The sequence below is a fragment of the Sinohyriopsis cumingii genome, chromosome 7, assembly GCF_028554795.1.
Source record: "Sinohyriopsis cumingii isolate HCF-2022 chromosome 7, ASM2855479v2, whole genome shotgun sequence".
NCBI classification, from domain to species: Eukaryota; Metazoa; Mollusca; class Bivalvia; order Unionida; family Unionidae; genus Sinohyriopsis; species Sinohyriopsis cumingii.
Genome location: NC_142967.1, coordinates 90,191,608 through 90,446,858, shown reverse-complemented (window position 1 = coordinate 90,446,858; position 255,251 = coordinate 90,191,608). Strand labels below are relative to the sequence as shown.

At 36.2% G+C, this 255,251-nt stretch overlaps 2 protein-coding genes across 6 annotated transcripts; one reads left to right on the top strand and one right to left on the bottom strand.

Moving 5' to 3' along the window:
• Positions 1 to 45,028: 45,028 nt before the first annotated feature.
• LOC149795689 (dynactin subunit 1-like) lies at positions 45,029 to 173,623 on the bottom strand. Of its 4 annotated transcripts, none has more exons than XM_089965559.1 (38): positions 173,557 to 173,623; positions 169,780 to 169,895; positions 158,886 to 159,001; positions 150,427 to 150,607; positions 148,824 to 148,850; positions 138,714 to 138,976; positions 138,036 to 138,236; positions 135,324 to 135,395; positions 134,520 to 134,627; positions 132,486 to 132,582; positions 128,990 to 129,068; positions 127,059 to 127,218; positions 125,414 to 125,518; positions 124,155 to 124,256; positions 122,223 to 122,312; positions 121,487 to 121,603; positions 121,165 to 121,264; positions 120,083 to 120,168; positions 117,697 to 117,824; positions 115,808 to 115,922; positions 115,202 to 115,255; positions 113,457 to 113,588; positions 106,172 to 106,255; positions 104,682 to 104,747; positions 104,075 to 104,177; positions 91,153 to 91,182; positions 76,456 to 76,555; positions 74,270 to 74,363; positions 70,028 to 70,156; positions 65,958 to 66,100; positions 63,995 to 64,134; positions 62,581 to 62,657; positions 61,151 to 61,222; positions 59,546 to 59,701; positions 58,897 to 58,954; positions 56,844 to 56,935; positions 53,467 to 53,562; positions 45,029 to 50,578 (listed from the first exon to the last, which is right to left on the bottom strand). In XM_089965559.1, the coding sequence occupies exons 2-38, from the start codon at positions 169,883 to 169,885 to the stop codon at positions 50,441 to 50,443; spliced, it is 4,017 nt and encodes a 1,338-aa protein (XP_089821685.1). In that variant the 5' UTR covers positions 169,886 to 169,895; positions 173,557 to 173,623; the 3' UTR covers positions 45,029 to 50,440. The 4 variants fall into 4 exon arrangements, with proteins under 4 accessions (XP_089821685.1, XP_089821686.1, XP_089821688.1 ...); XM_089965560.1 differs by having other exon boundaries at positions 173,590 to 173,614; XM_089965562.1 differs by lacking the exon at positions 91,153 to 91,182.
• Positions 173,624 to 173,805: 182 nt separating this feature from the next.
• On the top strand, positions 173,806 to 239,457 carry LOC149795688 (vacuolar protein sorting-associated protein 51 homolog). Of its 2 annotated transcripts, XM_089965557.1 has the most exons (22): positions 173,806 to 173,847; positions 176,111 to 176,391; positions 179,161 to 179,316; positions 182,977 to 183,050; positions 186,302 to 186,434; positions 186,758 to 186,846; positions 192,604 to 192,724; positions 194,849 to 194,869; positions 201,135 to 201,238; positions 206,506 to 206,605; positions 210,182 to 210,282; positions 213,403 to 213,482; positions 215,144 to 215,286; positions 220,171 to 220,293; positions 222,368 to 222,472; positions 222,678 to 222,818; positions 225,574 to 225,684; positions 227,777 to 227,901; positions 234,400 to 234,520; positions 236,408 to 236,520; positions 237,379 to 237,457; positions 238,518 to 239,457. In XM_089965557.1, exons 1-22 carry the CDS (start codon positions 173,823 to 173,825, stop codon positions 238,545 to 238,547), a joined length of 2,376 nt encoding a protein of 791 aa, XP_089821683.1. In that variant the 5' UTR covers positions 173,806 to 173,822; the 3' UTR covers positions 238,548 to 239,457. The 2 variants fall into 2 exon arrangements, with proteins under 2 accessions (XP_089821683.1, XP_089821684.1); XM_089965558.1 differs by lacking the exon at positions 194,849 to 194,869.
• The last annotated feature ends 15,794 nt before the right edge of the window (positions 239,458 to 255,251 follow it).

The window sequence follows — 255,251 nt, the reverse complement described above, 5'->3', positions numbered from 1 at the left end:
ATGAGACTCCAAGCTTCGTCCAGATACTCATCCAATTTTTCTTCTTGACTCAACATCAGGCATTTATCGTGTTGAATTTGACTGGGATGATCGTTTTGACATCCATAGCAATTTTTCTTGATCAATTCCGTTATTTTGTCGACCAAGTGTTTGGCAAAACAGGAGACTAAATGGGCTTCTTGTTCTGGCCATCTCGATTTCATCATGATCACTTCTCCTTCTTTTTCCACGGTCTCCTCACATTCCATGTCCAAAGTTTCTCCACTAGGTAAAGAGGGATAACAGTCTTCCATGGTTTCTAGTAATCTAGAATGACTTCTCTCAAACTGTTGATTTCTATCGTATTATCGAATTCTGCATACAGGATGACGTTTACTGTGTTCTCTGCTTCCAGTGCACTCGCAAACTGAATTTCCACACGAATCTGGCCCGATTTTATAGGGTGGAAATGTCCCTCGTCGCTGCCTTGGTCTGGAGTGAAATCGAAAGCCCACAAAGCATAGCCTCCTTCATAATCCTCGTACGTAATACCGTGACTGATGTTGGTCCCTAACTGACCCGTGGCTTCGTACAGGGACAAGTACGATCTCAAGTAATTCTTCTGGGCAAAGTTAGGCTCGAAAGGTCGGGTACACAAGGTCTTGCCATCACGACTGACTTCGATCTTGGACACATTGTAATGCTTAAACTCAAAAGGATTTTCGTTGTGGACTCCGTTGAAGGCTATATGCTTGACGATACCAACAATCAAACGCTTGGGTAACTGTCCTTGGAACAGATGATCTTCGATCATGGATCGCTGTTCAGCAGGAATGGTGAAGGTTTTCACTTCTACGCGTCGTATGGGATACTTGGCGGTTGTTCTGCTTAACGTTTGACTGATATCGTTTCCCACTTTAGGTAACACTTCTACGCGACGAACGTAGAGCCTGGCTTCTTGAATGATGGTTTTGTAAGTGGCATCAGCAGCCATTAAATGGAAAGCAGCACTACTGCGATTCAGTCTCAGGCGAATATCAACTCCGTTCAGTAAATACTTTTCTTGTAACCACATGTCCAAATGCAAACGATCCATCAGTTCTAAACTACGTCCTTGCAGAATTTTAGTTCTACGTGTGTTAAACCCCACATTGTGAGGATTGTCATCTACTGTCAGGGCTGTGTCGCTAAACGTGTTTGCACCGGCCGTGTCAGGTTTCCATACCACGCAAGCATCCAGATGAGTATTCTTGGCTTCTTTTCCGTACGTCAAGAGATTTTCCAAGTAGGCACGATATGGGTAAGTATCCATGCTGCTGTTGACCAGTTTGTTATTCAAGTACAAGTCCACTTCGCTGAACAAGGAATGCATGAAATTGTTGACGGGCGCTACCCTATCATTGGCTCCAGGATTGGTGTTGTCAGTTTTTGTCACTTTGACTTTCAAATACAGGTAACTGCTATTCAGATCGATGTAATCTTCGGGTTGTCCTTTGATTTCGAACTCGATGGGAGCAGAATCCGTCAAAGAGGAGACGGGATGAAATTCCACCCACTGGGATTCTTGCATCGTCATCATGGTGGGGGGCATGGCAAACATATCCAGTTCCGTCTTGGAACAAGCACATGACTGTCGGTGCATCATTTTTTTCTGTGTCTCAATAATCGAAAACGTCTAAGTCTCGAACGGTTCTTCTTTTCTTGGCTTTTCTCGCTTGAAGTCTGGTGAAAGGGTGTTTTCTTCGTCGTCTCTTTCTGCCTTGTCCTTGCTGAATGCCTGACTCGGTAGCGTGCAGGGCATTTATAGGTGTGTCTCGTCGGCCTAAAATGTCTTTACCCGTTTGCAGCAGGACATTTTTGCCTGCCCTCATGAAGGCTTCTTTAGGGTTTTGTTTGTCGATGATGACATTTTGGAGAAATTCTTTGCCTTGCGTCAGTGCCGCATCTTTCAAGGCATGCAATCCGCGTGTCACCATCGGTTTCAACACCGGGGCCACGGAACGAAAGGCCGATTTTAACATGTCTCCTAAACCGTGTCCTCGCTGTCGTGCAACCCCTTGGTACACTGGATACATGACTTACTTACGAGTCGTGAGAGAACCGTTTTCGAAAATGGAGTTTCACCGTGACTTTTCCTTTGGTGAATGGAATATTTTGTCCCAAATCTCCTTTTATAGTAATGTTGACCGTGTCCAAATACGACTTGCTGACAGGCAAATAGTGAGGATGGACAAATTCGCGGTGGACGTGGTAAGTGTTTCCACCTTCCTCGTCAGCGTTCGTGGCAGAATCCACTTTGAAAGGAATGACACGCAGTAACGGTACGGAGGTGTGTCCCACCACGTTGTACTCCACCACATCAGAGTACACAAAGATCAAATTCAGTCCTTGGTTCAGTTCTACCGGGGTACGAAAATACTTTGCAAAAGTTTCGTTGTCGTAAATGACTGGTAATTCGTTTTTCTTGAGCATGGCCATTCTCATGTCCATGTCTCCGCCCAACATGTCAAACAATTCAGGACAAAATAAAATGGTCACGATTTTACTCTGCTCAAATTTCATCAAGAAGCGACGAGCTACTTTGTGGTACTCCATGGTGACACTTTTGTTCTTCACCTGCTCAAAAGCTTTCCCAAACACGCCATTAAACATGGAGGCTACGGCGCTGACCAAATGATGACCACTAAAATAATAGCCTGCGGGAATGAACAAGTGGCAGGTCGACTTTTGAGTTTTCTCATTATAGGTTTTCTTGTCAGGTATGGTTCTCTTATTCAATTCCTGTTGCAATGGCACGTCATGAACTTCCACCGTAAAAAAATTTTGATTGGGAAGGACATTGAGAACTTGGGTCGGGTGAATCATTTCTACTAAAGCCACTTCCCAATGGGCTTCGTGATCTAAGGGGATGGCCTGAGGTAATTTGGCCGTGTAACAGCACAACGTGTTGTGGGGAAACACCTCCATGGAACTGTCACTGGGTAAGGTTAAGTAAAATTGGTTTTGGTGACTCATAATTCCAGAGTTCTGTGGCTGTCCGAGGGGATATTACTGGACGTCAGAGGCGTGTCTCCGCCCAAAATGGGGTTCTGGTTGTGGTTGGACTGGTGACTGACACTGGCACTGGACACAAGGTTCCCGTGGTTCCCGTTCGAGGAGAATTTCAGGGAGGGATTTGGAAGCAGGTAACCGATGCAACTGCTCAATAAAATGGTCCACAATTGTTTGTCTCCTTGTTGCAAACTCAAATTGGCAATGGCTGCCCCGATGACACAATACACCACGAAGATTTGGCAGAAAAAGACGATTTGCGTTTTAGGCACACGTTCTCCACACCACACCCACAAGGGTTGTTTTTGTAAATCTTGCACAGAAGAACTAGGTGAAGAAGGAGTGGTCGACGTAGCTGCGTCTGCTGTGTGAAAGGGCATGATGGTCACTTCTTCTTTTTATAGTCGATGACTTGCGAAGCGTCGATCCAAGAATCGAAACTGGGTGGATATCCTTTCCAACGTACTTTGACTTCTTTGACACGTCGTTTGCCCACTTTACGGGTTCTGCGTTCGAGAATGCTTTCGATGTCGTACACGTCGTCTTCTTTTTTGGTGACACGTTGTAACTCGGGCAAATAAAACGTTCCTTTGAGTACTTCTCCGTTCATGTCTTCCAATTTATAGACGGCAGGATGACGACCATGCACTCGTCCAGTGACGCGAAACAATTCGGTCGTCCAGTTAGGTAAGTAACCTTTGTCGAAAGTGCGTTTGGTTTTGCCAATGCGTACCCAATCTCCTATGGTCAACTCTCCACTTTTCTTGGGGACAGCCCTCGTCGGGGACATACCAAACAGACGCTCAAACACCAACACTTCGTTGTCGGGAGTTACATCTTGCGGGGCACGTCCGATGCTTCGATGGTAAGATTGGTTGTACGCTTGCACCAGGTGTGGTAAGATGTCGATGTACTTCAGAGTGTGGTGATGCGTAAAATATTTCCACATGCGTTCTTTCAAAGTGCGTTGAAAACGTTCCACGATGCTGGCTTTGGTTTCGGGATTCTCGGTGGTAAAAAAATGAATGTCACGTTTCTTTAATTCTTTTTGGAAAGCTTGGTTTAGAAATTCGGTGCCTTTGTCCGTTTGCCATCGAAGAGGGTGACGACCGCTTTGTTTCAACACCCGTTGCAGGGCTCGCACTAACTCGCTGCTCGATTTGGAAGTCAAGGGCACGACCCAGGCAAATTTGGAAAAGACGTCGATGACACAAAACAAATATTTGTAGCCACGATTGTAGCTGGCCAAATGAGAGACATCGGCTAAATCGGCTTGCCATTGATGATCGATGCCTTCCACTCGGGTGAGACTTCTGGCAAACTTGCGTCGAATGGGTTTGTGCAAAGTGTAGGTAGCTTGTTCTTGTAACCATCGTTGCACTTGAGGTAAACGGAGACTTTTCAGTCGCGTTTTGGCAGCACGATACAATTTTTGAACTCCTGCGTAACCTGCAGGATGGGAGGGATCGTAGTAAATGCTAGCTAAGACTTTTTCCATTTTTTGTGTTGATTGGTGTCTTAATAAGGCACCCACTCTTGGAGGATGCTACTCTTTTTCTCTTGGGGTATTTTCTTGGATTGCAATGCTTTGCGTGTGCGACTGGCAATAGGTGTCGAAGAGGAGGAGGATGTCTGAGCGGGGGATATCGGTTCTTGTTTCACTTCTGTCTTCACTTCTGTCTTCACTTTCTTTTTCTCTTGTGATGAAGAAGGGGTGGCCATCATCTTTTTAATCCATCCAATTCTGGAGGTAGGTGGTGTTGTTAACTTGCGTACTTTTTCTGGTGGAGTTTGAAACCCTTCTTCTTCTTCTTCTTTTCCTTTTTCTGTCTTGGTCACTGGTACTGGTACTGGTACTGGTGATGGTGCTGGACTTTTCATCAAGGTCTTAAAATCTTTCAGAGTGGGTAGAGCTGTTTCGTCTAAAGCTTTCTGGTGAAAGAGTTGCAGTCGTTGCAAGAGTTGACCGTACTTTTGCGATTTTTCTGTTTCGGACAAATCTTGGCGATCCATCAAGGACTGCAATTCGTGTTGTAACTGGGACATCTCGCTCAAATTGGGATTGGGAGGTAAATGCGGGGTGCGTTGTTCTTGCCACCGATGGTATTCCATCCATCGTTTGTAAGGCACTAAAGCTAGTTTTCGTCCTTCCATGGGGTTGTCAGGGGTCGATTCTGAGATCTTGGGACTTTCGAAGGCCTTTTTATCTTGCTCCCACCAGTCCTCCCAACATGGTTCCCAAGACTCCTTTCAGTATGGGGCCTAACAAGAGAGGCAAAATGCCTCCACGTTGGACCAACATCTTCTTTTTTTGACGAATGGGAATTTTCTTTTGAACCATTTGGCGAAGAACGTGACGATGTTTGCCTAAGCATTGTTTCTGGTGTTTGGACAAAGGGATCGTGCCTTTCAAAACGTTCAAACAACATTCGCACACGGTATCGATGACCTCTTTGGAGGCCGTTTGAATGAGTTTTTTTCGTAGGGGTGGAGAAGCTTTGGACAGGACAGATAACAGGTCCCCATGTTTGGCTAAACGTGGTGGCAGTCCTTTCCTTTTCTTTCCTTGGGTTTTTTTGGAGGGTGACATCTTTGAGTCTTTAGGAGCACCAAAAAAACACTGATACCCTACTCGGTCACAGGCCTTTTTTATACTGGAACGCGTCGCCACTGATTGTCTTTACGGCGTATCAGTTTGAGGACAGGCATGACACGTCGTGCAGGGGTACGCAACGGACTAAATCGAGCCAGTTCTTGCTTGGACAAATCCAGTAAACTTTGTAACATGCCCGATCTTTCATGGACTTTGATTTTGGGAGAAGGTAATTTGTGAGCAGCAGCCACTGCCGCTAAATTGGAAGGTCCTGCCACTGGGGAAGTTCTTTTGGGGGTCATCAACGGAGAAGTTCTTGGTGTGATCAACGTCTCCAAGTACTCTTCAGTTCCTGGTGACATCAACGGAGAAGTGGATGAACGTGAGGCTGCCGGAGACGCAGTCACCGCCGTGGCAGATCGTGGTTTGCGAGTGTAAGGTTGCGTCCTGGCCGAAGTGCCTCTCTTGCGACTAGTTTTCTTCTGTGGACTTTTCTTTTTCTGAGGACTTTTTCTCTGTGTCTTTTTCTGGGGGCTTCTTTTCTTTTTTCGGGGTGGTGTCTGGTAAGAGGAGGGTCCTGCCACTGGAGAAGTTCTCCTTGGGGACCTGGTCTTTTTCTTTTTCTTCTTGGGGCTTCGTTGGACTTTTGTCTTGGGGATAACTTTGGGGGCATTAGGATCCCATCTTAAGAGTGAGCGAATGATGACCCCTCCTAGAGTACCGCTCCCTCCAGGTTTCAAAATGATTTGTTTTTTGGTTTGAGTGTCGATGCGGGGATCGGCCAGTTGGACCAAAGCGACTTTGTTTCGATCGAAAAAGCGTTTGGTTTGATGAGGAATCTGAATGATTCCTTGGAGTAATTGACGTGCCGTCACCGTAAACCATCGTAAGACTTCTTTGAGACTAGCTTCTAAGACACGAGTTCGTGTTTGTGGATCTTTTTCTCGACTGATGCCATACAAGGCACGAATCAATTTGACGGGAAGATGCGACTGAAGGGACGTCATGTTCACACTGTGTGAGACAGACGAAAAAGGGTCTGAGGTTTTTATAGATTTTTTGATGGGGAGTAAAATGAAGTCGAGGACGGAGACGTGTACAGGACAGGCCCTCCGTCTTGGCACCAGTGGTGAAACAAGTGGGTACGAAATCGCAAATCCTCAGGAGTCGTAGGTTTGAAATCGACGAGTAAATAGGCGTGTGGCGTTTGAGTGGCATCGTCGTACGCCTGAGTCAGCCAAGGCGTTCCTAACTGTTTGGCTAAGACTTGCACTTGCGATTTATCTCGAGGGCTTTTAAACAAGACCACGTAATGTGCATTGAGACTGATGGTGCGATGGGCTTTACTTTGTTGAAACAAATTTTGGGTGATGTAAATGACACTGGCATTACGGTGATGCCCTTTGCGCGTGAACCACAATTTAATTTCTTCTTCGTCTTCTCCTAACATGTCGTCGAAAATGACCAAATGGGTTTGACGGGAGTCAGAGACGATGCCGTCGTCTTCTTTAGGAATGCCTTCCACAAACACGATGGAATCGCCTTGGCTTTCTCGCAAGAGGCTGTACGCCGATTGCCACTCTTTGTAACACCACACGATCCGTTGAGGGGGTCGATCGATCAAATGATGTTTATGTTCGATCAAACGTTTGACGAATTCGGTTTTGCCTGAACCGCTAGGTCCAGCAATGAGCATGTTAAAGGGATGGCGAAGATACAAAGCCTCCCAACTGGCACGATCTAAGTGTTCGTCGATGACTTTGACAGTAGAGGAAGAGGGAGCAGAGACAGCAGAGGTAGTCATGGTGTGAGAAATGTCACTTGTGACACGAAAAAACAAACAAGACAAGAGTTTATATACTTTTTCAGAACACGTTTATTGAATGTTTTTTTCAAACACGAATACGAAAGACAAAAATACATAAAAGCCAAAGGCTTAAGTACAAGGATAAAAGGCACATGATAACTATGAACGTGGAATAAACACAAGTGTCTGTACAACAACATGTTTTGGGTAATGTTCTAACCAGTTCTATAGTAGGGGGTAAGGTCACACAAGTGTCCTCCCGAAAGGGTCTTTCAGGTCTGTCCACGACAGTCCCGTCCTGGGTGACGGGTTCTTCTGGCACCGTCACTAACACGGGTTGAAAAGTAACTTTTTTCCTTGAACAACTCTCGTGCATACTGGGCCACTTCTTGGGTCCAAGCCTCAAAACCCCATTCTTTCCAGGCACGGACATCTGTCCAATGGGGATGTAAGTCACAAGCAACACACACATCGTCATACACGTCTTGGGTAGCTAAAAGTTGACGAATCTTTTTTTCCTGTTGAGGTCGAGAAGTATCCTGATGAAACCGCAAGGCTTTGAGCAAAAGAAGTTTTTCGTGACCATTTAAGGCCATGGAGGTGGTAAGTACTGATCGTAAAGAGTCCACAAAGAATCGGCTGGTAAACGAAATCCCAGAAAACAAGTCACTAAGACACACACCACTTGTCGTCCCAAATTGAATGGATACAGTTCTTGTAATAATTGATGGTAATGATCCACGGTTTGAATATGGTCATTGAGTTCCTTCCACGGAATCTGTTGGATGAGATGTGACATAAACCGTGGCATGGCAGCCTGTTTTTATATTCTCTTTTTTTCGGATGCAATACACGTACTTTCTAGCCAGAGATCTTCGTTCTCCAGTAGCGAATCTAAATCTTGCATACTGTAACCGAAACGTCAGAGTTCGTTTAGGTGTTTCATCTTCCTCTAAGTAGATTCCACGTAACAAATGTTTGTAATCCTTTAACTTGTCTTCCTCAATGCGTTGCACTAGGTGAATCTCGAAGTAACCATAATCATGAACATGTCGATCATTAGCGACCTCAAAGTTCTGAACAATGTCTGACCATTGAAAGAATTTCTGACGAATCAGTTCTCTTATACCATTCAGGTACCAGTGGTTAAAGATCTGGTGACGTATCGGATGCAATTGTTCTTTACGTTTGACTTGTATTTTGACCAGCTCTCGGTAAATCCTTTCTCTCAACTCCACAGGCAAAGCACGAATGTTCTCTTGTAAAGTATTCATGAATAGGTCAGTCCGTACAATTCACAAAAGTAATCCACATAGTGAGTAATTTCTGACCACTGCCATTCAGGGTAACGTCCAAGAATGTCACTGAACTCTTTTGATGTAAACGGTCTAAAGCGATACAATAGGAGGAATGCACCCTTGACCCAAAGAAATCTAACACACTGGTTGACTTTTTTCACTTTCCTCTTATGAATTTCTCGACACAAAAGTTCTACAGTGACCCATTGAGATTTCACTCTGGCAAACCCCTGCCAAACTTCCTTGTAAATCTTCTCTTGCAGTTCTTTAGGTAATGATTCAATATCGTTTTTGAAATGAAGTTTAAATACTGGTCTCGGTGATGTCCAACATTTGACTCCTAGCCAATCTGGTTTCTTCTTCGTCAACGACATGGTAAGTTACTTCAATGTCTCGGTCCCACTAAGGGTAAGTAATGACAATTCGGTGACCATCGAGCATGTTCTACGTAGGCCGAATCTTGCGGTTCCCAATGGTGAAGTGACACACCGCAACTGAAGCACTTGACTTTATCTCCTTCACCCAAGTAGAAAAATCCGGCTCTGGCTAATTCTTCGGGGGTCGGTCCTCCCAGATACTTAGGCCATTTTCCTTTGAACGATTGAAGACGATTTTCAAAGTCGCAGTATTCCGACAAACGCACAGGGAACGAATATTCGTCTTTCACAGGTTCGTTTCGATGAGGGTTAAGTGACATAGGTAGGAGTTTGCTCAGGGCTGGACGACATCCGTAAGGGGGTAGACGTGAAGGTGAACATTCCCCTTTAAAACGAAACCCAGTAAAATGTCCAAGAGGACGAGCGGCATCACTTTCGCATCCCTCAGGTTTGACACGCACAGCATCCCTTTCCATGATAGGGGTAGTGACACTAAAGTTCCCATGATGCTTTACGGCATCGCTCAGGTCACAACGTACAGCATCGTACCCATCGCAAGGCTCACAATCGCACTCGTCTGCAAACTCCGTTACGCAATTACAATGGTAACCACATGGACAATCGCAGTTTCCTTCCGGACATTTTCCGTCGCAATGCCTGGGTCTTATCCATCCAGTATTAGTCACACTAGAGGAAGATACAACTTTTTTACAATCCCCAAACTGGAACGATGTCTCTTTCAAAGTATTCATCTTGTTCGCTCGGTCTTGGTAGTCACAATGAACTATCGATCTTGCCTAGTGTTCCTTTTTATATACAGACCAATACCGACGTGACCGTACGGTAAGGTGAAGTGATTGGGAAGTCGCACTCGCTTCTGGTATATAATTTGATAGACTTTTTCCAAGGGTCGACTGACGATGTGGTGAGTGGGTAAACGTACAATCTTGTTCGGTTGATAGGTGGTCACTTTAAAGTTTCCATCCTCTCCCGATTGCAAGGCTTCTTTCAATACCCCAAAGTTGACCACTCGACTGGTACGATAATTCAGAGTCAGTCCTTTCACTTTGCACGTCGTGTGCACTTCTCCTTGTTTGTCCCGGTATTCGTAGCCGTAATTTTTGGGACCGCCACTGACGAAACTTAGTATCTTGTCGTCGGGATGCTCGTCTGTCCAGGCTCCTAAACGGTCTCCTTCGATGTTAGGGTGATGTTGAATCGGGTGATGGATGTAAATGCAACTGTCCGTGTCAAAGTACAGGACGCGTTCCCCTAACAGTTCTAAAGCTTCGTACAATTTTAAGCGAGCATGGGCTGTCACGTAAGCCGCAAAGATGACATTTCCAAAAGGGTCGTCTTGTACAAAGTCCAGATCTTCTTCGTAATTGACCAAGATCAAATGCTCTCGAACGACGTCCACGTGTTTCATGTATTTGGTTTTGTCGTGAATCATCTGTAAGTAGCGGGAAGGTTCTGTCAAATATTCCGTCTTGGGTAAAGACGGTCGTTGTGCCATTTTACCCCACAAGCAATTTAACATCACTTTGGCAAACGATCGCCTGCCTTCGTTTTTCTCAATGTGGTCTAAAGTGATGCCTTCTTGTTCGTAGTATTTCTCTTTGAATTGTATTTGGTCTTCGGGAGTGTGACACCAGGAAGGATAGCCGCTGGCTTCTTGTTTCAGTTTCAAAAAGGCATCCACGTAGTCTGCGAAAATGCCTTTCTGCGTGGGGTCACCCTTGTGGTATTGTTGTGTCTTGGGAAAGTGGCAAATTTCGTACACTTCTAACAGTTGGTATCCCATGTCCAGAGCTTTGAACAATTCTACGCTGACCCAGGTTCCCGTCAAGGACCGTTCTTCCTGGCTGTGATGGCAAGGTTGGTCTTGGTTGCACGTTTCGGCACAAGTACGGCACAAGGGAAACATCAGTTTGCCTTGACAATGGTGAGGTAAGACGGGATGGTATAGGTTCGTGGGAGGCAAAACTTTACACTTGATCAAGCCTTCGTATTGTCGAATGTTTTTCAGGTCGATGTGTTCCGTCAGCAATTGCGGGTGCCCTACAGGAAAGCGACAATATTTGCACACGTAGGGATACAGCGAACACACGTCCAAGTATTTGATTTCTTCTCCTTTCTCTTCGTCGGCTTGGAACAGCAAACAGGTGGCATTGGTCCTTCCTTCGTACAAACTATCCCTCGGGTTCAGGGGGTCCTTGAACTGGTAACTTTCCACGAGGCGTTTAAACTCGGGATCGGTTTTCATACGGTGATCGTACTCGTGTTCCCACATTTCCACCACTTGGTATCCTTGCTGTTCTAACTTTAGGCGTCGCTGACAAGTGTCCTGGTACAAGTCTTCCATGGTTCGTTGCAAAAACTGATTTTTAGTGCCACGGTCAGGGTAACAGACGGGACATCCGTGAAATAAGCAACCGTTAAACTCGTACACGATCTTGGGGTTTTCTAAGTCCCAGCCATCGACCGAATACGTTCCGATGGTCTTTTCGCCCCCTCCGTTGCGGGCATGTTGAATCCACTTGTCTTCCTTGTCGCACAAGTAATGTAACCAACGTAGGGCTTTGACCGAGTATTGACGTTTGACAAAGTTGGTCGTTTGAGGACTGATGACAGCCACGGTGTTTTCAGGCATGAATCGTTGGCGGTACACTAAGGAACACGCTTTGGCAATGGTGCAAGCTTCTTTCAAAGGATCGACCCCTCCGTGTTCCATGAACAGTTCTCGAAATTTTCCACAGCAACGCCGTAAAATGTCCACGTCGGAACGACAATACTTTAACATTTCTTCCTGAAAATCGAAAGGGTCCGAGGCGTGAGCTTGGTACCAAGCGTAGAAAGCTTCTCGTTGCTCGGTACGCATGTTGTCGGGGTCGTAATAGTGAGCCTCAGGTAAATGGGGTAGAACGGCGTGTTGATTGGCTTCCGTATTGAAAAAGTGTGGAAAGTACCCTTTAGCCATTTCTGTCATTCCAAACGTTTTAGGCATTCGACTCAAAGGCATGGCCAAGTAGCTGATCGAATCTTTAAACTGTACTTGTCCCACTTGCATGAAAATGATTTTGGCTCCGTTCAAAGTCACTTTAGGACGTTCGGTGCCTTGTTCCGTATAGTGCCTCAAAAGAAACTGTCCATCGTATCCGGAGAAATTGTGAGCCATCACTGTGGCATGGCGATGACAATCTCGGTAACGTTCGATGTCCTCTTGGCTCCACGTCTTGTCGACGGGGTCTAAGACCCATTGGGCAAAATCGGCTAACGTGTTCGGTCCTCGAAAAATTTTTTCACGCCCTCCGGGAATCTTGCTGCAGTGAGGGCAATGACTGAAGATAGGTTCTTGAATGCACTTCTCGCACGCTCGATGAGCCACGCAGAAATTAGGAATGTGAATGCCAGTCTCTTGCATGCATTCGAAATCGAAAAAGATGAAATTGCCTTTCTTCTTGTGACCGTCCTCTTTCTCTGGTGGGGGTTGGTATTTTTGCACGTAACATTGGTGTTCCAAGTCCACGATGTGGTGATAAATGTGACATTTTTTCTTTCCTGAACATACGTGTGCCTTGGTATTATTGGTACGTATGACTTGTTCACACGTAGGGCACAATCTCAGCAGTTGACAAGCACATTTCTTCTGTGAACCTTGCGTTTTCAGATGTTGTTGGTAACAGGTAGGGCTGACAAACGTGCGCAGACAAGTCGACCAAGGCATGGGTTCTTCGCTCAGACAGGGTGAAGAGGCCAAACATTCTGAGCATTTCAATCCACAATGCTTGTGTTGCTCTCGATTATTATAACCATGGTCACATTTCTCACAGTAATAACCGTATCCCAGGAATCCGGTGATACTGGTAATGGTATCGAAATGGTCATCGTGATGATAAACATGAATGTATTTTCCGTCCTTAAAATCTTGCCCTCGAAACAACAGAGGTCCGCGCACTTCTTGAGGGTGCACTTTCAAAGTGTATCGTGGAGCTAGGGCATCTTGCAATTTTTGCATCTCAGGAATGCCACAGAGTGTGTCTTTGGACATGCCAGCTTGTCGTAACAGGAGTTCTGCTTCACTTCGTTGTTTGGCTCGGTCCGATTGTCGAATGTTCTCCCAGTCTCTTTTCCATTCTGCCGTGTCGTTCTTGTTGGCATAGGTTCGTCCCACCACGATGGCACGGGCTAAACACATCTGGTCATGAGGGTTGTGAATTTGGACGAGGCTACGCTTAATGCTGCGAAGCTCATTCACCAATAACATCTTTTTACGTCCAGTCCCTTGAGGAGGAGAGACGTGGGTCATGTCCAGTGTGGCTTTTCCATCGGTGATGTCAAACTGGTCATTAGATTGTTGCAGGTGTTGAATCTTGTCCATGACTTTGGAAGCGGTCAATTCTGCAGGGGTGCTAAACTCGATCCAAACAGGTGATTTCAAACCGTCGTGTTGTATGGAAAGTCTCAAGCGATCGTCTTCTTTGGGTTGACATTGTTGCTTGAGTGCAGTGAGCAGAGAATCCCACACTCCGGTGATGAACCCTTCTGCTTTCTCTAACGGTACTTCGGACTTGAAATCTTTAAACTTCACCGTGTATTTGTAAGCCGTGGTTCTAAATTTTCTAGAGGAACACTTTTCCGTCTCTCGAATGGAATAGTATTTTTCAGGGTTGACTAAGGGTGGTGAACTTGGTTTAGAGGTTTCTGATTCTGGTTCACTCATGTCCTCTTCAAAATCACTGGCATGAATTTGTGCCAAGATTTCAGCCCTGGTACGAGGCGATAGATCACGTTTCTGCCTCTTACTTTCTTCTTCTTTCTTCTCGAATGAATTAGATCATTTCATCTTGAAAGCAAAAAGTCAAATGACTCAAGTTCAAACACCATGAGCTACTTTATAGTCATAGCAAACCAACGTATATAAAAGGGTGTGTGTCTTATCCTTTCACTATTCATTTCACTCTCAAGCCGAGCACAACGATGGAAGAGACTAACCAGATGGAACGTTTCGTCAGAGCTTTGCGAAGGGTCATTAGAAAATTCTCTTCAGACCAGCCTACGGACTACTCTCCTTCCTTTAGAGATAAAAGTCAAGATACTTGCTATATCTGTCAGAAGAAAGGGCATTGGTCTTCAGAGTGTCCAGACCGTCAAAAAAGAACAAAAACAGGGACTAATAAAGACAAAAGTCAAGATACCTGTTATTATTGTAAAGAAAAAGGACATTGGTCTCCAGATTGCCCAAAAAAAAAAAAACAAGAGGAGTCAGAAGAAAAGAAGGATTCTTCAGAAGAAGAGAGGGATTCTTCAGAGGAAGAAGAGGAAGAAAGAAGACAATTCTATTTAGAAGAGGCAAAGAAACAGGAGAAGAAAAGAAGAAGGGAAGAAAATGAGGAAAAGACGGTGAAGAAATTTAAAAAACAGAGAGACTAAACAAGGAGAAAGAAGAAGTCAATGAACTTTTTATTAAAGTGTTGTGTTGTGAATTGTGAATTGGATTGTAAAAAATGGATAAAAGAATAAACTAATGATATAAGGTAAGTGTCTTTGAGTTTTGATTTTAAAATAAGAAGCTACACTCACGCACTCATACACAGACACGTACTATAAGGGTAAAATGGGTGGGTTTTTTTTTTGAGTTATTGGAAAATTGAAATTGTATTTCTTTTCGAGAAATGTGGGTGGCCCTGAAAAAGGCCTTTTTTCTTCATGGTGAAGGGGTGAGTTTAAGCAATCAACTTTAACTGCCTTATGCCTTTGCCACGGCCAAGGCCTACTTCTGGACTGCGTAATGTTGATGATGATAATGATTGGGTTGAAATCACTAAGGGTGGTACGGTAGGCTTAGTCACAGGGTTGACGTGTTTAGCTCGGGAAGGTCGTATTCTCTTCGTTCGTGAGAAAGAAGTCTGATACATTTGTTTCAGACTTCTTAACTCCGCTAAAATGTCTAACAGTACCGTGACCGTTTGATTCTCACCCTCTTGTTTCTTTGCTGCTACTTCTTCTTGCTGTTGCTGCTGTTGTTTTTTTCTTACCTCTTCTTCTTGTTGCTGTTGCTGTAGGAGAAAAGCCTGTTCCGCTTCCTTTTTGTCGTTGTATAAATTTCTCCAATTCTTCTTTCTGTCTCTGTCTAAAATTCTCCACTTGCGGTAATGAAGAAGGTAACGAAGGTTCCGGAACAAATTCTTGCGAGGAGAGAAAATCCACAAAATCCCAATTCACCTCTTCTGAAAGTAAGTCCGGGTTCCCTTGGGCGGTCTCCGCTGCTGGTGCACCCCATTGGATCGCTTTCTGAGTTTCCGTCATGTTGAATCACTGTCGCATAGATTGACTGCACACAAGCGCTAGCAGATCTATATTGACTACGTGACGTCAGAGACTGCTCTCTTCGGATTGGATGCGGCTGGCTGAATTTTGTAACGCGTGTTCGGATTGGTGAATGAACTCAATCCGTTTCAATCCTACCTGTACCTATAAATAAGCGCAGTTCAGTGCATTGATTCACCTGTTTCTAGTAGCCTCAAGATGTGGACCGACGTTCAATCTTCAACCCTTGTGTCAACAATGATGTTCAGAACGGACATGCTCACGTATGTCCGGTCCAAGTGGACTGTTGTTGATAGGACAGATACAAGTCTATGGATGAGGAGAGTTTATATAGAAAGACAAGGATGTCTCAAGAGGGTACTTGTGTATGGACCGGCAGTTAGAAGGAGTTTAAGAAGAAGAAGAAGATGTGACAGATGCCATCTATGTTAATATTAATATTAACATAAACCCAAAGGCCCTTTTCAGGGCCAGCCATATATCTCGAAAAGAGATAGCATTTCCATTGCCTACCCCTTTTTTATTTTGTTTTTTATTTTTTTTTTTAAAAAAAAATAGAGACCCTCCCTGTTTCAATTTTACATAGACCCTATACAGTCCCAAGGGTTTTTGGCCATGTTAAATTTACATAGACCCTATATTGTCCCAGGGTTTTTGGCCATGTTAATTCCCATAGACCCTATATTGTCCCACGATTTTTCTCCATGTTAAATTTACATAGACCCTATATTGTCCCAAGGGTATTTTTAATGATAAGTCCCATAGACCCTATAATATCCCCCTTCACTACTTACAAGTTTGCAAGAAGTTATCCCACACGTACAAAATCGTCTGTGATATATATATATATATATATATATATATATATATATATATATATATATATATATATATATATATATATATATATATATATATATATATATATATATATATATATATATATATATATATATGGTGTATCGGAATCGAAACTACGCTTGACAATAGAACAATAAATGCTTTCAGATTCATAAACATAAAAACGTTTTAATTTGCTAACACCAAATGTCGTCATTACTGATTACAACAAAGGATTATAAAGTAAACTTTTCTGCCATCTATAAATAAATGTCTAATTAATACTTTTTTCTAAAATGAGTTAATAAAATAAATAGTAATAAGAAAGAAGCGGAATTATATATGCAATAGACCAGTTACTAGAATGTAAGATCATAATTCTGTACTCTCTGATGATGACGATACTGACCACCACCACCGTCATCATGATAGTCATCATCTTGTTCGATACCACCATCACCACTACTACGACCACCATCATCAACGTTATCGCTATCATCATTCTGCAGAATGTTTAAAACAATTGATGCAAACAAATTAAAAAAGAAGAAATGTCTTCAAGATCTGCTTTTAGTTTTTAAATAGTAATTGGTGTAGAAACTCTTAGTTTTCTTTCTTTCCTCATTTTGCTTGCTTGGAAGTATGGTGGTTCACACACACACACACACACACACACGCACACACCGCGTGTGTGTGTGTTCCTCAGAGCGGTTGTTCTATAGTCAATTTTGACATAGTACAATTTTTACAAACAAATATCAGTGAAAGACAGTAAAAACAAATAACACCAAGATGCCTTTAAGGGGACAATCGAATGTGCCTTATATTTGGACTTTGAAGTAATATCTTTGTCATTCAACTTTTAAACGTTTTACCTACTTTTATCAACTGTCCATGAAGAAAAACAATTTGAACAGTATTTAAATGTGGTCACCAGTGCTTTCCTTCAAAAGTTGTGTGTGTGTGTGTGTTTCACCAACTGGAAAAGAATTGTGATTTTTAGAATTAAAAACCCAGCAATAACTCTGTAACAAATGAAAGAGGACAAACATGAGCTGAACATATCTTTTGCAAATGGAGCATATACTGAGATAACTGGTAAAACTTGAGTTGGCACCCAGAAATGGACGAGAAACAAATAAAAACGATGCACTAACTCTTTGTAAATGCTACAATGTTTCGTTTTAACATTGAAGCAAAATAAAATAGGAAAGGTTTCGTTAGGTCAAACAATGAACAGTGACTTAGACAAAATAAATAAATGTGTAATTAATGTAACAGATTCTCAAAATAAATTGGATGCTGTTAAAATAAAAGGCCTGCAAATAAACGAGTTAATGAAAACAAATACAAAACACATTGAATGAAAATAATGTAAAATATTTCATAAGGTAGAAAGAAAATATCGATAATAACTAATAGTTACTGAGCAGATTGATGACGAAAGAGCTACCAAACTCTAAGAGCCAGAACAAGAGAATGAGGATAGCAGTAAAAGGTATTTTGATGTAAGGGAGTTTTAGATGAATAAATGAAGTACATTACCTACTGCTATACAAGCTCTACAATCCGTAAGGAGGAGAAAAGGCGTTCTTCCAGGTGGGGGCATCGACATAGGTGATGAATTAACTAACATCATATAATATTTACATAACCAAGATTAAAAAAGATCAACAGCGAGATATGTGCTCAGGAGAGTAACATGCAGTACACAAAATACGTAAAATCTATAACATATTGCAGCTGAACTGGAACAATAACATAGAACATTGAATAAAGCAATTGATCAAAGCGATCAAGAGATTAAGAAGCTAGTCAACGGTTATGGCACAAGAAGTACTGACATGCACAAAAAAAAAAAAAAAAAAATAACAAAGACAAACATGCCGTCACATTTGCAGAGAAAGAATGGTCTGAGAGAGATAACCAAATAGATAAAGACATCAAAAACAAAACTAATCTGAATGAACACCTGGTTAGAATTTTGAAAAGAAATTATGATTTATCGAGTATACATTTCACAACAAATTGCACCCTGAGGCTGGACAAGTTTAAACAGATAAACGCTGATATGGCACTAGTTACAAATCCAAGAAAGAGACAAGTGTTTGAAACAAATAAGAAAATGTTTTATTAAACAAATGAGAAAATATTTCATTAAACAACGAGAATATATTTCGTTAAACAATGAGAAAATATTTCGTTAAACAATGAGAAAATATTTAAGTGAATTTAGATGGCGATTAATGCAACATATATAAATGTGCTATCTTAAGTGTTCCGTATTTTGAAATACTAAGATGGGTGCTCGTGCAAAAATAATATTCCATAATTAAAAACGTTAAGAAAACACAAATTTGTTCGTCTTTCATAGCTAGGACAAACATCAAACACAAACATGGAATACAAATGTGTTTGAAGAGAACTGTGTTATTACGACAAAATGGATGTGTGATATGATGTGATGTGATTTGGATTTTTAACGTAGCTTTAACAGTTTTTCAGTCATATCGCTACGATGTCTGCAATGTGCAGTTTATAGTGATGTCTAGCACTGGGGCATCATGCCGCAGTTATGTAGCATCATGTCCCACCCAGTCACATTATCCTGACACCAGGCCAATCAGTCCTAACATTAACCTCTTAATACTGAGCGCCAAGCGAGGCAAGTAGTGAATAGGGCCACCCTAGCGACAATGGGAATTAGCATTACAGACCCCCCCCCCCGGCCACTCTAGCGACAAGGGAAATTTAACATGGAGAAAAACCCTGGGCCACTCTAGCGACAAGGGAAATTAACATGGGAATAAATCGTGGGTGAATAGGGCCACCCTAGCGACAATGGGAATTAGCATTACAGACCCCCCCCCCGGGCCACTCTAGCGACAAGGGAAATTTAACATCGAGAAAAACCCTGGGCCACTCTAGCGACAAGGGAAATTAACATGGGAATAAATCGTGGGTCTGTCTAGCGACAAGGGAAATTAACATGGGGAAAATTGTTGGGTCACTCTAGCGACAAGGGGAATTTAACATGGAACTATAGTGTGGGTCTGTCTAGCGACAAGGGAAATTAACATGAGGAATAGAGTTTGGGCTTGTCTAGGGACAAGGGGAATTGAACATGGGATTTTTTTTTTTAAAATTCTTTTTAAAAAAAGGGGTAGGCAATGGAAAGTTATTCTCTTTTCGAGAAATATGGGTGGCCCTGAAAAGGGCCTTTGGTTTTTCTTCTTCTTCTGCTTCTAATTTCTTCTTTTTCTCCACCAACTTCTTATTTTCTCTCCTACACTCTTTCTCTTCTTTTCTTTAATTTTTTTTCTCCTCCTCTTCTTTCTTCTTCTCTTCCTCCTCTTCTTTCTTCCTCTTCTCATTTTCTTCTTCTTTTTCAATTTTTTCATTCCATTCTCTTATCCTTATCCTTTCCTCTTCATCCTCCTTCTCCTCCTTTATCTCTTTCATGACACCACTTATTATGTCCTTTACTTTTCTTAAGTTATTAATTTCCATCTTTACTCGATGGGGACTATAAGAATAATGGTCTTCATTGAGTCTTACTAACATCTGCTCCATCATTCCTAAATTGTCCAAAACGTCTTGCAATTTTTGCATTTTGTCAAGGTGGTTCGAAGCCATCTTCTTTTTTATTCTTTGTAGAATGGTTTGAACGACGAATACTGTGGGTTCTTATACGAAAAGCGCGGACGTGAAGGAAAACATCCCCCTAAAACATAAAATTGATCTTACCTAGATCATGACCAAACAACGCGCGGACGTGAAGGAAAACATCCCCCACTTTCTCATTTCATATAATAAAACCCAAACTATACTCTCCACATACGCTAAGAAACAATAAAGAAACCCATAATCTACTATTCACACAAACTTACGTGAGCAGTTACAAACACAAACACAAACACACAAACACATACACTCACATTATGAAAAAGAGTCAGTGTTTATATTCACACTACTCTACCTACACACATTGGCAAATTGATGGTTATTTCTTTTCTTGAGTATTGGGTAGCCCTGAAAAGGGCTGTTTTTTTTTTGAACTTCATGGACACCTGGTTAATGGTGGCACCTTCCAGGCCTGGCGCCACATACACATCTTGTTCCCCAGTTGCTTTTTACTTTTTTTGGGGAGAGAGCAGAGGGAGGATAAATAGCTTCAGAATCCCAATTTTCTGTCTCTGGGATTCTGGACTGCCGAACGAGTTTCAATTTATAGCGAAAGCGCGGACGTGAAGGAAAACATCCCCCTAAAAACATAAAATTGATCTTACCTAGATCATGACCAAAAAACAACGCGCGGACCTAAAAGAAACACTCACTCACTTTTTTATACTTCCCATCACTATTCTAAAAATTTTTTTCATTAATCACTTCAATATACTATCCACATACGCAAAGTAATCTAACCTTAAATCTACTCTCACCACACCTCAAACACCAAAAAAAAAGACATGATCTTAATCTACTATCCACACCAACTTACGTGAGCACTTACTAACACACAATCCTATACACAAACACATACCCTCACACTATAAAAAAGAGTTAGTGTTTATATTCACACTACTCTACCTACACACATTGGCAAATTGATGGTTATTTCTTTTCTAGAGTATTGGGGGTAGCCCTGAAAAGGGCTGTTTTTTTTTTGTTTGCTATGGCAATCTTTTTTAGTTTCTAAGAATGCGATGTCCTCTGAGGATAGACTTTCTGGCGATAGGTCTGCTTCTTCGGAAAGAGAAGAAGAACTCTTTGGTGTCGATACGACAATCGACAAAGCCTCTGTCAGGTTCAGGTTGCTGCTGCTGTTGTTGTTGTTGTTGTTGCCGTTGCTGCTGTCTCTGAAGTCTGTACTTCTCTGTCCATTCTTCTTTCTCCCTGTTAACTTCTTCTCTGAAGAGCTCTTCTATCAGGTCTTCAGTGACTTTTAACATTCTCACATTCTCTATCTCTTCTGGCTTCGGTATCAGACTGTGTCTGACCCTATGCAAATTCACGTAGGCTTCGTTTAGCTTAGCTAATTTGGAGCACATCTTCGTAGGAGGATGAGTCGACAATGGATGGTTAGACTGGAAACTGCCCCGGTTCTTAAAGTCAAAGCGCGGACGTGAAGGAAAACATCCCTCCACGGTTTTCGAGCCGCAACGTTCAATGAGTGTCATGAGAGGGATAGTAAGAAGTGAAAGAGCATGAATCAAACATTCTTATAGCCAAACAAAAGACAAAGGCATTTTTTTCAAAACACAACATTTTTTATTCAAAAATCACTTAACACTAACCAACAACAACTCTAACATTTTTAACAATATAACATCAAACAATTTTTTCAATTCACATTCTACTTTAAACAGGGCTGACAACGTTGTGAATGAAATTGTGATTTACACTGTTGAAAGTCATTAGGCCATTGATGGACACTACGTTTCCTAGCTTGATACAAAAGATAAGCATAATGGTCATAAAACCATCGATCTACTTTCACATCATTTCTAGAAGAAGAACGAGGATCGAAATGAGTCACTAAATGTTCTAAGGAATAGCCCAGGCTGCGATGATGCAGAAAATACACACAATATTGTCCACACACCAAGGAATCTGTGCCTTGTAATTTCACATTATTGAATCGGGTGGTTTGAGCATTTCTTCTCAAAAAGTCAATGATATCGTCTTCCAAAGGGGGCAATCCATACGAATCGAAATATTCCACACATCCTTCTTGAGGAAAGTAAACGGCTACCCAGTGGGTTCCTGGGAGATGACTGTCGTCCGTGTTGATGACATAAGCTAGATGGTCTTGAGGTTTGTTCATCTTTAGCACAGACGACAGGATTCCAAGAAGCCGTGTACGAACTGTGGTTCAAAAGGTAATAAAGTTCCCAGGTATCCATTTGTGTGGCTTTTTTCTTCACAGGTAATAATAAGTCGTCAATTCGATCCTGAGTTTTTGTTTGAAAATGTCTGACAAATAACCGTTTCTTCGTTTCGTCTCCTCACTCTGATTCAGGAGAGCTTCGATACGATGGATCTCTTGAGTGATTAATGGTGGACAAGAATGTTCACGCAAGTCTTTATACCTCTGGTGCCACACGTCTTCGTCCGAGATGAGACTCCAAGCCTCGTCCAGATACTCGACCAATTTTTCTTCTTGACTCAGTATCAGGCATTTATCGTGTTGAATTTGACTGGGATGATCGTTTTGACATCCAAAGCAATTTTTCTTGATCAATTCCGTCATTTTTTCGACCAAGTGTTTGGCAAAACAGCAGACTAAATGGGCTTCTTGTTCTGGCCATCTTGACTTCATCATGATCACTTCTTCTTCTTCCACAGTCTTCTCACATTCCATCTCCAAAGTTTCTCCACTAGGTAAAGAGGGATAACAATCTTCCATGGTTTCTAATAGTCTAGAATGACTTCTCTCAAACTGTTGATTTCTATGGTATTATCGAATTCTGCATACAGGATGACGTTCACTGTTACATCAGGGTCTCGGGTTGCAAACTGAATTTCCACACGAATCTGGCCGGATTTTATAGGGTAAAAATGTCCCTCGTCGCTGCCTTGGTTTGGAGTGAAATCGAAAGCCCACAAAGCATAGCCTCCTGCATAATCCTCGTACGTAATGCCATGACTGGTGTTGGTTCCTAACTGTCCGGTAGCTTCGTACAAGGACAAGTACGATCTCAAGTAATTCTTCTTCTCAAAGTTAGGTTCAAAAGGTCGGGTACACAAGGTTTTGCCATCGCGACTGACTTCGATCTTGGACACACCAAAGTGTTGAAAGTAGAAAGGATTTTTATTGGCAGCTCCGTTGAAGGCTGTATTCTCGACCATACCAACAATCAAACGTTTGGGTAACTGTCCTTGGAACAGATGATCTTCGATCATGGATCGCTGTCCCTTGGGAATGGTGAAGGTTTTCACTTCCACGCGTCGTATGGGATACATGGCGGTCGTTCTGCTCAACGTCTGACTGATGTCGTTTCCCACTTTAGGTAACACTTCTACGCGTCGTACGTAGAGTCTGGCTTCCTTGACGACAGTTTTGCAAGCAGTAGTACCTATCAAATGGAAAGCGGCACTGTTACGATTCAGTCTCATGCGAACATTCACCCCATTCAGCAAATATTTATCTTGCAACCACATGTCCAAATGCAAACGATCCATCAGTTCTAAACTTTTGTTGGCTCCCATGATTCTGTTTCTTCGTTCTACAAATCCATCATTGTTGTCTTTGGTTGCATTAGTTTCGAATGTTTCAAACTTTTCAGCTTCGTCAGCTTCCCATAGCACACAGGCATTGAGATGAGTGTTCTTGGCATTTATTCCGTACGTCAAGAGATTTTCCAGGTAGGCACGATAAGGGTAAGTATCCATGCTGCTACTGACTAGTTTGTTATTCAAGTACAAGTCCACTCCACTGAACAAGGAATGCATGTTAATTGTTGACGGGAGCTATTACCTCATCGCCATCTAGGGGCGAATTGTCCTCATTGACAACTTTGACTTTCAAGTACAAGTAACTGCTATTCAGATCGATGTAATCTTCGGGCTGTCCTTTAATTTCAAACTCGATGGGAGCTGAGGCTGTCAGTGAGGAGACGGGGTGAAATTCCACCCACTGAGATTCTTGCATGGTCATCATGGTGGGGGGGGGGATGGCAAACAGGTCCAGTTCCGACTTGGAACAGGCGCAAGATTCTCGGTGCATCATTTTTTTGTTGCTGTTTCTCAATAATCGAAAACGTCTAAGTCTCGAACGGTTCTTCTTTTCTTGGCCTTTCTAGCTTGAAGTCTGGTGAAAGGGTGTTTTCTTCGTCGTCTCTTTCTGCCTTGTCCTTGCTGAATGCCTGACTCGGTAGCGTGCAAGGCATTTATAGGTGTGTCTCGTCGGCCTAAAATGTCTTTGCCTGTTTGCAGCAAGACATTTTTGCCTGCCTTCATGAAAGCTTCTTTAGGGTTTTGCTTGTCGATGATGACATTTTGGAGAAATTCTTTGCCTTGCGTCAGTGCCGCATCTTTCAAGGCGTGCAATCCGCGTGTCACCATTGGTTTCAACACCGGAGCCACCGAGCGAAAGGCCGATTTCAGCATATCTCCTAAACCGTGTCCTCGCTGTCGAGCAACCCCTCGGTACACTATATACATGACTTACGAATCGTGAGAGAATCGTTTTCGAAAATGGAGTTTCACCGTGACTTTTCCTTTGGTGAATGGAATATTTTGTCCCATATCTCCTTTTATAGCAATGTTGACCGTGTCCAAATACGACTTGCTGACAGGCAAATAGTGAGGATGTACAAATTCGCGGTGGACGTGGTAAGTGTTTCCACCTTCCTCGTCAGCGTTCGTGGCAGAATCCACTTTGGAAGGAATGACACGCAGTAACGGCACGGAGGTGTGTCCCACCACGTTATACTCCACCACATCGGAATACACGAACATCAAATTCAGTCCTTGATTCAGTTCTACTGGGGTACGAAATAACTTGCTAAAAGACTCTTTGTCATAAACGATGGGTAATTCGTTTTTCTTCATCATGGTCATTCTCATGTTCATGTCTCCGCCCAACAATTCTGGACAAAATAAGAAAGACATGATTTTACCCCCATCAGGAAATTTTATCAGGAAGCGACGAGCTGTTTTGTGGTATTCCAGGGTGACACTTTTTTTGGCAATCTCCAAAGCTTTCAGAAACACGCCATTAAGCCTGGTGGCTATGGTGTTGACCAAACGTTGACCGCTAAAATAATAGCCTGGGGGAATGAACAAGTGATAGGTGGTGTACTTTTGATTTTGTGAACGGGTTTTCTTGTCATATTTGACATTGCCATCCAACCACTGTTGCATTTGTTCGTCATGAACTTCCACATCAAATTTATTATGATTGGGAAGGACATTGAGGACTTGGGTCGGGTGAATGATTTCCACTAAAGCCACTTCCCAATGGGCTTCGTGATCTAAGGGGATGGCCTGAGGTAATTTGGCTGTGTAACAGCACAACGTGTTGTGGAGAAACACCTCCATGGAACTGTCACTGGGTAAGGTTAAGTAAAATTGGTTTTGGTGACTCATAATTCCAGAGTTCTGTGGCTGTCCGAGGGGCTACTGGACGTCAGAGAAGTGTCTCCGCCCAAAATGGGGTTCTGGTTGTGGTTGGAGTGGTGACTGGCACTGGCACTGGACACAAGGTTCCCGTGGTTCCCGTTCGAGGTGAATTTCAGGGAGGGATTAGGAAGCAGGTAACCGATGCAACTGCTCAATTAAATGGTCCACAATTGTTTGTCTCCTTGTTGCAAACTCAGATTGGCAATGGCTGCCCCGATGACACAATACACCACGAAGATTTGGCAGAAAAAGACGATTTGCGTTTTAGGCACACGTTCTCCACACCACACCCACAAGGGTTGTTTTTGTAAATCTTGCAGAGAAGAACTAGGTGAAGGAGTGGTCGACGTAGCTGCGTCTGTGTGAAAGGGCATGATGGTCACTTCTTTTTATAGTCGATGACTTGCGAAGCGTCGATCCAAGAATCAAAACTCGGTGGATATCCTTTCCAACGTACTTTGACTTCTTTGACACGTCGTTTGCCCACTTTACGGGTTCTGCGTTCGAGAATGCTTTCGATGTTGTACACGTCGTCTTCTTTTTTGGTGACACGTTGTAACTCGGGCAAATAAAACGTTCCTTTGAGCACTTCTCCGTTCATGTCTTCCAATTTATAGACGGTAGGATGACGGTCATGCACTCGTCCAGTGACACGAAACAATTCGGTCGTCCAGTTAGGTAAGTAACTTTTGTCGAAAGTGCGTTTGGTTTTGCCAATGCGCACCCAATCTCCTACGGTCGACATTCCACTTTTCTTGGGGACAGCCCTCGTCGGGGACGTACCAAACAGGCGCTCAAACACCAACACTTCGTTGTCGGGAGTCACGTCTTGCGGAGCACGTCCGATGCTTCGATGGTAAGATTGGTTGTACGCTTGCACCAGGTGCGGTAAGATGTCGATGTACTTCAGAGTGTGGTGATGCGTAAAATATTTCCACACGCGTTCTTTCAAAGTGCGTTGAAAACGTTCCACGATGCTGGCTTTGGTTTCGGGATTCTCGGTGGTAAAAAAATAAATGTCAAGTTTCTTTAATTCTTTTTGGAAAGCTTGGTTCAGAAATTCTGTACCTTTGTCCGTTTGCCATCGAAGAGGGTGACGACCGCTTTGTTTCAACACTCGTTGCAGGGCTCGCACTAACTCGCTGCTCGATTTGGAAGTCAAGGGCACGACCCAAGCAAATTTGGAAAAGACGTCGATGACACAAAACAAATATTTGTAGCCACGATTGTAGCTGGCCAAATGAGAGACATCGGCTAAATCGGCTTGCCATTGATGATCGATGCCTTCCACTCGGGTGAGACTTCTGGCAAACTTGCGTCGAATGGGTTTGTGTAAAGTGTAGGTAGCTTGTTCTTGTAACCATCGTTGCACTTGAGGTAAACGGAGACTTTTCAGTCGAGTTTTGGGAGCACGATACAATTTTTGAACTCCTGCGTAACCTGCAGGATGCGAGGGATCGTAGTAAATGCTGGCTAAGACTTTTTCCATTTTTTTTGTGTTGGTTGGTGTGTTAATAAGGCACCCACTCTTGGAGGATGCTACTCTTTTTCTCTTGGGGTATTTTCTTGGATTGCAATGCTTTGCTTGTGCGTCCGGCAATATGTGTTGAAGAGGAGGATGTCTGAGCGGGGGTTATCGGTTCTTGTTTCACTTCTGTCTTCACTTCTGTCTTCACTTTCTTTTTCTCTTGTGATGAAGAAGGGGTGGCCATCATCTTTTTAATCCATCCAATTCTGGAGGTAGGTGGTGTTGTTAACTTGCGTACTTTTTCTGGTGGAGTTTGAAACCCTTCTTCTTCTTCTGTCTTGGTCACTGGTAGTGGTGGTACTGGTACTGGTACTGGTGATGGTGCTGCACTTTTCATCAAGGTCTTAAAATCTTTCAGAGTGGGTAGAGCTGTTTCGTCTAAAGCTTTCTGGTGAAAGAGTTGCAGTCGTTGCAAGAGTTGACCGTACTTTTGCGATTTTTCTGTTTCGGACAAATCTTGGCGATCCATCAAGGACTGCAATTCGTGTTGTAACTGGGACATCTCGCTCAAATTGGGATTGGGAGGTAAATGCGGGGTGCGTTGTTCTTGCCACCGATGGTATTCCATCCATCGTTTGTAAGGCACTAAAGACAGTTTTCGTCCTTCCATGGGGTTGTCAGGGGTCGATTCTGAGATCTTGGGACTTCCGAGGCCTTTTTATCTTGCTCCCACCAGTCCTCCCAACATGGTTCCCAAGACTCCTTTCAGTATGGGACCTAACAAGAGGGGTAAAATACCTCCACGGTGGACCAGCATCTTCTTTTTTTGACGAATGGGAATTTTCTTTTGAACCATTTGGCGAAGAACGTGACGATGTTTGCCTAAGCATTGCTTCTGGTGTTTGGACAAAGGGATCGTGCCTTTCAAGACGTTCAAACAACATTCGTACACGGTATCGATGACCTCTTTGGAGGCCGATTGAATGAGTTTTTTTCGTAGAGGTGGAGAAGCTTTGGACAGGACAGATAACATGTCCCCATGATTGACTAAACGTGGTGGTAGTCCTTTCCTTTTCTTTCCTTGGGGTTTTCTGGAGGGTGACATCTTTGAGTCTTCAGGAGCACCAATAACACTGATACCCCGACTTGGTCACAGGCCTTTTTATACTGGAACGCGTCGCCACTGATTGTCTTTACGTCGTATTAGTTTGAGGACAGGCATGACACGTCGTGCAGGGGTATGTAACGGACTAAAGCGAGCCAGTTCTTGCTTGGACAAATCCAGTAAACTTTGTAACATGCCCGATCTTTCTTGAACTTTGATTTTGGGAGAAGGTACTTTGTGAGCAGCAGCCACTGCCACTAAATTGGAGGGTCCTGCCACAGGGGAAGTTCTTTTTGGGGTCATCAACGGAGAAGTTCTTGGTGTGATCAACGTCTCCAAGTACTCTTCAGTTCTTGGTGTCATCAACGGAGAAGTGGATGAACGTGAGGATGCCGGAGACGCAGTCACTGGTTTGCGAGTGTAAAGTTGCGTCCTGGCCGAAGTGCCTCTCTTGCGACTAGTTTTCTTCTGTGGACTTTCCTTTTTCTGGGGACTTTTTCTCTGTTTCTTTTTCTGGGGGCTTCTTTTCTTTTTCCGGGGTGGTGTCTGGTAAGAGGAGGGTCCCGCCACTGGAGAAGTTCTCCTTGGGGACCTGGTCTTTTTCTTTTTCTTCTTGGGGCTTTGTTGGACTTTTTTCTTGGGTATAACTTTGGGGGCATTAGGATCCCATCTTAAGAGAGAGCGAATGATGCCCCCTCCTAGAGTACCGCTCCCTCCAGGTTTCAAAATGATTTGTTTTTTGGTTTGAGTGTCGATGCGGGGATCGGCCAGTTGGACCAAAGCGACTTTGTTTCGATCGAGAAGCGTTTGGTTTGATGAGGAATCTGAATGATTCCTTGGAGTATTTGACGTGCCGTCACCGTGAACCATCGTAAGACTTCTTTGAGACTAGCTTCTAAGACACGAGCTCGTATTTGTGGATTTTTTTCTCGACTGATGCCATACAAGGCACGAATCAATTTGACGGGAAGATGCGACTGAAGGGACGTCATCTTGACGTTGTGTGAGACAGACGAAAAAGGGTCTGAGGTTTTTATAGATTTTTTTATGTGGAGTGAAATTAAGTCGAGGACGGAGACGTGTACAGGACAGGCCATCCGTCTTGGCACCAGTGGTGAAACAAGTGGGTACGAAATCGCAAATCCTCGGGGGTTGTAGGTTTCAAATCGACGAGTTTGAGTGGCATCGTCGTACGCCTGAGTCAGCCAAGGCGTTCCTAACTGTTTGGCTAAGACTTGCACTTGCGATTTATCTCGAGGGCTTTTAAACAAGACCACGTAATGCGCATTGAGACTGATGGTGCGATGGGCTTTACTTTGTTGAAACAAATTTTGGGTGATGTAAACGACACTGGCATTACGGTGATGCCCTTTGCGCGTAAACCACAGTTTAATTTCTTCTTCGTCTTCTCCTAACATGTCGTCGAAAATGACCAAATGGGTTTGACGGGAGTCAGAGACGATGCCGTCGTCTTCTTTAGGAATGCCTTCCACAAACACGATGGAATCGCCTTGACTTTCTCGCAAGAGGTTGTACGCCGATTGCCACTCTTTGTAACACCACACGATCCGTTGAGGTGGACGATCGAACAAATGATGTTTATGTTCGATCAAACGTTTGACAAATTCGGTTTTGCCTGAACCGCTAGGTCCAGCAATGAGCATGTTAAAAGGATGGCGAAGATACAAAGCCTCCCAACTGGCACGATCTAAGTGTTCGTCGATGACTTTGACAGTGGAGGAAGAGGGAGCAGAGACAGCAGAGGTAGCCATAGTGTGAGAAATGTCACTTGTGACACGAAAACAAACAAGACAAGAGTTTATATACTTTTTTCAGAACACGTTTATTAAATGTTTCAGACATGAATACGAAAGACAAAAATACATAAAAGCCAAAGGCTTAAGTACAAGGATAAAAGGCACATGATAACCATTAACGTGGAATAAACACAAGTGTCTGTACAACATGTTTTGGGTAATGTTCTAACCAGCTCTATAGTAGGGGGTAAGGTCACACAAGTGTCCTCCCGAAAGGGTCTTTCAGGCCCATCCACGACAGTCCTGTCCTGGGTGACGGGTTCTTCTGGCACCGTCACTAACACGGGTTGAAAAGTAACTTTTTTCCTTGAACAACTCTCGTGCATACTGGGCCACTTCTTTGGTCCAAGCCTCAAAATCCCATTCTTTCCAGGCACGGACATCTGTCCAATGGGGATGTAAGTCACAAGCTACACACACATCGTCATACACGTCTTGGGTAGCTAAAAGTTGACGAATCTTTTTTTCCTGTTGAGGTCGAGAAGTATCCAGATGCAAACGCAAGGCTTTGAGCAAAAGGAGTTTTTCGTGACCATTTAAGGCCATTGAGGTGGTAAGTACTGATCGTAAAGAGTCCACAAAGAATCGGCTGGTAAACGAAATCCCAGAAAACAAGTCACTAAGACACACACCACTTGTCGACCCAAATTGAATGCATACAGTTCTTGTAATAATCGATGGTAATGATCCACGGTTTGAATATGGTCATTGAGTTCCTTCCACGGAATCTGTTGGATTACATACGACATAAGTCGCGGCATGGCAGCCTGTTTTTATAGTCTCTTTTTTTCGGATGCAATACACGTACTTTCTAGCCAGAGATCTTCGTTCTCCAGTGGGGAATCTAAATGTTTCATAGTGTAACCGAAACGTCAGACTTTGTTTAGAAGTATCCTCTTCCGCTAAGTAGATTCCACGTAAAATATGTCGGTAATCCTTTACCTTGTCTTTCTCAATGTGTTGCACTAGGTGAATCTCGAAGTAACCAAAATGATCAACACGTGGATGATCGGGGGCCTGGAAGTATTGAACAAGGTCTGACCACTGAAACAATTTCTGACGAATCAGTTCTCTTATACCATTCAGGTACCAGTGGTTAAAGATCTGGTGACGTAACGGATGCAATTGTTCTTTACGTTTGACTTGTATTTTCACTAGCTCTCGGTAAATCCTTTCTCTCAACTCCTCAGGCAAGCCCAAAATGTTCTCTTGTAAAGTATCCATAAGTATATACACTGTTTTTGGAATCCTTGGGTGGTGGCCAATAGCCTCGTTTACTTTTGTGCCTGATGTAATATCCACTCATAATCAGTCTTCTTATACTTTGGAACAGAGAATAATTTAAAAGCGGTTCAATAACTTTGCGTTTGCGTTTCACTTGTATTTTGATCAGTTCTCGGTAATTGCGTTCTCTCAACTCCACAGGCAAGGCACGAATGTTCTCTAGCAAAGTATCCATGAATAGGTCATACTAAGTCCTCTTTTGTCTGACACAAGACATGTACTGTTTGCACAGACATGGTTTCAATTCATTGTCGAATCTAAATCGTTTAGTTACTAATTTACACGTTACAATTCGTTCAGAAGTTTCCTCTTTCACCAAGTTGACATTGTGTACAAGATGTTGGTAATTCGTTAACTCTTCCTCTGGAATTCGATGCAGTACGTTTACATCGTAGTAGATAGAATCGTCCATACCAAACCATTCCTTTTTAAAACCAGGGGTTCGTTGATCAATGTCTGTCCAATGGAACACTTTCAACTCAATCAGTCCTTGTATAGCATTCAGGTACCAGTGGTTCAAACACCGGTGACGTAACGGATGCAATTGTTCTTTACGTTTCACTTGTATTTTGACCAGCTCTCGGTAAATGCGTTCTCTCAACTCCACAGGCAAAGCACGAATGTTCTCGTGTAAAGTATCCATGAACAGATTATGGTAAGTTACTTCAATGTCTCGGTCCCACTAAGGGTAAGTGATGACAATTCGGTGACCATCGAGCATGTTCTACGTAGGCCGAATCTTGCGGTTCCCAGTGGTGAAGTGACACACCGCAACTGAAGCACTTGACTTTATCTCCTTCGCCCAAGTAGAAAAATCCGGCTCTGGCTAATTCTTCGGGGGTCGGTCCTCCCAGATACTTAGGCCATTTTCCTTTGAACGATTGAAGACGATTTTCAAAGTCGCAGTATTCCGACAAACGCACAGGAAACGAATATTCGTCTTTCACAGGTTCGTTTCGATGAGGGTTGAGTGACATGGGTAGGAGTTTGCTCAGGGCTGGATGACATCCGTAGGGGGGTAGACGTGAAGGTGAACTTCCCCCTTTAAAACGAAACCCAGTAAAATGTCCAAGAGGACGAGTGGCATCGCCTTCGCATCCCTCAGGTTTGACACGCACAGCATCACTTTCCATGATAGGGGTAGTGAGAACAAAGTTCCCATGATGCTTTACGGCATCGCTAAGGTCACAGCGTACAGCATCGTTCCCATCGCAAGGCTCACAATCGCACTCGTCTGCAAACTCCGTTACGCAATTACAATGGTAACCACATGGACAATCGCAGTTTCCCTCCGGACATTTTCCGTCGCAATGCATGGGTCTTATCCATCCAATATTAGTCACACTAGAGGAAGATACAACTTTTTACATTCCCCAAACTGGAACGATGTCTCTTTCAAAGTATTCATCTTGTTCGCTTGGTCTTGGTAGTCACAATGAACTATCGATCTTGCCTAGGGTTCCTTTTTTATATACAGACCAATACCGACGTGTCCATACGGTAAGGTGAAATGATTGGGAAGTCGAACTCGCTTCTGGTACACGATTTGATAGACTTTTTCCAAGGGCCGACTGACGATGTGGTGAGTAGGTAAACGTACAATCTTGTTCGGTTGATAGGTGGTCACTTTAAAGTTTGCATCCTCTCCCGATTGCAAGGCTTCTTTCAATACCCCAAAGTTGACCACTCGACTGGTACGATAATTCAGAGTCAGTCCTTTCACTTTGCACGTCGTGTGCACTTCTTCTTGTGGGTCCCGGTATTCGTAGCAGTAATTTTTGGGACCGCCACTGACGAAACTTAGAATCTTGTCGCCGGGATGCTCGTCTGCCCAGGCTCCTAAACGGTCTCCTTCGATGTTAGGGTGCTGTTGACTCGGGTGATGGATGTAAATGCAACTGTCCGTGTCAAAGTACAGGACGCGTTCCCCTAACAGTTCTAAAGCTTCGTACAATTTTAAGCGAGCATGAGCTGTCACGTAAGCCGCAATGATGACATTTCCAAAAGGGTCGTCTTGTACAAAGTCCAGATCTTCTTCGTAATTGACCAAGATCAAATCCTCACGAACGACGTCCACGTGTTTCATGTATTTGGTTTTGTCGTGAATCATCTGTAAGTAGCGGGAAGGTTCTGTCAAATATTCCGTCTTGGGTAAAGACGGTCGTTGTGCCATTTTACCCCACAAGCAATTTAACATCACTTTGGCAAACGATCGCCTGCCTTCGTTTTTCTCGATGTGGTCTAAAGAGATGCCTTCTTCTTCATAGTATTTCTCTTTGAATGTCTTTTCGTCTTCGGAAGTGTGACACCAGGACGGATAGCCGCTGGCTTCTTGTTTCAGTTTCAAAAAGGCATCCACGTAGTCAGCGAAAATGCCTTTCTGCGTGGGATCACCCTTGTAGTATTGTTGTGTCTTGGGAAAGTGGCAAATTTCGTACACTTCTAACAGTTGGTATCCCATGTCCAGAGCTTTGAACAATTCTACGCTGACCCAGGTTCCCGTCAAGGCACGTTCTTCCTGGCTGTGCTGACAAGGTTGGTCTTGGTTGCACGTTTCGGCACAAGTACGGCACAATGGAAACATCAGTTTGCCTTGACAATGGTGAGGTAAGACGGGATGGTATAGGTTCGTGGGAGGCAAAACTTTACACTTGATCAAGCCTTCGTATTGTCGAATGTTTTTCAGGTCGATGTGTTCCGTTAACAATTGCGGGTGCCCTACAGGAAAGCGACAATATTTGCACACGTAGGGATACAGCGAACACACGTCCAAGTATTTGATTTCTTCTCCTTTCTCTTCGTCGGCTTGGTACAGCAAACAGGTGGCATTGGTCCTTCCTCCGTACAAACTATCCCTCGGGTTCAGCGGGTCCATGAACTGGTAACTTTCCACGAGGCGTTTAAACTCGGGATCGGTTTTCATACGGTGATCGTACTCGTGTTCCCACATTTCCACCACTTGGTATCCTTGCTGTTCTAACTTTAGGCGTCGCTGACAAGTGTCCTGGTACAAGTCTTCCATGGTTCGTTGCAAAAACTGATTTTTAGTGCCACGGTCAGGGTAACAGACGGGACATCTGTGAAATAAGCAACCGTTAAACTCGTACATGATCTTGGGGTTTTCTAAGTCCCAGCCATCGACCGAATACGTTCCGATGGTCTTTTCGCCCCCTCCGTTGCGAGCATGCTGAATCCACTTGTCTTCCTTGTCGCACAAGTAATGTAACCAGCGTAGGGCTTTGAACGAGTATTGACGTTTGACATAGTGGGTCGTTTGAGGTCTGATGACAGCTACGGAGTTTTCAGGCATGAATCGTTGTCGATACACTAAGGAACACGCTTTGGCAATGGTGCAAGCTTCTTTCAAAGGATCGACCCCTCCGTGTTCCATGAACAGTTCTCGAAATTTTCCACAGCAACGTCGTAAAATGTCCACGTCGGAACGACAATACTTTAGCATTTCTTCCTGAAAGTCGAAAGGGTCCGAGGCGTGAGCCTGGTACCAAGCGTAGAAAGCTTCTCGTTGTTCGGTACGCATGTTGTCGGGGTCGTAATAGTGAGCCTCCGGTAAATGGGGTAGAACGGCGTGTTGATTGGCTTCCGTATTGAAAAAGTGTGGAAAGTACCCTTTAGCCATTTCTGTCATTCCAAACGTTTTAGGCATTCGACTCAAAGGCATGGCTAAATAGCTCATCGAATCTTTAAACTGTACTTGTCCCACTTGCATGAAAATGATTTTGGCTCCGTTCAAAGTCACTTTAGGACGCTCGGTGCCTTGTTCCGTATAGTATCTCAAAAGAAACTGTCCATCGTATCCGGAGAAATTGTGAGCCATCACCGTGGCATGACGATGACAATCTCCGTAACGTTCGATGTCCTCTTGGCTCCACGTCTTGTCGATGGGGTCTAAGACCCATTGGGCAAAATCGGCTAACGTGTTCGGTCCCCGAAAGATTTTTTCACGCCCTCCAGGAATCTTGATGCAATGAGGGCAATGACTGAAAATAGGTTCTTGAATGCACTTCTCGCACGCTCGATGAGCCACGCAGAAATTAGGAATGTGAATGCCGGTCTCTTGCATGCATTCGAAATCGAAAAAGATGAAATTGCCTTTCTTCTTGTGACCGTCCTCTTTCTCTGGTGGGGGTTGGTATTTTTGCACGTAGCATTGGTGTTCCAAGTCCACGATGTGGTGAGAAATGTGACATTTTTTCTTTCCTCGACATACGTGTGCCTTGGCAGTATTGGTACATATACCTTGTCCACATGTAGGGCACAATCTCAGGAGTTGACAAGCACATTTCTTCTGTGAACCTTGCGTCTTCAAATGTTGGTAACAGGTAGGGCTGACAAACGTGCGCAGACAAGTTGAACAAGGCACTGGTCCTTCGCTCAGACAGGGTGGAGAGGACAAACATCCTGAGCATTGCGATCCGCAATGTTTGTGTTGCTCTCGATTATTATAACCACGGTCACATTTCTCACAGTAATATCTGTATCCCAGGAATCCGGTGATGGTGGTAATAGTATCGAAATGGTCATCGTGATAATAGACATGCATGTATTTTCCGTCCTTAAAATCTTGGCCTCGAAACAACAGAGGTCCGCGCATTTCTTGAGGGTGCACTTTCAAGGTGTAGCGAGGAGCTAGGGCATCTTGCAATTTGTGCATCTCAGGAATGCCACAGGGTATATCTTTGGACACTCCGGCTTGTTGTAACAGGAGTTCTGCTTCGTTTCGTTGTTTGGCTCGATCGGATCGTTGAATAGTTTTCCAGGTTCTTTTCCATTCTACCGTGTCGTTCTTGTTGGCATAGGTTCGTCCCACCACGATGGCACGGGCTAAACACATCTGGTCATGAGGGTTGTTAATTCGGACGAGACTTGTTTTGGTGCTGCGAAGGTCGTCCACCAATAACATCTTTTTGCGTCCAGTCCCTTGAGGAGGAGAGACGTGGGTCATGTCCAGTGTGGCTTTTCCATCGGTGATGTCAAACTGATCATTAGATTGTTGTACGTGTTGAATCTTGTCGATGACTTTGGAAGCGGTCAATTCTGCAGGGGTGCTAAACTCGATCCAAACAGGTGATTTCAAACCGTCGTGTTGTGTGGAAAGTCTCAAGCGATCGTCTTCTTTGGGTTGACATTATAGCTTAAGTGTGGTGAGCAAAGAATCCCACACCCCAGTGATAAACACTTCTGCTTTCTCTAACGGCACTTCAGCCTTGAAATCGTTAAACTTCACCGTGTATTTGTAAGCCGTGGTTCTAAATTTTCTAGAGGAGCGCTTTTCTGTCTCTCGAATGGAATAGTATTTTTCAGGGTTGACTAAGGGTGGTGAACTTGGTTTAGAGGGTTCGAATTCTGGTTCACTCATGTCCTCTTCAAAATCACTGGCATGAATTTGTGCCAAGATTTCAGCCCTGGTACGAGGCGATAGATCACGTTTCTGCCTCTTACTTTCTTCTTCTTTCTTCTCGAATGAATAGGATCGTTTCATCTTGAGTGAAAAACGTCAAATGACTCAAGTTTAAACACCATGGACTAATTTATAGTCCTGGCAGACCAGCGTATATAAAAGGGTGTGTGTCTTGTCCTTTCACTATTCATTTTACTCTCAAGCCGAGCACAACGATGGAAGAGACTAGCCAAATCGAACGTTTCGTCAGAGCTTTGCGAAGGGTCATTAGAAAATTCTCTTCAGACCAGCCTACGGACTACTCTCCTTCCTTTCGAGATAAAAGTCAAGATACTTGCTATATCTGTCAGAAGAAAGGGCATTGGTCTTCAGAGTGTCCAGGCCGTCAAAAAAAAAAAAAAAAGGCTAAAAAAGACAGAAGTCAAGATACCTGTTATTATTGTCAAGAAAAAGGACATTGGTCTCCAGATTGCCCAGAAAAGAAACAAGAGGAGTCAGAAGAAAAGAGGAATTCTTCAGAAGAAGAGAGGGATTCTTCAGAGGAAGAGAGGGATTCTTCAGAGGAAGAAGAGGAAGAAAGAAGACAATTCTATTTACAAGAGGCAAAGAAACAGGAGACGAAAAGAAGAAGGGAAGAAAATGAGGAGAAAGAAGAGGAAAAGAGGGTAAAGAAATTCAAAAAACAGAGAGACTAAACAAGGAGAAAGAAGAAGTCAATGAACTTTTAATTAAAGTGTTCTGTTGTGAATTGTGAATTGGATTGTAACAATGGATAAAAGAATAAATTAATTATATAAGGTAAGTGTCTTTGAGTTATGATTTTAAAATAAGAACAGACACGCACGCACTCATACACAGACACGTACTATAGGGGGTAAAATGGGTTTTTTTTTTTTTGTTTTTTTTTTTTGAGTTATTGGCAAATTGAAAGGCTATCTCTTTTCGGGAAATGTGGGTGGCCCTGAAAAGGGCCTTTATTTGGTGTAGGGGTGAGTTTAAGCAATCAACTTTAACTGCCTTAAGCCTTTGCCACGGCCAATTCCTACTTCTGGACTGCGTAATGTTGATGATGATTGGGTTGAAATCACTAAGGGTGGTACGGTAGGCTTAGTCACAGGGTTGACGTGTTTAGCTCGGGAAGGTCGTATTCTCTTCGGTCGTAATAAAGAAGTCTGATACATTTGTTTCAGACTTCTTAACTCCGCTAAAATGTCCAACAGTACCGTGACCGTTTGATTTTCACCCTCTTGTTTCTTTGCTGCTACTTCTTCTTGCTCTTGTTTCTGTTGTGTTTTCTTACCTCTTCTTCTTGCTACTGCTGTTGTAGGAGAAAAGCTTGTTCCGCTTCCTTTTTGTCGTTGTATAAATTTCTCCAATTCTTCTTTCTGTCTCTGTCTAAAATTCTCCACTTGCGGTAATGAAGAAGGTAACGAAGGTTCTGGAACAAATTCTTGCGAGGTAGGAAAATCCACAAAATCCCAGTTCACCTCTTCTGAAAGTAAGTCCGGGTTCCCTTGGGCAGTCTCCCCTGCTGGTGCACCCCAATGGATCGTTTTCTGAGTTTCCGTCATGTTGAATCACTGTCGCATAGATTGACTGTACACAAGCGCTAGCGAATCTATATAGACCACGTGACGTCACAGACTGCTCTCTTCGGATTGGATGCGGGCTGACTGAATTTTGTAACGCGTGTTCGGATTGGTGAATGAACTCAATCCGTTTCAATCCTTCCTCTACCTATAAATAAGCGCAGTTCACTGCATTGATTCACCTGTTCTCGTCGCTTCAAGATGTGGACCACAGTCGAATCATCCACCCTTGTGTCTTCCATGATGTTTAGGACGGACATGCTCATGTATGTCCGGTCCAAGTGGACCGTTGTCGACAAGTCAGACACCAGTCTGTGGATACGAAGAGTGTACGTAGAAAGACAAGGTTGCCTCAAGAGGACACTGATTTATGGCCCTCGAGTAAGACGCAGCTTGAGGACAAGAAGATGCCGCAGATGCCCTTTATGTTAATGGATACATTAACATAAACCCAAAGGCCCTTTTCAGGGCCACCCATATTTCTCGAAAAGAGAATGACTTTCCATTGCCTACCCCTTTTTTTAAAAAGAATTTAAAAAAAAAATCCCATGTTCAATTCCCCTTGTCCCTAGACAAGCCCAAACTCTATTCCTCATGTTAATTTCCCTTGTCGCTAGACAGACCCACACTATAGTTCCATGTTAAATTCCCCTTGTCGCTAGAGTGACCCAACAATTTTCCCCATGTTAATTTCCCTTGTCGCTAGACAGACCCACGATTTATTCCCATGTTAATTTCCCTTGTCGCTAGAGTGGCCCAGGGTTTTTCTCGATGTTAAATTTCCCTTGTCGCTAGAGTGGCGGGGGGGGGGGTCTGTAATGCTAATTCCCATTGTCGCTAGGGTGGCCCTATTCACTACTGAGGCAGCTGTTAGTACCATTTTTGTGTTTTTTGGTTTGACTCGGTCGGGAATCGAAACCACGACCTCCCGCATCCGAGGCGGACGCTCTAACCACTAGGCCACCGGAAATATTGTACATACTTTTGAACATTGCAAAAGGACAAACTTTTATTGGGACTGAAGTTTGCTTTTTAATGCAAATTACTTATGTTTCGATAAGATAATGTGTTTGTGCTGTCAGCCTAAAAATAAGCTTCCGTCAAACATGCTCATTTTATAATAAATATCTCGTGATTGTATGACCTGTCTTAACATGAATACATAATGAATCTGTATCAGTCTTGACTAGTCTCATTTTGATGAATTACTTGTTATTCAATTTGCTATAAAATAATTCGTACATGAACCACTTGCTATAAAATCATTGTACATGAGTTTCAGTCATTATAAACAGCTCGTAGTCAGTCAGAAGTTCTAAACAAACACCTGGCATTTTTTAACGTCACATCGTGGGATAACCCATGTGCGATGTAATAAAGCGCACTATTCAACTGATAGTGAACCGTAAAAATATTCCCAAATTCGTCCGAAATGACACGCAACATTGAAATTTCTTTTTCACGTAATAGTCGTGTAGATCATCTAATACATTCGACGCATAACTTGACACCATTTTGTGTACATGCTAGTTATTCACATGCGATATGTCTGAAACGTTGAGTGAAGAGTAAAACTTTTATTTTACGGGCGGTTTAACTGTTTTATGCAAACTGCTTCATAAACTGACCAATGAACTGAAAGCTGTAAATAAATGTAGTCGTTCTTTTCACATGTATTTGTGACTTCGTGAACCTATCAGCTAAGTAAACCATGCCAAAAATATATATTTTACCTCTTTATCTGGATAAAGATTTGCAAGCCTCTTGATAAATAACTATCAACCCTTTGTCCCTACAAATACATTTCATCCTATAAAAAGTGTTGACCTTATTAACCCTATAACGCCAACCCAATGTTCAATTCCCATTGATCTCCAGATGACATTCCCATGTTAAATTCCCATTGACGCCAAAGTGCAAACCACCTATTTTATCATGGAAGTCTACGTGAGGCTATAAATCTTGAGACTATAGTGCAAACGACCAAATTTAACATCGAAGTCTACGTGAGGCTATAAATCTTGAGGCTATAGTGAAGGGACCCTTTTTTTAACATAGAAGTCTACGTGAGACTATATCGCCCCCATATATTACTAACAGAGTACACAGAAATGCTAAACTTATGGTGTTCACAGACATTGCTGACGTCAACAAGTTCATGACATGCATTTCAGAAACAAATATGTGAAGATAAAGTTAGGGACAGTATAAAAAGAATCACTACGTTAATGTCATGAGGCTATAACTCTTGAGGCTATAGTACAAACGACCAAATTTAACAATGAAGTCTACGTGAGGCTATAAATCTTGAGGCTATAGTGCCGGGACCCTTTTTTTAATATAGAAGTCTACGTGAGGCTATATCGCCCCCATATACTACTTCTGTTTATATTTGTTTCTTTGCGATCCTACCCAACAGGTTGTAAAACACCTGAATGCCATCAGTACCTATGTAAACGACTGTCCGTAACATTAGGAATTTACTTTAGGTACACACACTCACTGGATTTCTTTTTAGATGTTTACATTCTCAGGAATATATTTGATTATACCATAACAATATTACAGTTGTGTGGTACTATGACATACTTTTAAAATTAGTACGAATACCATTCGGAACATTTGATTGCTGATAATTTTTAAATGTGACAACTGTTTGTTTTTTCTTCAGGCATTATATGTATAAGTTGTTTACACTGTAACATAGTCTTTGTGGTCTGATGAATTTGACTTGTCTATACAAGATGTATATTTGTTCGTGATGTCTGTTATTATGTGCAAATACCAGATTTGATAAATCTTTTATTTCACCGTAATGGTATCTTCCTCATTTGTAGTTGTCTCAAGAGAAGATGTGTCGCAGTGATCTACTTGAAGCAAATATGATAAACATTTTCTACAAATTGCTATAACCGTTCCTGTCTCTGTTGCTCTAACCAGCAACTAGTTCTTGCATTCTTCAATGTACCCTTTAAACCGAAGCTTTATTGGCTTAGTAACTCGATTAAGCAACGTGCAACCTCAGTAACAAAACATGCTCGGGCCTTTGATCCAATGACCAGAAAAAAATCCCTGGAGATGTTATAGTATAGCTGCCGCTGCAAGTAATATATACGTGTACCTTGTTTTCCAAGAAAAGTCAGGTGCACGAAGCTAGTTTTGTAATATTTTGATTACATTGTTGAATATATATATATATATATATATATATATATATATATATATATATATATATATATATATATATATATATATATAAGCTAAACTGCCACTAAAACAAGCAATTTAAATTTTCTCTATAGTTTTCAAAACCACCATTTGACTGTCAAATATATGTACGTTAAATTTTGAATTAACTTCCTAAACATGTAGTTTTAAAATCAATGTTACTTATCCGTGGCATCTGTGACTAACTTTATGGTTGGAATACATGAACATTTTCGATGGTGCTCGGCCTAAACTGGCAAGCCAATAACGTAGGCATCTCACGAGCACCTGAAGTGTGATGTCAGAGAAATTAACACTATCGCATAAATAGTCTGGCACCATGACCTTCACTTTTGTTTATCCTTCGAGTTCAAAGAGGACTATGACATCACTAAATGAGTTGGTTTCTGTGAGCACGTGAATGGATGATCAGGCCAGTGTGTGCTCTGAACTGTTTGTGGGGTTGGTTGATCAACAAAGAACGTGCTGAAGTTCTGAGAATTATGTAGCTCGTACTACTTCAATGCCTCTGTAATTCTCCTCAGCTCAATGTCTGTAACTCCAGTGTGAACGATAGTGCCCGATATCTTCGCAAGACTCAGGGTCAATGTCGAAGTGTTCAGTGATGACTTCAGGAGTCTTTGAAGCGCTTCTTCTGACCTCCCTGAGATCTCGTTCCCTCCTTCCGCTCACCGTCTTAGATAGCCTTTGATAGATGCTTGTCTGACGTCCACGTGACATGGCCTGCCCTAATTCGCTGTGAGTTCATCTTCAGAACGTAGATGCTTGGAATATCTGCCTGTGTGAGAACGTCAATGTCTGTGACTCTGTCCTGTCATCTTATTCTCATTAATTTCCACAGGCCATCAATTTGAAAACAGTTCAGCTTCTTAGCAAGGGGTCTGTGCACTACCTAGGTTTCGTATGCATACAGCAGTGTCGACAAAACTGTCTTTTCTAGCCCTTCAGTTTTGTTTGCAGACAGATTCATCTGGTCTCCCACATACCTGTGCATAGTCTCCCGACGGCCAAAGTTGTTTAGGTATTTCCGGCGTTGGTTTCGTCATCGATGTGGACTGCCCATGACAGTGTACTTCCAAGGATAGGTGAACTGCCTTGGAGGGCTTGGCAATTCATTGTGGTGGTAGGCTCTACACTGGGGTTTCCTGATGGAGGTTGGTGCATCACCTTTTTCATCTTGATCCTGATTGTGAAACCAAAATTGTCACAAGCTGAAAAGAAATTTTCCAAAGTCTGCTGCATGTCAAACTCCAATGTGGCATCCAGGGAACAGTCACAGATAAAAAGATCACGAACAGTCACTTCCTATAACTTCGTCTTCTCTAGTAGTCTCCTCAAATTGAGAGTTGCTTTCCACCAGTCCAGTATCTGATTTTGATCACAGCTTCACAGTCACTGGAAGCGTCTTAAAAATGGTTGAGAACATTGTACTGAAAAGGGTTGGGGCCAACATTCAGCCTTGCTTGACTCCAATGGTGACTTGAAAATGTTCAGATGACTCACTGTCATTCATGGTGAGCTTGATATCATGGAATTGATAATTTATACATACGGGCTTCAACAGTCTTCACGCTCATATCCGGTATGAGAAAACATTTGGTTTGCTATGGTCTTTTCCTTCATCTTGCCTTACAAGAGTCTAATTTCATAGAATTTCTCAAAATAAATCTGGGAAAATCTTAGGAATACATTTCAACATGTTATTGGTTTTAAATATTTTGTTTTAAAACAAAAATAACTGGCTAGATGGATTTGTTTTCGCTATCAAAGACAAAGGTCTATAAGCATACAGGTTTCAATCACCTACTCAAACGAGTCAGACAGTGGTATTTGATTGGTTGAATGCCAGTGATGACGCCAGTGAGAAATGATCAAATGCTGAAAATTATGATGCATTTCTCTGTGAAACTAATTTTGTCATGATCTTCCAGTGGCTCTCATGACTGACTATATCAAAGCCTTTTGTTTGGTCTATGAAAGTTGTGAACAGGTTGAGTTCTGTTCTGGACTTTCTTATGGGGTTGATGAGCTGCAAACATCATGCCTGTCATCCCACATCTTTTTCTGAAGTCACATTGTCTTTCAGGTAAACCCTTGATCGATGTGATGCACAAGTTGACAGAATTCTGGTCAGGTTTTTACCAGCTATTGGCAGCAAGGAGATGCCTTGATGGTTGTCTCGGGATTATCGGCTGCCTTTCCACTTGTACAAGTGAGAGTAATTAATGCTTGTACTCCAGGTGTGTAGTTTCTTGAGTCCACATCAACTGAAAGTGTTTTGTCAGTTTCTGATCCATGTCTAAGCACCCAGTTTTATAGAATTCTGCTGGTATAACATCTGTTGCAGGTACTTTGCCATCTGAAAGCAGATCAATTACTTTCTCAGTTTCAGTTAGCTTTGGAGGATCAGCAAGTGACATGTTGATTTTAACTTATTACTTGCAGTCAATCAGTTGCCTCCTCACTGATAGACGAGTGATAAATGAGGATGGTGTTGAAGTGTTCTGCACATCCTTGTGTATCTTTTCTTTGTGAGCAGTATGGTACTATCAGCATTCAATATTGGAGATGTTCCTGATAAATGTGGCCCATAGATTGTTTTGAAAGCATCATATAAATTATTGATGTCTCTCTGTATAGGACTGAATCTCATCTGCCTTGTTACTCAGTGGTGAATTTTGCCAACTCTCTGAGCTTGCATTGGACAGTCCTTTTGATGCTGTTGAAGTCTGCCTTCTTATATAATGAAGTGCTTTCTTGTAAACAGGTCTTCTGAGCTGATGTTTCTCCTTCAGTAGTCTCCACATGTCACCACTGTCCTCATCAAGCCAGTCTTAGTGCACATGGTAGATCCAAGGGTTTTGGATGCAACTGAGTACACAGAGTCTCTGGAGGACCATTTTTCATCAACATTCTCCAAGTTTGCATGAATTGTTACTAGTTGGCTGCACAATTCTTTAACAAACACTTGTTTTTACATTCCCCCGTTTTAAATTGAAGATACTTGTCTTGTTGGGTGCTTTTTGCCATGTGATCATCTGCTACAATGAATCTGGACATTGAGCTTGGAGGCTAGCATTCTACATTCTGCACTTCCTGTGGCCTTCATCTTTTCTCCTGATAATGACATAACCAATGAGATGCCACGCTTGGAATGTGGGTGTATCCAAGATATATTGTTGTGGTTTGGCAAAATGAACTCAGTGGCCACATATTCAAACCATACAGTAACATGGATATTGGCTTTGGTCAACTGGATAGAGTTCTCACATCAGATGCAGACTGGGTTACAAATGGCCATGCAATCCATTGGACAACAGGATGGAGGTGATAAGTATGCTACCAACAAAGTACTGGCAAGAGATAACATTATCATTAGAACGTGGAACATCAAGATGTAAAGACCAGATGGGGAACTCAAGGAGCTAACCCATGAAATGTGAAGATACCAATGACACATCCTTGGACTCTACAAGATGTGCTGAAAGAATTTCAGAGAGAGAGATCAACAGGTGAAGGACACAGGATTTACTTCGTTGTACACGAGGACAAGCAATAGCATGGAGTTGGATTTATGCTACTTAAAATGACATTGTGAGTGCAGTCATGGGTTATCGACAGGTGTCTAACAGGGCGATTACTGCTTGAAAGTATTTTGCTTTAACATTACCATCATGCCACTGGTTAATGCAGGCAAGATAAGAAGTCAAGACATAATTATGGCAGATAAAGCAGTTTATTAGCACTAGTATAATTAACACTTAAAGAATAAATTGGTACTGATACCCATGTAACTGCTGATCAGATCAAGTTATGTTTGAAGTATGTATTAAACATGTTATCTATGCAAACTATTACATGGTCTCTATTCAGTCATTTTTGGCTGTTGCAAATCTGGAAATACAACTATAAATTGTCAGTTCATCAATAACATTTTAGTCCATGCATCTCTGTTTAAAACTTCTCATATACAGCATCTAAGTTTAGAAACAAGTCCATTACTTAGCATGTAAGTGTGGCAAGCAGGTATTTCTACACATATTTTCAAATTCAAAAATTATCACACCAAAATTTTTTTCTGCAATTTTCTGCTGAAAGTTTTTAATGCAATGAAATACTAACTGATTAGGTTTACCAAAAATGTAACAATTTGCTGATAAAGTTTTGGATAATTTTCAAAACACTTTGAAAAACATGTCACAAATATTGTGATATTACAGTAACTTAGCATTAAAGAAACATACAAAATTCATTAAAATGACTACTTCTGGGGTGTCAGAACTTTACTGCTCTCGCAGCTACGGGACTATTAGCACCTATATATGTTAGCACATGTCTAATTGAAATAAAAAAGAAAATATTTGATAAAATACAAAATAACAAGAGTCTGAGCCCCTACTAGCTAGATAAAATGTCCAGGAATCTATGAGTTTGTTTATTCTGTCCTTTATCATCTGTACCTGCTGGGTAGTGAAAACATTTATATTTTCTTGAAAAAACTCTAATATATCAAATAAGGTAACAAATTTAATTTTGTACATGTTCAATCTAACATATTCACAAGATGAGTGCAGTGTAAAATTCTTTCTCATGGCCTCTGACTCAACCGGATATCATGAAGAGAAGATCACTGAACTCCTTCCAAGTACTCTAAAGGTACACCCTCATCCCAAGTTTGCTTAATTCCATAATTAACTTGATATCATGAAAAGAAGATCACTGAACTCCTTCCAGGTTCTCTAAAGGTATACCCTCATCCCAAGTTTGCTTAATTCCATAATTAACCTGATATCATGAAGATCACTGAACTCCTTCCAGGTACTCTAAAGGTATACCCTCATCCCAAGTTTGCCTAATTCCATAATTAACTTGATATCATGAAGAGTAGATCACTGAACTCATCTAAGATACTTTCAACATATATCCTCTTCCTAAATTTGGTTAAATCCATAATTAATATTTTCTTTTACAAAACCCAAGTCATTCAACTGCCATTATTCATAGTATTTTTCAGACATATTCACAAAATATCTTATATAAATCCATTCATACTTGTTATCATCATACTTACAAGCCATCAAAGATATATAAAAAAACCCAGAGTCCAGACCTCTGACAAGCAATGTCAGAGTACAGACGAATTATTACTTACAGGAATGCAACTAAATACAAAGCCTGGTCAAAATTCATTTGTATGCACATCAATGTGTTTATAAACTCAATGAAATACAGTGACATTTGACTTGACCTCTTGGTTAAGTACGTCTGTTTTTCAAACTCTGTAACAGGAGGTGCTGACATTATGGTGGTCAGATCTATTCAGAACTTATTAAATAGTGCAAGCTGTGTTTTAGTGAAAACCACGTTAGTGCCACCATTTCTTGAAGTGGAGTAGTGATAACATTTTTTGAGATGGGACCTACAGACTTCTACATTGTTGTAGTGAAAACCCCATATTATACAGCAATCCATTCTGAAGAAGCAGCCATAAAAAGATTTTCAAGATGGCCATTTTAGTGGTGAGATCAGAATTTTAAATATAGGACCAATTTAGATATTGCAATTATTTTAAATACCCCCAGGCCCATGTCAGTATGACAGTTCATTCAGAAGATGCAATGGGATTTTCATGATGGTTGCTGTGGGAGGCCATATATGCACCATTTTCATTAATCACCAACTATATATTACAAGAACTGTTTGAGTGAAAGTTCGAAGTTCATATTGCTATCTGTCCAGGACTGGTTGGGTATGGTGTTTTACAGGACAATCATGCTAATGCAGGGAAACACCATGTTAGCTGACCTGGGCTGATGAAATGTAAAGGTTCCTATGAACACCCTGCTCGTCAAAGCACACTATGCTTACCAAAGAACCAGGAGAAGAAACAAGAACATTTTCAAGTTGCCTGCCGTGGCAAAACATTTGTAACGTCAGATCAGCAACATTTTCATTTTTAACAAATCACATAAATATTTCAGTAGAAACCTCTTGCCAAATTCAACCATCATTAAAAGAGGATTTGTGTTGACATATTTTTCAAGATGGCCATTGTGGCCGTGTGTGTGTGTGTGTGATTTAGATTTTTAATGTAGCTTTAACAATTTTCCAGCCATATCGCTACATCTGCAGTGTGGCAGTTTAAAGTGATGCCTAGCACTGGGGCATCATGCCGCAGACATGTAGCATGATGTCCCACCCAGTCACATTATCCCGACACCAAGCCAACCAGTCCTAACACTAACCTCTTAATGCTGAGTGCCAAGCGAGGCAGCTGCTAGTACTGCTTTTGCAAGTCTTTGGTATGACTCGGCTGGGGATCAAACCCATGACCTCCCACATCTGAGGCGGATGCTCTAACCACTAGGCCACCATAGAGGTGCATTGTGGCTATTTTGTAAGGTCAGATTGGCACCATTTTTAAATACGACCAGGAAAATATATTAAGTGTTTTAGGGAATACCCAATCTGACCAGTCTTTCAAGAGTAGTAATAACAAGATTTCAAGATGGATGCCATGGTGGAAATGGTTGTCAGATTAGAACCAAGTAGAGATCACAAAAGGTCTGTATTAAAATCCATGCTGATCTAACCATCCATTCAGGAGAAGTAGCAACAACAAGGTTTTCAAGATGGCTGCCATTTGTGGCCGTGCTGGATATAAGATTGGCCCAATTTGCATTTAGGACTATCTATATATTATAAGAAGTATTGAATTAAAAAAAACATGTTGATAAGACCATTTGTTCATAAAGAGTTGTGATCACATGATTTCAGCTGACCATCATTGAGACCTACTGTATGTCTGATGGGAACTATTTTTATTTAGAACCTAATCAATGTCATAGAAAGTAATTTTGTGAAAACAACATCTCTGTTGATACAACAATCCAGGTGGTACTCTACAGTTTTGTATTTGGCATAGGGGTAGATTTTTAAAGAAAAAGAATTTTCCAAGTTTTCCTCACTGGTTATACTGGCTATTTAAAAAAAGACCTTGTTTATCTTTGTGCTGTTCAAAGAACTTGTAATTCCTTTTATTTGGTCTATGATTGATGTGTGTAATATGGGTTGTAGAGTACACTTTATACAGCTTGGCTTTAGTTCAGATGTGCACCTTAAAAAAAACTCCGAGCTCTGATTGATTATTTTCATTTCTTGGACTTAGAGGTCAATTTTAAAAGTAAAGCAGATAATTTGTTTTTACATTTGATATAATTGGTAATTCACACATTGCACTTTTAGAAGCTGATATTGTCTAGTCTGGCAAAATTCATGTTCTCTATTATAATAGGTGCTAAATATAGTGTACTTTAGACTAATTCAGGCAAATTTTTTTTTTAGCACAAGAAAGCAGTCCTTTTAGTTAGTTGTGTGCTTAGATCATGTACAATTTCCACATGAACAATATCCAAAGAAATTTCAGCCATAATACACGAAAGTAAAATATTGAGGTATACAACTATTTCCTCCATTGTGCATGTTGCAAATGTAAACAACTTCATGTTACATAAGCCACTCTATCAAGTCCATATCTGTAGAGTGCCTTCCCCCTTACAGCAGGAAATATAATAAGATTTTCAAAATGTTTGCCCTGGAAGCCATACCAAATTACTACAGTCAGCATTTTCATTTAGGATGAGCTAAACTATGGAAAGGATGTGTGCTGCTTTTGAGTTGCTGTTAAAGTCTGCGAGATAAAACACAACAGAAATTATTTTTTTGCATGAGATTTTTACCTGGTCAGATAATTTTAGGGTTGGGTCATTTTAATATGCTTATTTAAGGCATGCAAAACAACTGAATCTATATTTAGACTATTTTTTTTAAAGCACATTTAATGCAGTTCGTTCTTTCTGGGCAGAAAAAAATACACACATAGTGCAAGGCATACTCTGATGCAAATGACTATTTTCACTGCACAAATAAAATGCCCGAAATCCCTCATTATTGAAATATAATACAAAATAAAACCCTTGCCATATATTAAATGAAGAAAAATATTGCACAATGTTAATGGATCATTTTTTAAAAACAGCAAGAAATAATGCTACTATAACAAAACTGTAAGCCTATTCATTGGTATAGTTTAATGTTACAATGCTCAATATATAGAAGTCTCCCATTATAACACTGTTCATGGCAGCCCTAAAAGTGGGCTACCTTATAGGTGAGGTTGCCTATTACTTAAGTATATCACACATAATATTAAATAATGCAATGGGATCCATTACTATCCATGCCTTATAAGAGGGACCACCTTACTGTATGGTGCCTTAAGGCAAAGAAATACTATACATGTGACATTAGTATTCATTTGATACTGATGCAATTGAAACTTTCATAGGACCTTGACTGATGTACTTAAATGGTGTGCATTAATACTTAAGTACTGGCCTATTCTTTGTTTGAACAAATTCACTGGCTCCATATACTGAAGGACCATTACCTCAAGGTTAATGTTCTCTTTCAATTGTAAAGATATTTTGCCAAAATGAAAGTACTTTTATTGGGGTGCTATTTATTTAAACAGAATTTGCACAAATAATCTATAGAATAGCTGTGAATGCACTTTCTAGAAAATTACAAATATGAGTATTAGCAGATTCATGAGATTTTATAGCTGTAAAAGTCCGACATTGGAAACAGTAAAACCTATTAACCATGAAGAGAAGAAGGTTTACAGAAATTAATGTTACTGTGAAGAATTACTGCTATCCTTTCCAGAGATCACATCACTGTAGCAAATTACTCAGGTTGATGTCTAAACGTTCATCAAATAAACTGTCCAATAATTTTATATAATAGTTTTATTCCAAGCTGATATGTCAGAGTTTTAAAATATCATGCTTAATTTTGTTCAAAGGCAAATGATGTGAGAAGTTGTGTTAAGGCAGATTTCTTATCATATTTCTTACCCTTGTTAAATTGAGAAAGAATTAACATACAATATGCTATTGGAGACAATCTAGTTCTACTATGAGTTTACCTGAAAATGAAACTTGTTGTGATTGACTGTGGTTTTATCCAACAGAAGCAGAGCTACATAATCTAACGCCTGAAAATTGAAACAATTTGTCAATATTCCACAATTTCTTGCGATGTCTGAAATGGCCCATTAAATTTAAATTAGGACACAAGTCTGGCATGAAGATGCCGAAGTTGGTGTGGTTGAATGTTGAGTGGAATTATCTCCCCTTTTGTCCCAGTGGCTGGAACAGTTACACGTCCAATTTTTACACTGTCTCTGTTCTTCTCATGTAGGACCTGCAAGTACATCAATAGATGTATATAGAGCAAGATGCCTAAGTAAACATGTGATCATCCCTACATTTCTGACATCTGCTAAACAAGCAACTACAAGAGCAGTTAGACAAGAAATTTGGACAATAGGATGCTTTCTATACAGATTTGTCAAATGCTCTTTGCTGTAATTGTAAAGAAAGCAATTATTTTATAAGTTCTCCTGTTTTTGTATCTTCATCCATATTTGATGACACTTCAGCATTATTTGATCAATATTGAAAAGCTTCTGTGCCGGGATGCACTGTGTCCAAGTTAGTAAAGTTTTCTATTCAGGTTGTTTTTGGTTGTGTAACTTTTTTAAACTTTTAGCAATGAGAGCCATACGTGATTAAAAAAATGGCATTTGTACAAATATAAAAGACATTCAAGCTAGGACACTTTCTGTAAAATTTGGTAAAATTCTGAAGAGTGGTGATTGAGAAGTAGTTTAAAAGCCAATTAATGTCTCTGAAATCATTCTAATTAAATTACCTCATACAAATTTGCAAAAATGCATTTAAGTAGTTTCTGATACTATTTTAAAGTTGTTTCTTTCAGTAATGGTGGCTGTATATGATTATTGATTGGCAACATTTGAACAAACATGAAAGGTCTTTAAGCCAGGATGCTCTCTGCAAAATCAAATTGGTCTTACAGTATTTGAAATAAGGGTTGAAAATAGCAGTTATTACTGGATGCTAAATGACATATGACAGACAAAGGGACATACCATCAAATCACTTAGTCTTATGGCCAGTTGAGCTAACAATAACCAAATTGCATTTTATCACTCACCTGTCCTACACTGTTTCCTCAGCTTAAAATGGAAGCAATTAGCTTGTCAGATTAGGAGATTTAACAAGACTCATCTAAAGATGGAATACTAATAATGGTCAACAGCTTTCATAAAGACTCCTACTGAAAGAACCCAATTGTCCAACACTCATAATTTGTATGCTATGTATGCTTGTACCATATATAATTTATATACAGCTTATTCTACACTTTGTTTCCATTATAGCAGAAGAAAAAAAAATTGAATGTATAAAATTTAAAGCATCACAAGGCACCTCTACACAAACTCACTGATGTGTACCAATTTTGAATGGTTCATGAGTTATGTTCTGGAAGTGAAATTGTTAACAAACAAGAAGAGTGAGTCATTTACATCCCCAACTCTGCCATATGTCTGCTACGAGACATAATGATCTGTAGAAGATTTGCATAGACAGGAAGTTTGTATTTACAAAGCATACTTGGAAGTGATAGGCATCGTTAAGTTTTGCTCTAAAAATGAAAGTGTAACTGGTGCATAGATAATGAACAGAAACATGGACAAAAATATATAAATTATTGAAAATGAAGAAATGCAAAATGCATATCTAAATGGATTGTTTAATATGTGTGCCAAATTTCATGGATATATCTTAAAAAAGCTTTGGAGTTTGGCCCAGAAACCATTTTTTGGAGTTAAATATTTTTCTTTGATAATATGTTACAGAATCATAATACAGGTACATTAGGAATACTATCACTACCTTGCAAATTCAGCTCTCCCAAAAAGTGTTACAGGTTATTGGCCCATTTAGATGGAATTTATACAAGAGTGATCCACCCTGAGATAGTAGTTTTGGAGTTAAATCCCATCCAAACATCAGTTACTACTGGAGCAGGCATGCATACTCTGTCAGGTTTGAAAATGTAAATATGGGGAGCTTGGGAGGATGTGCCAATATAATCAGTTAAGTATTGTCGAAGAAAAATATTTTACTCCAAAACTTGATTTCTTCTTTAAATATGTTATCCAATCATAATACATTACAAGAATGGGTAAGAACTGGAGATAACTATATCCATTTTCCCAGATGGCCTAATCTCTGGACCTCTAATGTAAGTGAAGCATCTTCAAATCTAATGGGAGACATTGGCTTTACGTTTTGCACAAAGAGATGCCTTGATACAGCTAGTATGAAGAATCTCTACTGCCCATTTTGTAAGGAGACTGTCGATTGTTGCTGCAAAAAACTGGCTCTGAAATGGTATTTTAGTATGTTTGTAGCAAGCGAGTCCTATGAAAATGGGGTGGGGTGCTGAATATGACCTTGGAGAACCTTTGCAGATCCATGTATCATCAAGGCAAAGTCTTCCAAATATTTGGTGAAGAGTTTGAGTCCCCCCCACCTCCCCAAAGGGATATGAGAAAATGTGGCAGGAGCATGTCACCATTTTCTGTGGGAATGAGGCTGATGGGGAGATAAACTAAAACAGGAATGATGCCTATCTCCCCGCTTTGTCAGTGGCTCTTAGAAAATGTTCTTGTCTAAGAAAAGTGGTGCCATGTAATGAGAGAATAGACCAGAGAAGCAGTCAAGCAGTGGCTTACTGTAAACAATTCAAACATCATTTAACAAGTTCTAATCAGTGCATTATCCCAAAGTCACACTGATAAGTCAGAGTGAAATTATCCAAGATTTTAAAATGAATATCAGATGTGCATCATATGGAAGAAGCAGCATTTTCCTGATTTTTTTGGTCAAAATTCGGGATTCATGTTACACATCAGTGTGGGTTATTCTAACCCAAATACATCACTAGTAATAGGTGTACTAAATTTCATAGTGACATCTTGAATAGTTTTGGAGTTATTATGGAAACCAAAATGTGAATGATAGATGAATGGAGGGGAAAAGGCACATTGAGTTCACTAGTCTAATACATGTACCATTTTTCAAAGAGATATCTCAAATAGTGCTCAAGTTTTGGTCCAGAAATGAAAGTGTTGCCAAACAGATGGACTGATGGATGGAATGAAACCTATTTGCATATCTCCAGTAAACTTTGTTGAGCAGGGGATAACTATTAAAACTCACTCTGGCAAATTCTGGAGTCGGGAATGTGGAGAAATCTGTTCTCACTTGACCACCAGTCCGATTAGCTGCTAATAGCATGGTAACCTGTACTTGCAGCTGTAAGAAGAATTAAGAATGAATTTAAACATAAAGATCTTCTTAATGAAACAGTCAGTCAAACTGGCTGTGAAAAGAGGGTCCATGAAGGGTTTGACACTCTACTGTTTGAAAGAATTTTTTGGAATGCATGATAAAATGATTTCTTTTTAAAAAAATACTGAGTGCTAAAACCATCTCATGTTCTAGATGGTTTCATGACACAGTTGTTGTTGCTGTTGTAGGGTTTAACGCCATTTTTCAGTACACGACAGGCTATACATGGCGGCCAGTATTAATGGTGGAGGAAGAACCCAGGAAATCCCCGGAAAGAACCACCGACCCTCGAGAAGCTACTGGTAAGCTTTCTCACATACCCACATTGGCCTAATCTGAGACTCGAACCCACGCAGACAGAGGTGAGATGGCAGCAATCCGTAACGGAGAGCGCTTTAGACCACTTGACCACTTGGGGCCCTTTTCATGACATAGCTCAATTGGATATCAAAGGAAAATATAAACTGTTTATACGGCTGTCAAATGGAAAATATACAGTCCTTATTTTTTTTCAAGATATACCAAGGATTAAAAGAGATCACTAATAGTTGCCAATATTTTGAACATCACTGCTGCCTGAAATCATTCTGTTATAAAATTTTGTAATTTTACTATAAAACATCAAAGTTCTTCCTAGATTGTTACACTAATTAAATCCTTGTACATATACATTCATTTACTGAATCATTGCACTCCAAACTTTCACATCCACTTTTATATCAATTCTGAAGGTATGATGAATGAATGAGGTATATTGAAATGAACTAAGGACTATTACATTTAAACTAACATGGTTTCCAGGAAAGCCAGTCTTTAAAAAAATATATATCAACATGCAATGGTTATATGAAAGTGATAAAAACTTCATAATTTTATTCCTGGGTCCAGTAGTGTTTTACTGAAGCTGACCTAAGAAAATTAAGTGAAAATTCCACGTTTTCAATCAAATCAGTCACAGTAACCTAGTTTTCATTTCATGAACAAACATGTATTGTGCTTCATGGAAACAAAAAATAAATGTTTAATAAGCAGATATGAGGCCTCCCATCTTTAACTATACCCAAATATTACTTATACTGAAATAAACTTTGGGGCCAATTTTCTAAAGTTTTTGGTCACATTTTTTCTTCCTGACTGACACCTATGTAAAACTTTCCATGCTCCTGCAGTTCATTTTTAATGGAAATAACACAGTGAGCACGCTAATGTCAATGTTTTGATTAGATGAATGCTTATTGTCTGATACAGGTACTAAATATTACAGTGATATAGGTGCTAAATATTACAGTGATCTTGCTAAAGCCAATTTGATGACTACTGTAGGTTCTATATATAGCATGGAAAAAGTCATAGCACAAATGTTAATTGCTGGATAAACTATACATTGTATAAAACAAAAAAAAAAAGGTAGGCTTAAGTCATACCTACTTGGTCTTGAAATCAAATATTTTAACAAGAAGTCAAAACACAAAGGAGCTTTTTTTGTGTTCTTTCTACCAAAGCCCCACAAATAATGTCATTCTGTGACACAGGTAATTGACATAAAGAAAGGAAATAAGGTCATTCTGTGACACAGGTACTTGGCATAAGGAAAAAAAATCTGACAAGGGGATTAAAATGGAATTTAGTTAGCAGTGTGATACAGAAGGTCCCTGATTTTTATGGTCAGGATTTTTTTCCTGTCATAAAATCTGATAGTTTGGTCAATTTAAGTAGATTACAGACAGCCTTAGCTTTTTGTTGGAAAAAGAATAAATTTATGTTCGACATTTGTCTAAATGCAGGGCAAGGATACTGCAATCTTGGACCAAAAATACATTTAAAAATAGTACAAAATTTGTAAAACACTGCAGACTCAAAAATGTCTCAGTCCCAAAATTAAACAAATAAAAGAAAACATACATTTTTTGTTATAATTACATTAAAATCTAATCAAGACATTTACGTAAGCCTGTAAATATGCATGACAAATTCCATTTGACAACCTCAAGAGGTTTTTGCTCAACTATGCTAGCAACGTTTCTGTCAAAAATTCTACACAAAACTGAATAAACTTCTGTAATTACCTTAATATCAAATCAGCTCATCTACATACTAATACAAATAAGCATACCAAAATCTTTTGTGGAATTCTTTTTCTCCCAGAATGTTCAAAATTACATCAAGTCTTGAAATATATGGCTTAATGCTTTCAAAACATGAAATTAGTGGAATGGAATGAAACAAAGCATGAACTCTTAGGCTTCACTGCATTATTAAACTTGGACATCATATGAAGATTTCTGAAGTGTTATTGTAGATGTAGATGTTTAGACAAGGAAGTCAGGGTAGTAGAATGGGAATGGGCACTTTTGGGACATGGGAAATAGGAGTCTGTGTAAGTAAGTTTTAAAAACCATTGTGATGGGACTGTGTCTCAGAATTATTTTCAGGGAGAATGGAGGGAGACACATTTTTTTTAAAGAGCCTATTGGAGTTGATGTAAGTAGTAGAGGTATACAATACAACTAATATGTTGCATAAGACAAAAGAAAACCAGGTATGGAATTTTGTATAAACATCCCAAGAACAATACTACTGATGAGACATTCCAATTAGTATTTCTCACAATAGTTTTAGAATACATTTATAATATCTTTAATGTCTTGAAATGATCTTATTTGACCTGTTTTTTTAATATTTTATTGTTTCTTCAGTTATATATAGTCTTGCCCTACCCATTAATATGACCTGTTGTTCACGATACAATCTTAACAGCTCTGCATAGAGCACATGCACCAGGATTTACCCTCTATATTTCTTACCTGAATGTTGTCACAATAACCAATCAAGAATCAGCTAGTCAAACCATTGACCCTTCAAGGTCATTGTATTACTGCAACCAAAAATTTGCAGTAAAGGTACTAAAAATGAACAAAGGGGTAAATGCAAAATAATTAAGGGATCAAATATTCTCAGAAATAAACCTCAGAGTTTGTATAAGTAACATATGGGTACATGTGAAGTTTGAAACTCTCATGGCTTCTTATAAAAAAATGAATTTCTTGATGTTTTTACTGAGCACAAGTACTATAGAAACCCTTACATTTTAGCTATATGTAAAGTCTAAAAGCCATTAGATAAATAAATAAATAAATAAATCAATCAATCAATCAATTAAGAAATCAATGAATAAACCAATCAAAGGACAGACTGAATGATAATACAAATGAAGAGAACAAGTTATTTAATAAGTTCCAACTTACATCTTGAGTCTTTCTTTCCAACAGAGTAAGGTTTGCTGTTGTGTTTATCAGCTGACGTGCTGGGTTACTCTTTTCATATACTGGACTTGTTCCTGAAATTACATGCACACATATTGGGTACAGTCTAGTCTGAAATTACATGCACACATATTGGGTATAGTCTAGTCTCATTCACTGGATTATTGTTTATCAGAGTTTAAACAAGTTTTTTTTTATTTAGCCCAACCTCCAATAATGGTCGCTTCACTCGAAAAGTTTATGAATTTACCAAGGCTAAGTTTTCACTTACATTAAGCAATCTTTTTTTGACACAGTTTTCCATCTTGCAGGTTATTAGTAAAAAGAGGCTGCACCTACATGCAATGACAGACAAAAGACAGACACATAAAGATAGAACCATCCATTTATATGTACCCTTTCTTCTTACCAAATGCTGGCACAAACTGATTGTAAGCTGCAAAACTGTTATTTAGAGGCAAATAATGCCATTCATACCAATTTTTGATATATACTTTAGCTCATTTTTATGAATCTCAATGAGAAACATTTTAAAAATAGTAATAAAATTAAGATGTGCTTAAATATATAATTAAATTTTGATGTTACAAAGAGTTAAAAGAAATCATTAAGGCTGTTAAAAAAAACCATCTGAGACCCAGGGAAGGTGCTTTGAATATGGAGTAGTCACCCACTGATACAATTTAGAATTTCTTATTATTCTCACATAAATTCCGAGATAAATCAGAGTACCATGTCATATATTTTACAAAAAACTGCCTTCCCTGGGTACTATGTATGCTTAAATGAAGAGCACTTAGTAAATGGTCTTGTACATACTTTTGTACAGCCTATCATAACCTGTGTATCAGAATTAAAAGCATTGAAATATTGAAATGTGTGGTAAATTTCTCACATATCAAAGCTGTTTAAACAAAAGCCCTGTGATATATCAACCCATAGGAAAGATAAACAAAAAACAAAACCCCGTAAAAGTATATGTAAAATATGACTAAGCAGATCATAATATACAGGGGAGGAAAACTGGTTGCTTTCAGCATGTCCCAATCCTGTATCCTCCAAGTGATTACCTTGGTAACATTAAGCCTCAAAGATAATCCCACATAATGAATAACAGGATTATCAATATTTATTATGTTTATGACACACACATAATTATTTGGAGTCCATGCAAATGACTCATTTGCACACATATACATGTGTGTCATCTTATTTTGTGTGCCAAAAAAAGAGTAATAATATCTCACATTTTAAATAATTATTTATTTCAGACATAATAAAATCATCTTTCTTGCAAACTTAAATTTGCTATCTTGTCTGCAACAGACAATATCCCATAACAACCAAGATGTTGGGCCTTTGGCACACTACTGTTTAGAATTATAAATTTTCGGTGTTAAGCTTTTCATGTTAAGTCTGATAAATGATGACAAGAATATAATGCCACTTAAAATAAATTTCATACAAAAGTCTGTGCTAAACAGACAATTAACCACAAGATGATGGATCAACAACAATTGAGAACTATGTGGTGGCAATATTTGCAAAATTATTTCAGAAGATAAAACAAAAGATATTCTAATAGCTCAGTCAGCACAATTGTTGGCTGACCTTTCATCTGAATCCATACAAGTGCCTTGCCCTTTTCAGAATTAGAGCCAAATAGGACATGTTTTCTTTATGCTTGGTGGTAAGAAACTATACTGGTAGGGTGCCAGACTAGGAACTAAAAGGGTGCAGGTTTGAATCCCACCAAAGTCAGCTACTATGGTGCATCCATGGGCAAAGTACTTTATTCCAATTGCTGCAGCATCAACCAACCTGTGATGCTGTGCCATAAACTAAACTAAATCAAGCATGCACACCATTTATCTATTGGTCTGATGACAATGGTACCAATGAATATTTTTGAATGGTCATATTGCCAGATCACGCTGATCAAGCTTAATTTTGGGATGAGAGACGTCAGCAAGAACACACCTACAAAAAAGAGCAATATCAAGACCTAATATATCTTCTTACAAACTCAACCTACCTGATTGTCTCTTGCTTATGTCCACCAGCTTTGGGCAAGCACTTAACTTGTTCACTTCCTGATAAGAGAAGAGAATAATATTACTTCTCCAACCTGTTAGTGAAACAATACAAGTATATCTCTGAAAGTATTATACCTAGCCCAATATCAGTCCTATTAGCACTAGGCATTCCCAAATCAGGTCAATTCAGGTCTCTTAAATAAAACAAATGCTGCTATCACTCATATACTGTATCTGTTTAGCAAGTACTACATTTTTCATACTGCAGACACTTATATACCATATCCATTTAGTGAATACTGAATTTATTCATACTGTGGACACATGCATCCCTTTAGACAGTGCTACATGTTAACACAAGTTGAGGTTCTATGTACATATGTTTTAGGATGTTTTATGTTGTACAGACATAAGTGGTCACCCATCTTTATGTTTGTGGTTTTATGCTGATTCTCAGTTTTCTCATTCTTAAAGGTCATGTTATTAAACTGACCAGTAGGGCTAACATTTTCATCATTCAAGAAGTCATAGTCTTATGAGCCTCCCTCCACAATCCACTGACACTGACAGGTGATAAACTGAGGAGCTGATGACGGTCAATGTTATTTACAGTTGGACTTATAAGCATGCATATCTAGTATATTATACCTGTAGCAACTGTGCAGTTTGTCTGGCCAGGGCACTCAGCTCCACCTTACCAGGCACAGACTCTGGCAACTCTCCTACTGTCACATGCCCAGTTGTGCTGGTCAGCCCTGTTGGTTTTTTAGGCACCCTCAATGGAGGTAACTTATCAACAATTTCCTAGAAGAAAAAAAATTGAGCAATGTCACACTGTCCACCAATAAAAATGAGTGCTGTTGCTGTTGAAACATTAGAGAATTTAAATTTGTAAAAATGGTGATATTTTTCTTTTTGCAAGTGAAAACATAATTGCATTTTATTGTACTGAGCTATGTTCTAAGATCAAAGTTACTTTATAGATGATGATAGGTAATGTTAGATTTTAACAATGCCCAGAGAAGTATTTACAAAATGTGTCAAGAAATAAGAAAAATTTACAATATCTTAAGATTACAATGTACTAAAATAACAACAATATTATACCAAGTTAAATTGTGTTCATTTTAAAATAAAATTTGCATTTACTTTGTTACTTCTTTCTGCTGCAGTTTTATATTTGAAGAGTTTTAGTAAGTACTAGGACTGGTCAGTCTGGTGTCATGATAATGTGACTGGGTTGGACATGATGCTACACATCTGTGGTATCATGCCCTAGTGCTAGACATCACTATAAGCTGCCACACTGCAGACATCACAGCAATAGGACTACAATTGTTAAAGCTACATTAAATTTTTTGTTTAAAAAACCCCAGAATTTACTTAACTTTCATTGCACAAAAAGGAATTCTTTATAACATGATATCTTTCTAATGTCCATTCTGCAAGCACCTTGTCTCAATTAAGGCAAAGTTTTACCATCTTGTCTCATGTACAATATGTAGTCAATAGTAATAACAATGATCCTTTGAATCAAATGGTGCAAAGCATGATCTGTTAGGGCAATATGCAAGGCAAATCTGTGTAAACTCTGATCTGTTATGACAATATGCAATGGCAAAATGGGGCCATGAGTGGTTTAAAGCACTCTCTGTTATGGCCACTGTGGGTTTGTGAGAAAGTCTGCCAGTGACTTCCCGTGGGTCAGTGGTTCTTTCTGGTGTCCATGTCCCTCCCCAATTATCTCTCCACCAGTTGTACTGGCCACCATGCAAAGCCTATCATGTGCTGAAAAAATGGCATTAAACCCCATAACAACAACAATCATGTAAACTCTGTGTAAACCCTGATCTTTTAGGACAATACACAATAGCAGATCTGTGTAATCCCTGATCTTTTATGACAATACACAATAGCAGATTTGTGTAAACCCTGATCTGTTAGGACAATATGCAATGGCAAATCTGTGTAAACCCTGATCTGTTACAGCAATATGCAATGGCAAATCTGTGTAAACCCTGATTTGTTCCAGCAATATGCATGGCAAATCTGTGTGAACTTTGATCTGTTACTGCAATATGCAACAGCAAATCTGTGTAAACCCTGACTTGTTACTGCAATATGCAATGGCAAATCTGTGTAAACCCTGACTTGTTAGGGCAATATGCAATGGCAGATCAGAGTCAATACTGTTTATAGATGGTGCATATTATACATAACTCAATATAGTAGAAAAATTCTAAATAAAGATACCTTTGTTTTTTCTGCTTTTAATCTGATGTTGTCATCTTTCACAAAATGGAGAGCTTCCTTCAGTAACTCAATCTGTAGACAAGAGAAGGAAATATAATTTTCAAATACATAATTACACCAGAACAAGTGTCCATGTTTCCAAGACAATGTGTATATAATTTTCTCTCACAATACCATATTTGATCTAATACCCACTCTGTGAACTTTAAAAAGCATAATTTGCATTATGTTTATGAGTTTGAAACTGATCATAATAAGTGTAAACTAAAGACATCATAAATACTGTACCCATTGTGAATATGCAGAGACTCTAAAAGTTATCTTCCTGGGTCTATGTGAGGAACTCACCACTCTAGAATTACATCTCTCTCTCTCTCTCCCAACATGGATGCATGAATACAGTATATCTATGCTCTACTTTCAAGACTGATTTAATTCACACAATTAACTGGTAATGATACATCTGGCATGCATGGTTTGAAGTAATTGCAATGTTCTAGGCCAAATTTAGCTGCCATTTCCCTCCATAACACATGCTAGGATCATCAAGACACTTACAAGTGGCTATTTTTATGCTAGTTTGGACTGTGTAGTTAATCAAGACACATGCATTACAAGTGGCTATTTTTATGCTAGTTTTGACTGTGTAGTTAATCAAGACACATGCACTTACAAGTGGCTATTTTTACGCTAGTTTTGACTGTGTAGTTAATCAAGACACATGCACTTACAAGTGGCTATTTTTATGCTAGTTTTGTCTGTGTAGTTAATCAAGACACATGTACTTACAAGTGGCTATTTTTATGCTAGTTTGGACTGTGTAGTTAATCAAGACACATGCATTACAAGTGGCTATTTTTATGCTAGTTTTGACTGTGTAGTTAATCAAGACACATGCATTACAAGTGGCTATTTTTATGCTATTTTTGACTGTGTAGTTAATCAAGACACATGCACTTACAAGTGGCTATTTTTATGCTAGTTTGGACTGTGTAGTTAATCAAAGCATGTGCATGTATTATAATAAATACATTATTTTGTTTTCAAGTAACTAAAGCAACGACAACTGTATACAATTTTTCTATGACCAGTTAACATGTGTATCACCATCAATGTTAGCACTATTTTAAAACATTATATGGATTAACATGTCAGTAAGAAGTTAGGCAGTCCACTGCCAAATAATACTAACAGAAATATTTACTTTTGTACTTAAACATACATTTTGTTAGCATTATTTTCCAAGTCATCTAAAATCAAAATTTGTGAATTTTTATCTTATTTCACATGATGTGCTAAAGATGTGTACCAGAATCATAAGGCTTGGAGAAAAACAGTGCCTACTTATGATTCCAGTGTTATGCTTTTCTTTTTCTTGTCTTTGTAATTCCCAAGTTAAATGTTTATATGCGCATGTACAGATTCCATACCTGCTGTAACAAAATGGGAGAGTCTTGTACCGAGAAACTGCTACTGGGAGACAATCCACCAGTCACTGGACTTGTAGCTGACAAAGAAATATTCTTATAGAACTATCATGGTCCTAAATTGAATAATTATAAAAACTATTTCTTACATCTTGGATTTTTAAAATAACGAGATGGCCTAATTCCATCTTAAGTCAATAAAATGCTATTGATTGAAATAAGAAATTGCAGTGTCATAAAAAAATGTTGAAAATCACTTGAAATACATGTAAATTAAAATTATAAAACATCTAATGAAAAATATGATGCTTATAACAAGTTAGAGACCTTTCTATTTTATAATATCAAAGCCTCCAATAGCAATATAAATATAACTTTGTTTTCTCCTAAAATTTTGCCCATATTTTTTTGTGTAAAATATGCATGCATTGCAAACAGCTCAAACCCACACCTCTGTCAAAGAATGTACATGTACACTGAAATCTGTTGTTTGCTTGAAATCATAAAGAGAATAAGTAGGTTGGTCTGTAATCTGGCAGCTTGTCATGTGACAACAACCCTGGCTCTTATGAATTTTGGACCATGTATTGTCAGCATGGCATGTAACTGCAGACTAGGCTCTATGCAGTTTCAACCATGACCTGGCAGCATGTCATGTGATAGTAGGCCAGGGTCTATGCTGTATGGACATGATCTGTCAGCATATCATATGATAACAGACCAGGCTCTAAGTTGTATGGACCATGATCTGACAGCATATTGCATGATAACAGACCAGGCTCTAGCTTGCATGGACATGATCTGACAGCACATTGCATAATAACAGACCAGGCTCTAGCTTGCATGGACATGATCTGACAGCACATTGCATGATAACAGACCAGGCTCTAGCTTGCATGGACATGATCTGACAGCACATTGCATGATAACAGACCAGGCTCTAGCTTGCATGGACATGATCTGACAGCACATTGTATGATAACAGACCAGACTCTAGGCTGTATGGACATGATCTGACAGCACATTGTATGATAACAGACCAGGCTCTAGCTTGCATGGACATGATCTGACAGCACACTGCATGATAACAGACCAGGCTCTAGCTTGCATGGACATGATCTGACAGCACATTGCATGATAACAGACCAGGCTCTAGCTTGCATGGACATGATCTGACAGCACATTGCATGATAACAGACCAGGCTCTAGCTTGCATGGACATGATCTGACAGCACATTGTATGATAACAGACCAGGCTCTAGGTTGTATGGACATGATCTGACAGCATGTCATGTGATAATAGGCCAGGGTCTACACTGTATATACCATGATCTGACAGCATGTAATACTCTATGCTATTTGCAGTAGGGCGGAGGCTGTACACTTGATAAAATGGTCAGACAAATTTATGGCTTACCACTCTGTCCAGCCTGGCGAGATATTCCTTCCAGAAGAGTCTTCTTGGAAAGAACTTTGAGTCGCTCTCGCAGCTCAGACTTTTCACGCTCCAAGGTATCAATGTCAGCTTGTAACGCATCTGCTGTTTGCTCAAATTCTCTAACAACCAGAAAATAATACAGACTTTAGTGGTTAGTAATACTGGACCTTAATTTCAACTAAATATAGCAACAGATGCATAAACAACTTTCAAAGCTCTCATGTAGAATCTTAAATGCTGCTAACACTTCCACCACCATCAGAAAAGTGATACCAATGTCTCACCATTTACCAGTATGACAAAAATCATTTCCAAAATAAATGATACTTGTAATATTTCTTGGTAATTTTAATTCAACACAGCTTCAGTAAGTCCACACACCTACTTCTCAAGAAATTTACAAGGAGGGTATTCATGGCTTGTATCAAAGAAATGTTGTAATGCTATAATGACAAGAGATTGAAACTGCTCCAGTGTCCTTAGTGGTTAGAGTGTCTGCACTGGATGTGGGAGATCATGGGTTCAAACCATGGCCAAGTCACACCAAAGACTTATAAAAATGGTATTAGCGGCTGACTCAGTTGGTGCTCAGCATTAAGAGGTTAGTGTTAGGACTGGTTGGCCTGGTGTCAGAATAATGTGACTGGGTGGGACATCATGCTACATATCTATGGCATGATGCCCCAGTTCTAGACATCACTTTAAACTGTCATAGTGCAGACATCGTAGCAATTTGATTGAAAAATTGTTAAAGCTACATTAAAAATCAAAAACACACACACAATAGAGGTTGAAAATATATTCCTATGCAATATCCAAAGTAATTCTTATAACATGTTATCACAAAGGCTAACTGTGGTGATAAAGGTAAGTGGTTTCCAAGCTTAAATAAAACCAAAATCAACCTGAAAAAGAGACAGTCAGAAAGAAAAGCACATCATGTGTAAGCCAACAATAATCAATACACGCAAATTAACAAGCCCTTTTTGAAACATATCTTCAAGTCTAGACTTGAGATATTTGATTTTTCAAACTGAAGTCATATTTAAATTTAATTAAATCAGAAAGTATAATTCTAAATTTACATGCAAATTAAAAGTTCTGCTGGTGGAATCCAGGCAAGGCCAGGAGCTTATACAAATATTTTCATGATCAAACTAATGCTCAAACAATGACCAATCAGATGTCAGAATTGTGTGTGGCTAGTGCCTCAAAAAATCTACTCTATTATCAGAATTGTGTGTGGCTAGTGTGCAAATAAAGGCTATTCTATTATCTGAATTGTGTGTGGCTAGTGTCAAAATAAAGGCTACTCTATTATTTGAATTGTGTGTGGCTAGTGTCCAAATGAAGGCTACTCTATTATCAGAATTGTGTGTGGCTAGTGTGCAAATAAAGGCTATTCTATTATCTGAATTGTGTGCAGCTAGTGACCAAATAAAGGCTACTCTATTTCCAAATAAAGGCTACTCTATTATCTGAATTGTGTGTGGTTAGTGCCCAAATAAAGGCTACCCTATTATCAGAATTGTATGTGGCTAGTGTCCAAATAAAAGGCTATTCTATTATCTGAATTGTGTGTGGCTAGTGCCCAAATAAAGGATACTCTATTATCAGAAATGTGTGTGGCTAGTGTCCAAATAAAGGCTATTCTATTATCTGAATTGTGTGCAGCTAGTGAAAAATAAAGGCTACTCTAATTCCAAATAAAGGCTCCTCTATTATCAGAATTGTGTGTTGCTAGTGTCCATATAAAGGTTAATGTGATTTCTGAATACTGATAGTAGTATGAGTTTGAGAATTTGAATGATTTTATAATGGCCATGTATCACACCTATGACCACAACTGTTTTATTGTAATGGGCTATTAAATGTTCCTTTCTGACCAGCTGGTTTATTATACCAATTTCTAGGAAGACAATCAAATGCAATCTTGGCATACTTTTCCTTCTTCATCAGTAGGTTTTGAGCCTCCTCTAACTTGCGTTGCATCTTTTCTACTTTTTCATCAGAGTCCTTTGTGGCATTTTCCAACTTCTTTTCTATCAGACCAATACGAATTTGTTGTTCACTCAATTCTTCTTGCTACAATGCAAAAACAAAAACAATCACCATAGCCAGATGCTCAAGCTGTTGACTGTTTATTAATAACTAATACAATAAAATGTTAATTATCTGAAAGACATTTGTACGGACTTATCCATTATATAGTCTATAGTTTTCTCCCGGACCATTTGTGGTTTGTACCATTCCTATTGACTGATATTCCAATAATTCACTTTTAAACATTTTCATGCAAATTTGAAGAATACTTAGTTTCATTTTGTAAGATGTAGATAGGTATAAAATCTACTGAGGGTTCTGGAGTAAACCAGTGTTCTCTCCAGGGCTTTTGCTACAGCACTCCTCCAACACAGTAATTTCATTTTGTACCTTCATTGATTAATTTTATGTTGCATTTTTTTTCAGACTGTTAAAAGCATTCTCTACACTGAACAGAATCAGGAACATGTTAAAGAACAGGTTGATGCTGAATTAACTTAAGACAATTAGGACAGAAGGATTTTGCTTTAAAAGAATTTCATTTTCAACATAGCAATTAGTGAAGAAACTAAGGATACCATTTATTTAAAATAAAAAACAAACGAGTTTGACACTGAATCATGTAATAACTTGGGGAAATACAGAATACCAAGTAAATATATGTACTTCTTTTATATTTCATTGATATTAATTATTTTTCACTTGTAGGATGATAATATGCATTCTTTTACAACATTTTATGATGCGAAGGTACGCTAGTTCTGACGCTCTCAAAACTTTCTGGGAAGATAACTGAAAACCATTAATTAACTGTTGTCCAGGTATGCTGATTCTGATGCTCTCAAAAATTTCTGGGAAGAAAACTGAAAACCATAAATTGTTGACAAATTATCTGGAGATGAAAAAAACAAACTCCATGTCTTCCAATAGGTTAAAATAATTGCCATTAATAATTAAGAAGTCTTGCAATTATGTTATTGCCAATGCAATTAGAGTATTGCCATGGAATTACCCTTAAAAAGTCTGTACTGTATGTACTGCAAACAACAATGACATGATCAGCTGTTTCTTATTGTGCTGGCAGATAAGGGTTTATGTTGTTTGTTCAACTGAATACTCATTACACAATGAATATACCCAATTCTTTTAGCAATTTATGTGATGGCAGATCTGGGTCTTTTCAGTTTACTAGTACACTCGGCTAATAAGTGAGTATATACTGTATTTAGAACACTGTCAGCATTCAAAAAGCCTATTCAATATTTTAAAGCCTCAATGCCACCATTACTTGCAAAATGTCATACATCGGAATAATACTGAATCTTGAAAAATAATGGTCCTGAACATCACTGGGTTCCATTAAAATCAGATAACATAGATTTTTCATCACATTATGAGCCATGTAATTTCTCCTTCGAACTGAGAAATCCTGCCATATTTCACTTGTGTACAAATTAATCTGATGTTGACTAGCAACATCCATGGGTCCACAGATTTCAGTCAAAAGCTGTAACACAAGATCTGATGATGTCACAGTTGTAAAAATAATGAAGTAAACACTACACCATGTTCGACTGTCTTATGCCCAAGTTTGCCCTTCAAAGCATTCCAGTGACCCAGGTGAGTCTTACTTTTATCTAATGCATGCTTTTTCTTTTCAGATCTATTTAAATAAGCAGGCTTGCCTTTCTTCATTTCCTCTCAAATCAATTTGTGTGCCATGTGCAAATGTTGCTGTTATTAGATTAGTCACTAGTGGAATTTGTAAAATGTACTACATCACTACTTTTGGAGCACTCTCAAAAAAGAACAGAATTACGAGCAACTTTGTTGACTGAATTAACGGGAATGCAACTCTTAATTCTAAGTTGAATATTTAAACATTGTTTAAACCTTATATCTTAATTATTTCAAAGAACGGTTTATGTCAGACAGCCTTTTGAACAAATCATTTTCTTCCTTCCAAACCTTAGTTAGATTGGAAGAATGGTGAAATTTATGATAAACAGCAGCATTGGGGCTTAAACATTTCCACCATTTGCTGAAATTTTATGCTATGTACACAAATAAGAAGGGTCGTTTATAAATAGATCTAGAACCATCCAAACTTAAATGTACACATAGATTCATTCTTAAATCAACATACATGCTGTGTACATGCTTTGGCAGATATTAATACAGTTACAAACTTTTTTTTATTGCTACCCCCCCCCCAACAAATAAACAACAATAAAGTACTGTATTGTATGTCATTTTCCATATACATTAATTCATCAAAATTATAATTAATTGGAAACTTTTAGCTTGACAAAGAGAGCTTTATATTAACATTTTGCTCAATGTAATCACCTAAGAAAATAAGAATAATCTTAACTATAATTATATGTACTTCTTAAAAATAAAAATAAAGTACACAAAATTACGACAATAAAATAATTAAACAGCACAGATTTCATTAAAGTCTTAATCTTGGTAAAGAGGGCTGACTATGGAATATCACTGGGGATGGAGGGGAAGGTCATGAAAAATTAGGCAAGGGATCTGTGGGATGGAACCCCTGGTGGGAATCCAGGGGTCAGAGTGTTCAAAAGCTCCTATATCGTAAGTATTTCCAGGGCTTAATTTTAACCATCTAACTGTAAAGAAAACTTCTCTAGGAAACATTCCGGTTTTTCAGGTCTTTTTTCTTGGTGGTAGTGGTGAGGAAATAGGACCAATGATCCCATTTAATTTACAAATTTAAATAATTTATTTCACTACATTTTAATTTCGAGGTGATAAGAGTCAATTAAAATGTGTAATTTACTGTCATTAAATAACCTTATTTTTGTGGTTTTGAGCACAAAGTAATCAAGTCACAATGTTATCCCAAGCTGTTTTAGAAGGGAGCTGCACCCTGACCTCCCAAGGTAGAGCCTTGCCCTTTCTGGGGAGTACTGTGTCCTTCTGTGGAGTGACATGTCTGTAATCTCCTGAGGATGAATATACAACATACTGTATATTTTCATAGCCACTGGTTCCCCTACCATGTTATGAGGTGGTCAAGAGATACCAAAATTCTGCATTGCTATAATCACTCTTTTTCCAGTGTGTCATCTTTAACAGATGATTTTTGTGTTGCCCACTCTCCCTAAGTAATCACTTTGACATTTTGTGTTGCCCACTCTCCCTACATAATGACTTTTACATTCTGTGTTGCCCACTCTCCATAAGGATTCACTTTTACATTTGTGTTGCCCATTCTCCCTATGTAATCACTTTGACATTTTGACAATATTTAGACTACCACAGATATTTCACTAAAGTGCTCACCATTACGGATCACTGTCATCTCACCTCTGTCTGAGTGGGTTCAAGTCTCAGATTCAGCTAATGTCATTATGTGAGAAAACTTGCCAGTAGCTTCTCATGGGTCAGTGGTTCTTTCCGGGGTTTTCCCAGGTTCTTCCTCTACCATGTGTACTGACCACCATGTATAGCCTATCTTGTGCTGAAAAATGGCATTAAACCCTACAACAACATTTCACGTTCTAGAAATTTCCTGCACAGCAGATCAATCAATCCATCTGTTGACCTCTCTAGGAGACAATTCAACCAGAACCAGTGGATAGTTTCTGCATGAACCATGCCAAATCTCAGTCATCCAAGCTGAGATCATGGACAAAATAAAAAAAATAGTGATTTGATGAACATTTGATTTGAATTTAGAAAGAGGTATTTAGAAATTTTGTATTGGGTATAAAAGTTCACAGGAACTGCAGCTCATTTATGGGATCTGGATCTTAAAAGTTGCACAAGTCTTTTGTTGTTTTTGTTTTTTAAGATCACTGTGGTCTTGTGACACCTTATATAAGGTACAGATCACTATAAAGGACAGGTCACTTGTAAGTCTTCCATGACCATTGTTATAGTGCTGTAACAGTGAATTCAAGTTTTTTGAATTGTGATCACAACTTGAAAGCAACAGACCTTCAGTTTGATTTGGCGCTTCAACTCCTTAACATCTTCCTCTTTAGACTCCAGCTTGAACTTCATGTTCTCAATGTCTGCAATCTGACTCTTGACGGCCTTGGCTCGCATGACAACAGGTGGAACAGGCTGAGAAAAAATATATTTGAAATCAACAAAACTAAAGACACTTAAAAAATTTGCATATTGCATATGTTGGAGTGGTTTCCCTTATCAGCTGTGATATGAAACAAGAATTTGACTGAATGTTGATAAACTGCAGAAAACCAATGTATGCACTGCAAATTATTTGAAAATGATTTCTTTGATACATCAATTTTTTAATATTTGCATAATATTTTAGTCTCTATGAACTTCTTATATTGATTTTCAATCTTTATCTGACAAAGCTTGAAGAGTGAATTTTTATTTTTATTTAAGTACACTCACGTTCTGAAAAGTTGAGAAAAAAGATTCTTTATTCAGCCTGGAGTTATGAAATTTTTGTTTTAATTTACAAAAAGGGGCAAAGTCTGTACAGTAAAGGTCTGTATTCTGAAAAAATTACATGTGCTTTCTGTGAAAGGTTAGTGTAATTTTTAAGCACCTTGGATTTATAACCTTAATTTTTTTATTTCAATCTAAAAAATGAACAAAGGGTACTGTCAGATTCCCTATTTTACTGAAGATGGTGTACTTAGTGAGATTCATCCTACCATGAAATCTGATCAAACACACTACTGGAGAGTGGCATCCCTCACACAGAACAAGCTGCAGAGAGGAGGTAGTATTGCTACTATTTTGTATCAGACATATACCTCACCCATCACTAGCTACTGAAGGATGACCATTGACTAGAGTACATACCATGAATGAACAGACGGTATGATGATGTACAGAAAACCTTAGAACATGTGTTAACTAAAGGAAAATATTGCCATCAAGACAGAAAACCTTAGAACATGTGTTAACTAAAAAAAAAAACGCCATCAAGACAGAAAACCTTAGAACATGTGTTAACTAAAGGAAAATAATGCCATGAAGACAGAAAACCTTAGAACATGTGTTAACTAAAGAAAAATACCACCATCAAGACAGAAAACCTTAGAACATGTGTTATCTAAACAAAAATAATGCCATGAAGACAGAAAACCTTAGAACATGTGTTAACTTAAGGAAAATAATGCCATCAAGACAGAAAACCTTAGAACATGTGTTAACTTAAGGAAAATAATGCCATCAAGACAGAAAACCTTAGAACATGTGTTAGGTAAAGGAAAATAATGCCATCAAGACAGAAAACCTTAGAACATGTGTTAACTAAAGAAAAATAACGCCATGAAGACAGAAAACTTTAGAATGTGTTAGGTAAAGGAAAATAATGCCATGAAGACAGAAAACCTTAGAACATGTGTTAACTAAAGGAAAATAATGCCATGAAGACAGAAAACCTTAGAACATGTGTTAACTAAAGGAAAATAATGCCATGAAGACAGAAAACCTTAGAACATGTGTTAACTAAAGGAAAATAATGCCATCAAAACAGAAAACCTTAGAACGTGTGTTAACTAAAGGAAAATATTGCCATGAAGACAGAAAACCTTAGTAAATGTGTTAACTAAATGAAAATAATGCCATGAAGACAGAAAACCTTAGAACATGTGCTAACTAAAGGAAAATAATGCCATCAAGACAGAAAACCTTAGAACGTGTGTTAGGTAAAGGAAAATAATGCCATCAAGACAGAAAACCTTAGAACATGTGTTAACTTAAGAAAAATAATGCCATCAAGACAGAAAACCTTAGAACATGTGTTAACATAAGGAAAATAATGCCATGAAGACAGAAAACCTTAGTAAATGTGTTAACTAAAGGAAAATAATGCCATGAAGACAGAAAACCTTAGAACATGTATTAACTAAATGAAAATAATGCCATGAAGACAGAAAACCTTAGAACATGTGTTAACGTAAGGAAAATAATGCCATGAAGACAGAAAACCTTAGTAAATGTGTTAACTAAAGGAAAATAATGCCATGAAGACAGAAAACCTTAGAACATGTGTTAACTTAAGGAAAATAATGCCATCGAGACAGAAAACCTTAGAACATGTGTTAATGTAAGGAAAATAATGCCATGAAGACAGAAAACCTTAGAACATGTGTTAGGTAAAGGAAAATAATGCCATCAAGACAGAAAACCTCAGAACATGTGTTAACTTAAGGAAAATAATGCCATGAAGACAGAAAACCTTAGAACATGTGTTAACTTAAGGAAAATAATGCCATCAAGACAGAAAACCTTAGTAAATGTGTTAACTAAATGAAAATAATGCCATGAAGACAGAAAACCTTAGAACGTGTGTTAACTAAAGGAAAATAATGCCATGAAGACAGAAAACCTTAGAACATGTGTTAACTAGAGGAAAATAATGCCATCAAGACAGAAAACCTTAGAACATGTGTTAACATAAGGAAAATAATGCCAAGAAGACAGAAAACCTTAGTAAATGTGTTAACTAAAGGAAAATAATGCCATCAAGACAGAAAACCTTAGATCATGTGTTAACATAAGGAAAATAATGCCATGAAGACAGAAAACCTTAGTAAATGTGGTAACTAAAGGAAAATAATGCCATGAAGACAGAAAACCTTAGAACATGTGTTAGGTAAAGGAAAATAATGCCATCAAGAGAGAAAACCTTAGTAAATGTGTTAACTAAAGGAAAATAATGCCATTGAGACAGAAAACCTTAGAACATGTGTTAACGTCAGGAAAATAATGCCATGAAGACAGAAAACCTTAGTAAATGTGTTAACTAAAGGAAAATAATGCCATCAAGTCAGAAAACCTTAGAACATGTGTTAACTAAAGGAAAATAATGCCATGAAGACAGAAAACCTTAGAACATGTGTTAACTTAAGGAAAATAATGCCATGAAGACAGAAAACCTTAGAACATGTGTTAATGTAAGGAAAATAATGCCATGAAGACAGAAAACCTTAGAACATGTGTTAGGTAAAGGAAAATAATGCCATGAAGACAGAAAACCTCAGAACATGTGTTAACTTAAGGAAAATAATGCCATGAAGACAGAAAACCTTAGAACGTGTTAACTAAAGGAAAATAATGCCATCAAGACAGAAAACCTTAGAACATGTGTTAACTAAAGGAAAATAATGCCATGAAGACAGAAAACCTTAGAACATGTGTTAGGTAAAGGAAAATAATGCCATCAAGACAAAGGGAAACTATTACTCATTATCTCCCACTGACCACCACTAGGTGGTGGTGGCAGATTTAAGCTCAGCAATACATCAATTTAGGCCAATTTGCGCAAACAGACAGATGAATGATGGACAACAGACTATCTCAAAAGCTCTTCTGGTCTGTGACCAGCAGAGCTGAAAATCATAAGAAGAAAGGATCAATTTCTGGATTAATGGAAAAAAGTAATGTTTATCACAAAGATTAAAATAAAATATGTTTTATCCCAAGAGGGTGTTTTCTGTGGCAAAAGAAACTTGCTGAACAATAAGAAAGTCACATTCTTTTCAACTGTTTTCTGGTGGTACCAACTATCAAATTCAAAGGGTGTAACTGTATTAGATCCTTCATTGAAACACACAACTTACTGAATAGGTCTACAATATAGCTGTCAGAACCTATATCAATTAAATTGAGAAGAAAATTAATTATTTACTAGAAGAGGCTTGTAACTTGCTTATTTCTGCTACTTTCACAGTCACTGGTACAAATGCAAACTTCAAAAATGATTATGAGATTTCCGAAACTAGGGCACAATATCCTTAACCTCTCTCGAGTGTGAATTTACTACTGCATGAAAAGTTTCATCCGACTTCAGCACAAAAAATTAGTCTGTGTAAAAAATTCCTGGTTTATAGAATGTCAGTAATATTAGAAGTTAATGAAAAACTGTTGTCCTTGAAAAAAGAATTTATTTTGTATTAGATGATAAATCTCACATCTACCATCTATACTCGCAATTCGGATTCAGCTGCAAACCAAATATACCCAGAACTGCCAGGCAATATGCGCTGGTAGATCATGGTGTATGCTGCTTGCAGTTGGAGCTGACTTGTAGACGAGTATATACGGTATTTGATTTTTCTGGTCAAATTCAAAGAAATTAATGAAGATGATTATTTTTCCTACTATATACTGTAAGCGCATACTTATCATGGGAGATATAGTGTAATTAAGTACTAATGTAAGATTCTTGTCTACTCCATGAGTGGCTACCTTCTTCTCTGAGGTTCCATCAAAGTCGTATTCCCCATTTTCCATGGCACTGGCAAGTTTGTTCATGGTGCCCACGACAACACCAAATGAAGTCCTAAAATGAAAATTGGACACTGCAGATCATACAGGAAAACCATTACAGCTTCAAGCTATCATGAAAGTAAACCGCAAGGGAGCAAACAACTGTTTGGAATAGAGCAGTTTGGGTCTATTTGGTGAGTGATAAATTGTTTTGGGCCATTTGGTAAGTGATAAATGGAGGTAATGTTTATACATGTGGTGAAATAGATTGGTAGGTAAAACAATGGTTTGCTCTTGAAAGCTAGTGACTGTGGAAGCTGAACATTAGATTTCTGGCCTATTTCATGCCATGTACACTTAAGACCTCTGACTTAATTCATCAATTTTAGTGACAATGTATCTAGTCAAATTAGAGACTTGATTATACTTAATCCTAATTAAGGACTATGATGAGTAACAAAAGAAAGCTAAACTGTACCAGTCACACGACGATCAATGACAAAGATTTCTATGTATGGTATCAGTAAGCAAGTCATTCTTTGTATCTGCATCCTCATACACCAAGGGTTAACTCTATCTTGATTTACCTGTGGTGCATTCAAAGGTAAACTGTTTGTGTCTTGAATAATTCAAAAAGCTATTTTAGCCATTTTATTGATCTGATACAAACTGTTCAGAAAATTAAATCCCCATTTCCTCTTTGTCTCTTTATGGCATCTGCATTTTCTAAACTCACTAAAAACCCAGTACTTATGAGAGAAGCAGAGTTTGTCAGATCTGGATATTTAATGGGCACCCCATTGTAAGCGCGCAGGTCAAAGGTGTGCAGACAAAAGCGAGGACCGAAGTATGCCAGTCAAATGCGCGCCATCAAAAGTGGGCAGCATAAACTATAAGCCTGCAATCTTATTATGAATTTGATTGATAAATGTCTCATTTCGAATGAAATAAATTAATAGTTTGAATCACTGATTCCAGTGAGCAGACATCAAAGTGTGTACACTCTTAATACTGAGTAGAAATAAAGTACTGGTTTCAATCACTGAAACAATCACACTGAGCAAACATCAAAATGCGTATTTACACAGTAAAAGCCTAGAAAACTATAAATACCAAATTCATTTTGTAAAAATTTAAAAACCATATCTAACCATGGATAAGACTGAGTCGTAGAAGGAGATAGAGCATATAATAACTAATGGATATCAATATAGAAAAGACAGTAAATGCCGATGGCAGTGCATCATGGAGATGCTGTAAATGTGATTGTAAAGGGCGAATTAAGGTGATTGCAGTGGACCAAGCACTGTGCTTTCTGACCATAACCACGCTCCAGATCCGGACAGCAACAAAGCGAAAAGACCGTAGCAGAGATTCATAGAAGAGCAATGACCCGGTCTGCTGCGTGCTTTTGTCAGCACGCTTTTGTCTTGCGCACTTTTGTTGGTGCATGCTTTTGTCGGTGCGCTTTTGACATGTGCACTAACGACGGGACACCTATCTAATGTATCCAGTGTTTATGAGAGAAAGAGTTTGTCAGATTTGGATATCTAATTGATCCAGTCTTGATGAGAGAAAGAGTTTGCCAGACTTGGATATCTAATGGACCTAGTGCTGGTAAGAGAAAATGAGTTTGTCAGATTTGGACATATAAGTATGCATAACAGGACGATTATATTAGGAGTATTCCATTTTAACGAAAGTTAAAAAATGGTGCTCTCTGGAGGAAACTGATTAAATTTGAAATCAGAAATAGCAACTTTTTACCATTTCTGGTTACCCTGATTTTCCATGTCACTTACCTCAATCTTTCATAAGGCCCAGTGTCCTCCCTGTCAATTACCTCAAGCATTCAAAAGACTCAGTGTACTCCTGTCACGTACCTAAAGCATTCAAAAGGCCCAATGTCCTCCCTGTCACTTACCTTATACATTCATAAGGCCCAATGTCCTCCCTGTCATTTACCTCATGCATTCATAAGGCCCAATGTCCTCCCTGTCACTTACCTCATGCATTCATAAGGCCCTCAAGCATTCATAAGGCCCAGTGTCCTCCCTGTCACTTACCTCAAGCATTCATAAGGCCACCAAGCATTCATATGGCCCAGTGTCCTCCCTATACTTACCTCAAGCATTCATATGGCCCAGTGTCCTCCCTATACTTACCTCAAGCATTCATAAGGCCCAGTATCCTCCTTGCCATACACCTTGTCTGAGGCCTGATAAGATATCTCCTCCAGCTTTTTGGCCATCAGACCCTCAGCATCTGAAACCCAACAGTGGCATGCGTATTGAATGATGGTTTGCCTTCTGGTCAAAGCAGCTCAAGCCATTTTGAGACAAAGTTATAAGTACATTTCCTATCTTTGTAATGTCATCCAGTATTGGATGTTGGATAAACATTACCTGTAGAAACTTTAAAAGGACTTGATTACAGGATCATACCTATCTAATTTAGTTGAAATAATTAAAGCAGTTGTTAAGAAGAAAAAATTAATTTAAGAATTTATTTTCTAACATAAACTGTGGCTATAATGGCTGGTGGATCAGCATTTACAGGAACAGCATTTGCAAAAACTTTAAAGGCCTTTAAGACCGATGTTCCATGTTGAAGTCAAAACCAGCATCATTAAGTACACTAATATTAAGTAATTTCTGAATTAATATCTAGCATCATTAAGTACACTAATATTAAGTAATTTCTGAATTAATATCTTTACCAAACACCTGACAGCAGTACAAAGTGCAGCATAATGACATCACAGTAAACTGAAATCAAAATGGTTCTGAAGTGCATGAGCAAGTGTGGTGTGTAAATGAATAATGAAATGTATACACTGAAGATACAAGAAGACAAAGTACAATAGGTACATACAGTACCAGTTTTCTGTTGCCACTACAAAATACACATGATCTACAGCACCTTTCACTTTTGTTAATTTCATTATTTGCTGGAAGTCACCAATAGGGATATACATATCATTTGTAGTTCTATATCTGCAACAGACTCTTACACATTAAACTGAACTCTGTGAATGAAGCTTTTTATTTATAACCACAAATATCAATATTGTCAATATTTTTCCATATTTAAAATATCAATACTTTTGTAATGAAGATATTTAATATATAATTTTAAGTCTGGATACTGATCACATATGCTTATTCTTAAAAATTAGGAAAGGTCATACAACCCTATTATTTATATGAACAGTACTTATCATGCTAATTCAGGCAGTTCCATTAAAAAGTATACTTGGGACCCTGGGAAGTCACTATCAATATGGAGTAGTCACCCATAGAGTAAAAATTAGAATTTTGTATCATTATCATATGAACTCTCTCATTAATCAGAGTTCTCTGGGATATACTTTGCAGAAAAGAAGTGCCTTCCCTGGTTAACAGGTATGTTCAATGGAACAGCCCTTATCAAATTAGAAACAAAACCTGCTTCAGATGAACTGCTTGTCTACTTGCAGTTGATTCAATATTTTCACCTATATGTAATTACAATAATGTAATCTAGGTCCTAATATTAGAATTAAATACAATGCAGTTTCTGCTGTGCTCGTTTGAAATCATGTGACCAAATACACTGTGTATCTATAATGACTGAAATTGGTTCATGAACTTTAGGGACTGTATTTGCAAAGAAAAAAGCAACAGAAACAGGCCATTTCTGCCAATCACATTTATCTACATGTACATTTTTTGAGATACAAATTTTTCTATTCAAGGCAATGTTCTTAAGACTGCTTTCCTTTTGTATTTACTCATTTTTTAACCTGACAGTATAAATGATATCAATGAAAAGGTTTTGTTAAAAATTCTAAATCTGTGTGAGCAGTAAATCAATTCCTTATCACATAATTTATACAAAATTCCTGTTAGCAACTGATTAAAAATAAAAGAAATTTAGAATTAGATATCTAAAAATTATTTGCTTTATAACTTAGTATGAGTAGGCTTACAATCTATGTCTCCAGTCTCCTTGTACCATGTGACCATTACAATCTAAGTCTCCAGTCTCCTTGTATCATGTGACCATTACAATCTAAGTCTCCAGTCTCCTTGTACCATGTGACCATTACAATCTAAGTCTCCAGTCTCCTTGTATCATGTGACCATTACAATCTAAGTCTCCAGTCTCCTTGTACCATGTGACCATTACAATCTAAGTCTCCAGTCTCCTTGTATCATGTGACCATTACAATCTAAGTCTCCAGTCTCCTTGTATCATGTGACCATTACAATCTAAGTCTCCAGTCTCCTTGTATCATGTGACAATTACAATCTAAGTGTTCAATCAGATTTCACAAACCTGGTCAACAGGCTGATCAAAGGCAATGTTTTGTCAGACATGGATTACTTATGTCAGACTCTATTAAATGAAAGGTCATAGGCATGACAAATTTAAATAAAATTTGAGGATAATAGTTACTTATTCTCCATATTAAGTCTGCTACTTATAAAACCATCTACCCAATAATTGGTGACTGAAAATGCAGTGAACTCACTCACACTTGCTATATTAGTATACACACTTGCCCTCTTTAACATACTCATAATGTTGGAGTAGAATTCAATAGACCTGTCAGTTCTAACATTTACAATAAAAGGAAATGCTGGTTAAATGGCACAACTGCAGTGTCCCTTACAAGAAAATGGCCTACATCCTGTACAAAAAAAGGGAAACTTGGAAATTAAAAGATGATTTCTTCTCAGCTGGTGAGTCAACCGTGCCCAATATTTGGGATGTAATAAATAAAGCACATTTTATCAATGAAGCACATATCATACCTTAGCCCAAATCTTCCCCTTAATTTCATGTGAGCAATAATATACATTTTCATGGATTTATGGTTGAAAGGATGAAGTGGGAAAGCTTCTCATCATTTTGAGGTGAACGTATAAATAAAGAACTTTCAAAACTTGGTCTAAATGCCATTATGCAAGTTCTCCATTTGACTGAGATGGTATGCACACTATCACATTTGGCTAATGACAGTACAGGTTATGCTGCATTGGACCCAGTCCTCAGATATTTATAACATTTGTGCCTACCACCATTAGGTGAATGTGATACAGCATGTACCAGCTCAGAGGAATCAGATACAGTCTTTACTGCAAAAATGAAATGCAAAATTGCAAATAGGTATTAAGCCCATTTTCAAAATAATATGTCATCTTTTCGTGATAACAATTTTCATGTGCAAGGTGCACATGTAATACTTAAAAAAGAATTTGTGAATCTTTGAAGTCTAATCCAAGACAAATGCTTCTTGATATAAAGATAACAATCAAGTACTCCCTCCATAACAATACAAATCAATCACTTCCATCAATAAGGCATCATCACCCACAAATATGTGCACTCAATACTGTGAAACATATACCAGTGAGTAAAGACTTAGGACATTTCTTTTACTGTATTTTATGTATAACACAAACCTGAATGTGTTTGTGTGTGTGTGTTGTGTGTGTTTATGTGTGTGTCTGTGTGTGCAGAGCATAGACCAAGATTTGCTGTCATATAATATACCAGCAGATATTGGTTTATTATGGCCTGGAAATCATAAAACTCTTGAATCTGAGTTTGAGCTTGAGATCTTGTTTTGACCAATCACAAAATGATGTTACTTCTGGAAGTCTTTTTCTGAATGGCCGATAATTGGAACAAAATCTCAAACAAAAGCTCTGGTTCCACTCTGGGTTTCTGGAGCACCAGTGAAATTGGGAAGGCACAGGGCAAAGTTGTTTCCTCTACAATTCTCACAATTTAGAGAAAGTTAACATACAGCTACAGAATAGGGTACATTTACATGTCTTTTACCCACACCTATCCCTCTATAACTCGTGAGCAATGGGATCCATAAATGTTGAATGCAGCATAAGTGAAGGCAATAAAAAAAGTGAGGAATTCTAATTTTGGCTAACAGTAACGGTTGGGGGTGGGGAGTAATAGCAAATTTTATTTATACAAAAATTACAGCCTCCTTTATCCTACACAAATTATTGTGTAATGGATTTTAATAATACTTGATATTATATCTTCAGTTGTCCATTAAAGTTAATAAATGGATGACAGACTTCATACACCTGGTTGGCATGCAGTAGTCACAAATTCTTTGATCAGTAAAGTTTAAGTGGCATCCTCTCAGTATCAAAGCATGTGTACCAATCACTTGCAAATATAGATGAAGTAAAGCTTTATTGCAAAAATTACAATCCAGAAACAAATTACAGAACCAAGCCCATCAATATGTTTGCACTGGCTTAAATGTCACCATAATACTTCTTTGTTAATAGCATAAAATAATGACTGAGTACAACTCCATGTAATTGATACTAAAAATCAGTTGGCACATAGCAGCTGTACATGTCATGCTGGTCAAACAAAAATAAAACCAGTTATGAACGAAAAAAACAACAAATATGCAACTTTTATTAGAATCTGCAAGTTAATTTCACTACAAATCTTTAAGAATAATCCAATGATTAGACAAAGGCAAAAATATAATAGTGTGTGATATTAACAATAAAAAAGACCGACCTATAGCCATATCATATTGTGTTGTCAGTACCTTTCTTGTATTGCAATCAGCTGGAAACATTTAATCTGCTAATTAACTTGTGTCATCGTGTATAACAACCATAATGTTGTCAAGTTGTCAAAATAAGCCTGCATAGATGGCGAGAATACACTTTGAGATAAAACATGAATTTCACTTGGCAAGGGCAAGACTTTTAATTTGTATTTATTTCTAAAAGTGTTGTCACCAACATTTCCAATGGCTGATCTTTCAAAATACATTTATATTGTGTTATTTACTGAGAAATTATTTTTGTTAATATGATTTCTTATGAAAATATGTAGATTTCATGAATGTGAAACTCAGGAGTGGAACTTGAGAGTTTTAAAATGCACAGGCCTCGTATTCTCAAAATGTTTTGAGCGAGAAACTCAAGCTAAAAGTCAAGATACTTTTTGACAGTCTACAACTTTAATTTGAACAGAAAGTTAGAATCACAGAACTTTAAGATGTTTCATAACTTAGAGCATCTATGAGACTTTCAAATTTTGATGATGTAGGTGTACCCTAAATATTTTGAACAATATACTTGTATTTTCTAAGTTTCTTGCTCAAGATGCTTTGAGGATACAGGTTCAGGCCTGGAGAACATAAAAGTGAGTGTGATTTTGAGAATGATTTTTCATTCTTAGCCACTCAAAGTGAACATTGCAAAGGTAAAGTTCCTTGTAAATGACTGAGAAAAAAATCTCAATTTCAAACTCAGGCTCAGAAGGTTTATGATTTCTAGTCCAGTCTCAGTATTAATGAAACCCCTCAATGTGGTGCTTACTAAATTAAAAATTATCTTTGTCATAGATCTAACATTTGTTCAATTTTACAAAAAAAACTTTACATAATTAAGCGACAGTTGAATCTTTGTTACTGCACCTTTGAAGTCTCTTTTACCATATATACTTGCTTAAAGTTGGGTCAAACAGCAAACTGCATAGATGCATATCTGGATCTATATGGTCTGTTAGGAGCAATTAGTACAACAAACAACACAGACCCTGATCTATCTGTGCATTATATGATGGCAGATCAGGGTCTATGCTGACTGTAGTTGGATCCAACTTATAAATGAGAACATAACCATATTTCAATTAATTCATGTAATGTAGATACTGAAAAGTGTATTTAAATGTGCTTTGAGGGGTTTGATGAATACAGGGTAATGTCACTGTACAAACAGCATAGTCTCTAATCTGGCAGTGCATGATGTGCTTGCAGATCTGGCTCTGTGCTGTTTGCAGCAATGTTACACACGGTTAAATACAGTTTATCTCTTTCCCTGAAATCTTCATTAAAAGCATAACCACTTCAACACTCAGTTTAGATGGAAAGAGTCTGTTTCATCTTTCAGCAAAGCAAAATCACACAAGAATCTCCAGGCAGAGGAGCTTTAGTGCTAGGAAGCCAGATTTACCATCTTTTCTCTTACGGCCAAAGACATCATAGTATTCTACAAAAACAGACAAGTCCTTGAGGTGGTTTCAATAACAGTTACTTACTGATTATCCATAAAATGCAAGTTGGACATGCCAAACAAAAACATGTCCCAAAAGTAATAATGCTAAAAAAAGCCCAAATGTAGTCAAAGTACTGCCATGTTGTTGGACAATACAATACTTTGATCATATTTGAGTTAAAGAATGCACAGTAATGAACAAAAGTCCCTTGAAGGGACTGATGCTCCACTGAGTGTAGAGAATTTCCAGGAACTGATGATACCACTACTTCTACCTTGTAATTGCTTACTGATGAAACTATCACAGCTATTCTTCAGCGATAACAAGCATTACAAATCAGCTGCTGTGGCGCAAATATTGGATGTCAGACTGGCAGCATTTTCAGTTAAAACAAATTATACATCATTAGAAGTCTTTTGGTGAAAAATTCAATGGGAGTAGTAACAAGATTTGTAACACAGTCATCATGGCAGCCATACTGGATTAAAAAATGGCACTATTTTCTTTTAGAACCAACCAGGTATGATAAGAAGTGTACTTGTGAAAATCCTATGATAATATAGCCATCCATTTGGGAGGAGTAGAGATAACAATATTTTCAAGATAGCCACCATGGATGCCATTTTGCTTGTTAGTCTTTTTCAATAAGGACCAACTAGACACTGTAAGAACTTCCATGATGTAAACCCTATGTCAAAATGACTTTCCATTTTAGGATTTTCAAGATGTCCACATACTGGATGTCATTTTAGTACTACTGTAATTTTGGATGAGCAAAACAGTATAGGAAGTTTTTTGATGAAACTTCCATGCTGATATGAACATTCACTTAGGAGAAGTGCTGATGACAGCATTTTGCACGTTGATCACTATGTCAGAAGTGCTGATGATAGCATTTTCATGTAGGATTAACTAGACATCATCAACAGACTTCTGGTGAAAACATAAAGTCAATATGAATTTCCATTCAGAATCAGTACTGATACAAAGCTTTTCATAGTAGCCACACTGGATCTCACAATAGCAGTGTTTTCAATTAGCACGAATATTTTGGTGAAAACCCCATTTATGTAAGACTATCCATTCAGGAGAAGTAATGATAAAAAAGATTTTCAAGATTTCTGCTGCGGTGGCCATACCAGATGTCCGATTGGAACCATTTTCATTTTAAGACTAACTGGGTATCATAAAAAGTCTTTTGGTAAAAACTAGAGGTGAAACGATACATCTATGCCATTTATCGATATGATTCATGATACACAGCTTGCGATACGATACATATCGATACAAATATGAAGTTGATGGTCTATCCATCATTGTAAGGTAGGTGGTGCCCTTTCATGTATGTTGACATTCTTTGTTGTATTTCCAGTAAACAGACTACAGACAGACATATAGTTATATATTTATATGCAATTATCATTCATGAGAAGGTATCAATAATACTCTGAAACAGACTGCTTTTTGATTGCAGTGAGTTTTATCCAAAGTTTAAGGCTTTTTAATAGTGGCTTGACTTAACTCCCACTGTTTTGTAGAACATGGATGATTTGAAAATATATTATAACCAATTTCATGTCTCAGTTACACTAAGAAGATATTACGAAGTTATCTTTAAAACAGAAGAAATAATGCAATTTCCCTGAGCAATGAAAATCCCCCACAGAAAAATACAGGTATGGGAATAAGGTTGAATACCTCAAAAATCTATCACATTTTATTTCCTGCAGATGCAAAAGACTGCTGCAGCCACAGGCACTTTTATTTGTTAGTGAAGAAGGAAAAACTATTGACTACACCCAGTCCTATTCTACAATTTTCTTTTAACTTACACAAAGTGATAGACTTGAGCAGTTTGAAATCTGCCCCATCACTCATTCTATGCTACCGTAATTTCATTGATTCCATCAGCACCTTCATTCAGTAGTTAAATATCTCTGCATAAAAAAGAGAGATTCCAATTTTGTTTCCCATGTACAAATTAAGGAGAGATGATGACAGTATTTTATCTTAAGGGAGACCTCCCAATTTATCAAAGAAAAAAGGAGAGGAAGAAATTGTCATAGGTCAATATTTATCTAAACTTCAATATCTGTCTCTCGTTCTTATTGTTCCACTTTCTTATAGCTCTATTGAAATCAACATCTTTGACAGATGTCACCTTTAGCTGTATAAGCAGTAATTATTTCTGAGCATACTTTGCTCCTTTTCTTTGTATCAATATTGTTCTGTGCTTCTTTCTGAAAAGCATATACATACTAGCTTTGTCAGCTTGGATATGTCGGGAGACTGATCTTTGTGACTGTTATGTACAATTTTCCAGAGATCACAGATATTATCTTCTGGATACATCTGCTCCAAAACAGGATTTTTCACCAACATAAACTTCCTTTGTTTAGTCAGTAGTTTACTGACTACTATGCCGAATTTCTTATCCGTTCCATAATGGTATATAAAGATATTTAGTCCATCAATGTTTGTGCAGACAGAGTTATTAAAATAAATATCTGTCCTACTTAATTGCATTTGTTAACCCATATTTTATTCAATTTATCTTAACCGGGATATGGATAAATGTATACAGTTTTGTTGCATATGATCCGCAGGGCAAATTGGATTAATTGAAAAAATGAAAAGTGCATTATACTTTTAAATTGTCTGTAATTTAATTAGGATTAGTATTCTGCCCTTTGTACATTTAATTTCGAAATACCACTGAAAGGGTCATTCAGTCTATTTTATGTCTGTTCAGAATGTACATCATATTCATGTTTAGCACCATTTCGGGTTCAAAATCACTAACTGGTGTCTCCATTAACACTTTCCCAGCTCCAATAAACTGATATACTTCATAACTTTAAAAATTATTGTCGTCATTAGTATCATCAGCAAGTATCTGCTGAACTAAATCTTAATGAACGACGCCAGGAATCAGACATTTTGGGTTTTCTAGGAATTCTGTATTTTAGACATGCATTTATAAACCTTTCTTCATGAAAGGTTCAAACTACGCCATAATTTGTATTCCTGGGCACGTTGTTCTAATCAAATTTAGTTTCACAACCATTCATGTCATGCTTGAAGAATCCAGATGTGGAACAGCTGCTATCCAAAAACAGATGTCTTGACAAGAATGGTTAAATAAAAAAATGTATACTTTGCAGAGTACATTTTTATGTGGGACTTTTAATGAATTTGCAGGAGTTTTCATGTTTCGCTGTTCTCGAAATGTGTGAATTTGTACAAATTTTGCATGATTTGCACAATGGCATACACTGACAGCATCTCCGCTTAAGAACTTGACATATCTAATGACTTTCCCTCGAAGTCTCTCTTTTGCTCTGCCAATACTTACTGTTTGTCATCCAGAGAATAAGCTATATTGATTTCTGATTGGTGGTTATTGTGTAACCTGGAGTGGAACAAGCAATAACCACAAATGAGAATTCAATGTAACATATTTCAACATGCAACACACTGAAGTGTAGCTTTCAAATCATCCAAAGGAATCAAGATACAATTCAAAGTAGAAACTTTGTGTGAAAGTGGTTTTTAAATGATGAGTAAAGTACTTTGTTATACACATTTGGGATGTATTGTATATGCTGAACATACTTCTGGGTTAAGATAATTAGCTTGATGGGGGGGGGGCAGATTAAATGCCATGTCACTTTGCGTTAACGTGTAGATGGGAAGTGGGTATTCTCAAATTTCTTTTTTGTTTTTACTTATTAACATGAATGCCTGTGACTGCAAATGCTGTTTCAGATGGATTATAATTTTACAAAATAACAAGGCAACTAATAATAATTATTCATGACTGCTGAAGACTAAAATAATATGCATACAGAAAGTATCATTTTGTATCGAATCTCCGTCTCTTGTACAGATATGTGTAATGCTTCAGCAAAGGTATCGAGGCATCAATAAATCGATGAATCGTTTCATCCCTAGTAAAAACCTTATGTAGATATAATCATCAATATAGGAGGAGTAGCAATAAGATTTTCAAGGTGGCCACCGTGATGACCATAATGGACATCAGACTGACAACATTTCCATTTAGGACCAAACAGACATCATAAGAAGTCTTTCAGTAAAACCCCCATGTTGATATGACCATCCCATTCAGAAGGAATAGAAATAATACGATTTTCAAGACAGATTGGTCTCGTTTTCCTTTATGGCCATCTTGACACCACAAGAAGTCTTTTATCGAAAACCCCATACTGACATAACCATCCATTCTGATGGAGTTGCAATAACAAGATTTTGAAGATAGCCACTGTGTAGGCCATAACAGATGTACAGATGGCACCATTTTCATTCAGGACCAACTAGACCAATGGATGAAAGTGTGTGTGAAGTTTTTTAGCAATCCTCAAAGTAGTTTAGAAGGAGTTATCAAAAAGCAACCAGACAATTGGATGAATGTGTGTGTAAAGTTTTATAGCAATCCTCAAAGTAGTTTAGGAAGAGTATCAAAAACCAACTTGACCAATGGATCAAAGTGTGTGTAAAGTGTTATAGCAATCCTCAAAGATGCTTAGAAGGAGTATCAAAAACCAACTTGACCAATGGATGAAAGTGTGTGTAAAGTTTTATAGCAATCCTCAAAGTTGTTTAGGATCACAAACAAACTGCTGCTAATGGACAGATGGATGAAAGAACATCCCTATGGGCTCTTTTGGTCTATGACAAAATGAGCTGACAAGAGACCAAAGTGGGCCTGATATTACTCCCCAAGCATACAGTGTGGTCTAAAGAGCTAATGTAGTAACAAGGCAGTTGGAAGACACCCATGCCATCACCACTTGCAGCTATTTGGTAGAATTTGGTGGTATTTTTGACTATTATTTCTGTTTCAATGTGGCTTACATGGTTCATTTATATCTTTTATATGAATGCAAATGTATTCATTATAGGATTCTACTTACCACATTTGGTCTGATATAGCAAGGTAAATTATGGAAAATAATTATGTGATCATTGTTTATATATATATATATATATATATATATATATATATATATATATATATATATATATATATATATATATATATATATATATATATATTAGTAACAACAGCCATGCATGATTCAAATTAAGTATCAGCTGTAGGTTTTCTGTGCAGCTGCTATAAAAGCCCCACCATTGCTAGGTGAGCCAACTAAGAATTTTTTTTAACACAGCCAAGTTAGATCCAAATTGACTGGGTTGTTCCAGAGAATTCAAAAATAGTTTTCGATTTTAGTTGCTATGAAAGCCACCCAAAACATACTTTTGGAAAAGAAAGTCCTCATGAAAATTTCTGCCAAGTTTGAATGAAATTTTACAGAATGCTGAAAATAGAAATGTTTATGACCAACAGTCATTAGACAAATCACACTGGACACCAGGGCATGCCATTAGCATGTTAGCCATACAAATGATTTTCTAAAAGGAAGCTTTAACAACTATTTCCATCAGTTAAAGCACACATACCCCCCAAAACAAACCATTAGTTTTGGCAAATTACTTTAAGCTTAGCTTTAGTCAACATTGTCTCCATGTTTAATCTTTAATGAATATTGTTTCCATGTGTTATTTTTAGTCAACATAGTTTCAAAGTTTTATCTTGAGTCAACACTGTTTCCATGTTTTATCTTGAGTCAACACTGTTTCCATGTTTTATCTTTAGTCAACACTGTTTCCATGTTTTATCTTTAGTCAACACTGTTTCCATGTTTTATCTTTAGTCAACACTGTTTCCATGTTTTATCTTTAGTCAACACTGTTTCCATGTTTTATCTTTAGTCAACATTGTTTCCATGATTTTCTTTTCACCACACATACATCTGATTTTGCTGTTCTTTTGGTTTCAATACAAAGGAAACAGAAGCCAAGGTCACAATGGGGCATGACATAGTTCTGGATCACTCCTATAGTGTCTTGCATTGTTTTCTTTTTAGAAGTTTCTGCACTTAATTTGTTATATGCAAACGAAATTTCAGGAATGTAACTTATTGACCTGCACATCTGAGATAAAAATCTAGTTTATTCTGTTCTGTCTTCAGTGTTGCTCATCACTGTATTGGCAAATGGACAGGCATTTGTTCAGAATACAATACATTTTAATATATCAATTCAATTAAAATGTAAATAAATAATGGCTGTAACATGCAAAACCATTTTTTCAAATGAAATTTCATCAAATATTATTAAGACTTCAAGAATAATGAATCAAAAATGCTAATGCATAACAAATGTTTACAAATTTCATCCATGCTCAAACATTCACAGAACTGTTCAGATTCTGTAAAATAGTATAACTAAAGATAATAGGAAATTTCTGTATGCTGTATGTTTAAACCAACTATCATTACATGTATAGTCTAACAAGCATGACCTATCTGACCTTTCATTTGATTAGGTATCTAGGCATTAGTCTTCTGTAGGACAAGGTATCTTTATACTTGCTTATAAATCAAGTCAATCCACAAACTATACAGACCCAGATCTGCTACTGTATAATGTACAGGCAGATCTATTATGAGTCAAGTCCAATCGCAAACTATATAGACAGAGATCTGTTACTGACAGATCTAGGTCAATGCAGTCTGTTAGGAGTAATCAGTTGAATGAAAAACATTGACCCCAATCTGCTGGTACACTATATATTTTCAGATTGGAGGCTATGTTGTCTGCAGTTGGACTTGGTTTAAAAGTGAGTATGTAAGGAATACACAAGTATCATGCATTCTGGATGCGCATGAAATAATTCCATATATGCAAGATGCAAACACATCAGTACCTACTGTTCCAGCAGACTTGACCCTCATAAATATGCCAAGGTCAGCAGACAGGTGATTCTTGCTGACCTATACCTTGCAATCTGTGCAATATACATGTTCTATACTAACAGTTAGTCATAATACTCATTGATAAACTAATTTCTTCTAGTTAGATCTGGTATATGACAACTTAATTAACTGTGCCAGAACAAATGAAAACGTGTTTTGGCCTAAATTATACTTCTGAGAGCAGAAGTTTTTAAAAGTGCATTTAGTATTACAGCCTTCTCTCATATTAGGGATCTACATGTCTGAAGCATTAGGTCAAAAATATAAATAAATGCTAATAATATAAAAAAAGCTTTGGATATATTACAGCTGTATGTGACTGAAAAGATGAAACATGAGCTGTTTGTAAAATATTTACAAGTTTACAGGCCAGGATAACTTTGTAAACTAGATCTATATTTTCAGTTATTATTTGACCAGCTAAAAGACCAAACAAGAGATCTCACAAAGCTGATTCATCTGACAACATCATGCAATTACACTTCAGTCAGTATTATAGGAATGTTGTTTTCTGTAATGATGTCTACAGTTTCAAGTTGAAATGAAATTTGTATTCTACATGATGCATTATATAACATATATCAAAATGAGAACTATACCATGTACAACCTTTTTAATGCTACAAAGGCAACAAACACATAGCTGATGCAATACTAATGTAGTTTCAGACAAATTTGTTGATACAATTTTGGGTATCAGTACAGTACATAACATATATTTCGTGTTGCTGAAATTTATCCTTTGATGACATATTTTATGTTGATCTATTTTTTAAAATTATTTTCCATCAATGACAAATAGCCAATTACAAAAATTGACTGAAAAATTTAATCTTGTCGTAATATGTGCATTTATTTTTAAGCATAGTTATATGCATTTGTACCTACAGATTAATCCAGACTGAGAAAATGTTGTCATTCCAATGTTGCAGGAATAAAATACAAAATTCAAAATGGATTTTACTGATGCCTTAACATCATCAAATTTTATTTTCAATGGACATATCTTAATGATGACCTTTTCCTTGTACTTACAGGTATTCATTTACTAAAATCTTACCAAATGGGAAATATCACTACAATTACCTCAAAGTCACTTGCAGTGAGACAAATTTATTCAAGATGCACCAGAAAGAGAAATGATATTACCTATGAAAAATAATGTTACATTTTAACCATTCTGGCCTGCAGATCATAAAACTCTGAGTTTGCAAATAAGCTTCCAGTCAGCCAATCGGAAATAACCTTTGAACATATCATTGTTTGTGATTGGTCAAAACAAAAACTCAAACTCAAAGTGTTTTATGACATCCTGATGAGGCACCAAGATTACAAAGAATTCTAACACTGAGACTCAACTAAAACTACTGATGTCTGATTGGTCAATAATTTGAAAATTATCCTGTCAGATGTAAGAATTCTAACACTGAGACTCAACTAAAATTACTGATGTCTGATTGGTCAATAATTTGAAAATTATCCTGTTAGATATAAGAATTCTAACACTGAGACTCAACTAAAAATACTGATGTCTGATTGGTCAATAATTTGAAAATTATCCTGTCAGATGCAAGAATTCTAACACTGAGACTCAACTAAAAATACTGATGTCTGATTGGTCAATAATTTGAAAATTATCCTGTCAGATGCAAGAATTCTAACACTGAGACTCAACTAAAAATACTGATGTCTGATTGGTCAATAATTTGAAAATTATCCTGTCAGATGTAAGAATTCTAACACTCAAAATGCTGACATCTAATTAGTTTGTTGATCTGAAGATATCCATTCAGATGTAAGAAATCCAAGTTGAGACTGTAAGTGGTGAGAGAAGATCTGTAATCATGTTCAAGTTTTTTTTAATTTGAAATTTGTAACCTTTAAAAAATTGTATATGGCATTAAGAAATACAACTAGGATTGCACATAGTATTCAAAAATGCAGTAAAATACTAAAATGCATGCATCAGGTTTACCCTTGTACTTCTTGAAGTCCATGCTCCCATCTATTCAAAACACAACCAAGTAGCAACAAAAATTACAATGATGAATTAAAAAAAAAAAAACCCACAAGGCTTCGTAATGAAAAAATATTGCACCGACATAAATATTTCAGTGCTTAGAACCTGCAATTCAAAGTAATAAGTTATTTTAATGCAGTGTGTTAATATCAGGGTTGTAATTTCTTTCAACTTGAGACAAATAATACAGCAAAAGCAAACAGTGAGTAAAAATGAAAATGAAAATTCTAAAACTTAAAATTTAAACATTCATGATTTACCTTATCCAATATGAAATAAGAGAACCTTACAGCTGAAACAAATTTACTGGGTTTTGCTATCAAATAAAAAAAAATTCCTCTTCATTAATTACTTTTGTATGTGAAAAGAATTCTTGATTATCAATACAATTTTGGCATTGGATTTGCTAGTATCTGATTTCTGTCAAGGTATCACTCCCCTTTTAGTAATGCAGTTTCCATGTTTACATCAATGAAGAATTCTGTGGAATGCTATTTCTCACCTGTCTGGTCAGGGCATAAACCAAAAACCTTGCAAAGTTGCTAGAGCAAGAAAAATATGTCACTGTGACCTACTTTTACTCATGGTGAATAATACACTCCAAGATGAATACATCAAGTTTCATATTATTACTGAACAATGGTATCAGAGACAATGAATTACAATGCTTAACATTAACACTGGAGCATGAATAGTAGTTAATTGTGACCTACATTTATCCATGACAAATAATACTCTTCTAGATGAATATATTCATAAATTTTCACACAACAGTGTCAGAGAAACTGAGGAAACGGCAAAATCTTAATGTTGATGCCTACACCAACAATAACAGTGTTGTCAGAAAAGCAAGTTCTCTATGTTGGCACTAGTAGGACATGATTGACTGGAAATTATTGGCAACTCAAGGACATGGACCATTGGTCAAAGTATGCAGCCTTGAACAAAACATACTGTGCATAAATTATTTTCATCAGACTTAGCAAGACCATGACCTCTGAGCTTTAAATGAGAGAATCCATAAGTTTCATTATTATTCTAACTGCAAGTCACTCAGAAAGTTTGGTCAAGGAACTTACTCTTGACCAAAAGTTCTAGCAAGACCAATTTTTGACCTGAAATCATTAGGCCTCTTTCAAGCCCTCCAAAAGCTTTGGTCATGGTATGTGCCCTATGACAAGTTATTATGCATAAACCATTTTCTTTTCTTCACCTTGACCCATGACTTTTTGACCCCTAAAACAAAATATTTTTCATTACCCCAAGTGCAATCCATACACGAAGGTTTTATCTATAAAGTTTGATCCAGGTATGTGAAGTAGAAATAATGTCACAGTGCAGAAACCACTTTTCTTCTTTCAGTCAGTGACCTTCACCTTTGACCAATTGACTCCAATAACTTATCCTTAAAGTCTGGTGAAGGAAACTGCTGTCAGCTGAAGTTATTCTGCAGAAAGGAAAAACACTGACAAAAGATGGACATGGTTCACTGTGATTCTGTAGCCCAAAAAAAGTCAGTGGTAACATTTTGAGCTGAAAAGTGTGAGCATTTTCTCGATAACCTTATCATTTTTTGTCATGTTAATTAAAACCAGAGGTAATATATTCAAGTCAATCTGATTTGTTGAATTCTTGTTCTTAAAGTTTTAGTGGTAAAATTTAGCAAAGCACACATGTGGAGTGACACCCCAAATGGTTCTAAATTTATTTTCATATGATGAGAAAAGGAGTTAAACATTTATTTATTCATTCTAACAAAGGCTGGGAGATGAGGACACAAGATATTAGATTAATTCCATATTGGATAATTCAGCATTATGGCTGGACAAAAATAATACTGGATGAGAATGCCAGGGCATAAGGAAAATTATCTAAAATTATTTTGTTTAAAATGTCTTTCTGATAAATTTTTAAAGAAGATGAGAGTAAAATTAAAGACAACAGCATTTTACTACAGGTGTAGCAGCAGATTAGCCATACATACATCCTGGAATGTGGTTATCTTTAGTACTGTATGTACATTGCTTAAGAAAAATAATTCTTAGAATTAGCTGATGTGCTGTGACATCAGTGCATATACCCTTTTGGAAGGAATTATGAAACAATGTTACCATCTGTACTCGCTTATAAGTTGAGTCTAATTGCAAACTTCACAGACCCAGATCTGCTGTTGCATAATGTGCTGGCAGATCTAGGTCTTTGCAGTTTGTAAGGAGTAATCAGTAGAACACACAAAATATATCCCGATCTGCAGGTGCAATATGCTATGGCAGATCAGGATCTTTGTTTGCAATCTGACTTGACTTATAAGCAAGTAGAGATGGTATATACAATTTATATCACTCCAATATTAAAGTATTAACAGACAATCATGAAATGTCAGGTTAGCTATTATCATTATTCTTTGGAAAGTTTGATTTTCCTCAAAACAATCTTTCGGGACATTCTTAATTGTGCTGTAAAATCATGATTGTATTAGGCAGTATTTTATTTTATTTTATTTTATTCTAGTCCTTGAATTAACAGATTTCCACACAAAAGTTCTATATTACAAGTCCCAGCATGAACTTAACTGGTTTTGTTCAATTTTCTTCCCAAGTAAGTGCTCTATTAGCTTATACGAGAAATGAGTTACTACTCATTTTCTGTGTGAATGTACACAAAACACATCAGAACATAAATGATACACAGCTGAAATCAACATAACAAATCTGTTACTTCAATCAATTATACACTTTGGATTGTCAACATGTATGAGCATAAAACAAAAAGAAAATTTGTTTCTTCTGAGAAATAACATACTTCATATTGAAGGGGAAAGCTATAGTATTTGCACCCAGTCAATTAAATGTAAGTTGTTCATTCGATGCAAGCAAATATTTTGTCACATATCAAGAAAAATATCAAACTTCATGCAATCAGAATAAAATTAAGCAAAACAATTAAGCAAAAAGCAATCTACCAGTGAGCAAATCTTAATTTACCAAAATTTGCAAGTTTAATATGCTCAACTTTGTATTATTTACAAAAATATTATTGAAATAAAATGATTGGTGCAATGAGATTGTAATAGTGTTAAACTGTTTACAGACACAACATGATTTAAATTGATGCACCTGAATGTACAATCAATTTATTGTGGTTTGTCTGAATGTGAAATACATGGTTATTTCATTATTCATGATAATTAAATAGCCAAACACAGATGGCAGAAGATTTATATGAATAATCACTTTATAAATCCTTATGGAAAAATTCCCAAGCTAATGAATATCATATATCCTTGCTTATAGGTCAGGTGTAACTTCACACTGCATAGACATAGATCTGTCCTTGCATAAAATGCCAACAGATTTGGGTCTATGGTGAGTGCTTTAGACCACTTGGGGCCCGAATATGTATTGTAATATCCACAATAATGTACAACTCTTTTGCCTATTTAAGATATATTAAAAAAATAGTGAGAAGTTTCAATTTACATGCAGTTTCAGTTTCATATCCACTTAAACAAGAGTTCCTCGAAGGGACTGATGCCCTACTGGCTGAAAAGAATTTCCAAGAATTCAAGATCAAAGCATTTCTTCCTTATAACTGCTGAGTGTTGAAACCATTTCTGATATTCTTCATTGATAACAAGAACTTAATATTTGCTGTTATACTGGTTATATGAGATATCACCTTAGCACCATTGTCATTTAAACCAAATAAGGCATCATAATAAGTCTTCATCTGGAAAGCCCAGGCAGACATGACTGTCATTTTCTTTTGAGTAATGATAGCAAGATTTGTAAGGTGGGTGCTATGGTGGCCACATTCAATATCAGATTTGCACCATTTCTGTTTAGTTTCAACTAGACAAAATGAGAAATATTTTGGTGAAAACACAATGTTGATTTGACCACCCATCTTGAAGTAGGGATAACATGATTTCAAGATGGTCATTGTGGCAGTCATATTAGAAATTAGATTGACACCATTTTCATTACCACAATCAAGATATCAGAGTAAGTCATGACAGTTCATTCAGGAAACAATAACAGGATTTTGAAGATGGCCACCATGGCAGACATAGTGAATGTCTGAATGGCACTATTTTCAATTAGGACGAACTAGATAATATAGGAAATTGTTTAGTACAAACCGATGTTGATACAATCCTCTCTTCAGAATTTTTAAGATGGCCAGTGTAGCAGAATACTGGATATCAAATTGGCATCATTTACATGCTGGACCAACTAGAAACCATAACAAGTCTTCTGGTGAAAACCTATGACATTACTACTTTTTCTTCAGTAATATCAATAACAAGATTTTCAAGATGGTCATTGTGGTGGCCATAATGATCACCACATTGGCACCATTTTCAACACTAGGACCAACAAAACATCATAAGAAATGTTTAAGTGAAAACCCCCATGTTGATGTGACCATCCATTCAGACGAAATAGCAATAACAAGATTTTCAAGCTGGCCACTTTGGCAGTCACATTCGACATCACATCAACACCAATTTCATTTAGGACCAACTAATCATCATAAAAAGGCTTTTAGTTGTATAAAAAAACAGGAGGAATAACAAGATCTTGAAGATGGCAGCTATGGTGGCCATATTGGCCATCACTTTCATTTAGGACCACATAGACATTATATGAAGTCTTCTGGTGGTCAATACAACTTTATATTCTGGAGTAGTAGGAATAACAAGATCTGTAAGGATAGCCTCTGAGGTGGCCATATTAGATATCAGATCTTCACCATTTTCATGTGAAATCAGCAAGACATCATCAAAAGTCTTTTAGTGGATGATATGACCAGCCATTCAATGAATGAGTAATGATACCAAGATTTTCAAGATGGCTGCTAAGGAAACCATATTGGATATCAGAACACCACCATTTTCATTTAGGACGAGTTAGACATCATAAAAAGGGATCTCTTAGTGAATACCTCATCTTGAAAGTCAATCTATTCAAGAGGAGTAGTGAAACTAAGACCATCACATTCCATGCTGATATGACCATCAATTCAGGGAGTAGCAACCATCTCATAAACTCTTCTAGTCTACAACCACTAGAGCAAAAAATGAAAGAAGTTTGTTTTCTTTCTAAACACAATAAATATTTCATTCCAGTTTTTCTGCTTGTGTCACTTTTTGTGCAAACAGAATAAACTTACGACCTCTATACTTTCCTGAATGACTATGAAAGATAGAAATCAAAACTTGTTATTCTGTGAATGAAGAAAGTAATATATTGTCTTTAAATTGCAAGGTAAATCCTGATGTGCTGGAATTTAATGAAAGAAACCTAGGTCACTCATTAGAAATTTAGATATGACCCAGATGAGTGCATTTGTTGCTTATTAATATCAACCCTTCACAAACACAATCGATGCATACCTTCCAACCAAATATTAACTGAAACATGAAGTATGACTGATAATTACAAAACAAGACTGAATTAAATCATGAAATCATGACAAAGAGACAAAACAATGGTGATTAAGCAAGCATACTTGAAAATTAAAATGTGACTTTGCAACAAATGATGATGAATCTACTAAAGGATTACTATGACACCATATCTATAAACATACCTTCAGATTTCTCTGTGTAAAAAACATTGTATTATATAATGTTTACTCTAGTGTGCTATATTCTACACAGATTCCTTTAAGAAGACAAGAGACACTGAAAATTCAATTTTACAAATGGATTGAAAGTACAGTTATTTAAAGAGACTGCATATTTGTTAAGAACTTTGAACTGAAAGTTGGATGGAAAACATCTTAGTTTTAAATTGTTCTGATAAAGTTATGAATTTTCTGCTAATTATACAGTTTTAAAGTGCTCAGTACTAAAGATATGGTATTGAGAAGGTTAAAAAATGTACTTATTTTGGATCATAAAAGTAACATTTACTTGTCTTATGGCAAATATTATTGTTTATTTGCTTGTGGACTTTAACATATTTTCTTAGCACATGATAGGTTATATATATGGCAGCCTGTATATCTGGTGGAGAAAAATCCCAGAAAAATCCCTGGTAAAACCACCAGCCTATGGGAAGCTATTGCCAGGTTTTCTCATATATCCACATTGGTCAATCTAAGACCTGAACTCATGCACCTTGGAACACTGTCACCTGGGGACCCCTATGGCAAATATAAATGTTGGTACATGTGTATCAGCTATAGGGCAATACAAATCAAAGTAAATCTTTTAGTAACCTATGTTTCCACGAAAATCACATTAATGGTTGTAAATAAACTCTGCTACCTCTTGAATCCATCTGTCCTGGAACAACAAAATATTGTCTTTCCTGTCTCTGCAGCATGCAGAGAAAGGGAAGAAACTCATTCAAATTGTATCCCCTTTCCATCATTAGGTGGTTATCAATTTAACAGATGATATCCAGTTCAAGCTGGAACAAAATATATTAAAAAACATGATGCTTGGATTTTTGGCAAGGTGTAGGAGGGCTTTATAGTAATGTGATCCAGTAATTATTCTTGGAAAAACATTTACTCTCTCCACTAAATATATTCCCAATGACATTAATGTGACAATAACAGGTAATAGGATGAGGAAGAAATCCAAGTACATCCAACCCGTACAAATTTGAGACAAATGTGACTGGAGTCTTCCTATAAACCATTCATCTAACATGAAGGCAGCACAACCAATGGTAAATAAGCAAGTAATGGGAAACAAATGTTATTTTACAAAGAACATCTAGTAAAAGCTATAAATCCACAATGGTGAAGAGGCTGTTCTGTCCTTTATCTGGATGTGGTGTTTGTCTGGGCTGTAGCCACTCAGCTGCACTCAATTCAATTCCTTTTATTGGGATGCTAGATTTCAGAGATAGCAACTCAATAAGTTTGACTGGGCACATCAGTCACTGGATTCAATTATGTCTAAGATCTGTTTTAATGCAAAGCTATTTTAATGGGAAGCTATTTTAATGGGAAGCTTATTTTAATGGGAAGCTGTTTTAATGGGAAGCTATGGGAAGCTGTTTTAATGAGAAGCTATTTTACTGGGAAGCTGTTTTAATGGGAAGCTATTTTACTGGGAAGCTATTTTAATGGGAAACTGTTTTAATGGGAAGCTGTTTTAATGGGAAGCTGTTTTAATGGGAAGCTATTTTAATGGGAAGCTGTTTTAATGGGAAGTTTGCAGAGACTGCTAGAATCTCACTAACTAAAATTTGTGTGAGGCTGTCTAGTGGGACTTCAGAGTATGCTGATCAGATCACCCACTTAAACCAAGATGTCAGGGCTTGATGAGTTACATGTGTTTCACTGCTTGTACCTGAAGCAATATCAGTCCTGCATTGCTGCCTTTATTCAAGTACTGAAGAGCAAAGCAAATGATCAATTTCTGATTGCATTTAAGCTGTTCTTGGCTATGAAGCATGCTTCCATTATTAGAACAGTAGAACCATTCAATCCAAACTAGAGAAAGTTTGGATTCCTCAAAAGAGCATGCAGCTCAATTACCCTGAGTGTCAAAGTTATCCCCCCAAAACTGTTTTGTAAGAAACTAGCTTCAGCAAGGTTCTGGCTAGGGGTTTAAATGTGTCTGACTTAAGCCATGTTGGCACCTATGAATGGTTCTACTTGGAGAACAAAGTGAGATATTGGGACTGATTCAGGTCCAAAAGGTCCTTCTTGTGGGTTTTATATGCCCTCTGTCAAGATGTCTGAATGTGTCAGAAATAATAGAGTGGTAGCCCTGATAGTTACAAGGGCAAGAGAAGAATCATACGAGATTAAGGCACTCAAAGAGATGATATTAGTGACTTTGTATCAGTCCCTGAAGACACACCCATTTCTCGTATAAGCCTTTTAAAGTAGAAGGCCTTCTTGCTCCTGCAAATCTTTCCACAACTGGAGGGTTAAATTGTTTATGCAGCTGGGCTCTCCTGACAAGATGAAGGAGACATCAGTCCAGACAAGGATGGAACACTTGGGTCTGCAGCTGTTCTAAAATGTTTGTCTTCGTTGGGATCTTCCTAGATAGATCTATTACTAGATTGAGGTCATTGCCCCTGGACTTGTCTCTGTGGAGAAGGGCAATCAGAAAAATTTTGCACTTCTGGTCCCTCACTTGCTGTTTAATTTTTCGTACCAAGACTGGGTGGGGGTGTACACAAAGGCATCAGAATGGGTCTTATACCAATGAGACATAAAGGATGCTGGAGCTGGCTTTCAGAAGAAGAAAAAAAAGACTTCAGAAATGTCTGGGTCACTGATCTTTGCAGATAACCACAAGTTTTTCTCAAGTTTCCCAAACTGCAGGAGAAAACAGAATGAAGGGCTGACTTCATTGTTGTTGAGAATGACCAGGGCCTTGACCCTGTAGCCTGGCATGAGGGGTGACTGACACTGAGTCCAGAAGCAATCAATATATTTCCTCTTTTGGAGCCTAAAGCTGTACCCAGTCCTTTCTATAACAGAATCAGTGCATGAAACATTGTCAGCTTATCCACTGTGTGGATCATCCTAATCTAGATTCAGAATGATGTCTAGACAATACATGCCATTAGGCATAGAAAACACATGTCTCTAAGACTGTCACTGTTACCATTCAAGAAGGTAACTTGCTAGCCAGATATATATATGATGTAGTTATAGAATTGGTACGGAAGGCTGATCCAAATCAAACAGTCAGTATGGGTGTCAGGTGTATGGATGGCAGTATAGATGGCTCTACTACCAGAGTATTGGTCATGTTAGGCAGATGGAATGATCTATCACTAGATCCCTATCAATGTTAATATTTCACAGCTTTACTACCGGAGAAGAGGATGATATGCTGCAGAAGCCATACTGTCAGTGAACTTTATAGATCCAGAACTGGACAGCTTGAAGGTCATGTCACCATGCTGAGGTGTGGCAAGATAGCACATCTCATTCAGGTAATACATAAACCCCATCCACTTGGACTTACTGGTCTGAAGGCAGTGACTGGCAAGTTGGGCTGAGATGAGGAGACACTCCCACCAAAGTGTAAAAATTACTGACAAAAACAGATGAAGATAGAAGAACTGGGGAAAACTGGCTAATTTCATCAACTGTGTTGTCACCTGCTGCACCAAGGGATGCACCTGTAACTCCAAATATGGTGTAGACAGTTGAGAAGTCAGTTTCTTCCATTACTGCAGATATAACTGCAGCACTAGGTAAGTGCATCATATCTTTTGGGAGAGGGGAGAGACAAGTGGCATCCCCCACCAGGCTGGCTTGTGACTACATATTATGATGAATACTCTGAATTTTAGTATTTTCTGTCTTCAGTTTTCTATGTTTTTCCCTGTTCTTAGTGGTGTGTTCTCTGACCAACTGGTGTCCATGCTGCACGTTGATGACAAGGTAGACTTTGTACTGGTGAGGCATGAGTCATGATAGTTTTATCCTGGCCTTGAACATTTTGCATTTAACACATTTTATTAACATGTTTATTCTGGAATGACAAAGTAAAGAAACTACAAGAATAAATTAATATTTGACCCCATTAACAAGCACCAGAAATCCAATACACAAGGAGAAAAAAATAAACAGAAAGTGTTTGCATAACACAAGCTATAATAAGTCTGTTACAATGTTGCCATGTAGAACCATGTGGCCAAAGATCACAGAAACTAATTCTGCATAAAAGAGAAAATTCAAAAAAACGTAAACCACCAGCAGAATAACCCTTACTTGATCCAAAAATATAAAAATCCTCAATGGATGGATTAAATTTAGAACAAAATTTTCAACTGATTTTGGGAGGTAATGTAAAAAAGTCAATTCACAGTGTAAACTTAACACCAGCACCACCTGGCAATGGCAAGGGGAGGTAATGATCAAGAGTTATTGCCCTCTGTCGCTCTAATATAATCAGGAAAGAAAAATGTCTTTTAGAAGGACTGGATTAAGGAGGTAGTAGGGCTCATATTCCTAACATCAAAGTCATCAGGGAACACACCTGAAGGAGAAATGAACAGGACCGATATCCATCATATGCAGCATTGAGAAAGACTGTTGCATACTGACCTGTATAGTACACATGATCTGCATTTTATCTTTGCCATTAGGTGTGGAAAATGTCCTTGATCATTAATGCTTGGTACATGTCTGGTTCAAAATTCCATCAAAATTACTCTTTTCCATGTAACAAAATCTGTTTATATGGTTTTGATTACAGGTCAAAACAAATATTATTATTTTCATAGATACAGGTATAGGTTTCTTTATTTCTTTACGACTGCACCCAGAGCAACAATGTACCAACATTTTCATTCAGCCTACAATGAACAAAATTAGGATAAATTTAAAAAATCTTTGTAACACAGGAACTTTGTTACAGTGCACTTTAAAAGAGGGTAATTAACATAAAGCCCATAACTTTATGTGATGTATGAGAAGATATTTAATTTTCTATCTAGTTTTCTGTGTCAAAATTCAGTAAAATGTGTCAACAGTTCCTTGAATTATGGTCAGTTTTTCTCAATGAAGAATTATTTGAAACATATTTGCTTTAAAACCCTTTCAAAATTATATTGCTGGATTCTGATCCATGGTACATTCAAATTATTATATTTGACTTTAAAGAGAATAAAAACTAAGAAGTAAACAAGGACTTTGCAGAACACAATGTCTGAAATGTGACCCATTCAAAATTGTGTAAACGATGTTGCAAACTTAGCATAAAACTTTAATATGCATAAAACTTTAATATAAAAAACTTACTGCTGATGATGTACTACTACCACAGATCAGGGGATTGTGGTTTGATTTTGTGAGTTTTTAATGCCTTTTTTCGGTACGTAATAGGCAGCCAGTATATTTGGTGGAGTAAGAACCACCAACCCTTGGGAAGCTACTGGCAAACTGTCTCGCATACCCACACTGGTCCAGCTCAGATGCAAATTCATATGGACAGAGATGAGATGTGTGAGTGATCTGCAAAGGTGAGTGCATTAAACCACTTGCCCACCTAGTGCCCCATAGCAGTTGTCTTAGCCACTTGGCCACCTAGTGCCCCAAAGCAGGGGTCTTAGCCACTTGGCAACCTAGTGCCCAAAAGCAGGGGTCTTAGCCACTTGGCTACCTAGTGTCCCCAAAGCAGGGGCCTTAGCCACTTGGCAACCTAGTGCCCAAAAGCAGGGGCCTTAGCCACTTGGCCACCTAGTGCCCCAAAGCAGGGGTCATAGCCACTTGGCAACCTAGTGCCCCAAAGCAGGGGCCTTAGCCACTTGGCTACCTAGTGTCCCAAAGCAGGGTCCTTAGCCACTTGGCCACCTAGTACCCAAAAGCAGAGGGTCTTAGCCACTTGGCCACCTAGTGTCCCAAAGCAGGGGCCTTAGCCACTTGGCCACCTAGTGTCCCCAAGAAAGGTCTATATTGTTTACAGCTGAATCTGACTTGTAAATGTGTGCATAGTATACCTTTCCATATTGCTGCAGGGAAGGCAAAAATTGGCTTCATATATTCTTCTCTTAGTAGGAAGATTCATGCATTATGAAGGGTATTATCAATTACCTGTCTATAATGGCTCCATGAACTACTTATATTTATAAGAACTGGAATTGATGTTGACAATTTGTTATGTATTTGGGTTAGATACAAGTCAAGAGAGCTTATATGTAAAAAAATATTGTTCCTTATTGTTCTATATAAGGACACATTACCCTGAAGCATTGGTTAAGGACGATTTTTACACAATAACATTTTGATGTTGGATGCCAGCATGGAGCCAGTGAACATAGTTTATGCAGCAATGCCAAAACAGTCACGGAGTCTAATTTACTAAATCATAACTGCTGAGCCAGACAGTGAATAATGGTAGAGCTTGGTTCAGACAATAATCCTGCATAACAACTAAGGACTGTCAGGGAGCAGTGGTCAGCAGATGATAATCTTACCACCATCTTCAGTGACATCAGGTTGTCATTTGTTTACTTTCTGTTCACAGAGCAAGAATCTGCTACAGTTTCTCAATAATCATTATTGAAAAAAGTTTTAATCAATCTCCGAGTTGGTTGAGTTGGTGTTGTTCTGTGTGTTATAAACCATTTAATTACCCTAATACACTTAAATTTTCGATTTATTTGTTAACATAAAAATACAACAATGTCTGGTGTCCCATCTGTGCCTATGTCTTGATATATCCAGGAGTCTCACCTGTATCTATGACTTGATGTATTCTGGTGTCTCACCTGTTCCTATGGCTTGATGTATCCAGCTGTTTTACCTGTGTCTATGTCTTGATGTATCCAGGTGTGTCTATGTCATGATGTATCCAGGTGTCTCACCTGTGTCTATGACTTGATGTATCCAGGTGTCTCACCTGTGTCTATGACTTGATGTATTCAGGTTTCTCAACTGTGTCTAAGTCAATGTATCCTGCTGTATCTGACTTTAAACACAAAACTTTAATGTTCATGAAGGCAGGAAAAATTACACCTGTGAGATACCATGTTTATACAAGTGAGACAGTAAAGTTAATGGTTGGTTAGTTAATATTTAACAGCACAGCAGTACATCAATGACTTATTCGTGCCAAGACAATGAGAATAATGTACCTTGCTCCTGGACATACCATGAAAGCTGACCCTGTCTGGTCATGGTAGGATCTGACTCAAAGATTTTAGTCTGGCACTCTAGCTATGAGCCATGTCTGATTGACTGTAAGCATAGAACTCAAGTCAGATACCAGTAATATGTTTTACACATACAAATATTGAATAAGATTTCCACATTACACTGAAAAATATGCAATGGGGTATTTTAAAAAAGCAGGCAAATGAGCAGAGACACCTGCAATAAAGGCTGCATTAAATGTATACATACTGGGAGAGCCTGGCTTTTGAGTAACATAATTTACCTGTAAGAAGTGCAGCTTGCTGCATGGCCCCCATTCCTACCAGCTGGAGTGTTTTGGCTACACGGTTGATGTTTTTGCAGCACTCAATTATCAAATCCTGTACCTGATATATAACAAATATAAAGGTATTTACAATATGAGTTGTTATGCAGGGAAGTAAAATTTCAAAACATTAAAATGCACGTCTCTAAGCGAAATGCTTCTTCCCTTGATAATTTCAAAACATTGTCAAATAACCTGTTATTATGTGAAGCCATTCAATTCAAACGTATAAATGTCCATGCATGAGTGACTAATGTCTCATTCTCTATTCATCAAATGTTTTTTATCATCTTTTATGACATTTTTTACATGCAGAAACCACCATAACGAAATGACTGACAGAATGAGTGGTATTTAATGGCACATCAGCGTATCTGAGATTATTTAGTGTCAATGGAATGGGAATTAAGTGCCTTGCCCAGTGACACACACCATGATAACCAATCCAGAATGGCTTCAACCAAATTCAAACCTGGAACTTAGTGATTGCGAATCGGACACTGTATCCACAAAGCTACCACAGCTTCTTCCACAATGTGGAAAATGTTATTAGATTTTATTTTACCTCCTTAGAAAAGTTGAGAGGTGTCATTGTAGTTGAACTGTCTCCTTGGGGTAGTCTTCTCTTGATCTACAAAAAATTAATAAAAATTATATATATATATATATATATATATATATATATATATATATATATATATATATATATATATATATATATATATATATATATATATATATATATATATATATATATAGATAGATAGATAGATAGATATATACACACACACACACATACACAAATGCACTACTCTAAGTGGCTATATCCATATTTCTTTTAGAACAGTGCATTGAAAGTGCACTTCCTGTTCTAAACCGTTATAAATCATGCTGGAAACAATCATCTTTCAAGAAAATAACATAATGTGTTTTCCTGGAAATCATTCACTGTACTGATCTAAAACAAAATGATTTTTCTCTTATTCTTTGCTAAAACTTTTTTGACTCTTGACAAGTACTTTCTGGGAAGCAGCCCAAAATCTACTGTAATGAATGGTTACCATAATGGTAACTAATGAATGGAGACCATAATGGTACCTAATGCAAGGAGACCATAATGGTACCTAATGCATGGAGACCATAATAGTAACTAAGGGGGTGCTCACCAATTAATATATACTTTAGTGAGAGTGACGTATGTAAGGTGAAGTAGTTTGCATTTAAAACAAGCACAATGGAGAAAATGTTGCCATACCTATATGCTACAGTAATGTAATGTGAATGATATTTCTTTGGATATTGTACGTTTGGAAATTTTACATGATTTAAGCACACTGCTAACTAAAATGACTGCTCCCTTGTGTTAAAAAATCAGCCTGAATTAGTCTAAAGTACACTATACATAGCAGCTATTCAAATAGGGAAAATGAATTTTGCCAGACTTGACAATACCAGCTTCTGAAAGTGCAATGAATGAATTACCAAATATGTAAAATGTAAAAAAAAGTTATCGGCTCTTTTTTATACAATTGACCTCTGAAGTTCAGGAAGTGAAAATGACCAAGTAGAGCTAGCACTTTTTCGAAAGGTTCACATTTGAAGTAAGGCCAAGCTGTATACTCTATAACCCATAGTACACCCATCAATCATACATCAAAATAAAGGGAATTAAAGGTTCTTTGAATTATACCTAAGATATACAAGGTCTTTTTTAAATAGCCAGTATAACCAGTGAGGAAAGCCGGGGAAATTCTTTTTCTTTAAAATCTTAACCCTATGGAAAATGCGAAACTGTAAAGCGCCACCTAATGCATGGAGACCATAATGGTGCCTAATGCAAGGAGACCATAATGGTAACTAATGTATGGAGACCATAATGGTACCTAATGCAAGGAGACCATAATGGTACCTAATGCAAGGAGACCATAATGGTAACTAATGCATGGAGACCATAATGGTACCTAATGCAAGGAGACCATAATGGTAACTAATGCATGGGGACATTTATACATCATTAAATAATAAAGCTGTAACTATCACTCTACTCTTCATTACCTTTCTGGCACAAAGTCTTGTATCATTGTTACAGGTCTCCAAGTCTCTCAGCAGAATAGAAATCTCTGTTTTTTCCTGTCGAGGCTAAAAAAAGATGAAGAAGCAATGTTGAAAAGACAGGATAAATGTCTTCCTGTGAAATACTTTAAATTCAATTTTCAATGTTTTCATGGGTGAGCTAGACCATAAATTTAAAGTCACAATGAAATATCAGCCAAGCCGACATTCTCCCACCCCATCACATACAGAGGAAAGGCATCACCTGTTTCTGTTTTAATTGAATAGCTACCTATAGTGCTGAGAATGTGAAATATACAATAGGATAAGTACATGCATGATGGGGGACATGGGAACTAATTGATAACTATATAATTCATGAAATTGTATAAACATAAAAACTCATGTAATATTGTAATGACCCCACCTGATGTACAGCAATAAATCCCTGTGTCATTCTTCATTTGCCAAAGCACATATTATTCCCATTTATAAATATTATCTTTGCATGTATCAATTAACTGCTACATAAACAATCAGAAGACTAGATCCAATTTCTCTTTGCATGTATCAATTAACTGCTACATAAACAATCAGAAGACTAGATCCACTTTCTCTTTGCATGTATCAATTAAATGCTACATAAACAATCAGAAGACTAGTTCCACTTTCTCTTTGCATGTATCTATTAACTGCTACATAAACAATCAGAAGACTAGATCCACTTTCTCTTTGCATGTATCAATTAACTGCAACATAAACAATCAGAAGACTAGTTCCACTTTCTCTTTGCATGTATCAATTAACTGCAACATAAACAATCAGAAGACAAGTTCCACTTTCTTTTTGCATGTATCAATTAACTGCAACATAAACAATCAGAAGACTAGTTCCAATTTCTCTTTGCATGTATCAATTAACTGCAATGTAAACAATCAGAAGACTAGTTCCACTTTCTCTTTGCATGTATCAATTAACTGCTACATAAACAATCAGAAGACTATTTCCACTTTCTCTTTGCATGTATCAATTAACTGCAATGTAAACAATCAGAAGACTAGTTCCACTTTCTCTCTGCATGTATCAATTAACTGCTACATAAACAATCAGAAGACTAGTTCCACTTTCTCTTTGCATGTATCAATTAACTGCAACATAAACAATCAGAAGACTAGTTCCACTTTCTTTTTGCATGTATCAATTAACTGCAACATAAACAATCAGAAGACTAGTTCCAATTTCTCTTTGCATGTATCAATTAACTGCAACGTAAACAATCAGAAGACTAGTTCCACTTTCTTTTTGCATGTATCAATTAACTGCTACATAAACAATCAGAAGACTAGTTCCACTTTCTCTTTGCATGTATCAATTAACTGCTACATAAACAATCAGAAGACTAGTTCCACTTTCTCTTTGCATGTATCAATTAACTGATACATAAACAATCAGAAGACTATTTCCACTTTCTCTTTGCATGTATCAATTAACTGCAACGTAAACAATCAGAAGACTAGTTCCACTTTCTCTTTGCATGTATCAATTAACTGCTACATAAACAATCAGAAGACTAGTTCCACTTTATCTTTGCATGTATCAATTAACTGCAACATAAACAATCAGAAGACTAGTTCCACTTTCTCAAAGCCCATTTCAGTCAGATTACTCCAAAGTGCTTCTCTGTCATCTGTGCAGCTAAGCCACTTTGTGTGAATTAGCTTACAGGTAAATGTTTTCTGGTCAACCAAGACCATACATCTCTACTGTCCTCCAGTTCATTTAACTGATCATCAGTGTTGAATACCACTCATGAAATCATAATTTTGTTTCCTCTTTCTACAGTCATTAACAGTTAAATCTAGGGCTTACAACTTATTTATACATGCAAATGGCACAAATACTGGAACAATCCTGTTTTACTTCAAGACAGACATTAGCCTTTCTCTGCGATGTGCTTTGAAAACGTCAAAGATTGCTACTGCCTTTTGACAAAACTGAGAAAGGAGAAGCAGTCATGTACAGAGTACACATAGGGTATCAGAATCCATTCAACAACTAAACAAATGGAATCCTCATTAATCCAGAGAGTTTCTGTAAATTTATGTCCCAGTCATTGTGAACATTGTCTCTAAAGAAAGAGGTTTACATTCAAAGGCTTTGTTCAAGTGCCTAAGAGAAATGTATGCTTTGATACTGGTCTTTAAGGACACCTGAGAACCTAACTACTTAAATTACTATAGTGATATTAAATGTGTTAGCTCAGACATGTATGGAAAACAGTACACATTTTCTTCAAGATCTCCACATTTATGCCAGATGTTATCAATGAAGAATTGAATCAACTGAATTACTGCAGTAGGGATTAAACCTGTTTGCTTGCATATATGTAAAAATGAATGTTGGTATCATATTGTAAAGGGACAAATGCATTTTTGATTTTTTTTAAAATTTGGTAAGCAAAACATCCACAAAATTGGGTACTCACGAATATGTATTTTTTTTTACCCAAACCATGAAATTTGAAAACCATGAAAATAAAGTGCCACCGTATACAATTGACATATCAGGTCAAATTCAGTTGGGTATTTTTTTTTTTTGAGAAGCCACTTAAAGATTTGGCTATTTTCAGTACCAGTGACTATATTTTATGGTAGATTGACACTATTTTAAAAAATATGAAAGGTCTCCATGCTAGAATTCATTTTATAATGATTGCTCAAATTGTACTCGGTCATTTTAGAGATGCCACTTAAAAGATTTTTTTATTTTTAGTAATATTATTCATATTTGATTGTGGATTGGCATGAATCATATAGATCTGAAAAGTTTTCATAACAATATGCTTACTGTCATGTTTGGTCAAATTCTATTAAAAGGTTTTCAGGAATAAGTAATGTCAAGGTTTTTCTATTTTTAATAAGTCATTTAAAGGTGACCAAATCGGATGGCAGATTAACATCAGCTGTACAAAATTGAAAGGTCTTCATGCCAGGATGCTTTTTGTAAAATTAGGTCAAATTCTATTTACTGATTTTTGGAGAAGTTGTTCAAAGGTTTTCAGTAAATGGAATCATTATGGTTGATCGGCATGATCGGTAAAAACTTAAAAGGTCTTCATGCCAGTATGTTTTCTGTCAAGTTTGCTCAAATGCTATCTAGTTGTTTTGGAGAAGTTGTTCAAAGATTGTTCTGTTTTTAGTAAATTTATAGTGGATTGGCATAATCTGTAAAAACTTGAAAGGTCTTCTTGCCAGGATATTTTCTGTTAAGCTTGGTCAAAAATTCTACTGAAGTTTGGTGAAGTGGTTCAAAGGTTTATCAGATTTTACTAATGGTGGCCATATCTGATGGTGAATTGGCATTTGCACAAACCTGAAAGGGCTTCATCCCAAGATACATTCTGTCAAATAAACAGCTGTATAAATTTAAAAGGCTTATTTGCCTGGTTGCTCTAATTTGATCAAATTATGTTAAGTGGTTTTTGAGAAGAAGCTCTTTAAATGTTTTTTGATTTTTAGTAACTGACCATATTTGATGCCAGATCACAACAATTGAATAAACCTGAGAGGTCTTTATGACAGAATACTTTTCTGTCAAGTTTGATCAAATTCTATTTAGTTCTTGAGAAGTTTTTTCAATGTTGAAATGTTGTTAGTGATAGTGGCCATATTTAAAGGCATATCAGCATCATATGTATAAATTTTCATCCAGGATGCTTTCTGTTCAATTTCATCAAATCTTGTTCAGCAGTTTCTTGAGAAGTCATTAAAATATTTTTTAAAAACTAATTTTAGTTATGGTGGTCATATTTGATGGCAGATAAACATCATTTCATGCTCTGTGCTAAATCTGGAAAAATTGGTGAGGTGGATTTTCATAAAAAGTTTAAAGTATCAACTGTAGACAGATATATGATGCAGGGTCATGCCAAAAGCTCAAATGAAGCAGACATATCTCAACCTTGAAATCTAAAAGCTCTTACTCTATGTCTACATCACTAAATCATCTGAATTTGATAAATTACCAAAAATCAATCTTGCCAACATCACTATCAGAGTCTACATATAACTTAGTGAATCTTTTAAAGTCATAATTCTAATCATCCAAACTCAACAGAGTACAGAACAAAATCTGCAGCCTCCATTTTGAAGAGTGGAGAATCTGACCCTGATACTTGAAATATCAGATCACAACTAGATCTTAAATAGCAACCATGTGATGTTACGTAATGTTCCTTTACTTCATGCCTATAGTATTTAATACAGGGTTTTCCTGAAGGTGGTGCTACAAAAATGGTTATGTTATGGCAAGCATCTGAACACTCTTCCATGTTTATGGTGCAGAGGCATCCAAGCACATCTGTATGCAAATAGGGCAGAGGTGTCCACTATAGCTTTCATGAGAATGGGGAAGAGGCATCCAAAGGGGATTACATGAGGTAAAGGGTTAAATCTGGAAGCGGTTGTTGAGATAATCATATTGGGTTTTTGTCTTTTATTTTTTTTATGAAAGGCCCACAATACCAATATAAATCTGAATGTTTGGCTAATAACATTTAATATATAAATGCCATAAGATAATGAATATACATGAAAACAACATGCATTTTAGGCATTTTGTAGCAATATCATTTCAAAGTGTTTATGACTTTTAAGTTCTGTGTGGCAATGAGGTGTACATCCACTTACTGTAGAGAAGCCCAAGCTTCTAATCTCATGAATCCCCCCCACCAAAAAAAACACAGTGGAAGTCCAGTGGAAACGACACTGAAGATGCTGAATAAACCAGGAAGGAAGCCTGCTGTGTTGCTGTTACTGGTCCCATCATGACAAACTGAGCCCCTTTGAGTTGAAAGATCTCTGAGGGAAGAGATAGAAGTTTATTTCTCTCCTCCATCCATAACTTAGATAATGTTGGTTTGGGAACTGTTACACTTAAATGCTTTGTTAGTGTTACTGGCTTAACCATGTGAGCTGATATGCAAAAACTCTTTGTCCTGAGTTAGATCTTTCCATTTAGAGTGGAAAAGTCCACTGTACCCAGCAAGATAGAGCTTGAGCAAAGATACTGTCCTTTCCTTCTTTCTATTGTAGAAACTTATAAGATCTCCCTTTTCTCTCTGGCTCAGTTCACTTCAAGTACCACTTTAAAGCTCATTATGGGGTCCTGTTGATACCCTTAGGGTGAAGGGTCCAATAATGAGGAAATGGTTTTAACAGGAAGAACCAATTCCTCATAAACAGCACCTGTTCTTAGTGATGAAAACAGGAGTCCAGACAATTCCAGTTTATGGAAAAGCATCAACTGCTATTGTATATGGGACTAGAAAGACAAGACAGGTAGCTTTGTCTTCTATGTTGTTACCAATTCATCTGAATACTGTGGCCTGAACTGCCTGGCTGGAATTAACTGATTCTGGGCAGTGAGTATCCCAGGATATGAAGTCAGCCCATTTGTCTGATATTAATTGATTCTGGTCAGTGAGCATACCAGGACATGGAGTCAGCCCATTTGGCTGAAATTAACTGATTCTGGGCAGTGAGTATACCAGGACAAGGAATTTACTGAGGTGGAGGGCATTGTAGGAGGTAAAATGTATGACTTTATCAGTACAGCAGCAAAGCTAGAAACTAGTGAAACCAGGCCTTGGCAAGGGAGTTAATGGGTAAAAGTTACTGCCCTTTGACTATATGAGAGAGACAAAGACGATTATTGTCTTTAAGCAGGGCTGGATTCGCGATGTAGCAGCATAATATTCCTAATGTAATGTGTTTAGCAAACATATCTGAAGGAGAAAGGCAGATGTAGAGAGACAGGTATCTCTTTCTGCAAGCTTTGAGTGGACTGATGCTGCTAAAGAACTGGCAAGCATGAGTTGTTATGAGTGTCAAGAACATGCACCATGAGTGTGGGTGTTTGTGTGAGATTTTGGGTTTTTAATGTAGCTTTAACAATTTTTCAGTCATATCACTATGATGACTGCAGTGTGGCAGTTTCTAGTGATGTCTAGCACTGGGGCATCATGCTGCAGACATGAAGCATGATGTCACACCCAGTCACATTATCCTGACACCAGGGGAACATGCACCATCTGCAAAACTGACTCTCAAGCAAGAATAGAGGGGTTATCAACTGACATGGACAGGCTGCTGAAATACAGCTATGGCGACCATGTGAAGCATGGACACTCTTGCCATGACATTTTGAAACAGTTGTATGCCAAGAAGGGCTTCCAGTCCATTATGACCTAATCTGTTGGCCTGCAACATCCCTTTCAATGACTGGGACATCAGTCTGAAAACCTGGTATATGTATCTTATTTAAACTTTCTCAAAAAAGAAAAGCCCACTGACACTAGGGCCTTGAAACAACCACTCTAATCAAAGTAATAAATCAGCCATAATATAATAAATCAACTCAACCAGACCATGTTAGCTGTGTGAATGTTGCCTGATCTTTCTTGCCGAACAGAGTGACAGATGCCTGAAGTTTTTAAGTTGCCAATGACGGCACAGGAGGAACCTGGCAAAACTTATATGGCAGAAGCTGAAAAACTTCATTGTTTGATCCATGGAGGGCCAAATCCTCTCCTGACATTGTTAGATTGCATATAGAAGATGGGGCATGTAAACATGAATCTTCAAACACAGAAGAATGTGGTAACATGGATGCCTCCCTGATACATGTGACTATGCTGGCAAAGCCATTTGAAAAGGATGGTGAACTAGACTGAGGGTCTAGCCAACTGTGACACTGTTATTTCCAATATTCATTGTGCAAATACTCAATGTTACAGGAATGGTATTTAGCATCCAGGACTGAAGCATTGCCATATATGGTACTAGGACGCGACGGAGTCAATGTGGGTAACAGTGCTGGACCTGTCAGGTCTGCAATACTTTCAAGGTCAGTAAAAAGTGTGAAATCTCTGACAGAGCAGATGAAGAAATAACAAAAAAATAGCTGGAGTATGCATCTATGAGTAAGTAAATTCATTAAAATTGCTCCAGTAGTAAAAAGACAAGTGGAAATCAGTTTGCAAGCATATCTTCTAGCATGGGTGGAAGTTGTATCCTAAGTATGGATGGGACTTGTCACCAGTTCTGTCAAAGGAAAGATCATTCCTGTCTAACTGCCACATAGATTGGCAGATGACTTTTATCACTTCTGTTGTTCACATTATTGCATGGCAGTACATGGACTCCTACATATTATGATCCAATAATTTGAATAAGAAATTGTGTCACTGTGAAACTAACCCAATAAATGTAAATGATAGCCAGTTTACCTGCAGCAGAACTTTGAGACGGCTGATGTCAGTGCTGATGCAGTCAGAGGCACATACTACAAGTCGGACCTGGTCACTCATGAAAGTTGTGCAGTCCAAGGTTTCACTGACTAGGTGTACTGAATGCAATTGCTGCAATAAAAGAAATATTGTTAATATTCTTCCAAGGATTCTTGTGATTTCATGTCTTATAAACTTGTCATACATAAAATAAATTTGTGTAACCTATGTTCCTCCAAGAACAGTCACCCAATCACAATGATGTCATGATTCAGCCCTCCCTGAAAGATGAAAAAATGTTATCTTTTCCATACAAACAATGGGAGGAAACTTTTAACCATTACCTCCGATTACCACCTGCTAGGTGGCTACCAATCAACGACAGTTTTAAGCTGTACATATAACTCAAAAAGTTTCTTGCATTTGCAGGGAGAGGTGGACAGGTTTAGTGGTAATGTGTTTAAGGAAGTATTTTTGGAGAAACATAACCTATGTTCTCCATCAATCACATCCCCATGAGGACGACAGGTTGTTGTTGTTGTTGTAGGTTTTAGCGCTATTTTTCAGCAAAAGATAAGCTATACATGGCCAGTATAACTGGTAGAGAAGAATCCTGGAAAACCCTGGGAAGAACCACTGACCCACGAGAAGCTACTGGCAAGCTTTATCACATACCAATGTTTGCTAAGCTTGACACTCGAATCCATGCAGACTGTGGTGAGATGGCAGTGATCAAGAACAGTGAGCGCTTTAGACCACCCGGCCACTTGTGTATATTTATGTCAATCTCTCCCTACTCTTTCAGTTCTTTCACAGCTCTACCACGGACCATATTCCTTTACGCAGACAATACACAGTGAAAGAGATGAACAGTTAGCTAAGTGAGGCATATATGGTCTGTATTCTTGCTGACTTTTGAATCTCTTGCACTTCAAACATTTTGTCATGCTTTACCTGTTACAACAAGGAGAAAAAAATAATGGAAAAAAAACAACCCATACATGTTCAAATATAATAACCAACTTTTTTTAATTACTAAAAGGCAAAAAATATAGGCATTGCGCATAAGGAAAACAACTAACAATGTGCACCAACGATATCATTTTGGGAGCACAGTGTCAATAAAAAGTTCACACACTGCAAAAACAAAAAAATCACACACATATCAAAACTTATAATGTAATATCTACATGTGGCAAATACATTACTGACATGGTAGCTGATTTTCTTTAACATCAAGGAAATATGTGACAATGTTAATTGTGCCAAGCAAAAGTTTAATGGCTTGATGGGAAGGCTACAATCAAGTGGTAAAGGGAGATAATGGGTAAGAGGTTATTCTCTTTGTTGATATGGTAATATAGACAGAAAAGAGAAAATTTTCATCTTTTGGGCTGGATTTGATGGGTAACAGTGCCTATTTATTAACATTAAATGAGTGGGGACTGTATCTGATTGAGACACACCTAATAAGTTCATATGCAAAACTTACTAAAGTAAAATAAAGTAAAATATGACGCTGACGTCCTAAAAATGTCATACACTCGATGCTTATTTAAAATAAAGTTTTTCAAAAGAAGTAGAGTCATGCTGTGTGAATTATCATGGATATTTATAACTCATTTACTGACTCAACATTTTTCACTACTTTCTCTAGCTTTATATCAATGGATCCACATTTTTACATTTCATACAAAGACTTCCAAAGCAAAGAGGAATCTGGGAAATACAAGAAACTAACTTACTGTGAAGAAACTGATTGACTTGTCCAGAAGGTCAAGAGATGTTGACTCGTCCAACTAAAAGGGAAAACATTTGCAAGAAATGTGTGAAATAACAATTTTAAGAACCCAAAAAAAACACCATAAAATTCATAATTGTATAAAGAGCTCATCGATGCTATGTTCAATGTGCAGAAAGCTACATCAGCTTTAACATTCTATTTCCTGGCATTGTAAGACAAGCATATTTGCTGATTTACTCTGAAGATAAATGTTCGGTTGAAATACCTTCAATGTACCGAGAGTTATATGCTCTGGAATGAAAAATGTTTATAGGCAGACAAACACAGAAATAACCATATCCCTCCAAGAGATAACACATTCAATGTGATGTTCATGATCGAAAGCACTTTAAGATACATAAGGATGAATGTGGAGATCCAAAACATGTGTGTAATTCTAAATTTATTACAAAGTCATAACAATATTTTTCACTGTGACTCAGAATACAGATGATTTTATCTTAAGTATGATATCAATGATTGCAAAGAATGAATTCCCAAGTCTCTGAAAATAAATGATCTCTCTTCCACTTACTCTATCTCTCTCTCTTCTCTCTCTCTCTCTCACCTGGTCTTTTCTCAGGAGATCAATGAAATAGTCAACTGTCTTCTCATGTGCAGCCATTTCTGGAAGTAGGGTCCCGATTTTCAGAAAGAGATCCACACTGCAAGTCTTCAAAGCACTGAGGGAAAAATAATTTGTTCTGCTATGATGTTTAAGTTTTTAATTTACATTTTCAGAACTGATTCTTATTTTCGTTCAAGAATTACTGTAGCAAAGTTGGTATTTCCCAAACTTCCTTTAAATTAAATTACATTATGAACATGGGGATAATTGGAATACTCATACAGCTGAGATGGCTCTGCCTTCAAATTAGTATACTGCATATTCTTGCTTAAAAGTCTAGTCTAACTGCAACAACACAGACAATGCTTGTTTATTTTACTGATTACTCATAATAAATTTTATAGACTCAGATCTGCTGGCATATGATGCCTAGGTCTGTGCAGTTTGCAGTTTGACTTGACTTACAAGCAAGTAAATACAGTAGTTTTCATAGATACCAAACTTTTTTCATTTAAAATATAATTATAAATTAGAATGGATATTTTCCCCCATGTATATAAAGAAAATGTAATGAAATGGATAAAACATAGTAAAAATAAATTTCTTCACAATATATAATGCAAAACACCCACATGTTGGGTAAATGAAGTGTTCAGTTTCTATGGAGGCTTACATTGGACATTAAAATTTTTCTATTCCAAGGATTAGAATAAGAAATGCCTATAATGCACACCAAAACACAATCAGACCATGTGATACACATTATATCAATGCAAACCAAAACACAATCAGACCATGTGCTACACATGATATCAATGCAAACCAAAACACATTCAGACCATGCGATACACATGATATCAATTTCAAATTAGCTCTGCTCATAACGAATGTGAATATTTTCCATTTAGCAAGAATGAACTTGTAATTAGAAGTTCAGTCTCAATGACTGTGTGAATGAGCAGCTTACATGTAGTTTAATTTGATAAATTAACTAAATAAGTTTTTCCTCAAAATGTAATCTTTTCTATTCCATCAATTTGTTTTGCCTATTCTTGAAGAACTTTACTGTTATTATAGACACAGATGCCTTCACACAGATAGAATCATTCAATTATTGCATGTTATTTGTAGAGTAAAGGAATACTAAATGCAAAAACAAAACTTTGTTATTTTATTTTGATGTACTTACATTTACATTCATTTTTGCATTTTTAGAACTTTGCTTTTAATTGGCACCATAAAGCCATTATTGTGCTGACATTCCATTAAATGCATGTATGCATGCATGCATGCATACATACATACATACACACACACACACACACACACACACATACATACATACATAATACACACATAACTTTATTTAAGCTAAACACCAAATGAATTGTCCCATGCGAGTGCAGTATGTTGTGAGGCAACAATCTTGAGAGAGAGAGAGAGAGAATATCACAGGTGTTTTCAGGTAGCAAACTTACTTTTAGTGGGAACCATTTCAACAAAGGTCTTGTTATCAAAATGTACAATAAAAAATGTGTTTACTTCTTACAAAGTCTACAAAATGAAGTGAGTTCCTGCTAATATAAATCCAAGTTATATTAGTACACACATGGAATTCACGCAGATGAAATGGGCAAAGAAAAGAAACAAAGCAAGAATGGATCAAACTCAAATGTCCATACTTGGCATTTCAAAGTACTTGTGTTGGGGAAGGAGAAATTCCAAAATCAATGGAAAAACACTGTAAGCTACGATTTCACAGGCGACTGCCAAGTCATTTGCACAAAGCCAAACATAGGATTTGCCAGTGATATGTTAAGAATTTTTAAAAGGCAATAATCAATAGAATATTGATAAGTGTTGATTCATAAACAGGGATGTATTTTCACCTTTCATACTGTCTCATGATACCCTGAAGAATGCTCAGCATCAGGATCAAATGATTAGCAAAGCTGCACTGTTCTGCTTTGTGACTCTTTAGCACTGTCTCTTTGTCAATATTATTCACCATCTCAAACTGAAAAAATAAAGACCAGCAAAGCATTATGAGTTCCCTGTATTTCCTGGATTTTTTAGTTATTTTCAACAAAGAATTTAAAGATGCAATGAACAATTATTTGTCAACAAACACAAAATGACATCTTACCTTATTCATGAAGTATTTAAAAAAAGTCATTTTAAACAAAGCACAAAAACTGATGCAGATGAAATTAATAAAAATTATACTTTTAAAGTAGTCAACCTTTTCATAGTAATGAGGAATGAGAATGCCTTCTGTTTATTAACCCTAATAACATTTGCTTTAGTAAAACAACTTTCAGACCTCAAAACAATCACAATTTACAGCTTGTTAGCAGTTTACTGGTCCCCAGGACAATGATCCTAAAGTTTATTTCTACATGACTGAATTGATCCATTTTTTGGGGAAAATTACTTCACCAAATTAAATTAAAACCCTGACAGTATCAAATTTCAGTTATGCTACAAAGGGTAATTGCATGAATCCTGGGTCATTGGTACATTTGATCACGTTGATCAACATTCCAAGGAAGATAAGAGCAGCCCCAAGTTACTTGAGCAATCAAATTCACCATTTGTCCATTTGTTAGAGAAAAGATTCTTCTTCATGCCTGACAGGGGAGCTTGCAGAGGCAATAAGTTCAGCCCTTCAGTCATAGTGAGAATCACAACAGAAAATCTCAATAGCCTGAATGCTCTCAACTGTCGATGCATACAAGGGAAAGTGTCATGCTTTAATCGACTGGTGAAAGGACAAGGATATGACCCCTCTTCTACTAACTGTTCCTAAATTCATGCACGTTTTCTATGCTGCTTTGTGGAGAAGAAATTAGCCCCCACTAAATTCAAAGATTATTGTTCCATAATTTCTGAACTATTCAGACATCTTGGAAGAGAGGATATTGGTCACAACAGGGATATATCTGATCTGTTGTCCAATTCTAACCTGTGAAGACCTCATTCACTCACCTTGATACCCAAACAGAACCTCTCCTGTTTCAAGATGTGGCTGAATTCACCTCAGTGTGAGTGCCTGCCTCTGCCTTACTGAATTTATCTTGCAAGACGTGTTTCCTGACAGCCCTAGCTTCAGCATGCCCAGTGAGTGAATAGCATGCCTTGTTTGTGGACCCAAATTATCAATTTTGATTAGACTGTTCAGTTGTCCTACTGATGCAGTGAGGATTCATTTTTAAGAACTGGTTTTGCAGTCTATCAGCATTCAGATAACAGTCATTTGTCCCCTATCTTTGATCAATCCATCAAGAAAGGCAACAATGTAAGACTGGGTTCGCATAGTAAAGTGCTATCAGAAGTTCACAGAAAGCATCTGCAGGACTACTGCAATGACTCTTCCCGTCTGTAAAGGCAGGAAAGCAAGAAATAACCTTTCAGGCACTAGTGTTGTGATTCACACTGTTATTGAATATACAAATTCTGAGCTCTTTCAGGGTCAGGTACATCCCATGAAGATATCAGCCAATGAAATTCAAGCAATTTTGATAAGTCTCAATTTTAAACACAACATTTCATTCATTCCAAACACTGACTTATTGCTGACAGTATTGAGTAAAAATTTAAACTGAAGACAAGTGGCATATGGCTTAACAACTATTGACAGTAAGGGGATGTAATATATAGCAGTTTCAAACATTTACCTATATGATATTGAGATGGAAAAGATATTTTTTCCTCATTTTGGGATTGCTGGATTCCGGACCTAATGTTAATATGATTAGGTAATCTATCTGATGGAGATATGGTAAATTTTTTTATGGAATTCCCATGTCTGTAATCAGAAAGAAACCATACTTCTGTCTTTACAATAAATTTGTGTACCTGCTGAAAATAGTTATTTTAGATACAATAAATCTTTATTGGGGGCATGGAAGGATGTACCTACTTTTCTAGGTAGAAATAAACTTTAGGATCTTCAGAAACAGAAAAGTGTTTGCCCAAATTTTAAAACATTTTGTAATATTTTAAGAATTAAACAGTGGTCAGGTATGGGGTGACCCTTGTCCCAAACTTTGATAAGTTCTTTCCAGTGGAAAAAGTGCAAATTACTGCAGTTACCTCTGGTGACAAATTATCTTGCCCCTATTAATTATGAAAATGGCATGAATATAACTTCAAATATTTCACAGATGGAACAAATTCTAAGAAAATATTATACTAAAAGGTCAAAGATACAGCTCACTTGCTCAAGTTATGCAAATGCATGTATGCTTCGATTACACCAAATTTTAGCCATACCTTATCTCTGACTTGAGTTGCCAGTAGCTCGGCTTTACTGATGATACGAGGAACCATTAACAAAACCAGAACAGCATCATGGTCACCTGAAAGATATGGGTACTATCTACAGAGAAGCTACATTTGTACATGTGATATATAACATATGATATATATACATCCTCTATCTTTAGCAGGTCATCTACACACGCTGAACAAGTAGCAGTTGTCATCTGAAATGACTTTGATCTCTGACCTTTTGACCTTCAAATCACTCTTTCTTACTATAAATGCAAACTTCAGTCAAGGTATGTGGTCTATAACTGAACTTATTATTCATAACAACCTTTTTTATTATTTTAATCAGTGGTCATGACCTTTGATCTTTAGGCTTCTTTCTTACCCATCAAAAGCAAACTATCCAGAAATTGTGAAGGTATATTGTTGAGAATGGAAGCTTTTGTGTAAAAATGATTTTCCATTTTTCATCCAGAGACTTTGATCCCCAAATCAATAGGCTTCTTCCTTACTACATGTGCAAGCCGTCTAGTTAAGTTCTGGTCTGCGGTGTAGGCCCAAGTTCTTGTGTGAAAACCATTTTTCTTTACAGTGACCTTGACCTTTGATCTTTTGAGCCACAAATGAACAGGCATTTATCTACTTTAAGTACAAGCTATCCACAAAGTCTGATCCAGGTTTGTGATACAGAACTAATGTTCTTGTGCATAAGCCATTTTTCATCTTTCAGTCAAAGTAACCATGAATTTTACTTTATGACTCTAAAATCAATAGGTTTCTTCTTTACACCAGATGCTTTACAAGCACAAAGTTTGGTAAAGGTACATGGCATAAAACTAAAGTTATTTTGTGGAAACTAAAAAGGTAACATACTGACTTAAAGACAGACACCATAACTTTACAAGTTTCATCTTTCTGACAGGCATAGCATAAAGTGATCCTGATCTGCATGTGCATAACAACAGATCAAGATCTACACAGTGGTGACATCACATCCAATATAAGTAGGCAAAGACAGTATTAATGATGTCAGCCCCAAGAGCACACATTTGTCATTCCAAATGACTGGATTTTGTAGGATTTACCTCCCCTGTTGAGGAAAGTGTCTGGCATGAAGGACTGCAGCAGGGAGACATGGGTGTTGGCCTGTTGTACATCTAGCTTCCTCAACTCCATATCAATTGTCTGAAAGAGACATTTAGAGACATTCCATATACTTTTATTGTAAATACAAAAGAGAACAAACAGAAAAGAAAAACCAGGTTTTTAAAAATGCAAGATCTGACAAATAATCCCAAAGGTTTATTTGGTTAATAAGGATTTCTGGGTCTTTAACAAGTAATGTTCTTATGACAGAACAAGAGAAAGTTTGTGGAATAATCACATGAATAAGCAATCTTGAAATACCTTAGCATATGCTTTGGTCTCAGCAAACTTGGTCTTAAAATCAAACATCTCCATCTGTGGTGTCTCAGCCTTCTGTCCACTCTCTACTTCTCGACTACGTAGCTCCTTAACGGTTTCCTGTAGATAAAATTTGCCAATAGCTATTACAAACTAAATTATTTCACCTGTATACAGTTGCAAATTTGTCATGTTTCTTGTTTATGGAAAATGGATCTTTCTGCAAATTAGGCAGCTTCTATGGCTTCTGTCTGCCAAATAAATGGATCTGAGACAATCTTTACTTTAATCAACAGTAAATCACACATCAGTAGTTCAGTTCTGAAAACTCAACTGAGACCTGCTACACAATGATGCCATGCCACTTCAGATGATTTCTTCAACAAAATCTGCCTTATAGTTGAAATTTCATTTTAAAATTACAAGAAAATCCATCATAACGAGCTTGTGCTATGATATACATCACAATATTTGTCTGCAATATGATATGATATATATTTATATATGATGATTATACATTACTTCAGTCAAATTATTTGTACAAAATATTATTTCTGTTGTGCCTTTATTCATAATTTAAATGATCTAATAAAAGTTTCGGGGACTCGAATTAACTATAACATTTCTGAAAATGCAATGCTAGTATCATGTAATAACAGGATGTGTAAACAGAATCATTATTATGATTCATAAATACAATAATATACTGTGCTACCCCTAATAATTACAATTTACATACCTGCAGATGGGCAACCAGCTCTCGGAACTTTGCAATGGTGGCCTCATAATCAGCTACCGATTCCATTGTGGCCTCTAGTTTCCTCACAGCCTAAAATGTCATGTATTCAGGTAAATTTGGTGGCACCTGTATTACTATATCTCCTATGAGCTCCTACTCTAAAATAAACAGGTGATGTCAATCACTTCTGGCCTAAATTTTAACCAACGTAAGTTACAAGTTTAACGTACACTAGTACAACTTGACCTTTCTATTGAAAACTGGGTAACATTTAGTTTTCTGTGGGTTGAGGTAACAAGCACGTTTCCTAAGTTAAAGAAAGCGCTGCTATTCTTAACTTCCCTGAGAACAGCATAAAGGATATTACTGAGTGTTGACAATATATTAAGTTTATGAAACAAGTTAAATATTATTGTTGCAATTTAATGACAAAACGTTCAATTCTGATGAAAATGTCTGGACGATTCTACTTTACTCATGAATGCAAAATTTTTATTTTACTCAATGACATTGCTATTAAAAATTGTAAGGTGTTATATTACAATGTACCGTAAAACTTTTATAGCATGTGAATATTACAGGATAAAAAGAATTACGTATTTCTATTTTGAACATGCCCATCTGATTGGGTTTCTATTTCATATATAGTATAATTAATATTTAACATGAATATTTCATGTGATGCGTAATTTCAATGGATAAAATGCCAACATGCATGATCAGCTGTTAACATTTGTGAATAAACACTTTGATGAACTAAGATCATCGCATGATTATCCAACTAAAATCAACGCAATGAAAATTGCAGTCATTATATTTGCTGCGAGGATGGCATGTAAAATTTTACCAAGCAAGATAAAATCGGGACACAGGGTAAGTTTCAGACAGCCAAGTAAGTCTCAATGCAGACTCCTAAGACTTTCCATTTATTGTATTTTGAATAGATCATTCTTAGATGAATGATTACAATGCATTGTTCATGTTCGTATGTTTCATGATATGGTGGGAGAAAAAGCATGCAAGGTGAGGAGAATGTGTTTGAAGTAGCCAGGTCAATTAAAGATTAAAAAAAAATCAGCATAAAATCTACTTTTGTGCTTAAATAAAGAATTAAATAATTTTTCATTTTGATGCATATATTTCCTTCTAATTTTCCAAACTGCAAATTTGAAGATTGTCAATGTGGCTCTGATTTCTCATTCAAGAAAATTAATATTTGTAAGGGCCTGTGGAATTCTTTTGATGCTTTGAGTATGTTCTTTGTAAGAGCCTGTGGAATTCTTTTGATACTATGAGAATGATATGACCTGTGACAATATTTTTGAATATTTTACATCTTAGTGTGTGCATATTTTTGATGGAATCACTTGTATTGCGGATTCATTGTATATGATGAGATTCTTGGGTGAGTACACAGTGTTGATACTCTATTCATGCTATACATTAGACATGTATATATAAATAGTATTCACATATATGTACCAATTCATGGTTCTCTAAATAAAGTAAACTATTATATATGCCTTCTCTGTTTTCACTACAGGTGTATTTATCATTTAAGATGCATCAATTTAAGATGGTAACTATGCTGATGAAACATGTATTTTACTGCCCACATTTATTACCTCCCCCACTGCAAATTTCTGAGGTACATGCATCATTTTCTTCAGCTAACTGACCTGGTTGCTTATAACATGGTTCGGTCTATAACACAGTCAGGTTCTATGGCTCCCAACTACCATGTTATAGCAGGGTCACATTGTAATAATATTCAGCCAAGTTACTGCTGAATTGTTGATGATGGTGACTGCAGTGAAAACTGATACCTATGTCTCCCCATGCAATGGATTACCAATAAAACATATGTTTGTAAAGCCAGTCTATTAGTGCCAGTCTATTAGTGCCAGTCTATTAATGCCAGGTTCTTCCTACCTCTAAGGTTTTGGCATTTGCCAGATCCACTTCTTCTCTCAACTCCAGTTCAGTCTCACGAGCATTCTCCTGCAGTTCCTCATTCATCTCATTCATTGCTTCCTTAAGTCAAAACAAGACTCAGTGTAAATAAGACAGTCATTGCTTCCTTAAGTCAAAACAAGACTCAGTGTAAGTAAGATATTAATTGCTTCCTTAAGTCAAAACAAGACTCAGTGTAAATAAGACATTCATTGCTTCCTTAAGTCAAAACAAGACTCAGTGTAAATAAGATATTAATTGCTTCCTTAAGTCAAAACAAGACTCAGTGTAAATAAGACAGTCATTGCTTCCTTAAGTCAAAACAAGACTCAGTGTAAACAAGACATTCATTGCTTCCTTAAGTCAAAACAAGACTCAGTGTAAATAAGACAGTCATTGCTTCCTTAAGTCAAAACAAGACTCAGTGTAAATAAGATATTAATTGCTTCCTTAAGTCAAAACAAGACTCAGTGTAAATAAGACATGCATTGCTTCCTTAAGTCAAAACAAGGCTCAGTGTAAATAAGACATTCACAGCTTCCTTAAGTCAAAACAGGGACTCAATGTAAATAGGATTGCTCTATGACTGACTTTTTCTGTTATTTGACTCAGCTGTCAGTTAACAATAAAGTAACGCATGTTCCAAAGGCATACAATCAAATTGCCCAGATAGATGTGAATGTTTATCTAGATTCATAGTGCTGGGGATGGTCAAGCCACTGGAAAATAATCCAGTGGGTTATGCACACTGCACAATGAACTATAACATACACAATGTTAACTTCATCATTTAACACCCAATTTTCATGCGATTTTTATGACATCTAAATTTTTACTAAATTTGTTAGTTAAGGAAAAGTTTCGTACATGTACATGGGAATTGTTGGAAGTTAATGGGTTAATGAATATACTCATTCATAAGTCACATTGCAAACAACATAGTCTCTGGTCTGGTGTTAACTGATGCACTGGCAGAACAGGTCTATGCAGTTTTACTTCTATTGATTACTACTAACAAACTAAACAAACCCAGATCTGCCAGTGCATTATAAAATTACTGATCTGGGTCTGTGCAATTTGCAGTTGGACTTGACTTATAAGCAAGTAATATATGGTACACTGTTGCAAATATCCATGTAAACAACTCCTCGTAAACTCATTTTCTACAGTAAAGCCACCATTAATATCCTAACATTCTCACACTAAGAATTCCAAATTTTTCATTTGTTATATCTCACCAAATCTGCTTTTTCTTCCTCAATTTCATGTATCTTTTCCTCCAGCTGTAAGTTTCTCTCGGTTAGGGATTCAACCATCTGCTCTGCACCAAGAGCAGCATCAACCTGATAATAAATAATGATAATAATAATAATAATAATAACAACAACAATAATAATAATAATAATAAAAATGATGATGATGATGATGATGATGATGATGATGATGATGATAATAATAATAATAATAATATAAATCAACATCATCACATCATGGCTGTATTTTACTGCTGTATAAAGTACTGGATATGTTTAAATAAGCATAAAAGAGATAAACCACAATATCAATTGATATACCATCATCCAGTGATGATCATGTGAGACTCTGATGAAATAATGAAACTCTGACACAAGATTTGTACTTCAATGAAATATCATATTTCGTTTCAACTCTGCAATGGGCAATCATGAATGCTCCAAATCAAAAAGCTTCTTCCTTACTGTAACTACAATACATTCACAAAGTCTGGTCCAGGTCTGTGATATATAACTAATATTATTGTGTGGAAATCTTTCTCTTCTTTCAGCTACAGTGACCTTGGCCTCTGGCTTCAAAATTAATGGTCTTCTTTCTTAGTCAAATTGCAAGCCCTCCACAAAGTTTGGTCTGAATATGTGATGTAGAACTAATGTTACTGTACAAAAAGCATTTTTATTCTTTCCGTCACAGAGATATTGACCATCAAACTTTTGACCCAAAGTCAATAGGGTTCTTCATTACCCAAAATGAAAACCATTTACAAGGTTTGGTAACTGTAGATGGTAGAGAACTTAAATTATTATGCAATAGCCATTTTGCTTCTTTTAGTCACCTCTAATCGTTTGATACTAAAATTGATATGGTTCTACTTTAACCAAAGTGCAAGCCATTCCAAAAGTTTGGTAATTTGTAGATCGAGAATTTGAGGTATTATGCAGAAACCACTTTTCTTCTTTTTGTAACAGTAACCATGACTTTCTGAGCCTGAAATCAACAGGACCTCTGCCTTACCCCCAACTGCAAGCCATCCATAAAATGTGGTAACTGTAGATGGTTGACAACTCAAGTTTTTGTGCAAAAAAACATTTTTTCTTTCTTTCAGTGATGTTGACCTTTGACACTTAAGTTACTAAGATCTCTTTCCTACCCTAATTGCATGCCATCCATAAATCTGATAACTGTACATGGTGGACAATGAGAGTCATTATGCTGAAACAAATCTGTTAAGAGACATAATATTGTCATACACTTTGCCTTATGGTGGGCACACAAAAAGAAAAGACACATACCTTGATTCATATTTGAAAAACATTGTTTATATTTAACACTTATTTTTATACAAAAATATTTAATCCCTAGAAATGTAAAATGTTATTGATTTGCAAGATAAAACAGAAAAAAGACAGAAATGTTTGAAAATGCAGGATAGATTTTTTGGACAGGGTCCTCTGGTGGCACTGCCTACCAAATTTAGGGAAAGTAACTGATCTTGAGTCCCATTGGGCCAAAAACTCACTGCATCAACATTTATATCAAAAACAGATTTATTAATTCAGTACCGCATACCAGACCCTATCCATTATCTCATGCAAAGCTTTATTCATTCTATCTCCGATTTGACCTTACCTGTTCTTTCAGCTCTATCATCTCAGCCTGCAGGGCCTCCACTTCACTTTGAAGTCTCTCTTTGTCCTTTTTCAACAGAGAAGTTTCGGAGGTCAGTTTCTCCAGCTGCTTAGTCAACTGCTGCTTGTCATGTTTGTCCTGATTTGCTAGGTCTCTCATTCTATAAATAAACAACATTGTATCAGATTTCATACTGTCCTGAAGATATACCAACAATGACTTTTTCTACCTTTTCTATAATTAATTTAACATCAATGTAACAAAGTTCTAACGTGAAGTCACTAATGAAAGTATGGCTGGATTGAAGTTTAATATGACTGCCTGAGAAAACAAATTCAAACATACTTCAAATGTGTTTACATATCAAACCAATGTAATCAAATCAGGTGCCTACTGAATAATTAAAATCAGTTCCTGTACAATATGAATCAGGCAAAGACTTCTGCTGATTAGTATAAATTTCTTCTCTGTATGGGTAACTGTCCATCGTGACCATGATCCCTACTGAGATTGTGTGATAAAGAAAGTCTAATGGATAAATGCAGTCAAGATCTAATCCCCCCAAAAAACTCTGTATTCCTATGCGTTCCCCTCCCCACTCAATGAAGTTTTACAAACAGTCATACTGTCTGGTACATAGACATTTGGATCTGTGGCATTTCAATGGAAAAAAAAAAGGATTGACAATAGACAGCCAATTGAACAACCATGCTTTTGAGACACAGAGAGGGAGTCTACAAAATTCTTCTTAAACTGAATTAACACATTTTCAGGAATGATGACTGTTTTACCTAGATCACAATAAACTTTTATAATGCCATAAAGAATGAAATGATTTTGCCACATAGACAATTAAAGCAACTCCGTTATTGTGATTCCTTTGAATGATGAAAATGATAGTTGAAAATTCTGGCCATGATTTTCCTCAACTTATTTGACACACTTTCTGCTTAAATTTTAGACACTTAATCAACATCTTTAATTTACCACTTGTTTCACAGCAAAGTTATAATGTGAGACAATGATTTTTCATCAAACCAACAGCATTTCCCTATAACACTGCATGGACAAGTCTGAAAGTAAATGTTAACTAGAACAATTCTGACCAAAAACTCTAAGAAGCAGTGCTGTGGCCTCAGGGGGGAAAATTATCTGAAGTGGTGATTCAAAATCTGAAGAAACAAACTCACCACTGAATTATATTAATCTAGATACAATAAGTTATTAAGAACAATGTTAGAAAAGAAACAAATCATTACCATCAGGCGTCAAATGTTGCTAAAAATCACCATTTTGTTTTATGCATGGGGTAATTGAGCTCATGGGGGCTTCGATTCCTTTCAGTCTGATATCCCCCTTGATCTTAATCACTTATAAGTTGGATCCAACAGCAAACCATATAAACCCAGATCTGCCATCATATTATGCACCAAAAGATCTGGGTCTATGTTGTCTGTTCTATCAAATAGTTCCAACAAACTGAATCAACCCAGATCTGGCATAGCATAATGCACTGGCAGATCTGGGTCTGTGCAATTTACAGTTTGACCTAATATGTGTGTGTGTCTCTTTTGTTTTAATTTGTAGATCCCTAACATGAGAATTATTGTTAAAAATTATTATCAAACAAAAAGGAAAATAAATCACTGATGATTACACTGATACATGCACACAGTCTATTCTAGGATGCATGACTGCAGCATTCTCACTAATTTCTAAACAATCACAACCAAAAAGATAGATCATCTGAATGCTTGCAAATCATATTTTAAAATTCTACCTTATTTACTATCTTAAAAATCCATCTTATATTTCGAAAAGTCCCCCTTTTTAAAATGAAGGGGACGATCCCCCCCATTTGAAATTTTTAATTCAACAATATTAAAGAAATTTTAAAAGATGTGCATGCATATGAAAAAAGTATTGTTTACTTGACTAGTGCTTCCTTCAATCTTTCATTTTGTTGTTCTAACTGCTTGACCTGATAGTCAGATGCAACTCCATCTGTACCTGAAATGAGAATTTTTTTTATTCATAAATAAAAACTTGCATGCAACATGGATCACCATAACCTACTTAGATGTGCAAAGAATGTCAATGTGACCACCAATTAACATAACATGGCAAGTACATTCTATAAAACCTCGGGTCAACTACTTTCAAATTTAATCAATTATATTTCTTTCACAAACTTTGATTACAATTATTTAGTTTTGGGCAGTGTAACTAAGTAACAATTAATGTTTGGAATGAAATCAATTTCTTTTTCATCCCTTCTGATTAGATTTTTTTGGGTAAAAACGCTTGCATGATTTTGTTGTTGTTGTTGTTGTTCTAGGGTTTAACGCCATTTTTCAGCACAAGATAGGCTATACATGGCGACCAGTATAACTGGTGGAGGAAGAACCCTGGAAAACCCAGGGAAGAACCACCGACCCACGAGAAGCATGATTTTGTATTATGCACTTTAAATGTGATATCAATCTACATCTTCATAACTTGAAAGTAGAGAATTAGTATAAAATTAAAAATTCCAAGTTTTATGACATGCATGGTAATTATTAAATTTTTAAATAATTTAAAATCAATATCAGTTGTAAGAAAATTCTCATGTCACCATTTTGTAGATGTTATTTTGTGGGCTTAGCTCCATTATTCAGCGTACGATAGGCTATACATTGCAGCCAGTATTACTGGTGGAGGAAGAACCCAGAAAAACCCTGGGAAGAACCACCAATCCATTCTAGCTACTGTCAACATTTCTCATATACCCATACTGGCTGAGCCTGAGTATTGAACTGTGTGAACAGAGGTGATACGGCATTGATTGATAAAGGTGAGTGCTTTAAACCACCCAGCCAACTGGGACCCCTTCATGAAGATCTAACCATGTTTTATATTCACTACAGGGTATTTTAATGTTTTTACTGCAGCTGATTAAATTATAATTACTTGTAATCAGAATGTATCTAAATCACAATTACTTGCAATTACCTAGGAAATTAGTTATCAATTACAGATAATTAGAATTACTGATAACCAGTAACTCAAAATATGGGTTCTATGACTGAGCTACTAGGAATGTAACATGGTGATTAACTTATCTTTAGATTGAATGTATTTAAAAGCAACTTAAAGAACAACCATGTTACAAACATTTGCAACAAAACTCAGCTGCTTGAAAAAAAATATTTCAGGACACCCTCCTTTTATATTATGACCATCTAGTGTAGTGGCCAACATACATAAAGATTCTGAGAAACCTTTACCTATAGTACAACAAACAGTATACTGTATCGTATTGTAACTAGGTGTGACAACTCTGAAAATTGATGCTGAAGTTGCTAACTCCCAAGCCAATGTGCTTTCTTTTAATGGTTTGAAAAACCATTTACAGAACCTAAAACAATAAAGACTGACGTTTTTAAGTACCCTAAATTAATTCTGACCTTTAATAAATTTGTCGAACTAGAACAGGATATAATGAGCTTTTGTTTCATCTGTTAATGGTGAGACAACAGTGTTGCTGTTTTGATGGTAGTGACAGTTACAACTGTGTTAAGGTTTACCAATGGTGTTTTTGACAGTCAAATATCTTTGACATTAGTTTTGGTACTGCACTTAAACTTTTCAGTATTAACATATGTTTATGGTTTTGTTGTATGGGGTTTAATGCCATTTTCTCAGTGCAAGAAAGGCTATATATGGCAGCCAGCATAAAGTCAGATTCGCTTACTGCTTGATCAGCATCATTGTCATTTGTCTTGTAGAACTTAATTTTCACTGACAATAATCAGCTTTTGTCATCCTCAGAAAGTTACAAGCAGGGGCATCATGATGAAAACCAAAGCTGAAATCAAACAGGACTTGTTACCAAAACCTCCTGAAATGAAGTTTTGTTGCCTCCAATTCCAATGACCAAGAAACAATCTCAGTGACAGACAAAACAAAAGAGATTGATGTATTTTCATGCAGGTAAGCAATGTTAGAGTGGTAAAAATCATACTTCTTTTAAAAGAGCTGATTACTTCACTGTTATCAACAATATGCATATATTAGAAATGGAAACAAATGTTTCTGCCTTCTATGGCATGTCTGTGTTTGTGTGTGTGTGTGATTCAGGCCAAAGAGAGTTTGATTTAATACGCAATAAAAGGGGCAATAAATCGATATAACTGTGTCAGAAATGTTTAAGTTCAAACATGACTGAGGTTTATCTATTACATAGCCTCATTCCAAATTTGTTTTAAATCTTTCTAATTCTTTAAAAGTTACTAAGTGGCAACATCTATCATGGACATAGCGACAGATAAATGTGATGGACAGAGGTAATATTATAAGTCCCTGTTATGGAATATAATGGAGCACAAATTTATGTAAAACATGAATATTTGTATTTATATTTAGGTGACTTAATTTAAGGACTTGACAAAAAAAGCAAAATTATTTTTAACAATTAAAATTTGAAATTTTTGGATAAATGCATGGATATCTATTCAAATCAAATAGATATGCATAAAAATATGTCTAATAAATTTCATTTGTCTATCTCAAGTGGTTTTAGCCCAATCATGCAAACAAGATTTGTGTTACAGATGTCCAAATCCAAAAAGTAAAAAAAAAATGTATAAAATATACAAAAATTGCAATAATGACCTGGAAATCTAATCAGGTCACCTGCCTATAAATATCAATAGGCCTATAAAATTTCATTTGTCTACCTCAAGTGGTTTTAACTAAATTCTGCTTACATATCTGTAGTAAAAAAAATGTTTTTAAATGTGTGAAATAGTGAAAACTGACTGTAATGGTCTGAAAATCTAATCAGGTCATGTATATGTGAATACAAATAAACTAGCCAAATTTCATTTGTCTGTTCTAAGTGTTTTTATGCAATCTTGCTAACAAGCTTCTTTGGGTGGATGGATGGATGGATGACCAAACTGATGTACAGGACTAAAGATTCACCACTGCAAGTAATGAGGACATAATAAAAACAGACTACACCATACAAAACTTGTATTATAATGCCGTGTTATATTATGGCTCAACCTTATGTCTATATGCTGTAGATATAAAGCTTATTCCCTGCATCGTTATGTTAAAGCAGGTTTCATTATGATCATTAACCAAAACGTTTGAGATTGTTTTTAATAGGGTTCAGGCACTAAGTCTTGAGATTGTTTTTAATAGGGTCCAGGAACTAAGTTTTGAGATTGTTTTTAATAGGGTCCAGGCACTAAGTCTTGAGATTGCTTTTAATAGGGTCCAGGAACTAAGTTTTGAGATTGTTTTTAATAGGGTCCAGGCACAAAGGTTTGAGATTGTTTTTAATATGGTCCATGGAGTCACTGTGTTATATGCTGAGCCATATTATAAATGCATGTTAGAAAGGAGAGCTGTCATATTTGCAGTATTATAATATACCTTTCTCACTGATTTCTGCCTTGAGTATCTCAAGTTCAACATTAAGCTCCTCCATCTTCTCTTTAAGTGTCTCAACTTCTTGCTGTAGAGTCTCACACTAAACACAAATAATAAGGAAAGTTTATAAGAGAGAGAAAGGAAGAGAGAAAGAGAGAGAAGTTCAGACAGAGAGGCTCTGTCACACAAAGATCAATACACATACAGACAAACAGAAAAGGACAGATGTATAGCAATAAAACGATTAACAAGAAACTCCCTTTTATTCAAACCCACCTTTAATTTTGCTAGAAAAGGTAAACATATATATATATATATATATATATATATATATATATATATATATATATATATATATATATATATATATATATATATATATATATATATATATATATAACTGTCAGTTGCCAAATCAAACAGCAAATAATGTAAGATATGTGAGTCAGCAACTGAGTTTATACCACAATAAACTCAGACAAAACAACATTAAACTTTTATTGCATTTCTTTATAATATTCATTTAATTACTTTTATTTTTTTAAACAAGATATTTCCTATTAATTTTAGAGCTTTACTGATATGAATTCTTGCTGAGAGCGTCTGCTACATAGCAATTCACAGAACCGGGGATTTTCTATTTGTAACTTAATAGCTACGTCAGCTTCAAACAAATTTGACAGATGTTGGGAGATTTAACATTTTGAACATTCCATGGTCTTAATATTTATCTAAATTGGCATATGTGTTCCGTGTAGAAGGTCAATATTCAAAGGAAAGGATGTGTTATTTTGCTTTACAAATGGATGACTCCTGGATTTGATGCTTTCATGAGTTCATTGTGAACTGACATAATCATTATTGTCCAGACATGTTAGTAACCAATTTTCATTTCTTTAAATCTATTTTTGTGTTCATTAAAAGTTTAGACTACTTACAAATGAAATTAAGAATTAAGAATATTGGTAAATGGTTATAGTGATGGGGGTCCAATAGTCAAACATTGCAAGACATCGACCTTGACAGTTACGATGGGGGAGTAGTGGGTCTATCTCCCACCCAGCCAAACATTGTAACTATCAGAGTTGGCATCTTACATTGTACGACTGTGAATCCAGTTGTTATAACGTAAGTCTTGGAACCCCCTCAGACCCTATATCCATTTACATACTGTGTTAAATTCTTTGTAATGAGCCACAGTGAAAGTGCTCTAACCCTACCATTCTCTGTTGCAGATTTTGAGTTTCCCAGCTTTTTTTTCCCTCAAATCTTTTCAAAGAAAGAATTATTTATCTTCAGAAAAATTTCAAAGATTTGTTATTAGATTCTGTCAAATCAATTTATTAAATTTTACAAATAAAATATAAACCCACTGTTTTTATATTGTTTTAAACGCATGCATTATGCATGCCTTTCAATTCAGTGTTTACATTTGTTACTTTCCACGTGTCTTTTTTATATAGAAGTTAGTATAAAGTAGTTCTGCATAAAGTTTATAAAGAAATAAACACAAATGGTTATGATCACATGGTTATGTTCTGACCAATGGAAATCTTCCATAAATGTATTAACTGATACAACTGATATATATATATATATATACACACACACACACACACAATCTTCTTACATTGAGATGAGATTACTATCTATTAAGTGAGGTTAGATGTACAGATGGATATGCATATTAAGACCAAAAGTGACTGTGATTCTGAGCTTTTGCCAAGACTGGCTCTGCATGAAGTACCATTCCTACCAAAATTATTCATTAAAATCCAAATGGATAACTGAAGGCTTTTAAAAATGTAATGTAAATTACAAAACATTTACAATCATACAATTTGTATGAATTTCATAAGATTGTTAAATATGTAAAAAATCATGTCTTTTAATAAAAACATACTTAAAATATATGCATATGCCAAAGAGAAAAATCAGAAATACTGTATGCTGTAAATACGGTCAAATAGCTTTTATGTTATGAAATTCAAGCAGTGCCTAAATATCATTATTTATAATACCAAGACACATTCTGACCTTTTCCTCAGCCATTTCCTTGTCCAATGTGGCAATCTCTACAGTTTCAGTCAGGTCTGACATCTCCTCCCTGTACCTCTCGTAATTCTCCTGGGCTTCGCGGGCTTCCTGTTATCCAAAAATAAACTTTACATTTGACTGAAAGAATACCTAACAGGTAACATACCAGATTAAAATAAACACAGCTAGCAACTATATATAATCCAACAAGCCATGGTAGATCTGCATACAGTGCCTAAGATGTTGAATCTGTGACAGTAAGTGAGCTTCATTCCAACCATTGGTTCAACCAAGATTAGCTTGAGGTTTGTCCTTGGTCATGGCACTTAACACTGCTTGCCTTGGCATGACACAACCATCAAAATAATACAGTGCTGTAAAACATCAAATCAAACCTATTTGACAACTGTAGCAATGAAACAACAGATAATTTGTTCTCTAGAATTGGGTGGGGCACCGAGTGGTCTAAAACACTCGCCATTCAGATCACTGCCATCTCACCTCTGTCTGTGTGTGTTCAAGTCTCGGGCTAGGCTAACATGGGTACATGTGAAGAACCACTGACCCATGACAAACTTTATCACATACAACAATGACCAAGCATCGACTTTAAGCAACTTGGATACAGGTGAAAAGTCAGTCACCTGGGCTCCATTTAAAGACATAATGAACAACGATCATTCTGTGGAAATAATTGGAACCATTTCTCAAATGTCATTTTTCACAAAACCATGTAAACTGATTACCTTAAAAATAAATAAATTCACAGCACATGATTCAATTAGGAAATTCACCATCCATTACCTTCTTAGCTGTCTGTAACTGCCTCTGAAGATCCCCCTGAGTTTCCTGCATCTTGGTCTTGTACTCTTGTAACTGAATAAGGGAAACAAAATCATAAGAATGCAGATATAATGCTAACTTCCAATCAGTGGGAGTAATTTTACAAAATAATGTTTTGGCTAGGTTTTTTCTTTATCTATCCATTGTAATATAATGAGCAAAATTTTGATTACTGACATAATGTGGTAACTTCTGTTAAACAAATTTGTGGGACCCTTGTAAAGGCTGGTGTGCATAAGAAACAAACATAATATCTCACCTTATATAAAAACTTTCACGAATTTCAAGACCCACACACTAGAAAAAGGGGCAATTATACCCAAACTTAGCTATCATTGATAAGAGTTGCAAGGAGAGGTAATGGGCAAGAGTTATTGCCCTTTGTGTATATCCATCTATCTATCTGAGAGAGAGAGAGAGAGAGAGAGAGAGAGACAGAGAGAGAGAGGGAGAGAGAGAGAGAGAGAGAAAAGGCAGATTTTCTTCCTTTAGTAGGGCTGGATTAGTGAGGTAGCAGGCTAATATTTCTAACAAAATGTGATTGGGGAAAGTATATGAAGGAGAAAAGATTACAAAGGTTTGTTTTATATTTTATCAAAAATGTATGTCTTTTCAGTGTTTACATTGGTTTCTTTGCAAGTGACTCCAGAAATCGTCCTGGGCTTCGCCAATGTCGCAAATTGCGATTTTTTTTCCTTACTGGCGACAAAAATACCCCATCTGGCGATTTTTTTGGCGACAGACTTTTTGGTTATTTAATTTGTACATACAATCATGGATTTGGACTGGATAAATTAAAAGGGAGAATGAAAGGAAGCCACAAACTTGACTAAGCAATGCATTGGAATCAATCTGTTACACAAACGATCCTTTGTTCATATTGACAACCCCATCTTTACAGTGCATTGTTACATCATAATCTGCTTATGCTGACATCTGGGCTGAGTACTGTATGCTGTGATACAGTCAATCATGCTACCGAACTATACCTACAACTGACCGACTTCTGAAGACGCAAATAGAACAGATACAATTAATTGAATGGCTAATCCTTCTGTTGTTTTTTTTTTGTTTTTTTTTACATATACCAATACAATAGTTTTGCTGAACCTTCATAGAAAACTGATAACCTTTGAAGTACTGACTACTGCGTATAAATACAAAGCAAATGGAAAAAATCTCAATCACAATTATATCTGTCGCCAGTGCAGCATTTTACTCATTGATCTTTTCCTTTTGCCATCACTCTGTGTTACGGCTGCAGAGACTTAAACTCCGCAACAAGAAATAGCAAAAAAAACCAAAACAATTTTGCATAATTAATAATAATTATTTATTTCTCAAAATACAGAAGTGAAAGAATCCCTAAATTTGGTGTGAATTTATGCTTATATATACGGTCCAATATTGCAAGGTGTTGACTCATGTGAGTTTCATTCATGGGAATGGAGATCCAATTTTGCTTGTTGAGAAAATTTAAACAGCATTCAGTGATCATTCTTGGGATTTAGGAAGCAATTCACTACAAGCTTTGTGAAGCTAGCCATGGGGGGTGGGGGCTGCTGAGAGACTACTGGTGTCACCTGTCAGCACTGTAGACTGTGAACGTGGATTCAGTAAGATGAACCTCATAAAAACTGACATCAGAAATAAACTCTGCATCTCATCTCTCGAGAATTTAATGAGAATCAGCATGTACAGATGTGAAAAATTAGACTTTGAAACTACATTCAACAAGTGGGCAGCCCTAAAATCGCGATGGATCGTCATGTAACACTTTGTAACATTTTGTTAATGCTTGTTGTAATTAGAGTATTAACTAACCCATCTTTTGTAATTTTCATTGCCTGCTACATTAATAGACTAAATTAACACTTGAAAAAATGTACACTACTTGTTTTGGTGACACTTTTTGAAAACTGGCGACAAAATATTGAGGTTGGCATTTTTTTTGGCGACAGCTTTTTAAAAGCCAGGACCATCCCTGGACTCTATAATTAAAGTTGGTATAAAGTAGTTCTCCATACAGTTTATACAGAAACAACTGCAGCTCACCTTGATCACATGGTTACATTCTTACCAATGGAAATCTTCAATACACTTACCAACTAATGCAAATGCAATTATTGTAAAGAAACCATCTGTCTTTTTACAGTCACAGCGCTTTGACTTTGAACTTCTAACTTCATTAGGTCCCCAAGTACAAGCCATCTGCAAAAATGTGCAACTGAAGATGATGGAAGACTTAAGTTATTGTGTGGAAACTGGGTTTTCTTCCTTCAGGAATAATGACTTTGACCGTTTACCTATTTACCAAGAATTTTTTGGATGTTTCCTTACCCCAAGTGTAAGGGATCCAGAAAGTCTGGTAACTGTAGATGATGGAGAACTTGAGTTATTGTGCAAATACTGTTTTTCTTTCTTCTTTCAGTCAGTGACCATGACCTTTAAGTTTTGACCTTGTAATAAATAAGGTTCTCTCTTACCTCAAGAGCAAGCCATCGATAATTCTAGATTGTGGATAATTGAGTTATTGTGACAAAATGAAATTGATAAAAGACTGACAGATTGATAGAAGGAGGGACATGTTCATAACATAACATGCCCCGCAATACAGCAGGCATGTAATAAAAGTGAGCTCTCTTTACACTGATGTATTTTGCCGTTACAAACCTGCTGAAGTTGAATCTTGGTCTTCTCAAACTCTTTGAGTTTGATCTTGTCTTCAGCCCGCTTGATTTTCAGTGTATCTAGTTTCTCATTCAAGTCTTTGATCTCTGCCTTCAGTCCTTCAATCTCCTGCTGCTGTTGTAGGTTCAACATTTTGCTCTCCACATTTGACACGTTCACGGCATTGATATCTGCAGCTGAGGCCTGAATTAGACAAATAATATATGATTATCACACCTACATTCAGAGACTCTAAGTCATCTAAATTATAATAGTTTCTATTCAAATGAGACTGCAACAACAACTTGAACTATAGCTGTGATGCCTATAATCTTAAGTCAACATGGGATCATTCAAAGTCTGGAAAAAGCATTTCTCTTTATTTTGGGGTAAATTATTGTCAAGAAAGACATAATAAAATTTATTTTCCCAACTTTCTGAGCTTTGTTTCAATTCATTAATATATTTTTGATATTAAGAGCTGCACACATGATTGTGGTAATGGTGAAAGTAAACCAAAAGTATTTTACCTACAGGATAATGGCTTCTAAACTGTATTTCAACTTTATGGATTACAAAAATAATAAAGAATGGGTTCATTACATCAATAGTAATATAATTAATTTGGATGAAGAGCGCCATTGTGTACTACACTGGTTTCTCCCATGAAACAAGTCTTGCCTGAGAAAGGGACTGTCTCTTGGCCTCAGTAGGAGTTGAGACTGGTTTTGGTGTCTTTGTTTCCACAGGCTGTGGAGTGGTGGGTGTTTTTGTCAGGCTCAGTGACTCCCTACTGGTAGGGCGCTTCAGCTTTGAACCTGGTCCTGGAATCCCACTCTCACTTGCTGCATGGTGTGTAGCTGATGTGCCCACTTCTGACAAGTCTTTTGGGATACTGGTAGCCCTCTTTGGTGTGGGTACAACCTCAGCAAGGTTTTCCGTACCTTAAATAATTAGTGCAGTAAAATTACTTTGGAAATGTTAAACTGACAACCTTACTTCAAGCTGTCTTCTCTTTAACACATCAAAACCAGTCTTTATACTAAGACAAATTCACATTTAGAATGTCATCATCATGACTATTTCACTCCATCTAATTTTTGTTAACTCAACTAATTCTTGACAGTAAAACCATTACAGGCTTCTTTTTTTTTTACCTGATGAGAGTAAGAAATCCTTTAGCAATTAAACATTTTACTTCAATCATAATATCTCGTTTAAAGAATAAACATTACTAGTTTCAAGTTATTTCAAATTAACATATTTAAAATGATTCCAAATTTTTAGTCTGTTAAGATAGCCAATTCCAACAGCCTGGCAGCTTGGAGAAAACAAGTCCTTAAACAGCAAAATATAAGTGCCCATGAAAGCAAAGCCTAGACAGACCTAGAAAGAGTCTGTCATAAAAGCTTATCTTATTTATTTGTTGGAATTTCACATTGCTTGATATGCCAGCACGCTGACTGACCATAAGCTTCAAATCTTGGGGGCCACTTTTCAGAACCATGGGCTGGGTAGTAAACTGGTGGGAATTCCTAAACATTTGTATGGAAAATCGGTAACAAATTTAAGCTGAAAATGATATTATCAGTGACATACATGATACAATGCACATTCAATTAGTCACCTTTTTCTGTCTGAATTATAATGGCACATCCATGTTTATGCTGTTTGAAGATTGGTCCTTCATTATTTTACTTGTGTATTTGCATCAATATTCATTTACGACAATGTTCACTCTATCTCGTTTTGAAATTGAATTACAAAATGATAATAAAGTAATGATTTTTAAAAATCATTATCATCGGAGACATCACTGAAACAGAATTCTGCCTCTGGAATGAAAGGCTTCAATGTAACACAGAATACTTGTATCTTTACTGATTGTTAATTGATGATTATTCAGTTTAATTAATAAATTAATTATTACTTGATTCACTCAGTCTTATTCTGTATTATTTTTAACCAATGATACAGATGTATGTTGTCACAGAGAACATGGCTGAGTTCAATAATAATAGGTAAACACACAATGCAAACCCAGAACATTCTATAAATCTTTATGTGGATATTTTTTGCTGAATGAAATGCAAATTTTTTAAATTTTATTTTACATACATCAATCCATACATATATTCTTGCTTTAACTTTCTAGAAACTGACGCTTAGTGTGGGCATCCTTTAGGCTAATTATGCTATATGTTTCATCATGCCACAAATACATACTTGGTTGACATTTGGTTGTTTAGCTGTTCCATCCAAGGGCATGGTTCTCATTCCATCTCTTGAATGTTGATTTATCACGATTTCAGAAAAGGAATTCTTCTCAGTCCAAATTAACAATCAATCAATATTACTGAACATTTACTGGGAAAATGCACAAGGTGAAAAGAGCTCAATAGTGGCATATAATAGTCTTGGTCACAATGATGTTTGTTCAAATTAATTTTTATAATGATGCAATACAAACATCTTGGTGACCAAGACTAGAGAAATCCATACTGTCTTTATTCCATATTTTGGCTTAACTAGTAAATTGTTAGAAACAGTTGAAATTGTTAGAAGTGATGTTGTTTAAAAAAACATCAAAATAGTAATGGACTCTGAAACTTAATGAGTTGAAGCAAGGATGCATTCCATGCTGCACCAGGAGGACCCCTTACCATAAAATAAAGTAGGTAAAATAAAAAATAATTTGGAAACTGCATGGATGCACCATCAATCTGAAGCTCTGCTGTATCTAGCACATACTCAAATACAAACAATGTAAACCTATATCTATCATTGCATAATGCACCAGTAGATTAGGGTATATGTTGCTGGCAAGTAATCTTATGGTAATATAGTACAGTACTCCCACTGTATAATGCTGTTCAGAGAAGCCACAGAAGTGGCTTGCATAATAAGTGAAGGAACTTATACTAAAAGGATGTTCTAGCAAGACTGTGTCCAAACAGCACATTACAACACAAAATTATAGTATTTACCATCTATACTTGCTTATAAGTCAAGACCAACTCCAAAATGCAGAGCTGCTATGACATAATGCACCAGCAGACCTGAGTCTATGCAATTTGTTAGTAGTAATCACTTGAAAGAACTACAGGGATCCTGATCTGTTGGTGCATTTTGTGATAGCAGGTCAGGCTCTATGTTGTTTCCAAATGGACTCGCATTACCGAGGGTCTGTCAAGCCTGCAACCACTATGAATAGTACAGACCCTGATCTACTGGATAATTAAGTAATGGCAGATTCATGGGTATGCTGTTTATTGGTTCTTCCGCAATCAGTATAGACCCTGATATGTTAGTACATTATGAAAAAGGCAGATCTGGGTTTATGCTGTTTGTTCCTAGATATGCACCATACAAAAGCAAACACAGTCATGCAAAATTCAAAACAGTGATCCTGACAAGGCCATTGGAATGTCCTTGGTCATTTCCTCCACAATGTAGAAAAAACCTTGGATGCAAATGGCAGCCATTTAGATCTGCCCATAAGCCTGCAGCTGTTATTAGATCTTAACTTCACTGACATTACAACAACTGTATGACATATCAGATATGTCATCACTAACAGCGATATAAGCAAAAGTTCAAGACTATTAAAATTGAATGACTTCTTCATTTTTTTCATTCAAAAGATGAAGAAATAACAACAAAAATCACGATGGTATTTTATTGTTGGCTGAAATGTCATCAAATGTTATTTTTAATGCCAACCATTTTATGAATCACGATGGTAATTTATTGTTGGCTGAAATGTCATCAAATGTTATTTTTAATGCCAACCATTTTATAAGGACCAATTAGTCATAAATCTAGCCAGCTATTTGTTTCCCCAAAACATAATAATCTGAGAAGTATCACTACAATTACTTCTGACCCTCTTTCAGAGTCAGTGGTTACTGGACTTGCATCAGAAAGAGATGAAGATTTTCCAGCTGACAAATAAAGTGACCCAAAAGGTCCCACTTACCTCAAAAGCAAGAAAATAATATTAACTCTTCTGCAAAGCCAATCAAGATGTCATGTTAAGGACGTCTAGTCACAAAATGTTCAAGCGTATAAATTTTCAACAACTGTTTTCTACTGTAAAGTTTAAGCATTGGTGAGAATCAGAAGAACCTAATGAGAAAACAAGTCACAGGTTGTTATGCAACAGGTTGCACTTGACCACAAAGCAGATTTTGGTTTACCACAATAAGCATTATTCAGATAAGTACTAGAAATGATGTCTCTCTAATGATAGCCAAATGACCAATTACAAATTCATCCAATTTTCACATCTTTAAGACCAATGAGTCCTTTTGATATGATAAACTGAGATACATGTAATGTTGCTAAGTGATTTTTTTTCTCTAAGACCCTTTTATTGATACCATGTTGAAAGTTTGAAACAATAAGTGAATTTATGAAGGGCCATTAATCTCAAAAAACAATTTTCTAATGACATAACATATATCCTTGATTACAAATCAGGCCCAACTGCAAACTGCATAGACCCAGTTCTGCCATCATATATTGTTCCAGCAGTGCATTATATAATGCCAGATGAGTGTCTGTGCTGTTTGCAGTTGAGATAGACTTAAATGCAATTTCAATGACTTGATAATTTTCTTTTACTTAAGTGTCATTGCTATGATTAGAATAGTATCAAAAATCTTTATCTTTTATTATTCAATCTGAGAATGAAGTTTCAAGTACATTATCCTGCATCTAATCTACCACATGATTTACTGTACCACACTGAGATAACATGTCCAGATTTTGTAATTATGAAAATAATTGGGTCCATTCTATGATGTACAGTAGATGTTGTTGATCTGACACCAATAAAACATCCCTAATCTTAAAATTCCCATTCCTGCAATACAACTTGAAGATGATTTAACATGCTATCAGATATTTTCCAGACAGCTAAATGGATTTATGTAACTTTCAGATTCAATGAAAATAAACGCTCCATTTTTGTTATCATGAGAACTAAATTATCACTTGCCTTCTTTACTACATTAACAAGAAATTAGGAACAAAAGATCAGACAATTCCAAGAATTTATCATTTGCTGATGTACAAGAAAATCGGGTATATTTTTTGTTGGTATATTCCTGTTGAATACGCTGATCATGAAAACTCTGATGTACTCCATCCAAATAAGTTTGGTTGGTAAGTCCATTAAACAGATACAAGATATGGATGATACATAGATTTACATATCAATGCTAATATGCGGATGCAATATTTTCAATATGATATACAATTACTTACATGCTGGATCCAACTGCAAACAACACAGACCCTCATTGTGCAGCATAATGCACCAGCTTATCTGGGTCAATACAGTTTGTTAGAACTTATCAGTAGAACAGTATCCGCCCTTATCTGCCGGTACATTGTGCAGCATAATGCACCAGCTTATCTGGGTCAATACAGTTTGTTAGAACTTATCAGTAGAACAGTATCCGCCCTTATCTGCCGGTACATTGTGCAGCATAATGCACCAGCTGAAATGGGTCTATACAATTTGTTAGGACTTATCAGTAGAACAGTATAGGCCCTTATCTGCCGGCACATTGTGCAGCATCAGATTAATGTCTATGTTGTTTGTGGTTGGACCCGACTTTTAAGTGAGTACATATGGTATATATAATTTCAGAGATCAGATCGATACACAATATCAGGAATCTTTAGCAACAGAGAAAGTCTATCAACTTAACAGTGTCATTGGAGTTTTGGAAAAAATCCTGTCAAAATTTAGCACCATTATATTATAATCTGCCTACATCACTTGAATATAACCAACCAGACAAAAAAATTTGTATTTCTTTTAGGGTCACAAAAAAACATCTGCCATATGTTAATACGTATATTTTATGTATTAAAATAGAATTTTTTAAAAAGTTTATCTCTAACACTTCACTGTTGAAAGATATTGACAAGTCAAAACTTTAAACTTCCTGTCAAGATTATGAAACCTAAACATTTGAGATGACAATAAATGCATTCCATACAGACATAGACAAAATTTATCAGATATCTTTCTACGCTTTATTTTCTCTGTTTGTTTTATACAATTTGAATAAACTATAATGATTTGTTAGATGAATTCATTATTTTATTGCTGGATACATGATTAACTGATTGACTGATTCCTTAGATAAAATATGTCAGTCATAATGTTAGCTTCCAACACTCCCCTTATCTTAAAAAATAAAACAGATCCATCTTTTATTTCAAGTCAAAAGTTCATGCAGAAAGTAAAACCAAATATCAAAACATTACACAAAACTTATATGTAAATACAAGCATTGTATTTTGCTACCAAATTTTATGTAAAAAAGTACTTGTGACCTCCTTTTGCTGTCAAAATCACTTTGAATTCTACAAACATATTATAATACTGACCTAGTTTTGCAACATTTTTTCATTTATATTATCATGATCGTTCTCAAATTATCTGTAATTTATTTGTAAAAAAGCAAAACTTAATCATAGCCTGTCCAACCATGATTTAACTCAGAATGTTGGAGCAGCACATTCTCATAGTTAAAGAATGTCGAATTTTCACAGGCTGTGCCAAGTGAAGACCACCATTGCAATATATTGATTGTTTTGTTCCAAGGAATACATTTAAACATATACAGTCCAGAAATTCAACTAAAGATCAACTGTTCCACACAGATACATATTATTTTCTTCTGTACCTTCAATACAGAAACTTTATTTAACCAAAAAAAAAAAATTCTTGATGCCAATCAAATGGCATGAGAACAGATTTGATAGTACATGTATTCCCACAACGTATTCTAATAACTGATAGTATATGCATACAATGTAATGTCTAACACCCACATCCTCCACATGCCTCACATCATTCCATTATCTTTCCTTAAGTAAGCAAGTTAAATTTGTTAAGATGCAATAGTTAATGTCAAAATGACTCAATATATGTAAATGATCTGAACATTGAAGTTACGATAAATTAAAGCTCTTTCTTAATTTCAACAAGATGAAAATGCAATGCACCTGAATCCACAAAAATCATCCATTTTTGTAAGTACACATAATACTTCTTTATTAAAACATGAAACCAGTCTAGGCCTCTATCTGAAGTTAGTCAAGAAATTACAGATGCAAGTGAAAAATATGAAAAATCTAGTGAAATAAGTTCTACAATATAATTAAACTTAAAAAAATATAGTATAAGTATATTAATATTTTTTTCTTCACAGATGCCATTTTGATCTTTTAATAATTATGATGACTATTAAAAAAAATTATATTTAAGATATCCCCAAGTTAAAATATGCATTTAAAGAAAAGCAGAAAATTCTGAAGACTTTACCCCTGTCTACTAGTCCTAGACAACGAAAGTCTGTTTTAATGATGTTTCTTCTTCTTCTATTTAATTTCACCTGCTGACTACAGGTGTAGCACGTAAAGCATGAATTTTAGGAATAAGGTATTTTCTAATAAAAAGATGAAAACTTTAAAATCCTACAAAGTACTTCACTTCAAATCATGATGTAGTATGAGCAAAAATGCTCACAAAAGGAAAACCAGAAATATAGATCAAAAGAATAAATGCATACCATAAAACCATGAAGGAACTAAAGATCATACCTACAGACTAGCTTAATTATAAGGCAAGTCAAATTCTACGATCTTGCGCACTTTCAAGCAGTCAATTAAGCTGCTACATGTAGTTTACTTTCTTTCTAAACATAGCAAAATGGCACCTGCTGTGGATAGATATCAAATACAGATAATACTGGTTATATTAGTTCACCAGAGAAACCTGAAATGTTATCAGCACTGGATATGGTCTTGTCAGTCATTTAAATTGGTGACACTGCAGGTTGTTCTTTATACAGTCCTACCCATTTATCTTGACATTCTCAGGCCAGAGCTAATATTGTCAGCATAAGCAGATGTCAAGATAAGTGTGTGTGTGTGTGTGTGTGTGTGTGTGTGTGGAGGGGCAAAAATAAGCAAATTTTTCTTTGACCCACATAAAATTAAATTCATTTGTAAAAGGTGACCTGTCATCAGTGGTCTGAATTTACATCTTGAGAACAACAATGGAAATTTTTATTAAATGAATACAAAACCAGTGTGAAATACACTTACATGTTGATAACTTCTATTTTTGTTCGCTTTGTATAATAAAATCCATAATGCATTAAGTATATGCATATGAAAATCCATGAATTCGAGTATTTGTCACATCCTGTTAGAAAACACACGTATAAAAAATGGTAGTCCTCATAAGATCTAGATTCCATTGTCAACCAATCTGTGTGACTAAACAATTCACTGTGATATTCATTGTTGCCGATTGTATGTGGCTGTACAAGTATTTATTTATATGCCAATTAAGCTGGCCTTCATTTTGGTCTGTCTCAGGTAACCAACATAATCATATTACAGAGGCTACTAATGGAATGAGGCTGTTCATAGGGAAATGAAAACTTGTCAACAAGTTATGGATTCCCTTGAAACAGCAGAAAAAATAATGTCTCAATTAAGCAAAAGTAAAAATTCCAGAATAGTTACACAGGACCAAACAAATGCCTGTTTATTAATGCAACAGCAACACTGAAACCTGGCAGCAACATCAAATAGTTGTAGAGCAAAGCATGGGGCAGAACTGACAGCTTGTTGACATAAATCATTAAAAAACAAGTTGGAACCTAAGGCTTCTGACAACATATACATTTATTTTTTTTCTCTCAACATCAACATATGCATGACATATTTAGTAGTTACAAAAAACCATGGACCCAGGACATTACCTTTTTGTGTATAAAGGCAGTCTGCTGACATGGGTGATGTTCATGTAAGTAGGTAGGACTGTACAATTACAAAGCTCTCACATCGGTACATATTTTGAAGGTGTCTCTATCTCTCTCTTATTATTTTTGTCATTTCCAATGTGCATTGTTCAATATATTTAGTTTTTGTTTCCAAACAAACTAAGATATTTATCATCAACTGTCTTAAAAGTTGAAGAAAAGTTACATCAGCACTGTGGTTCATTTCCCAAAATAACAAGTTCATTTATCCTTCTTGAAATAATATAGAGTGTTTATTTTGAATTTAAACCAAATGTTGATGCAATCACAGACATTCATATTCATGCACTTCCGGCATGTTAACCATCCGTAGCTGCATCTACATCAATCACTTACATAAACCAACAAAATGTCACTTAAATCTTCCATATAGTCTAGCAGAAGTACTAGCACCTCAAATTCTATTTTCCATTTTTAAGAAAATTTTCTGAAATTTACATTAAAAAGCCATGGTAAAAGGAGGATATTACATGAGTACATATCTCACATGTCAGCTTTGGTAAGCAAATGTTTACAACTATTTGATGAGTATCATCGATTTCGTTTGCAATCATTACACTTATTCAATGTGTATCACAGATTTCATTTGGAAATGAGCACACGCATAAGATTCTCACTATCACATGAAAAAAAGTAAAAGTTTGATTGGACAAATGTGCAGAACATTTTGGCGAAATAACTTTAAAATGCCTTGGTCCTTATGCCTTTTCCTTGTACGATCTTATGACATATGTCTTGTATAGGACAAGTAAAACCTTACTACCAGCCACACAGCTAACCTACAAAGTTTTACTAAATCCTTCAATCAGTTTAGGGAAACTGATGACATGTTAAATCCTCCTAATATCTTTTTTGACAAGTTTTAGAAATAACCAGGTGAAATGGACTAGAGGTAAGATGTAAAACCTTTTCACAGACCTACTAAAAATCACATAATAATGTATCTGGCATACAAAGGTTAAATAGAATTCTCCCAGGACTGTGGGATGACAAGTGATGACAAGATGAATTCTCAATGACAATTTTTCCATAAATTTCTACAAAGCCGAAACAGAGGAAAGAAATAAAACCTTATCATGCATCTATACCAACTACATGTCTAGCTAACAAAGGTTCAATAAAATCATGCAGGAGAATAGCAAGCTGAATTCTCAGAAAAACTATTTTTCAACAACTTTTCAAGAAAGACTTGAATGAGCCAGAGAAAAAAAGTGAAATTTTATTGCTTATCTACACCAAGACATATCTATCACACAAAGTTTCAATTAAACGATCCAAGCTGTGTGAGAGGAGAACTGATGATGAGTTTCACCAGGAATGAAAAGACAGAAAGATTGATGGATGTATTAATGACAATACTACTTTTCGCTACAGTGCAGGGACAATTTCAATTTTTTTCTAAGACCACTTATACAGTTCACATGTGTAAGTAACCTATTGCTGAATTTCGATAGTCCAAACTCAAAGTGAACTAATCTGAGAGACTGGAAGTTCTGAGTAAAAACATTGTTATGGCATTTCATAGACCAGTACTTAAACACCTGTCCATGTAAACCAGGTATTGGAAAAAATTCTGTTTGAGCCAGCTAGATTTTGTCACATCTTCACAATTAGTAGTTCATTTAATTACAATTTTTAATTGCTGTGAAAGGAACTGAGTCTTTTTAAAATATTATACAATGTGCTTGCTCTGATTTATAGTGCTGGTATTAAAACGTAAAACTTGTAAATATTTTAAAAACAAATTCATGTGTTATTTTTTTCTCCATAAAAATCAGTGTTCATAAAATTCCAAGAAAGCACAAGTGACATAAAAGAAAAGCTTGACCAAGATCCAATGCTGTAAACATCATGAGATTCAGTGACAAAGTATTACACTTTTGTAAAAGTTTAATAATTATGCATTCCATCTGGCTCTACTGAATCTACTTACTGTATTTTAACAATCCACCGTGTAAATCTGAATGTGTAAAAACATTATAAATAACTCAAAACTCAAGCAATATAATAAATATAACTAAAAAATAAAATATAAAAAAACAACAAGCATGCATTTACACACAGGATTTATGTTACGCATTCATGCATGCCATATGTACTTGTGCAGAATAAACCTTGGACTGTAAATAATAAAATCCAAGATCTGTCATCCCACGACACACTAAGAGATCTGTCCACTCCATCATAAACTTTATTCAGTTATAAATTTTGCTCCAAAATATTTTCACCAACCACATTGCATTTCAGGAAATATTTTCCAGTTTGTGGTACTTTGAAACCAGTATGTCTACAAAAAAACACTCTAAGGACCATGATATTTTGTAAGCATCCTTTAAGTAGTGGTCAAAACCATTTCTTACATGAGTAGCTGTGTTTTTTATCAATGTGTCTACCAACACAAGATATATTGCATCATTAATTCATAGAAATCTACCTTCCCTTGTCACACATATACATATCATGTTTCACGACTGTGAGAGTGTCTGAAAAATCCATAGATTATTGCAAATTACTGGGAGCCAGAAATATAGGTTACAGTGACATACTTTTACATGAATGGTGCAGTTCTCCTTATGATCCTTAAACATATCAAGTTTCATGACTGTGTACAAGAGTGACATAGAATCAGAGCTAAATGCAATGAAGAACCAAACTGCTGACTTGGACAGAGAGACACATGGACCAATGGACAGACAGAAAATAATCCATAGACTGGATCAAGCTGTTCTGCAATCTGGCCAAAAATTAAAAGCACTTAATAATATTTTAAAATTCAATTGGAATTGGAAGCTACCATTGTTCAATTCACCTGATCTTGCAAATAAGTACTGATTTGTTTCCTTACAAATTTACTAAAATGAAATACCAAGATTCACACTACATTTTCTACAGTATATTGTAACAACCGGATTTTTTTGTTGCATCCATCCACAGAATCTAAATGGGAAAGAAAATTAACAAAGGGAAATCAAATCAAAACAAAAACTAAAAATGCATAAAAGAGACCATGAAGTTGCATGCAAATTATTCTGTCAAGTCCTTATGTAACTTCAAAAATACTGTTATTTGATAAAATATTACTAGCAGAAGTGGGAGATGAGTAAATGCTTTTGTTCAGGTAAGTGTTTAGAGAATGATATAGCTATGATGTTTATTAAATGTCCCTTTGTTGAAAGATGTACTTCAAAATGAAAAGCAACAAAGTAACTTCTTTAAACACTACCAATCAGTTCTCACAGATGCTGGTTTGAAAGACATTAAATACAAATGTGATATGTCATGCAAAATTATATAGAAATTTTCAACTTCTTGCAGTTACAACACCTTTCCTCTACATGTACAAATAACACTGATAAAAGTATTCCATTTTTGAAGTAAAAATATATTAAAAAAATAAAAAGGCACCTCATTTATCCTAGATATCATGGGTTATTTTTTTAGAATCTCTTTTATGAATAGCTATGTAAGTTCTATAATGCCCTCTCTATTTGATATGTCCCTTTCCTCAAACAATCATGAAACTAAATATTACATACTTTTGCCTGAATAGCTTGGTGGACGCAGCCCTGATTTTCGGACTGATCGTGCAGCTGGAGTTGCATTTGTCATGTTAGCTGCAGGAGTGGGTGGGGCAGGTGTGGGTGGGGCTGGGGTCTGTGGCTGACTTTCATCTTCATCCCCAGGAGCTGGACTCTGATCATCATCAATTGCTGTTATCTGTAGAGAAAAAAAGTAATCAATGCATACTTGGAGCGATGTGATTTACTGTCCATACTGCTTTAAGTCAATCAATTCCCCCCAAAGTATTGGAATTTTCTTTCGGCCTGTAATAAGACAGCTTGTTGCAAATAAAAATGTAATCCAAGAAGATATCCAAGGTTTAAAGAGGCAAGCTTTTCAAACAATTTTATTTCAAGTATACTAAACTGGGACTATTTTGGATAGATCTGACTTAATGAAATATCACTCTTCCTTGAACAAAAGTTTATCTGTAAAAGAAAAAGAAGTTAAAATATTAATTTTATATGGTTGCCACCAACATTGGGAAAGCTATCTGGCATGCCATCTGAACTTAATTTGCACAAACCATGAAATGGACCATTTGCATTTGATCCCAGTTTCATCTCAGCAATAATTTCCCTGCATTTCATTTAAGGTCTTTGAAATGTATTATGATTTTGTGTTAATTACTTTCCTTCATTATTTCCCTTTATTTTCCTTCCTTCTGAATACATTTTACAAAGTTGGATTTTCATTTTCAATAGTATTCAATGGAAAGAACTATAGCTTTCATATCCTGTCCTATTAAACTATAACCACAGCTACAATAAATGTAAAAATATAGTTGAAGACTACATATCAGCAAATTTTATTTTATAATTTGATTCATTAAAAATACAAATTGTACCAATACAACTACTGGTGACGATGTCATCAAATCAGTGGATGTTGTTAAAATTAGAAGAATTTCATGGCTTGTAAGTAATGAAGAAGTTTCAGCCAGTGTAAATAATTTGTTAACAGACTATCAAGCAAAAAGATTTTTGACCATGAAATTAATGATAGAACCAAGTTCACACAATCAGTTTTTAAATTCTGAAATGCATTTGTGCTTAATTTCATTTTCATTTATGATTGATTGTTCAGCATTTTTATACTGGCTTTCTTGGATGTCTTCAAACTGCATTCATCATTTCATTTGCATTCACTCTGCATCTTATTTGTTTTTCACTGGTAACATCACCCATTTCAGAGTCTGTATTTTGCACATACTTGATAGGATTCAGTGTCAGTTAAGCAGTTACACTTTAATAAAAATAACTATGTAAGTATATTCTTTAAACTTGTAGGAATTTCTCCATTCTCCAAATGCTGTGTGAACAGTTTTTTGAAGAGAGATCTATAGCAGTCAATTTCATAGATGTATAACAACTAGACACCTGTACACGTGTTCTCACATTCCTGTTATGAGGCAGGAATGTACGAAGGCCTGTGGGCCAGATCTGGCCTGTGACCTGCTTTTATCTGCTTATTTACATCATAGGGTCTGGCTTTAAAAACTGCCTGCACTCTAAAGGATGTTTCACATGCATGCTATATGGGTTGTCTGTCTCAGACTGGAGTAGAAAATGCTTCTGACTGCCATTTTTTGGGGAAGTTTTAGAAACTAATAAAAATTAAATTTCTTGATTAACTGGCATTTGGAATTTTCCTATCTCTAATTACAATACTGTAATCTAGGTACTCAAGTCATTTAAAATGATTATAATGTATAGTCTTTATAGTGTTCTGCTGAAGTCGTATGGCCAAAATACACTGCATATTTCACTCCATTTAGACACTTGCATATACAATGCATATGGCCAAAATACATTGCATATTTCACTCCATTTAGATACTTTCAAATACAATGCATATGGCCAAAATACACTGCATATTTCACTCCATTTAGACACTTTCAAATACAATTCATATGGCCAAAATACATTGCATATTTCACTCCATTTAGACACTTTCATATACAATGCATATGGCCAAAATACATTGCATATTTCACTCCATTTAGACACTTTCATATACAATACATATGGCCAAAATACACTGCATATTTCACTTCATTTGGACACTTTCATATACACTGCATTATGTTTCTCCATGAATATTTACCCTATCACATTGCGTTAGGAACATTAGCTTGCTACCTCATGAATCCAGTCCTACTAAAATACGAAAATTGTCTTTTTTCTGTCTCTATCAATAGACAAAGGTCAATAACTCTTACCCATTACCACCGCTTGGCACTGCCAGGTGTTGCTAGTTTTTAGCTGAGTGAGATACTAACAAGGATGCTTGCATGGTAGGATAGTTGGGAGGGTTTTAAAGTAATGTGATTTTGTATGTATTACTAAAATATTGGCTTTCTTGTTTGAATACAATCCTCAATTTGATTATGTTAGGACAATAAGTAATAGGAGGAGGGGATGCAGAGAATGTGACCTTTACCTTGAGTAGATTCGCTGGATTCCCCAATTACATAAGCAACACAGCTTGGGGTCACTTGACCTGTGACCCTAACAAATGGTTTAGATGAATACTGAAATCTCATCTACAAAATTTCACTTTGTCTAGCGAATCAGCGTAGCTAACCGGCTGTTTTGATTGATCTACTTGGGTCTAGTAGCTGTCCATGCTGCCACTAAACCTACCCAATTCAAGGTTCACCTCTGTGATGATAAATCTCTGAGATGAAGGCTTGAGAAGGTTGACTCAACATGCCAGCCAAAGAGCTACTATAATATCTCAGATTGTGTTCAAACACAAGGCTCACAGAGATGACTTGAAGCTTTTGAGCATTAATTTCCATGAGGTGACTGATCTGGTGAGATGTGGGAATACACCAAGTGTACAACCCATTTCAGCCATGAAGTAAAGGCTTGAGGGGTGATATCCTGTGTTCCAGGTTACACCGGACGGAAGAGGCATTCAAACAGGCCACAATGTGTCTCTGTGCATTTGATGTAGTAATTGAGAGCATGAACAGGATCTTGCATGGCTGCTGTTCTCAACCTTTCTATGGAACATGGCAACTGAGTGATGACTCTGGTTATCAACAGGCAGTAACCTATTTTGGGCTAGAAACAATTTACTAAAATTACAAAGCCTGGTTGTGTCAAGAACTTAAGAGTCATAAAAAGCACGCAGCTCACTTACCCTGCCTGCGGAAGCTAAACCTATCAGGAAACATGAGTTGTATGATAGTGGCTTTAGCAAAGTGTGGGTTAGAGGTTCAAATGAATTCAAATTGAGTCATTCTAAAAACCCAGGATTTTATCTATTTGGAAACAGTGAGGGATTACGGTTGATTGAGAACAAAAAGGTCTAAAAAATCTGACAGGTCTACATCCTGCCCAAAACCATGTCTGCCGCGATGCCAGAATGTGTCCAATATCATGGGGTGCTAGCCTTTGATAGAGATGGGACCAACTGTTTCTCCTAAATGAGCCAGAGAAAAAAAGTCGGCCACTTTTCCTCATAAGCCTTCAAAGAGGGTCTTCTTGCTCTCAAGACTCTCCCCACAATCAAAGGTTTTAACCGTCTCGCATTGCTGTCCTGAAAAAAGTTGAGTGTGTAAAAGAAGAGGAAGGACCAACTATGACCATGGTTGCTGGCTGGAATCTTCCTGGGCATATCTATCACTAGAATGAGTAGATTGGTGACCAAGGACTTGTCTCATCTGAGAGGGGCCATCAGAATCATCTTATTACTCTGACATTGTAACTTCAGGATTATTTTTGGTCTCAGCACCATGGGAGGTGAGGCAAATGTCCCCAACCCTTCCCAAATGAATGACAGTACATCCATGGCTCAAACAACCTGGGTCTGGAACTGGAGAGACAAAGGTGGGTAGCTGTTATTCCACCCTGTCACAAAGAGGTTGATCATCAGATGCCTGCACAGTGTGTAAATCTAAGTGATGCATGATTGATGAAGAGACCATTTCCTATGAAGTACTTGACTTCTTATAGATAAAGTGTTGGCAAAGACATTGAATCTGCTGGGAATGTGTCTGATTTGTACATTGTTGTTGTTGTTGTTGTTGTTGTTGTAGGGTTTAACGCCATTTTTCAGCACATGGTAGGCTATATACGGCGGCCAGTATTAATGGTGGAGGAAGAACCCAGGAAAACCCCGGAAAGAACCACCGACCCATGAGAAGCTACTGGCAAGCTTTCTCACATACCCACACCGGCAGAATCCGAGACTTGAACCAATGCAGACAGAGGTGAGATGGCAGTGATCCGTAACAGAGAGCGCTTAAGACCACTCGGCCACTTGCGGCCCTGATTTGTACATTGATATGGAGATTATCACATCATCAGAGAAACTACCAAATCAGAACACACAGGTCGTGTGATTTGGTGTGCCTCTGTTTGAGGAGATAGGTTACAACCACAGTGTTGTCAGACCTAACGAGGACTGTTTTTCCTCAGAGTAGATCTTTTCGGAAGTGAAAAGCACTGATGACAGCCTTCATTTCTAGAATGTTGATATGGAAAGGCTGTTCCCCTTCCTCCCACATGTCACTGATGGTAGTAAAGGTTGGCAAATCTCGGGTATAACCATGACTTTGATCAAGAAAATCTGAAAAGGAATGCCATTGTGCTCATGAAGTCTACATAGAAATGGCGGCAGAGCAGGATCAAGTCCACTGCTACACTGAATAAACAGAGAAGTTGTAAAAGCATATTACTCATTTCATCAAATGGAAAAACAGATTGAACTCACCATCTCCATCTTGAATTGGGTGAGGTGACTCCAGCTGATGATGGGTCTCAACTTGCTGTTTGATTTTGAAAAAAGAAACTGACATTTTTGGGGTTTTTTGATGAGCGACTGTATTTTCTGTTGTCGAAAGGCATCCCTCTACCGATCTGACAATGCCTCTGTGAAGAGGAGAAGAGGGTTGTTGATGAAAAAAACCAGGAGCCCTGAGAATGAACCTCGACCCTCCCCTCCCCAATCTGAGGAAACTGAGATCCAGTGACCTCAAAGTTAGGTTCTTACTGCCTCTGTATGATTGCACCTAGGGATCGATCTTGGTGCACATCTTACTGAGAAGATCGCCTGTCCTTAAGCCGCTTAATATCCCTTCATACTGGTGGGGGCTGAGTGGTTACAAATGCCCATTTGGGTTGAGCAGCAAGATGGAGAGTCAGTTCCTGAACTGCCTGCCTATGAACTTTCTCCATTCTTCCTCCAGAGCAATGGTGACCCAAACATGGTTGTCCAGAAAGGGAGGGTATGACAAGGTTTGAGAGATGTGGATCAGAGACATGCTACACATTTTATCAGGAGTAAATTGACCAAACCCGTCAAAGTCTGGGTTTTGGTACTGAGAACATCCCTGGTCAATGACCCTATCAATCCTGGCTTTCACCTCCTAAATGTTACTATTGCCGGGTGTCTCTGTCAAGTCTGAAAGGTAACAATGAGGCCAAGTCCAACAGTGAAGAAGATGCAATGACCTCCCCGAACCAGCTCTGACAGGCATGGAGCACACTTGTCCACCTTATAAAACAGACAAGCAGATATATAAACAGCTACTATATTCTTCTCAAGTGATGGGAGATCAGTATTGAAGACATCTGTGTTGCCTTAAGTCCATCTCTTACTCCTCACTGAGATTTACCAACTCTTTGGAGTAGTGGTAAGGAGTGGAGAGCATTCTGAACTAGCCAACACCCTATAAATGTCTTTGATGGTGGCCTGAAAGTTAAATTTCAGTCCGTACCATGATCAGATTTGAAGGATGGTGGATTTGAAAGAGTTCATTCACACTCACTGTACATCATGGCCCAAAAGAGTCTACTTGCAGCTCTAGAGAATACATCTCTATGAAAACCTCACTAACTCTCCCTTGTGGACAAGCAGTGAACATACAGAAGTCTGGCACTGCTGCTGTTTTGACTGGTGAATGGTTGGCCTGGAAGCTGGCAGTATAGAAGACGGTCTGGCCATCACCAGTACCAGCCACTTCAAGGGCCTGGCTGGACAGACAGATTTCTCACTAAAATTTTGGTCATAGAAAGGGCATGGAATAGTCAGACAAACAGATCTGTCACTAAGATACAAACCTCTGTACCCATCCTTATAGACTCAAAGACCATGCTTGGAAATGCAGAGGGACTTACACCCAATGAACTCCTGAAAATTGGGGAACTCTGCCCCAATAAGATGTAGTTGGCTAGGCCGTCTTCTCAAAAGATCTCCCGTGCTGGGTGGTCAGTGTCGGCTTTATGGCTGGTGATGGCTGGATGGCCAGTAACCATCCAGTGGTATAAGGAGGTGGATTCAATTGATCACATACAAACCCCATGCTCTCCGACTTACAGGCCCAAAGGCCATGCTTGGACATGTGGTGGCACTTAAAATCGGGGAATACTCCCCAATGAGTCAGTATCACCAACAATCAACCATAGATTGTCTTATTTCACTTATTTCATCTTTCCGTCCCTTCAATGCTAAATGGACTATGGCTTTGAATGTGCATTTCATGTATTTAGTAAATAATTCTCCTGAAATGATACAAAAAGATATCAAAGCATAGGTTAGTAAATCAGTATGTGACTAACTAGCTAATATGGTAGCCCAGACTACATCTGACTATGAATTACAGACACAGCATATCACAAACAGAGTATACTTAGTATAAACAAAACAAGAGTCCTGGTAGACGTCCATGTTCTAAAGTTGCATAAAAAACATTTAAATGACATTTTGCTGATAAAAACAAAGAAAATAAAGTTGAGCAAAAATTAGTAATTCATGAAGTTACTAACTCACTAATATAAATATATTCTCTGTTACTAATGAGGGAATTGAAAAAGTCTCACATTCGTAACTCATAAACTAAGCTTTGAACTAATATGTTTCAAGTATTTAGTTAGCCATTCTACTTAAACTACACAAGAAAGGAAAAACAAAGCATAAATTAACAATACAGCATGTTAAAAATTTGCTAAAACCAACTCCATTATAGTACAAGTCACATGGGTCAAGCATGCACATTTACTCATTTTAAATTAAATATAAATTGCTCTTTTATTAAATTTTAACAATAATTTTCTTTAACAAAAGTCTATTTAATCCTGATTATTGAATGCTCTGCACCTTAACTGTCACCAAGAAACTTCCAGATGAAAATTATCTATTGCTATGGACTTTTACATGGTGGCCATGCACTAAACTTAGGTCAAAATAAGACCACATTGAGTGGAATAGTCACAATCGAGGGTAGTAAGAATTTGTTCAGCAATATGCACAGCTTTCATCGTGACATCACAGCGCAAGACATTCAATCCGGGTTGTACCAGAACAAACCTTTAGGCTCATTTCATTCAAAATTGTCTACGTACTTTAACACTGATTTTGTCTTAGGCACCTCTCGGGGCATCTAAATAATGACCTTCCAAAGGAATATGGATGTATGAGAATCCAAATGAAGTGAATACTTGCCACTTAAAGGTATGTATAACCAAATTCTAAAAATGTGACATCCATTACTGAAAAAGTCGGTGTTGAATACATAAATGACCAGTGTGACTTGTACTTTACAAACAGAGCAAGTGAAAAAGTCAAAGTCATGCTATTTTGTATTGAACTTGAAGAGGACAATGAAAGTGTGGTATGACGCAATCTAAAAGGACTAAGTCCCTAATGGTGACAAAATCACTCAAACTTGGCAGAAACTGTAAAAAGAATCTATACAACCTGAAGCAGAATGATTAATCTACACAATAAATCCAACAGAAACATTGGATAAATCAATTTGAACAAAAATGGCTTGGATTGTCAGAGGATAAACTGAGAAATGTTACCATTCCAGCTGCGAAGGTAAAAACTGGCGATACCTGGTGGTGCCAAGGGGAGGTAATGGACAAGAGTTATTGGCTTTGTCTATTGACATAAACAGTGAAAGATGATTTTCATCTTTTAGTAATGCTTGATTCACAAGGAAGCAGGCTAATATTCCTAATGTAATGTGATTGGGGAATGTATTCAAATGAGAAATTATACAGTCATATACTTACACTATATGTTAATAATAATATACATACAATATGGAACTTTTTCTACTTGTATAAAAGTATTGCTTAATGCCAACAGTGAATGAAAATATGCATGATAAGAAATAGGATACAATTCAATCAAGAGAAAAAGAGCACACACACATTGCATTTTATGCTGTGCTGCACTTTTCGCTATTCTGTTGTCACTTCTCCATTTTCTGCCTGACCCCTGTAACTGTATTGCAAAATTCTAATTATTGCCCAAAATGCTAAAAAAATGATTTAAATCCTCATACTACGCCATTGGCTTCAATGTCTTCCTTCTAATTCTAACAAAAGTTTTAAACTGTATGACAACTAATAGAATGAACAGAGTAAGTAATCTAAAGAACTGAAATTATTTAGATATGTTAACCAGGAAATACCTGAGACTGTCTGACAAAGATCCCATGGTTTTCAGGACAGGTGAAGTAGGTCTTTCCCTGCACAGTGCCATCATTTTTCCCTTTAGGTTCATCAAGTACCACACCAATCCATTTTCCTAATTTCAAAATAAAACAATAATTATTAATGTACTGTAAATACAGAAGTTAAATTGTTTTAGTGTGTCCCTGAAAATTCTTTTTGAATTATCACCGTAAATGCAAATGATTGCAATTAAGATATCTAAGATGGAGGTGGTGTCTATTTCCCTATGTTAACTCAGTGTTTAAAAACAATCAGGTTCTACAGATGGTAAATTATATTTCTCTATTTATACTTCCCCACTCACAATGCTATTAGGAAATGAACTCTGTTACCTCCTGAATCCATCCCTACCAAAAAGATGAAAGAATTTATCTTTGTCTATATATCACATTAAGTGAAATAACACTTGCAAATTATCCCACTGCCCATGCTAGCAGACCACCCATAAATAGGATGATTGTAAGTATTCAACATCAATGTAATTGAAAAGTAATCTCAGAGAAAATAATTTACTTAAATATTTCCTTTTTCCATCAAATGTAACATCACCAATCACATTAGCATTATGAAAACAAGAGGAGGAGGAAACAAAAGATCATCCAACATCTATCATCATCACAATTCAGACAGCAACATGCATGCAGCCTCAGAACAGGATAAGCTTCTCTCCTAATGTGAACTAGCACAACTGGAAGAATATGAAGTCACTTATCATGAAAGCCAATTTCTGTGGGTTGTGCACATAGGTGGTGCCTTACAGAGAAATGTTTCTTGGGCAAATCTATCAAAAACAATAAACCTCATTTCCAGAATAAAGGTTGTGTTGCAGTGAATGGGGGCCTGTTGATCAACTGGGCTGCCACCAGAGATCAAATTAAGTTCAACTCTTGTTTTTGCAACACAACATTGCATTGACAAAAGCTGAAAAAAAGCTGACAGTGAATGTGAGCCAACTGATTACATATATTGTCTTGAATGGAAAGGTTATGTCTGAATGCTAGGCTCACAAATATCTTTCAAATTCCAAGAGCTGAGATTTTCATTAGGCATACCTGATCTGAGCATTAGCACCTGGGTGTTCAAGCCAGATCCTGCAGCTCTGCATCTCTAGACATATCAACTGTGGTGAGATTGTGAATGGTTCTTTTCTGATTGCTACTCCTCAAGTTCTCCAATTGATAAATCAAAGACAGGAGGGGATGATGTCACGGCTCTAACACAGTTCAATGAAAACGTACCACTTTCCCTCGTGCCTTCAAAGTGGACAGCCTTCTGGTTGTCAAGATCTTCTCCATGAATGAAGTGCTGAACTGCTGTCTATGCAAGGTTCTGCTGATAAGGGCTAGGCATAAAGAAAGAGCTTGTCTGGACACGGATGAACAAAACAATACTGGTGAAACTGTCTGCTTAAGCAAGATGGCTGTAACTGTAATCTCCAAGGAATGTCTACTGTCAAATAGAGTAGACTGTTGACCCAGGATTCTTCCCAACTCTGAGATGCAATCAGAACTAGTTTGCAAGTCTGACTCCTTACTGTCGGAACCAAATCTCCAAACATCCAAACTAATCAACAGGGTATGGACATTAAAGCCTTGAGATATGGGAATGGAGATGGATGTGGGCAGTTTGCAGAGAGTATCGTATATACTCGCATATAAGCCCACCCCCCCAAACTGAATTGGTGAAACTGTTATAAAGTGCATGACCCGCACATAAGCCGACCCATAATTTCTAGACTACCGGTACATCACAAGATGCACAAAGTGAGTTCTGAATACGTTTATTTAGGCAAATCACATTATTAAATAAAATGAAAGTAAGAAAGCTAATTTATATGTTGAAATAAAACAATTCTAAAGTGGTAAGTCTTAATGGAAATTTAATTAATTCTCATTCTAAAATCATGAATTATAAAAGTTCTATCACTTTTAGAATCCTTCAAAATCTGGCTCTGTATCCGACTCACCAAACAGTTCACGAAACTCAGCTTCCGTTACAGGCGTGCTTTGATTATATACGCCGTCATTGTCATCATGGTCATCCGATAGTGTGATTCAATTGATCAAAATATGATTGGTTTCAGCGTGGACATTATTTAAGTATTATGACAGTTCATAACTTTGAGCATAAACCATGTCCACTACCATATCTCATTAAATACATCTGAGAGTCGGCATGTATTAGTGAAGTCATTGGCATTGTGCAACAAAACAAACCTATTATCCCCGAGGAATTTACCACAGATTAAGCATATGGTAGCTATTGTACAACACTACCGCTAACAAACCACTTTGCTTTACAAACAACTAAACAACAGTAGTATATAAACTGTGGCTGCCGATTACTTCTAAAACACCTGTCAAAGAAATCCCACAAATTATATTGTTTTACAATTATTCACGCTGACTTGTATATTGCCCTGTTATTTACCCTTCCTAAGCATGTGCACAACAAACCCCTATGAAGCCTCTCGCTATTGTTCCTTTAAGACTATTATACATGTATTTCAAGTCTTGATCAAAATGATTGTTGCATATACCTACAGTATCGTAATTCTTTTATTTTTTTAAGTAGATTCTTTTCATATTTACACTGAAATAAGCTAGCATGCATTTGTACGATACCGTAGAGTATAATGATTACTGATTCGCTGAGGGTTAAATACTTGACTGGAGATTACTAATATGGCAGTTCTTTTGGAAAATACATGTACCACCGTGGCTCAAATAACACGTATGGCTACATTTTCTGGTGGATGGACATCTGTCAAATAGACATCAAGTACGTTAAAACATGTTTTTCATTCATTATCCTACCACTTAAGTTAGAAAAAAATATTTGTTTCACTTCACGACTGCACAAATCTTATGTACCATGTGGCATCATTAGGCATGTGATGTCATCTTCGGCGATCAACAGAAACAATAAACACTGGAAATCGCGGGAAAAAAGCATTAAAAATTTCAGACTTGGACCCTGGCCCGCAGATAAGCTGACCCCCCTTCTTCCAGGCCTTATTTTTTCCCTAATTTTTTTGGCTTATACGCGAGTATAACCTGTCATCATTAACAAAGTGCAACAACCTGAACCTAACTGAATATGTGAAATATAAGTAACAGTGACCTTTATCTGGTATGGGTGCAGTACTAAGATGCATATTAAAAATGTCAAATTGAACCAAAGTCAGTTAAATGTGAAATATGGGTCAGAGAAACTTAGTTTTAAGATGATGGTGTACCACTCATCACCATGCATCCTCTCACGAAGTTTCAAGCTTCCGGATAAAGGAGTTTAATATAGTAAATCAAACACCAAATGTGGTCACACAAGTTAAATGCAAAAACAGGACATAAACCAGTAAAATGACAAATGTCTTTTGTTAATAGGGTGTGTCACTAGTTGGGGTATATACAATCCCCTAATTTGATGATTCAATACAGGGAAGCATGAAATATGGGTCACAGTGATCAACTTTTGTGATCAGAGATTTGTTCATGAATCTCAGATTAACAATATGTGTGTGTATATATATATATATATATATATATATATATATATATAGGTACACCACTGATTTTCCAGCACCCTTGCTGGATTAACAGTTTTGCTGGACCAACCAATGTCACATAATAATAATTCAACAATACACCTATGATACACTAATTATACACCTCCCTTTGTCTCTAAAGCACCATGGAACTGCTAGAAACTTAAATCAATCAAATATTAAATGTAAATTAAATGATTAAATGAAATACAGGTATAAATGAAACAGGTTTATTAATTACTGTACTTGCAAAGAATGTTGCAGGACTAGCACTCCCTTTGTGGTCTGCAGACCGTTTTTCTCCACACACTTTATTCATCAAAATTCCATGAAGCTTCTCGGACCAATGAAGCCATCCTTCACTATAGTCACATGTCCGCTCCATCACTCCAACACTGTCGAAACAATTCCATCATCACTTGGTCAAGCTCAGCACTCTTACCAGCTTTCATAGTTTTTCTAATGTTCACTTGTTTCTTGGAATCAGTCTGCAAAGACTTTCAATATTTTTCCCTCTGTTTCTTTATATTGTAAACAGCTGATGAACCTATATCATATGTGTCACAAAATTTTTGCATGGAAACACCACAATCCAGTTTTTTCAACAGTTCTACTTTATCTTGTATTGACACTGACTGGTGTTTATGCTTGACACCACCACTGTCACTTGCATCTTTCTTAGAAGCCATAGCTAGGGTTAAATGTAAGTAAAATAAGCCAAGAATCCCACAAAATACAAAGATCACCACCAACAATTGCAGTGTAAACAATCCAAGTGAGTGTGCACCACCTGTGTCTGCCCAGTAAACTAATTTGGCAGTGTTGGGAATTTCAAGTGCCCTCTCATTATTTTGTCCAGACTAAAAGAGGTGCTGGACCATCCGTTACCAGAAAATCGATGTGCACACACATGCACACATACATGGCTCTAACAAAATCACTTCTCCATCTGTAAAAAGTCCACCTTCATGGGATCATCTAGTACAACCATCATGAGTAGAGCAATGAGAGGGGTGGTGGCTGAAGAAAAAAAATGATTCCCCTCTGAAACAACATGGATCACCCAATTGTTGTTTAAGAAGTGGATGATCAAAGCCTGCCAAACCACATGAGGGTTCTAGTGTTCAAAGAGAGTTTGGGGGAAGAAGGTCACCTGCGAGCCAGAGGAGGAAAAGTGGGTTTTCTTTCAAACCTCCCAGTCTGCTTCCAAAACTGAATGACCTGTGACCACCTGAAAATGGTTGCAATGGGACTGTTGCTTTAAAGCAAACTTCTTTGTCCTTTTGCCAATGACTGTCTCTTCTCTGGTACTGCCTCTAACTAGTCCTCAAAAGTGGAATGGGGACTGCAAGGAGAGCTGAATCAGCAGCTTCTGTGCCACCCACAACTTAATCTCCTCAATGTGCTTACCAAAAAGTAAAAGGTCAGCCAAATGACAGAGAGTACAGAGCTGCCACATGATGTGGATTAAGTGAAAAAGAGCCCAAAAAGGCATCTCTTCTTACCAAATCCAAACTGAACGAAGCCATAAGGGTGTCAGTCATCATAGGATGAGCAACCTTGGCTTTGTGGCACATTGACTATTATGCACTATCATCTTTTTCCCAACAGGTGGAAAATAGCAGAGAGTGCCAAGTCTAACAGTGAGGAAGTCACCGTAACATGTTTGCATCAGCCTAGACATGGTGGTAAATACTTACCTGTTTATCTTATGAAATAGAGGAACAGAAATATGGCAATGGCATCCTCATTAAAGTGGCATGTGACCGTGGAGAATGGGTACTGTGTGCTTAGAATATTGCCACCAGCTCACTTACAGAGAAAAAGGCTTTGGCATTAGAAGGTGCCCGATAATTTCTGCAATATTTGGCAACTGCAGAAGAACTATGAATGACAGCTGCTGGTCTTCTTTGTTAGTGCATTTACAGATGCCCTGACAATATGCCAGGTTCACTCTAAGTTGGGAAGTGCACTCAGAAGGTCCGAAGATGAGGTGCATTGAGTTGACTGCTGCCTTGAAGATAAATTCCATCCATTCAGTTGGACTGAGACAGAGTGCAATGACAAAACCAGGTTATCCCCTTTTTGAACAGAATTCCTCATCTTGTATGCCTTCCATATTTTGGGACAGAACATGCCACAAGGAAGCAGTATGGAACATGCCAAAAACGATGGCACCAACAGTAACACTAACACTACTGACCATGTATATTTAATCCCTACCATATAGTGCAGATTAAATTTATGTAAGACAAGACAAAAAAAGGGTCAATACTTAAAACACAAAGTTGAATATTTTATATAAACAGCTACATTAAAGCATTTATAACCTTTTTCAGCTGGAATGTCATTACTGGATGCATCACAAGGCAAAAAAGCTGCTTCCATCAGTTGCATCATGACAGGAGGGTACACTGAACCTATTCTACATCCTGGTAGATGTAATCTATTTTCCGCCGTGTAAAATAGAAAATTATTTATTGTTGTTGTTGTGGGTTTTATGCCATTTTTCAGCACACAATAGGCTATGCATGGCAGCCAGTATTATTGATGGAGGAAGAACCCGGGAAAACCCCAGGAAGAACCACCGACCCACGAGAAGCTACTGGCAAGCTTTCTCACATACCCACATTGGCTGAATCTTAGAGAACATTATTTAAACAAAGTATTAAAGATAATGGACAGAAAGATAAATAATGGTTCAAATTTAGTAAAACAATTTTGAACCAACTTGTGTATAATTATCACATAAAGGACAGACTTAAAGTAGCCATTATAAACAAGTGATGTTTATATGCAGGTAAATGTGTACTTATCTATTGATAAAGAGATCCAACATAACAGGCTTGACTATAATGATACTATAATGACTTGTATGTATAAAATTGAATAGCAATCACTATGTAATAGACTCACTATGTTATGAGCTGCTACATATACCTAGAATGTCTGAAATTTAGCAAGACAAGGAATATTATGGAATACGGACTGACTCACTGTTCTAGTGATCTAATGATTCCATAGATGACATTAATGTTATCAAGGTATATTATGGAATATGGACTGATTCATTGTTCTAGTGATCTAATGATTCCATAGATGACATTAATGTTATCAAGGTATATTATAGAATATGGACTGACTCATTGTTCTAGTGATCTAATGGTTCCATAGATGACATTAATGTTATCAATGTATATTATGGAATATGGACTGACTCATTGTTCTAGTGATCTAATGATTCCATGGATGACATTAATGTTATCAAGGAATATTATGGAATATGGACTGATTCATTGTTCTAGTGATCTAATGATTCCATAGATGACATTAATGTTATCAAGGAATATTATGGAATATGGACTGACTCACTGTTCTAGTGATCTAATGATTCCATAGATGACATTAATGTTATCAAGGTATATTATGGAATACGGACTGACTCATTGTTTTAGTGATCTAATGGTTCCATAGATGACATTAATGTTATCAATGTATATTATGGAATATGGACTGACTCATTGTTCTAGTGATCTAATGATTCCATGGATGACATTAATGTTATCAAGGAATATTATGGAATATGGACTGACTCATTGTTCTAGTGATCTAATGATTCCATAGATGACATTAATGTTATCAAGGAATATTATGGAATATGGACTGACTCATTGTTCTAGTGATCTAATGATTCCATAGATGACATTAATGTTATCAAGGTATATTATGGAATATGGACTGACTCATTGTTCTAGTGCTCAAATGATTCCATAGATGACATCAATGTTATCAATGTATATTATGGAATACGGACTGACTCATTGTTCTAGTGATCTAATGATTCCATAGATGACATTAATGTTATCAAGGTATATTATGGAATATGGACTGACTCATTGTTCTAGTGATCTAATGATTCCATAGATGACATTAATGTTATCAAGGTATATTATGGAATATGGACTGACTCATTGTTCTAGTGATCTAATGATTCCATAGATGACATTAATGTTATCAAGGAATATTATGGAATATGGACTGACTCATTGTTCTAGTGATCTAATGATTCCATAGATGACATTAATGTTATCAAGGTATATTATGGAATACGGACTGACTCATTGTTCTAGTGATCTAATGATTCCATAGATGACTTTAATGTTATCAGTGTATATTATGGAATATGGACTGACTCATTGTTCTAGTGCTCAAATGATTCCACAGATGACATTAATGTTATCAATATATATTATGGAATACTGACTGAAACATTGTTCTAGTGATCTAATGATTCCACAGATGACATTAATGTTATCAATGTATATTATGGAATATGGACTGACTCACTGTTCTAGTGATCGAATGAGTCCATATATGAGATTAATGTTATCAAGGTATATTATGGACTGACTCATTGCTCTAATGACTCCATAGATCATAAATTTAGAATTGTAAACTTCCATTATCAAACCATGCAGATTCATTACATATATTTTCTTAAACAATAGTTGTACATACAGATCCAGGGATGATCAAATTTTGTTTTAACCAACTTGTCCAGGACAATTAGTTTCTGAAACTTCACTTGTCCCTCCTTACTTTTTACCTGTCCCAAAATTATTACATTCCCATACCGCTCTGGTGGCCTAGTGGTTAGAGCATCTGCCTTGGATGTGGGAGGTTGCAGGTTTGAACCCCGGCCAAATCATACCAAAGACTTATAAAAAGGGTACTAACAGCTGCCTCTCTAGGTATTCAGCATTAAGAGGTTAGTGTTAGGACTGGTCGGCCTGGTGTCAGGATAATGTGACTGGGTGGGACATGATGCTACATGTCTGTGGCATGATGTAACCATGCTAGACATCACTATGAACTGCCACACTGCAGACATCATAGAGATACAACTGAAAAATTGTGAGCTATGTAAAACGTCTAAATCATACAATCCATTCCCACCATGTGCCAGTTTGCGATACTGTTTAAAATAACTGCAAAACAGCTTTTTTTCCAAGTCAATAAAATCACACCAGGGATAATGATCAACCCAATGCAGCTAAAAATTTCATTTAGTTATGTCATATTGGATATTTTCACTGCCGCTGATTGTCTTATACCTCTTGGGAGAAACAGTTACTTCATATTCAGCTGCAGTCCACTTTCACATGAATTTTCCTTCTAATCTTTCTTAAAACTGTTATTGCAAAAATAATTTAGCAAACTCATTTCATTCATAGAGTAAATATCAGCTTTCTTGAAAAACTATTTCTAAAGTGACCATAACACATATTTTGTCATTTAAATATAGAGACAGTTCATTAATTAGCATGACTGCTTTGCTTCAAATGTAATATCACACGTGGAAGTTAATCCTCTGAATAATCAGTTTAAAATTAAAGAGTCATTACTGTAATTTCAATCACTTCATAATGGAAAACAACACCTATGTCAGTAAAGTTCCTTTCTTAATTTAATTACACTGACTTGCTACACTGAAAATCAGTATGAGCCATTTGTGAGGATCTGGTGTGAATACACTATACAAAAAGCTGTTTAAAACACTGCTAATTAATCATAATGGCTTTGTTCTGTTTTGATTTGTCAATAGTTTGGTTGCTTGGCCCAAACTGCAGTCAGGTGGTAATAGAACATGCAGACATGGAACATGTAATCAATGACCATTGCTAACTGTGATACAGGAGATATATGTATACACAGAAATGTGTACAATCAAGCAATCATTACACCACAAGGGCAAGAATGACCAAATAAAGGTAGATAAAATGATTTATGCATGAAAATATGGACTTAGCCAACATTTTAAAATAGGAACAAAATCACTTGTCCAAGGCTTGAAACTTGGAAAATTTTACTTTCTCAACTTGAAAAGTAAATAGTCCAGGACTATCAAGCTATTTGATTTCCAGGACTATCTAGCTATTAGATTTCTAGGACTATCAAGCTATTGGATTTCTAGAACTATCAAGCTATTGGATTTCTAGGACTATCAAGCTATTGGATCTGATCAGCTCTGAGACCAAAAGTTACCAAATGAGTATTCCAAGACAACACTTACAATCAAAGCTCAGCCAACTACAATATTCCTTGACAGACATAATGCATAAACATGCAAATTAAATGACTTAGAATTTACAAAGCAAACAGTAATTCATTTCCACAACTCTTTCAGTATTCATGAAAACATTGGACATACGCGATTCACTTTGCATTAGTGCCATTGCAAAAATAATGTGGGGCTTAACTTTTTTTCTTACCAGTTAAGGTAGTTGTTTGGCTATCACTCCCAGCCATGAATGTCATCTAAAAAAATCACGATGCCAATAACTAAACTGCATTATTTTATTATGCACTTGTCATTTAAATGGACAGCAGGTTTGGTAAATATCTACATGGCTCAGCATTACATATAAAGTCTTAAGTGAAAACCCCATGTTGATATAACCAACGATGTGTATAGCAATAACAAAATATTCAAAATGGATATCATGGTGGCCATACTGGAACCCAGACTGGTACCATTTTCATTTGCTTCCAACAAGACATCAAAATATTTTCTGATGAAAACCCCCATGTCAATATGACCACTTTGTTTAAGAGTAGTTTTAACAGCTAGATTTCCAAAATGACTGGCATGCAGACCATAATGGCTGTCAGAGTGGCTCTTTTTTCATTTAGGACCAGTTAGACCTCTAGATTAATATGTAAAGTGTGGTGGCAGCAATCACAGTAGTTTGGAGGAATAACAACAGCAAACCTGTGCTACCTGATGAAAGGCTACTGTATAAGCTCTTCTGGTCTATGACCAGCAAAGGCTAAAAATAGAAAAGACAAAGAAAGTAATGTAGGAACATCCATTAACGTCCATGAATTGCTTGATGTCCATATACCCCTCATGTCACTTTTTCCCAATCTCTTTTTTTCTTTTCTTTTATTTCTTTTTCTTTCTCTTATTGTATGCATCTTCCAATGTCCACAGCCATTAAGGAATGGCTGAAATAGTCTTAATGTCCACTAATCAATTAATGCCTCTTTTCCCATTTATTCATTAATTTTAACTGATCATTTGTTACACAAGTGTATCAATTTATAAAATAACAAATACTGCTGTTTTGCAATACGGGTACAGTTCAACCCAACCCTAAACAACTGCTAAAAATGCTGCCATCTGAAAATTGACTGCTTTGTCTCAGTTGCTAATAATGTTGGCCTGACTAAAGTCATGATCATGACAAACTCAAACATAATTTAACCCAAACTACGCACAGTTTACGGTGAGACCACTATACCTGTAGAGAAAAGTGTAGTGCCAATATATGCAACTGTTCCAACCACTCCCTTGCCTACAACTTCAACTTTTGTTCCTAGCTTCATAGGCTTTGTCGAGTCAGCCATCTTGAACTTTCTGAAAATTAAAAGGATAGAATAATGCATAAAATATACATGCACTATACTAGTGGTGGGAATATGAAAAGTTCTATTTTATTATCACTTCTGTTTTTTGAACCAGTCAATAAATTTAATGCTGATTGATAGACAATATAATGTTCAATAAAAAGATCTGTAACTACATGCTGGGCACAAGCAGATGTATGTGTAATAAAGGACTTGCTTTATACACAGTGCAATGCTTTATACACAGTGGAACATATTTCTATTATTATGGGAATTATTTCATCAGCTGTTATTGAAGAACCATTTAAAGCTCATAAAGGTAAAACTGTTGTTCAGGACTGATCCCTTCGTTTGTTGAAAGCTGATAAAAAAAATAGACTCAGGTTGAAATTGCAAAACAGCTATTTGCCAAATACGAAATGAGCAACCTAAGTTATTTAAATGAGATTGTCAATGGTGATGAAATATGGATTCCTGCTTCTAAACTTTATGAATATGTCTCAAGAGAAATAATGTTTAGATTGGAGAAAACAACCAGAGACCACAGATTGCTTGATATAATCAGACACAAAAGTGATTTGCATAATTATTTTGGGATACAAAAGTTCTAGTCATCCAGGTACAAATGGCTAAGTTTGCTAATGTCACCTGACATTTTTATGGCTCCAAAGTGATGTCAAAAGTTGTAAAACATTATCAAACCAATTAAATGCTATCAAACCAATTATCTGCACACTGGTACCCAAGGTATTCATGTACTTTGCTCCATGACAACACACATAAACATAAACCTGCCTATGGGACAGACTTCCTGAAGGAGCACAGCATTCAAACTTTACCACATCCCCCATACAGCCTTGATTTCACATTTCACAGCATTCAAACTTTACCACATTCCCAACATAGCCTTGATTTCAGAGCATTCAAAACTTTACCACATCCCCCACCCCCACAGTCTTGATTTCATGGCATTCAAACTTTACCACATCCACCACACAGCCTTGATTTAGTTCCAAGTTATTTTTGACTGAATCTCAGTATCAAAGATTCAATGAGTGGCTTCGATTTAAGAACTGCCATGTGGTTGGAACTACAGTTTTTTCAGTGTACGAACAACATACAAAAATGGAATATAAAATGGTTTTTAATAACTGATACTCAGACTGAGAAAGTGTATTGAGGTGCACGGGGAGTTCTTTAAGGAGATGCACTAATGTAATGTTCACTAATAAACAAATCTGTTGTACAGCACACTAATATTCAGAACTTTTTAAATACTCTCATGTATGTAAACAACAGTTTGTTATCTAGTAGTTTTTTTATGGCTCTGAAAGCTGGAAAGTAAACCTCTCTGTCTTTTTATCTTGCAAGAATATAGATGTTTAGCTCATGGACAACTACTAAATGCATAGTTCAGTGTAATTATTGCTATCGACATGACGCGGTTCATGGACTACAGCTATATACTTAGTTCAATGTCATTATTGCTGGTTAGCATGACAGTCCATGGACTACAACTATATACTTGGTTTAGTGTAGATAATGCTGGTTAGCATGACAGTCTATGGACTACAACTATATACTTAGTTCAGTGTAGTTACTGCTGATAAGCATGGCACAACTAAAGTGACTTTTGCTCAGTTCTGGATGTCTTTCCAAGTATGTAAACTCTTGTTCAATTTACATGCCACTGACAGCCATAACATGAAATAGTACCAGTTTAAGTACTTGAGTTATTACTATTATTATTATTATTTAATAATAATAATAATAATAATAATAATAATAATAATAATAAGTACTTTAACTTATCCAGAATGACATAATTAAGAAGTCTGTTAAAGTTGATTTAAGAAAAAATGTGAATGTAGTGTGATGTGTTGCCTAAATGAAATGAAAATGTGAACAGCATATTTACCAATTTAAAAGGTAAAGCCACTGAGAATTTCACACTTTTATTATAACACCAACTATTTCACAATTTCACAGTAAGCCAGAATTATCAAGGAATTTCGAAATCCTGTGGTCACAAGGGAAGAAGAAACTATTGTTTTTGATTAAAATATAACATTATCCATATGTTATAAGTTATGGTATAAAATTATAACAGATGTATATATGTATATATGTGTGTATGCATTGTATGTTTGTATTCATAAATACCACTGTAAATGTTATTAATAAAGTTCATCATATTAATCATGTTATAAGTAATGTTAAGTATTAACATATATGTATGTATGTATGTATTCATAAATACCACTGCAAATGTTATTAATAATGTTCATTATAATAATTATGTTCTTCTTATAAGTATTAATATGTATATATGTATGTCATAACATCCATTTATACCATTGTAAATGTTATTAAATATGATTGACGATACTACCACTAGTAATAATAATAAATTATTATTATTATTATTATTATTATAATTATTATTGTGTGCATATTTTCACATCTTAATACAGTTTGTGGTCTTGTTACAATTTATTTATCATTCACTCTATCTCACATTTCTGACATGACGTCTCTCTCTCTGCCTCTCTCCTAACTTTCTGCCGTACCGACACAGCTCCCACCCAACCATTAGTAAGTTCCCAGCGATATATGCCTCGCAAGATGGTTTTCACACGTTACTCTTACCATGTGGTGATGCTGCTTTACATGCATGCGTGGGTAATTCAAATCTGAGGTCAACAGCCAATGAATACACAGGTGTTCTGTTCTGACAGGGATTTATACTTAAAAAGTGTCTGTTCTAAAGGATTTAACGCTGTGGATCATTAGAAGAGGGATTATACTTACCGTCCGGATACAAAGGTTAGTCTAAATAAATTTATTAATTAATAGCGCATGGTCCAATCATCCGCAGATACATCTGCGGACAGCTTCAGCACAAGTAGTGCATAATAACGTTGGTCTCTGCCGCCAGTCAAACAAAAAAAAAAGGTTGAGAACAACTTGTTGGTCTATCGACAATCACAGATCAAAGTTGGGGCATCAACTGCATGAATAGAATAAGTTGGCTTCTTACAGAGTTTGATATTGGGACAATTAACTTTCGAGACTTAAATCTCGTTTTACAATTTATAGGTACAAAATTCAGTCCGCCAGAGGTAATTTTATTAGTAAAACCCGGCATATACCAGTGTAACGGAACCCCCGTCAACCGACTTTGCCATTCCTCGCAACCATTACATTTCATCCAGCTGAAATATATCTGAGAGGAACTTGAAAATGCATCCACTTGCGGCTGCATTTAATTCCATCAGGTAAAAGACAGCAAGTATACCCCGACTAAAAAAGGCAATCGGCTTTAATCTGTGGAACAGTGTCGATATAAACTACCAAGTGTGTCAGATATTATTGAAAATTTGCCCCATCCTCCAATCAATCTACACGCTACATAACACCGTTTGTGCTTGCAGTAAAACGTCGCATCCACACCATAAATATCTGGGCTGGACCACATGACAAATATGAGGGCCTGACGTCTTACATATTTGGATTACGAGTACCACTATCCAAGGCTCAAGTGTCATTGCAGCATTGTAATTTAAGAACTATTAAAAAGTTTCCTGTACCCGATTTAAAAAAAAAAAAACTACGTGCATCTACTTTCCAATCATAAAATTAATTTTAAAGGACATCAATAAGCTACAAACCTAAAAGCAGTGCAACTGACATTAGGAAATTACCATAATGATATCCAACCGGAAATGCAAAACTGCTTACAATGCTAACAATTTCTTTTTAAAATAAAGCATTCCCAATAAATACAACAGATCATGTCGCATACAGCGTTTTTAATATTATTCTATATTTTTTTTAAATATTGAAAATCAGATTTTTTTCATGCAGATATGTTAGAATGAATCAAAATTGATTGATAAATAATGAATATTGATCTTTTGTTGTTCTAAGCGGTAAAATGGCTGATGTGGAGCAAGAGAAGGGTACATGTCATCAAAGTTGTAAATAATTTGTCATTGAAGTGACAATTATTAACTCTTAAAGAGATATGATCTTTCCAGTTAAATTAAATATATAATTGTTCTCGGTGAATATATTTTCAGGGGTATATATATATATATATATATATATATATATATAACATATATACCTATATTAAAATTTAATGATTGTTCTGGGCAGCTACTATATCAGTATAGCAGTGTTTGCCAAAGTACTTGGTCATTGAAAGTAACGATGATTTTCACGTTTGTAGTTGCTTTGTGTTGCCATTATTTCTAAACTGCCCAGGATAATCACGTTGCATTTACCGTATTTATACTCGTTTCTCCTGTTTTCGTGGGTCCCCAAATGTCAGGGTATCTGTTCTAATAGATGAAAGCCAGCCAGTTATTTCTATCCGTAGATTATCTTACTGAACAAACTCTTTTTGCAATATTTTCTTTTCTTTAAATAAATCTGTAAATAATGAATCAATAAAAAATTGATTAAAGATCTACTTTCTCTTTTCCCCCTTTACAAAGGGCAGTACTAAAGTGTGACTTCTTTTTGCAAAAAGAAGAAATAAGTGTGAAAAGAACTCTATTTTCTTTATTTCTGTATCAGATTAAAATATTCTTCCTTTAAATCAAAGATAATGAAAAAAACCACATTGACCAATGCATTTACAACATGTATTTTCATTGTATTTTTGTCCAATGACCATTACATACTGTGGTATGTCCAATGAATTGCAAAAAGAAGAAATAAGTCCTAAAAGAAACTGTTTTCTTTATTTCTTTATCAAATTCAGTAGTTTATTTTTAAAAATAAAAGACCATGACAAAACACTGACTAATTTATATATAACATGAATTTCATGATATTTTGGTCCTATAACCAGTCAGTACATACTGCCATATTAGATTGACTTTCAGAGTCAAAAATTCTTTTTTTTTTTAAATAAAAGATGACTGAACATGTTGACCATAGCATATGGTATGTAAAATGACTTGCAAAATTAATAATTCAAAGCAAAATGCATTTTCTAGTAATTTCTTTATTACTTTTTCATATCCCATTATTCTTCTTTTTATAGGAAAGATATGGGCAAACAAAATCAAAAAACATATTTACAACATAACAGTATTAGAATGTTTTGTTATATGAACTGTCAGTTCAAAACATGATACCTTTAAGATATTTGAAAAAAAGAATATACAAGCGCAAAAAGAACTTTTGTTTTCTTTATGGAATATATATTTTAAGAAAGAAAAAGATATAATTACAGTGAAGTTAACTTGTCATAATTTTTTATAACAAATTTACTATATGACTTTTAACTGTCAAAAGCAGTGTTTTAATGACTTGGAAAAAAAACCTGATTATGTACACAAAAACAATTCAGTTCCTTTTAACTTTATCTTATACGATTAAATCCATCTTTGAGTAATAGCACCATTCATTTCAAGGTTACTGGGTTGTTATTAACTTGATTAATTTTTTTTCATACCTTGAGAATGCAGTATACCATCCTAATCACCTAAATTGTAACAAAAGCTTGACTTATAAGAACACTTCCAGTCTAATCTTGGTATTTCAAAAGTGTGTTCTTCCAACTGAGTTTTAGCCTTGACCTGAAACATGCTTCCAAGAATTGTTGTAAAATCTAAACAGTTGTCCCATTAAAAAAATATAAATCTGGTATTATTTTAACAACTGTATTTTTAAGATACTATGCTTGCAATAAAGTAATTTGGTATGTACATTGTATATTCTTCTTCAGAAGGACTCCAATATTAAATCAAAATGAAGTCACTATGACCTATATTTTATATTCCTTTGATTTGCATTAACCTTGGAATTTAGTTCAGTTTCTTAGACACTATGACTGCCAAGTGATGTAACTTTATACATTGAATTCATCATAAGAAGTCCTATACAGTTTAGAGATAAATTGTTGTAATCCAGTCATACTGCATTTGGCAATTTTCTTGTTAACATACAAAACATACTGAATAGTAAAAGAGTGGCTCATACTCTTGAAACCACAAAATCCTTTCTGTAGGTTTCTTTTTGTTTTCAACATCTTTTGATAGTGTAAAATAACTGTAATCTGTTGTGGTATGTTACTGCACACTGTGCATCAGTCAGAATACATGTATATGTCTCCCTTCCAAAAGCTGGAAACATTTGGTGAATGTGATTAAAAACATAGACATTTTATTTTAAGTATTACCTTTGTTCCTTTCATTGATATGTGGTTAGATGAAGGAGAAAGAAAGAAACGACATGGGATGCTTAAGATGTACTATGGACTTGAGGAAGATAAACCAGGTGCAGCAACTTTGGACCCATGTGACATAAATGGAGCTCACTTCAAACCAGATTTTTACTTGAGTAAGCTGATTCGTGAGAAGTCCTTGACAGAACTGATGGACAAAGAGACAGATATGGTTAGCCAGATTCGATCGCTGGACAGCGATATGCAGACTCTCGTCTATGAAAACTATAATAAATTCATCAGTGCTACAGATACCATTCGGAAAGTAAGCATCTTGTGTGTAAAACTGTGCCTCTGTATGAGTACATAATTATCTTGTTGATAATTATGTATTATTTCATGAAGTTTATATATTTTTCCTTCTCTCTTTATCTATAATCTGCGTGTAACTAGTACTGTCCATCAACATTTTAAGGTATTTTTTGTGTCATATGATAGTGAAAAAGGATTTCAGTTGACACAAAGGCTTCCTAGATGCATGTGTTTTGATCCCTTCAGGTTCCTGGGATGCAGTAAATTTTAATTCAGGTTTCTTACTCTTTTTTTCAAGTATCTAATAAAAAATATATTATATAAAAGGCTTTGTTGAAACATTGACACCTTTTCAAGCAATGATTGATTGTTAGTAGATGTGCAGCTGTTGAAACAGGTGTTTAATAAGACCCTAATTGCATTTCTCAGCAGTATGAAGCCAAGTTGCCTGGCAAAGGATTGTCAACGACTGTTGGAAGGTACATGTCTTCCTGCAGATCAAAATAAGAGAGTTACTGTTACCTTTATTGAAGTCTTTGTTTTTATTGCTCTCTTGATCTAAATTGTCTGAGTTGAATTATTAATGTCCTGTGAGTTTTGTAAACAGTCATAAAAACTGAATGGGTTGGCATTAGGCCTCACTGAAATGAGTGCTGTTAATAATCAACCATCATCAGTTATATTTGCTTCAAAAGTGGTATATTCCCAATTATTTAGATAAGAATTTTTAGTTTTCGTTTGAGAATCCAGAGTGGTCATGAGTCAGTTATCTTTGGAAAGTTTTTTTCCTTAAAATATCCAGCAACTAGAATGCCCAACATCCAAGAAAAGTCTTGGATGTGATTTCAGAACAAGGCTGATATGGGAAATGATGGTCAGTTGTTGTTGTTGTTGTAGGGATTAACGCCATTTTTCAGCACATGATAGGCTATACATGGCGGCCAGTATTAATGGTGGAGGAAGAACCCGAGAATACCACGGAAAGAACCACCAACCCTCTAGAAGCTACTGGCAAGCTTTCTTACATACCCACACTGGCCGAATCCGAGACTCGAACCTACGTAGACAGAGGTGAGATGGCAGTGATCCGTAACGGAGAGCGCTTTAGACCACTCGGCCACTCGGGGCCCCCGAAATGATGGTCAGAGTGTGTACGGAAATTCCTTTGACTAAGAAAGAAAATATGCTGGAAATACAAGTGCTGTTTGTTCCTGGTGTGCAGATTGTGGAAAGGCCATACTGTGGCAGGATTGTTTTGGAGAAAGAGGCAATGTTACCAATTTTGCCTGAAACAATAGTTTTGCAACAAAATGGTTCTGTTCACAAACATTACAAATACAGATTAGTTTTCTTTGATCCTCTCTCTGACTCTTTAATGTAGTCACATAAAATCCCTCTCAGTGCAGTGCAGTTTTTTGTTTATGGTGGAACACCTGACTCCTAATCCAAGGGTCACAGGTTCAATACCTGCTCACTTAAGGCCATGTTGGCAGCATTGGTTTGATCTTGGAAAAGCATTTGAGTTCCATTTCCTCTGCTTAATATAGCCAAAATTGTGTTAAAAGTGCCATTAAAAGCAACAAAATTTGTTATTTTATGCTAAAAATATATTGTGTTAAATTGTTGTGTTGCATTAAGTATTAAGTCGCAGCATATTTAATTCTTACACTTGGTGTAAAACTCCTCGATTTGGTTGGGGTCTCCAAGGATTTTCCCAGGGACTTTCCAGTTTTGGAGCCAGGAATCCATGACTATCAGTTTTTAAAACTGAGGGAAATCCCTGCAGACACTATCAATAGATCTGGTAAGCCATTTGGGGATTTCCTGTATTTTGCATCCATTCTTTTAAGGGTCTAGTTTCTGTGACACTAAGTTTTCAGATCAATGGAAATTGTGTACTTCAGATATCCAGTATGACCACAATCAAGCCATCTTGGAAAAATAAATTTAAAGTCATTTCAGCATGGGATTTTTATGAAGACTTCTCATAATATATTGTTCATCCTGAATTAATATGGTACTGAACTGACACTCAATACAGCCATCATGGTGGTCATTTAAAAGATCTTGTTATTGTTACTCCTCTTAAATGGATAGTCATTTTGAGATCGGTTTTATGGTGTCAAGCTTGTCCTAACTGAAAATGCTGCAAATTGGCCATGAATAGTTCCACCATGGTGGCCATTTTGACAATATTTATACCATTCCCAGATGGATGGTTATATCAACATGTGGTTTTTACCAACAGACTTCTTATGGTACCTGGTTAGTCCTTAACGAAAATGAGACCAATCATGAAGCCGATAAGAATGCAACAGTGGCTGACTTGAAATTCTTGCTGTTACTACTCCCCTGAATAGATGGTTATATTGACATGGGGTTTTCACCTAAAGACTTCTGTTGATGTCTACATGGTTCTAAAAGTAAATGGTGTCAATCTGGCATCCAGTATGTCCACCATAGCAGCCAATTTGAAAATCTTGTTATTACTGAAAACTATTACATATGGTTTCAACACTCATGTGTTTTATGGAAGACATTGTCATATCTTGAATTCCAGGAAATTCTTTTCACCCATTAGAACACTATTCCCTTCAAAGAACTCTTGTTAATCAGTGTTGTCTCTAATTTGTGACAATTTTACACTCCTATATGAATCTCACTTCAGTTGTTGATTGTTTCTGTATTTTATTGTATATTTTGTGACTTTAATAGTAGGGTAACAAGACATTTGTTTATTATAGAAAAAATACATATTAATTTTTAAAACTCTGTTTTGTAGATGAAGAATGATTTCAAGAAAATGGAAGATGAAATGGATCACTTAGCAGCAAATATGTCGGCCATTACAGATTTTAGTGCCAAGATCAGTGTTACTTTACAGGATAGACGAATGCAAATAACAAAACTCTCTGGGGTTCATGCTTTACTTAAAAAGGTATGATGTGGGAAAGTTGTAAAGCTGGGATAAAGTATGAATTATACATATTTTTATTTCTGTAGAATGCATCTGAGTAAAAATCAGCATTCCCTCAACTTTGCTTTCATGTCAGTGAAAAGGCACTACTGAATATACTTGCTTATATGTTGAGTCCAACTGTTTGTTAGGAGTGATCAGTAGAACAAACAATATAGACCCTGATCTGCAGGCATGTTATGCTATGGCAGATCAGAGTCTTTGTTGTTTGCAGTTTGACTTGATTTATAAGCAAGTATACACTGCAATTCAACCAGACAAGAATAGAATGTTTGCTGGAAAATTCACTTGTCCATAAGCTTAGAAGAAATTAAAGATTTTGCCAAGCTTGAGAATTTTTTTTTGTTTTACACAGGATGCTGTATAATTAAAAGAAAAATCCTATTATTATGCAGCTTTTTGAAAAACATACTCATTCAATTTTTAAAAAATTTGAACATTACTAAAAATCTAGTTGTTGGCAAGTATCAGACATGTATTGTCTAGTCAGCAAGAATCATTTGTATTACTGAGTCAGCAAGAATCAGGTAAGCATTGCCTACTTAGCAAGAATCAGACATTGTAATGCCTAGCTTCATAATTGGTCATTGAGAACTGTTGAGCCATTTTCATTGTGATTATTTGAACATTGTCCAAATAAGGAGCCATTTAGATTTTACTGAGTTCATTTTGATGTTTATTATTAAAAGGATAAGATGTTTTATAACTAATATACATTTACTTGCATAGAATTATGGAGACAACATTTATTTCAGCAGTAAAAGGCTAGTGATGAGAGCAAAACAATACTTTAAACTTATTTTTATTTTCTGTTATTACATGTAGCAGTTTTTGAGACATCAAAATTGTTGCAACTATGAAGTTTTGCAGAATTATGACTTCTTGCAGGATCTGAAAAATCTGGTGCCTGTAACCCAAGGGGTGACATAATACTAGGACTGGGCTACAATATGTTGAAGTCAGGTAGCCTAGTGGTCCACTTTATTATATCATGAATTGTGCTGTATTGGTTTCCAAATATACCTCGAAATATATTTTAAAAACACTTGTGAATGTTAATGGCTAATAATTTGTTTAAAATGGATAATATTAGAGCTAACAGTTTCACATTTAAATATGATGTCTTTGCTACATAAGTTCTACTAACTTTAAGTTGGGCTACCAGGTTCTATATCTGATAGTTCAGCAGGTTACCATATAATATTTATCCATGCACTTAAACAAAGAGTGGGGAGGATGTTATTGCTGCCCCAGTATGTCAGTCTGTACATCTGTTCATGACCAAGCTTGTCATTGATTTTCCTTCCATATCCATTGCTCCAGCAGCGTTTCTTACATGACATGGAAACCTTTAGCTTTATGGGTGCTTCTGTTGTAGGAGAGGTACATTTTGGAACAAACTTTGATTTTTTTGTGATAAAAGGGTTTTATGCCAGTGATGAAACTTAACTTTTGATCTTTTTAAAGTAGAAAAACTCGAAATCATGTTCATATTTTTATCCTTCATTAAGTACACAGAAAAATAAATAGAATAAATAGAAATAACATGGTTTCAAAAGGGGCTGGAGGCTCTAGAAGCCTAGGGCAGGGGAAACAGGTATGAATGGCAGAGGGGAGATGGCTAGAAGGGCAGCATGTAGTATGCCATATGACTGCTGCACATTGGAATAGGTATCAATATCATTCTGATCACATTGGAATAGGTATCAATATCATTCTGATCACATTGGCATAGGTATCAAAAACATTCTGCTGCACATTGGAATAGGTATCAATATCATTCTGATCACATTGGCATAGGTATCAAAAACATTCTGCTGCACATTGGAATAGGTATCAATATCATTCTGATCACATTGGCATAGGTATCAAAAACATTCTGATCACATTGGAATAGGTATCAAAAAAATTCTGATCATATTGGAATAGGTATCAAAATCATTGTGATCACATTGGAATAGGTATCAAAAACATTCTGCTGCACATTGGAATAGGTATCAATATCATTCTGATCACATTGGCATAGGTATCAAAAACATTCTGATCACATTGGAATAGGTATCAAAAAAATTCTGATCATATTGGAATAGGTATCAAAATCATTGTGATCACATTGGAATAGGTATCAAAAACATTCTGCTGCACATTGGAATAGGTATCAATATCATTCTGATCACATTGGCATAGGTATCAAAAACATTCTGCTGCACATTGGAATAGGTATCAATATCATTCTGATCACATTGGCATAGGTATCAAAAACATTCTGATCACATTGGAATAGGTATCAAAAAAATTCTGATCATATTGGAATAGGTATCAAAATCATTGTGATCACATTGGAATAGGTATCAAAAACATTCTGCTGCACATTGGAATAGGTATCAATATCATTCTGATCACATTGGCATAGGTATCAAAAACATTCTGATCACATTGGAATAGGTATCAAAAAAATTCTGATCATATTGGAATAGGTATCAAAATCATTGTGATCACATTGGAATAGGTATCAAAAACATTCTGCTGCACATTGGAATAGGTATCAATATCATTCTGATCACATTGGCATAGGTATCAAAAACATTCTGCTGCACATTGGAATAGGTATCAATATCATTCTGATCACATTGGCATAGGTATCAAAAACATTCTGATCACATTGGAATAGGTATCAAAAAAATTCTGATCATATTGGAATAGGTATCAATATCATTCTGATCACATTGGCATAGGTATCAAAAACATTCTGCTGCACTTTGGAATAGGTATCAATATCATTCTGATCACATTGGCATAGGTATCAAAAACATTCTGATCACATTGGAATAGGTATCAAAAAAATTCTGATCATACTGGAATAGGTATCAAAATCATTGTGATCACATTGGAATAGGTATCAAAAACATTCTGCTGCACATTGGAATAGGTATCAAAATCATTCTGATCACATTGGCATAGGTATCAAAAACATTCTGATCACATTGGCATAGGTATCAAAACATTCTGTTCACATAGGCATATGTATCAAAAACATTCTGTTCACATAGGCATATGTATTAAAACATTCTGTTCACATAGGCATATGTATCAAAACATTCTGTTCACGTAGGGATATTTATCAAAAACATTCTGTTCACATAGGCATATGTATCAAAACATTCTGTTCACATAGGCATATGTATCAAAACATTCTGTTCACATAGGCATATGTATCAAAAACATTCTGATCTTTCATTGTTCCATATTTCTTGATAGAAGAGGAATATATATTGTTTGCCAGTTTTCTTATCAACATGCTGGTAATTTGAGGTTTTGCTTGTTTGAGATTGCATGTACATGTAGTTAAATTTATTGGCTCCTGTTCTTGTTACAATATAGGAAATAGGTGCTGATCCTTGTATCTTCAGGATGTTTTTCATTGCTTGTCTTGTAACTGTCAATAAAGATTATGGCTACATAATCAAAACTAGTTGTGTGAAATTTCATTCTATGCACCAATTGCAGAAATTCAGTGCTAGATCTCACAGTACATTCTTTTTACTTACGTTTTTTATGCTTGTTTATTTTCTTTAATGATGTCAATTCCTAGTGTACTTAATAATTATATCTATTTTTCAGCTTCAGTTTCTATTTGAACTACCAGGCCGTTTGAAAAAGTGTATAGAGATGCAAGCTTACAGTCAGGCCGTGAGGTACATATACTGCAGGGCTAGATTATTTCATTGTGTATAAACAGGTCCTAATGTACTTGTAGAGAAGATGCAAGCTTACAGTCAGGCCGTGAGGTACATATACTGCAGGGCTAGATTATTTCATTGTGTATAAACAGGTCCTAATGTACTTGTAGAGAAGATGCAAGCTTACAGTCAGGCCGTGAGGTACATATACTGCAAGGCTAGATTATTTCATTGTGTATAAACAGGTCCTAATGTACTTGTAGAGAAGATGCAAGCTTACAGTCAGGCCGTGAGGTACATATACTGCAGGGCTAGATTATTTCATTGTGTATAAACAGGTCCTAATGTACTTGTAGAGAAGATGCAAGCTTACAGTCAGGCCGTGAGGTACATATACTGCAGGGCTAGATTATTTCATTGTGTATAAACAGGTCCTAATGTACTTGTAGAGAAGATGCAAGCTTACAGTCAGGCCGTGAGGTACATATACTGCAGGGCTAGATTATTTCATTGTGTATAAACAGGTACTTGTAGAGAAGATGCCATACAGACTAAGGTTAATTGTAATCAGTAACTGTTTGCTAATTTGCTAAGTGATAACAGATAATTGTTGTCAGACAATTTGTTATGTAGTTTGATTATTTGTTATGTAGTTTAAGTGTTTATTTGTTATGTAGTTTAAGTGATTACAGTCAACAATACTTAGTAATCAAGATTACTTCCTGATTACAAGATGATTATATTTTCATGCAGATATTATGCTAAGTTTACAACTTGAACTGATTTTAAGATTAAACCTGTCTTGAAAGACTACCCTTTCTGCTAAAAAATCATGTTCTCTTATATGTGGTGTGTTATGATGGATCATAACACTTTATAATAAATTAATCTGTGTGTGGAGAAACTAGTCTCAAGACAGGTAGACTGCATTGACAGGTCATAACATTATATAATCAATAAATTTATGCTTTGAGACTCAAGTCTCTCAAGACAGGTAGGCTGTCAGGACAGGTCATAACACTATAATCAATAAATTCATGCTTTGAGACTCTAGTCTCTCAAGACAGGTAGGCTGTCAGGACAGGTCATAACACTATATAATCAATAAATTTATGCTTTGAGACTCTAGTCTCTCAAGACAGGTAGGCTGTCAGGACAGGTCATAACACTATATAATCAATAAATCCATGCTTTGAAAAAATGGTCTCTCAAGACAGGTAGGTTTTCAGGACATTTCATAACATTATATAATCAATAAGTCCATGCTTTGAGACTCTAGTCTCTCAAGACAGGTAGACTGTCAGGACAGGTCATAACACTATATAATCAATAAATCTATGCTATGAGAAACTGGTCTCTCAAGACAGGTGGTCTTTCATGGTCATAATACTACATAATGAATCCATGCAGCGAGAATATCTCTAGGTAGACTTTACTTTATTCACATTTTATACACAAATGCATGACCTTAAATTCACAATTGGCCTCATTATCTTTGTTTTATTTCATCAAATATAACTAGTTATCAAAAACAGTGCTTTTAATAGTGATGGTCCTGTCCATAATTTTACACATTAAAAAAATTTGAAACTGTATTTCATAATTGAATGATACAATTTAATACATGTCTTTGATAGAAAAAAAACCTACATTGGGTGTAGTAATGTTGTTGACCTAATGATATTCAAGTGGAATTCAAAGTATAGTCAGTGCCTTTCAATGTAGTCTTGCTGTCATCCCTCTTTTGCAAGATTCATACATTTAATTGAAAGCATTAAAAGTGCTTGAATTTTCAAATGGCAAAATGAAGGCCATGAAAGTGCTTGAAAATTAAAGTTTGCTAAAAAAATGCTTGAAGTCTTTCACTTTTTAGAGGAAAATCAAAAGTTGCTTGCATAATTGTCTAAAATGGTTGGAGTCATGTTTATTACTTGCATGAAGTGAAGAGAAGTGGCCGATGTTTAAACTCAGTATGTTTTACTTAGAGTGACATCAGTTAAAGCAGAGACACCAATCACACAATAATTTGTGAGTGATGCAGGCCATAAACATTGAATGCAGCATTAGAGAGGGTATAAGATATTGAAAGAGAATTTTTTTTCTTGGTTAACTGTAGGAGAAAAGAGTGGTGGGGTGCTGGGTTGTAATACTTATTCATATTAAATCTGTAGAAGTCGATTAAAGTTGCTAAATTGATGGGATACTTTAGGTATAAATCAGGTAGACATGCAGTATGTACAAATTCATGTACCAGTAAAGCTGGAGTTGCTCCCCCTATAAGGTCAGAAAGCATATAACCATTGCAAGCAAATACATATGAACTAAAGTTTTATGGCTATAATATGCTGAAGCCAAATCCGTCAATATGTTTGCACTGAAACTATATAAATTAACAAAATAACATGAATTGCTCTTGACCTTTTTAACTGGTATTTCTTTCATTGTTACCACCACTATGATTTTCCCAACATTTTTTATTCATTGATATTTGGTTATAGTGTTATTTATTGAGAAATATTTATAAAAAAAAAGAAAATCTTACAAAATATATGTATTCTTATCAAAATTCTCAAATTTCAATCTATCTTTCCACTTTTCCTTGCACTAAACACCATCCTCACTGATAAAGTCTGGGATATACTGAGGTTCCATTTTGTCAGGTTTTATGATGATGTTTTAATGTTAAGCAAACAGAAGCATATTCTTTGCCTCTTCTGTAAGAAAAATAAGAGAGATCTGTACCTGCCTCCACATTATAAGTGTGTTCATAAGTCGTCGGGGAACACTAAAAGATAAAGTGGTGTTAATACATGTAATTGATCCATATATTGTCATTTAATGTGAAGAAAACTTAATATGTAACACTCTCACTTGATTTGTCATGAATGAAATCTATAAAATTTATTTGATATATCTTGAAATGTTTCTGAAGAGTTTTAAATGTTATGCTTCCAAGGTTGAATGAACCCTGTAAATGACCAATACTGTCACAAGAATGAGTGGAAGTAATAAACAATCCAATATATGTCTGTATGTCATTTCGTCTAAATGTAAAATACTTTCAGTTATGAAGATTTAGATATTATTCTGTGATGTTTGGAAAAAATAATCAAAGGTAATTAATTACAACCCATAAAGCATCACAGTTTAGTAAGTTACATCATTTTAAAATATTTGACTTAAGGGTATGATTGCTAAATGTCTAAATGGCATGTTTGACTAACTGTCTTTTCACCACTGTGTAATTTATATTGTGCCTTTCCCAGGTACTACACCAAAGCCCAGAGAGTACTCCACCAGTACCAGCACATGCCCAGTTTTCAAGGGATTCACAAAGACTGTACTGATATCATCACTGAGCTTAGGCAGAAGCTCCGCAACCAGTTCAAAGAGAGAGAAGTGAGACATTTTTTTTTATAGATTTCAAATGTCTCTGATATTTTGTAGTTCATGCCTGGATTTCATTGTTTTTAACAAAACAGTTGCAGGTGGAAGAGTGCCTCCTATGGTGCTGACTGTATCAATTGTAGAGTCATGTACAAAACCCAGGAGAAGGTTGAGTTGCAGATAATTTTCATGTCATCATTGTGCATACCAATGATTCTAAATATAAGAGAGAGAGCGAGAGAACATCAACATACACGGTTCACACAGGACAGCTTCATTCATATGCTATACTTTTCACAAATATTCATGAAATAGTCATTCTTTGTCCATTCCAGTCCACCCCAAAACAGCTTGCAGAATGTGTGGACCTGCTACTTCAGCTGAATGAACCAGCAGAAGAGCTCTGTGATGAGTTTCTAGCTCAGTGAGTATTTTGGAGAGTTTATGCATCACATTGTTTATTAACTCAAACACAACAGAAATTATTCTTTTGAGTTCCTGGCAAATGTTTAGCATGGCATTAGCCAAAGTTCTAGATGTTGCTTGAAGTCATGGTGAGGCTAAAAGAATGCTTGGCGAGGCTAATATAATACTAGGTGAAGCTAATAGAATATTTGGTGAGGCTATAGAATACTTGGTGAGGCTAATATAATACTTGGTGAGCCTATATAATACTTGGTGGGGCTAATAGAATACTTGGTGAGGCTAATAGAATACTTGGTGAGGCTAATAAAATAATTGGTGAGGCTATAGAATACTTGATGAGACTATAGAATATTTGTTGAGGCTATTAGAATACTCAGTGAGGCTAATAAAATATTTGGTGAGACTATAGAATACTTGGTGAGATTAATAGAATACTTGGTGAGCCTATATAATACTTGGTGAGGCTAATAGAATATTTGGTGAGGCTAATAGAATATTTGGTGAGGCTATTAGAATACTTGGTGAGGCTAATACAATATTTGGTGAGGCTATAGAATACTTGGTGAGGTTAATAGAATACTTGGTGAGGCTATATAATACTTGTTGAGACTAATAGAATATTTGGTGAGGCTAATATAATATTTGGTGAGGCTATAGAATACTTGGTGAGGCTAATAGAATATTTGGTTAGGCTGTAGAAAAAATACTTGGTGAAGATAATAGAATACTTTGTGAGGATAATATCATACTGTGAATCTTGTCCTAATCTGTAATTAAACTGGTAAATAGTTTCAATCACTTGATAATTTTGATAATGAATTTACATGTGTATTATAAGATAGAATATTTATCGTAATTCACTGGTACACTGTTTTATTGTTAACCACTATTGACATAGTCACATTTTACACATCATAGACTAATCAGTATTGTTCAAACTGATATGTGTTTGACCTTGAGATTGGAGGATAATTAGTTCCTCTGTGTGTTTATTTAAACTGTGTGTACAGTAAACAGTCATGTGCATGAAAGGCAAACATGTCATGTCTGGTGACTCATTTAATCATTGTCCAGTCTGTCACCCATACTAGATGTTCATTAAACATATGGCAGCATAGTTTGCCACCCATACCAGGTGTTGATATACTAGACATTTGGTGACAAGTAGTGAGTAATCATATCTGGTCATTCTGTACCCAAGTCGTTTTATACCTAAGTCGTTTTGTACCCAAATGAGTCATTTTGTACCAAAAGCAATGGTCATTTTATACCCAAGGTGCTGGTTGTTTTATACCCAATGCTATAGTCATTTCCTACTTAAAGTACAAATATAACCACCAATATCATATAAAAAAAGTTATCTCATACGTTTCATTACTGGCAGAATCAAAGCGTGCATACATATCTTCGAGTATTTAAATAATTAAATAAATCAGTTTTTAAACACAGAAGTAAATATATGTAAAATGCAGTGCCAAACAATGAAAACAAATTTTCACTTGCCACGAGAAATATTAATATTTATACTTAGTTGAAAACAGGGATAATTTCAATTATGCCACTAACTTTTTAGTGTCTAGTGATCGTTGAATGTGTCCAAATTTTTGCACAAGTATGCTAATGCAGCCGGCAGTGTACCCAAAAATGTCTTGGCGGTCCGTATAGCATACCACGTTCAACACCTTTAATAGCAGGTGACAAATATTAAATTAACACCAGCATTAGTCGCTAGAGGAGAGAAACTTAAGCAACACTGTTTTATCTGCAGTCAACCCCATTATTAAAAGATCGCAGAATTTCTAGTTGCTTTTATTTGTAATTTTTTCAGTCATTAGTCATTACTAAATAAAACCAAGAAATATGACAATGTTTGTTAATTTTAACACTAGAAAAAAAACGACTTATTCATTTATTTAAACCTGGACAAGATTTTATTTTTTATTTTTACTGGCAATGTGAAGTTTTGTTAATTCTTTTTAGTACATAGATGCTATTCTACAGTGAAAACAATGCAGTTACTGTAATTATTTGTGTTAGGTCAATTTTTTGCCTGGAAATGCTTTGCCTTTGCATTTTTTAAGGTAGGAAAAAGATTAGGCCTAGAGAGGACGTGGTAAATATTACACTGCTTTATATTTGACCATGTAAATTAATGAAACAACCACCACCTTTGGTATGAAATGACCAGCACCTCAAGTACAAAACGACCAGCACCTTGGGTACGAAACAACCAATTTCCACTGGGTACAAAGCTGCTTGGGTACGGAATGACCATTAGCCGTGAGTAATTATCTAATTATCTCTTGATGGGGGCCCTGAGTGGCCAAGTGGTCTAAAGCGCTCTCCGATACGGATCACTACCACCTCACCTCTGTCTGCGTGGGTTCGAGTCCAGGATTCGGCCAATGTGGGTATGTGAGAAAGCTTGCCAGTAGCTTCTCGTGGGTCGATGGTTCTTCTCGGGGTTTTCCAGGGTTTTTCCTCCACCATTAATACTGGCCGCCATGCATAGCCTATCGTGTGCTGAAAAATGGCGTTAAACCCCAGAACAACAACAACAACAATCTCTTGATGATTTCATCTTATGGCTGTTGTTCCATGTAAATTATTTTCTTGTGTTAGTATCTTTGAGGGCCTATCATAGTTCTTCTAACTAATGTCCTAAAGTAGGTCTATTTGACTTGTATTTTATGCTTTACTATCATGATTTGTATATTTGTGTTTATGACCATATAGCTTTTTTCATGCATACATCCTAGCATACTTAGAAGACCCTTTTAGTTGGAAGTGGGAATACCTCTTCATTCATTGATAAACTTGCCATATTAATGACTCTACATTATATGGTATGAATGGTTACCTTCAGCAGGTTTACTCAGTATTGTACATGTGAATCAGTTTAGGATATAGATGAAAGGATTACATGCTGCATGCTTTTCATGTGACACTTCATCTCTAGGAGCTAATCAAGGTAATTATTAATCTATGAACTTTGTACTACTGACTTATGGTCACAAGCCAAGGGCAAAGGTTAGCTGCAATAAGATTTACATGTTTCTTATTAATATGCATCAACCAAAATATGAGGAAAGGTATTTTACATCAGTGGAGGTGACCTCTTATTGATTAATAAGTGAATACATTTGGATAAGAAACTAAATTGTTTCACTCATGAAAAGTCATGCTGTGTTGGCCTTCCCCAAAAATCAATAAGCAGTGATTTGTTTTGCAGGTTAATGCATATTTATGAGAATGAGGAAATCACAGACAGTTGTGGGTGAAAAGAGAATGCAGAAGATTTGTGCATGTGGCTTGTGACATTGTACTGGATATCACTATATTACTACAAGGATGCTCAAAACTTGTGACTTTCTCCATGTAAATTCTGGTTTCTGTGGGTGGTCAATAACAGTAGCTTCTAATAAGCAGATTTTAAGAGCAAAGATTAAAATAAAAAAACATTCAGTGTGAAATTGTCTTGAATTAGAAGAAGGTCTAATATTCCATTGTCAAAATCAAGTTAGTCTCAGCTTATTTCCTGCATGATTGATAATTAATGTCTAAAATGGTTACTGAGAACTGCTAAAAATTTCATAGAGATGAATTATGTAAATCAAAAGACATAATGTAAATAATTTAATGGGGATTTGCTTATGATGTTATAACATATCACCATCTCTATTTAATTTTTTAAATCCAACATGACATTAACAGCAAAAAATATAGATTGGCAGCCTTGTATACAATACAAACTTCCCCGCCACTCCATGTAAACCGACTTCCAGTTAAATGCATTGCAGAGTACTAATACAGAGTAGCCTGTTTACCATAATCACTGTGTCCTTGGCATTGGTATGTTTCAACTAATTTGAGTTTGTCAGATATAAATAATATTTTACAGACAATGGTCATTGGGGCAAATATGAACTTGTCCACAATCACTGATATTGACCCTGGCCAGTGGTCAAACAAGTCTTCAATGTGATGAGTAATGTGCATTACAAATATTGTAAATATCAAAGTTTTGGTGTGCTGATATCATTAAATGTAGCAGTATTGCAGTACAGCATTAAGCTAACGATAAAATCAATATTTCTTTGTCTCAGTGCCAACCTTTACATTGATTATTTTTATCACCCATTTGTATTTTATAATTGTATTCTGTAAATGATACAGCTTATTAATGTGATTCCAATGTGAGTGCTCTTACTTGTTGACATACAGTTGACTCTTGTTGACATGCAGTTGTCTTTTGTTGACATGCAGTTGACTTTTATTGACATGCAGTTGTCTTTTGCTGACATGCAGTTGACTTTTGTTAACATGCAGTTGACTCTTTCTTGTTGACATGCAGTTAACAACATTTATCACAAAATCAGCATCACCTGACTCTCAAGCTGAGGGTTGTCATATATATATATATATATATATAAAGAGAGAGAGAGAGAGCACAATTTAGAAATTCATGTATATGCTTCTAACAAGTGAATGAAACAAACAATCAGGGATAGCCCTACCAAGATGAGAAAAGGATCACAGTCCAGGTAGATTTCTCTGTTTCATGGGTGAAATGAAATATGGCAATTCCATGAGATTTCCCTATCCTATTGTTGATATTATAATAGCTAACATTAAGATTTTCATTAAGCTCAAATTCTCTCAAACTGGCACATACAAATATGTAGATATTATTTCAGAGTATCAAAATAATGAACTTGTTTGTAATGCTTTAATAATATTCTTTCACTGAGATTTTGTACACAGCTTCAGTTGGGCTCTTGGATTTCTTGTAGTTTTTGTCCTTTGTCCCCCAAATCTTGACCCTGTGTGCCTCCATGAGTACTTTTCCATCAGGAAAAAGGAATAAAAAATTGTGCCTTCAGCTTGCAAGTCCATCCATGTTTGCATTTATATTAGCAGTAAATCTCTGTTTTGAGACAATGTTCACTGTAACTAGAAATGAAAACGTTCAGGACTTTAAGGTAGTCAGCCATTTTCAGCATAAAATGTTTGGTGGCCATTAGTGTAACATATTTTCGAGGTTGATGCCACCACTATAGCTAGGAATATTTAATTTATTTTGAGGTTGAAATAATGACAGAAGAGACTGAATTTATGCAGATGCTTCCTTTGTCATTTAAATAATGATTTTTTTTTTGTTGAGAAAGAAACATAATTCAGAACAGGGATAATTACTGGTAGATAATGAGTGTACACTAAAGTTAAAGTGACAGCAAGATCCGGAACAGAAACTTTCATGGTGCACTCATTTCAGGTTCAGTAGTTATTCTAATATATATCAGTTACTTGAGCACATGATACAACTTTTATTGCAGTGATGTAAATTTGATATTACAGTGCAGAGAACAAAATTATGTTGACAGAATGGTCAAAAGAAATAAGATTATCACAGTACATTATGTACTGTTATTTTCTTGATTTCCTTCGTCCCTCTAAAATGGTGTGTGTCCTCCAATTTTGTAGAGGGAAGGCACAATGTCCTATGTGCTTGGGATTCTATGTGCAATCCTGCAGCTTCATTTCACTATCAAAATAAGGTTACTGTGACCTACCATTTTTACTGTTGCAATCATGATGCAAGGTTTTTAGATTATGTACTCATGGAGCTGGCGAGACATAGCACTGTACAAAATTCTTGCAGCAATATGCCAAAAGTTGAGATAAATCTTATAATTTGATAAATTAGTGTTTGATCAAATCGATTCTGTTTTGTTTACTATAGATATTTTTTCAGTGCTTGCCAGAAGCTTAGTATGGATCTAGCAGAGCTAGACCGACAGATCAAATTACAGATGGGGGAACAGGTAATACTAGAGAGCCAGAGACCCTCCCAGGCCTATCTCATTACACCTATGGTAAGCTGATTATAAAGTTGCATGTTCTGGTATAAACGATAAAGAGCTGCAATTTGACATTTTGACGTGTACATATTATATACATCAAATATTTATATATGTTAAATATTTGGTACATCATTGTTAGATCCAGAATGATTTATTATATTGAAGATCTGAACCGAAACCTGTAGCAGTTTCATATCTATGATACCTAGTAAATTATCATGAGAATAGCAAGCACTTGGTCTGTGTCAGCAAGTTTACCAATACAGTAGTCCCCCTTTTATAAGGCCACCCCTACTGCAGCAGGGAAGTGGCCTTATAATGAGGGTGGCCTTTCTAGAGGGGGATGACAAATGTGAATAGTAAATACATATGAAGAAAGTCACAAGTACATTTAATTATTAAAATTTAATACTTTTATTAAAATATCAGATGCATGTTGTGAAATAAATATAAAAAAAAATTGTCTCTCGGTCAGTTGAATTACTTTCACTTTCTCTTCTAAACTGAGAATTTGTCTTTTCCTCGATGACATGTTGATCTTTTTGCAGTAAGTTATTCATGTTGCCAACTACAATACTGATAAAACAATTTTTTATGCATCTAAACAAATTGCCGTGTATTTTTAAAGGAAGTGATCTTGTCACAGGATTTGTTAGTCGCGGTCTGGTACCCTATTGTTTTTATATATTTCTTTACACTAAGTGAGTGAAGCCAAAACGGCTTTGATATGTACCATTTAACATCTCGCAGATTTGATCTCGTGGCCATTAGGATTTGTAATTTTGACAATTATTGTCATTTGTAATAGCCACTAATTATCAAAGTGAACATCTTACTAAGGGAAGCCATAAAGGCTATCAAACCATTTTCCTGCTGACTTGTGTATTGTTAATCAATGCTGCCACTTCTCAGCTGTTACTACTGTTCAATATTTGTAATTTTAACAATTATCGAAGTTACTAAACTGGACATCTTATGATAACAGAGCAGTAAGGCTAATTGGATTACATGTACTTACCCTTTTGTATGGATTAAAATTTGAGTCTTTCTCGGCTTTATGGAATAAATGTGGCTTCCTGTGAGGCGTAAATGATATAATATTAACCTTAGTAGTACATGTACTTTAGTCAACACTTCTTTCAGTAATGAAAACCTGACATCGGGAAACAGAAATCAGTTTACTTAACACACATTATGAATAAAATACTGGTTCTGGATACATATCAAAATAAAAATGCGGCTGCTTGTGAGGGGTAAATTTTATATTATGGCACTAATATGCTGGTCGCGTTAGCCGGGTGGCCTTTCGTGAGGGGTACTTTTGAACACAAACTCGTTGGTGCAACGGATTCTGGCCATAAGGAGTGGGTGGCCACTGGTCGGGGGGGGGGGGGGGGCCGTTCAAGAGGGGGACTACTGTATATTCAAAGAAATATAACAATTTTATCATAATCCCACTTTTGTTGTCTTTTTATGATTATTTGGAATTAACCATTTCAGTTGATTTGTCTTGCAAAAATTTTCCAGTAAAGAGATCATTTAGAGCACCTTTTTCTCCCAAACACTTCTCCAAAAACTCCCCAGTAGATGAAATTGGATGAATTGTGCAGATAATATTAGTAATTTTGGTTTCCTTCTGTGTCAGTGCCTGTAGGTGCATTTTCTTGGTAGCAGTTTCAATTGAAGGCAGTATATTTTAATTACAGTAACTTACACTATATCATTTTAGAAAATACTTACCTCCCACTTTTGTAAACCCAGGTGTGATCTCCATCTCTGGCATGTACAGCGTTTTGGAGTCACCCATAGGTTAGTGGCATTTGCCCAGGCCCTTTGGTTTCCTCCACCTTAAAATGACCATACCACACTAACATAAAACCATCAAGAGTGTTTAATATAAGTTGTGAAAACTTGTTATTCAGAGTTGAATTTATAAAGTTAAACCTGACTTTGCTAGACGCCTCTATATGCAGAATATCTGCCCATTCAAGAACATTAATGAACCACCTTTTCTGCATTAAATTGCCATTTATTCTACTTCACGCAAGGTCAAATGTTAATGATCTCTTGAATATGCTTTATTGACAAGTTTGACTGTTTTAACTTATATTATGAGTTCATTTTCATTATTTTTAGGAGGAATCAGCTGAAATACAGGTATATTGAGGCAACCTGTTGTATCAGAACACATTAGATTAGCTACCTTTGGAGTGACTCTAGCCACAGTAGTTGGTGCTGGAATGTGTGTGTTAGCTTGAACCACTATACATTACGTAATGTGATAATAGCCAATCCTTCTAATCCTGAGCACAGTTATTTGATGCATTATACATTGCATTAAAAACATCCACAAAGAGAGCCCTTTTATTCTCCTGCCTTAGCATCACAAATATTGTAATACCCTCTGCCTGTCCATTCATCTGTCTGAACCTGTACATGGAAATCTACAAGAATGTAGAAATATCATAAGAAACTTAATGTGCAAGAGGGACATTATTTTTGGGGTTAAAATGCTAGTTGTGCAAAAATGTCAGTTTGTACATATATTATTATTTTAGACCAAAACTTATACTAAACCAAAAGAGAGGAAACTTGATATTTTTGAAGTCATAGCATAGCATAGAAGTAAGAGAACAAGATGTTAGCTAGGTTTTTTTCTCTAACAGCAATGTGGGTTATATAAAAAGTAATTGCAGCCAATAGCCAGTAGTCAAATTTTGTCTAAGCATACATTTAACCAAAATTTAGTTTCTGCCTAAGAGCCATACATGTAGACATTACAGCCAATAGACAGATTAAAGCTAAGCATGCACTGAGCCAAAATTTTGTTTCTTACCTAAGAGCTGAAACTTATGGTTATAAAAAGCAGCTTTCTAGTAAACAGCTTAAATTTGGCTAAACTTGCATTGCTGGTGAGTTAGTCACACCGAGTAGGGCAATAAGGATTCTTAGCCAAAATTTGGTTTATTGAAAGCCTGACTGGCTCCTCCAGCAGACAATACAATTTTGCTAGTTATGTGTAGGGATTTAGGCAGACTTTGCTCATCCCAAGTGTATAATACTTTGGGCTTAGAGATTTTAGCCCACTGCAGAGGCCTGATTTGATTCAATGCATAGCTGCCAAGTCTCCCATTTTTCACGTATTTGTCCCATATTGTGAACCTGAACACGGGTGTGTTTTTCTTGTTCAAAATCGGTTTTTTGTTTTTAAATTAAATATTTCCATGCAGTTTTCTGTTTAGAATGGGCTCCCAGTTCCATTCTGAGAGTAAATGCATCACATGTATATAGGGATATAGAGTTCTTATCACATTTATATATATATATAACAGAGATATAGAGATCTAAAATATCATTGGTTAATTTGAAATCAAGGCTACCATGCCAGTCCTTAACCAACATATTGGATTGCCCAAAGCAGTTGTTGCTATCATTGTATCTCATGTTCATAATATTTCAACTTCTAGTAACCGCTCTGGTCGGCCTGGAATCAGGATAATGTGACTGGGTGGGGCATCATGCCACATGTCTGCGGCATGACGACCCAGTGCTTGACATCATTGTAAACTGTCACACTGCAGACATTGTAGCGATATGACTGAAAAATTGTTAAAGCTATGTTAAAAAACCAAATCACACACACTCAACTTCTAGTTATGTCAGAAAGGAAAACAAAAGATTCAGAATTTTATCCAGCAAAGAAAAGGAAAACTGGAAGGATGATTATGCCACTATGTTTAGATTTGTGAAACTGTATAGTAAAGGAGAAACCACTCTGGTGGCCTAAGTGGTTAGAGCATCCACCTTGGATGTGGGAGGTCACAGGCTTGAACCCCAGCTGACCCATACCAAGACTTATAAAAATGGTATTAACAAAAATTTCTTTACACACAGACCCAGGGCTGGTGATTTTTAAAAAAATCACAAGCCCTGGCTTAAACTCCATAAGCCAGGAGTATAGTTTCAATATGTCCAGAATTTCCCTTTTTTTAATATTTTTTGTTACACATCATTGAAATTGCTGCAATTCATGTATAAATTAAATAGGGTTCAGTAGGTGGTAATGCAAGTGTCATTGGTATTCATGACTACACTCACTAGAGACTGGATAGTCCTGGTGTTCAAATGCCTCTGCTTGATTCTCAGAGCAAACCCTGATCAGAACCAAGTTGATGTAATGTGGAAAGAATTAATTGCCTCCACTGTCATTTTTTATATTTGCTAGTAATACTCCTTCTGCCAGAGGTCTGAATTTATTTTTGTTGATCTTTGCAGATATCTAATTGCTGCCTAAATCGGCTGAAATAATTATTCACACTTAAACACTATTCTGATGATTTAATTGATCATGCTTTGCGTTTTATATATGCAGTGAAATCTGACTTCAAAGAAATGTTGCTGCTGTTCACAAACTTGTTATAAATTTATAATACATATGGCTTAAACATTCTCAGTCATAGCAATGATATGTATTAACTTTTATTGTCCTACATGTATCTAGCATCTCTTTGATTTACCTATATTGGGTTGTTCCTGATCGTTGCTATGCAAAGTAGCACAGTGTGCTCTCTCACTGCAGTCTTCAAATACATCTGACTAGCTATTGTCAGCTTATTAAGTAATATGTTAAATGGTGGATAATACCAGATATCTTTGCCTTTTTATTGCCTCTATTTAAACTGCCCAAAGGATTGTTTTACAGCAGCTCCAGTTATGAATGTTTACTGTTTATACATGCTACATGTAATGCGGATATACTGAAGTGGTGGTTTTTTTCTATTATCGAAGATTACATTACAGTGACTTAATGTGAGTAAACACCTGACATTACTGTACTGTATATAAAACATTAATTCCCATCAATATGTGCCATCAAAAAACTAATTCAGAATAAATATTTTTTTAGTTAAACAATGTTAACTGCATCATGAGTTGAAAATAAGCGAATAAGGTGGGATATAAAACAAAATAAATAGTTGCCACATGTATGGTAGCTTAGGACTGCAGATTTGAACTGTTAAATTGAATTCACACATACTTTAGGCACCGTTAGATACAACAAAATAGGGCATTGTTTATTTACTGATCAGTTCTTGGTTCTTACATACACTGCAGAACATGGTTTCCTTGAAGTTTGTTGGATGGTCAGTCCTTTTTACAAGATAATTGCAATGATAAGGATTAACTGTTAATTATTCACACTGGTTGTCTTGTTTCTTTACTTAAGTCTGACGTTTAGGCATTGTGCAGTTTGATCACAGCTGACCAGAATATGAAATTGGGGGCATGTCTTGGGGCAAAATTAGATGCATCACAGGGAGAAACAGCGAGTCCTGAAAATTTCACGTATATTGTACCCAGAAGGTTGTCCAATATTTATTGAAAGCGACACTTAAGAAATGCAGCAAAAAAAACCTATGCATATTAGGTCCCAGTCTCCCTACTTTTTGATATAATCTCCCTACTTTTTGATTTAATCTCCCCACTTGATGTTTCAAAAATTGATAGGTATGGTTTCAGTGTAGTATGTAGTCATGTATTTCTGACCCAAAATTGATGTCTATCCAGATTTTCTAATATATGATATTTTTAAGCACAACAAACTTAAATTAAATACAAGAATATGTTAATTAAACTATGAATAGATACCTTCTGTATCATAATAGGTTATGACTCCTTAGCTTTCCTTAGACCATACCCCTTTGAACTCAATCTGCATTCAAAGGACCAAACTCCTTTGTGTGGGAAGTACTCAATCATCTATAAACTCCAGTGTGATAATTGTGGAAAAGACTACATTGGGGAGACTACTAGAAGCCTTGAAACTAGAGTTAAACAACACTTATTCACCAGCAGGGAATCCCTAACAGCATCTGATGAACACTGCAAAGAATCAGGGCATACTATTTCTTGGAATAACATCAGAGTACTCCATAGAGAGAACAATACCCTGAGGAGGAAAATAAGAGAAGCTATTGAAATCATAGAGGAGCCAGTGTTGAACCATATTTCTGGATTGCAACTACAGAAGGGTTTTGTCATGTGGTCAACATTTCGTTGATTATGTGACTCCAGTCCAGAGGTCTTTCCTCTGATGAAGGCCTTGTGATAAGGTTGAAAGCTAAGGATTCAAAACCTATTATGCTACGGAAATCTATCTGTTCTTAGTTTCGTTGACTAAAAATGGCTGTAGCAGGTAACAATATTCATCTTAGTATCCTGATTAAAATGGGAAAGTAATGGAGTAATTTTAGCTCTAATGAGAATTGGCTGTATTTCAAACTTTTTCCACATTTATTTTAGCAGTTACTGATATTTTACAGAATGTATGTAAGGAACGGTTATGCCTTAGTGTGTCAACAATATTGATGCACATGTGAGAAATTCAAGCAGTGTGTCTGTTGACAGCCTTAAGGATCTTTTAGTAAAACATACTATGATAGGTCTGTGCATTGTGGTGAGATTGTGTACATGATTTCAAGCCAGGCCCCAAACTTGCTTTATCTGTTTTGGTATAATAGATTCAAAAGCAAAGCGGAAACTTAAATGCTGTGCATGAGTATCGTGGACACACTATACCATAAACATTTTTTTCTGTACACACACCTACTTCTAATTCATTTGGTCTTACGTTACATCATTCTCCTCTTTCCATTCATCAACTGTAAGCAGTAGTTCTAGTTTGGTATTAACAATAGTTCCATGGATTGTGCTATTTGTAGAATAATAAACAGTCTGCCTTCATGTCAATGCTTTGTCAACTTCTGCACGTGCTTATTTATCACATTTTATATTCTAGTTCTTATGAATTATATGAAGCCACAGTACGCTATATAGATCCAAGCTGAATGTATCAAACGCACAAATAATAGCTTTACTGTAACGTCAGTAATTATTCTGATATAAATAGGGATACTTTTTTAATTACCCAACCCACCTCACCACTTCTAGGGAGGAGCATATAATGCCACTCTTATCCATCTATCCTGCCACATCCACCATGCCACACCCCACCCCCACTTGAGGCAGGGGCATCCTGCCACATTGCACACCAGCCAATCCCTGCCATTTCTCTGAGCAAGAAGATAGAGTTACTTGTGTCCATATATCCTGCTGCATACACCATGCCTCATCCCACCACTTTTAAGAAGGGGTTTCCTGTTACATCCAACCCTATCCACATGACTTCTAGGGGCAGGATATAGTTACTCATGACCCTATATTCTGTTACATCCCACCTCATCAAAATATGTCTAGAAAGGGGCATATAGTGTTACTCAGGTCCATCTATCCTGCAAACCTAACCACATCCCACCCATTCATTGGAGGGATATATACAGTTACTCATGTACTTCTATCCTGACACATATCATCCCACCCCATCCACCAGTTCAAGGGAGGGACTTCTGCCACATACCATCCTACTCCACAAACTTCTATGGAAGGGGATATAGTCTTACACGTATACATCTTTGCTGCCACATCCATCAAATATTTAGTTTCCATTCAGTAACTTTAATTGCTTTATTGATTGAAGCCAAAATTTGGTTTTAATCGTAACGGAAGAATGATCTAGGCTAAGATTAGTCACTTGTACAGTCCTAATTTGACTTAGGTGTTTGCCTGTGCACCATGAACCTTAGTTTCTTCAGTTAAACTTTATTGACACTGGCATCCGTGTCACCTGGACACATTTCCAGTTTGTTCAAGTATTAAACTCTCTAAAGCTCTCTCTCTGTTTGTCTGTCTGTCTGTCTCTGTGCAATATTCAGAATATAGCATGAGCTAATTGTTTCGGAAAATTTGGTAGAAGGATGATCATAAAATGGAGAGAAATTTGAATTTATGCAACATTGTACTAATATATTCAAATATAATTGGGAAATTATACATATTTGGTTCAGTGTACAATATGGGATGGTATTTGTATGTTTTGTCTTGCATAAAAATGTTTAAAATTATAAAACATTTGTTTCAATATTTTTTATTCATGTTGAAGGATCTGACTGTCATTAATATGCATGCAGCAAATATTGCAGTGGGTTTAAAAAGTGATCCAACTTGAGATAATTTTGTGTCAATCCCATGACTAAGTCTGTGCTATTTATTCATGTATTCTCAAATAGTTGAGTTCTTATGTAAAGGGATTTTATTTTTAAAGAGAAATCTATAGCTTGAAGACTGTTTCACTGATTCTTTGAAATTTTGTTTGCAAAATAATTAACTTTTAAAATACAGATTTAAGGTAACATATGTATAAAGTGTTGGAATAACAGTTTCAGAATTAATTGTTTTCAAGTTTTTTTAAAATTTAAATTAATTTTGTTTCATTAGACACAGACTTAATGCTAACAGAGTCAAATGTCACCATTATATGCATGTATTAAGTAATATTTTATGGTGCACATATTTTTCTATGTAGGACATTTTGGAGTTTGTAGACTCAGGATGCAACGGTTTCCTTAGTAACATCTGTCTGGTGATTGCCTCGTACAACGATATGTTCCTCAATAAGCTACAAGAAGAGTAAGTTTTCTCAGTTACAGACATGGTAATCAAAGAAAGAGAGATGGATGCATGTTGTTACCACATACATTAAAAATAACATGACTTTTAAAGTGTTGGTATAAAGCAATTTGATATACCATACTATTGGTATAAAGCAATTTGATATACCATACTATTGGTATAAAGCAATTTGATATGCCATACTATTGGTATATCAGATTGTGATCTACCCATGGCACATTGATACACATATATAAATAATGTTTCAACATTAGGTTATATTTCAACAGTAGGCTATCATTTCTATATTCTCTTAATATGTGATGAATTTACACTGATTAATCATTAGTGTTACAATAAAATAATTATTAAAATAATAATCTTCTTCTAAATGAATTAAACAGGGTGCAGAATTTCATCAAAATCCTCTCTGCTTTCCTCTCTCTCTCTTTCTCTCTCTCATGCAGGGGCCCTGAGTGGCAGAGTGGTCTAATCCGCTCTCCATTACGGATCACTGCCATCTCACCTCTGTCTGTGTGGGTTTGAGTCTTGGATTTAGCCAATGTTGGTATGTGCGAAAGCTTGCCAGTAGCTTCTCGTGGGTCGATGGTTCTTTCCGGGGTTTTCCCGGGTTCTTCCTCCACCATTAATACTGGCCACCATGTATAGCCTATCTTGTGCTGAAAAATGGCATTAAACCCCACAACAACAACAACTCTCTCATGCATAAGAAAGATAATATGGGGATATGGAGTGAGAGAAGAAAAGAAAGCTGAACTGGCTCCAAGTAACCTACAAGAACCTGGGGCTTTGTAATGGTGTAGACGTTCCATGAGATTTTGATACAGTATTCACAATATCAGTAATAGAAAGTTGCAATAGCCTGTCAAGATTTGTACAGTACATTTATATGTAAGGAGGAATGCACATAGCATAATCTGTTCAATGCTTTTTTAAAATTTCTTTATGTTTTATAAAACCTATTAATAAGGATATTAAAATATATTATTATTAAAATGTTCGAAGGCAACTCTTACCTTCCTCCAACCATTCTCTATCATTGTGTGGGTTGGTAAGACAGCAGACTAATGATCGATAAAGAAACATATGGATGGGCAATTAATAAATCTCTCCAACCTTACCACAACATCTCTTTCTCTCATGGGATCTCTCAATCTCTCTCTCTGGACCTTCAATGAAAGATACAGTAGTTTCCCTCTTATAAGGCCACCCCTACTGCAGCAGGGAAGTGGCCTTATAATGAGGGTGGCCTTTCTAGAGGGGGATGACAAATGTGAATAGTAAATACATATGAAGAAAGTCACAAGTACATTTAATTTTAAAACATTTAATATTTTCATTAAAACATCACATGCATGTTGTGAAATAAATGAAAAACAAACTGTTTCATCATTTTCAGAAGAATGTTATGAATAACCATTGATATAGTTTTAAAACTGTCTTTATAATTATGTTACAGATTACATCATCTGTCACTCTGTTGGTAACAGTCTAAAAAACAAACCAGTCTCGTCACAATTAAAAATATCCTTGCTGTCATATCCCCTGCATATATCGTTTAGTCTTTTGTTCCAATCTTCGACAACTTCATTATTAACATCAGCTGATTCACCACTAAGGACAGAATACTTAATATTGTGTCGCACTTGAAATCTGTGCAACCATCCGTTACTTGCGGTAAAGTTGTCATATCCAAATTCAACTGACAAAATTGTTGCATTTTCTAGTCATTCAAATCACATCTCCTGGCTCAAACAATCTTCCTTTCTCCATCCATTTCACCTCCCCACTTCTGCAGAATTGTTTCCTTATCTTTCACGATATTGTTTATCTGAATCTTTCCGACGTTAGTTTTCTGCAAGGATCCTCGACCCCTCCCCGAACCTCTTGGTCAGTTGAATTACTTTAACTTTCTCTTCTAAATTGATAATTTTTCTTTTCCTCGATGACATGTTGATCTTTTTGCAGTAAGTTATTCATGTTGCCAACTACAATACTGATAAAACAATTTTTTTTTTATGCATCTAAACAAATTGCCGTGTGTTTTTAAAGGAAGTGATCTTGTCATGTGATTCGTTAGTCGCAGTCTGGTACTCTATTGTTTTTATACATTTCTTTACATTAAGTGAGGGAAGCCAAAACAGCTTCTATATGTACCATTTAACATCACGCAGATTTGACCTCGTGGCCGTTAGGATTTGTACTTTTGACAATTATTGTAAGTAGTATTAACCACTAATTATCAAAGTGAACATCTTACTAAGGGAAGCCATAAAGACTATTAAACCATTTTCCTGCTGTGTATTGTACATCAATGCTGCCACTTCTCAGCAGTTACTAATGTTCAATAATTGTAATCTTAACAATTATCGAAGTAACTAAACCGGACATATTATGATAACACAGCAGTTAGGCTAATTGGATTACATGTACTTACCCTTTTGTATGGATTAAAATTTGAGTCTTTCTCGGCTTTATGGAATAAATGTTTCTTCTCGTGAGGCGTAAATGATATAATATTAACCTTAGTGGTACCTGTACTTTCGTCAACACTTCTTTCAGTAATGAAAACTTGACATCGGGAAACAGAAATCAGTTTACTTAACACACGTTAAGAATAAAATACTGGTTCTGGATACATATCAAAATAAAATGCGGCCACTTGTGAGGGGTAAATTTGATTTTATTGCACTAATATGCTGGCCGCTGGCCACGTTAGCCGGGTGGCCTTTTGTGAGGGGTACTTTTGAACACAAACTCATGAGTGCCAACGGATTCTGGCCATAAGGAGCGTGTGGCCACTGGTCATGGGGGCCGTTCAAGATGGGGACTACTAAAGATGAGGGTGGCAATTTTTTTCTGTGTCCTGCAATGATTTCTCTGGACCTATTCATGATGGAAACACATTGTGGTCACATGAAGTGATAGAAAGGGGAAATTAGAAATGAATGATAGAAAGAATTGTCTGGTTGGTAGCAATGTTAATTAAATTATAATAATGACCTAGATGAACTGTAAAGACATCTAAATGTTTGAATTATCTCTTGCCAGTTCCTCATTTCACTTAGTTTACATTTCCAACTCATTTAAATATTTTAGCCAGTATGTGAAAGTCAGGCATTAAAGTAGTTAACAATACTGTGCTTGTAGAGCTCTACTTTCATCATTTAAACCATCTTTCTTGTTTAAATCATAAGTGTGTCTTATATTTATTGATCAATATGAATGAAAATATTAGTTCAATAACTAAAAGAAGCAACTTATCAAGTTGCAAAGGAGGTTGTGATTATTATTTGCAAATGGTTAAGACTACATTTTGTAGTGGACACCATGGACAGGGCTGTGAATAGTTAAGTCATCCCATCAATACACAGCTGCCTGTAGTCAGTCTTAACTGTGTTGGAAATGTAAGTATGTGTATTTGTGTGTGATATGAATAAAATATATGTATAGTATGTATGCTTTATCTTTGTTATACCACTCATATAAATTTTCATTAAAAAGAAACTCAGAAAGCCTGGTTTCCTTTAATGAAAAATGTATGCTTCTTGTGGTATATCAGTGATATAGTGTACATACTGTACATATATTTTGTGTGTGTGTGTGTGTCCACACATGCACAAACACCATCAGCATCTTGGTAAACAATGCCATTTAACTGTTTCTTAGACACTATTGACAGCAGAGTCATATAACTTGATAAGTAGATTTAGGTTGAGTTGTGTACCAACTTCTTGACCAAATAAGGTCACTATGACTTATATTTCATATTGCAGTTATGTGCCAAAGGTTTAATGTTTATTTTGCTTTATTTGAAACCTTCATGAAAATTGAAAAGTCACTTTGTCATAATGAGTTCTGCACCATTGAGACTAAACTTAGTTTGCCATCTTGCCATACCACCATTGGTGGTTTCTTTGTTGTGCCCTGCATTATGAAGAAATGCAGGGAAATTGTATCCACATGTCACACTCTTCCATCCACTAGTAATTTTAAAGACAATTAAGATTATTGGATGAAACTTTGTGTTCTGTGTATCACATCTGAGGGTGGGGGTGTGCTATCTTCCAGGTCAAGGTCATCACTCATATATCTGTTGGTGATATGTTTAGATTTTTGGGTTATTCATGATTTTTCCATTTTTTTAATGCAGATTTTTAAACTTTTGAGACACATTTGTTGACGAAATTCATTTTATAACTGTTTCAATTACTTATACAGTTTTAAATTCTTCTGGACTTGTGAGGTTTTACAAACACAAGTCTGTTTTTGTTTGTATTTTTTGTTTGATTTTTTTACATTTGGACCAAGATTTCAACCTGTTGGTCCTTGGTTTTTACAAATATCCAGCTATCTTAATTTATTGAAAGCTTAAGCTTTCTTTTTGCCACTATAATGATCAGACTGTTACAGTGTTAAAAGAGAAAATCAAAAGTCATACCCCTTACAAAACCTTATCTTATTCATGTTGCTAGATATTTTCTTTCCTTCTGTCAATTACCAGTGTCTCAAAATTACATTAAATGTAGTGGCAGGAATAGGGTGGTGTGAAGACATATGAGTATTTGCTTTCAGTTGTTGTAGTTATGGGTTTACTGCAAATGTTTTAGCGCATGATAGGTTATATATGACAGCCAGTATATTTGGGGGGGGGGGAGGGGAAAGAATCCAGGAAAACCCAAGTAAATACCACAAACCCATGGGAAGCTGCTGACAAGCTTTCTCACACACCCACATTGGCTGAGCCCGAGACTCAATCCCTTGCAGACAGAAGTGAGGCCACCTGGGGCCCCATTTGCTTTCTACATAAAAAAATGGAGTTAAACCCCACAACAAATATAGTTATTGCCATTTTTCACTTTGAGCCTGATGTAGGTGCATGACAGAATCCTGTGGACACAACTAGTTTCAAACTTCTCTGTGAAACTTTGTACATAGTATGCCGTCTTTTAAAGGTGTGCATACATTTTTATTTGAATTATTTACTTTTTATATGAACTGGATGGTGTTTATTTTCAAGTTAGGCTTATATTGAAAGTTAGCGAGAGCAATTAATTTTCATATAAACAGTCACAAGAAGAAGAAGAAGTTTAATATTTGTGAAGATTTTATTTTTTGAGTCATGGTTCACTTACAGGGTTGGAGTGATTATTGCAGGGGTGAGATGTTGTTGGGTCAGGGGGTTGGAATGTACAGTGAAATGCATGGGGATTTGCATTTGTAAGCCATTACAGCTGCTAGTTATATGTCTGTGCTATTTGCAGTGAGAACATGGACACTATAGCCCTGAAGAAGCTTGTGAACTTTGTCAATGCCCTCATGGAACAGTACTTCGACTATGTTCAGAGGAGAGTACAGCTAGAGGTAACACTCAGCTTGATAATAGGGTCCATTAACTGATGTTAATTGTATTTAGATATTTGAAATTCACAAGCTACGTACATATATTATTAGTTTTCTTAGACTGAATCTGGGACAGTCTCATGCAAGATGCAGATAACAGAAGGTAACAATGTATGCATGTTTAATGTACAAGCTGAAAGTTATAGGATGTGTTATTTTGTCCACAGATTTACAGGGGTTTGTATAATTAGTGAAGTTAATGAAGAGTAGAATCAAGTCTCACAAGTCTATTGCATGAACAGAGTAGATTGTCTGTAAAAATTAAGATATATAATTCTGATGTCAGCAGTACTGGAAGACTTACATTATAGAGTTTCTTCATGTTGAAAATATTCATTTGAAAGACTTGCATTATAGAGTTTCTTCATGTTGAAAATATTCATTAGGTAGACTTACATGTTGAAAATATTCATTAGAAAGACTTACATTATAGAGTTTCTTCATGTTGAAAATATTCATTAGGGAGACTTACGTTATAGAGTTTCTTCATGTTGAAAATATTCATTGGGAAGACTTACATTATAGAGTTTCTTCATGTTGAAAATATTCATTAGGGAGACTTACATTATAGAGTTTCTTCATGTTGAAAATATTCATTGGGAAGACTTACATTATAGAGTTTCTTCATGTTGAAAATATTCATTGGGAAGACTTACATTATAGAGTTTCTTCATGTTGAAAATATTCATTAGGGAGACTTGCATTATAGAGTTTCTTTATGTTGAAAATATTCATTAGGGATGACTTACATTATAGAGTTTCTTCATGTTGAAAATATTCATTGGGAAGACTTACATTATAGAGTTTCTTCATGTTGAAAATATTCATTAGGGAGACTTGCATTATAGAGTTTCTTTATGTTGAAAATATTCATTAGGGAGACTTACTTTATAGAGTTTCTTCATGTTGAAAATATTCATTGGGAAGACTTACATTATAGAGTTTCTTCATGTTGAAAAAAATAATTAGGAAGACTGACATTATAGAGTTTCTTCATGTTGAAAATATTCATTAGGATTATTGATCATTTAAAATAACAATCACTTTGAGATTGTTTTGTGCAACATGTAAAGATACTGTATTTATCTGGATACAGCATTGTTCCATATAAAATATACTGTATTTATCTAAAAACAACATTCATCCATTTAAATTTATACTCAATTTATCTGAATACTGCATGCGTCGATTTACAAAACACTGATCACATAAGAATATCAGTAAATATATTGTATTTATCTGGATACAGCATGCGTCCAGTTACAAAACACTGGGGGGGGGGCTGAGTGGCTGAGTGGTCTAAAGCACTCTCTGTTAATGGATCACTGCCATCTCACCTCTGTCTGCGTGGGTTCGAGTCTCAGATTCGGCCAGTTTGCGTATGTGAGAAAGCTTGCCAGTAGCTTCTTGTGGGTCGGTGGTTCTTTCTGGGGATTTCCTGGGTTCTTCCTCCACCATTAATACTGGCCGCCATGTATAGCCTATCATGTGCTGAAAAATGGCATTAAACCCTACAACAACAGCAACAAAACACTGATCACATAAGAATATCAGTAAATATATTGTATTTATCTGGATACAACATGCATCCAGTTACAAATAAAAAACAGTATATGTCTGCAGATCAAGGTCTATGCTCTTCATTCTAGTTATGATGTCTGACTAATAAAAGAGATCTTGATGTACCATCATATCGTAAGTCAGCACATATGGGATCTATACAGTTTTCAGTTGGGTTTTGCACAATACAAACATAATATAGTACAAGACTTTTTAAAGGTTTATGGACAGATGATGTTGTCCACAAAATTTAAAACTTTCAAAGATAATTCTGTAGCATTCCAGTTCCTAGTGATAACTGTTTTGAAAAGTAGGGTTCCACAAATATTGTACCTTAAGCACCAGGGCTTCCAGAATACTGGGTCTAGGCTACCATATATTTAAGTTATGTAACCCAGTGGGGTACTATATAATAAAAATCATTCTGTATTTTGCCAAAAATATACCTCCAAAATTGTTTTACAAAGAGTAATAACTTGCTGATACTTGAGAAACTAAAATATTAGTCAGTAGCTAACAGTTTCATATTGAAATGCCTTTGAAATTCTGATTTTAAGAAGGGCAACCAAGTTTTTTTCCTAATAGTCCTCTTGGCTATCATATGACTTTTACATTTATCACGTCTTGAAAAGTTTTGAAAAATGTCAGTCATTATAATTAGGAATGAATGCTTATTATTATTTCGTTGAGATTGACCTTATATATTGCTGTGAATACAATCTGTGCCAGGCTGTACAGCTCTACTAGGGATGCTTCTTGTGCATTTAAATTTAGGTTTATGCTCTTAAAAAGTACTACCATAAAATTAGGATAATAAACACATGTGAAAAGATGTATTTATAAAATATAGTTTCTTGTAAAAACTTCTTGATGTTTTTTGTTCAAAATTAAGGATATATAAATGTGTAAAACGTAAACAAAATCTGAAAGAAGTTTCATTCTTCTGATGATTATTATGTTTCTAATTATGTGATAAGCACACGGTATCATTTTAAGTTTCAGTACACACATATAATTTTGGATCCCACTACAAATTGCAGTGGCTCCACACTGACAATGTATAATGTACCAGCAAATCTGAGTCTGTGTTAGGAGTAATCATCCAGACAAATGGCATAGACCTTGATCTTTATCCACACTATGTGATGGCATATCAGGGTCCATGGTGTATGCAGTTGGACCCATCTTATACTACAGTTTACCCAGTACCGTGTTCAGTTACAGCCTTTCTCTTCTTGCTATCTTTCCTGTTTTAACCAGTCAGCTGTAATATTTAATATTCTAAGTGTCTTTTCCAAGGATGCATTGAAGCTGCTGATCTGGCCTGGCCTGTGCAGATATCAACCTGCAAACCTTGGATTATGTTGTTGTAGGATTTAACGCCATTTATCAGCACACGATAGGCTATACATGGTGGCCAGTATAAATGGTGGAGGAAGAACCCAGGAAAACCCTGGAAAGAATCACTGACCCACGAGAAGCTACTGGGAAGCTTTCTCACATACCCTCATTAGCTGAATCCGAGACTTGAACCCACGCAGACAGGGGTGAGATGGCAGTGATCCATAACGGAGAGCACTTTAGACCACTCGGCCACTCGGGGGCCCCACTTGAATTATGAGTCAGATGCTCAACCAAGTGAACTACCATGGGTCCCCAGTCAAAAAATGCAAATATAGGAACTTTACAAATACCTGTATATTGATGCAGTTCAAGGGTATACAGTTTTTGCTGATATAAAATTGAGGATATATACCTAATATCTAGATTTGCTGGTATTGTACTGTTTCTGCTTATTTAAATGGTAATATCTTATAGTGCCTAGATGTCAAATAATAGTGTACCTAGACATTAAATAATAGTGTGTCCAGATGTCAAATAATAGTGTACCTAGATGTCAGATAATAGTGTGCATTAATGTTTGACATTTTGATATGCCGTCACTAATGTCATTTATTTTTTTCACATCGATTCCAGAAAGAGACTGGAGACAATACAATTCTTGTAAGAGCTTTAGATAGATTCCACAGGAGATTGCAAGCTATGAATAAGCTGTTGCCTGATACAGATTTCTCAAGGTAGTTCCTTATAGGACAGGGGAGGAATACAGCATAGATAACAATGAAATTTGAATGGTGTATTAAGTTACTGGTTACTTTTATGTACAGTGAATTCATTTATTTTATGGGGTATCAGTTATATTTAGTGAATTCATTTATTTGTATTGGGTTTTAGTTATATATAGTGAATTCATTCATTTTTATTGGGATATCAGTTATATATAGTGAATTTATTTATTCTTATGGGATATCAGTTATGTATGGTGAATTCCTTTATTGTTATGGGGTATCAGTTATATATGGTGAATTCATTTATTTGTATTGGGTGTCAGTTATATACAGTGAGATCATTTATTTGTATTAGGTATCAATTATATATAATGAATTCATTTTATTTTTTACAGGGTATTAGTTATATATAGTGAAGTAATTTCTGTTTATGGGTTATCAGTTATATACTGTGAATTTATTTATTTTTGGGGGTATCAGTTTATGTGGTTTTGAGATAAATTTTCATCAGTACATCATAGACTGAGGGAAGAATCCTTGTTTCTTGACTCTTAAAATTTTAGGTTTCTTGCAACCATGAAATCTTCAAAAAATTGGTAGCCCACAACAATTGTAAATTCAGTTTTATTGTCTATTTATATATGCCCACTGAAAATATTATGTTATGATGTTGTCTGTTTGTTACCAATTTCATTTCCACACAATAGTTACCATCTACAATTACCAGACTTTTGGGATGGCTTGCATTTGAGTGTAAGGAAGAATCTTGTCGATATTGGTGTCAAAGGTCAAGGTTACTGATTCAAAAAAGCAAATGGTTTTTGCACAGTAATCTAAGTTCTCCATATTCCACAATTATCTGACCTTGTGAATGGCTTGCACTTAGAGTAAGGTAAAAATGTAAGGACCTGGTCACTGTGACTGAAAGAAAAGAAAATATTTTTTGCATGATAACTTTAGTTCTGGACCACATTCCTTAACCAGAGTTTGTGGGGAGCTTGCATTTATGGTGTGGATGAGGCTTTTTGAATTGGGGTTTAAAAGGTCAAAGGTCAGAGTCACTGGGGCTCAAAAAATAATGGGTTTTGCACAATCAGTTTTGTTCTAAATTAAGTTCCTTGACCAAACTTTGTGGACATCTTGTGCTTAGTACAATAAAGAAACCTATTGATTTTGGGTTGTGATGGTCAGAGGTCATAAACACTCTAAGTCTAATAAGAAGAAAAAATGGCTTCTGTACAGTAACTTTAGTTCAAGACTGCTTACCTTGACCAAAAGGTCAAGCTCATTGAGAACTGTTATTCTGTTAAATTTCTAGAGTCAATGCTACTAGTGCATGAAGAAAGGGTTATTGAACAGAGAGGAGGAATATAATATACCAATATTGATATTTTTGTTAATTGTTTTTCACATTATTCTTCTCTTTGAAATGCATACTGTATTGTATGCATTTCATATATATATATATATATATATATATATATATATATATATATATATATATATATATATATATATATATATATATATAATATTTTGGATTATTATATGCTCAGGTTTTTCTCCATTAACTCTGCATTGTCAGAATCATCCAGTATTTTACAATATTGAACTCACACACAACTTCATATTCCACTCATAAAGGAACTACTTTCTATTCTAAACAAATAATGGATGCCAGAACTTATGATTTGTAAACAAATCATGTACACTCACATAGTAGGCAGTTTACATTTTGGTTGATGAAATTTGTTTCTGAATGAGCTAAAGCAGATGTTTCGTGGACTGCCACATAACAGCTGCTTTGATACATTCCACATTACCTATTTTGATACAATGTTTCGGATTTAGATGGGAAGTAGATGCCAGATTTCATAAAATTGCTGGGTACCTACAAGTAACATGCAGGTGACGGGAAGGCACAAACTGTCTTCTTTAGGTGGTTGTAAGATTGGAAGAAAATATACTTACAGTTTTACATCCTGAATTTCCTCAAAATGTATTTTCTTTGTTCTGCAAATCTGAAATACATGAACCATGTCTTGGGTTCTCAAGCTTATTACACATTTCGAAATTGTACTGTAATTTTGACTATACTCCAAGTGCAAAATTACATCCTCCTTACTGCACTAAAAAAGATATCAACATCAAATTCCATAGCATCTTTATGATAACTGCAGTTGAAAGACTTCATATTTTTCCCACATTGTGATATCAAACATTCATGACAGAACAGAAACACACTTGCACATGTCAACACGCTTCTCCCTTGCTGCTTCAATCCAATGTACTTCCTTTGAATTGTCACAGATAAATTCAGTCCATAATCACAGAATTTTGTAGAATTGACAAAAATACCAAAATCAATTCATTCCAGATCAAATGGAAAAGTTGTTGCAATGTGTATTCATTCACAGTATGACTCCAAATTTCAATTTTAATTAGACCAAAACACCATTTTCTTTCGAAAGTTATGTCTAGTGTGTGACTAAATTCCGATTTAGCATCACAGAGTTATGTTGTTGTGTAATGATTAATTTGCACTTGTTTATTTAGTTTGGAATATGGCATGCATTCAGTTAATTTGTTTCTTGTTGTGTATTTTGTTTATATAATTAAGCCTTAGGTAGAATAAGAAAATGAGAATATAATAAACAAGTTACTGCATTTGTATGGGAAAATATGAACTCATTTTGTCAGCTGGATATACTGCACTACCAAGGTCATGCAGTATTTCCATCCAAAAAACTTGTTCATATTTTCCCATACAAATGCAGTAACGTATAAATACAATTTCAAATTGATTTGTTGTACAAGACACTGCTATGTTTCCCAGTGTTATTGCCAAATCTTCTTTAACAAGAACTAAAATATATGAATCACTTTTCTTGCAGTAATGCCCTTATCAACAATGTATAGACTGTGTTAGAGTATTTGAAAATGATGTAGCAAACACTGGTACTTTTCACTAACAAGAGAGGCATCTCGTATTACCCCTGTACATGTCACACCATGGTTAAAGTTTGTGTTACAGTCTGTTTTCATACATTGTGGTGGGACATACTTTTATTAATTGTTTTGTTTTATTTGTGTTTAGTAACTCCTTTGTGTTATTGGTTAATATTTCAGGGCAGGGACAGACATTGTGTCTAAAGCAGCTAAGGACAGAGTAGTTCATTATTTGGACTCCTTGAAGCAACACTTTGCTGGTAAGTTTCCATTACTGTAAAGTCACAGTAATTACTGGACTTGTATTTTCAAAATGTTTTGGCAAATACTCGAGCTAAAGTTCAAAGTACAAAATCCTTGAAGCCTAAAACTTAATTTAGAGTACAGCCCAAATCACTGAACTTTCTGATTTGTCTTATCTTGGGCCTTTCTGCTAGGTTGCCAGATTTGGATGGTGTTAGATGCACCCTAAATAACAAATTGTGTTTGGAGGCTGCAAGCCAGAGCTGGAGTTCCTTGCTCAAACTGTTTAGAAGAATATGGAACCTGGTTTGCCAATGTATGACCAGGGTTGCCAGTTTTCTTGGGTTTTGCTTTTGATGCAAAGCACAGAACTCAAGATCCAGTGAACAATATTCAGTTTGTTGGCATTAGGAAGTTCTTAACCACCAGAACCATATCAGAAAGTTAGAAACAGCGAAAGTGTAATTATTGCAAAATTATTAAAATTGATACCCAAGGAAATATATCAAATTAAAATTAAGTACAAGTAATTTCATAGGGATGAGAAACTCAAAACTCATTTGTATTAGAAATAAGGGAGATGTTGGTATCACTTCTCTGCTGGCATTAGCATTGTCATAATACATATATAAGTGTCTGAAATTCATATCACACTTTAATGTGTGCAAGATAATTATTTTAAGCCATTTCATTTACCTGAGGAGGATAGGAAAGCTCTAAAATGTATATTTGAACTTGTAATAAAACCTAGGCACATGAAGACAGATAGACTGACAGACAAATGGACAAACTGACATACTGAAATATAGGCAAAGAGAATGACAGACAAATGGACAAGCTCATTTGATTTAGACAGATTGACTGACAAATGAACATATAGACACACTATATATAGGCAGATAAACAAATAGACAAACTGGCATACTAGATAAAGGCAGATAGAATGACGGAAATATAGATAAACTGACATGTAGGAAGTTAGACTGTCTGACAGACGAATGAACAAACTGACATACTGTATGTAGGCAGATAGACTGACAAACAAATGGACAAACTGACATGTAGGCAGTTAGACTGACAGATGAATAGATAAACTGACATACTGGATGTTGGCAGATAGACTGACAAACAAATGGACAATCTGACTTGTATGCAGTTAGACTGACAGTTTATAGACAAACTGACATACTGGATGGAGGCAGATAGACTGACAGACAAGTAAACTGACATCCTGGATGGAGGCAGATAGACTGACAGACAAGTAAACTGACATGCAGAATGGAGGCAGATAGACTGACAGACAAGTAAACTGACATACTGGATGAAGGCAGATAGACTGACAGACAAGTAAACTGACATACTGAATGGAGGCAGATATACTAACAGACAAGTAAACTGACATACTGAGATACTGGCAAATGTAAGAAAATATTAGAATCGTACACAAGATGATTAGCATCGGCAGAACGTACAAATGTTCATTATTTAAGTAAAATCTGATATACTTTCCCTAATTAATTAGTTATTATAACTTTGTGCTTGAATTATTTTCTAGAAAATTTTAAGCAAATTGTATATAGTTGCAAAGTAACAAAAAAAGACTTCTATTGAGCCACCAGCCATTTCTCTTATTTGCCTTTAAGTTGATGGATATCTACAATAAAATATTTTTCACCAGATTGTCTGACTGATATTCGTCAGAATCTTGCTGCACCAAGATTGACTGGAAAACAAGATGGTTCTCCTAATTTAAATGAGTTGTTAAGCAAAATCCAGTCAGCTTGCATGGACCAAATAAAATCAGTCTTGTCAAATCTTCAGGTAAGTGTGGAATGCATATTGCCTCTTGTTTTGTGCACATTAACAATATAGAGTAAATTCTTGAATATAAGAGAATATGACTATACTTTTCATTAAATGAAAATGTACAACATATGTACATGTATATTTGTACAGAATTCCTTTTTAGCAGCATTGCCTGAAAATCTGGATAATATGCACATATATACCATTAGGGCTGTTCCAGTGAAACATACATCCCATGGGGGGAAGGCACTTTCATATTCAACCAACCCACAACAGAAGCAGTTTTAAAAAATTATGATCCACCGTCAGGTATGTTTTAATAAAAAAACATTGCCCCCATCAGAAGCAAATGTTTTTAACATAATTTTTGGCTATGGGTTAGTGGGCAGTAGAAGTGATTTTAATATTGGGTTGGGGACAGAGGCGATTTAAATGACAGCTGGCTGGAGGTAATCTACTAAATACTTTTAGATCATATAATCTACTGCATTTTTTTATTTGTATTCATTCATTATAATCAATCTTTTGTCCTTTTGTTTGTCTGTCAGCCATGTATGTCTCTGATACTGTGAAATCACAGATTTTCTTGGTGGCTTATTATTTGTATATGTCATTGCTCAGTTCCTTGATACCTACTAATTTAATGTCCATGAATATAGATTTTATAATAGGGATTTATAATACAGAAATCATGAATTTGTATCCTTACTAAACTGTGTGTTTACTAAAGTGATCACTATATTTTGCTATTTTTCTTTGTTCTCAGGCATGCTGCTTTTGATTAGAATAATAGTTAAATCTTGTATTGCTTTAACTGTGTGGTCAGATGCTACGATTTGTTTTTATTATTTTTTTCAATAAATGTTTTGGTAAACTTAGAATTCATGATTTGTCAGAAGAAAAAAAACATTAATGTCTGTGGAAGTGATGTTGCATTGTTTCTGCCTACTTTTACACTATATCATTTCTTGTATGAACGTATATTTCAGTTACTGATGTCTTATTTTTATGCTTGTTGCAAGACTAATATAAAGTTTAAAAAACCAAAAGAAATGTTGCAAGTCAGACATTTTTATATCATTAATTAGATTTTAAAAAATGGATGAAAGTCAAGCAATCATTTTTCCCAGCGTACTCGTAAAATCAATGTCGTTGCAGTTAACTCTATTGTCAACAGTGTCATCACTAATGGCCTAACAGTAATATTCTGCACTTTTAATCTAGTTGTCACAGGTTCTATCTCCCACTTCTAGTCTATCATATGAGACTTATACCTATGGCATGAGGGGCTTTCATTGCAGAGTGGTATAAGATGCTTGTCTTGTGATACAGATCTGAGGGGCTTCCATGACAGTGGTACAAAATGCTTGTCATGTGATTACTTGCCTCCAATGTGTAAATGAGAATGTTGCCAGTTACTTGTGGAAGGTCAGTGGTTCTACATAAGTGGTGTTTGGTGTCTCAAAAGTACTTTGATTTTCTTCAGCAGTAAAACTGGCTGCCATATATAGATTCTCTCCATTTGAAAATGGTGTAAAGGCCATAATGATCTACCGAAACCCGAGATCTCATGTCTAAATGACTTGGCTGTTGGAGATAAACATCAAATCGACAAAGGCTCTATGTTGCTAAGTGTACTAAGGTGCTTGCTTTTACATCACTTGCACATCTTACAGAGTGAGTTTTTGTCACAGATCAATCAATTTGGGTTGGTGGTCTTTCGGGGTCCTTCCCCCACCTAATATATTGTTACCCCTCCAAACAAAATAAAAAAAATAAATCAACCAACTAATCAACTGTGGCAACAGCAGCAAAGATACTAGTCCATCATTTCTTGCCACAGCTGTATGAGTTTATAAAATTTGACTAGTAATTTTTGTAGACCTTGGAATGTCATCAGTTATGCCTTTCTGACAGTTACCAAAAAGTCATCACCAGTTTGTACAAATGGAATTTTCATGGTGAACATGTGAGAAGTCTTTAGCAATCCTGCATCACGTGCTGCAGAAAAGTTTTCATTGTAGCTCACTTAAAGTTTCTCTAACAATGTCCATTGTTCCAACTAGAACTGTTATAACTTATTCAAGCTATATTCACCAATATCTGGAGATATGCATCTGTAATAAATATTTGTAACAAAGTATGAGAATGCATCAATGATTTTGAATGATGCATTTGAATTGAGCAATAACCAGAATCAACAAACCAAGAAATACAATTATTCACATCTCTCAGGCAGAAGTACAGTGTATACCAGTAATCATAATCTGCCAAATTTTCTCCCAACCATACTGATTCGGTGGAAAATGGTGCTGAGCTGATGTCCAGTATGGACACTGTGGCCACCATCTTGAAAATCTTATTATTGCTACTCCTCTTGACTGATTGGTTTTGTTCTGAAAGACTTCTTAAGATGTCTGTTTAATGCTAAATAAAAATGGTACTGATCTGATGTCCAATATTTCCACTATGGCAGCCATCTTGAAAATCTTATTGCTGTTCCACATGAATGGATCATGGTTTTTTATAACTAGAAGTCTGATGAAGTCTACTTGGTCTTCAGTGAAAATAATGCCAATCTGACATCCAATATGGTCACCACAGCAACCATCTTGAAAATGTTGTTATTGCTACTCCTTTCTAAATGGATGGCTTTATAAACACAGGGTTTTCACCAGTATACTTCTTATGATACCTGGTTTATCCAAATGATGACAGTGCCAGTCATGCAGCCAGTATGGCTACTATGACAAGTTTTAAAAATTTTGTTGCCATTTCTCCTCTTGGATTATTTTGACAATGAGTTTCACCAGTTCCTAAATGAAAATGGTGGCAGTCATACATCCAACATGGCTGCCACAACAACTGTCTTAAAAATCTTGATGTCTGTTCTCTGGAATGGAATGGATGATCATTATGACACATTTTCACCAAAAGACATCTGATGATGTCTGCTTTGTCCTAAATGAAAATGGTGTCAGGCTGATATCCAATTTGTACCACAGCAACTAATTTGAAAATCTTGTTATCATTGAAGAATATCAGAGATGGTTTCAACACTCAACAATTAAAAGGAAGAATTGGTTTTATCCTGAATTTCTGGAAATTCTTTTTGCTTAGTAGAGCATTAGTCCCTTCAAGGAACTCTTCTTTTAAAAGCATATGATCTGTTAGGTAATGGTACTGTAAATACATTAAGGGCTATATTATGGCAAGGAAATGGGAGATAAGTACCTTTGCCAAGGTTATATGAAGGCAGACGATCCGATCTGGACTGGGCATGTATATAAGGGACCGATGCGGTTGCCTAGTGGTTAGAGTGTCTGCTTTGGATGCGGAAGGTCGCAGGTTTGAACCCTAGCCAAGTCATACCAAAGACTTATAAAAATGGTACTAACAGGTGCCTTGCTTGGTGCTCAGTACTAAGAGGTTAGTGTTAGGACTTGTTGGCCTGGTGTCAGGATAATATGACTGGGTGGTACATCATGCATTATGTCTGCGGCATGATGCCTCAGTGCTAGACATCACTATAAACTGCCACACTGCAGATATTGTAGTGATATGACTTAATATTTTTTAAAGCTACATTAAAAATCCTAATCACACACACACACACATGCACACACACACACACACACTGGGCAGATATTGAACCTGCAATCCTTTGATGATAAGTACAGTGCTCTATCAACAGAGCTACTGCAATTCCCCCTAATAAGCTACTGTATCATATTTTGCTGAACATATTGACAGTTCAGATTTAGTCTCTTTTCATTCAAGAAAATCCTTATTGCCTAGTGAGAGTTGTTCGGCAAAATACAGTTGGGACCCTGGGAAAGTATTTTAATATGGAGTAGTCACACATTATAATTTTTATCATTTTTATATGAACTGTTTGAGTAATATGTGTACCCTGGCATATCATTGTGTATCATTTCTCTTGAAAGCTAATGGTTACATCTGTTTAAGTTGGCAATCATGGAGTCTCAGTATATCGCTACAGTGTGCAAAAAAGTGGTGAAATTAAAAACAAAGTATTCCTTAAAAGATGTTCACTATTTTTTATTTGCTAGATATTATCATCAATACAGAAAATGCAAATGATGTTTGGAAATATCATGCTTATGAAAGTATTTTAATATAAACTTCAGAAAATATAGTGTATTACCATGCATTGAGCACTGCCATATTGTCAGCATAAAGTGTGAGAATGATATTAAGGCATGAGAAGATCTCCAAGTGGTTCATTGTTTCATGGAATAATTTGGTGTTTACTGCATTCCTATATACACTGCAGCTAAGAATCTTGCTTGAGCAAATTATTTTCATAATATCACAAATTTAACCACATTTAACCTCAAGTTATGTTTGTTTTTAGTTGAACTGTGCCTTTTATTTGCTGGCAAGGACTTTGTACAAGTTTGTTATGATTTCCAACCTAAGTAAAAATAAAACTGATGATGCCTTGATCACTGGCACTGTTTCAGGGCCCAAACAAATAAAAGCATTGGTTCCTTACTTTAGGGTCAGTATCAGAAACGCTTTAGTAGAAGTAAGTAGCTATATTTGGCATGGAAGTACTGTAATTAAGAGTTTCAAATGCTGACTACATGTAGCCATTGTGAACAAACTGACCATGTTATGTCAGGGACAGTCTATGATGGTGGCTGACTTTGACAGTGAAAATACAGTACTGTCAAGTGATTTATTTAATATAAATACAAGAGATTTTCTGCTGTAGTGTGGAAATTATTTTTAAAAAACCCTATATACTATTTGTAATAAATAAATTCAACATGGACTTCAAATATAATGAATCCTGTGCAGATCTATCTTGATTATTGTTACCCTTATTTATTAAACTTGATGTAATCAGTTGCTTCCCTTTATATTCAACAGGCTTTCATTGCTAGTGACATCACTTTTGCAATGAAGCCCTATTTTCGTGGGCCATTCTGTGCTACAGATGTAAGGGAAGTCTTGGTTATTGGATACCTGAAGCATGTCAACTCAGCCTGTAAGGTAATATTAAAATTCAGTTAGGTGTTTTTACTTAGACATTAGTCATGGCAGTCATATATAAGACATGTTATAAATGTTGGCAACATGTTTTCAGTGATATATAAATGTTTTATATTGTGTGATAGGAATACATAAATGGTACCACTGTAAAGAAGATAAATTCAGGTCTTTGAAAATATACTCATAGACAAGTTTAGTCCCACTTAGGTGATTATACAGGTAAATCAAAAGATTAGTTTAAGGTAAATTTCATTGTATTCAGGCAGAAAAATGTTAAATAAAGCAATTATAGAGAAAGGGTATTTTGATACATAGTGATGCTCTCTCAAATCATGCCTTGTATTTATGCAGTGTTATGTCACATTTCAGGGAAAGCCACATGTGGGCAATGATATTTCTACAGGTGTGAAATTAAACTGAAATATACAAGATTTTATGTTCTTTTCTGTGATAATAATTATGAATAAACCCATGTGCTTTAACTTTGGTTGCATCAGAGTAACTTAATGAAAGTCCAAATGACACTACTTTGGCTAGCATGTCATTTACCTGTGTCAGGTAGTGTTGTATCTGTCACATTACATAATTTCTCCAAAATTGGTTCCAAAAAGTTTGAATTTCAAACTTTTAGACTAATACATTTCATCTCTGTCAAAAATCCTAACTTTATAGTGTGTTATCAGTCCAAGCACCTTTGTGTTGATTTTGGTCAGTGTCTCGCTTCAGGTGTACATTCATAATTGTAAATCTTGCTATTTCCAAAAATAGATAGTCGCTTTAAAACACCCAGAAATATTCCAGAGGTGTTCAGAATCCATCAAATACTTGTGTTGGGCCTACACATTCAGAAAATGTTTGGATATTTTGATCCAGTTGAGATTTAGTCCATTGAGGAAACTCGGGCAAATTCAAGCCTTCACATTACTCATTGTCATCATTATTGCCAACATTATCCCTCCATTATTGTTGCATATGTTCCCACTCTTTAGTTTAATTACAAGATCAGAATTCCCATATTTTATAATCTGTCATCTCCAGAAATTTCCAGTGTGTTATTAAGTAAGTCTGCCATTTTTGGATGCACTTTGATACATGACTTTGAAGATTTTCCTTTATTCATAGGAAAAATCCCCTTTTTTGTTAACAGCCTACCTTAAAGTCAGATCTTATCCAAATGGTATATAAATGAATCATACTATTAAATAATTATTTACTAATGGGTTTTCCCTGATGCTTACCAATCATAGAACATAGTGTCAAAACATGACATGTACAGGAGACTGGAATACTGGTCTGCAGTGTTGAGCAGGAGTTATTGTTCCTGGACCACTTTACTGGTCTGAAGTTTTGAAAAGGTTAAGTACCCAATGTTGGACTCTTTGTGATTTGTTTTTTTTTCTTCTTTCTTTTAGTTAATTAATATAATGTAACTAATACAATTCCAAATATCATGTAATTCTAAATTTACTCTGTAAAATTATTTTTAAACAGTTATGAAGTTAGTTAGTAATAATCCATGTACATTTCAAGTTCAAATCTTGATATAATAACTTGCAGATTGCTTGCATTAGACCTTGTTGTGAGAATTTTTGTTAACAAAATTACATAACAAATTTTTCAGTCACACTGAAGTTCTTGGAAGAAAATAGCTTTCTCATTTTTGCATTGTTTTATTGCATATCTTTGAACAAAGTCATTATCTATCACTGTCAGCTGCTGCCACTGCTGTTTCTCTGTATATCAACTTTTCACATCACAAATTTCTGGATGTAAAATCCAACACCCCTGTTGTAACACAGAAAGGCATATGCACTGTTCTAAAACAACTTGCTGGTATTGATAATTTGTTTTGCCAATTTTTATGAACCTAGAATAACCAGTACAGTACTCCCTCATTGTAACACCATATGGGAGTGATAGAGTAGACTACCTTATAATGAAGTAAATTATACATATGTCATTGTTACATGACAATGTCTACCTTGTAATAGGAATGGCACTATAATAATGTGCCTTATAATGGAACAGTGCTATAATATGAAGGAACTAAGATATCTTTATGCATTTGCTTCAGGAGTTCTGCGAGGGATCTGGTGAAAAGGGATCAGCACCTCCATCTTTATTTCTTATTTTGTCCAGATTGTGTTTAGAGTTTGACTCCTCTACCATTTCATATCTGGTAAGATTCTTCTTGTTTTAAAACTAACCTATAATTTAACTGGTCCTTTGCTAATATTTATCATCAACAAGAAATGTATAATCTGATTGCTACTTGCACCATTATAATCCTCCTCCTCCTCCTCTTCCTTCTACTTCCATATGTAGAATATCATCCTCAGAGTTTCTGGTTGATGAATGTTGTTCAGTTCTTGTTCCCATTTTAGATATCCCTGACAGAGGAGCAGTTTGAGGTAGACTGTAGGAGTAACCTGACACAAGTCTCCCAGCTATGCACTGAAGCCAAGAATACATCTCAGATGCTTCTAAACCACTTTGTTAAAGTCCAGGGGCTGGCCATTTCACAGGTACTTTCATTTGTTTGCTTTAAATGCGGACTATCCTCCCACAAAAAATGGTAACGATAATTTTCTAGATGTAAGTAATAGATTATTATGCCACGTGGATTTCATTAGGCAAAGTGTCAGTAATTTGAATAAGGTTGAAAATTCTTTAATGTGCTGTATAGAGGGTTGGAACAAATTACTGCACAATCATCACTTGTTCTTGGCCCTTTGATGTACGTTTTTTGAATTGCCAGATGAAACAGTTACATGCAGTGTTAGGTACATCATGTCCTTGCTATTAAAAAACACGTTGCATGGAATCAAGAATTAGTAATGATGATCTGATGATGGGTTACTTGTGGGAAGAAGTATAGGCCTCAACCTGCTGTACCAATTTCAATCTCTTTTTCTTCTTCAAATGGATATGTTCACTGGGATTAATTTTGTTGCCACCTTGGCTTAAAGTTTTGCAGTGCCTACATCCATTTATATGTTAATGTACTAAGGTGGTTGTTGAATTTTAGGACTGTTTTGTTTTAAAAATTTTTATTAGGTAAAATCTAAATCTATGCCAAGAAATAAGTGTCACACAGTAGACAACCCTCAGTATACTTAGCTTATAATCATAAAAGCATCACATGTGTTTGGGGATATAAATAAATAAATAAAAATTAAAAAATAAGTCAATATGGTGTGAATTTGATGTTCTGAAATCTGATAAAATCACTAAATACACAAGTCTGCAAATCAAGAATATACCATCTGACCTTTTAAAACTTTAGCATCATATTAAGGATGCCTAGAGATATTTACTGTATTTTCATTACCTTTAGCATCATATTAAAGATGCCTAGAGATATTTTCTGTATTTTCATTACCTTTAGCATCATATTAAAGATGCCTAGAGATATTTTCTGTATTTCAGAGATATTTTCTGTATTTTCATTACGTTTAGCATCATATTAAAGATGCCTAGAGATATTTTTTGTATTTTCATTACCTTTAGCATCATATTAAAGATGCCTAGAGATATTTACTGTATTTTCATTACCTTTTGCATCATATTAAAGATGCCTAGAGATATTTTCTGTATTTTCATTACCTTTAGCATCATATTAAAGATGCCTAGAGATATTTTCTGTATTTTCATTACCTTTTGCATCATATTAAAGATGCCTAGAGATATTTTCTGCATTTTCATTACCTTTAGCATCATATTAAAGATGCCTAGAGATATTTTCTGCATTTTCATTACCTTTAGCATCATATGTTTCTCATATCATCACTGTCTCATAAAAATGTATAAAGGTATATTAGACACTGATTTTTCTTTTAAAAATTAAAATCTATAAACTTATCAGAACATTATTAGAGAGATGCAGGTATACAAAAATTGTGTTTCTTTGAATTTTGTTCCAATCACCACTTCCTTGGATTGATGGTTATTAATAATAAATTCATAATTATGGTCATGGTGCCTGAAATGCATCAGAAATATTCTCTGTGATGATTACGATTTGACTGTATGAACTGTTTTCTTTTCAACTCAGTTATCCTCCACTGTCATGTTAAGTATGTAGCATTCCTTTTTATGACTTTGACTTTGTTTTAAACGTTCATATGCAGTTTCATGTTCAGAAAGGCTGGAAAAGTATTAGAATTTTCTCACCCAGGATCTAGGGATTTTTTTGTTAAAAGGTGAACAAAAAACCAAAGAGGAATTGGTAAGCTGAAATTAACATTACTAATCCAGTAAAAAATTTTAAATGCCAAGAAAGGATTTGTCCAGTTAAGGTTCTATAACAGTGCATGTGAAACTGATATTGTTTGGTGAATTCATTCATCTTTCTGGGGACTGCTGTGGTGGCCTAGTGGTTAGAGCATCCACCTTGGATGTGGGAGGTCGTGGGTTCGATCCCTGGCCGAGTCATACCAAAGACTTACAAAAATGGTACTAACAGCTGCCTTGCTGGGTGTTCAGCATTAAGAAATTAGTGACAGGACTGGTCGGTCTGGTATCAGGATAATGTGACTGGGTGGGACATCATGCTACATGTCTGTGGCATGATGCACCAGCGCTAGACATCACTATAAACTGCCACATTGCAGACATCGTAGCGATATGACTGAAAAATTGTTAAAGCTACATTAAAAATCCAAATCACATCACATCATTTTCCTGGGTATCCAATTTTTTAGTTTTTCAGAGAATGACATTTTCATTGATTCTTAAATACACGGATATGTGACTAAATGGGGAAGATGATCCAATCACCTTTTAAAACAAATTATTATTTATTGGGTCTTTCAGTATGTATTTTATAACAACCAAATAATGCATGAGAATGGGACCCAAACCAACCACCGTTATTATCTGCTAACAGAATTATATCCACAAAACTAAATACATGTTCTGTTCAGAGTTGGTAGGATGAACAGGTTTTAGGGAGATGTTGAGGCTCTCAGGACGAGACTTTTTCATGTATAATCAAAAAGGAGTCTTTTCCACTGATTCAGAAAAGCCCCCACAATCCATGTAGTTTTGTATTGTCATATTAAAATATTGAAGCATGGTTGTCACTTATAAAAGCTATATTCTGACCATGTGATATGAAATTATGGATTTACTATTTGTATCAAGCACCATATCAACCAGATTAAGGTTAAACAGGTATATAATAAAGTTGATTATCACCAATATTTAATCACCAATTGTTAGCACATTGTTAGATTTCCTCTGACTGGTTGTTTAGTGACATGTTTATCACAATTGCAGATGTTGCGGAAGAGTGTGGAGACAAGGGACTGGCTGAACACAATAGAGCCACGCAATGTGCGCGCTGTCATGAAGAGAGTTGTGGAGGACATCACATCCATTGATACACAGGTAATGTGTAAATTGTGACAAAGTTAAAAGATAATCTAAAACTAATATACCATTGTTTATAGAAAGTTTTTAAAGAGAATGTCCTTTAAAATATACAAGTCAAATTTTATTCTGTATGCCAGTCAACTGCATTATCCCTATTGAACCTAGGGTGTCACTACAACCTACATATATTTTTTGTTTTTACATTTCAGCTTAATATTTATGATACTCTGCTGCTATGTATTTTACATTTATTTCTAAAATTAATATAATAATGTTATGAAATTATATTGTCTCCATGAAATTTTCTTAAATATACCTCAAACTTCGCCTTTCTCGTTGGATATTTATTAGTTCAGGAGGAGTCATGAACATGCCACAAAAATACTAGTGGAAGAGATTCTTGATAGATTTGAACCTAAAACATTTTAATCTTTTATTATATTTTATTTGGAAACTGATTAGGTGTCTACTCATCTTTCTTAAGGTATAGGATTAATTTTTTTTGTATAGTTCACAACTCAATCAGTGTGTAGATTTCTAACCAGCATAGTTATGGATTATATCTTTTTGTATAGTTCATGTCTCAATCAATGTGTAGATTTCTAATCAACATAGTTATTGGTTACATAATTTTGGTATAATTCACGTCTAAATCAGTGTGTAGATTTCTAATCAGCATAGTTATGGATTATGTTTTTGTATAGTTCACATCTCAATTAATGTTGAGATTTCTTCTTCAAAATACATTACTCAGTCATAACACCTTTGGAGAACTATCACTACCTTGCATATTCCATGTTAAAATTATTTAGCGTAAAGCTTAAAGCTGTCAGCTTACCTAGGTAGCAGTTAGGTAGCATGATCTCACCTTTATACTGGGATTGGTGCTAAATCTCACCTTTATACTGGGATTGGTGCTAAATCTCACCTTTATACTGGGATTGGTGCTAAATCACTCCTTTATACTGGGATTGGTGCTAAATCTCACCTTTATACTGGGATTGGTGCTAAATCCTGTGAAATCTTCAGCTCCTGCTTCTGCTAATTTTTATGTTAAATTCATGTCTCAATCAATGAGGAGATTTGGCTATGGGATTTCTTTTTGTTTGTCTAGTTTACATCTCAGTCAATGTGGAAATTTCATATCAGCATGGTAGCTTCTAAAAATAAATAAAACCTGTAGCAATGTTTTCTAAAGAACTGCTTTACTGAACTGGACCAGATTTTACAGAAGTACTATTAACCTGAAGGTCTTTCACATTTATAGAAATGATGCCAGGTATGGCAGCCATTTACACAACTTCATTGAAAAGGTACACTGAAAAACAGGATTTGGCCAACTCTAACAGCAATCAGTTTGGCATAGGTACCTTTCAATGTTTGACAAATGAATTTGATGTACCATCAGATATGAATGAAGGTATCAAAACTGCAGAAAAGGTGCAACAGTTGTTTTCATAACATATGCAGTTATTAGCACTGAAAGAAATTTCTACAGAAATCACCCTGCTGATCCCTATTTTCTGAGCAACTGCTCTTGTATTTGATTATTAGGTATATTTCAGGCGAGTGAGCTTAGGCTCACTGGGGCCGCTTGTTTAGTAGTACTACAGTCATAGCTGTTACAATAGCAACAGATCATCCTATCTATTTTTATGCTCATTTTCTGATACTTTAAGGATCAATTCTAACAGAATAAAAGACATGCCATGGTCAGTCAGTGTTGATGGTTACAGAGAATTGTTGTGCATTACACTCTACAGATTTTGGAAATATGATTTTACCCAAGCTGAACATGAAACAATTTTAGAAGAATTTTAATTATTCTGAAGGAATTATTTGAAACAGTTTTCTCTTTGATATCAAAATATGTATGTGTGTCAGTGCTGTTAGAGGTAAATAAGTCAGTTATTTGTTTGATGTTTGATACACATTTACTATAAAACATGCAAATTTGAGTGTACTATTAAAGATGTACATTCATTGAAAAACTAATTTGTACAGAAGATCTCATAAGGGAACATTGATGATCAACTTGAGTGACCTTCTATAAATATGTTCTTATTATTATTCTTATTAAAAGTACCTTTGTTGTATAAATTGACAGGTTGGGCAGTTGTATGAGGAAGGTGTGAGGAATGAAAGAAGCAGTGACTCTAGTCGACGTACACACAGCCATACTGCTTCATCCTTACAAAGGAAACAAGGGAGCCAGTGGAATTTTACACCAAGGTTAAATATCAGTATGTTCTTGGCTTAACCCAAACAAACTTTTGTCACTAAAATGTACAGTCAAGCTTTGCATATTTTCAGTATGCATATTGAATGATGGTTACAATCAGCATTAATAAAATTTTCACTCAGTTTGCAAAATGTGTATGCTATGAAACCCTGTACCCTGTTGACATGTGATCATTTATGCTGATGGATCCTTGTTTAACTGGTTTTGTGTGTGTGTGTGTGATTTGGTTTTTTAACGTCATATCGCTATGATGTCTGCAGTGTGGCAGTTTCTAGTGATGTCTAGCACTGGTGCATCATACCTCAGACATGTAGCATGATGTCCCACCCAGTCACATTATCCTGACACCAGGCCAACCAGTCCTAACACTAACCTCTTAATGCTGTGCGCCATTTTTGTAAGTCTTTGGTATGACTCGGCTGAGGTTTGAACTCATGACCTCCCGCATCTGAGGCAGATGCTCTAACCACTAGGCCACTGGAGCGGTCAACTCATTTTGTAATATTATGGAAAGCTTACAAGATTCATTCCTCTGTAAGAACATTATAGATGTTTTTGCTGATAGTTTTTCTTGTATTGGAACTTTCAGAAATTTGCTCAAAGTTTGGTCCTTACAGTTTGAATAGGACCGCTCCGGTGGCCTAGTGGTTAGAAAAATTTAATATTTTCAGACATGCTATTTAAACTAGAAGAAAAATCATTTTGAAAATTGTAATAAAATCAAAGCGGTGATTTTTGTATATAGTTTGGTTTAGAGTTACTGTATGTTTCCTTTATTATTGTCTCAGTTATGGAAAGATTTCTCCATCAAATACATTACCTGATCGCACTAACATTTGGATTACTCTACTACCTCTGAATGCAGTCCTTCCTGAAAGATGAACAAATGTCTTTTTGTTTTAATTTATCATACAGACAGAGGAAATCAACTCTTACAGGTTAACTTGCCTTTTTACCCAAGAGGTGTCTACCATTATAACCATATATACCTAGTTTTCACTTCATGCTGTAAACAGGATTGCAATTTATTCTGTATTTAAATTCAATCATCCACATTTTTATTTCAGTAGTATAGTAAGTCACAATGTTGTTTTATACAGTGCATACACAAGTTTAGTGGATTATGGTGAATTTGTATTTTTGTAATTATCATACCATTAATTGCTGTGATGTGTTATTTTGATTGGTAACATACAGTTTCACCAGTGAAATTTTTCAGACTGTGTACTGTAAAAATTTGCATTCCAGGATCCAGACATACCTTATTTTGATGTTGATAAAGTGTACAGACAAGTCTTTAATGCCTCATCACAGTTAATCCAAGGTATTGTGATGTCTTCCTCCTTACTTGACTTTGCAGGTCTGAAGATTTTTCGTCTATCTGAAATGGCTGCTAATTATCAGTGCTGGGTTTTGAAGCATTCCATCCATTTCTGTTTTCCACTACTGTTAGGGTATTGAATTAAGGAGATGAGAAAGCATGTGGCAGAAGAGTTGCCCATTTAGTTTTCAGTGCAATCTCATATATCTGCATGACCATATCAGGGAACATTCAAGAGGAGAAATGACTGTCTCCAGAGAAATCGCAGGTGCAGATCTCAACAATGGCATGTTTTTTTCCTGGCCAAGTTACTTATATACAGTTATGTGCCTCGTTTTTCACAGGCATGCATGGAAAGAAGAGAGAAAGTTTCTTCTTCACTAGGCCTTCTGCCAGTCATTAGCAACAAAACCTGTCAGGGTGTCTCCATATTGTATTATAGGACCTACCTTCCCTTTAATTGTCAAGATGGAACACCTAATTGATCCCATGAAGGTGATGTTTTATGGAATAAAATCTAGTTTTTGCTTGTAAATAGCAGTGGAGATACAAAGAGATTCCACTTGACATGTCTAATGCAGTCTTTGGGCCTTCACTATGAGTTCAGGACTTCCACCCTAGAGATGTTGACATTCCTCAAAAACACTTCAGAAACATTTGGTAAGTTTGTTTTTGGTTCACAACATGAGCAACATTATTTCTGTCGTTATCAGTGGATAATCATTGTTGAGAAGTCGGACCTTATCCCTTCTCAACATTTTGTCTATGCAGATATGAAACCCTTAACATGTATCATCTTCGCGTCTTTCATCCAGATGTATAAAGGTATGGTTCATGCAGCAGAGTAGGTATCAATGAATATGTTAACATTGGACCTTCAATAAAATGTTTGACCACAACATATCCCCGTTCAGGATAACCACCACAGAGACAGCGGCATGCCAGGATGTCATGTTGCAAAAACATTTTGGAAGTGTGGTTTTGGTTCACAGCATGAGTAACTCATTCATGCTTCAGGATGGATAATCAATGCAGGGTTGTCCAGGGAAACTCCTCTTTCATGCCTCGTTCCGTTCATGGTTGTTCAGGGAAACTCCTCTTTCATGCCTGGTTTCTTTCAGGGTTGTTCAGGGAAACTCCTCTTTCATGCCTGGTTCCTTTCAGGGTTGTTCAGGGAAATTCCTCTTTCATGCCTGGTTCCTTTCAGGGTTGTCATGATACTTGAAAAGGAGTTTTGAGCTTCACTCATAGAGAGGACTGAAATAGCTGAAGATCCTCTGCTTCAAAGACATACAAATGGTAATTAGATATTGTCAATGATTGTTATCACGTCACTGATGTCACACCACCCAAGCACAAATTCCCTGATGGCTTATTTCTTTCTCATTCTCACTAAAGACAAGAAGTTAGCTCCTATGACAGTTGATTGATACTATTCCATGATCTCAGAAATGTTTAGAATTCTAGGAAGAGATGATGTTGGCTGCAACAAGGAAATCAGTGATTTGCAGTCCAGTTTTGACATATCTGGACCATGGTCATTCAGCTTGTTCTCTACTGGAATCTCACATAGGTTTTGACATGGTCAAACTGATCTAAATTTGAACCACGATCTTCCACCTCACTGAAGTAGCTATCATACAAGACTTGCAACTTAATGATAATACTAGCTTCAGCATGAATAATATACATATATACATATATACATATATATATATATATATATATATATATATATATATATATATATATATATATATATATATATATATAGTGAGAAAGTCATTTTTTTCATCTTTCAGGGAAGGCTAGATTCAGATGTAGCAGAGAGAGTAATCCAAATATTAGATATTAGTGTGATTTGATAATGTATTTTGATAGAGAAACATAATTTACTAGAATATTTGCTTTCCCACATTGTGACCATCATAAAGAAACATGATAAAATACAGCAGGCCTAAATTAATAGCCCTCTCATTGGTCTTGGATGAAAAGGATAATTCTGTGCTAAGCAAATATAACTGACATGTTAGAAAGGTTATTTGAGATAAAACTTGCAGCATGTGATAAAATTTTATTTGTTTTGAACCAAGAAACTTTTGTTATCCTAAAGGTCAGGAGGATTAATTTGAAAATGGAAAAACTAGTCATCCAAAATATCAGTAGGATTAATTTGAAAATAGAAAAATCGATCATTCAAAAGGTCAGTAGGATTATTTTGAAAATGGAAAAACCAGTCATTCAAAAGGTCAGTAGGATTATTTTGAAAATGGAAAAACCAGTCATCCAAAAGGTCAGTAGGATTAATTTGAAAATGGAAAAACCAGTCATTCAGAAGGTCAGTAGGATTATTGTAAAAATGGAAAAACCGGTCATGACAGCTGAGCCAACATTTAAGTTAGTACATAACAGTGCATACAATTATGTTAACAAATATTTAGTACCCATTGTGCTATTTAAGTAAACATTTTGATACCTGTGTTTTGACTAAGGAAACCTAATTTGAGTAGCAGCCTAAAAAGCTGTTAAACACCGTCTATAGACATAAGCCTGTATTTCACTTAATAAAACATCCATTGACAAGTTGTAGGATTAAAATTAAGTGAATAAATCAGTCAGAGCATAAAATGACTATGTCTGGTAGATTTTCTGACAACTTTGGAATTTCATGAGAATTGTTTGTTTTCATACATTTTAACTAACATTAAAATACAGATTATACTTGATGATTCAACTGCAGACTGTATCATCTGCCACATAATGCACTGGCAGGTCTGGGATTAGTAAGAAGAACAAACAACATAGACCTTGATCTGCAGTGCATTACATGATGGCAGATTAGGGCCAATGTTGCTTGCAATTGAAGCTGACTTATAAGCGAGTATATTTAGCATGTTTTCAGAAACAGTTGTCAATTGCTGATGTATTGCTAAAAAAATTCCAGTTGATGCAAATGAAATGTTTTTCCGATCAACTCTCTTCCTGTAAAAAATAGGTGGGACCCAGGGAAGGCACATTCAACATGGAGTAGTCACCCATAGATGCAATTTAGAGCTTTGACTAATTTTTATTTTAACTTTTTGAGTAATCAGAGTACCCTGGCATATATTGTTTTTAAAAATGTCTTCCCTTGGTGCCCTATATGATTAAGCGGAACAGCCCTCAGATCATTGCCATCCTGAATGTACACAACTTGTACAAAGTTATTTAATGCTATATTTTACCAGTATAATAATAATAATAATAATAATAATAATAATGAGGACTTTGTATAGTGCCTAATCTTTAGAAGCTCTAAGTGCTTTACAACATTAGACAACACCTATAAGATAAAAAAAACATATAATGATATGATTACAAAAACAAACACTATGAAATTAGAAAACATTAAAAAAACATGCTGAGAATATTTAAGGTAGGAAACATTATTAGGTCTTTAAGTTTGTTCTTGCAGTCGAAATAAGTGAGTTTTGAGAGCCCTGTTGAATGTGATCACTGTGTCTTTGTGTCTAAGTTCAGTGGGCAATTCATTCCATGTTGCTGGGCCCTGGTATGCAAAAGAACGCTGTCCATATGACTTTGTTTTCATAGTGGGAATAATGAGTATACAACTGTCAGATGAGGAGCGTAAGTATCTTGCTGGTGTGTATACATGGGTGAGGTCAGATAGGTATGTTGGACTAGAGTCCGTCAGTGAAACGTAGCACAGAGAACAAATTTTGTGTTTGATTCTGGATCGAATGGATAGCCAGTGTAGGGTACAGAGCAGCAGGGAGGTGTGCTCTGATCGTGGTACTCTAAGTATGATCCAAGCAGCTATGTTTTGAACTTTCTGAAGTTTCTGGAGCAGATATTGAGATGAACCAGACAGAATTAATAAGGTCATTATTTGATTAAATGTGATTCATACTAATGAACAGTTTTTATGTTGGGTTGAAAATCAATTTTTTGTCATTTGCTTATCTCAGTATTTGAAACAAATGTTTGGCCTTGTAAAGAATATTTATTTTTTTCATTTTATTTTTAAAATAGCTGTACAATAATTTCACTTACTTACTGTGCATTGCAAGCTATGACTTTGTAATGCATCTGGCTGATCACTGTATTATTATATTTTTATTTTATATTACCTTATGGGGATAGTTGTATTTCTAAAGACTTCCACATCAAGAAATTATACATCTGACAAGTATGTGTAGTTGGCAGGACACAGAGTCATCATCTTTTTCTCATTTTCTGCAATCCTCTACTGGCTTGGGAATGTAAATTATACTTGATTTGGACTAGGGAATGTACATTAGGCCTAATATGGACTTGGAGTGTAAATTAGGCCTGATTTGGGGTTGGGAATGTAAATTAGGCCTAATATGGACTTGGAATTTAAATTAGGCCTGATGTGGGCTTGTAAATGTAAATGAGGCATGATGTGGGCATGGGAATGTAAATTAGACCAGCTATGGACTTGGAGTGTAAACTATGCCTAGTATGGACTTGGGAGTGTAAATTAGGCGTAGTATGGACTTGGGAGTGTAAATTAGGCCTGATGTGTGCTTGGGAATGTAAATTAGGCCTGATATGGACTTGGGAGTGTAAATTAGGCATGATGTGCCACTAGTATCTCATAAGAGCTGACTAATGGATGCAAGAGCCACTATAATTCAGTGGTTAGTATGCCAGATTTTTCACCAGATGAGTGCATGTTTGATTCCTATCATTGGATCAGCCCCAATCAGCTACCATGTTGCATTCTTGAACAAGACACTTTTACTCAATTTGCCTCAATACTAAATAATCTACATGTGTTGCTGTACCCTAAAACACCAAACCAAACCTAACCATTTTCCACATTTACTTTATTTGACATGTATCGATAAAATGTATCATTGTCCACACTTACTTGTATTTAACATTTATTGATATTATGTATCATTTTCCACATTTTCTTGTATTTGACATGTATTGATATAATGTATCATTTTCCACATTTTCTTGTATTTGACATGTATTGATATTATGTATCATTTTCCACATTTTCTTGTATTTGACATGTATTGATATTATGTATCATTTTCCACATTTTCTTGTATTTGACATGTATTGATATAATGTATCATTTTCCATATTTACTTGATTTTGACATGTATTGATATAATGTATCATTTTCCAGCATAGACAACAGTCTGATGAGTAATATACAGAAGCTGTTCTCAGAGAAGATTGAAATTTTCAGTGCTGTCGAGTTCTCTAAAGTGTCAGTCCTGACAGGAATCATTAAGATTAGCCTTAAGGTTAGTACCTTAATGAAGTAAAAACTTTTTTGTTGTTGTTGGGTTTATGGGTTCTTTGAACATATTATTGGTTAGATCCTGTCAGTGAAGTGGGAGCTAAGTATCTTTCCCAAGGACACATTGCAGCAGCCAAATCAGGCTGACCTGGTTGGGAATTGAACCCATGACCCCATGATTATAAATCCAAAGCTCTGGCTTCCTAAATTAATCAATAAAATGTGTACAGTAAAAGTTCCAGAGTACCAATTTATCTGGCTTATTAAACAATGTTTGAATCTAAACCAGTTTCTAAATAGACTGCTAGCTAGTTCTTTGTTATATATATATATATATATATATATATATATATATATATATATATATATATATATATATAAATGCACAAAAGCATAAACATACATGTGTGTCTCAGAAGGATACATTATAAAAAAAATGGAAATAGATAGGACTCTGTCTGTTGTGGAATTGAGGGCATAAATTAATGTTTATAAATATTTTGATCTTAAATGTACCATATGTATTTGTGTACATGTCAGGTCCAACTAATGACAACATGCACCTGGATCTGCCAGCACAATATGCTGTGGCAGATCAGGGTCTGTGTTGTTTGTTCTACTGAATAATCCTAACAGGGTGCATAGATCCAAATCTGTTGGCACATTATGTGATGGCTGATCTGGGTCATTTCACTTTGCAAATGGATCCAACTTGTAAGTACGCATATACAGTGGATGAACTTGTAACCTTTAATAAGGAGTCATAATGACACTTTTGTTGCACAATCTTCATAATTTTTAAAATTGGTAATGATCTTCTCAGTATATGTTTGTATTTCCAATCTATATATTATCCAAAAATTGTCCAGCTTGTAGGTTACAGTTTGTAATTGTAGGGAACATTTCCTAGGTCCCTTAGAGTCTTTATTATTTTGTTTCAGAAAATGGGTCAGTTTAATAAGCAAATTTACAAATTTAATGGCTTACAAATTATTGATGAACATTTGTGCTTGGCAGATTCAGATGATAACTATTCATTTTGGGATAAACCTTCATTATACCATCAAATATTATCAAACTACCTTTTCCTTTATTTCCATCTATATGACTGTCTGTGAGTTCTCACTTCTTGTAACTGTCAGATTTTTGCAGCTCTTTGGCATAATTGGATGCCATTTAGTAGGTAAATTGCCTATTACTTGTGACTGTTCCTCTTAAATGTTGTCTTTCAGGTCCAATTTTTGTTACTGTTATTGCCATTTGGCAATCAGTCTCCACTTCAGCATATGATGGTATCTAGCATAACTCATGATAAATTCAACATATTCTGGCATTTACATTGCCTCATAGACCTATGTTCATTTCAAGATTTTTGTCTTGTCAGCTTCATATTTTGGAGTCATTGCCCTTGATAGTTACTTTCATATATTCATATGTTATGTTGCGTTTAGTCAGTAGAGCTAAAGAACCTTTCAAAATATTCTGACGTAATTTGGTATGAACACTGTATTACATTTGGCATTTAATGGTTTGGTCTTATCTGCTCCGGTTTGGACAGAGTTATAGCCCTTGACAAGCATGGAAATTTTGAATCCTGCCTGCAGTCAGCATAGCTCAAGAACGCATCAACATATTATGATGGAATATGGTAGGAGTTGGATTTCCATTACTCCACATGATTGTTTAGAAGGTCATGGGCCCATTTTCTTCCTATAAGTTTATGTTTCAGGCCATAAAGAGAATATCGTAATGAGCATTGTAGATATAGTTTCTTTTTTGTACCTTTTTGTGTTATTTGATATGGTAAACAATATTTCTTGTCTACTTTTATTGATATAATAAAATTTGCATGATAGTGAATAAGTCTATCCTAAGATGAATTCTCTTTTAGACATTTATGGAGTGTGTTAGACTGAGAACATTTGGTCGTTACGGGTTACAGCAGATACAAGTAGATACTCATTATCTACAGTTGTATCTATGGAGATTCGTCACTGATGAAAAGTAAGTCATTATCTCTATTTGATATCATTAAACACCACCAATCTGAGAAACAACATAATAAGTGGGAAAGATGGATCAATTTTTACTCAACTAATTCATCAAATAATTTTTGTGGCTTTGATTAATTATTCAGTTAAATCAATATATTTTATAGCTGTACATATCTTTTACTTTAGCACCAGTTTACAATAGATATTAATTTAATCAATGCCAGGAAAGGTGTAATCAGCATCAGGTTACCTTTGAAATTTACAGTCATGTGCAACAATAATCAATTACTGGTAAATATTTCATTGTTTCTAACAGCCATGCACAACATCAGTAAATTAGATGTTTGAATGCTTCTTAGTCACTGAATATTTTTCTTTCAGAAATTCAGTATTTTCAGTAGCAAAAAATGCTGTATTTGTTTAAAAATATTACTTGCATCAACATTTTTCTTAAATTTGTTCCTATATCCCTGTTTAGGAGGTTTTATCTATTTATTGTAAACTCTAAAAAGAAATTTAGAGATAAAGGAAAATTTTGAAAAAGATTGAAAGTAGATTTTATTGAACCTCAAGACATAGTGAAAATCCATTGCTGAAACCCAGTCTTTTGGAAAAAAGAAATGCTCAGCGGTCGGAAATTTTAGAGGTGGAGAAAACTGAGTAGTTTGGAGGTTTCAGAATGAGATCTGAAAACAAATTTTGACAAAATTTTGCTGATTAAACATTAGGAATTTTCTCAATCCATGTCTGTGCAGTATAACTGATGAAAAAATTCCTCTTTTCCTCTATGATTAAATTCTAATTTTAATGAGATAAAATGCAGAACAAAATAACTTCATACTTGAATGCTTATCTTTTGTTGTTTCAGCCTGGTACAGGTTTTACTGGATGAGATTGTGTGTAGTACAGTGCATCGATGTTTGGACCCTGTTTTAATGGAACCCAGTGTATGTATCTCGCACTTCTTAAAAACTTCATAAAAAACTCCTGCTTTCACTGACCTGGAAAAGTTGAGGAAATTTACTGAATCTTGAAATATATTTAATATTCACAGACAGGATGGTGTTTAATTCATTGACAAGGTATTGTTATCAGTCTTCCAGGTCTTCCCAAAGAATGATAAATTCCTGCATTTGAACAGATTAATAGTAATTTACATTGTGTCATAATTTTAACTGCAAGGCTAAAAAGAAATGTCATGCCCTGTAAGATTTTGTAAGACTCCTGTAAGAATTTGAAGAAAATTATTTCATTTGCAAAATGTCAGTTCAGATTGAGATACACTGTAATATCATGGCAGTGTCATCAAAAATGTTTCCTGTATTTTAGTATAATTATTTCTTATGCACACATCACTTTCAACCTTTCCCTTTTGATCACACAACAAAAGCATTGACTGTCTTCACTGCAGCCCTATGTAAAAACTGTGAGAAGACCAAATTTATGTAAAAAGATTAAGGTCCTATGCATCCCCAATGATAAAACTTTCTTGCTGTTCCAGATCTGTAATGACAGAGCAATATTTGTACTAACACCAAGTTATCTAACAAGTATATATCTTATATTTTTTGAAAATCATAGTACAGCAAATAAGTTACTAATAGTCTAGCAGTTATTTCTAGCATCAGAGAATTTTGAGTCAGTTTGTGGTCTACAAGTGTGATTGACAGTACAGAAATGGTCAAACAGTATTATATATATAACTTCCCAAGATCTGAAGTTGGAAAATGTACAACTAGTGTAAATTTATAACCCACATTTGTGGAACAAATCACTGATTTTTGTCTGTAAATAAAATGACACTGTATGGTACTAATGTTTGCAGATTAACCCATGCATTAAATGAACAGGTTAATTTGGAGAATAGCAGTCTTTTATGTGAGAATTTTAGGATATGAATGATAATTTGTTATGCTGAAAAATCCTAGATGCATGACAAATTATTTGAACAAATTAAGATCACACAAAATTTTTACTTAAGAACTTTTGTTTTCTTTTTCTTTCCAGGTGATAGAATTAATATGTGAAAGAGGCTAATAATATACAAGAAGGAAGACCTCATTTTGACTGTGCAATAATCAATTATTGTTTGGCTTGGGGATTTCAGTCCCTCCTTATCTGTGGCATTTTATCTTTTTTCTTTTCCCAAATATAGTTTATATTGCAAATAATAGTAACAAATTGCATAGTCTTGTTAAAATTAGTAACAAAGTATAGATCAAGTGGCATTTCACATTATTTTTTTTATTATATCAAGGGAGGTGACAAATGGTTATTCATTATGGTAGTCATCTTCAACAACAATTGTTCCACTTATGGTCATATATTAGAAAATGTCTTTTAAAGGAAATCAACTCACTAATTTCCCCAATACCATTTCAGATGTTAATATAAATTGCCTTATGTCAAGAAAAGAAAACGAAATTAGAATAGTAATGTCATGGGAATTATATACTTCTGTCTGATTTTGTGTCGACTTTCAGTTCTCTTAAATTTTATAATGGCACATAGGTTTTCTATTTCACAATTATAATAATAATGTTTAATATAGTTTTGAAACTATATGACATTACAAATTTAAATTGAGAAAATTCCAAGAAAAATGGCATTTTGTAAGCTTTTTTAAAGTGTAATATTTTTTCTTAAATATATGACCTAACTTGCAAGTTAACTGTCAATGCCATCACTGCCCCTTGGCTGCTAAAATCATACTTTGTCAACAGAGCACCTTGAAAATAAATTAAAGTTACCTTATTTGCCAGCATAGAACTCTGTTTTAATAGTAGACTTACTATCTTATAGAAATTGCTTTTGTGAGAAGGTAATAACTTTCACAAGGGCATGAACAAGTATTTTGATTTTAAACCATACAGTAAGTAATACTTGTCAACCTTTGACTGTTTTGCATCATATCTATTTTTTTCAGAATAAAGTTTTCAGATATTTACATTTTACCTTTGTCTGGTGCATATGCAAAAACTCACTACTGCAGGTATACATATTTATTCCATTAACTGTATATCCCTACAAAGACTGCCATATATGTCGAGATAGGCGGAGATTAGCATTGGTTTCCATTATGTCAGAATTAGCATATAAATAGGCATATAAGGTTTAGTTGCGGAAAAAAATCAGAACACATATAATTTTGCAAACATACTGCATGTCAAGAATCCAACAAATCTCCTATGTACATTTTCAGAGAATAATGACTAATTTACAAATTATGCAAAACTTCAAAAAATATTTTTTGTTTTCTGAAGTTCTATCATTTGATCTCAGTTATCATACCATGTAGATGAACTTAATGCAGCAGAAGCTCACACCTTTGATAAAAATGACAGGTCTTTATGTTTGTGGTCCTAATACTGGCCATTAAACATCATTAGGAGTTCTTCACTAACTTTCCAAGCTTAGGTCCTGTGACCAACATTAGCTTAATGTTCATATTTGTTGCAAACTGTGTTGTCCCTTAACAGTTTCATCATTTTTAGTTCTTCTGGTAATGCGGTCATGTCAGCTAATGGTATTGCCTTTCATTAGGTGTGCTTCATGCATCCATTTGTCCACATTTGCTGTTTTTAATTTCTCAAAAACTGCTTGACCATATTACATCAAAATTGTGCTTTTTACATCAACAATATTTTAGTTTACTCAAATGAGGAAAGCCTGCCATAAAACATAGCTACCATTACTATGCTCTTGTATTAAACCAGATTAAACCAGACTCAGAAAATACCCTTATTTTATATAAAACAAAATACACTATTTCTTGGACTGTTTCAATGTTTTGCACTGATTAGATCAGAAAATAACAAAGCTTCATGGTGATAGATTGAACAGTTTCAGAGAGGTGATATTTTGTAGAGTTAACAGAAAAGCGACAGTCACAATATTATACTTTTTATACGTTTGAATGCTGTAAAAGTATGGGTGAAGTTAGTTGTGTTAGAAAATTTACAAGGTAATACAAATGTTGATTTGTTGATTTAGACATGAAAAAAGATAGATGTCCTTAAGTGTTTTGGGAAGTTGAAAATGTACAGATTGCAATAAATATTGATTACTTCTAACAATCCTGATAGCTAGGTTGTTTAAGCAATGCAATATGAAGAAGGAATAAATGCCATATTTGGTGTGGATATTGCACAAATTTCTTTTCAGCTGAATAGACAGAACAACTCGAAAATCTCATAATCTTTTAGCTGATGATTTTTTATATGAAGTTACTGTCTTTTTATGAAGCATAGGAATGTTAATTTCTTTACCTGAACCTGAAATTGTTCATACATTTGAAAGTATTTTAGAAGCATGACAAATTGCTGAAAACTTAAATGTGGCAAAAAGAAAATAAAACATGCAGACTTAAAACAATGTTTAACTGAACAATTTGCCAACACATTAATTAAGCTAGGAAGAATTGATTCCCATACAGATGGTTCTAGATTATTCACATCGGTGACCAGTGGCAGGTAGATATTGTTGATATACAAGGGTATAATAAAATTACAAGAATGAATATGAACAAATTTTGACTAATGTTTTCTCAAAATACACTTGGGCTGAGAAATTGAAAATGACAAAGGAAGATGATATGGGCAATGCTTTCAGACAAACTTTGTGAGAGCAAAAGCCTGAAAATATACAGTTTGACAGAGGAAAGAAATTTTACAACAAAGTTAGGAATTTATTTTGAAAAAGAAAACATCAAGCACTTCTCCTTTTAATCGAAGAGCATATGTTGTAGATATGTTTAAAAGAAATATGAAGACCATAATGTGGAAGTATTTGACTCAGAATGAACCACAAAATGGGTTGATTGTTTTGCCTCCTGATGTAAGTAGATAAAACTCCCATTGAAACAAGTAGAGGAAAGTAGATCAAAGTATGGATCAGTCTGATTCGCATCCTTAACATTTGATACCTTTGGAACTATCAAATTATAAAATTCAGAATTTCAATATAACATCAATATTCAAAATCGTACAAGTAATGCTAGGCAATTCAGCTGGAAGACCTTAATGGAGAGGACATTAAAGGCATGTTTTGATGAACAAGAGTTATATCTATATGACAAAAAAAGATGACATACAAAAGTTTGAATGGTTTTGAAGAGTATGAAAGGTGAAAGATACATACTGGTGATATGGAAAGAATACAGTGAATCTGTTGTTATTATACTAAACTTAATGTCATGTTAAAGATGCACCTATCCTATAGAGGTTATTAAAATACATGTACATTGCATTATTAAGGAGCATGAAAAGTGGATAACAAATTTCTAGAATGTAATGTGGGACAAAAAAACAGTGCTGTTGAAAAGTTATGACATGCACATCATACAAATTATATAGATTACGAATCCAGACAGAAAGGAAAATAAACTATATCCCAAAACATTGAGCTACACAATTGTAGACACAAAAAGATAACCTGACTACAGTGACTTCAGTAGAATAGCATAGTACTGAATAGCTTCACAAAAGAAATGTAAAGATAACACTGAAAAATGTTATATTGATTCCAACTGCATCTCAATAACACTGAAAAATAAATGCAGTATAAAGGACCACAGGCTGATCTGCAATATTTTGAATGAGATTTAAGGCAGTGAAGGTTAAATAGATGTTGATGCAATCATAGGTGCATTTAAATTTTCAGATTTCCTTTAAAGAAAGTATAAAAGCAATTCACACAAATAATCAATTATGCCTCTTTTCTCTTTTTTTTATAGAGTGCTGAATTAAAGAGTACTGAATTAACACACAAAACCTTAAGTCACAAAGAATTACTGCAAACTCTATCCAAATTAATTGAAATGGTAATAATTTTTGTACCCTCTGGATGTAGCTAAACACAGTACACCTTTCACTTTAAGTGAATGTACAGATTTTGAATATTCAGTATTAACAAAACTTGAATTTGATAGTAATTGAAATAAATTAAGGAAATAAATGGTACAATCCTATGATACAGAGTTTTTAATAGCTCTTACGAAACATTTTTTCTTCATAAGAATTGATATGGCATTCAGGTATTTGTGAAATTTAACATAACATTCAAAGGAAGTATTACAAGTTTGTGTCAAAAACATTTATAAACTTCATTATTTTATATATATATACTGGTAAATGTGTAATTCTCATATCTGGATTTGCTCTTGCCTCAGTTTTGGTGTTCTCTTTCCATGCTTCACTAGCTTTTTCTCCAGCTTTTTATTCATAAGAAAATGAATTTTCTTCTAGAAAACTATTTGATAGAATTTTAGACAGCAACATTATTATATGGCACTGTACTATTTAAAAACATTATTCGACAATAAGCAGATTTACTGCCTGAAAACATAATTAACTGGCATTTGCTATTATGATGCAGGTTTTATTTGATAGGTCATCAAGCAAGTATTGATGGAGGATAATAAGTATTTATTGTACTAGCACACTTCCACACAATATAAACCTTGTTTAAAAGCACATGATGCAAGGAACTGGTTTAAGGTTTTAACTGTATAGATCCTTGTCGAGTTGTTCGATTAGGTTTTGATAAGTCCAGGAGATATGTTTTTGCACCATTTCCATTTGATATGTGAGTGTAGAGTATTTAAACTAATAGGAAAATAAAATAACCGAACAGTTGCATTGGAAAATGAAAGGCAAATTAGCAAATACCCGTTGTTCATTTACGATCATTCGACAGTCATGTCCGGTAACTGGGTATGGAGTACAATCTTATTCCGAGGAGAGGATGGGCAGCAACTCTTGTCCTTTAAAATGTTGCAAACGTAACAAAGAAAAACTGACACATGAAATTAGAAACAAAAAGAAATGCAAAGTACTAGAGATGCAAAAAATGTATAAGATAAACAAGATTAGTTTGGTATTGAAATGGAGGAAAAGGATAGAGAGGAAATTAAGAGTATTATATGCGAATGTGAACAAGGGCTACATAAAAGCTTTGTTTGCCCAAAGAAAGCTAAATTATATACTATGTATAGGAAAACACGGTTCAAGATTATATATATTTTAATTAGCAAAGCCAAATGTTACCATTGATAAATGGACTGAACCTGACTATCTCATGCAACTCAGTTGGATGCTGCAGTATACTCTGATATTGTGAAACTATTAAACGTGATTAAACCATTCTGCATTCAGACTCCAGTTTGTTGCATACAGAACCATTACACATTTTTATAATTACACTTTAAATCTATTTTTGATGCCTCTTTGAAAAATGACACATTACAGTATGACATGAGATTCTAGAAGAATCGGATACACTTAGCAGTGTGGATGGCATCATCTAGTTGTGGGATTTTGATAGAAATGTTCAAAGAAGCATTTCGTCTCCGAAAGTGAGATCTGCATTAGGCATTACATGTACTGTTTCAGAATTAGTTGAATCAGTTTACTACAAATTTCATGTCTATTTCCAGGCGCAGATACGGCTGTCTGAATTTGTTAGAAAAAAATATGTACCCGATGACAATGCATTCATACCTTCAAAAATTTGGAAAGTGTCAATGACATAATTAATTTTCATGTCAAAGAGGTAATAGGTTAAGCATACATTTCGGTAGGATAGTAGTGATCAGAGGGATGATGATTAATTAATTAATTAAATTTTGTGCGATTTGCATTTTAGGCACAGTGTACAAAACAGAAGATCTATTACAGTCTATTTCGACAGTATACAACACTTATAAAGTCACTGGAGTTATTAATTTTACGACAGCAATATTACTGCACCGATAAAAGCATGCAATAATGTCAATAATACATAGTATATGCTCATTTGTTTTCTCCGTTAACTTTACATTGTCAGAATCGTGCAATAATTTACGGTATTGAACTCGCGTTCAACTTCATATTGAACTCACGTGTGCCCAGTAGTGTATTAGGAACTATTTTGTAAACAAACCATGTACATTCACGTAGTTGACGCATTTCGTTTTGGTTGATTAAATTTGTTGCTGAATGAACTAAAGATTGTTCAATAAAGCAGCTGACTGCCACATACCAGCTGTTTTGGCACATTCCGCGTTAACGTTTTTGATACAGTGTTTCGGATTTACTTTTGCTATAGACGCCAGACAGGGTCCGCTGCATAGAAACACCGAAATGCGGAACGCAATGAAAACATCGAGAAGCAATATCATAATTATCATGGCTGGAAATTGTGAAATTTGCGACATTTTTGAAAGAAAATAACATTTACTATTAATAGTGTCCAATACAAATTTTGCATAAGTTTGATGTTTGATTTATTACTAATAAATACATATTAGCAATGATTTATTAATAATGCCGGAATGTATGAACTTTATGTACAGTGTAAGTGTAACCATCAAGAATTATGAGCAGACAATTATTTTAATGATCTAAATGCAAGATACATGCAAAAATGGCATGTCAAATCATTTATGTATTTATTTTGGAATTTACATCACAACAAAATGTGTTGGCCCGTGATGCAGAATAGTTAAAGTTTCCATATAGATTGTTCAATAATAATAATAAGAAGAAAAGGTACGTGCAGTTTTCCCTTTATAACACCTTATATTATCATTTTATGCAAAAATTAACAAAGTAATTATTCCAACCTCAGAGATATAAAATAAAAAGAGAGACAATGAAACACACTATTTAGAGCCGCATTCGAGTTTCTCCGCTCGGAATTGAAAAATCTTGTGTCGAAATATTACGATGATGTCGAACGTTTACTCAGTAATTGTTTTGCCATTCCGTCATTGCTGCTCAATTTGCTCAGGAAAAAAATTCATGGAAACCGACAAGATCGGAATTTCTTGTCGATGTGCAGCTAAGTTGCCGCAAATATGGACATGGAGGATTGTGGAATTCTAAATACGATTACAGGGATGTTATCTCCGTTTATATGGTTGCATTTTATCCAGGAAGTTTTGTTGGAATGGGAGAGTGTTCTGAATATTTTAAGAGATTTGGATATTCAACACACGAAATGACCAGAGTTGCGTTAAATGGACATTTTAATTTAACTAGATTAGCATGTATTGAATCGTTTTCGTTTACGGAAAATCTCCATCCGATTGGTTATGTTTGATTTAGTCGTCATTTCTCAGAAAGCTGTTGGGCTCCAATAGTGCTGTTACGATATATGCTTGATGCTGAAATTTTAAAATTATTGACGCTCTGTGATGCAATAATATCGTATCGTCCACAGAAACAAGTCTGGTTACCAAAATCCCATGACGATGTCAGGGACGAGGCTGTGAAAACTATTTTTGATATAATCTTTGAGCATAATCCCGATGAAATTGAATATGAAAATAAAATTGCAAAGGATCTCGGCAGAAAAATAATCGGTAAATGTACTCATGGAAGTTGATGTGATCATAAATGACAATGCACAGGATTAATCATCGACGACGCTTAACTCGATTCTATAATTGCTGACACAAGAGAAAAAGCACATTATAAACCAGAAAAATGCTTACTTATCGGAGGGAACTAAATTAGGTACACTTGTTAGCTATATTGATGGTGACTCACCAGTTTCCAGTTTCGGTGTTCCTGTTGCGTTTTGGTGTGTTTCGGTGTTTATATGCACCCGACAGGGTCCTTACAAATAACATACAAGTGACAAGGCATAAACTGTCTTCTTTAGCTGGAATAAGAATGTCAAAAAATATACTTAGTTCTGCAAATCTGAATTACATAAGCCATGTCATGGGTTCTCAAGCTTGATTACATATTTCGAAATTGTATGGTAATTTCGATTATATTCCAAGTGCAATTAAATCCTCCTTACTGCTCTCAAAATGAAATAACATTGTATTCCATAGCGTCTTTTTGATAATTGCAATTGAAAGACTTCATATTTTCCCTACATTATGATTTCAAACATTCAAAGACAGAACAGAACACTTTCAGATGTCAATACGCTTCTCCCTCGCTGCTTCAGTCCGATGTATATCAAATATAATTGACACAGATAATCCGGTCCATAATCATGAAATTTCGTAGCAATGACAAAAATCCCAAAAATCTATTCATTCCAGATCAAATGGAAAGTTGTTGCAATGCGCATTCATTCACAATATGACTCCAAATTTCAATTTTAAGGAAAACAAAACGACACTTTCTTTCGAAAGTTATGTCGAGCATGTGCGCATTAATAATGTTGATTAATGACGAATCTGCGTTTGTTTATTTAGTTTGGAATACGGCAAATATTCAGTTACTTTGTTTCTTGTAATGTATTTTTGTTTATATAATTAAACCTTAGGTAGAATAAAAAATGAGCAATAGTAAAAAGGTCACTGCATTTGTATGGAAAAATGTGAACTCGTTTTGTCGGATGGATTATACTGCACTCCCAAAGTCGTGAAGTATTTCCATCCGAAAAATTCATTCATATTTTCCCATACAAATGCAGTAACCTATAAGGATTCAGAGGTGAAATTAGAGGATGCTGTTGGCAGTTATGATGTCTTTTTTACTGAGTGATGTGAAGATGAAAGTTGGTAGTATCGCCGTATTGAAAGCTGTGTATAGATATGAATAGTTTAAACTTGGGCTAAACGCTACTATCAATACCGATACAGTAATGAACTGTAATCCAGTGTGGTTGATAATCAGTCTGTGACAGTATGACTGACAATTGTGTAGAATAGAAAAGAAAACAAAGTTTGTTAAAACTTATGTAGAGAAGAAGGACTGTGATGATGATGTTTTTCCGTGACAAATCGTATCTCTTCGAGACAGTGAAGATAGTCATACTATTGGCCAGAATCGGGTCTGTTAATGCGATCATCTTCTTATACGTTTAAAAGATTTGTAGTAATTTTGAAACATTAAAAATATCGATCATGTAATAAACATTTATTTTTTATCTAATGGTGCCAGGAGCTGCTGTGGTTTATGTTTTAAATGGCTTACCAATATCTTGCTCTTCGAGATGATGTTCTATACCTTGGTCAAAAATGCAAGAAACAAACAATACCACTTTTGCCCCAAAAAGCCAAAATACATGGTCAGCAAATGAAGAAATTTGTTTTCCAGTTTTTCAAACTGCCGATAATCTCAAGCAAGACTGTCTGGATAAGTCATAAGAACAGAAACAAATTCTTACCAATTTTTTTAAAACCACTTTTAATGTTGTCGATGAATGTGTCAGCTTTACCTTGGGACGGACCATCACGTATATTTCCGCCACCCACCAAACCCTTTTCAACAATTGTTGCAGACAGTACAATTGATGATATAACCCTTGCTATTGCTGTATATATTGTTTGGGACTGTTTCTTTGTTGATGTCCTTTTGTAACTCTTCTTTATGTTTTGTTTCATACTGTTCAAAATAATTTGATTTGACACCCTCTTCAGTGTTTATAAAAGCCCCATAACTTTCCTTTAATTCCGATTATGTTAAGTGGTCTTTACAAACAATTTCGGTGGGTCACAATTAACATGCTAAATATCAGCACAAGATATGAAGAAGGAAAATTGATAAATTTAAGTTGTTTTCCACGTAAAGTACGTAGTGCCGATCATATATATAATTATAGTCATGCATTACTTGCAAAGATTTTAGCAGAACCAATAATGATGTACTTGGTGAAACAGTTAACACTTGAAACCTCAACAATAACCTAATTACGAATCTAGAAGTCACAGTAGAAACCTAAGACGTTGCTAAACAAGTTGTATGTACCAACATAGATAGGTTATAATTGATGCAGTTAAAACTGAAGCAAACAAAAGCATAGAGACATGCAAAGCTGAATTAAAAATAGAACTCGGCATAAATAATATATCTTATTTGACAGAATTAGTATATTGAAAGAAGAATATATACATCCAAACATGACTTTTTATATAGACAACTAAGCTAGTCACAGGGTGTATATTGCTTTACAATTTTTCCATTGTTGTTATCCAAGACATTATGTTATCGAATCTCTGAATGATAATAGTGTAATTATTACATGAGATTATGAATTTCGAGAAATGAATCAGTTTGGTGATATTTTGAAATTTGAAACTTCACAGAAGACATCGGTCAACAGTTATTTATTCAATTTAGTTCCATAATATTTCCCGATTAGATGTTATGCACAATATATCCTTTGCGACAATATGCCATTTAAATAAGAAACCATGTTTTATACACAATTTTATCAACTTAAATATAAATTATATAAGACTTTATCCCATGGAAAAATGTAATTTTGTTTCGTCATTTGGCAGGAGGTACACAGACATTTTACCGGTAATTAAAAATAATCTAAGGATAGAATTTACAACGTAAAAAGAAACGTGAATACTATCTGGAATACAACAATCATTTAATAATTGAAATGAATATCATAAGATAACAGTTCCAGGTCATTATATAAAATAAAAATAATGGCATCATGAAAATTTGTTCCTCATAAGTATAATAAATGTTGTTGTCCCTCTACGATAAGCATTGTCTCCGAGTGACAAGGGCGTATGGAAAAGTATATGCAAGAGGATCGATCTGCCATAAGCAGAACAGAACATTGGTTTTGTTGCACTGTTCATTTATTGTCGGCAGAGCAGACCAGGTTCGCTTGAGGCGCAATTGAATACCCCACATTCAAAAACGATGACACTTTCAGCACAATAAATAACACATCTCTAAGAGTTTCAGTTATGATTGGAGTAGAAACAGCCAATTGGTCTGACATTTACAGGAAGTAACTTTCTGTTCGTGTTATTTCTTACATCCTTAATAACTTCCCTCAGCTCTATGAATAATCACAGTTGGGAGTAGACGTGTGTGGAGTTTTATACTGGCTAAAACAACAGTAAATATAGTATGTGTGACATTAAGATTAAATGTATCCAAGACCAGTTTAAAGGATTCCAGTGTGGGTAGTCTCATTAGGTTCTTCGGAGAATCTGGTGACAAAGCAGGGGAAGAAACTGTTCTTGCTTGCAGATGGTGTTGTTTAGAATTGCTGGTATTTCGTAGTGTGCTCTCAAGTCCTAGCTGATCTTTTTGTGGTTAATGGTACACCATTAACACACCACTGACTACCCCATGCCTTGGAAATAGGAGTTAAGTGCTTTTCCCAAGAATTCACCAATGCAGCCAAACCGGGTTAGCTCATTGCTGTGAATGAGCCATTGAGAGAACAAGGATTGATGACTAAGTGTTAAAATAATCATGGCGATTCTTGTTCTCTTTATGTGTCTACTCACACGGAAACTGTACAACTTGAAAAACAAAGACAACCTAGATCAGATGATCAAAGTAAGAATAGTAATTGCATTTTTATGGGTTTTAGTGTGGATACTGATTGCAAGTTCTTGTAGCATAATCATAGAGAAGATGTCTACTACGGCAAACAAATAACTACGGATAAGCAGGTAGTGATATACCGAAAAGTTAAATATCCTAATGCACCATATAATTGCACTACATACTCACCTAACAGCATTAAACCCAAACAAACTTTACAAATAGCAATTGCACAAAAGTAGTGAAGTGGGGCGATATAGCCTCAATGGGAATTAACATTACAGACCCCCCAGGGATATAGCCTCATTATTTATAGCTTCAATGGGAATTAGGATTACAGACCCCCCCCCTCCAGGGACCTGTATAGCCTCAAGACTTTGAATTACACCCTGGGCCTGTATAGCCTGAAGACTTTGAAGTACACCCTGAGTCTGTATAGCGACAAGGGAAAGATAGCGTCTGACGTCATGGTAGGGGAGATTGGTAACAGTGTAGCAACTAGGGGCAGGTGACGCCACAGGACTGAGCAAAGGTAGAGATGGATATAACACATAATCAACAGACATTTTAAAAAAAATAATTTAGGCAAGAAGGTCAATTTCTTTTCGATGCAAATGAGGGGCCCTGAAAAGGACCTTTGGTTTATGTTAACATTAATCCGTTAACATAGATGGCATCGTATAGGTCTCCTTCTTTTCCTCAAACTTTGTCTCACTTCTGGTCCGTAAATCAAAACCCTCTTTAAACAACCTTGCCTTTCCACATAAATTCTTCTCTTCAAAACGCTTGTATCCGTCATCTTGACAATGGTCCACGATGATCGGATATACATGGGTAAGTCCGTACGGAACAGCATTGAAGATACGAGTGTTGAGGATTCTACGTCGGTCCACATCTTGTGACGAGAACAGGTGAAGGAATGCAGCGAACTGCGGTTATTTATAGGGGAAGGGATGATCGAAACGGATTGAGTTCATTCACCAATCCAAACACGCGTTACAAAATTCAGTCACCACACGGAGTCAGTCGTTCAATCCGAAGAGAGCAGTCTGTGACGTCACATTCCCTATATAGACGCGCTAGCGTCTGTGCACAGTCAATCCATGCGACAGTTTTCAAACATGACCGAAACTAAGAAGACGATGAACTGGGGTGCACTGGCCGTGGAAACGAAAAGCGATGGAATAGCATCGACTACCCAAGTCAACCCGGATCTACTTCCAAAAGAGGTTAATTTTAATTGGGATTTTGTGGATTTTCTTTCACAATTTGTTCCGGAACCAGTACCTTCGCCACCTTCTCCTTCTTTACCACACATGGAGAATTTTAAACAGAGACAGAAAGAAGATTGGGAGAAATTTATACAGCAGCAAAAGGAAGCAGAACAAGCTTTTCTCCTTCAGCAACAACAGCAAGAAGAAAAGGTAAGAAGGAAACAAGAAGAATCAGCAAAGAAACAAGGGTGTGAAAGTCAAACGGTCACGGTACTGTTAGACATTTTAGCAGAGTTAAGAAGTCTGAAACAAATGTATCAGACTTCTTTATTACGACCGAAGAGAAAAAGACCTTCCCGAGATAAACAACCCAACCCTGTCACTACGCCTGCCATACCACCCTTAGTGATTTCTACCCAATCATCATCGACACTACGCAGTCCAGAAGTAGGCCATGGCCGTGGCAAAGGCTTAAGGCAGTTAAAGTTGATTGCTTCCTAAGTTTGTTGCTTAAACCAACAAATACCCAAAAGGCCCTCTTCAGGGCCACCCATTTCTCTCGAAAAGAGATACTATTTTAATTGCCAACATCAATTAAAACTCAAAAACCCATTTTTACCCCTATGGTACGTGTGAATGTATGAGTGCATGAGTGTAGATTCTTATCCTAAAAATCAAAACCAAGAGACACATACTTTTTATGCTTGGTCTATTCTGGTACAAATTTTACAATCCAATTCACAGCACAACATAGCACTTTAAAAAGTTCTTAGGCTTCTTCTGTGTCTGTGTTCACTCTCTCTGTTTTTTAAATTTCTTCACTTTCACAGCTTTTTCCTCCACTTCTTTCTCACTTTCTCCCCTTCTCCTTTTCTTCTCATGTTTCTCTTTCTGCACCTGTCTGGGTTCTTCCTTGGGGGAGGCTACATCTTCTTCCTCTCCATAACCCATCTCTTCTTCTTCTTCTTTCTCCTGTTGTTTCTTATGGGCAATCTGAAGACCAATGTCCTTTTTCTTGACAATGATAACAGGTATCTTGACTTTTGTCTCTTCTAGCCCCTGTTTATTTTTTGACGGTCTGGACACTTTGAAGACCAATGCCCTTTCTTCTTATAGATATAGTAAGTATCTTGACTTTTATCTCGAAAGGAGGGTGAGTAGTCCGTCGACTTGTCTGAAGAACATTTTCTGATGACCGCTCGCAAAGCTCTGATCAAAAGTTCAATCTGTGTAGGCTCTTCCATCGTTCTGCTCGGTTTGAGAGTGAAATGAATATGGGAAGGAAAGACAAACACCCTTTTTATATACGCTGGTCTGCCATGGATATAAAGTGACCCATGGTGTCTAACATGTAGTCATTTGACTTTCGCAGTCAAGATGAAACGATCGAATCAATTCGAGAAGAAAGAAGAAGAACGTTAGAGGCAGAAACATGATTTATCGCCTCGTACAATAGCTGAAGTCCTGGCACAAATTCATGCCAGTGATTTTGAAGATGACATGAGTGAACCAGAATCCAGACCCAGCGATTCTACACCCAGTCAAACTTCACCATCCTTAGTAAACCCTGGAAATTACTATCACATTCGAGAGACGGAAAAGCACTCCTCTAGAAAATTTAGAACCACGGCTTACACTTACAGGGTGAAGTTTAAAGATTTTAAGACCGACATACCGCTGGAGAAAGCAGAGGGCTTCATCACCGAGGTGTGGGATTCTTTGTTAACCACACTGAAACACCAATGTCAAGCCAAAGAAGACGATCGCTTGAGACTTTCCATTCATCATGACAGTTTGAAGTCCCCTGTTTGGATTGAGTTTAGCAGCCCAGCAGAACTGTCACCTTCCAAAGTCATCGACAAGATACAACACGTGCAACAATCCAATGACCAATTTCACATCACCGATGGAAAAGCGACACTGTTCATGACTCACGTCTCTCTCCCCAAGGGACCGAACAACGCAGAAAAGTGTTATTGGTGGACGACCTTCGTAGCATTAAGCGTAGCCTCGTCCAATCAACAACCCTCAAGACCACATGTGTTTAGCCCGACCTATCGTGGTGAGACAAACGTAAGCCAACAAGAACGACACGGAAGAATGGAAACTATTCGACAATCGGACCGAGCCAAACAACTAAGTGTAGCAGAACTCCTGTTACAACAGGCCGGCCTGTCCAAAGATACACACTGTGGCATTCCTGAAATGCAAAATATACAAGATGACCTAGCTCCACGCTACACATTGAAATTGCACCCTCAAGAAGTGCGCGGGCCTCTGTTGTTTCGAGGCAAAGATTTTAAGGATGGAAAATACATTCACATCTATTATCATAATGAACATTTCGATAACATTACCAGTATCACTGGATTCCTGGGATACAGTTATTATTGTGAGAAATGTGACTATGGCTATAACAATCGAAAGCAACACAAGCATTGTGGATCGAAATGCTCAGGATGTTTCTCCTCTCAACCTTGTCTGGACGAAGGACAAGAACGAGTACATTTGCCCTGCTTGTCTGCGCACTTTTGTCAGCCTGCCTGTTACCAACAACATCTAACAACGCAAGGTTCACAGCAGAAATGTGCTTGTCAACTGCTGAGATTGTGTCCTACGTGCTGACAAGGTATACTTAGCAATAATGCCAAGGCACACGTATGTTCAGGAAAGAAAAAATGTCACATTTGTCACCAAATCGTGCACTGGGAACATCAATGCTACATTCAAAAATAGCAACCCCAAGAGGAAGATGACAAGAAGAAAGGGAATTTCATCTTTTTCGATTTTGAATGCATGCAAGAGACCGGCATTCACTTCCTAATTTCTGCGTGGCTCACCGAGCGTGCGAGAAGTGCATCCAAGAGCCTATCTTTAGTCATTGCCCTCACTGCAGCAAGATTCCTGGAGGACGTGAAAAAGTCTTTCGGGCACCGAACACGCTGGCTGAATTCGCTCAATGGATTTTAGACCTCATCGACGAGACGTAGAGCCAAGAGGACATCGAACGTTACGGAGATTTTCATCGCCATGCCACGGTGATGGCTCACAATTTCTCCGGATACGATGGACAGTTTCTTCTCAGATACTATACGGAACAAGGCACCGAGCGGCGTGACTTTGAACGGAACCAAAATTATTTCCATGCAAGTGGGACAAGTACAGTTTAAAGATTCGATGAGCTATTTGGCCATGCCTTTGAGTCGAATGCCTAAAACGTTTGGAATGATAGAAATGGCTAAAGGTTATTTTCCTCACTTTTTAAATACCGAAGCCAATCAACATGCTGTTCAACCCCACTTGCATGAGGCTAAAGACTACAACCCCGACAACATGCGTAGAAGCTTTCTACGCTTGGTACCAGGCTGATGCTTCGGACCCCTTCGACTTTCAGGAAGAAATGTTAAAGTATTGTCGTTCCGACGTGCACATTTTACGGCGTTGCTGTGGAAAATTTCAAGAACTGTTCATGGAACACGGAGGGGTCGATCCTTTGAAAGAAGCGCGCACCATTGCCAAAGCGTGTTCCTTAGTGTACAGACAACGATTCATGCCTGAAAACACCCTGGTGTCATCAGCCCTCAAACGACCAACTTTGTCAAACGTCAATACTCGGTCAAAACCCTACGCTGGTTCAATTATTTGTGCGACAAGGAAGACAATTGGATTCAGCATGCCTGCAACGGAGGGGGTGATAAGATCATCGGAACGTATTCGGTGGATGGTTGGGACTTTGAAAACCCCAAGACCGTGTACGAGTTTAACGGCTGCTTATTTCACAGATGTCCCCTCTGCTACCCTCGACGTGACACTAAAAATCAGTTTTTACAATGAACCATGGAAGACTTGTACCAGGCCACTTGTCAGTGACGCTTGAAGTTAGAACAGCAAGGATACCAAGTGGTGGAAATGTGGGAACACGAGTACGATCACCGTTTGAAAACCGATCCCGGGTTTAAATGCATCGTAGAATGTTACAAGTTGATGGACCCCCTGAACCCTAGGGACAGTTTGTATGGAGGAAGGACAAATGCCACCTGTTTTCTGTACCACGCTGATGAAGAGAAAGGAGAAGAAATCAAATACTTTGACGTGTGTTCGCTGTATCCTTACGTGTGCAAATATTGTCGCTTTCTTGCAGGGCACCCGCAATTGCTAACGGAACACATCGACCTGGACCACATTCGACAATACGAAGGTTTGATCAAGTGCAAAGTCTTGCTTCCCACCAACTTGTACCATCCCGTGTTACCTCACCATTGTCAAGGCAAGCTGAT

Coding starts and splice junctions, on each gene's coding strand:
- LOC149795688 (XM_089965557.1), top strand. CDS start 173,823: ATGGCTGATGTGGAGCAAGAGAAGG. Junction 179,317..182,976: donor TTCATGCTTTACTTAAAAAG/GTATGATGTGGG, acceptor TCTATTTTTCAG/CTTCAGTTTCTATTTGAACT. Junction 213,483..215,143: donor CTTGAAGCAACACTTTGCTG/GTAAGTTTCCAT, acceptor ATTTTTCACCAG/ATTGTCTGACTGATATTCGT.
- LOC149795689 (XM_089965559.1), bottom strand. CDS start 169,885: ATGGCTGACTCGACAAAGCCTATGAAGCTAGGAACAAAAGTTGAAGTT. Junction 159,002..169,779: donor CACTACACTTTTCTCTACAG/GTATAGTGGTCT, acceptor TTTTGAAATTAG/GAAAATGGATTGGTGTGGTA. Junction 113,589..115,201: donor AGTCAATCAGTTTCTTCACA/GTAAGTTAGTTT, acceptor CTTTTATTGCAG/CAATTGCATTCAGTACACCT.